At 40.3% G+C, this 244,764-nt stretch overlaps 1 protein-coding gene across 1 annotated transcript; it reads right to left on the bottom strand.

Annotated features, from left to right (window-relative positions):
* Window positions 1-99,987: 99,987 nt before the first annotated feature.
* Window positions 99,988-233,030, bottom strand: SUCLG2 (succinate-CoA ligase GDP-forming subunit beta). Its single transcript, XM_074602738.1, has 11 exons — window positions 232,887-233,030; window positions 205,767-205,908; window positions 173,041-173,140; window positions 172,822-172,912; window positions 166,969-167,121; window positions 165,895-165,984; window positions 163,566-163,662; window positions 157,743-157,904; window positions 156,039-156,181; window positions 109,377-109,497; window positions 99,988-101,964 (listed from the first exon to the last, which is right to left on the bottom strand). The coding sequence occupies exons 1-11, from the start codon at window positions 232,968-232,970 to the stop codon at window positions 101,849-101,851; spliced, it is 1,299 nt and encodes a 432-aa protein (XP_074458839.1). The 5' UTR covers window positions 232,971-233,030; the 3' UTR covers window positions 99,988-101,848.
* Between the last annotated feature and the right edge of the window lie 11,734 nt (window positions 233,031-244,764).

Consider the following 244,764-nt stretch of genomic DNA (forward strand, 5'->3'; position numbering starts at 1 on the left):
AGGAAGAAGAGCCACCGCTCCCTTTGGTGCCCTCTTCAAGGTGGAGCACAGCCTGTCCTGCCTGTGCTGCGAGCGGGAAAGGAAACCCTGCACGGGGAACATCACTCCTCCTATGGAAAAGACCCAAACAGCATACAAATAGGGCGATTCTTTCATTCCCCTATGCCTACCTGTGCAGGAGAGCCCACGGAATGGATACTTGGCCTCTGTATCCATCCAGGGGCTGCCTGTTGCAAGCGTGGCCAAACAAGGAGGATTTTTATGCACAGCTCAGCAAGAGAAGTTTTCTACATGCACCTTCCCTCAAGTGCAAAGCTGTTGACGGGCTTCTCCTTAACACCAGAAAGAGCAGGATGTGTCAGTCCTGGGCTGCCGGAGGGAGAGAGCCATGAATCAGCCGAAGGATCCGTGCAGACAGCAGCCGGCTGCTGCAGGACTTTTTTTGCCTGTTGGCTGTCACGCAGCTCCTCATCACAGGGCAACAAACACCTTCAGTGCTGGCTGCCGGGGCTGGGAGAGGCACAGCCAGCAGCAGAATGTAAAAAACGGCTCTGAAGCCAGCAGAAACCATTCAGGGTTGCTTTGAAATGCTGTGGCCTGAGCCCTGAATACCTGCTTTTCACAGTGCCCACATGGCAGGAGCCTGGAAAAGCATCTCTCCCACCAAAACCCTAACCGCTCTCCAAGGAGCTACAGAAAAATGCCCAAACTGGGCACCTTTCTCTGCACAGGTTTATGCTGGCCAGAGCATGACTATTTGCCATGCTCTGCCGGGAGAGCCTCCAGGGGCCCCTGCCCAGCCCAGCCCTGACCATGGCATGAACTACTACATTGTGCAAGGCAAATCCAAAAAAACTTGTAGTAAATCCTTTCATTATAGACATTAAGGAAATTTCAGGACAATGGCATCACATGAAGAGGCTGAGACCTGCCCTGGCTCGGGGACAGATGAGACTTGCCACCCCTCTCTTGAGGAGTAAGGTCTCGTTCTTCCCATAAGCTCTTGTCACTAGTGAGGCATCACTGCAGGGGACAGCCCTCCTTTTGCCAAAAAGGAAAGATTTCAGGAAGAGGCAGGAAAAAAGGAGAAAGATTCCCTGGGCTGAAAGCACAATCCGAGGAGTATAGCTCTTTCTCCAGCCAAAATATAGACACTGACCATGGCAGCACAGAGGTCAGTGAGGAGCACAGGGCAAGCTGCTGTCCCTGGCCGAGCTCCACCACCAAGTGAGAGATGACCTAAGACATGCTAATTACTGAGGTTTTCAAATGTGAGGAACATCAGAGGAATTGTACCTACCTAAGAAAGGGGATCTTAGTGGTGCGGTTGGTGGGAGCAGAATTAGACCAGCGTTGGACACCTAAAGACAAAAACAAACCTGCCCTTTCTATAAATTCCCATACCCCTCAGCTTGGCTTCTTCCCACTACATTACGGTTATGTGCTGATTAGGTGTTTCTGTCTTTCCCTGAAGTGGTTGTGGTTTTGGTGATAATATTATTAGCTATTGTCGTGAGATGCCCAGCTAGGGAATAGATCATGGGGTGTTAGCTGCTGTACGGGCAGAATGAAAACCGTTTGGGATGGGAGAGATGTGATGGGCAAAGCACCCTTGAATGAACTTTGCTAGATCTATTTGAAGTATTCTTAATCATATCTTCTTTAATTAATATTTTATCTGGGAAAAAAATGGCCTGTTTCAAAGGACAGCAATGGATGAAATAATTTTCTGAAGTTTGTAGGCTTTTATCTCTAGACTTATGCAATGTTCATCAGCAAATGTTATTCAGCAACGGTTGCTAATGGAACATACAGATATATACAGCAGTGCTGTGTGTTTTATCAGCTAATAAAAGAAAGCGCTTAGATTAAGGACGTGTGAGCATATATAATCACATAAGTGATGCTCTGAATGTGTGGTTTCTGTTTCAGTGACTTGTCAGCATTATGTAGAACACAAATATGTACAGTGACTGAAAAAGCAACAGCATTGTCACTATGAGACTTGCAGCTTGAGAACAAATTAAGGATTTTAGGTGGTACAGCACAACCCAGAGGGACATGACTTGCCTGACAAATCCAATATTGTATAGCCCTTCAAAGTACATAGTGCTTATCATTTTTGTCTATTTTGAAATGTGTTTTGGATTCCTTCTGTCCTCCTGGTTCCTATGAGCAGTGGCTAAAAGACATCTGATTTTCCCAATTGCCCTTTCAGAGACTTGGACTGAGAAACCAGAAAACGCGGACCAGGCACTAATCGACTCTTGCACATTTGGGCAAGAACTGCTTTGCTGTCTGGCTGATGGCACGAGTCTGCGCTTTGCTTAGTGAGAATTTTCATTTTCCTGTTGGAGAGGAACCATCCCTTTTTCTTCCAAAGAAATAATGTCTCTTTTTTTTTTCTTTTTTTCCTGTTAATAGCACTGCAAGTATCACGCGTGAGATGCCATCACTTTTTTTTTTTTTTTTTTGTTAGAACTAGGAAGAAAACTATTTCAAAGAAATGAAAAATACTTCGCATCTGGCTTTACCGTTCCTTTTTCCATCTTTTCTCCTTCCAACAATCACAGGAGGAGCAAGATTGGACACCACAAAGAAAGTAAAAAGAAACCAAGTATTCAACAGAGAATAAAAGAGAAATTATTGATTTGAACCAGAATCTTAAAAAAAAAATCTAGAAAGATCTAAAATCAATGTTTTCCTTTTTTATCCAAACAATTCCCGTTAAGAAGCCCAATACAGGAGCAAGAGCTCTGCTCCAAGAGACACACGGTAGTGCCGCTACCAAAACGGCTTCTTAGCGAGACAAAAATACATTCTGGTGAAAAAAAAAAAAAAAAAACCCAAAAAAAAACCCTGGGCAAATTTTCACCCTGCTCGGGGTGGCGGTGCCGGGAGAGACCCCCCTCCCAGCTCCAAGAAGCCGCGGAGCGGGAGCGCCCCGGCAGCGGCGGGGCGGCTGCTTTGCCCGCAGCCGCTAGAGATCAGCCTTGTCCTGCGCTTGGCCGCGGCGCTGGAAACCTGCCGTCGCCTTTGCCTCGCTCAGTCCCCGCCCGACCTCTGGCTTTTCACAAACCACTTTCTTTTTTTTTTTTTTTTTTTCTTTTGAACGTGCATTTTCAGATTCCCCTGTGCTTTTTCCCGTCACTTTCAACTTGGGTGTCATTAATTAGCTGACAGCACAATAGATGCATTTTCTTGCAGAGAAATTTTGGGCATTTCTCTGCAGCAGAAATGCAGAACTCACTCTCTTTCCCCAGGCTGTCTGCCTTGTTTTAGCTGTTTGGTTTTTTTTATACTCTGTTATAAACCTTTAGAATTTTGTTTCTCCCCCTTTTCTCTCCCCCAACTCGTATCTGCTGTTAGCGCTATGCCTGACGTTTTCCTTTCTTAGATACATACAAATCTGGGAAAGGGGGTAAAAACACACAAAGGAAAAGGATATTTTGCTTTTCTACAAGAGTGCCCCTATCCCAACCCACTGCTGGCTCTCTGAGATTGAAGGGAACAGGCCACATTGACAAGGCCAGCGCTACCCTGTATGCTCGGGGCAGGGCTGGGGGCATCAATTCTCCATCCTGGGCCCTGCCCACACCACTGGGGATATGCACTGGGGATACTGGGGGCAGTGATATCGCATTGCTCGGTAACTAAAGTGGCAAAGCAGTGTGCAGTGGCCCTCCGTAAGGAGCAACTTGGCAGATGCTTCTCTGGGAGCAGAGCTCTTCCAGCTCCCACTTAGTGCCACACTCAGGGTTAACGCTGCAATTAAGCTCACAGTTTCCCTGTTTCAGGTATTTCAGAACTTCTCTGATCATCTCCCATTTTGCACCACAGAAATATATTGAATATGATGTGCCAACGTAACCAGCCGTGACAAATTGTCCCATAGATGTGGGAAGCAGGTGGAATACAAAAGGATGCCAAACGCCAGGAATTGGGCTTCAACTTCATTTGTCTTATAGGACCTCAGGTATAAGTTTGGCTCAGGCAGAACTGTGTTCACCCTCAGGATTTGTCCCAGCGCTTTACCAAATAGCTTGGATCATCTTCCTAAGTGAAGAGCACCAGAATTAATGTGCATGCCTGTGTTTGTACATATTTATGTTTGTATGTGCATCTCACATGATATGCATGTGTTTTGGGTGCGTGCCTCACCATTAGAGTGAAATAGTTAATCTGCGATTAATATCTCTAGTTAACTACAGTCTATTCTAAAAAACATATAGCAGTCCTCATTGTGCCACACTGCAAAAACCTACCTATGGGTTGGTTAAACTGACGAGGCTGCTCTCCTGATTCTCCAGCCAAAATGAACAAACTGAAAATGGAAGCTAAAATGAGCAATGTGACTGTGTGGTACGCTGAGGACAGATGTGGGCTCAGCCTCCTCCAGCTCTCAGCTGGCCAGATGTGGCAGCCCCCGAAGAATGTGCCTGCCTGAGGTCACTGCTGCTCTGGCAACGATGCTCTGCAGCTACCTGAATGGGTAAATTTGAAAAACACTCTCTTCAGGTGCTGGGAACTTTCCTCCTCCTGCTCATTGCTGGGACGCAAATTCAGAAAACACAGGAAGACGACTAAAATTAATTTATGAATTCTGCAGATATTTCAGTGCTTACAGTTTTCTAGAGCTGGCAGTTAGTGTATAGGGCATCAAATGCCTCTTTTCATCCTAGGAGGACAGTTACTGGCCAGACAGAAATTCAGATTCTGACACCTGTATCTACCTCAATCTTGAAAGCCTAAAGTGCTAATATCCACACATTTGTCTTGTGATGAGCATCAAGGCTCTTTGAAAAGCCAAAAGGGACAGCAATGTGCCTGCTGGGTGATGGAATCCAGACGAAAAGAGGAGCCAGCCATTCTGCAGGAACCACAAGTCGCTAACCCAAAGCGATCCCTGCAAACCGGGACGGGAGCTGGGGAGTCAGAGACAGAGGGGGAAGAGAGAAAGCTGAGAGAAGAGGGAACAGTACAAGAAGCGTCAGCCCAAAATAACCTTCGTGGCTACCCAGACTGAGAGCTTTTCTGTGCTTTCACACATGGTATGTGGGCACAGGTTATTCTTATGCATTCATTTAGTGTCACCAAACCCCTTATGTCTGCAGGGGACAAGAATGGGCCCAGCGTTATAATATCCATTCCTAAATGTACACAGTACAGAGGATTTTACAAGAAACATCACAATATCTGAGAACCTTATCTCTTTCAAAGAGAGAAAATAACCAAGAAACACTGGAGTGAGTCCCAAAAGAGATGTCACTGCATTTAATGTGTATTTATGCAGCTATTTAGAGGCAAACGAGAAGCAGTGATTATGTATAGAATAAAATGGAACAACAAATTGAGATTGTTTTAGCTTCCGCTCTATCTGATCAGCCAGGAAGAACAACAGACTGATACGCTCTGAACAAACAAAAATACGCTAAGCCTAAATGCTCTGGTCCTTGGGGGATTCATTTTTATTTACTTCATGAAACAAAGAGGGAGAACAAAAGAGATTTGTTTCGAATCAGCCGGGAGGCTTGGCAGCCCAGGCTGAGCTGGTCCTTCTGTGCCCCAACGTGCTGCTGAAGTTCACGGGACTTCTCGGTGCCACCTCTCTGCTCCTTGGCTGCGAAGAAGTCCTCAGTTAATTGCAGCACCAACAACGGCAGCTTTGCAAGTCAGCCCTGGCAATCGGTGGGAATCGTGGCATGGGAAAGGGCTGCAGCGTAAGGTATTCCTCTCCTAAACACATTCAACAGCAGCATATTAGGTTGAATAGCTGAATCTGATGGCTCAGGGCCCCCCAGCTCAGATGTCTGCTCGGTGCTGTGAGGCACGAGCCAGATGCTGAGAGAATGAAAATCCATTATGGATATAGCCAGACAGAATGGAAAGCGGTGATTTACGGGGACAGCCAGCGATCTTTCCAAATGCGGTGCACAGCTATCAGGAACGGTGAATCCCTGAGCTGGCTGGAATGATCGTGACACAAGATGTAACTGCGGAGACTTCCAGGAGCCAGGTTTTAAAGGAAGCAAATTGTAATTGGGCTTGAGCTCCTTGCTAGATCTATAACACATCATCTCAGAAAGACCGAAGTCACCAACCCGTAGCTTTGCTCTTGTAGACCCCTGACGGGCGCACAAAACAGATGTGCTTGGGTTGAACAGCAGCTGCTGCATGAGCTCTTTGGAGTTGCATTATTTCGTTCATCTACCTTTAGCACATACCATGGGATCACAAATCACTAATGAACATCACTGCTCAGTGCACCAGGTGATGTTACGCATTACCAAGGCTTAGGCACCACATTGCAACGGTAACAAGTATCAGGTAAGCGACAGAGTGGCTGGAATAACTAGTTCAGTGGTAAAGGTGAATGTTTAGTAGCTTTTTCATGCAGCAAATAAAATCTTACAGCAACAAAGTCCTTACGACCTAAGCAATAAGTAGCACTGCTGGAGCAGGCAGTAAGACTGCACGGAACAAGTACTTTGTGTACATGCAGCCATCAAACAAACCTTTCATACAACTGGGGAGGTCAGGCTAAATCTTGTTTACCCCCGTTCTCTGGTAGGGCCTTGCTGGTGAGGGCACCCGTCAGGGCGAGTGCAGTACAGCACCAAGACATTCAATGAATTCGTCACCGCCGGCCATCAGAGCCCTGCTCCCTCCCTGCTCTGTGGGGAGATGGTGGTACAGTGCACAAGATGGGAAGCTTAAGTATACCCCGAAAGCTGCGAAACAACTGAAATATGCCTTAATAAATGATATTGTCTCTCATCAAAATACATGACACCAAATGCTTCACTCTAATTACCCTATCCCTGCCTCCTTAAGTGTTTTAATAATATTCTTTCAGTTTCTCAATTATATTTTACGTGGAATGAGAAAGTGAGGTTTCCCCACAAAACATGTTTTGCTATAAATACCATTACAGATGTACTTAAGAAACGGTTGAATAAACACAGTGATGCAGAGTAGGAAGAACTGTTCCTACTTAGAGTCGATGGTATGATTTTCCACTTGCAAAAAGATCCTGTTAAATATAAAGAAAGGTCAGCAGCATATTTCTTTGTTCCTTTACACAAAAAGGGACGATTCATCAGAAAAAAAAATCTAGGGTTTCTGCAAACACACTTTAGCAAATTTCTAAATGAAGAATGGCAATAGTTTTACAAAGCCTGGCATGGAAAAGGTCATTCGTGGAAAGGAGAGCCAGTAACGCACAACCTGAGTGAAACAGAAGTGACTTAATAGAATATGTCAGACAGGACTGTTCAGCTGTGATAATAACAAGGCTTCTGCATTTTATTATTTTTTTGCCTATTTTCCCAAGCAAGTAAGGTTCACGCAATCATACTCCATGTACCTCTACGTGTCTATGTCTGTTCTCCCTGAGTAATTTTTGAATCCATGGGCCTGCCTGCACCAAATTTGGAAGGGAACAGCATTTTCAAAGGCAACTGAGATCCTCTGGCTGTCATGAAAGCAGGTGCTGCTATCCCCCCGGTGGAAAGGCTGCAACCAGACCTCATCCGCACTCAGCCATGGAAGAGGCCGCATGGGGAAAGTTGTTATCAGGCCCCAAGAAAATGTCCTCTTGGAGTCTGCCCCTTCCTGGCTACCAGAAAATCAAACTACAGACTACAAAACTGTGAGAAATCGGCTTCTATTAGTCCCACTGCTGAAGGAACTACGCGTTTAAAATTCAACTTTTCTGAACAAGTTTTATAAGGAGAAATCTTTTTCCTTCTGACTTTTACACACAGATCTCAAGGCCATTGCAATGATCCATTAGGCTGCTGACTGATGAAAGCCAGATTTGCAGAGGACTCGGTGGGAGAGGTACAGGCTGTGAAACCTTTTCTGTAACTCACGGAGCCCAGGGAGGTGTTTCACCCCTTGAGCTCACAGGGGAGACCAGCCCAAGAGAGAGCTGTAGTCCTTCCTCTACCATAAATTCGGGAATCCAGGATGCTCCCCATGTGACTGTCCCCATGATGCCTTCAGAAAAGCGACAAGATTGTTGTTTTCTATCCTAAAGGTGTCTGGAAGCTTTTGAGCTAGCTTCGTAACCTCTGTAATGGGGCAAACCTTTGGTGGAGCTGAGGGAACTCCTATAATTTCCTAAGCTGGGGGTTAGCATACTGTGTCTCTTCTAGGCTCGAGGGCTCAGGCAACTCTTTCATGGCAGCGTAAGGTCTTGCCCTTCATGTCTTTAGGCAGGTATGGGACCCTGATTTTGTATGGAGGAAGGATGCTCTAACTTGTGGCTTTGGATAGCTCTATTCAGCTCTCCCTTAAACATGTCACTTAGTGACCAAGCTTCTTGGCGGACAAACATTTGTATCTCACTTTCATCTGCACTGACACTATTGAAGCTACTTTGCCGTTACAGCCAAGCCCTGTGATCACTCAGCTTTCCACCACTTGATGCAATTCAAAACACAGGGCAAGTTCAAAGCACAGCTGGGGATGCACATCCCCTTCCCAGCGGGGAGTGACTTTGTGAGGGTTTGCAGAGGAGAGGTCCTGGCCTCTCTCCCCCTCGCTCTGACTATTCCTTCTTCATTTCACACTTCACAAGCGCAAGAAGTGCCCTTTTCAGCTGATAGCTGAGTGTCTCCGTTGTGTGACCTTACATTTCCCCGTGCCAGCAGGCTTTGGGGTGTGTGAAAGTTGGATGCTGACAGCCAAGTGAAGCAAAACCTCCCCCTAAAGAGCCTCTCTCTTCATTCCCCGGGTCCCAATCTAACATGTAGGGGTAAATACATGAAAAACAGAGATATTCAAAGACTGCACCACAAAGCGGAGATAAATAGGTAGACCAAAGACCTCAAGCAATTCCAGCCATACAGCAGTATAGGTCCCAGAGCCATGTATGGGAAAGCAAGCCTAGCCTGTCCTGAGAGACCCTACTTCCAGACTGGAGCTACCCTTTCTACAGGGTATTGCCCCGTATAAAAATTCCCGTTCAAGTCAGTGCTAGGCTAGCTTTCATGGATAGGCCAGGATTTCTTTTATGCTATGAAGTACAGATATCTCTGACACGTTTCTCTTTGTCCCAGCCTCTGTGATACCTCACATTGTCCTCCCAGGCAATGAAGGATGAAGGCAACATTCCTATTAAAGCATCACAGTACTTCTGTGCTAGCCTCTGCAGGTCAGGGGAGAGGGCTGGGAACATTATTTGCATGGGTAAGGAGGAGGCTGATTGAATTGAGAAGCAGCATTTGGAATCCTGATTTGAGGAAATATGCCTGTGTTTATCAGCTCATTATACCCTCCATTTATCTCTTCCCTTCTTCAGCTGGCCAGTGAGGTTTTACACTGGCCAAATTTGGCAGGCTTCATTTTGTGTATTTACTTTTTCCTTGTCATCCTTGCAAACAAATGCACATACCACACACCGACTAGTTTATCTATGTAGCACATACAGGCTATCACCTCTTACGAATGCACCAAAAAGGTCAGAGTATTCAGGTTGCATTGCAAATCAGCACCAGTTATGTACTCTGACAGCACCAGATGTCAGCTCCAAAATGAACTGCATCTGTTCAGCTGTACACGAGGAGCAATGCATGCGAGGATGAGACTAGACTCTCGAATGGCCCCTCAGAGCCAGGGCTGTGGACTTGCATTGCAAATGCAGCAACGAGTCCATCTGCAAAGACAGGTTTGGACTTCTCTCCTAGGACTTGTTGCTCTGCTTAAGCTCAGATGAGAATGAGCCCTGCAGGTAGAATACAGCAGTCAGATGAAATAACTGACCTTGGGGCTGGCCTGAGTGTGGCAATTCCATTTCCTGGCTCTGAGCAATTCAGGTCTGCTCTTATTTTTCCGTCAACTGTTTCGTACTCCAAATCCTGCTCCCCAACAGCTAGGTGGTGTTACGAGACACTCCACATTACACCTACAGCAGCTCCTTGCTCTGCCTGTTGGCTGGAGCAATTGACTTCTTTGCTGGGCTTTTGGGATAAGGGGGACTTACCCACCCAAGCTTTCCAACCTATTGCACAGATGCCTCATGTCACATCAGTGGGTGGTCAAGTTTAACTGAAGTTCAGAGGCACAGTGTGCATCAGCCTTTCCACCTCAGCTGCTCATGGCCATAGTCCTGTTCCTCCAGAAGGAAGGTAGCCGTTTCCTAACAGGCTGCTGGAAACACGTTGGAAGGACCAGTCCTAACTCATCTACCACTGAGAAGAAATCCAGAGGATCTTGGTCCGTGGTGTATTTGGAGTCAGCTGGTTGAAGGGGCACTTGGGCTATGCTGTGCGTAGGAGCCTGGGTTGTTTTTTGCAGTGTGAGGAACTTTGTTTACACATTATTTCATGGCCGTTTCAATCAAGACCTGACCTGACCACGACTACGTCGATGGGAGCAGGGTCAGGGTTTCAGCTGGAGCAACGAAGCTCTGTGCTTTGCCAAGCAACTCCTCCAGTTAAAACTTTTCTGGTGTATTTGCAAGCCAAATAATTAGGACCCTTGAGACATCCATGGCTGTCTATAGATTCCCAACTTCTACATTTACAGTAAGTTGCTAGAAAACAGGTAACCACTACGTTCAACAAGCATTTCAGAATAAATGCAGTAGCACAAAAAAGAAAACACAGTATCTCCTTTAATGTTACTTGTTCATAAGTATTAATAAACTTTATGCATTTTAATAGCTGTGACACACTTCCTGCCACACTTTAGAAGAGGTATGCTGTTACAGACTCAAAGTGGTTTCCTCTTGTCAAGGTGCCAAGTGGCATCTTCTTCCCAGAGTGCCAGCTTCCACCGATGCTGGGGGAAGAGCTGGTTTGGTAGCGACAGGTGGGACAGGGCTCCCTGCTCTGGCCCCAGGGCATCCAGCCTGGAAGGGCTCCTCAAAATCATAACTTTTGAGCTAACTGTGCCCCTTGTGAGGCTCGGCAAAACATACGCTCGTGGAACATGATGAGGATAATTTGGCTTATTTTGTCTGTTTGATCTTTTTTAAGGTAAGGGCAAGGAAGATTTTCCTTTCCTCCCTTGCACATTGCACCTGACATGATAAATCTTAGAACAGTAATGAGAACAAGTTAATATGGGACTATATTTTCTCTTCTTATAATGAGCTTTGTCATGGAAATGTATTGATTTTATGTCACTTTCTGTTCACTTTATAATTTTTATGGGTGGAATGAGGTAGCAAAATCTTCTCTCTCATAAATTCAATATAAATTTGCCTTAGCCTACATAACTCCATGTTTATTTTGGCCACCTATTTCACTGCTCCCCTGTTTACAGCCTGGGAAAGAGGGGAAATGGCCAATCAATCAAAATCTGGAATATTGAAAAGGTCACAGCCATCCGCACGATACCACCATCCCCTGCAGCATTAGGCATTTCCCAGCTGCTGCGTTGCTCCAGATGTGCCTCACTCTCTTTTCCCTGTAGCTTCCTCCAGCCCTGGAGGAACTGGGGGAAGGCGGATCTTACCTAAAGGAAACACAGGCGCAAAGGATGGGAGCGAGGGGTTTCTGTCCCCCCTCCAACCAGAGCAGATGTCCCGTCTGGCACACGGCAAGCAGCGCGCCGTGCTGCGATGAGCCAGCGAGCTCACGTATGGCAAAGCTCCCGTCACGCTGCTGTTACCCTGTCACTGATACTGTCAGCCCCTCAGAGGGAAAATGTATTAACTATTCACCAGCTTCTTCCAACTGCTCTTCCCTGCAGCCCAAAAGCTTGAGACTATGGATCGATTTGGAATCGTTTCCCCTTGAATGCTGCTCGGCTTTGTCTATCTTCTCCAAATTTCTTGTGTACCACTTTTTATTAATCCTCTTTCCCTCCAATTCAACAGCTCCCACTGTGACAGAGAAGCAATTTTCTCCCAGGAACACACAAATAAATGAAGGGCTGAATTTTAGGTATTCCTCCTTGTAGGGCTTAACTAGACACCTGTATATTCATCGGTGTGCATCTCTCATTGCACGGATTAATTGAAACTTGAAAATCCTCATTGAAAAATGGAAGCATGAAGATAAAAAGAGATTTTCACTTTGTGCAGCTGACTATTTGCAAAATCAATTGTAATGACTACAGGTAGGACAGTTATCTTCTGCTGTCCACAACAGCAGGGCAGAATGGACAGATGGCCGGCGTGTAGCACGGCAGCCTCAGTATGTACTAAGGAGATGGACTAGTCCATACCAGCTAAGGATCTGGCCTCTAGAATTCAAAGTGGATCAGTAATTTGGACTCACGATGAACTGGCATAGAGTCAGAGGTTAGCTCGACTCTCTGAAAATTGTAACCCTTTGCAGTAAAACTGCCTGTTCCCATAATAAGAGACAAAAACATTGCGTAATGGGTTTTTTGGGTGATAACTCTTTTAAATGGGAAGACTGCGTAGGAGAAAAATTAAGCAGGGGAATTGCAATTTTGCATTTTATGTGATAAAAACAATGGGGGGATGAAGGGAACATGTGGCTGCTTTTTTACAAATTGAGTTGTGGAAGCCAAGCTCCAGCTTTGCTCCCATTAAGGATTAACATCTGGAGATAAGAGTTTAAAATCCAATATTGCCTTGGAAATGATGCACAGACACAGCTTCAAGTCGCTGTCTTGGCTGCATATTCACAGCTCACCAATTTTATACCCTTGTTTCCCCCTAAATTATTAATCCTGAGCATCCTTTATGTTTTCTTTACATCATGTCACAGCTCGAAAAGGAGGAAGACAATCTGCATATACAGTAGCTCCTTTTGTCCCTACTTTCAGCCTCCACATGCAGGACATTTCCTACCTCCTTTGCTTCCTTGCAACACCACTGCTGTCAGGTTTGAGGTCCCCCTACCGTCTCAAACAGAAGAGTTTCATACCTGTCACATTAAGGTGAAAATAAGAAGTGGGCAGGTCTGTACACAGTCGCAGAAGGCAATGAGTGAGTGATGGATCCTGATCAAACCACGAAATCAAGCACGTTCTTACTTCAGCTCCTCTCCAATCTGCATTGCTCTTCAAGTAGAAATGACACTCCACTCCAGCAGAAAACAATATCCCACTCGAACTATGTGAAAGACTCCTCCACTTGTGCACAACACCTCCATCAACTGCTCCCTGCTAAACCGCCAGGCAGTCGTTTCTGCCATCTTGCCGTTATATCCAAGAAGTGCATCCAAGCATCCATCAGAAAGAGAAATTCAGGATATTCCCCTGAGCTCTCATGTGGCCTGTCAGGATACACCGTTACGGCAGGCGCTGCACAACTGCTTTGCTAAACAGCCCCATCAAACACCGGAGAAAGGGAGGGAAAGCTGAGACAGAGACCCAGGGACATGCCAGGGGAAAACGGTTGTGGAATGTGTTGTCCTTCAAGATAGCTCTCCTCTATCAGCACCTCAAAAACATCACACTAATGAATGAGAGAAGAGACGCATTCAGTGTTCAGAAGGATTAATTTTTGTCTTTACCTTTAAGGAGAAACTTAAGGAAATGTGAAAAAAAAAAAAAAAGTAGTACTGCAGCAAATACTGATTTAAACCACTGGAAAATTTTAAACCTCATTATGTAAGGGGAACAAGTCCTAGAGAAGTAGAAAAGCTATTTCAGCTATTGAACAATGCCAGCATACAGACAAATGGGTATCATACGGCTTTCTGAAGGCACGAAGCTTGGAAATTAGAAGTCAGCTTCCACTGAGAGAGAGAGCACAAGAAAAGAGTATTTTTAGGTCCTATGATACTGGTACTAGCAGTTTTGTGTCCCTTTTACTTCCACAGTGTAACTGAATAAACAACCATTGATACGGGAATAAGAAATCTGTAATGTATAACCAATGCATAAGAAGATCTGACTGCCTGTTACATATACACAGAAGGTAAATAAAGAACTCGAGGTACTCTATTTATAAAAAAACAAAATCCTTGTTTCTTACAGCAAACTAAGTGTGTCAGTTTGCCTCAAAACTGTTGGGAATAAATGTGATTGTAAATAAGATCACTAGAGGTAATGTAAACAGAACAAAAAAGCCCAATCCAGTAAGCAGCGAAGGTTTTATGCTGAAATCATAGTCACTCCTGCTACTACAGGTTCTGAGGTTTGGCAAAGTGAAACTTAAAGAGAAGCAAAACCCTTCTAAATCCACCCAAACTCAAGGCTGAGGGGTCAGTGCAAGTGCAAAGCCCTGGCGGGGGGCCCTTCTTTACCAAAATTTGTTTCTACTGCTCACACCCACATAAAAAGAAGCAGGGCAGGAAGGTGCATGCTAAAACTCAACTCCTGCTTCCAGGGCTGTGACAATTTGTTCTGCTGCGTGGTGTTTAGCATTGAACACATCAATCAGCTAATTGACAGCTAATTGGCTTGTCAGCTCAAAATATTCCTTTCTGCCATAAGTAGTAGGGGTGGGAGCCACCTGGGAGTCGGCGTAAGTTTTTTTGTATGCAAAGCTTTTGGATAAATCATATTTTCTTGGCAGCTAATACAGAATTGTCCGCGGAGCTGTTCGGCACAGCTCCATTGCTTAATATAGGGGCTCTAACATATTGTTCACATCTGAATGGAGTTATGAAAGCATGCTGTGATTTATAGGCACCTTTCAGTTTATATCTCTGATTTAGCTAGGCTACGATTTGATTCTTTAGGGAGTTTTTCATTGGCATTTGCAAAGCACCAGACTACAGCAAGTTGTGAAGGACTTAGAAGATCAAGAACAATTGTTACTGTACATCCCTAAACAGAGTCAGAGCTCTCTGAATGAGGACAACAAGAAGTGTTTACCCTGCAAATGCTCTTTCAAACCCTCCTTCAAAAAGTCTGTCTCTCTTCCAGTATTGCTTTGTCACCTTAGCTTTACAGCGTGCCTGTAAGGACAAAACTTAGAGCAAATGTGTCTTTCATTTCCTAAATCGAGAAAAAAATATACTGCCCTAATTAAATACATCTGGAAGAGGTAAAGTGATTTGAATATTCTCCTCTTTTCATCACCACCTCCTTGACTTTGTTTGCCATCTGTTGCCCAGCCTTTGTCGCAGGACAGAGCGGTCCATTTGCGTATGAGAGACCCAAGAGAAAGGTCTTGGTTTGCAGGCACTGAGCAGCCTTGACACATCACCTCTCCTCCTCCTCCCCCTGCCTGCCCGTTTGGAACTGGAGGACAATACTGATCTCCTTGGAAAAGCCCTTTGGGATCGATGGCTGCTATTGATTTCAAAGTAGCTCACGGATCAGGAGGGATGAGGGCAAGCTGCCCCAGGGCATGGCAGTGCGCAATGGTGAATGACAGGGTTTGTCGCACCTGTAGGACCTCTTGCAGCTCTGTCTTCTGGGCTGGCTTGCCTCAAGCTCCTCAGTTGTCAGCAATCCTTAGGGACCACAACCTGCAGCGGACATGCTGTCACATCCACACAGCTGGCTAGTCATGTTTGCTGCTCTGTTCTCTTCTCCTCTCGCTGATCTGCATTGTTCACCCAGGGCTCACCTCCCTGCCCAGCCAGCAAATGCTTCATGCTGGGGCCATCCAGGGCAATGGGAGCACATGCAGAGAGCTGGTACCATAATACATGCAGTATTAACACAAAAAGAAAAAGGAAAAGACTTTGACAGGGACCACGGAGTGTGAACTTGACAGAAACAGCCAATAATGTGATCGTATAATTTTAGTTCTCTTTGCTAACTGTATGGCATGAAGATTCCTCCTAGCTTCATGTCATCAGAGCTGAAAATTTAGATAAAACTTACATCATTTAACACTGCCTTGAACACGGGTGACATTTATTTGCCTTCCCTTTTGCCTTCATTAATGCCAGTTTTGCTGTTAGATTTGTTTGTTAATCCTACAAATGAAATTAAACCAAGGCTGTTATACAAAAAGGTTTTACACAGATCAGATCTAATAATGTCATATTGTGTTATTGTATACAAAATGATTAGCTAGTAATTGGTTTAACAGAGGGAAAAAATAAACAAAAGGCTCCACAAAATGGGTATTTCACATGCCATGCATGGCTGAAGTTATGCTAACTGTGCAAAGAGTGTCAGCTACTTCATGCTGGACACAGCCTTGTTCCCACTTGAATCAGCAGAGATATTCCAGCGTTGGGCACAAGCTCAGATGCAGTATGTCATGGACCAGACAATAAGCAGTTGGGGTAATTTGCTGTGGTTTTACTGATGCTGGCACTGCTGGGCTGATGGTAGTGCGTCCAGGTAATGTGCCCATCGCCCTCTACGAGGTGTTCTGACGTTTTGTTTTTCTGTTTGTGTGTACACTAACAGTCTCTCCAGACTTGTTTTCCTTTGCCACAACAGCAGCTGCGACAAATGGCTGTAAACCTTTGAGACCTACGATTTTGGTTCACAACCTCGTAACAGACCTGATCGTCTCCCCACACCTCTGTGGTCTGCAATGACTCAGGTCCCCCTGGCCGTGGTGTGTGTCCGTCCATCTGTGTCACCCTGCAGCTTCAAGCCTATCACAAATCCACTGAGCAGGAGTTTAGATGCTGCACAATGCCAGAATGACAGCATAGGGACAGTTAAGACTTTTTTAAGAATGTAATACGTATAAATTCTTTTACATACTGCATCAAAATTTTAAGCATCATTTTGGTTCGGCGTCTGTTTACAAATTCTACTCTATTCTGTTAATATCAAGGGAACTATGTTAATTTGCTCCAGAAGAGGATTTGTCTCTTGTTCTGATCAAGAACATGACCAGCATGACCAGGATATTTGTGTATTTTCTGTTCTAATGTCAGAGTGACTTGATGGCATGCACAGGCTATTATTCAATAACGATGCCTAAATGGAGCTATCAGAAGGGTTATTATCAAGGTTATTAAAAAGCAATTCTTTCTGCCTTCAGATTAACCACGAATTGCAGAGCTAACCATCATCTAGGTGAGGACGTGCGTATTAATCAAGAGGCTTCCTATGGTCTACCTAGAATCCTGAGCCTGGATAATGATTGATTTACTCTACTCTTAGATTAGCACACAATCAACAGGGGGTGTTGAACATCTGACCAGCAGAGTTAATTCATAATGCTTGGCAACCATTTTGCAATTTTCTCACATCTGTTCTTTCTGGCCGAGACACTAGATTTCTTTTAAGAGCCCAGAAAATGGCACACAGAGAAATGTTTGTGGTGCAGTATTCCCTGCCATCAAATGGCAACAGTCCTACTAAAACCCCTTTCACTTCAACAATTTTCCAGGAGAAATAAACCTTCCATCTACTAATATGCCAGATGCTAAAGTATGGAAAATGCCAATAATTTTTTAGCAATCATTCGAAGGTAGCTGCGTGTAATTGCATTCCTATGCAAACAAGATTTGATCAGGTAAGTTACTAATGAGCCTGTGAGCACCGTTTGGGCTGAGTCACCAACTTTAGGGAAATGTATTTAATTTCACTTCTTGCCTCGCTTAGGTAAAAGGCAGCTTCATAGTGCGCTCACACGCTTCTAGCAAACCCTGAAGTGCAACACGACTTGCATCTGTTGCTGCAATTTCTTTGAACACAAGCATGGCAATTCGGCTGGCTCGGACCTTTTCTGCTGACTCTGCGCTATCAAGGCATACATTTCAGCTTTGGCAAAATTCTTGCGGTGCTGTCAAGCTAACCAACACATCTAGTATTAAATGGTTTCCCACTTGCTGTTATCATCATTTTCACAGGCTACGCTACAGCTTCACTGTGTGCTTCCAGCGCTTTCAATATTGCTTTTTGCAAGTGAAGAGACCAGAGATGCCAAGATGCAGACACGTCCTCTCCGTCCCCTTTCCCCGGCAGCCTGAGGATGACATAATGAAAATTAAAAATGGTCACTGAAGGCGGACAGACTTCTTTCTGGTCTGTCCCTCAGTTATGTTATCAAAACCATTCATCCTGTCTTGGGAGGTTGTCAAAGATGAAGTGTGCAGAACAAATGTGAGGGTGGATTTAATAAAGAGTCTTCTGAGAAATATTGCTTGCACAATCAATAAAAAGCTTTGGAGGGGCCCTCAGGGCTTTGAGTGATTTGAGCACAAGGAGCTGAGCTTCAACAAAATGGAATATACAGGCACTTCATAGAGAGCACCCAAGATTCACCTAGTCAGACTTAAGCTTTGCATGGCAGGTGTTGGTGGGCTGATGAACAATCCTATGATGTTTTTTTAAACATTATTGTGAAGAGTTACACTGATTACACTGTCTTGGAATAGCTGCCAAACGTGAGAGGAAGAGAAGAGGTACCATTTATACGCAGAAAGAAGTATCTGTCAAAAGCAAAGAGTATTCTGAATTTCATGCCATTCATGGAGTCAGTAGCCTGGAAGCTGGATTCACATTAAATCGAGTAGGACCAACCAAAACTACCTCACTGGAAGCACCTGAAAAGCCTGGTGGAGAATCAGCTCAAAAACCTATACACGTTTATTGAATAATTCAGTAGTTGGAAACTCATGTTCAGTTGCTTCTTCTGCTTACAAAAGAAAAACTACCAGGACTCTACCTCTGATGTTATGGCACAACCTGAGAAGAGCAGCACCTTCCTCTGAGGAAGTTTAGGTATTTTATAATAAATATTCCTTTGCACAGGAGCTCTCCCTGTTAGAAGAAGAGACCTTACTACAGACGGTACTATTAGAGTCCTACGTGCCATGGCACTTCCCCAGTCACCAAGCCCAACACAGAGCTAATCACTTCTGGAAAAGCATCTTTATTACAAATCAGAAAGTACCTCAAGTTTCTGCCTTGGAATAGTAAATTCATCCCCTGGGGATAAATAAAGCACTATACTTTTGCATCTCCCCTTCAGAGCTGGATACCAAAAGAGATATCCTGTCCTGCTTTAAGAATGAAGCTGTTGGATAAAAAGGGAACTCCTCCTGGAGCCCTGCTTTATGATAAAAACTAATTTTAGAGAGGATTTAACTCTGCCAACAGATGAAGAGCACCCAGCCCACAAATCTCTCCAGGGTACAGCCTCATGGGAGCTGCAAAGATGGAGTGCTGCTGTGAGAAATGATTTTAGATAGGTCCGGAAGACAAGCTCCAGGGAACGGAGTTGCTGAAGGCTTGGCTGTGTGGGGAGCTGAAGTGCCCCCAGGGTGGACAACACTGGGGTAGGGGCACGGGGCGCTGCTGCTTGGTTCTTCTCACCGTCAGGGGTTGTTAGAGCCCAGCTTAGCTCAGGGAAGTGGCCTCCTGCGGCCTGGTAATTTATGCCTTGTTATGTCTTAGTGCTGTAATTTACCAAAATAAAGAATAACATTCCTGTAACAGAGATTAATGGCTGTCAGGCTGCAAAGTAATTTTTCAATATGAAATGGAGCAAAACTTACATTTTTAGCACAATTTCCCGGTTCAGTGATGCACCTGGTAATAATTATGATTTACATTAACCATAACATCATCCTTCTTATATCAACTCGCCTTAGTGAAGAATGAACTAGGCCCTTGTTAAATGTTTCATGAAATAATTCAAATTACATATGCTAAAATTTCCCAGCTCCCACTAGCCAGGCTAAACATCAACAAGAATAAAAATTATTTGCTGCTGCAAAGGCCCCGATTCTGCATTAGAATTAGGCAAGTGGAGCCCTAAGAGCTCTCATGGTTAAGTTAATTATAACAACAGCTGACAAAAACTTTAAGTCCAAAACAATGATGCAACTGCAAACCCCATTCTTTGCACATTTTTCATGCAGTGAAATGTTCAAGCTAACTTTCTCCTGTAAGAATTTGCCTGAAACAACAACAAAAAAAAAAGAAACAAAAAACCTCCTGTCCCTGAAGTCAGCGAAGTTCAACCCTTCAAGACCACCTAATTAATTAACTTCCAGGCAGCAGGACTGGAGCAAGGCAAAGAGGTTTGTAATTTGTTGCTTTGCTAATCTAGGGCCTGAGTGTGTCTCTTGTTCTCTAAGGCAGATGAAACACTTTCCTAGCCAATTTTCCTGCCAATATATAATAAACAAAGCACCTCCAACAAAACCAAAAGACAATGTCCTTTCCTTGGCACTTGTGAGGAATGCACAGCATTTACATGCTAAAACATTACAGCAAAAAAAGCACTGAAGAAACAGTCTGAATTATTTGCCTTCAAAACACAGATAAATGAAATACAGAACTAATGTAGCCCTAAAGAGCAGGTAAATTCATTTGAATAATAGGATTATGATTTATGATTTTCCTATTACAAGAATGAATTTCAATTCTACAGCCTTTAATTATGCACTGGCTTGCACAAAAGCTGCTCTGTTCCCATGCATGAAGCATCAGGACCCCAGGAAGGATTCAGAGGGGACCTCAGGCACCACGCACTCCCTTCCTGGGGTCCTGCATCTCCGCCAAAAGAAGCACATTAGCCAGCACCTCACCGGGAATCCAGGGGGCTAGAAACCCTCATTCCCTTTAAATATGCTCCATTTTACCTAAATAGTCGCTGGAGCACCTGCTGGAGGCAGGTATGACCTTTCTCCCTTGCAGGTGCTCTAGCTTAGACTGCAGGATCATTTTAAACCTCTCGCTCCATCCTACTACGTATTAGGGAGCCCGCTGCTGTTTGAGGAGTGACTGGGTGCAGTTCACCCCAGAGAGGTGCAGTGTTATCCCGTAGTACTCAACCTTATACCTGTCCCACAGGGTTGCGGTTTGAACCCTACGCCAACCAAGTGCTGCAAACGTGGCTATTAGGTGGCAGGGGCACCGAGCATCACCGGTGACGGCCAGCAGTGGCTGTGCAGTGGGTGCAGGTGGGTACCGAGCTGCCCGGGTAGCAGCAGCCCTGCCTCACCAGCCCAAAGGGCTATTTCATTCCCTCCATCTCACACGGTCCCTATCTGCCGAGATGGGTAATAGCTCGGTTCTGCTGCCACTGCCGGAGTAAAGTTCAGCACTGAATCATTAATTAGGATGACTGGATACTCTGGGATTTAAACTAGTGATTAATGAGCCTTTCCAGCTCTGGCTCCATGTGAACAACTATCTAGTTCATGTTATATTTAATTTATTTAAAAAAAACCTCACCGAGACAGTAAATCTGGCTCAGAAGAATTAGTGGAGGAAGAAATAACACTCACACCACATTTATAATGTTGATTGCAAATTTATATTCACACTCTCTTGCACTAATTCAAATGCCTTTTTCAGAAAGACAATATAATTCATGTTTTAGGGGAATCTTTGAAAAGCTATTTAGAAATGAGAAACAGTGAAGGGGACATCATGATAGTGTAAATAAAATGGGTGTGGCAAATAATGCAAAATAATTAAAAGTAAGCAAATGTACAGTGCCTTTTTTGTCTTAATTTTGGCATAAAGCTCCCATTCCCCTTGTGGTAAAACACTGTATTCTGCCAAACTGATCAATCTCCCCACTGTTGATTACCTTACGAAGTAAGTTTGAATTGTACTGTTTGCATCATGCAGGTGCAGAGACATCCTAGGCTTCACTGGTATTTTTTTCTTGTTTTCCCTTAAGCAAAGGTTACAGTGCAGAGGTACATGGCAAGTGCATTGGAAATACAATTTTGAATTAATCTGTTCAGAGCATTAATCCACTCCTAAGCTCCCTTCGCGTCTGTATGGTACATAATCGAAAGCTGGGATCATGGCTGCTTGAGCAATGCTTTCCCTTGCATCTGCGTTCAGGCACCATGAACTCAAAGGCCATCAGTCTTAACTAATTCCTCTAACTATGTGTTCAGTGATCTCCCCACCAGGAGTCAGTCCAGGGTCTCGGCAAATTTCCATATGTTTGAAGTTTTCCTCTCCTCTTTTATCTTTGTCTGAAAGCTGTCAAAATGCAGCTACAATTTCATAGGGTAATGAGGAAGAGATTAAGGAACGTACACATCTGTCACCTAAATATGTGCAATAAGGAGAACATAAAATAAATAAAATTAGGATCCCATAAAAGCAAACGGCAGTGCTAAATTGCCGGCAGGGTTGCCTCCTGCACCAAGTGGTGCCTCAAGTTAACTCCTGCAGCCCTGAGCTGCAGCTGCACAGCCTCTGCCAGCCACAGCCCCATCCACCCACAGATCCCGGGACGTTTTTGTCATGGCCAGGCTTGTGCCCAGGGATGGAGGTAGGCTGGGGGAGGAGAGGTGGGGTAGATAAACCTGCTCGCCATCCAGGCCACCCCCCTTTGCAAACAGGACATAGCCTAAACCATGTGTGATGCTCTGGCTGCTCTTCCCCTGCTGTGGCTCATCTTTCATACAGCTGAATGGAAACCCCTGAATTTCAAACCTGCTGCAAAACCCAAAGTAGAGTCTTTATGCAGCAAATTAAAAATCCACCAGTATTAAGCTTAAAATATTAACATCTTGTTCTTTGGGAGTGCTCTAGTATCATCTCTGGAAACATCATCAGCCCTCAGTTCCCCGTACCTCTGCAAGACTGAGGAGATACGCCCGAGACAGTTCCTGGCAAATGTCTGTGCATGTCCAGGGACGTCCGTGCACCATTCTCCATGGGAGGTAATGGAGATTGTGGAAATGGGCTCTTTACGTTTAAGCAATAAAGTCCTGGAAAAACTCTAATTTTCAACCTTTATCCAGAAATGCTTAAGCTCCTAAATTGGATCTATTATCACCCAAATGAAGACACATACCAGTAAGCTAATTATGTTTCTTACCAAACTCGTGAATAATTAAATATTTTATTGTGATGTTACAATTTGTATTTATTATGCTTTGCTAAGGAGCGAAATTAAACATAATGAGGCCCGTTAGTGTCTCTCTTCAGAGATGAGCCCATGTTGCAGGCACCTATATCACTTGCACCAATGGTGATTAATGGGTTTAATTTACTTGACTTGGGTATGTCGGAATCTGTGAGGGGGAGAGAGAAGGGAACTCAGATTGTTAAAATCCTTTTAATTAGACTAATAATGCCAAGTTTGCATGTGTTAACTAGGGTGCGCTATTAATTAGTTTTAGTAGGCTGTTTTCTGAAAGGTGGCACTGTAGCATTTAGACATGTCTTATGATCCCAGGAGAGCTATTAAGATGACAAACAGAGCATGACATTACACATAACTGCAAACAAACAGCCTTTAATCTTTCTGGATGAAGAATTGGGGGTAATTGATGGACAAAACACTTTCTGTACTGTAGCTGCCTCTCCCTCTTCTTGCCTTTACTGGGTGTTATTTATGCAGCTATGGCACAGGCTCTGCAGAGCGGTCCACCCTCAGCAGTGGTAGAGTTGGAGGTTAGTTTGGGGTCTCAGGTCCCACAGAACAGACAGCTGGGGGCTTGGCCACAGCGAGATGCCCAGTTCTGGGCTTACATAGCAAAAATAGTTCTTCCACCCCCAAGGAGACAGCAGGCTGGAGACTGATCCCACTGACAAAGAGCCTTCCCCGCAGGTACCTGGATGCTTGGCCCCCAGCAGGTCCTGTGCTTATGCCAGGGGGCCTGGGGCAGCCTGGCTGCCCTCAAGGCACCACCAAAGCAAAACTCACCATCCCTTCTGCTCTCACAGGAGAGGCCAACTGGGAAAACAAGGGGCAGATTCAGTCTCTGATCAGACAGCACGTCAAGCAAAAAGCACACTGCTGTGTAGGGGTTCGGGAAGGGAGGCAGAAGTCACAGTTGAGACGGGCAGGTGTAAAGTTCTCTGGCATAATTTGGATCCCAATAGCAAGGGGGTAAGAAATGCATCTTTCCATGCGACTTAATTGCTGGTTACCATGTTGACTTTCTTCCATCATCAGAGCTCAGCACAATGGATCAGTGGGCAGGTAACATTATCTCCAGTTACCCCGTGTGAGCAACCGGCACCATGATCTGTCCCCATCCCCAGCCCAGGACCTGAGCCAGAGCTGCCAACAGCAGCTGGGTGGGGCACAGGCTCCCCAGTTTTTTCTAATCCATATCAGCCAAGCTTCGCCACCACAAGCAGCCTTCAGGGTGTTCTCAGACCACAAAAGCAATAAAATTCCTGCCTCTTTATTGCTGTGAACCTGGAGTTCAGCTGCACTGTCATCAGGCATTTATAACAGTTAGCAGTTTCACTGCTTGTATGGATGCCTAAAGGATTGAAGATTTCAATCTTCACTTGGTTTTTCTCTGTTCATATTAAATACCTGTCAGTATACTAATGTGTGGAATTTGCATCCACATCCGTGGAGACGTTTTGAATGCAGAACAAGTGGAGACTGTGCAATAAAGATCCATAATCCAGACAGGAACTGTAATAATAGAGGAAAAATGTCTTCAGTCTATTCCTTCTACAGCCCTGTCACACTGTCCCCAGGACATACAGGCAAGTCTGTGGTTCATGTCCCTGTAGGCTATAGGTTTACTCGGCTATCCTGACAAAGGAAGTTAGTCCTGCTTGAAGAAAACAGGAGGGGAGAAGAGGTGTTTTGGCATATGCACCAGGTCAGGAGTTTGGAAGCCAGTGTAACCCTGTGGGAAAGGAAAGATGCATTTTAAATCACCCTAAAAATCTACGTGCATGGGGGTAGGGGGTATCTGGAGTTTAACTAGTTTGGAGGATCGGGTCTACAGGGTCAAAGGAGAGACGGATCCAGCTGTAGAAAGACTGTATCTCTGCAGGTTCTCCAAGGCTGGGGGCAAGCAGGGTGGGTTTGGGACACTAGAGTCACCACATGGATCCAGAGCAGAGGAACTACTTAGGAACAAGGAGTGTGGGGTTAGTTTCATGCCGTGAATGCTTCAAAATAAATGGTATTGCAAAATGGCCTCACTATCACCCATTTTCTTAAGAAGTTCTACTCCCATCACCTGTGGTAGAGTCAGGGAGGAGGGAAAAAAAGACCACACTCTTCACTGATACGCGCTGAGCAGGACACAGCCACTCGGCTAGGTTTGCTGTTCCCAGTTCTGCTGGCTGTGCTTAAATAAGAGTTATTGCTCTGGACATTTCTTGCTTTGCTGCTCATTTACAGGAAATGGCTTTGAGTTGGCACCAAAATGAACCCATTTGGAAGCTGGAGAGATTGGCGAGCGCCTGTGTGGGGGTGCCCCAAGCAGAAGCAGGGCTGAACGGTGCTGCGTTCTGCTCCAGCCGAGCACCCCTGGGCCGTAGCATCAGGGCTCGCTCAGCAGCACCCACACACGGAAGAGCTGCAATCCTGCCCACAGCGGGACACGCGAGGCCGGTGGTGCATCTTCTGAGGGTAAATAGTTGTATGCAAGTAATCATTTATGAGTCTCTCATTTATTTCTCCTACCATTCAAAAACATGACACACAGATCAGAGTGAGACCCTTTCCAGCCCAGGATCCTCTCTCCAAAGAGTCCAGTAACAGATGTCCTATTTCTTACGATGACTGCTTGGTCTTGAATTATCCACTGTCCCCAGTTGCTAGAAATATGAAAACTAAAGATCCATTTAATGCCCCGCAATGAATCTTTCAATTAATCTCTCACTGTTTTTTATTCCCTTGGTCCTGCAGCATCTTGCAGCCATGAGTTCCACAATTTCATTATGCATCTCATTATTTTTCTGCTCAATAGTGTCATGTGATATCTCCCTCCCTCTGTCACAGTCATAAGAATTTGAGAATAACCGTTTCCTGACATTTGTAATAGTAAAAAAGGTTATTTGCTTCTCAAAGAGGGAAAACAGATTATATCTATAATAAGATCAGTGACTTAAGGATACTAAATACATACAAATTATCTGAGTAAATAATTGCTTAATGTATGTTGTTTGATTCTTGAAGAAATAGATATTGAATCTTTGAGTATGATATCCACCCAGGGATTCCCATGAAATGAATAGTAGGCCTTAAGCATTTAGAGGAGCTCAAAAGGCAGAGATGTCAAAAACCCCTTTTGCTCTATTGCTGAAAAATATTGACAGGCTAAATGATGTCATTTCCTACATAATAGGAAGCCTATTTATTGTTTTGATTCCTATTTGGGTAGCAGGAAGATTGAACAGATATCTGTTGTCTTGATAGAGGTGTCTAAAAATTTCCCATGCTTTTCAGAGAGACTGATTACGTTAATTCACCTGAGTGGTTCACTGTACTCTGGTCTCTACAAATTAACTATTCTTTATTTAATAACTTCTAATATAGCTATAAATCAATGATATTTCATATTTTCTACTCACAGACTTCTGGTTCTGCTTGTTAGCAATCTCTAAGTTAAATCCTGTCCACTTTGTCTGGTTTTGGGGTGCAAAATGTCAGTAAACCCAGGTTCATAAATTGCAATAGCCCTGCTAGTATACTGAAGCTAGATGATGTTTGAGGGGACTAGTCAAACTACAAACAATGCCATATACTGCTGTACTTCAGCTTACCTATATAGCAACAATAAAACCAAAAATGCAGATAACCCCCCCCTCACAGAAGGACATATAGCTTAAATTGAGCTCTTGCTGATGCACACCCCCTCACTCCCTACTTCAGCTGCTCAACTCAAGTATTCAAAACATACTCCCAGCCTTGTAGTCTGTTTGCTTAATTCCCACAGAAGACCTGCTGAGTTGTTTTCAGGCTAAGCAAAGACAGATCAGGAAAGTAAAGCCTCAGAACTCAAGCCTGAAAAAAACATCATGTTCCCACTCTCTAAAGTGGGAGCCAGGGCAGATACATCTTACAAACTTCACAAAGACTGCCGAATAAGTGAAATGTTTGAGGCAGAGGAGTGCACGGCTGGCAATGCTGTTTGATCTATTTGCTAATCTATCTGTGGCAGACAGCCTTCTGCATCTCAAGCATAGGTTTTCCTGCACCCCCCGCCCCCATAATTTCATTATCACTTAGATGAAAGCTGGTGCTATCGTGCTTCTGACTGACTGCTATGCATCGCCAAAGCAGACTGTTCTAGGGAATACGTCCACATTTTTCAAACATTTCCATTCACACTTAGCTAATTCACTTCTTTCCTCCACCGTGTCAAGTTATCCTGATTCAAAGCCCACTGAAACCAATGGAAAAGCTCTCCATGATCCGGACCAGACCAGGTCAGTGGGTTTGGCTTCAGGCCCCAGGTGGAGACAATGCTTTGAGCATGGGCAACCTGAACCCTGAGGTCATGTACTGTATCAGCATCTGCCATGCCTTGAAGATGTTAAACCATGAGCAATCTAGTTCATAAATAAACAGAGGTTAATTTAAAGCAATAGCCACAGAACAACAGAACCATTAAAAGTGCTGGAAAAGAGTGGCATGTTAAAAAAAAAAAAAGGCAGAAGAGAGGAGAGAAAGTACGAGGATGTTTGCAAGTCCCCTCTTTCTGCGTTTCAGCCAACATCAGAGCAGCTTGAGGCTGCAGCCCCTGGGTAACTCTGTGCCATCACTCAGATGAGCAGTGACTGTTTTGCACAGGTAAGGATCACAGCTGAGCCAGGGATGCAAATCTAATTGCACTATAACAAACCCTCCAGCACCACCTTATTTCATCTATTTTGAATGAGTATCAAGCGACCATCAAGACATTATCTGACAAGTGATATGTCTAGGCAATGCACTGGCTGTGTACTGGCTTCCTTGGGTGATGAGTGGAGGAGTTAGTGGCAAATAAACCTATCTTTTTACCATTTACCAACTGCTAGGCTATGAGCTGGCTTTTCAATCAGACCTTGTCTGTTTAAATAGTAACACATCACTCTGAAGTGGTGTTCTGGGATTTAAAAGGAGGCACATCGCAGATTCTTCAAGGAAAATGGGATACAGGCGTTCATTTCTGTTACAAGCATATCACTGCAGTTTATACCTGGTGCTTTGCACACCGCCACAGTTTAAAATCTGCGTTGCAATGAGGAATGAACTGGTACATTTCTCCTACAAAATAAATACGGATGAAAGCATGTTTTGTTTAGCTCAGGTTCCTTACCTGGCTGCAACGAGAGTATGGCCATAAACAAAGTGCCCATTGCAAGAATAGATTGCAGAATCATGATAAGCATTTCTGGCACATGCCGCCTTCAAGTGGGGAACGTATAAGGTTTCCTTTGTGAACATTTTGAGGACTCTGAGCCATTTTATCTTGAACCGGGATAAGGTGAACTCTCAATTATGCTAAGAAAAGTTTCAGTCTGAATCAGCTAGTCATTGACCTTTCCAATAAAGTTTTGGACTTAAACCCAAGCAAATTGTGGATTAGCTAACATTTCAAACCACGATGTTATCTCATATTACAGAAATAATTCTAATCTTAAGAAAAAATGAAGTGAAACCATGTGCTTTTAAAGCATCTTCAAATTCTAGTAACAAAGACCCATAGGACTCACAGTTCAAAAACTAAAACCCACCCCACAAACTATAGGCTAGACTCTTCTCCAGGACCTAGTTTCCCAGTAGGTTAAATGAGAGAAATATCAGGTCCTTCGACATAGATCAGGAAATATGCTCATTTTTAATTCCTCCTGACAGCCAAAAAGTACCTATCACAGCGGGACCAAAGACACCCAAAAGAAAATACCAGAAGGTGGTTACAATGATAAGCTTATTTTCATTATAGTAGGATTATATTTTAAACCTTTGATTAGACTCTTAAAATTTCAGAACATGCTTCTTCAATCCTAGATTTTTAAAAGACAAAAGAAAAACAAGAAGAGAAAGTAAAGTCTTACTCCTGTGGATGAACCTAGTTTTGTTGCATAGAGAAGATCTTACTGTAAAGTTACTTAATTACATTCAGAGGGCATCTTTAATTCTGATTATGACTAGAATCACGCATGTCTTCATTTAGGAAGTCCTATTGGAGTCTGTATGTCCTAAGAACAGGCTCTTTGAAGCATTGCTAAGTGGGGTAATTTTATTGTACGAGTTTTCTTGTAAAAATTATTGTCTTTCTGGATGTCTAATTAAAATAAAGATGTAATAAAGAATTTATGGATTTAATTAGAGCATAGATCTTAAAGTAATTATAGTGTGATTAATAATTCCTTAACAAGCTTTCTTATACAAGATGAAGAAGAAAGATTTCAGCCCCATGAAAAATCAATATGCATTACTCAATTACATTAACGAAGCTACACAAAGCAGTCTAGGTCCCAATTAAATTGCTCCTCATGTTAAACTGGCAATGAAGTCTGTAGTTATTAATGAGTCTTGATCTATTTGTTTAGTCATTGTGGGTTTGGGGCTTTTTTTTAATTAGAAAGATGCTGTAACAGAGAGATGTACCTATGGCCTCATCCAGCCTGAATAAAGTTTCAGAGGACAGGGCGAACAAGGTTTGCTCCAGAATCAACAGGACTGAACACAAATCCTTCCTTCTTTGCCCTCACCAACATTGTGACCCAAGGTGCAGCAGAGGAGCTGCTCACCAAGGCCAAGTAGATGCAGTGCAAGGCACTGTGATCCTTTCCAGTCATCTGTATCCCCCACACTCGGTGGAGGGGCTTCAGGGGATCACCAAGACCTAGCCTGAAAGCAACCCCCTGGGCCAAACATGCTGCTCCCCTTATTTCATACATAAAGATCCCTCCCAGGAGCACCACAGGGCTGAAGGCTCAGGACCCTGGATGCACTCAGTGTCTTGCTCCACTGGTTGCAGCTGCAGGCCCTAAGCACAGGCGCTGCAGGCCAGCAGCATCTCCAGGAGCCACACGCAGAAGTTCAGCACAAGGGATCCCTCCCTGGGCAGCCCTTCATTTTTTGTGGGGATAAGGGAGCACAAAGGGTCCTGTGCGGCACCTGCACGTCCAAATACTTCTTTGGCTAATGGTGAACAGAGAGCTAACAGAAAGCCTTGGCCCTGACTCAGGCAAGCACTTTACAACATGCTTAATTTTAAGTGTGCAGAGCCCAACAGCATTATTTATGTACCTAAAATTAAAAAAAAATAATAAATGAGAGAGGGCACAATATAGATCTACAATGGATGGTGAATCGACGCTGAACAGGAAATGGTTATTCCCTATTTCTCATAATAGCAGGAGCTCTGGAGAACACAATGAATGTACCAGGGAGTAGGTTTGAAACAAATCAAAGGAAATATAATCTTGAACAATGTCTCTGCAAAAATTCCTGCCAAAAAGATATTGTAAAGACCAAAAATATAAATTGATTCAAAAGTGGAACAGGGATGAGTCACTCACTGATAGGGAAGTTTTCTCCTAATGGTTCAGATGCCAGTTTGATGAAGCCCCTAATACAGGCAAGCACCTGGACCTGCCCATCCTTGTGTTCTTAACCGTTTACAGCTGGTTTTGTCAGGGATAGGACATTTATCACTCGCGATATGGCTGCTCTCATCTTCCTTGGTTCTTTTTTAGGCAATGGTTTTGTAAGTATTGAGAAGAGGGGGTTGTGCAACTTACGTGTCATCAGTGTAATTTCTACTAAAAATTTTATTTTACCTCTCATTAATAACTTGGCTGAACTGCTAGAGCAGGGAACTAGATAAGTTCAGATTTTACAGATCAAATGAACTTTAAAAAACAACAATGTAATTATACATTCACTCATGCACAGACAGCGCCTCTGCTCAAGCTGCCCAGCAAATGAAGCCATACTAATTTAAATGGACTAGAGGGGGAAAATGATCTCACAAGAAACTTCTAATTTGTCACTCTGTAATATGGATTGTGGCTTGGAAACTCGCTAATTGATCATTAAGAACACATTGTTATAAAGGTGGTCTTCTTGGTGAGAGAAGACCAAAAAGCCCGAACCTCTGAAAGAAAGAAACCACCTTTTGCTCCAAATAAATCTAGAGGACATTGATGTTTCATTATGTTCAGACCCAGCTATAGCAGAACGTAGATTTATTTGGCCCTGTCAGCTTGGGTGCACCACTGCCTGCAGACCTGAGCCTTCATTGACATCTGTGAGTGATGCTGCCCTACTGCAGCAATGCACAAGGGTAACGACACTATTAGAGCTACCTCCACATTTCAGCATCCAGTGAAACCTATGCATTGAGCCCAATTTAATTTCTTGAGCACATCCTCTGTAGTTCCCTTTAAAAATGCAGCTTCCTTCAGCCAAATGACTGCACAAATCCATGTTGATTTCAAAGAGTTGGGCAAGTTAAAAAAGAAAAGATTCAGTAATTGCAATGGGGAAGACGGAGAACTATTTAATTCCAGGTTAATGCCGTTATTTGAGTGAATGCCTTAGAGCTGCTTTCAGTTACTTGAAATTCTGATTCTAAAAATCCTTTAAAACACTTCAAAAGGAGTGCAAGGTTTTCCTAATATTTTGCTTTCATGTCATTGCCTCTCCTGTTCAACACCTTTGGGCTTTCCCAGTATTCTGTGGCTGCAGCATTCACCAAAGACACCGGGCAGGGAGGCACAGAGCACATTTCACTTGCAAGGTGTACATCCAACCCAAGACAGCTGGTTGAACTTCTCCTCTGGCCATCAAACATGGGATAAGACCACCCTAAATGTGGGGCCGCAGGTGCAGTAGAGGAGCTTAGGGTGACAGCTTGGTCACCCTAAAGGTATGTAAAGGAACTGAAGTGGAAAAAAACCCACCTAATGGACTCGCGAGCTGGTTAAAGCACTACAGACTTGCAAAGGCCATTTGTATTTAATTTTGAATTACTAATGGCAGGATGGGCTGCTGTTGTGTGTCTGGCCCGGACAGACCTTGCATAAACACATGCAAGACTCGCAGAAAGGCCCCATGGATCTGAGACAAGAATAGACCACATGGGTCCAGGGTTTGTCTAAGTAACAGGAGCTCTCAGCACTTCATGCCTTTCAAGACCATGTCCCAGTTAGTGACGGGATTTTTCAGGAGACCACGTTCTGCATCAAACACTGAGGATGACTTTTGGCAACGTCCTGCACCCACGCTCCTGTCTCCTGTCTCACACTATCTTTGCCTAACATACACCTTCCTCCTGTTATTTCTTTTCATCTCCCTTTTTCCATCAGGAAACCATTTACCTTGGCATGTTTTTTCATCTTCTTATTTACATGTCTCCTGCAAGACTGAAACTCCAGCATTGATTTAACCACAAGATAATGTTAATAGGATCAATAAACCACAAAGACTATATCAAAGTGTCCGTTCTTCACCCTCCAGGACTGCAGAAGGTGCTTTAGTCTTGAAGTACATCTAATACACCATCTCTCACTCTTCTTGTCTACCCTTATGCATGAGAGACTGTCTGTCTGCCAGGTAGAAAATAAATGATTACCTTGCTGAAATAATTTAAATTTTAATACCACTTCAGCACATATAAAATATTACTGATGCAATTAAAAAATAGACAATCAGCTCAATGCATCTAAAAACGGGTGCTGTATGCCCTGACAGGAATAAATGAAGTCTGTTAGGAAGACTATTATAAGTACAGATTTCTCCTTAATCTAAAAATTTCGCAGCCGGTAAAAATTAGGTGTCCTGTTTCAGTTAGGTCAGCCACCATTTAACAATACTTCTAGGGGAAGATTGGGAAAGCTTTGGTTCAAAACAGGCTAGATCCTCTGAGGATGCACATAAGGGTAATTTTCAGCGGAGTAAAGGAAGTTATGTGCTCTTTGGTTTTTGGTTAGTTGTTAAATGTACTGTTTTAGACAGACCATTTCTTAAAGGTCACAAAATAGAAATTCTCCTGGTCACAGGACGGGACAAAAGGTTACAATGGAAAATTTGTTCTGGTTACTTCAAGTCCTGTGCTGTGCACCCCCAGCAAGCACTCGCATGGTCCCAAACTGGTTATTGCAGTCAGCGGCAAAGTCACAGGAGCAAAGAGATGAATAATGTCATCTATCATTTTAAAACAAAAGATTTCCTTGTTCTTTCTGTGTTTTATTTTTCCTTATTCTTTTTTATTGTCACCCATATCTGACACTTGAACTCAAAGCATTTTGCAGACAGGATTAAAAGACCTGAAAGTCAATCCAGTTATTTTTCTCAAGACCATATGAAGTGTTTCAGTGAAACACTGGTGACTTTGTTTAGCTTTGTGACCAAAATAATTTCACATTAAACTAGCAAGTCCTGTGGCACTGGTAAGTTTGAGTATAACGTAGGGTCTCTGCATGATGAGCGTTGGCCTGGGCTGACACTGGAGAACATCTCTGTGTTTGTGTGAACGGGAGCCAGGTTTCTACCTCAAGTAATCAGAATCATTCCACTGACTGATAAAGGCAATCAGGTGTTACTCTGAAGAGGCATAAAGCTTTTAGAAGCTCTGAAGGCTTATTTTAGAGGCTGAGAAGCAGCAACTAAAAGTCATCACCTTTCAGGAGACCATGTGAAACGCAGGGGAAGGCTCATCCCCTTTCCCAGTAAATGCCTGTCTGAAAGAGCCATGTAAAACCTGGCCAGTTTGAGTAAATCAAAGCCAGCAGACTGCATTGATGAGACTTGATTGTGGAGATAAAGGGTGAGATTTATAAAGCACCTGTGTAATTCAGCCACACAAGTGCTGCCAAAAATTCTTCCCTAAGGGTTCTTGGAAATGCAAAACCCCTAAAAAACAGATTTTGTGACTTTTTCCCCCGTTGATTTAACTGGACTTTGTGTTATCCCCAGAGCATTTTAAACTTCTTATCAATATATTTTTCCAGTTTTCTTTGTATATGCCAAACAAAGCAAAGGCCTTAATATTATCCTTATACATAATGAAGCAGAGTTATTCTGACAGTTTCAGTTTACTTAAATTTAAAACAAAGTTTAGAGCTTTAAAAAACTTAGCTGAGATATTATCATATATGATAGAATGCCACTTTGCCCACATAATTACCTGGTTTACATATCTATATTTTTTTAAAAACATCTGTAAGCATGAAAAGTATAGCAGTATTTCTATTTAAATATTTAAAGAGTCCCAGTATAAAAATTCAGCTCTAAAAATACGTTGACAGTAAGGATAACTAGCATAGTGTGCTCAGTTATGCTGGCTCACATCAGCAATTTGGAGAGGGAGGGATTTTTAGAGGTCATGTAGAGCAAGGTCCTGCTCCATCCAAGAGCCAGCACTTGCGCAGGTCACCCGTGCATTTGACTTGCTGAATCTTGAAGTCCTGGAATAACTTTTGATTTATTCCAAATTTACCTTGGTGTAGAACTTGTCTACATAGCAAAACTAGGGAAATGTATCCAAATTAAAACTAGACAGTGTAAAATGAATTTGTTGAATCATATTTACCTTTCTGTAGGCATGCTTATTCATGACTAAAAGAGCAATAATTTGATTTTTGTTTCCAAAGTAAATTAAGGTAAGCTCAATTAAATCCAGTCTAATTCTGTATAAGATTGTCTTTTCAGAGGTTTAATGCACTTCAGCAAGTTGGTTTTAAAAGATATTTTTAAATGGTTTGACTAAGTGCCTCCAAGTTAGATCTGGGATATTACACATCCTTAAAAATTTACTTGAGCCCTTTTATGAAAATTGTGGATCATTTTCTGGTCTTATGGATATACCTTATGATCTTTTGGGTTTTGTTTTGGTGTTTGCTTTTTTTTTTTAACTTACCATACAAAAGTAGAATAGCTGGTTTTAAATTAGAATTTTATCTGACAGAAAATGCCCAGTTAAATACTCAGAAGAATATTGCAGGCTTAGTCTTAGTAATGTCCAAGGGAGACAGGGGGAACAGACTCACTCTATTCCATGGGATTAAGCCAGATAACTAGGGACTAGGACTTAATTTCATTATATAATTATAATTTCCCTTTATTTACTGTGATGAGTTAGCTGTAGGTTGGCCTTCTAATGTCACCCTAACTGGGTCTGGAAAAAAGAGCAGAATGAAATAAGAATGAATGTGACGAGCTGAGCTAAAAGGTCAAATTCTGGTCTCAGCAAAGCCATCGGCTTCTGAGGTTCCCACCTGGGTGCAAACTTCCCAGCAGGGGCTCTGGCCACAGTCTGGCTCATGGAGTCCCCAAACAGAATTCGGTCAAAGTACAGCTGGAGAAATTACTTTAACCTTTTAATAAGTGTCCAGCACTAAGGAGATATGAACAACTTCCAAGGCAAAATGTCATAGCAGAACAACTGTGAACAGTGGGGAAGTCCGTGAAGGAAATCAAGGCCAATTTGCACTCAAAGAGGCAAACACTGCCATTTCTTCCTTTCTCCCTTCCCCAGATAAGCATGCTATGCAATAATGTGGAGAGCAGACTGGTCTCAAAGAAGGCAAGGACTTGCCAATTTACTGTCAGTCTTAAATAATTGCAGTAATTGCTTTTCAAATTTCTAAGTTGTATTTTTACTACACCTACAGTTGAGAAAATCAGATTTTAAAAATCTGTTTTCAGAAGTCCTCTGGAGTTTACTTACAGACACATTAACCAAATTGGTCTGGTTTATACAAATTTTATAGATTTAATATCCGAGAATGAGAATGTCCAGAAATGACAATAAAGGTGAGCAAAGGGCAGAGCTGGTGCAGTAAGAGCCCCTGAGAGCACAGGGCTCTGCTGGGTGTCTGGCAGATCTCTGTGCTCCAGTCCAAAAGGAGCCTGCTTGCGTGCCAGGAGGATGTTTTCCAGTTCTGAGGGAGCTCCATAGGGAAAAGGCTGATCAAAGTAGTGATTAAAGGGGGATCTTGCAGGGTCAAACAGAGCTCCTTTGTTCTTCTGCTTTTTTTAAAAAAACATTTGCACTCAATAAAGCTAGCTCTTCTCTTGAGGACACATTGGCAATTAAACCCTCTCTTGGCTAGCTAGACTCTCTCAGATTTCCTGTAGAAATATGGAGGAAAGCGGCACATCTCAATTCTTGTAACCTGAATTCTCTCCACATCATTCCCTTTTGCTCAAGCTGCTGAAGCTTCATATTAAGCTGTATTTCCATAAAAATATTTGCAAAAAGGCTGGATATACAGTTAAGCTAATGAAAGGATGTGTTTCCTCAGCCAGTCATTATAAACGTTTAAAAAAAATAATTATGTCCTTCAGTCAAAACTGCAGTAATAAAAAAAACCAAACCTAATTACACCATAAATGCAGCAGCTCCCATCACATTTGAGGCTGTGACAGACACAAGAAACTTGACTCCAAGAAATCTTTACCTGAAGGGAAAATATTTTTTATGACTACAGTCTAAAGACAAAAATAGGTCTGGTAATCTGCGCACAGGCAGGGAATGAGTTTTGATTTTCATAGGAAATATGAGTTAAGTGCAGTCTTCATCATTTGACTACTACATCACCCTGAGGATGAAGGAAAAGGAACAAAAATCCAATCCAGCAACTTTGCACCTTAAGAAGTGAATGTTATTTTCCAGACTCTTTGTTTCCCAAACCAGAACCTTAAAACTGCTCAGCTGTAGCAACATCCTTTGAAACTAATCACCTAAATAGAGCCCACCTCAGAGGACAGTCTTGCTTTAGCTGCCCCACTCCACCTCACTGGCCCCTTGGTGTCAACCCAAGCACTCAGATGTGGGATACAGGAGGCAGAAACTCATACACAAACCCAGATTCTTTCCCAGGTGTTCCAAATACAAGCCTTTCCTATAGGAGTTGACCAGCCTTGCTTATTCACTCTGAAGTCCATTACCAGACTAAGTCCCTACAAATAGACATACAAGAATTCCAGTATTTTCTAAGTTTTAGCAACGCGTTTTGCAAACTTTAACCAAGCAATTCTTTCTTTTTGCACTGAGGCATCTCAGATTTTCTTTTTTTCCTCCTTGCGTTTTTGGCAGACTTATACAAACTGCATCTTTGACATAGCATGAAATGTGGAAGGGCCCCATTACCCCACCCTGTTACAAACCATTAAAGAAAACGGATTATTTTCCCCCTGTGGATTTACAAAAAAGTATTAGTGCTAGCTGGAAAGAGATTTTTTTAAGCTACATGTTAGTTTCAAAATACCCCATGAAGATTTTGTTCACAAAATACTTGACAAGATGAAAATGATGCCGCTTCAAAAGTCTGCAAAACAATTTGACCTAGTAATACCAGTTTCCCCAAATGTACTGATGCAAGAATAGAATTATTCTGAACAATATAACTATTCCCATGCATACGCAATGCCGATGGCACAAAGTCTCATTATCTCCAACTTGCAATCTTTACTCAGTCATGGTCCCCCACAAGGGTGCTCCCATAAGTCATTTCTCAAGGATTATCAATTGCCCACAGCTGAAAGCCACATGGAACCCAAGGAATTTCAATCACAGCGCCATTAAACCAAATTAAAATCTGACCTTTTACGTTGGAACTTGCACCTCCCAAGTGTGTTTCTTGCTTCATCATGCAGGAAGAACCAGGGCCAGAAGGCACAAGCAAAGAGACACAGACACCAGGCCAGCAGAGACACCTGACATCAGAGGGAAGCTGGCCATGTCCTTTGTCAGCCTTTAAATAACAAAGGGTGGTCAGGAGCAGACTGGTCATGAGCAGGGTGAGTTGGCCACACGGGATTGGCCAGGAGTAAGGTGAGTTGGCCAGTTGAGACTGGTCATGTTACACATTGCTCTCCAGATCTCCACCATCTAACACGTGAGGAAGATGTATAGCTCACCAAAGGCTTCTTTTAGAGGCAGCAGCCATAAAGTTGCCACTGTGGGTTTAATGAGTATGGGCTTGCTCCTACCTCAAAGAAATCACTAGCGAAGTTCCCATTGCCTGCAGTTGCAGGGGCTCAGGACGAGGTTGGGTAGACAGTGCCCTTAGTTAGTAGTTGTTGCTGTTCTTTGCACAGAGGGACAAAAAGACCACACCATTAACACCATCAACGCAGCCTGCATCCCAAGTGATTGAGGCATCCAAAATCAGCCTGTAATAAGTTGTATTATAATGCCCTCCTTTGTATGCCACTGGTCTGTATGAAACACCTTGTATCACACTGAGGCATCTTTTAGTGGAATAAAGCCGTATCCAACATAGATTTGGTGTTGTGTCCGTAATGAAATGCCAACTTAGTGTCTAGAGACAGCAGTCTTCTTCCAGCATGACTGCACAGAATGCTAAAGTTAATTAAATTAAATAAATAAGAGTTAATTTTTCTCGCTGGTTGAGGAACTTCAGGTGCTGAAAAAACATGGTCTATGGTACACAAGTAAGCAGTCCACCTGTCTTCCCACCAGATTAACATCATCAGAGGATCAGAAAGGAAATGCCATATCTTGTACCCAAGTAATGCATTCTGAAGAGGAAACAATTAATTAGTGCCAGGTAATATTGTCACAGGCTGATTAGGTGACACAGTGACTAATGCATTTCCTCAAACAGCTCCTAGCTGCAATGAAGACACAGCAAGATTCCCTTTCACTGAAAGCATATATTAAAACAACATTCATTATCTTTTCATGAAAGGGAAAAAACAGTGACCTTGGCAGAATTTCTGTCTCTCCTTCTCCCTCTTTCAAAACAAAACCAAACCAAGGCAGCACGTCCCCCCGCAAGCCCATCCAAAGACAAAGCCCCAGCAGAAAGAAGCATAGCTTTTTTAACCATTGAAGATACTTAAAGATGGGTCTTCCCTACAGGGATTTCAGAAGCTCCATTGCAGCCGCAGCAAACAAATGAAGTGAAGCATAGGCCGCTGAGTCAAAGAGGGAGCGAGAGCAGACATACTACAGTGAGCTGTTTTAAACCATCATTGGAGATCTGTAGTTAAGCTCTCTAGCGGCCTGCTTCTAGCTAAAAGGCTTCCACTTGAGTGCTTCAGATCATGTAAGTTTGTTTAAGATGCATAATTCATGAAGGGTACATAACATCATCCTTGAATAACTTTTCACTCACCACCTGCTTGACAGGGAGAGAGCTGACAGAGTAGTGTGACTTCAGAAATCTGACATTAGCACGCTACGTGTCCCAGGAAGGGACAGGGATCACTCCGTTGCCTTAACCCCTTCATTGGTTTGAATGCCTGAGGAAGCCAATTGCACCAGCTAATTCCATGATTAGGACTATTTCCATCTGCTGTCATTACCATTAAAATAAGAGAAAGACAAATGATGTGAAGAGTTATAACCACTTACATTATAGTGTGTAAAGAAATGTCTGCTTTTATAGGCTTTAAAAAAATGATCTAGCGCATACCAAAGGCCAAGTACAACCATCCCTACCCAAGCGGAGCAGTACCTTGCAACTCAAATAGTCCCACTGAAATCAATTTGAGATTATATAATGCAAGTAAGGAAAGCACCACCTTGCCTTTGGATAGCAAAATAAGATGTGTAAGGAACAAATCTTCAGTTAAAATTAATGTGATTTGCCTTGTTGTGGCTAATGGAGCTGTGCCTATTTACCTCAGCCCGCAGCCCACTGTAACAGCGTGCCTATTGTAGAGCACTTGGGTTTTAATTGCCAATGGTAAACAGTACATCCTTAAACTTTATAGACTTCATATATTTGCCCTACTTTATTTTGTAGATAAAAGACCAACTGTGGCCTGATAGGCAATTTAGGAATGATTTATGGACTTTGTCTGCTGTTAGTAACAGTTTGGAAGTTGCTGTGTGACAGAAGGGAGGGATTTTTTTCTAATTTATTTTGAGAGATAACGATTGGAGTGGAACTGTCATACAATGTTTTCCATTATAAAATTGTGACTTTTTTTTAGCAGGGCTTTAGAAAAAGGGAAATAAATATGGGGCAAGACAAGATATAAAGAGAACAACAATGGACACAATAGGTGGGATGAAGGTTCTAGTGCATAGTAGAAGACCACTGCTTTCATAATTTACACTGTGCGCCAGGTGTCCCAGCAGTGTCTCACCCCTACCTGAATCCCAGGCTATTCTTCCTAGAACTCCATTTATTTTGGCTCCTTTACCACTGAAATGTGCCTCCTGCTGTCAGGCTTGATGTGACATCTGCACTAAGCACAGACACTCCTACATTCCATTTAAAAAGCAGAAACAGCAAACACATGCACACACAAACTAGGACAAGTTAATTTTCAAAACCCGAATATATGGGGATTGTCATCCCCCTGTACACACAGTCCACAAAACAAACATTTCACAGAAAGCAATATTTTGCCTCCTGTGTACTGCAGAGCAGTGAAGTGAATCAGGACTTCCACCCAGGGCATTCTGAGCATGTACATTTTAAAAGAAGGAGGTTTTTCCTCCCAGGAGTTCAGAGAGGTTTTGTAATTGGCGGCTTATATGACCCCACTGTGATTTTTGCCCTATACCAAAGTGCTGAGACTACCTGAAAAGTGATTTGTAAGTCAGACAGAAATAGTGAAATACATGGTATTGACGTGCACTTTATCCATCCTTCTGTTACTCTGAAAGCTAGCATGGCTTCCTGCTTTTGCAAGGGTCATTTGAGTCTTTTATCTGAGTCAAATCCTGCTCTTGCTTCCTGCATGGCATACAAGAGAAATGACACCAAACATTATTCTCTTATCAAGGGAGAGAGATTTTCCCTGCGACATGGGTGCTTCCTGGGGATAGCCAAAAAACCTGACAGTAGGAAAAAGCTGCCTGTTCCTTATGCCGATGGTTCCCTGTTTACTGAGATGTTGTTTGGAGAGGAAGAAGTTGAGCAAGTCTATTAATGTAATTATTTTGCATCTCTTCCTGTGCAAACCTGGGCAGAAAGACTGGCGAGGCAATAGGTGCATGCAGAATGTTTTGGCTCAGGATTCATTCCCTAGTGTCCCCGAGCCTGATCTGGAAGGGCCACAGCTGTGGGGAATGGAAACATCCCTGGAAGGAACGGGAATTTATTATGGGTAGCTGAGAAAAACAATGGAAGTAAACTCCGGACCTTAAAGATTACGGTCTGCTTTTGTGCATTGTTAGAGTCACCAAGCAGGGGGATTGACAGCACGGCTAAAAGCCAGGCTGACTCTGAGCCACAGGCTAGAGGGCAAGCTGGAGAGGAGGGTGGGAACCCAGCACTGCATCTTTTTTTTCAGATTATCCCTGCTATTACTGGGCCATTGTAGGATAAACAGAATAGGAGTTGTGAGTATTTAAGTAGCTCATGGACTTCTCCCTGTCCAAAAGCATCTGTTCTGAACTGTTTCTGCATGTCTCCTCTGACTTGGACCAGGGGCAGGTACTGAAGGTTTTTTTAAACACTTATAGCTGTGTCAAATTTCTGATGACTGCAGGAGACAGATCCCCATTTCATCCAGCAACTGTCCTGCAAATGGCCCACATTGACTTCAGTTGATTTGATCCATTATTACCTGCTTCAGTCCCTGTCCTTTTCCTGCCTGCCATTGGTGCCCTGATTTAACTGCCTGCTGATGAGACCCTGCTCAAATCAAAAGGCTGTCTCTGTGCAGGATTAAACCTTCTCCCAAATGGGCCTGTTGAAATATATATTGAAATAGTCTTTAAAAGTTTACAGAGTATTACAAGATCAGTGCAGATCTGACCATTACTTATTAATTGTTCAATTCAAGGAATAACTATGTGATAGAAAATGGGGTGGAGACCTGGCAAAGAATGACTTTAATGAGATCTCAGTGACAGATATTTGGAAATATATTATTAAGTTTCTGCAGTGCAGCACTGAGATTTCCCACTGTCCTCTGGAAAAGAAACAGCATCTTACGGTCTTGTGTCTATTGCAGGGTAGAGACTTTAGAGGTTGGCTCATATGCATCCATCCTCTGCTAAAAACAAAGGGGGCTTCAGAAATGGATTAGTGGGGTTACACTCTGCATTGCCAAGGAGTGGAACAGCCTGGGCCTTTGCCTCTTGAAGCTGCATCTTCCCCCAGCAACCTTTTTCCTCCTGTCTTCTTTTCCAGCTTTTCTACTTAACTCCTCAGTGCAAGTCCACCCTGATGTATAAACAGACTTTTTCCAAATCATTGCCCTGTCTTAAAATTAAAAAAAACATAAGCATGCATTGTCTTCTCAGAAAGAAACTCCCAATACAGGAGGCAGGAGAACTGCATCTCACCCATTTCATTCCTTTAGATATCCAACATGCCCACAGTAAATGTAAACAAGGGTGTGTAGTGCCATCTCACAACTGTGTATTCAAACAGGAGGATGCGTGGAGAAGTGTGTACAGAACAAAATAATTTCAGGTACCAAATCTTATACTAGCACATATATATGCAAAAGGCTATTTGTAGCCAAGATATGCAAAGTACTGCATGTTCAGCCATCCAGAAAAAATATGTAGACAAGGCAATAGAAAAAATGGAAGTGTTGATGTGCACTTGTCTTTGGCATGTGGATGTGAAAAGAATAACATCTGTCCTCTCCAACAGGCAATTATTCATGATTCCTAATGGATAAAAACAGAAAGCACAACAAAACTCTGAAAACTCAGTGTAACCCACAATGGCTGATAGGAGGAGGGCTTTGAGCACGTCCTTTCTAGTTGCCATTCAACTCCTTAGCAAAAGGATGGGTTACAGGCCACTGTGCTGTACCTGGAAGGTAATACACAGCTCATCCCAAGTATAGGTTTCCTTTGTGACCATGAGAAAGGCTTGGACAGAGCTCAGAGAAAATTGTCTCTTGAGGACCTTGGGAAGACTAGTATCATATCGGAAACTATAGAGAGAGATTAGATCGTCTCTATTTCCTGGGGTACATTATCCAGTGAGTAGGTAAAAGCCCATGTGCAACCCCTATTTATACAGGGGTATTGTACAGAAGAGAGCACTCATCCTTATATGAGAGGTGCATAAGGCTCCTGACCCACGTGGTGACATTATTCAATTGACACTTCAGCAGCTCAATAACCATCCTGCTGACGCACATCACTGTGCGAATACAGTCAAATTTCCACTCTTGAATGCAGAAGAAGGAATAAATACAAGTAAATGAGGAAAAAGCTCCTGCACGCTTAGATGCACAGAGCCTGCTTTTTGGCTCTGCTCCTTACACAAATTGTGCTTGCAGATGTGCCCAGCCCATGACCTCCTCTGTGGCAGGGGCATGTGATGAATTGCTGTGTCGCTCAGCTATGTGGGAAGGGAACGAAGCCTGTGTCCAGCAGCGCTGCGAGAGGCAAGGCAAGGCAAGACAAGCCTACCTGTCCTCAGCAGGGCTCCATTTGCAAAAAGAGGCCAACAACGTGGCAGGGCACATATTCTGCACAGAGCACCGGAGGGGCAGTAAACCTTGACGTACAGCATATATCCACATAGCTGTAAAGAGGTTAAGACTCTCTTGGTAGGAACCAGTAGGCAAGAGCCTCAGGAATGACTATTTTTCTTTCCTGACTGCCCCATAAGGGAACACAGGGAATAATTCCTCCTGCCTCAGTTAATGGTCTCTCCCCCAAGAGTTTCGTTGCCTGATTGAGGACAATATTGTTTGTACAGGGACGCTATAAGAACGACCACAGTTTTATGAGGAAGGAGGAGATGACACCCAGCCTCACTGCATCAGCATCACAAGTGACAATGAAGCAATTAAATCACTAAGTAGATCCAAATTGTAGATAATTTTCATATTTGTTATGCTGTATTTTGGGCTTTCATTCTTTGTTTGGTTCTTTGCAGAGGTTGCTAAAGATTTACGATTTATAAAAGTATCAGGCTGTACTGTGTTTCCTCGGGTCCAGTTAAGGAAATCCAATAACACGGGAGTTTTGTGTTGTGAACATATATATATTTCTTCCCCTGTAATGTTAGGCCTGTCAAAATGAAACTGATATGTTGGAAACAAGTCTGCTGAGGAGCCAAAGAGAATAATTTTACTAGAACTGATGAAACCAAACAGATAAGTATCAGAGAGCAGGAATTAGCACAGTGTGCTGCGCTCCTTGAGAAAGAAGAGGAGCAGTGGGGTCTAACTGGCCAAAGAGTTCAAGATACCTGTGTTTTAGGTCTGGTCCTACTGACAATCTGTTGTATGACCTTGGGCAAGCACACTTTTTCTCCACACACTTGCTTCTCCCAATTTGTTTTGCCTTATCCATTTAAATTGGAAGCTCTTAGGAAGGGTTTGGCTCCTAACGTGTGTTCAAACAGAAGCTGAAATGGAGAGACCTTCATCTCTGTTGTAGGGCTCAAGGTGCTACAGTAATACAAACAATAATAAAAAAGACTGAATGATGCAGTATAATTGCATGAATAATAGGGTACCTTTTAAGACCATTCTTCCTGCCAGATCATCTTTGTGCTAATAAGTTCTGTTTACTCAGGGAATATTCAATAAATAATAAATACAACCTCAGGCTGAGACTTTCCCAAGCACAGCAGGTAATTTAGATGTATCGTCCATTAAAATTAATGCAAAGGGTGTGTCTGAATCCCTCAGAGCTCTCAGAAAATTCTTAGCTTGAATATTTAATTTCCAAGCTAGGCAACCAGCAAGGTGGTCTCCATATCGAACAGACAGTGGTGAAGAAATTAAGAGGAGTAACGGGCATACTTGGGTGCAGAGCTCTTACTCACCTGAGCAGCTTTACTGATCATCCGATTGCTTTTGCTCCTCCGAAGTCCTGTGAGAAGACTCTGGGAATCAATCAGTACGTGCCTACAGGGGATAGGGCTGGGTGACTTTTGCTTCCTCTGGATTCTGAAGAAGAACAGATGGGGCAAAGAAAGGAAGATTAAAAAGGAGAAATAGCACCTTCCTTGCGTGCAATATGCCATCTACCTCTTCTACCCCCACTGCTCCAGCCTGAAATTGCTCTCCTGAGAGCATTCAGTGCTGCGCTTGCTTTCAGCAAGGGTCAGTGGGGACCCACGGTGGATCTAGCAAACGGGAAATTTAAAGCAGCTCAGAGCCACCTAGTCTTCATTTCTCATCTCCAAATTTTGTAAACCTAGTGCAAGGAGGGGAGGAACAGCACCAAGCTTGTTGCACATGCCACATCACTATGCAGGACAGGACTGACGTGCTTGAAAAGGTGCTCACTGCAGTTTTGGTAGATCACTCTGTCTCTGTCAGCATGACAGATAACAGCCTCCAGAAAGCTATGAACACATTAAAAATATACTTCCGTTTCTGAGCAATCACACATCAGTGCAGCGCTGGCTCACTGTGGAGAAGCAAAGATGGCTGTACCTCTGGGAGAGCTGTACAAACATCTGCGTCTGCTTCAGCTCTATTTTTCACTATTGTTCCTTCCTGACAATTTTGCCACCCTTGATAAAAACCCGAGCGAGAGGTAAAAATGAAACGAGTTCTTTCTGACACGTGCATACATATTTAAGCATTTCTGTCACTATATGTTAGAGTTGCAGGCACTTTAACGATGCTGCTTGGTTCCTTGCTTCTTGCGTGGCGTCAGGTAGTAATATTAGGCTATAAGGTTTCAGAAGCTGAACAAATCTCCTCTTTCTTCCCATTTCATACTGGCCATTAAACTTATATTATCATCAGAATCACAATGAAACAGAGCAGTTTCTATAATTCTGTGAGGAAATGAGGCCGACAGCATCAGAACAAAATACACATCATTAACAGAGCCCTGCTCATAACACTCTTAAACACACAGCTCTGTGAATATTCATATTCTATTTTTGAGGGACACTAAGCTTAAATTGGAAATATTGGTTGTGTCAACAGTTCTTAGGCCTTTGGGGATCAAAGCACCAAAGAAAAATAACATCTGCCAGTGTTGTTCAGGCTATTTTCTCTCAGTAAACAAGGCAGAGGCAAGTTTCTCTACAAAAGAGAGATGGTAGACCTGCATTTGAATGACTTGTACCTCACTTTTTAAAGAAGTGGATTGTTAATATTATGATGTTGGGTTCATCGTTAGAGGACAGACCAGATGGTGAAGGCTCAGAGTACAGTCTCATCCCTATGCAGAGGGATTTCTACAGTTGCATATTAACTGTTATTGGAAGTTTCCATACACACGTAAATCCCTCTGTACCGGAATGAGAATATCTTTTAATGCAAAGCACAATATCCATTACAATAAGTAGCACGAACAGTTAATAGTCATTGCAATTAAACTGAAAATTGATTTGGCCTGCTGGTACCATGAACATAAAGCAGGAATTTTATACATTATATCTTTTATTTAAATAGTACCTTTTGCATCAGCGACACCTTCACAGATACCAGGAAAGTCCAGTTACATGTATGTCAATGAGCCCCAGACAAAATTTTAATGTTCAGGATGTACTGAGAAGGCGTTGGTCTGCTTAAATGTAGTTCATCTGTAAACTAACATCTCAAATATGTGTTTGCTTATATTTACTATAGAAGATTTAAAAAAAAGAGGTCTGTAAAATTTAAGAAACATCACTGCAGTTCCAGATGAAAAAGCCCTAAGCACTTGCCTATAGTAAAAACCCACCAAAACAGATCCCCAGCCTAATGCCAAAAATGTGTCACCAGAAGCGCTCAGTACCAGTATCCCTCCTGAGAGGTGAAGCCAGTTACCATTAGCATGGTCTTAAAGTAGCTGAACAGTCTCTGAGAACCATGCTAGTCTCTTGGATCCGTAGCATCATCCCCTGAAGCAACCCTGTACCCCTCCTGGAGATACCTGGGTGTTTCAAACATGATCCTGCATGGAGTGAAATACTTAGGCCATCCTTAGTTAACAGCAGAAGAGGTTCTGCTATTTCCATAGTGTATTGAGTTCTTGGGAGGAGAAATTCAGCAATACATATAAGATGTTACTATAGCCGTGGTGGCCATACTGATAGGAAGAATATGCTTGATATCAGTCTCTGGTTATTGCACCGATACCCAGTTCACTCAACCATTTGGTCCACAAATGGATCTGTGAATTGACCATGCTTCCTTTTGCTGTCATCTGTGGCTTCACAAACTGCTGTCTGAAAACTGTTGTGTGACCCACACTACACTCTCAAACGATGGTTCCTAGTCTCAGAGAAGTCAGTGTATTCTGCTGAGAACATTAACAAAGTGTTACTCTGGAGAGAAAATATTTAAACATCTGTTCAGAGCAGAGTGTTTCATAGTCTTCATGCATATAGAACTACACCAATAAAATTACATATTTTCCTCATTTCCTCATTCTAAACCTTTTTTGTTGCAAATGGCATTTAGTTACCATTCACTGTAATGCAGAATTTTGCAGCACTGGGATGAATTAAACTACCCTGTGGAATTCACCCAAAAATCGGTATTAAAACTATGCCCAAAGTGAACTCAGAAAATATAAAACATAGAAATTATATAGAAGGCTTTACCCATGACTTGTCTTGGAAGCAGAACTGGTAAATATATTTTGTGCATGAACTTAGTGTTCGTTCATTGGTGCCACTTATCCTCAACCTCCCCTTAGCAGTATCCCTGGATGAAGCTCAGCAAATTCCCCTGCCAAGTGTATCAAGCCCATTGAGTCTGTTTATCATAATTGTTTTGCTTGGAGCTCCCTTTCCATCCTGCCTGACTACAGAATTCCATGAATCCAAAACAAGTAGAAATTACAGGAACAATGATTCGTTCTCCATTATTCACTCCTCAGAAGACAAAGACCTGGCCTCTCCTTTCAAGAAAGAATTTTCCTCAAAGTGAATTCACAACACTGAAAACAAAAAAGTTGTTTTTATGGAAAAAGCCTGCGATTAATTCAATTTTTACCAGTAGCATTATAATTACGTCATTCGGGGGGCGGGGGAAATAGTGCAGCCCCCCTGCACCCCCACCAAAGAAAAAAATAGTACTCTGAAAAAGCTATTTCTTACAAAATAAATAAGTGTATTGAAAAGGAATTATTTTTGCACTGAAAAAATTGTCAGGCACAAGTTTAATATTAAGTCTAATAGTAACCCACAGATATCAAGTTTCCTACCAATAAGTGAACTGTTGAATCAACTGAAATCAACTGAATCCTGTTGATTTCCATATAGTTGCATGAACTTAAATATTCAAGTCTTCTGTTAAATCAAGATTCTTATTGTTCTTCCTTTGTCTTTCTTCTCTCCTGTTGGAGAGAGGACAGATAGACTCATGGCTGAATGGACACATCTTTAAAGAGGACAGACATTTCAGTATGCCACACACAAAGCAAAATGTTATTTCTCTTCATTGCTGCAGAAAGACTATTTTTGAATGAGTCTACAAATTCAATAACGCTGTTGTCTTGTGAGTGTGTGTGTAAATGTGTAAAAAACGAAGTACAAATCTCTATTTCAGTCTAAAAGAGGATAGGGGTGCAAATGGAGGGTCGTTGTAAAGCTGTGCAGAATATGGGGAAGTCAGCCAAACTGCACTTTCAGAAATGGCAGTCTTCCCAGCCTTAAAGTCTTTTGTGGAAAATAAAATATTCTATTACATTATTTTCCAATTTCAGCTATCTCCCTTGTTGGGCTCCAGAGTGGTATATTTCCAAAAGTTTGGAAATATTTTCTGCTCACCATCTGCCTCAATAGCTGGACATATTGGACATCAACATCAGGACCAAACATCTGTAGCGCAAGGACACCAAGCAGCCAGCAGTGTCATACCAGTGGGAATATCCATGCTCCGAATCTCTGCAATCTCGCTGACCAAAACATTATGGGCACACAAAAATATACTCCCCCTCCCTACATACTCTGCTTCCCTTCGTCGTTAACATCAATACAAAATTGTCTTGCCAAGTTAGGATGAGTTTGGTTTTAAGTGAAAATATTGTACTGCACCCTGAATTTGTGGAAACGTGCAGTGTTGATTTCTCCTTTCTTCTGTGCAGGGTGTGCTGGATGTTTTCCTTTGTGTTGTTATATAAACCTTTCCACAGTCTCTTTTGTGGCATGCATCACTATGCAGTTAGTGTCGGTATGCATGCCGTTTGTGCAGCCCTTTCTTATAGATCAGGCTCCTTCTCAAGGAAGGACTTTCATTATTAAAGAGGAAAAATATTTCAGCGTGATGCTGCACTAAAAGCAGCATTGTACTTGGCTTTGTACTTGGCTTAAACAGGCTGGTCCTGATTAACTCATGCAGAGGCCTGGAGTACTACAAACCTCCAGCACAAGGCAGGCAATGCATTACACTCCACAGCAAAAGCTTTCGGGAGGGCCAGGCAATGTAAACTCAGAACTTTCCCCTAGAAATACACATTCACGTTTTAAAAAAAAAAGGTCAGATGACCTATTTTGACATTTTTTTTTCCTTTCCCAGCCATTTACTTTCTCCCCCAGACCCAGACACATCTGTGAAAGACATACAGCTGGTGGTGTCTCAGTTTCTGATGCTTTCAATCCTGTTTTCCAATGTGAGTATTTATTTTCAGTTTGTGGGCTGGATATTGAAGAATACAATCAGTATTTTCAAATTTCATTGTTTGGGGGAATAGTACTCTTTCAAGTGAGGACTAGACACTTCTGATGCTGGAGTCCCCCTATAGAGCATACCAAACTGTCATGACTGAGAAGACAGTAATGACAGTAAGTCATGAAATTTAAAAAATATGTCAAAATTTCTGTTTTGTCAGTTTTCATAGTTTATTGTAAGATGTGGTGGAACAATCCTAAGAGCTAGGCTCCAGGCTGCTTTACCCAGACAACGTGATTTTAGACCAATTATCCTGAAAATGTTCTGGCTTAAACCCCAGTATGTTTCATGGCAACTTCCTGCTCTTCAAAAACCAGATGAACAACTTCTCTGAATCTGGAGTAAAATAAATGAAACATCTGGAATCTAGATGTTGCTCTCACACAATTTCCTTCCTACGAATTCCCTAAATTCCAAACTATTTGCTCAAACCTCTCTTTGTTGTCTTTCTACATGGTAAACAGTACCTCTGCACACAGACGCTGCTCCTTTCCACTGGCAGGTGATAACTGCCAGAAACGGGCCATTCACATCTACTGTGACGACTATAGAAAGAGATGCCTGTACTTCAGCTTGAACTAGAACAACATCCCTGGCTTTGGTGCAGCCAGGAAGGAGGGGCAAAGGAAAATCAAAGGTATGTCACCCAGGAACTGAGCTGAAATTGCTGGTTTGCAGTCTCTCTCCAGACTGCATAGCAACAAAACACACCCGTGGGATAGTTGTATACATGTTAATTGGACATCTCACCCTGGAAAGCATCTTCTCATCCCTCTTTAGACTGAAATCTGTCAGGAGAGGAGCTCAAATGACGCAGGTAAACATATTTCTTTTCATTTCAGTGGCGTTACATTGTTCTACATTACTGGAGGAGCTGGCCCTGTAGGCTTGCCTGCACACAGCTCAGAACGGAAGCAACATGATGGATTCAGGCCTGTGTACAATAGCAATGCAGAAAATCTGTATAAAATTACAGCTGTTGCTAGAGGATACTAACCATGAGATTTGAGTAACTGATGCAGGCAAAGGGTGGGAGGAAGAGCTGATATTTTCAGGTCAACTAGAAGCTATTGTGTTTGGAATTGAGAGGAAAAAATTGTTCACATTGCTTTTATGAAACATGTAATTTTCCATCTCCCTTGCCATGCCTTAAGAGCTTAATTGGACACAGTTGATGTAGACACAAGCCCAGCTCCCGTCTCAAGCTTATATTTCCAAAGGTCACAGATTTCACACTGAACCTCTGCATTATGCTATAATTTCCATGAGAACCTGAGGAGGGGAACATTAATTGACTGTGACTGTAATTGGCTTCATGATGGTTGTCAGGCCAGTGGCTGGGAACACACACCCCAGAACAGCTGTCAAACATGTAACCTGGCAGAAAGTCACCAAGTGTCAGGAGCGTGCTCTGAACAGGACTGACATTTTCTATGCCCACAGAGGCTCTGCGATCAAGACAGATCTCTTGACATAATGATTCTCAAAAGTGACTAATTTGAAATAGTTTCAGCTGATGCAAAGCAAAGATGCAAAGCATGCACAGCCTGTCAGCAGCAAGGTTCATCTTGAATTGCAAAGGGGAAATATGCTCTCCAAGACCTACGTGTGCTCAGGCCATGACGAGATCACCGTGGTATCACTGACACAACACTGACATTCCCGGACAAGGCCTAGTTCAAAAAAGCCAAAACCAAAGCTGAAAACCACCAGATAGTCACCAGGTACACATGGTTTAATTGGTATTAATACCCGACCTTGTTTCTCTTCTGCTAAGTCAAAACCAGTCCCTCTTTTGAAGCCAAGTAGAGCAACTCAGATCAATCAAAATACCAGACAGAAGTTGCATTTTTTGTGTTACTAACAGAAATATCAGTTCTGCTCTCTAAGACCACTGAAAAACCATTATCCTTGATGTAATATGCACCAGAGCAGAGAGGGTTGAGTGTGCTTTTTAGATCTATATTTGCAAGCAATTGCCTTTTCTTTCTGCTGAACCAGTCTCCAGCTTCCATTCAGCCTGATGGGATTCCTGCCTTGGAGTACCATGGTGTGTACTCCTTTCAAAACTATTATAGTAACCATTGGTTATAGGTGTTATTTCTATTTTAATAGAAAATTCTGGGCTCCGCTGAGCTACACGCAGAGAAAATCCAGGGTGAGAAGTAGTCCATGTCTCAGGGAGATGACAGTCTAAACAGACAAGATGAACAGAGGAGGAAAGGGAAAGAAAAGGTGTATTGGTGGCGAGCAGAGACACTGGTCATAAAAGGAATTGGCCAAGGTCAAAAGGAAAAATCTGTGCTGGAGCTAGAGAAATGAACCCAAGGCTCTGCAAACCAAATCCTGTGCCTTCACAAAGAACTTGCTTTTCCACAAATAAATACCTATTGCAAATTTCAGCCAAGAGGAGGATAATTCTACGTGTGGTACATAGCGAAGCTGTTTTTCCCATTTTCTGCCAAAGAATGAGATGGATCAGGGGCCAATGGGAAAGATATGACTATGGCTGCAGTCTTCTGGGTATTTGTTCAACTAAAAGAAACATGCTGATGTCTCAGCTTCTCTCTAATGGACTTTTTAGGCATTGTTCTCTTCTTGTGTTATTATATCACAGTAATGAAGAAGGTGAATTGAAAATGGAACCGTTAGTAAAAAGCCTTATTTCCTGAAGCCCAGCATACAGGAAACTGGTAAAAACTCTATTAACAAAATAACTATATATAATGACCAAAAGGACTTGGAAGGTGACATATTTCTCTGTGGTCATGGATTTAAACAGTTTGCTGCCTATTTCTGCTGCAAAATGTGAGACAATAATCAAATGAAAATCCTCTCAAAAACACAATTATAGATCTCAAGTGTCAAGCATGCAGATAAGCACGTGTACAATTTCAGATTAGAATTATAGTTTCTTCTAATTATAGAATATAGCAAAGCACATCCACCAGCTATACTTATTTAGGGGTAAAAATGAACTTACTCCTTCACACACCTGCATATTTACACAATTGCAGGAGAGAAAGTAAACACACCCCATGCATATGTGAACACACATGCACCCTTGAAGACAGCTGCTTCTAGCAAAGCAACATTAGAACGTGACAAGTACAGTCGTATTGGTACATGCTTTTCTCCCGAGTCCCACAAACTGGATCGTACAAGAAAAAGCCAGCCCAAGAGACCCATATGTTTATTACTGTGGCACAAGGACTCTTCCCTATGTGTGCAGAGCACTATTTGGAGCAGCGCACGCTAATCAGTGCCCCAGCTGTTCAGGAAAGTAATATATAGGACTGAGCTTGCTTTTCACCTCAGTAAAATTAATCTTAATTATAGCAACTCATTCACATCATTAATGTGAAATACACTGTAAAGCTGAATGTAAATTACAAATTCGACTCAGTTTATACCTGCAGCAGCTCTTTTCCACATGGTTAGGGAAAGTGCTGTAAAAGCACCACCAAAATGCCTCTGAAGCCTTTTCTCTCTGCCGTAAGAGTAGGAAGATCCTATGCTAACAAGCAAATATACTCAGGCAGAGCTAAGGAACTTGATAATACACTGAGTGAAGCCAACAGGAAGACTCCCCAGACTGCAGATGAGGCCATGCATATATTGCTTTGCCATTTGGACCTGGCTTCAAACTGCGAGAGCTGGAAAACGGAGAAAAAGAACAGCAGAGCCATCACAGTGACCTCTCCGTGAACCTGAATTGGGTAGCACTGTGCTCCCTCCCACACTTTAATTCATATTTCTGTGCTGACTGTAATGCTGTGTACTGGCCCCAGCAAGAATTAAATTAAATATTTATACTTTTGTGATGAGATACTTTGTTACCCCGTAAAACTTGCACATATGGAACTCTATTAATTTATGCTAATTCCTTATTTCTCTAGAAGAGCCTTTCTCCTCATTAGCATTTGATCATTTAATACAACTTTACAGCACACAATAAAATTGAAGACCGTAATCTTTTGTAATTGAAGTTTCATGTGCGTTCATTGTCATTTCAAAAAAAAAAAGAGGAGAAAGGGAGACGTGTATGGTAGTATTGCCTTTGCGTGGCATGCACGGCTCCAAGAGGGAATTAGGCCTGCAGGGAGCTGTTTGCAATGCCAGCTGCAGGGAGCAGGCTACATTAGGAAGGCTGGACCTGCTCTTGTTTGTGTTGAGGAAGCATTTCGGTGACATCAAGGAGAGAAGAACCAGTCCTCCGGCATGCTGCCAGCACCTGCCAGCTCTATTGGAGGATAGTGGTAAGAAAAGAAAGTAGAGGTGGAAATTTCAGCCCACAGAGCCAACCTGCAGCAGAGAGAAATTGTCTGGTTCACCCTACCCAAGAAAGACTCCGTCTAACCTTTGCCTCCTGCTATGGCCCATTGAATTCCTCGGTTGTCCTGCTGAACCTTGCTATTGTGTTTCTGACATTATGTTGAGATCTGGTATTACTGGGGAGGAAATTCGTATTTCTTCTCGTGCCATAGCATTGTCTTTCCTTGTCCAGCGGACCAAATTCACTTTTGCCTATCCACGAGTCTAACGAAATGAAGCAAATAGCTCTGGCTAATGCTGAATCTGTCCCCCTTGCTGGGATCAATCTCTGTTCTGGTACCAGCTTCCCAGGCTCATCTGTGGGACTCTTCTGATGAGGAGCCTAGCTCCAGTACTCTGGCCATAAGCTGTAAATCAGAAGTAAACTGCAAGATTTCCCATTTCAGGAAAGGAAGACAACAGAGTGGTTTTTGCTTTCAATACCCAGCCTAAAACAGAAATCAGCAAGGAACAGTGGGATGCAATGCTGAGTTTCACATTGCTCTATCTTCCCTTTCTCCCACCTTGCCATTAGCAGCTGGGGGTCTTTAGCACATTGAAGAGAGACAGCTCACCAGCTTCTGGATTTGTCTAGCAACACTCCAAAAGAAACTCCTTTAAACTTCAAACAATACTATAAAAATATATGATTTATTGAAGTAAGTGTAAAATCTATGTCAATGAGCACAAAGGACCAGCTTAGTGCTTCTTGAAATACTGGTGGTTTTTTTTCTTGCAGCAGTGTTCACTTTGTTTTCTATTTAAGAAAACTAGAAGAGTTTGCAACAATTGACTGATTATTTTGAAGTTTTCAGTGCTTCACAGTTAAATTAGGCTCAGCTTTATCTTGCTGGATTCTTTATATTGTCTTTCATGAAAAGAGGAACGTGTACATACTTATGCCCAACTACCATTGAACTTGAGCTGATAGGAGTGGAAGAACCAATGCTTAAATAGATTCTAGTAACATCTTTCAAAATTCAAGCTGCCTGATTTTACTAATATGAGTAGTCTTATTCAGGTCAGGACCTTCTGATACACATGTGTCCAAATTATCTTGAATTTTAATGTAAGAGTTGTCGAGAGACTGCAGTCTGGTTTTATAGATTCCTGACATTTACAGCAGTGAGGTTTACGGAAAGGCACTCAGCCTCTACCAGCACAGCAGAGTGATAGTTCAAAGCTAGGGCAGGTCTGAAAGAGAAGAAATCATCCAGCTGTGGAAGATTAATAATTGTAATGTACAGAGGCCTCACTACATCTTTGGGGAGGAGTTCATGAGCACTACCTTAAACGTATCCTTAGAATTGCATAGAGGGAAGCACTGGACTGAATGCTATCATCAGTTCTCAGGGACACATTGACAAAGACATAAACAATGAACAAGCTAAAAATATCCATTGCCCCAGTTACAGCAAACACCTGCAGCCAGCAGAACACTTAAAACTCTAAGTCTCACTGAGTTTGGTGAGAGTTAAAAACATGTCCACTGGCTGCTCTTGAATCGAGGTGTAAAAGACACCATTGTGATGTTTGGCTCACATGTTGTGGACATAAAGCAATGACTTCAGCACCAAGTACCGTAGCCTAAGCAAAAACATTTATCAGCAATTTGCAACCCCCCTCAAAAAAAGACTTTTCATTTTCAAGTTTAAAAAAACTTCCCTATTTAAATGCCATCTGTATGCACTGATGTCTATATAAATTGTCAGTTAATCAATGAAATCTATTTGAGCTAGCAGTATATCACAGCAAATCAGTGTCATCACCTTCTTCTTCATTTAAATTTAACAGGACTCATCTCTCAATTCTGCCCCTGACCTGATGCAAGTCAGAAGTGAAAAATAAGAAGTATATTTTACCAAATTAAGTTATGTATCTATATCCTGAAACTCCTCCTTTTGGGGGAGCACATCTTTGTGCTCCGAAAAGCTCACTGCTAGCACTTCTATTCCTAGGGTAAGGAGAGGGGGAGACTGGATTACTCACCTAAAAATTAACAGCATGTCCTAAAGCTTGTCTAAACCCTTTATCAAACAACTCTTCACATTTCCTTTACACCTGGATCAAGCCAAGAACCAACTGTACCAATATGTCAGCAAAATATGCTCAGGTCTCTACCGAGGTGATGGTCAGCTAATGAAGGCAACGTGTTTCAAATCAGCGGTCTCAGCCAGTGACACTATCTTTTCAAACACTGACCATAAAATTACACAGTAAGTGCCTTTTAAAGACAGTTACCACATGGTTATTGCTGCTTTCCAAATTAGATTGTCATCGTGAGTGTTAAGAAGTGAAAGATACAGGTAGGGAACCCGTTAATTCCTTAGCTCTGGCAGGTTGGAGCTCCCAATGCTTGTTCGTTTTACATTAGCAAGAAACATCAGAACATCTCAGCTCCCCACACCAAGAGGTAAATTATTCCTGGAGCACTGTACTTGGTAGCTTCAAGTTTAATTACCTTGTAATCTACAGGTTGTGTTATTACTTTGTGGTTACATGATTTTTTTTTTCATACCTATTTATATAGCCTATAAAAGAAAGTGACATTGGAATGGATTTTTCTAAATTAGTCCCATGCATACCGTTCTTTCAGTGTCTGAAAAAATGAGATTCTGCTCTCAGTGAGTGTCTGCTGGCTAAATCTGTATGCTCTCTCAAGAATGAAACACCTACTAACGTCTTAGCAAGGCACAATGATTTTTGTATAAAGCCAAAACAGATACTACATTTGATTATATTAAACTCACAGGACCAGGGCACGTATTTAAGAAAGAAATCATATTGTTGCCGATGTGGATTCCAGTTTTAAGTACTGATAGGTGCTCCCAGTTCAGTTTGGGCAGTATTCCCTGATGGAGATAATCCAGAACAGGCTCATCTCAAAAGATACATCCAGATCGAGTTTGATTATTTTTTTTATCCATATCTTTTGTGATGTTTCATTACATTAAGCATATTCAGCCATAAATAACAAAAAGCACAGACTATTTGGTGGCTGAAAGCTAAGGTCCGAGCATAGACAGACAGTAAAGTTCTGCATCCCTCTTTGTTCAAGAATAGTCCTCTCATCAAAATTTCTCCAAGAAGAAGCTTCCTATACTTGGATTTTGTGCCAACACAGTGTGTGAGTGTATTAACAAGGGAAAAGTGTATCCTTCACTACTGTAGAGAGGCACATCTCCATCACCGTGAGATGATCCAAAGATCTGTCCCTCTGATTGAGGTGGAACATTTGAAGTATAAAGACGACTATTTTTGAAAAGAATATAGGAAGTTACTGTAGCTGTTGCTGATGGCCAGTTCTGTATTGTATTTAATCGTATGAATATTTTACAGGTTTTCTTAATGTACAGCCCACAGAGATATTAACCTTTGCAACAAAGAATGCATTGAATTTGTCTTTGCTGCATGGTACTTGATTAATGTTAAATCAGCTCATTGGTTTTTAGTTGCAGAGGACCTCAATGTGTTATTAAGTGTATAATTTCTTACTACATAAGGGAAGAAGTACACATATTTTTTGGTTGCAGGAGGCATCTTTAAACTTTTCTTTATCTTGGAAGCATTACTAGGTTTTCCAATTAAATTTTACAAATTTGTGCAAGAGTATATTTTTAGTATTTTGACCATTTAGCTGGTTAAGGGAGGACGGAATATTTTCTCTGCCCTAGAATTGTAATGATGATATGTTCATCCAGAAAAAAAAATATCATTTCAAGCAGTTAGTAATGAAGTTAAGTATCTAGCTTATATAATGCCCGGTTTAGTCATTGAAAGATCTAGTTAAAGTACTGGAGGAAACACTGTAGGAGGCATGTGAGCTCTTAATGGGGGAACAGGGCAATGCATTGCACTTATTGGTATAGATACTTCTTTGTCTGACAGATTCAAGTTCCTAACAGATCTTACCCCATTAATTGTCAGTGTCCTTTGTGTCCTTTTGGATTACAAGACTCATCTCCAATATGATCTACTCAGTAATAGTTTGAGCAGCAAGTAATTCACAGGACCTGTTTAGGATGAAGCATGGATTGATATGATGTCATTCACCTTAAATCTAGGAATGTTTTTCTTCCTTCCCTCCTCCCCCTACTTCCCAGCTTCTTCATGAATCAGGAATAAACCCCAGATGCACTTTGCAATATGAAAAAGGGATATCCCTCTGTAAGCAGAATTCCTGAAGGCACCGAGCCTTGATATTTCACTGGGTGAATCAGATGCTTGCAAGCAGTTCTGCTTATTTTGGGTAGCTGTTCTTTTTTTCTGAGAAGCTACATTCAAGAGTGGTAAGTTCCACACCTGAGTGAATAAATATGCAGTAACTACAGCAAAATATGCACAGGTGGAATCCACAACCAAGACTCTCTGGGTAGAAAGAAGACAAACATTTTTCCTCTCTTCAGCTGAAGGGTTCTCCGTGCCTTGTACAAAACCAAGGGAAGCCTTCCCACTGCATGCAAAACAGTCCAAGGTTTCATCTCTCGTATGAAGAAATAGTAGAGTCATAGGAAAATCTTCATACAGCGTGATGCAGACTTCTTTCAGGTGCCTGCTAATTGACAAAGCAAGCCTCAAGAGCCATCTAGAGGTTGTTTGGCATGAATCATTTTTATTATTTTAAGAATGTGGCTTATGCACGCCTGAAACAAAACCCTGGTTCCTGAAGGTTTTGTTCTTATGTGCCGTATGGTAAATCAGAAAGACCTCTAGTTGTATGACTGGAACTTCAGCAGTGTAGAGGAGGTGTCAGAGAAATCATTCCCTTCACCACCATTACAGCCGTTTTACTAATGAGAAGCTGCATTCATATGTTGCAAGAAAAAACTATCATAGAATGTGCTGTGTGTGGCAGAAAGCATTTGGCATGAGGACGGTGCTCTTCTGAGCCCAGACACACTTCAGTTGATAATAATGACTCAGTAAGGAGATAAGCAGATTTAGCCAAAACTGGCGCACAGCTGGGATTTACTTAATTATGAAGCTATTGCAGTCCTGATGGTATTGTCTGATCTGTTCTGGCTTCCCCTTAAGTCTGTGTCGAATCAAACCAAAATCAATAGTACTTTGAACAGGGGCCGCAGTTTGCAGGAGCATGGTAGAGAAAGAGCTTAGAATGGGGGTCTGTGAGTTCATTCCCATTGTTATTAGATAGCCCAAATGTGCCAGCCCTCAAATAGAGGCACCTTCTCTTTGGATGGAACTGTAGGAAACTTAATTTTGAGGTACTTGTATGGCCACTCAGAAATAAAGGAGAGAACAGAGGGAAGAGGGTTTTGCAGACACGGTGAGGGGACCAGTTTTTCAGTTCTAGCAGATGTTTCCATTTGCAGCTCCAGTCTTCGGTGGACTGTGCTTTTATTCAGATTTCAAGACGTCTCCAGACGCAATGGGGTTTTAATGCTACCAGTGGAGCTAATTCTCTGTCTCTTGGGTTCACATCTCTCTTTGTCAGAATAGACCAAGTATGACTTTCACTACATCAGACTGAAACCTCTTCCTGACACCCTCTATACTCCAGACAGAAGTCCAACAAAGTCCTTCTAGTGTAAGCTGCTTTGATGTTAATATATCCTCTGTTTAACTCAACAAAGAACTTGGACTTGAAGGTCTAAATATACTTTGCCAAATCAAAACTTTGCACTGACTTGATAAATACCAAGTATATCTATTAAAATCCTTCTGAGTAGGAAGCACTCATATACAGAAAGTAACACAGCAGGCATATTATGTATTCACTTTTGGTTAAAGCATACACTTTGGATTTAGAGGAGTCTCTTTGATATTTCCTGTGTAATTCATCTGCTGGAGGAAGTACTTGAATACCAGACTGGAACAGCTGAAACACAGAGGGGGTGGGCTGCTGATGTAGTACCAGTAAAACCGAGCCCACAAAGCTCTCCAGAGATATTCAGGAGTCTCTGTTCAGGGAAAGGAGATTCCTGCAACTTGGGCTTATTTGGATTTTCCACTGAGGTTGAGTTTCTTGGGGAAACAAAATGCAGGGAGCAGCAACACAGGTTTAATTTCAGGATATTAAAACTTCCTAAAATGTTTCTGAAGCGATAACCCAAACAGCTGCCTAACAGATTCCCAGGGCTGCTCTCTTCAGGCCAGCACGTGCACCTGTGAGATCTCTGTACAAACACTGCCTTGAAAGCCACATCCCAAGTGCAGCTCGGCTTTTGCATTATGCATGATCCTCTTCGCTCTCACCAGATGTGGGTGGAGAGGGGAACTAACGCAGATGCTGCCGGGGTAATGGCAGGGGCTTTTTGAACCCCGAGAGGAGGAAAGAGATGTTTTATCAATACGTATTATGAATGAGCTGAATTGAAATGTTTCCATAAGGGATTTATGGCTTCAGGATGCATAAACTGGCTCAATAAAAATGCTGAGGGTAGAAGGAGACAACAAAGAGAAATACTTAAGGGGCGTGAATGTTTAGTATATTCTAGCTGTGTTTCCGAGTGTCAGTGAAAACATACAAATAATAGAAAGGTGGAAACTGAAAATCATGGCCAAAGGATTTCTCCAACAGAGGTGTATTTTTCTGTACATCTGAATTCAGAAGACTGGACACAAAAAATAAGATTTAGGGGTTCTAACCTTTGGACAAACAACCGCACAGTAAGAAAATAGGTTCCTGTAAAAGATGCCAAAACACAAGTTCACTTAATGACTTTCAGTGTAATGCAACAGCTGTATAATTAACAAAAAGGAACAACCAAATATGAGAAAACCAGAAAGTATAAATAGAACATATAAAAAAATTATATACGTATGTATACACACACATACATATGCAATATGAATATGAGGAGAGCATCTGCTGCTAATTCAGCTATGCTGCACATTAAGCATTGCAATATGTAATTTATCAAACGGGCAAGATCAAAATAACATAAATGATTCTAATAATATATCTGTGATACACTATGGCCAGGGCTGGCCCACAGAGAAAGGCAGGGCTCTCACTGGGAACGTGGTCTGGGTTGGGACTTCTGTAGACTAGTGTAATATAAACATGAGCAGGTGACTGAGTTATAAATCTGTTTGATTTTTGCACACTGATTCAGCGAGTAAAACTCTATGAACTACAAGTCAGTAGTAACAAGAGCTGAGAAGTGCAGACCATCCAGTCAGTCGATGATCCTGCTTACAATTGTTCAATGGGCTTTTGTAAAATGCAGTTTTAAACTGGTTTGGGGTAACACCATGTAATAAATAGTGTTGATCTTCCAGCAGAAACAGCACAAGTAGTGCCTCAGACAGCCCTCAGCCTCCTCTAGCACCTCTAAATGAAGTTGCAAATTCAAGCGCAACATATAAATGTAATAAACATCAGAAACTGGTTATATTTGTCTAACACTTACAAATGTTTCAAACAATCTGGTATTTCCACATTTGCCTATTTAAATGGATTCAATAGATACATTCCTCACTGAAGAGAAGAAAATATTCTGTGAAACCCCAAGTCTGTGAAACTCTAGACCTTAATGGATAGCCCATTAGGGGTTCTTTACTCCACATCCTCACAATAACCATGCCTTCAGATAAAATCCAACTGCCTCCCATGAGAATAAGGAAGACTGAAAAATGACATTAGTAGGTGATAAATTATTGAGAATAAACTAAACCAGCAAGTAAACAGCATGTCTTTTAAAAAGCAAGCTTTTGATGCCTTTTGGAGGCTTGAGAAATGAGCTTCTCTAATCTAAGCTAAGTTGCCCACAGCCTATTACATGTCTGATTGCTTCTGACAGAGGGCAACATTTCAGCACAGACATAAGGAGCCTAAAACACCCATAAACATCAGTGAAAAGCACGAAAAAAATGCAGATAAGAAGTTAAAAGGAACATGTTGGGCTCAATGTTCGCTTCCGTTTTTCTAGTAAACTAGGATCTATCTACAGCATGGTCTAGCAGTGATGAGGTCAAGATTAGCATTTAACAGTAAAAAACCAGACTCTTCCTTACCCAGGGATCAGTATTGTAATTCTCAACCAGTCCCATAGAAATTAGTGAGATTACTGCAGAGTAAGGGAGCGCTCAGTGTGTGCAGGTTGCAGGTGCATTTATGTCCAATTTCAGAGGTAACATTTCCTCAAAGTAATCAACAAATGTTATGGAGTTTTCCTTTGTGAGACACAATTTTAAGACATTATTTTTTAATGTTCTTGTAACACATTTGCAGTCCCACTCACCGCCCAGAGAATACTGTGGAGTACATCACAACGGTAAAACTTACGGTATATAATCAAAATCTGTAACATTCAATTAAAAGTATCCTTTAAAATTTGCCATACTGCCAGCTACACTTAGCTACATACCTTACGTGATGGAGACCAGCATGTACATTTTAGAATAGCTATTAGTAAATATAGAACCATATCCCACCTGTAGAGATTTGCAATATGATTTTACCTCTTTTACAGGTCCTCATGTTCATAAATTATAGGCTATGATGGGGTCCAAATCCAGGAAAGTACTTCAGAGCTTTGCTATTTTCTTTACTTTCCATCTCTTGAAGAACATTAGTCTAGCTGTGAGCTCAAAAAGATGTTTAAATTTGAATTCCGTGTAGCTGACAGACCAAGAAAGAGGAAAAAACCCCATAAGAATGAAAATTTCAGTATATGCCAATATATAAATGAAAAGGTGTCATGACCCTTTCTCTAGACCATGATCTCTGTAACCCTCTAGTTTTGCCACTGTGAACCGAGACTCAAAACACTCCATCTTTCCCAGCAGCATGCTTACACCACACCTAGTTATCCTGCTGAAGGATTTTCATCAAATTCAGATGTTTTCATCTGCTGTTTTTCATCTGTGGCAGCGGCTTGCACTGCATCAGATTGGCTTTTATCAGTTCACAGTCTTGTTTGTCATGCGAGGAAACACAGCTCAGATGTACTGAGGAAAAAAAGTCTGTCCAAAGAAATTTGTCAGGAAATGCCTGTGCTTGGAACAAAAATATCTGAACCAAGATGGAGGGCCTAGGGTTTTTTTATGAGCACGAATACTAGGGAGGTGCCACGCCAGGTAAGTTAAACTTTCATGTCTCAAATCACTCGTTGCTTTTTTGGTTCCTGGCCCTAGTGCATTCACACATATTTTACTGTTCATTTCAGGGAACTGTTTGCAGAATTTAGCCTGTATTTCCATACCTGCACTGCTGACAGGATTCTATATTACAGGTCACCTATAGATTGCAAAATTGTAATCCCTATATATGAGACGGGATCCTGCAAACTTAAGGTATTTACGGTGCCAGATGGCTTGTTTGCAGAGCTGCTGTGTGCACAAACTCTCCAGATTCACAGTCTTAGCTTACCAGCCTAGTAACAGCCTTCCCAGAGAAACCTGCCATGATCATAAGCAACTGCAATCAAGTGAGTAAAGCTATTTGTGTGATTATGATAATTAATAAAAATTAATGTTTACACACTGAACTGAGAATCCGATAAAGAAATATATACAAATATTAAATTCACTCAGAAAACAAGAGTTTGGAAGGAGGGGCACAGGGCTACTCACCAGTTTGGTTTGATGCTGAGAAATATTTTCAATTTCACAAAAAAAGATGTTTCTGACAATTTTGAAATTTTTAGTTCCAGTGTTTTTCTCCTTAAAATTGGAATGCATTTCACTTTCCTCTTCTCACGTTTCATTTTGCCATTTCTAACCAGTGCTTCTTCATTTTCTGTTTTGATAGGACATTTTTTTCCTGTAAAATGTAATGTAATTGTTTTTGATTAAATAGCCTGAAATAAAAAATACACTGCTTTGGGCATACTGAATATTTCAGATGAACCAAAAATGACGTTTCTTTTGGATTTCCTTTTTCATTGTTCATAAAAACCAACATAATAACAAAACCCAGCCTCTTCTAGCTCAGTCACCTCCAGATTACACTCCCCACCCTGTTTTTCAGCTTTGCTGGCACTTCTCAGGGATACAGGTGAGCTGAAAACAAGGGACAGCACGAGACTTAGAACCCCTGAACTCAGATCTTGCAGGAGGACAGTTATGAAATATGATGCACGAGTTCTACCCGTGAAATCTTTCCATTCAGATTATGGATATTAGAATTGGAAAAGGTTACTTGGGAGATCTCATTTCTTACTGTATTAGTTCAGGCCAATATTCCTATACATTACATTTTCAGCTACTTCTTTAATTTGGTTTTGAAGGTCTCAGGGCAAGAAAGGCTGACCTACAAGTGAGACACCCCACTTCAGAAGTCTTTATCTGAAATTCTGACTCTAATATTCCCTCATATCTTTCCCTGATATTCCCTGAATTTGCTTTTTCTTATTTTCAGCCCATTACCTCTTAGGCATAGCCAGCTGGTTTCTTCCAAGACCAGAGCATGTATGACAGGCATAACATAACATGAAACACATTTTATCTGCGGATTGTCCTGGACTATGTCTTCTGTGTCTGGGCTCCTTGCCAAATTTTTGGCACATCCTTACCTTTGGCACCATCCAGAATGAATTGATGACTGAGACAACTTACATGATGGAGTAAAAGTACACTTACTGGAAGTGACAACTGTGTTCAGGTCTCAAAACTGGTGAGTTAGTTAAAAATCAATTTTCCCTATTAGCCAATCAATAAACTAAAGGCAGCTTAGAGGTCATTGGAGCAAAAATGTCTCCCTTGAGTCGTGAGCTCAGATCACAAACAGCCCCGTAACCAAAGCTCTTCATTCTCCCAAAGCTGTAGCACTCACAGAGCAAATATCCCTTTTGTCTATAAAAATGCAACAAACATTGCAACAGTACTCTGGGATTCCAAGTGAACAATCCCTGAAATAATTGCACAGAAAATATTTTTGTCCCTTTTTTTGGTCTCCTGCATTACTTTCCACTTTTCTCACAGTACTCTTCACCCAGTACTCTCTTTTCACAGTAACCCCAGTTTTACCCATGGCAGGAATGGCTGACAACATGACAGAAGGGCAGATAAAAACAGGGGAGAGAGAGATAAACCCAGAGACCTTTTTAGCACAGCACTTTCAGTGGGAAGGATGCATATAAAACACAGGCTTCTCTGAGAGAGGTCGAATTGAAGGCTTTCTGAAACCAAGTCTAGGCCTTTAAAACCACTGCAGGGTCACATGAGAGGAACTGAACATCCTACAGAACAAGCCACAAAGGCACAGTTTCCACTGACTTGCTGTATACTGTATGTAGAGAAATACTCAGCAAGGACTACATTGTAATTCATCTGCTTATTTCACATAGTTTTACAATATGGAAACTAAACACCAAATTAGTTCATGAATAGGGATCTAACCTAAGGTTCTGAACCCCCTGGAAGTTCTAGAGATTTTCAGCGTGATTTACGCTGTTTCCTGAGCACCTCAGCACCCCCAAACCCTTCAGAATTTCCAAAGACCTGTAAAGTCATGAAAGATCCAGTTAACCTCCTTTATATTAAAGCATAGGTCAATGAATTACTTTCACAAGAAAACTTTATTGTTTCGTTTGATCTTCATGTCCTATTACTGTAGATATTTGAGGTGTAATGTACACCTGTCCCATGTACACGTGAAGGAACAACTCTTTGTAAGGCACAGAAGTAAAAAAATTAAATCGCTATTCTTACACAATAACTGAAGGAAAGGTAACCCCATCACACCTGGAGAGGTCACAGTTTCCTTCACTAATTCTACAATCCTTTTTTTTTCCTTTGTTTTGGAAACGTACAGAATAATTGGGGGAAAAATGGTCCTATGGGAGTTGGTGTTCTGCACTGTTAAAAAATTACACCAACTGCACAGCAAGCACTTGAGCTGTGTGAAGATGAATGGGGGGGAAAATGTCTAACATCCCCTGAAAGTTTTCTGAGGTTTTTATGGAGGAATTTAAGCAGTGTATCTGTTAAAATATCTAGTGTTGATGTTAGTTTACCTCTTACAGAGCTTCAAACGCTTTTTTTATTTTGTGCCAGGGCAGAAGTATTCACACACATCAGTTTTACGCACAGACACAATCAATTACTTTCCTGACAAAACTCCATCACTGTAAAAATGTTCCATTAAATGTCTGGTAATAATGTTCTATAGATGTTCTGTTGAAAAAACAAGTTTCTATATGCCAAACTGCACACAGTGTACCTGTAAAAACGTGAAATAAAATGTTCATGCAATGAAAATATGTCTGAACCAGTAAACAATATTGTAGAAAACATAGAGAAGAGCTCAGTAAATAAGTTTGATCCGGGCTATAAAAAGCTAGTGTTAATCAAGAAATGCCTGGTTCAGGTGGTTGGCTAGAATGATATCAGAGAGAATGGCACCAGGAAAAGAACCTTTGGTACACTTGCTCCTTGAAAGCTCTGCTCCCTTCGCACTATTTATTCTGTCATCAGCTCAGCATCCAGAGCATCTCTGTTGGTATTTGTATGACTTTTCCTAATAAAAATTAATACCTCATTCACCAAAATTCTGCCACTGAAAGTAACCTGGAAATATTTGGATTGTGTGTTTGAAATGTAAAAATGTTTTGGTTTTTGAGGAAAAGCACTGTCTTTTCCACAGGAAAAATCAAACACATTTTCTAGCCAGTTCCCCCTGCCAGTTGTCTCCTTACCACCTTCCTGAGAATCAGGCTGTAGGGAAGTCATCAGAGCAGACAGACCCTTCTTGCTAGTTGCAGGAACTGGTTTGGTATCTTCTCTCACTCTGTTACCAATTTTCTAACTGCTATTTGAGTTTCTTTCATCACCAGTCTTCAGTTCTTTTTAGTATATATTTTCCCTGGTCTTTTAGTTTATATTTTGTTCACTTTTTCCCATGGTGGTTGTTATCTTGTTTTTCCCTGTGTTGGTCGCTGAACCTTGTCTCTTCCATTATTTCTTATCTTCCTCCTTTCCTTTCTACTGCAGTAAATTCCCATATAACCTTTGAATCCTTGAGACAGAAAAACACAGCGTCTTTGAGAAGATTGTCTAGGCTGTCACCTTTAGGTTTTAGGCGTGTGTAACCAAGTGATTAAATTTCCTGTTCTTTTCTAAAGTATTCAGGTTTGTCACACTTAACCCCTGTGCCCCGGTTTTAAAGGAATCCTTACCATTAAGATACAAAACTCTGACTGATCACGTTGGGTGCGGTTTTTCCTTATCCCCCCTCCAAATCATGTAAATACTTTTTCTTGTTTTGAAACTGTTTCCTTTCTATTTTAGCCCAGGAAAGCAAGGCAGGTCTTGAAAGAATCAGAATGGATGTACTTTGTAGCACTGGAAAGCTAAAGATAAAGTTCAAGGGGACCAAGGGATGCACAGGGGATTGAACTGGTGGGTCTAGAAGCCCTGGATTTGCAGTAACAATTTAGATTAGTTCCAAGGCTGCAGAGATTATACTTCTAGATATTGCATGATGCAACGGATCAGGTTATGAAGTACTTCAAACTCCTTTTCTCTTTATTCAGCATATAAAACTTACTTCTTGAGGCCCCACCTGAAGGACAAACAAAGCAATTTTCCGAAAAAGTTTTACGACTGCTCCAAGGGCCCTCCACTATAAGCCTCCACACTCGTGAAAAGGAAAAGAAAAAGTAAATGTGCCTCCCTGTCTTACTTCCCATTTCTGAAGTGGGAGTGATCATATTTATTTTCTGTCCCCTTACTCGTGCCTAATGCTCTTTAGAATAGAGACTGTTCTGCCAGTGAGGATCCATACGATGTGCACAAGGGGAACGTAGTGATTGCTAAGAAAAGCTGTTTTAGAGTTATATGTACAATGAGAGTCCAAACGATCTTCAATGCAGCTGTCACTACTCACCCCTGGAAGCACCTTTGAATTTGCTCTGGCTAATGGGCCTGTTGGAGAGGAGTTGGCTCTGTCATGCTCAGCAGTACATCGCTCTGGATGGCCCAAGGACAAGGCTGTGGAGTCACATCAGAGGTTGCCTAGTCTTCCTCAGGCAGAAAGGTGGTAATAGTAAATGTGGAGCTTTTTCCCCAGGAAGACAACATCAGCATGCCCGTCCCTCTGCTGTACCCTACATTCAGCATGCACAGCATAGTTTCTAAACCCACATTCAGATCAGGGATGTTTGTAGGGGCCTTATGCAAGTGGCTGCTTTAGAAAATAAAAGCGGATCTGTAAAATCATGATATATAATATATTAGAAATGGAGTAAAATTCTCAGGGGAATCTTCACTGAGACCAATGGGATGATTCAGCTGAAAATGATGAATGGCTACTGCCCTTGCCTCCTGCCAAATAAACATTTCGTCCCTCACCATTGGAGCTGGGCAGCAGATGCAAAAATACAGCACAGAAAAAGAGCATAATTTGGCCATAAAAATGTTGAAATAAGTGTTGTTATATAACTGAAATGCCATCTCCTTTAGTGCATCCACCCACTCATTTTACAACCAGTTAATATTTTTCTGAACTTTCACGCTGTATTCTATCCTGCCGCCTCTGCAATCTTTTTGCCTATTTTTCTGCCAAAGCCACAAGAATAAAGCTGTCAACATTGCAACTAAGCTATCTTTCTTGTCTGGCAAATTGTCTAGTGGAGACTATAACCTCCTGGCTGCTCCACTGTATAATGTAAGTATCCTGTCTTAACAAAACAGAATTTAAATATTCTTTAGATACAAGATATCTGCAGGCATCTGTGCAGAAACAAGTTAAATATCTTTCCTTGACATTTTTTACTTTTCTCCAGTGGGAATGGCACAGACATTCATATTAAGCTGAACACGTATTGACATGCTTAGAGAGATGTTATATGGCTTTTCAACTGAAATATCTCCAGGTATTTGAACTGCAATAATAAATATGGCTGCTCCTGAGGGAGAGAAGAAGCAGCAAGAAAATTCCCCAGAAGACTATGATTAAGAACTGAAGTGAGCCAATGGCATACAGTAGTTATGCTTTCAATGTGATTGGGATTTATGATTTCAATTAATGCTGGGGAAAAATTTTAGAAAGTTATTAGCAAGCTACTGGCTATACAGAATGCAGTTCATTTGTGCATTCCTCTAGGTTAGCTGTATCATTGTGTTGTTTACGAAACGAAGACTGGATCCTCTGCGGTGTAAATTGGTGCAGCTCAGGCGATGCCTGTAGAGCAGCTATGCAGATACACATGGACAAAAAATGTGGCCGTATGGTCTTAGTGTATTGGAGGAGCTGTAGTTTTACATTTGAGAGATCAAATATAAGAAACTCATAACGGAAGAAAGATCAATCTCCTTTTCTCTGATTTTCCATTTTGTGTCCCAGGAAAGGCCCAGGGCTGTGTGTTCAGCTGATGTAAATTTGCTGGATTGACATCACCAAGGACCAGGGCCCTCCCGAGGTTCACTCACAATTTAGAAACTAACTGAGGCCTGACATGGCTGTACATGTGGGCACGTGCTGCACATATATACACACACATCTCAGCTTGCCTATATTTTCTATAGATGCAGCTCTCCTCAGCTGCCTCCTAATTTCAGAATTTAAATGTCATCTGTATTTGTTAAGGCCCTGCTGTCCCTTATGATGTATATGCCAGCTCTCAGCCCCAGGCAGGGTGCTGCTCGGTGGGGAACTCTGCACACTGTGTACCCAGAGAGGGAGCCTGAAAGCTGAGGTCTGGGTTCTGAGCATGTCTTTGCTCACTGAGCCAAATGAAACTGTTCATACAGGCAAAGAAAATCAGGTGTAAGCAGCTGAAGGCTAGGGGATTAATGAAGCATTCATTAGGGAAAGCAGCAGAGTGTTTTCAAGGCAGTCCTGCCTGGAGAACTGGAGCAGGGCTAGAGAGAGGCACAAATACCCTCAAGTTGCTATTGCCACTGGCAACAACGGCAGCAAGGACAGGAATGTGGCTGCAACCTTGTCCTCCTCTACCTGATTCACTCACTGACCCCTGTTTTCATTTAGACCTCTTCTACACACACTTAGATCAATAAAAATAGTAAAGACCCCTTACTTCACTTGTATCGGTTATTCAAGACTCATTACGGAGCTATGTCAGTGTAAATACTTTGGTTTCTAATGATGGTAATGATCATTCTTTCCTAAAAGAAATACTAAAATTTCCATTTAGACAAAGTCTTACATATATTGTCACTCTCTGGTTTTGGATGGTGGCAGAACAAATAAAAGGGACAACAAAATTACATCTTCTTGTTTTCCTATTGCCAAGACTGCAATATTTCATGCATAGCAGTTTTCTAGGAGAAGCACTTTCCCTTTCATTTGGAGAAGCAGCATACCAAAGCCTTGTGCCAGTATTGAACCAGTACGGTGGCTGCCAGCATGACTCATAACTACTTTGACATCATAATATTTGCCAGTGCCTAGAAGAGAAAAATCTCAGTGGCGTTTCAGGCACAACTCCGTGATAACGATACAGTAATTAACTTTCGAATCTGACCATTTCAATCCAAACAAGAGTTAGAGAAACCCTCCACCTGCAGCTCTGGTATCTCTCTGAACCAAGACATCCAGGCCAAATTGTTTTAAACTTTGTGAATTACAGTTAAACTACAGAACCACAGCTGAGCAAATGGAAAAGAGATTCTGCTTTCGAATAGTATCTGTTGCTTGTAACTCCTGTTGAAGCCTGTGGGAGGGAAAAGCTCTGAAAAATAATCACTTGCTTAGAAATCTTGGCATTGTGAGAAGCGCCAAAGAATCATGGAATAGTTTGGCTTGGAAGGGACCTGTAAAGGCGATGTAGTCCAATGTTCCTGCAATAAACAGGGACAGCTTCAAATAGATCAGGTTTCTCAGAGCCCTATCCAGCCTGACCTTGGATGTTTCCAAGGATGGGCCATCTACCACCTCTCTGGGCAACCTGTTCCAGTGTTTCACCACCCTCATTGCAAAAAATGTCTTCCTTATATCTAGTCTAAATATTCTCTTTTAGTTTAAAACCATTACCCCTTGTCCTATCACAACAGGCCCTGCTAAAAAGACGAGACCCTACCTTTTGAAGTCCTGCTTTCAATAGACTTCACATGTGTTAAGACCACCTTTCAGCAAGGCTCTTGGACACAAGCTTCACAATGTTGGGAGCTTCATTGAGGCTGCGAGCATGGAGCTAGCAGGGAAGAGGCCGAAGGCAGCACTGTTTCATTCAGATCACAGACGGCTTCTCTGCCACCTGCCTTCTATCTAGAGCAATGAGATCTCAAAGATTAAGGTTTTGAAGTAAGCTGAGAAATTTGCTGAAGCATTTCGGGAGGATTTTTTCCCTGGTTGTACCTGATAGAACTACTGGAAACAGAGAAGGAACAGAAAACAACAGCTCGTGAGTGCTTTTAAAGTAGACATTACTCCTCCATAGCCTCCAGCACATTCTTATTATTACTCTACACTAGTTTACAGTTTCAGAAAATTGTGTGTGAAATGTTTTTGGCTTGTTTGTTTTTCCATATGGCAAAGGCAAAGCTTTCCCCTTTGCTTCCATCGGATCTAAAATTGACAAGGCTGTTCTTCTTTAACAACTCATATAGCACCTTATTCTGCCAAGACATCTTTGTTTGTGTACCAGCCACATCAAATGCAGTTAGTACAGGACTGGGAATACCGTTTATTAGTTAACCACAGCTGCAGAACTAGCAGATGGAGTGGAGCACACTCCTGTTGAAGATCACAAAAGTAATGACTGTTGTTCTTTTCTTTGTCCTTTTGTTTTTAATCTGTTTTTTCTTCATGATGGAGTTGTAGATTTAGGGGGAGACTGCATATACTTGTACAGAAACCACAGTATCTATTACTTTTCATTACTCCCCCCATTTGTTTAAACAGTGAGTGATTTTATTAAATTGAATTATTTTCCTCTGCAGCTTACATGAGAGAGGGGCATTCTAATTACAATCAGGTTGGCATTTTAGAGTTATAACATTTGTAAGCTACAGTAAAAGTTTTTAAAACCCTGTAGAAATTACATGCATATTTAAAGGCCAAAAAATTTGCTCACACACCACCTTTAAAAATTTCTTTCTTGCTTCCATGAGTTGAAACTGAGATCCCAACTGAGGTATAACACATCAAAATGACCGAGTGGCTAGCAAAATCTGTTTCCTCTGAAAGCCCCCAGAGAAAAGACAATGATGCAGTGTAAAGGAGACAGCAGTAAGACTAGGGCTGCTGGTTGTTACTTAGGACAAGTCCCACTGGCTTAACTAAGTTCTCTCCAGTAAAACAAACAAACAGAAAAACAAAAAGTAAGAATTTTTAGTCTTTTCATTTCTAGCATCCTGCCCAATGAAGCGAGTATGCTGCCATTCTTCCTAATTCCTGTGGTTTCAGGTCCCAGTTCCCTTTTTCTTATAAAACTTTCCCTTTTCTTTACAGTCTTTGCACTGGAGCCTCAAAACCTCCAGCTTCAATACCCAGAGCTGTAAGCTTTAGGGGAGATCAACATGAAGAGTTGAGATGTCTGTCCCAGAGACCTCATATCAGAACTGCAGTAACAGTTGTAGTCTCTGAACTGGATTTCATTTTAACTGTGTATCCATTACCTTCCTTTCTTCGGAAGTAAAAGAAATATTATTGGATATAAGGGATATAACGTTGCAAAATGCTAAGAAACAAACCTATTGCTATATCGTACAGTGCACATAGAGCAATTAAGGTCATACTCATAGTATACATGAGCAAATTACTTCTGTCAGGGCTCTTGCTCCAAAATACGCCAGCAGAAATATTAATTCCGTTAAGGGTGGAAAATTAGCTCTTCTACAAACAAAAAGCTGATATGAACAAAAGGAGTAACAGTGGGGAGTGTTTTTTCACTGAGGCTTACAAAAAAGTGGGGTGAATAATGGGAACTTTTCTTTTGGTTGACATATCAAAAGAGCTTTCTACATACCGTTTGGGGGAAAAAACAGAGAAATGAAGGCTGGATTTGGCAGTAGAGTCATGAGATGAAGTGCCACCCAGCGGGTAATACGGTGGACTAGAACAGAGGGATTTTCTCACAGCTCTGCTATTTCCCTGCTGCTTGCATTTGATTAAGACCCATGGGCTCCTTGTACCTGTGCTCTGCTCTCCTATTTCTTTGGCCTTTTATACAGGAGACCGCAGGCAATAAGTGTTGTGTATGTGGCTTCACCACAACGGAACACTGGCCTTGGCAAAAGTTATAAAAACTATCCCAAAAACAAACAAACAAATGCCTACCCCCAAAACCCCCAATATGAACTAGTTCTGAAGATGGCATTAACACATTCCCAAGATGTACCTTTACAGAACATAACCTGCAGAGCAGACTGTACTCATAATGGCATGCAGACAGAATTTATGCTGTGTGCCATGATTTCATGACAGAGCCTGTCAATGCTTCATACATCCAAAGAGCAAGTCATTTTAGTGTTTTGAGTCCTCAACCGGACTAAGATGTTAAGAAATAAATGCCAAATGACAGCAGCCATTCTAGCTACAGCCAGGGTTGAGTGTCTGTCTAGAGCAAAGCCTTTATAAAACTTGAAGGGAATGAGCCATGGCGAGCAGAACTATTACAGTGACAATAAAATTCTTCATTGTCACTTTATAACTCAGCCACTGGACAAGAACCACTGAGATCAGCAGTGGGACCCATATCTGTGGGCAACTTTTATTACACTGAGATCTATTACTCTGGTCAGGGAAGGCAAAGATGCCGTATCTCTCTTTCCTCCAGAATTTCCCCAAAGTATCCCTTACAGCACACAACAAGCCTGCAAATGCGGTTCTGCACCAACTAAATATCCCTCCATAACAAGAGAAACCTTCGCTGTCCATTGAAAGCAACTTTAGCCAGCACCAAGATATATAACTTTCTCCTCAGTAAGAAAATAACATATAGTGCAGGATTCTTCCATGAGCAGCATTTTCAATCTGAGTACATTTCTCTGCTTGAAGTCACTGGTATCTTGAAGAAAAATGGGAGAGGTTTCCCAGATTCAGAATTGTTGGGAACTGATAGGACTGAAACTCTCTGAAATCAAGGCTCTAAATAAGAAAAATCAGAGTCTGACGGCAAACGCTGCTGCTCTGTACTGTCCTGAGGATGCTCAGACCCAGCTCAGACAGTCAGTTAGCCAGGGTTAAGGTTTCTTTGCTGTGAAAAACAACCTGACCGCACCTCTGATCCATAGTGCATGGCTTATCTCCAATATTAAAGTGTTATTGCTGCAAAGTTTCACACCAATGATAGTCATAAAAAATGTGGATCTTTTATTACCCTGATCGATTAGAAGGAAGAATGAATCCACCAATGTCTCTCTACCAGGCGTTACCCCATGCCATGCCCTCTGACATAACATGTTACATCTAAGTCAAGTGAAGCATGAAGCACACAGCTAGCAAAAGATGGTTAATTCCATGAACAGACTAAGCGTAGGGAAACGCTGCAGATGAAACCCTACCACAATGTATCAAATACAAGTTTAGCCACCCAGCTTTTACATCTGGGAAAGGTCCCTGAGCAGCAGTTGAATATTACCTTTGCTCTGCAGAACCTGATGATGACACTCAGTATAAGGTTGGACACATCCATCTCTCCAGGATTATTTCTTCTTGCAGAAACATGAGGTTCTCTCAAGCAAAAAAAGAAGAAAACAGTGTTAAGATCAGAAAATTGGTTAAAGACTCATGGAATTCAGGCACAGTGAAATTCCTTCTGTTTCTCCTCCTCATGACAACATTTGTCACAGACACACTCACAGCCTACATGTATTTACATATTAATCTCTGTAGTGGGAACTGGGTTTGCATACTAGCAACATGTCCTCAGCAGGTAAGTCCAACCTTGACTAAACCAAAGGAATTCAACAAATCAATGGATCTACATTCAACTGAGAAATAAGTTCTGCACTTTTCTTCCCACAGACTGCTTGCAATTGCCACCCAATTTCTAACCTTTTCTCTTTCAAGCCAAGAAGAGAACACAGTAGCCAGCCAATTGAACTACCATATAGTGAAAGAAGTCAGAAAACTGCAAGGCATCCTTAAGAATAGAACATTGCATGCAACACGTGAGATCTTTGATGCCTCATTTTCATGACAAAAAAATGTGCAATCCTAACATCATCCGATACTATTTCAATCCACTGATAAACTGTATAACTAGAATGATGAGTTCTGAGCCCTTAACCAGTTCTCAGATTGGATTTCATACTAGTAATATAACCAAAAGGGTTACAGCAATTTTCTCAGAAATATATTGTGCTCTCTGAAACAAGCATATATGCTGCAGAGGGGCAAATCACTTCCATGTAGAAACCTGTAAACAATAAAACCAAAATAATCAGTTTAAAATTATTTGTGTTTTACTTCTGTGTCAAATAGAATCTCATAGTCTCCACGTGTTTGTGCAAACTGGGTTTATCAGTTTAAAGTATCTTTAATTCAGGAATTCTAGAAACCAATCAAAAGCTAACTCAGTATCTAGGGCAGATAAATCTTAGAGGACATTGACAGAACTCTCTGCTCTTGAAATAAAATCAGCTTGTATATCCATATTCTAAAATGGGCTGCCATGTATCTAGAGTTAATGAGGTCTTAGTAAACAAGCTGGTATAAAAGTATTTTCCAATAAAATATTTATGTGTATCTATAACTGATATACAGATATCAGATATATAGAGAGAAACACGCACACTGAAATTTATTAAATGATCCCATTAACAGTTTTGTAACTGCACAGTGTTATGTACATGCCATGCACAGCCTGAATATAAGACATCATCAAAACATTCTTTAAAAGTGTCATTTTTAATTTAAAAATAATTACTGGTACTACACTTTATATGATTTTAAATAATTTAGGACATCAGTTTAAACTTCAGTGCTCTCTTTAAAAGTTATAGCTCCAGTAATTTCTAATTCATAAAAAAATAGTTGAAAGCTTTATTATGCTCTAGGTTCCCAAATACATAGAATTTCTTCTAGCAGAAGGACTTAAAGGGTCTGGGATGAATAAGATATATGTTTGATTTATTGACTTACAGGGGCATTTGTAAAAGGGAGTTGGCATTCGGCAACCATTCTATGAAACTTAAGATATGATTGGACAGCTTGGGAGATAGAGTAGGAAAAAGAGAGTAATACTGTTTAAATTCAAACCCAGACAGAGGAGGAAGTTCTTCATCTCCTTCCTCATTGATTTTTCATATATATCTCTGTATTTTTATTTTTTTTAAATAAATAAATAAATAAATAAATTTAAATAAATAAATAAAAGTACATTATTACCACAGAATTTGGAAATGAGTGTGTACAATGTGGAAACAGGAGCACACTTGTTAGAATCAATAATAACCAGCCAGAGACCCAGAATGGCTACCCAGCACAAGCAACAGCACTGATGGCAGATATGTCAGGCAGATACATTATTGTTCTCAGAGGCATCCTCAGGCCTTCAGGTCAAAACGGTTTGAGACAATTTCTAAATATATTTCTTACCACTTATGCATGCTTTTGGAATTGCTCTCAGAGAAGGGAATCCTTGAAAGAGCCTTAAACAGTGTGGTCTTCCATATAGCCTGAATCGTTGTCTTTGGCAAGGGAACGTATCATCCTGCCACAGACTCAGTGGCAGATGCTTGGCTAATTTGCTCTTGAAAATCTCCAACAACAGAAAGTCCCACCTTCCCTAAGCAATCAAATCTGATATCCACCCTATCTTTGTGAGAAGGCGGATTTTTGTAGTATCAACTTACCTGGCACTGATAAACCAAGGCTTCTTATTACAACAGCACAAATAACTTTTTGTTTTGTTTTGTTTTACCCTTATTACATATTTGCAGGCTACCCTGAGATGTCATCACATGCATGCACATGGACGTGCATCACTGAGCGGGAGAAGAGCTCTCACAAAAGTAATACAGTTCATCTGTTTGGAAGATGCTGCCTCTTTCCTTTTGCTAGTATCTGTCAAGGTTACACTGATTGCAGATGGCCTGGGAGATGTGAATCGACAGTAGCATCCAAAAACTTCTCAGCTTGTGCCATGACCTCAGCAAACAACCTGCAAAAGGCTTCATTTTGAAGCCATTTACCAAGTCTTTCACTATAGGCATTTTCAGAAGGTCAGAACACTTTCAAGTGACTCAACCTGGGAACCCCAAAATGCAGATCCTCAGAATGACACATACCTTTGGAGAGTGTCAGCCAGGGAGCATATAATATGTGCTCAAGGAAGTCAATGTTCATTGAGGCAATTAAATATCATACTTTATATTGCTGTCACTTGTAATCTAGTTAGACTGGAAATGAAGAATGGCTTGTCAATGCAATTGCCATGATAAACATCACAGAAACTGTGTGGAAAGACTCACAATAAAATACTAAGTTGCTATTATCTCGATGGCAGGTCTGTCCTCTTACAGAGCGGTAAGTAATAACTCTTTCACATTTGCAAAAGAAAGCAATATTTGCACTGGAAGGATGTGTCCTGTTAGTTTGAAAATACTGTCAATAAGGTGCTCTCCTTAGAAACATCTCCACCATCCAATTGTTTCCCAATCACAATACATTTACTCAAGGACTGCACTCTGCTAGAAAGTAGGAATGATCCTGCTTTCATAATTACTACTCCTATGTACAAACATTGACAGCACATAGGCAATTCTGGCTGATTTAGCCAAGTGAAAGGTTAATGCTGGGTAACTGCAGCCAGAATATTTCTTCCCGCTGGAAGACGTACAGTGTGCAGTAAAACCTTCTCCCTGGCTACTGTTAAGCTGTTGTGCCAGGTCCTTGCTAAACATGGCTTCAAAGAGAAAGCAAGTGCTGAAGCACAGGGCCATTAGCTTGCTTGCATCATGCATACTTTGATATTGCACAACAAAAAAGCCGATGAGCTTGCACAGTGAAAATCCTCAACAGTTCTGAATTCCTTTTTTGTGGTGAACTGTACCCTGTTTGGCCCTCCACAAAAAGGGATTTAAAATAAAAATAATTATGTTTTATCCACTCCGAAAGGAATTGCAGCCAGAGACAAGACGTTTTATCAATTATTGCTTTTTTTTTTTAACAGTGACCTCAAATACAGCACTGTCACAATAGCAAGGCCGTGTACTAGCTTAAACTCTTGAAGAGGTTCCATCCAAGGGAAAGCACTCAAGGAATTCAAGTTCCAAATTTCTTGATGGACAGTCATTGATCTTTCTAAACTTTTAATGACATCACCACAAGATGCAGGATATTAATCATGTCTGAAACACACTAGATAAAAAGACTAAATCGAGTTATTTAAAGCAAAATACAGCACCCAAGTTCTTGTGCTATCCCAGACTAGAAATAAGTTGAATCAACGGTCATCTAGACAGATAGACACATATATACGCACATTGGCAGCACTCCCATATTACATGCTGTAGGCACAGAGTTGTTCATATTCACACTAACGTGACATTCACCTGAGACGCACACTGAATTTCAACCGCTGACTTCTTAGGATGCCAGATACAGTCCTGGCCTCGGTGAAGTGAAGGATCCTTTGGGAATTTATTCTAGTCAACATTTGTGCAGGCAACAGGTGATCTAGGGTGCCCCGTGTGTGGTGGTTTGGAGGGGACTGATCTTTAGAGAATATTATCCTCCAAAAGAAGCATACCCTTGTGTCACGTCTCACACCGAGCAGCCAGAAATGAATACAGTTGAACCACTGCTTATTCCTGGTCTGCATTTTGAAAGGCAGAGGCTAAATCAGACATTGCTTCTGAGAGTGAATTCGTGATGTCTTAAACAAAAATAAACAACCACAGAGGTCTAATATTTTGCTATGTTTATTAGAACTCTCAGCCTCTTTTCAAGGAGGTTATACTCTCCTTTGATAAAAGACAACTTTAATTGCAATAGGTGTAGGTGGCCACCTGGTGTATCAGTTGCTCTCTCCTTCTCTAGTGAGATAAAGCAAAGGGAATTGAAACTGCTAATGATCATGCATATGAATACATTAGACAGCAACTGAGTTAGTTCTCATGTACATGTACTGCAGCACAGCTGTGAGTAAAATGAGTATTTTTTTTAACAGTAGTCCTATTTACTCTGTCATCAACCCAGATTTTTTTTATCATTCTTCCATAACCACTGATAATTACCTAATATATTTTGTAAACTGCAAGTCCATTTTCAGAGCAGAAATGGCACTTAGACACGGATTGACTCCAATTGGCTTCGCCGTCTGCTCCACAGAGGAGCGGCCATCATATGACTTTTAATCTCATATGAAACAAAAAGATTAAACTGTCAATATTAGGATGAGCCACCATGACGGCTGCCCTGATGGAATGGCGCTTCCGAACTGCTCCTAATAATATGTATGCAAGGAATAGATTTTTCTTTATAATGCATGTAATTAGAGTACAGGACAAAATGTTCTGTTCAAATTCATGACATGCACAACTAATAGAGAAGGAGAGAATGAGGCCCTTGGCTATTTATTTGCATGAAAAGGCTTCAATATAGGCTATACTTTAGAGAAATTAGTTTTTAATCTAGGTGACTAGATGAGATTTTGACCCTGAACTGTTTTTGAGTTGACCTGGGAGAATTTATGCAGAAATAAATGTGATGCCCTGGAAGCCAGACGAGTGTCGCTTTTTTCATTAATTTTTGAATGTCTCGTGTAGTCCAGAGGAGCAGAAAATCGCTCCTTTTAAAGGCTCACCTTATGTGAATTTGCTTTGATGAGACACAAGCAAAAAAAGCAGATAGAAATCATAGCAGGAACGTATTCTTTGTAAATTTGGGCATTGAAGGAGTTAGATACATTGATTCAGCAGCGATTCCCCCTGCTTGACCTGTATAAAAGAGAAACCTACAACTGTAGCTTTCTATGAATATATTAAGTAGGGCAACTTACTCTCCCAGCACAAGTCTATTACATAGAGCTATTGTTCTACAATTTTAATAATAACTGATCCAACAAGTCCTTAAAGGAGGGTTTCAGAACACAACTACTTTTTAAATAGCGTTGCGCATTTAATGGCTGGTACGGGAAATGTATGGCAACTGATTTTGTATTGGGTCAGGGTAAAAACCTCACATCCCCAGGGAAAAGGTACTCCAAGGATGCCTGAAAAGGACCGACATCTCTACCACCTCACACTTTGTTGAATCATTGTTAACAGCATGAAGCAGGGACAACAATTATTTCTGATGTGTCAGACCATTAAACTATTGCTCTTTCTAGATGTTATTAGCAACTCTTAGCTTGAAGTCAGATCTTTGAAGTTATTTTTATACAAAAGCAATCTTTTCAATAATTGCCAGGGACTTGGGAGGCACTCAACTCACTGATGTTGGTGTTTAGGGGGCTGAATGATCCTGGGCACTCATTAGGGCTGGTTCTTGCTGACCTATTCCTCTTCACCCAGCACTGTGTACGAGCTCCAGGGGAGACCCAAAAGCCCACAGTACTAGACACTGTTCAGCATCTCCTCAGCATCCCACCGTTGGGAGTTAATAGCATGTTTCTGCTCAGGGGAGACCTGGCCACCACTGGAACCAGCAGTCAAACTTCTTCAGACAAGGAACGAGTAACGTAATGAGCGTACAGGCCTCACAGCAGTAAAGGACACAGAGACACAAATAATTTCTGTAAAAATCACCACATTAATTAGGAAGAATATATCATTTCTTTATGGTTTTAGGCTTTGAAGAGGGCAGAGAAGAAAGAAACTTTGATGGCTGGGGAAAGGCAAGGGCAAAGTGTCTCCTAGTAGCCTGATGAATGAACAGGTCACAGCAGCAGAGGGAAAGTGAGGATTTCTGTTCTAGCTGATGAAAAGGGCATTTCTGTGAGCAACTGCAGAGGTTGGAGCAGGCCAGAGCAATTTCGGACTTTTCCTAAGGCTTGGGCAGTTTGAAAGACAATCTATCCACAAATTTCTGTGCTAATTGCTAAATCTGCTTTTTAGGAAACCCAGCTTCCAGTCTTTGCTCTGCTATGATCTCCTGTGAAACATGAGGCATGCCGCTTACACGCTCCATACTGCACAGTCCTGCTTGCAAATATAGGAATAGAAGCCATTGAGTAATATCAGTAATAACTCACAGCAGTGCTGTGAAGTGGCAGGTGCTACAGTAATGGAAGGATGGGTAGGAGGCAGGGATAGCTATCCCTTACTCCTGTGCTTCTTCATCTGCAAATGTTCTTCTATTTTTGGAGTGCACTTGGAATTCAACATCATATAAAATTGCTCTATTCATGATTACTGCTTGTCATAACTTTCCAGTAAGGAAAGCTGGTAGAAACACAGCTCATTAGATGAAGCTAAAGGAGTCTCCCAACTTCCCTTCATCCCACAGCCACCACGCTGTTTCTCTGCAAGGTTTGGAAGCAGGTGGATTTGCTGATGTGCACACTTTTCTGCTAGAAAAGATTCATCTGCCTCTAGACTTGAACCTGATGTTGTTGTCTCTCTCTTCTCTTTTTAAAAAAAACTTTGTCCACGAATCCCTCACTAGTCTATATCAAATAGCAAAGTAAAGACATAGACTTAAAAGAAACTGCACTCTGCTATTAAACAAGGGGAACATGGGGACAATTTTATAGCTGTGGAAATATAGATGGCCTGGGCATATGATAAAAATAATTGGCCTCAGGTAAAGGGACTTTTGTTGCTGGGGGAAGTGCAGCCAGGTTGGTTTCTCAGCACAGGTACAAGTGAGAGAGGAGGAGGCGAGATGTGGAAGGTGCAGCCTGGAACGGGAAGAGCCATGAGATGGGCTGTCTGAGTGAAAGGACACGGAGGGTGAAGAGCATGCATGGGACACATACTGCCCTACCTAGCCCATCCCCTCTGCGGGCAGTGCTGGTGACACTGCCTGGCCTATGCTGATCACGGAGACCCAGACTTTCTCCTCTTAGTCCTCAGCCTTGAGCCAAAGCCTTTCCCCCTCCACAGTGCAGTGAGACACACTAAGGCCAAGGGAGGGACAGCTGAGCACTTATACCCCACATCATGCCCTCCAGCAACACTTGGGCACTCCTTATTCATACACTGCCCCAAAGTACACTTCCTCCCAGGCCTTCCATACCCAACGTATTCCTCATGGACATCATGAGGGTGTCCAGTAGATCACCACACTCAGCAAAACCCACCTTTGCCAGAGAAGGCTCTTATAAACCAATCTGCAAAACCTTCAGGCAGGTAACACTTTATTTGCAACCTGCCCTACTTCTGAACCTGAGAAAAGGAGTGTTGGCAGTGAAACCCTACGTCACCTAGGCTTCACCCAGTCCATCCTCAAGCAAAGGGTTAGGTCACTTCAAAATATCTAGACCACCTCTACGCAAGTTGCACATAAGTAGCTAGTGAATTGGATTACTTGTCAAGTTGTTTTCGTACTCATTTCTGTGCCATTAATTTAATAAAGACTTTTGCTGATGTTTGTCACTTACCAGAAGGCTCTTCTAAGCCAAGTTCTTCTGGATGTTCAAATAAACAAATCCTTTCAGGAATGACTGTGAAAATATTTCCAGAAAAAAATGTGTCAATTTTCATTCCCTTTCCTAACATTATCGTCCACCATTGGCAATAGGTTTTGTGAATATACATATTTTTTAGCCTGGAAAACAACAGCTTATTAAAAACTCTGAATTTGTGGAGAAAATAACACAATGATTGTAGAAGACAACATCACCTAGCCAAGAAATAGGAAGGTGAGGTAAGTCCTGAAAAGCATTTTTTCCTTCTTGCACAATTGGGTCATGGCTTAAATACGAAAAAAGCAAACCTCAAAGGAAGTAAAGGAAGTAAAGGAACCTCCAAATTGTCCACAAAAGAAAGGTAAAAACTCTTCCTTTGACATTTTAGTTTGAGTACGTGCGAAGAGAAGGAATAAAACTGAAGTGTAGAATATCTGAAGTATGTGAATTCAGAAAAAAAAAAAGGAAAAAAATAAAACACCTGTAAGATACGTTGTTCATGTGTTGCTGGACCTATGGCTGTCCAGAGCAAGAAGTTTGACTTATTTCAGTTAACTCATGGTGTCTCTTACAGCATGCATCCAGCTCTTCAGACTGCCTCTTTGTGTGAGTTTAGATTTTGTAACAGTACCTCACCTGCTCAGATAACACTTGAAAAGCCAGTTCAGCTGAGCAGTTCCCATCACCTGGCGAACTAAAAGCCAGCATGAGAAAAGGGACCCGTTACACAAGGTCTTTTCTGACAGAGGCGTTTGGTGGAAGTATCTTCCCAGGTCAGTGCTCACAGTCTATTGCTCTAGAGGGGAATTAAAAAATTCTAAAGTTATTTAGGACCAAATCCAGATTGTGCTGGAACTGATGGGCATTTCCTTCTCACCGCAGCGTGCATGCAGCAGCCTGGGATGGGTGACATCCTGGGTGGAACAAAACACTTTCTGACTGCTGCGAAGTCCAGAAGCAACAGATCTGTAGGCAGCTTGAGAGCTTTGCTGAGTGCTGAGCAAATCTGTACAGCACCTGGCGCATCTGGGTGGTGTATTTCCAGCAGCGACTGTGCTCATGTTGCTTGATACAGTTGGATTTTTGTTTTGTTTTTCTAGATGATCTTGGCTGGTGAAAATGGGAAACACAGACAGAAATGCATTTGGAGAATGGTAATGAGGGGCCATAAAGAGTTTGCTAATACAGTTTGTACATTCATCGTATCCACAGCTTGCTTTATGGGCTAATTACTATGCAGGCTCATGTTCGGTTTCTGAGCAGTTGGGAAACTAGTTGGAAGGTGTATGCTGAAGCTACACTGTCTCATTATGCTACTTGCTTCCTCAGTTGGAAAAATCATCTCTGACAAGCCACTTTCCTGGGTGCAGAGCTCAAAAGACGCCAAGAGACTTGGGGCTCGATGAAAGGTATTTGATGTCAATAGCATTTGACATATGAGGGTTTGATATGTTCCTGGCTTCTAAGTGATGCCAAAAATGCAGCTTATGAGAATAATATAAAGACAGAGGACAGAGATCTAACCTCCATCAGATAATTGCTCTGAGTTGTTGCAAGGTGACCTTCATCCCCACGCAGGCAGCTTATTGGTGAGAGTGCAAAAACATTTATCTCTCCCCATTTTCCATGGGCACATAAGAGGCAGTCCATGCTGCTGAGAAAACATTGATGACCCTGCAATCTGCTGCGCACACAGGTTAGATGGCAGCCTTTATAGGAGCACAAGGGTAGCCATCCTCAGACTTCCCAAACAGTTATAACTTGCCAAGCTTTGTAGTCCCCTTGGTAAGATCAAAAATTTTGGTTTGTACGCAGAAACAGTCCTGCAGCATTAAATCTTCCAGAGGCGTAAACCCATCTCTCCTGTCAGCCTCCTCCAGCTCCTAGGCACAGAGAAACAGGTGCTGAGGGACAAAACCGCTCCTTTTTCCTCAAAAAGCAGGAGATGAGGCTTTCAGGGATGCAATCCTGCACAGCTTTGGCTTGTCCCTCACTCCCCAGAGAGCCTGGCTCATGTCTGCATCCCCTTTCAGAGGTATGATTTCTGCAATTAAATCAGTCCTAGACTGGGTCATTAACTGATCATAATTAAATTAGAGGTGAGGCAGGACATTAATAATACAAAAACCGTCAGTGCTTGCACGCTGAGCTGGAGGCTCGCATTCCCCCTTGGCAGTCATGCAGACACAAACACTGGCATCGACACGAAGGGCCCCATTTCCCACTGCCCTCCCGCGGCATGGCAGTCACTGCCTCTCCCCAGGGACCAGCACGGAAGGGGAAAGCTGGGTCTACCCAATTTCACAGTGTTACTCAGCTGTGGGTGTAATGCTCAGGGGAAGACATCCTTCCCACCTGCCCCATGTCGGCACAGCTCACCCTACCAAACGGCCCTGGGCAGCACCAAGGCAGCTCAAGGCAGAGCTGACAACCCACACGGCTACTGAAACTATTCCGATGTCTCTAGATGGGAAGGAAGGGCCCCCCCAGCTCTCTCCTACCTGCATGGCTCCAGCCTCCTGGGCAGTCAGCAGGGCCTTGGCAGCCATGGTGGTCGCAGTTTTCACTGGTGCAACAGCGAGTCTGGCCGCCATCTTGGCCTGGCTCCCTGCCGTGAGGAGAGCCCTTCAGGGAGCCTGAGGAAGACCTGAGCTCCCCATCAGCTCTTACAGCAGGGAGAGAAACCTGAGGGGCGTGCGCGTCCCCCAGAAAACATGTTGTTTGCTATTTCACCATCCCAGTCACACACTGCTGAATTTCTCCCTCTAAGTCCTCAGTTGCCTCCTCTGCGCAGTCCCTCCTGGTGTACCTGTGCCCGGGACAGTCTTAACCCCATGCTCGGTAGGAGATGCCAGTGCCCAGCACCCCCCGCAGGCCCTTCTTCTGTGGCAATTTTGGCAGAGAAACCCACAGCAGGAAAAACAAGATCACTCCTTGCAATGAGGGTGAGGGACAGCTGAGGGCCCCCCCAGGACAGTATGAGCTGCTGGCCCAGGCTCAGGTAAATTAATAGCTGTAATATACAGAGGAAGTCGCACAGAGTCTTGTTGTCTGGACATTTCCATGAAACTTTGCTCCAAGGTAAAAAACTGCTTTTCACACCGCGCTCCCAAATGTAGAAATAAACAGGAAAAACAAGCTTCCCTTTTACTGATTCATTTTCCTCAGTGTCAAAGCAGCGCAGAGCTGCAAACCTGGAATATTAATGGTGCCTGGGGTGGGCTGGGCAGCGCTGCATGGCCCCGGAGCCCCTTATCAACACGTGCATCAAACACCAGGAGGGGAGAGGGAGGAGGTTTGTGCCTGCCTTTTCTCACCGAGCATTTTCGTAGGTGCATTCCTTCTTTCAGATATCCAAGAGCGACTTAACTCTCTCCAAATGACATCAGTTGCAGCTGGCTCTCAGCAAATTGCTTTGCTGTTTAATGAGAGCAACTCCCACGCTCGCTTAGATTTTGCATCTCCTACTGTTGGGGCCAAAATTAATCTGCCCTTGTGTTGGGACGAATTCTTTCTGTCCTCCAGCTGCCCCTCTTCAGATAGGTCTGCCTGATGAAAGCCCTCACCCGTGTAAGATGCAGTTGTTCCCAGTAAAGACACAGACACTTTAAAGATGTCTTTGAAGCCTAGTTCACTTAAAAACTTTTGAAAACCACTGCCATAAATCTCATAGCTAGAGGTCAAGGATAGAGACAGGACATGGCTGGGATGGCCCCACAGCTGTTTTTTAAAGCAGAGCGTAACATACCACAACACTCTTCAGAATGAAGCCCTGTACATGCAAGAAGTGGTATTGCATTCCCAGGGATATTTTGCTAAAATCTCCAGAACAGAAAATGACTATTTTCTACCATAAAATTCTATCCACCTCTTTCTAGCCTCTTTTTGCAAGCTGCAATTCCCATCTATTCAAATTCATGCCTTTTACCCATTGCTGCAGTATTTTACTGAGAGCTTGTATACTTCTAAATACCATGTATCATCTAACTGTTTGAATTCCCTTTGGGCTAGGAATTGTATGTACACATAATAAGACATAATCGTCCTGATTTGAAAGACTCAGACAGATAAATAGTAGCGTACAAAACTCCAAAGTGGAACTGTTGCATACAGTTTATATAATACATGTAGGTCTTACAGCAACTACCCAGCTGGAAATCCAAACAGCACACCTGGAAATCACAGTTGAAAACACAGGCCAAAGAGAAAGAGCAATTTGCCAAGGACATACAGGGAATCTACAAGAGCACCAAGAACAGGAGCAAGATCTCCCAAGTGAAACTTAAAATGCTAGTCATAAAACTCTCCCTGGTAAAACACTACACATCTGTTTCTCTGCTTTCTTTCTTGGGTGTCCTATACCTGTTTCTTAAATATTTTTCAATAACTTTAAAAAGCAATAAAAAAATATGCATGTGCTTCTATTTGTGAGTAAGAAACTTTTCTTAGAAGTTCACATGAACAAACAAATAAACAAAAAAATCAATGTGTGTTCCAGGACACAATAAGATTTCTGAGCAAGCCTTCTTTATTATTCAATTTAAGCACAACTGAAATATATAGCTGTTTCAAATTTGGTTCCTGTCTGAAGCATGCCTTGTAGAACAATGTTTCTCCCTCCCTGTAATGCTGGCTCCACAACACCAGTTTTATTTGCCAGGCCTAGCGAACAATGATCTATGCATCCACGTCATGCATATTATGTCAAATTTATTACGGCAGCTTTTCAGCATATTTCCAGTCAAGGCTTCATTCTTCTTACAGATTCTGCAAATGAACAACAGTTTTAGTTACAAATGCCTCCCCGTGAGGCAGCACTCCTGACAATAGAACTGAACTTCCTGTATTTCTTGCAGAATTGTGACACCCGTATAACCAATCATTATGACGCATTGCTAAGAAACACCGTTTTACTCTGCCGTTGATATATATTCACAACTCAAAATGAACAGGGGTGATACTGGGAGTCATTCAAGCCTTGATTAGTACTTGAATAGATCAAGTATACATCTTCGTGGCCCGATAGAAGACGACAACCCAAAGAATTAGCTGCCCACAGCCAAGGCCCTGAACCTTGGGAGAGGTTTGTCGGCAGAACAAATGACACATATGTGGAAACAGGAATATCAAATAGGCACAGAGCATAGCACGGAACAGAGAGAACTGCAAGATGTTCTTGACAAATGGTGGCGGTGCTAATGAGCGTCTGGACTAAATTATTATATTCCCTTTTTGATTGAAAGCACTTACAGATTTACATTAGCTCTGACCTAGTAAAGCATTAACACCTGCTTATAGTCAGGCTTACTGACTGCGAGGGCAGCACTCACGTGCAGGTAGATAAATGAACTGGGATTTGGGCAGGAAAATGCCCTGCCTGGCTCTTCCCAGCTGGCAGGGCAAGCACCCAATAAACATGCCAGTGAAATACTATTCTCAAGTCAGAAAATAAGAGTCCAGTCCCTGCTTTGCAAATTCCGAGCTGCGAACAACTCTGTGCAGACCAACTCTGAGCTGCACTGGGAAAAAAAGAACGGTAATAGCACCCCCCACAACACTCATTGCCTTCTCCTCCCCGACCACAGCTCTCCTCTGTGCACTTCTCCCCTTCCTATGCCCAAGCATCCCAGCCCTGAGCTCAACTCTCCTTTGGTTTTGTCTGTCAGAGGAGCCTTGAGCCAGCCCTCTGTGCTGAATACAACATAGATAGCTGTGTCCAGGAGCCAGGCGAAGTGAGAAATGTTTGTGAAAAACTCTTCTTCATTTTGATGAAGGTTTAACTATGGTTTCCCAGTCCTTTCAACTCTGCAAGCATCACAGTCCATGCAAAGCACAGCAACCCTGGAATTTCTGTTGGCAGAGGTAGAGCAGGGGGTCTAAATGCTTCGGAGCATTAGTATACACGACGTTTCCTGCTGCTCTGATAATCTGCTTCTCACAAAGAGCACAGGTATGCTGTATTATCACTATCAGACCCAGAGAAGATTAATGCAATTAGTCATAAATGGACCGAGGAAAACTAATTTTGGAGTTTAGAGGTTGCTTTTGGAGAACTTTCAAATGCAAAGATATTGAACACCAAATAACTATTTAACCTAGCACGCCAGCATTTCTCTGTGTTGGAAGTTTATACCAGAAACTGAAAAAAAGCAGGATTTAAATAGGTGTCAGAGAAACTGAAAAGGCTTCACAACTCCAAAGGTTTGAAGAAAATAAATGCAACCACTCAGAGTATTTTTTAAATCATGGACAAATGACATTGAATAAGTTAACAATGGTGAATCTCACACAGCAGTAAATAGGAACGTCACTCTTTACAAAAGAAACCAATGTCCTTTGGCAGGTAGCAAACTGAGGTACAAAGAAATAAAAAGTGTCTTTGTCTGATCCCCCAGGAGACTGGCTGGGAGTCACGAACAAAAGACAGGTCACCTGCACAGCATTTCAGTGCCTTTCTTACTGAGCAACACTGCCCATCCACACAGCTTTGTGTCTACTACTGATGATGCTCACCAGGACAGCAGAGCTCGGTTCCGCAAGGCGCTGAGCTCCTTCGTTGCTGCTGCAGCAGGGCGAGCCCGTGAGTTCTGGTTTCGTGCCAGCTGGCGTTCCTCTCTCTTTGGAGCAAGCACGCAGGCTGAGCCACTCAAGTGCTGACAATTGCTAATTCTCAGCCACAGGGCAGCACTAATTCTATCTTCCAAATCCCAGTTCGTCTCAGGACCTGTACCAGATGTTTCAGCTCACTGGGAGAATCACTGAGCCCTGTGGATGTGCTTTGGAGGGATGCCACAATATGTGGAGCGCTGCACAGTGGAGGAGCCTATACTGTGAAGGGGACTCCCTACCAGGTCAGGTCACCTGGTATTAAACCATGGGTGTAGCTTACCAGAATCAGTTCTCCAGCAAAAATAGCCTCAGGGCTTAATTCTAAAGCAGCAGTATTGGGTGACAGCACTTAGAACCGGCCGCAGGGGAACACCCCCTCTTCTGAGGGGATGCAAGCAATAAACTCCTCTGCAGGCCTTGGTTGCAGTACAGCTGGAAATAGGTGAAAGTCTTATAAACCCCTCAGAGGACAAATGAACTAACAAAACCATCAGCATCCATCCATCCTTTGTCAGGGAACACAACTTCTGTCTTCCATCTTTGCTTACAGCAAAGCACATGCTTAAGTGGTTTCCTGCAGTGGGATGTCTTTGCTGAACCGAGGCCTGCAGGAGCCATTGATCATTTTTCCACTGGTAAACAACCTTGTTTTTCACCAAGCAGAGAACACGTGGATGCAAAAATGCAGGCTGTGGACTAAAAGGTTTTGCAGCAAGCCCAGAATCTCAGGGAATAACTCTGACCTAAAATGAAAAAAAAAAGAAAAAAAAAATTGAAAGAAAAGTTTAGACTCCCCCTCCCTCCAGCATCCCCTGGAGACCAATAGTTTCTTTTCCAATAAATTACACAGAGCAGCTTCCAAAATGTAGCATCATAGAGCGAGCACAATTCGTGCACCCAAAGTTTTCTTATCAAAACTGGAAAACATCTGGGAAAAAAGTCTGCCACGGGAAAGCTCAGGTTTTGTCATGTGAATCAATCAAAACCAGCACAACATTCCTTCATTTTCGGTATAGACTGTTATTTCCTAACTTTCAGTGAAAAACATCCATTCCAAATGGCCGTTTGTCTTCAAGTGCAAACACAAATCTTAAACCACAGTACTTCAAATGAAGATTATTGTTCTCATAGAAGAAAACCCCACATTTTGCAGTCACCTGTGAGTAAAACACTTTGCTTCCTAACTCTAGGCAGGACTCTCCTGAGCAGAAGGTTATCTGTGACTGCCAGATTGTGGATTTGAGGTGCTTTGGGGTTAGTTAGGTTTTTTTTTTTTTGCTTTGCGCTATATCTATTTTTGTGGCCCCTAAGTTTGGTAGTGTGTAATAGATATTAACATTTCTAATTAAAACCCTCATTAATAGAAATATAAACAATTCCAGGGTCAGGAATGTTCATTTTATTTACTGAAGATAACCAGGATCATTCAAAATATTCTTAGTATGTGAAACACTGGAAATTTCTTGGCTCTTCATGTGATTTTCCTCTCCTGGGATTTTTTTTTTCTTTTTTTTTTTTTTTTTTTTTTTTTCCCCCTCCAGGTTTCTGTATTTTCAGACTTATTGCCAAGCCTGACCAACATTACCCAACGTATGAGAGCTACAGGAAAGCAAGGCCAAGGAAAATAGCTTAAATCAATATTTTTCATATAGAGATCTTTTTTTCTTCAACTTAAGTGAAAAAAGAATGACCTCTTCCTGTATTAGCTACTGAGTATTTAAGAGACCAGAAGGAATTTAACAAGGCAGTGCTGTATTTATCCCAAAATTAAAAGCTGTCCTTCCTAGGAGTTTGAAAGACTCTTCCTTGAGTGCAGCATTTTTTTTTCAAAAGACATATCAAGACGTTATTTTCTCCTTAAATTTCCTTCAGAAGTGCTCCCATCTGTCACTGTCTGCAAGTCTCTCATGCCTTAGGGAAAGGATTGCTATAGCTGTGTTTTGGTTATCCCTACTTATACCGTAATTGCAATGTTTTTAAACAGAAAACCGCTATGATTTTCTGTTTCATACGGAAATTGGAATCTGTGCTAGAGCTCACTCATAGCATTATGGCCACGCTCTTGGCTGATTTGTACTTCCTGTTGATGCCACATCCCCTTCCCGCTCATGGAGGTAAGGCTAACATGGAGATAAGAAAAAAAAAAAAGAAAAAGGAAAAGAAAAAAGAAAAAAAAAATCACTGTCAAGTTTTTTGAAATACATCCCACCTTGCTTTGGGCTGTTTTTGATTGGCTTCTGTATAATTAGTTCCTGCTCACAGTTTCTGTGATAATTGTACTCTGTATTAATTGAGCATATATTCTACTCCATGCAGTCGGCAAGTGATGAAGCTGTCAGTATTTTGTTAGCTATTACACTACCTGATTCTTATGGGCTGTTTGATATTGGTAACAAATTAGCCAATTTATGTCATAAATAAGATTCAAAAGCCCTGCTTCATCAGCTGGAGAGAAAAATACTGTTATCTTGGTTGACAAAATGCTTGTACTAAGATTTCCAGTGCCTTTTGGCAGGAATTAATCAGAGCAGATGTATTCCTTCTATTGGGCACCATTTGGTTCAATTATTCTTAATGTTTAATGGCAGAATAATTGGACAAAATGGTAATATATACTCCAATAAAATACTTTCATCAAAAGCTTTAATTGCAGGATCTCCATAGCTGCTATGCTGAGCTCTTTATTCTGCTTATTGACATTTGATAGACCATGATCTTAATACGTTACTTTCATAAATGTCTTGATGAGCTTTATCAGAGGTGAGCACTAAACCCATGGAAGCAGGTCCTCCTCTGGAAAAGGGGCTGGGGAATTGGAACAAACAGGGGAAAAGGCAAAGTGACATGAAGCTGCTCCGTCATAACCCCAGGCACTTCTCTGCAGCCACCCCGCGCAGGAGGAGGCATCGTTGGGGTGGCCATGCGTGTTCTGTGCAGCCAAGACATGCTCCACACAGCTTCCCCTGCTAGTGAGCAACTGGGTCTAAATGGCAAAGCAGCTTCTTGTTTTCTACTTACCGGGCACCTAAAGTGCTTGTGCTCAAAGTCCTTCCTTTGGCAAAACTCTCACTAAACTGGACAAGAGTTGTAACAGCAATAACATGGGCTCCGATCCACACTCCATGGATTCAGCATAGTCTAAGGGTGAAAACAAAGGTCTAACACACTCCCGACTTCCACCGGTATTCTGGATTACCTGGTGACTGGAAAACAAACAGCAGGAGGATGCCAGGAGACAGAGTGAGCAGGAAGGAGGTGCAGACCCAGGGCAGAAGGGGGAGGAAGGTGGTGCGTAACTGTCTTCACTCCCTGTATGCGGGAAATAAACATCTATCACCCGGGACTAATGGGGAGAAGGAATGGCTTACGAGCCAGGGCAAGGCTTACAAACCAGAAGAGGATCGCTGGCTTCCCAAGGCACTGCCTCACTTCGGTGTTGCTTGTTTGAACGACGCTGGGTACGATGGGCCCTCGGTCACGGGCCAGGGCTCCCTGCTGCCAGGCAAAGGACGCAGTAATCCGTTTATCACGCATCCAGAAACAGCCAGAAGTCAGTGAGAAGGAGATGAAGCTGCTTTATTCCTGCTTCTAGGTAATTGTCAGGCTATCAATAGCGACAGATTTTATTTTTAAACTGAGATAAGGGGAAAGCACAGAAATACCTGCCAGTGTTTCCTGCTCTCACATAGCCATGTCCTGATCTCCACACCACCAAAATCACTGCAGGCACCACACTGGTTTCAGTAAATGTCCCAGCTCTGGGACCTGGACATGCTCATGCAACCAGGTGACATCCCAGTTTCTGAAAAAAACAGGGACTGCCCAGGAGGATGGAGCAGCAGAGAAGACGGCAAAAAAAGTGAGTCCCTCCTGGGTCTCCAAACAGCCCTGCTCTGCTGAGACACCTGCTTTAACTCCAAACATTGAGCAAACACTAAAGCGGGGAAAAATCCCCTGTGAAGAATTCTGCTGGGGATTGTTAGAAGATTAAACAGAGCAGAAGGAATGGGGAAGAGATGCATTTTTTAAAGCTTCTCAATTAGTTTCTAATTGCTGGCACCCAGCCAGTCTGGAGAGGCAGTGAAGGGATGGGAGCCGAGGGGCGGCAGCAGCTGCTCCCACCGCCAGGAGTCCTCCCACAGAAATGCCAGAGCTGCTCCGGCTGCAAGGGCAGCCTTCACCCCGCGCTCCCGCTCGCAGCTTAGGCCTAAGAAATGAAACATTACACTGTTATGGATGTATTTATTGTGCTTAATAGTAGAATTTTATCAGAAAGTTGTTTTGTTTTTACCAGTCTGGTTTCTTTTGTCCTTTCCCAGGAAAGACAGAATTGATTGAAAATTGAAGGGGGAAAGTGTGGTGGAAAAATCCTGCCCGTTGAAGTTTTCTTCACAATATTATGTTTATGTATACTACAAGGAAAAACAGGAAGCGCCCAGGGATCCTTTGACTCCAAATATCAGTACTGACAGTTCAGTTGTGAACAAATCTAAACGTCGGCCAGTTTTTCACGCTTCAAAATTTTCATTTTACCAAGAATCAAAATTTCAGGTAAAAGCTTTCAGACAAACATTTCCAATCAGCAAACACACCAAACCGTATTACACCTGACTGCGCGCGTCACAAAATCCATCAGGCAGTCCCATCAACAACTTCATTGGTACCCTGATGGAGTGCTGGAAACATGTCAGGACTTAGCTAATATTTACCCCCAAATGTCTTCAGTGTATTAACAGCGCGTCCAGAGTAAACTCTGCTCTCTGACCTCCACAGCTGAAAGGCCAGTCATGTCCATTCAATAACGCACATCAGTTTTAACATCGGTTTTCTACAGCAGAGATATTCCACAGTGAGTGGATTTGAGACGTGCAACCAGAGGACGCATCCAAAAGACATCTCCATCACTCGCCCTGTAAAAACATCAGGCAGAAGGACCCGGTGAGCACATTTCGAGTTTAGAGGCAGCTCAGCTTCACTGAACAGAAGGCACTTACAGACATGGCGGGTCTCAGCAACCTCTCCCTAGCGCTAGAGCAGACATGGTACTGCTACGCTAGGAGAGGAAAGGGAGTTATTGCAAACCACGAAAGTAGTACCTACTCTTGAGTTGACAAATTCACGTTTTATTGTGAACCCCATATACTGAGTTAGGGATGGAGGGGCCTGGGATGTCTGGAGAGGTGCTACACAGCTGGTCCTGGAGGCTGGGAGCGACACAGGCACTGTCTGAATTATCTGCTTTTAATACCCATCTTGGAAGAGACTTGAACACAGTGTGTGGGTGGTTCTGTTACAGCAGCAACAGACAGCAGAATAAAAGGGACCATACATAAAAGTCCTGCTGTACAGGCTGCAAGCACGGGCTTTGCTGCTGCTGCCATTGCCGCATTTTCGGATCTGTGCAAGATCTGGGAACTACTAGGGCAGAACTCGAGCTGTGATGTGAAAAAGCTCAAGCTTAATGATGAAACCTGGAAATCAATCGTTAGAAGGAGGCACAGCTCTGGCAGACCCCTCTGTGTATTCTGAAAGCAAGCCGTTTTCAAAGGGCAGCCTCATGAGGATGGAGATGGGAATTTCCCAGCTAGAAAAGCCAGTGCGGCTGTCATGCAAGAACAGGCTGGCTTCAGCAGATGGAGCATGACAGAAAGAATTCTTTAGGCTTGCAAGCAGCAATTTCTACAATAGGTATAATCCAGAGGATAGCGGAAAAATCAATAGATGGATAATGTTAAGGAAATCAATGGGATTGAAACTCTAAGGCAGAGTTGTACACGTAGAGAACTGACACTAGTCTGCTGTTGTCCTCAAAAGTTTTGTCTTGATGAGGAAGCACTTGGTGTTCTGGGCATCATCGTGAGAGCAGCAGTATCCTGCACCCATAGTGGTGATAATGGAAAAAAGATTCACTCTCTTGCAAGTGACATTCTGCATGTCTGAGAAAATTTACTTTCTGCTCTGAGTATTCTCTGAAGCGAATTTAAGGACTGATTACCAGATATTCAGCAGACAAGCTGTGGAGGTGTGTTATGTCAAACATTTCACCAGGGCTGCAAGACAATAGTTATGGAAAATTAAATGCAAAATAGTGCATTGCTTCATTTTCCCTGCGTTTTGCATGTGCTTGTTTAGAGCACAACTCAAAGAGGATTAACATCTTCGCATCTGAATTGTTATTTCTCCTGCTGCACAATATGGGAGAACTTCAGTGAATGGACAGGTTAAGAAGGTCCAAGAATAATATTGGCAATTTGTCTGGCTTTCTATTAACACCCTGTTTTTTGGGCCAGCCCTAGCAATCTCTGTTAACATCAGTCAGGAATGCTACAAGGAATGCTACAGTCAGAATTCCTACACAACCCTTATTTTCGTATTTCCCTCAGAAAATAGAAAACCAAAAGGGACAATGAGAAAAGCACCCCATCAACCTCAGTGTGAGGAATAAGAGGGGAATTTCACAACTCGGCTTGCCCAAACATCTCCAAGAGCTCCCTGCACAGAGATGCCAACACCAACCGGCTTCTCTGGCACCCTTGTCAGAGGCGAGTCAAGCACATCCTAAATGCCTATGCAGGAGCAGAGGATTTTAGGCCCAATATCTTCTAATGATAAAGAAAGGATTTACACCTTCATAGTAAAGTTTGAGCTTGTCTGTACATGGCCGAGAGGTGTGTAAGGGCAGGACTCATGTTGCTCTGCATTTGCTATGCAAACCCCATCTTACTATTTTACCAGGGCTCTGAGCAGCCTGATCTAGTGGGAGGTGTCCCTGCCCATGGCAGGGGGTTGGAACTAGATGATCTTTAAGGTCCCTTCCAACCCTAACAATTCTATGATTCTACCCATTGCTTGGTGGCAGAGGGAGGATGAGTCCTCTGATGTTCGATGGCAGTGCTGCTGCTCTCCTATTGAAACACAGCATGAATCCCTCCAAAGCTGCAGGTTGTCTGTTTTCACAAACCCGGCTCCCCTACAGACCAGGATATTACAGCTGGAGGAGATTAACACCACGCTGCTGCCAATATCCTTTGAATGAAGTCTCTGGTCCCACACAGCTGGGGCAGAAGGTCAGTTTTGCTAAGCAAGCAGCCCAGGTAAGGCAGGGCAACAAATACCATTTATTTCCTGAACTGTGCTGCCTTGCAGGGGAAAGTCTTTTAATGGAAGCAAAAGGGAGAGTTGTTATGGGGACTGAGCCGCTGAGTGTTGACCAGTGTTCGGTCACGGAGCCAAACAGAGCAGCGCTCATGAGCAAAATGGCATTTTCTAAACCCCTCTACTGACCCATCTGTGAAACAAAGGAGGAACGTCTCTCCTAAGTACTTGCTGCAATGCCCTTTCTTGCCTTTTATTTTTTATTTCTGTTTTGGAGCGGCTGGAGAGCAGCAATCGGCATCTAGCTGTAAAGAGGCTGCCACATGCAATTACAGAGGGAAAGTCTTGAAGGACGCAGTGCCGAAGCAGAGAGACATTTGAAATAAACTTAAAGGGAACAGCTTTGTTTAGCTGTGTGCCCTTTTGCTGCCCTGTAATTCTTTATGTCGATTATAATAGAAAGATCAAATTTCTCATTTTCCCATCTCTGTATCTAGAGAAATGCAAAAACTCTTACACTTGATCTCTCCGAGCCCTCCTTTCCCAGATTCACTTACCGATACTTTGTCACTGTCACCTCTTTGACGATGGCCTGCTTGTACGCATGCACGCGTTCAGAAGAGTTGCTCTGGTAAATACAAAGGACCCAGTTTCCAAATCCCATCGTGCTGCACATCCCAACAGCACTTAACTTGTGGAGTAACCTATTTCTGTCAGCTGCTTCCTTCTCTCCAGACTTGGCTATCCCTGTTAGATTTCTTTACAAATTAGCCGGGATTTAATTGGAAATTAAGGTCCTGGCTATTTCCCTATCTATGCAGGTACGAGGGGGTGCAGAACAATGCATCTCCTGTGCCAAGATGATGGGCGAAGGGAATACTGTCCTCGTGGCTTTGCTCTTGCTTTCTCCTTCTTGATGATGTGGGAGTATTCCAAGGACACAAGGAGGGCAGAGGTTGGAAACCATCACAACTCCAACGTGGAGCTTCTGCCTTGCAAGCAGTGTGAGATACAGAAGACATGTGGAGTAGAGTCTTCCCTGCGGCACAGTGAGGATCCACCTGCCATCCCCATCCAGTCCTGTGGGCTCCCCCAGTTTCTTTCCCTCTGCCTGCCCGTAAAGGTCAGTTCGTACTTACATAAATAGCACACGGAAATGGTAGCTCACTGGAAGCAGCCTGTGCCTATCCACACACCAGAACAAAGGTGAGTCCTGTCTCCAGCCTGGCACTGTGGTCCAAGATACACAGAAAACCTTTGCCCTCTTCAATGCTCTAAGTCCCATAGAAAACGAATAACCCCAAGGAATGAGGAGCATCGTATGCTATGCAATGTCCTACTGTTACTGTCCCTACACCACTCAGCACCCACAGAGATGGTCAGAACAGGGAAATGTAAAAGGCCAAAGTCAGAAATGCACGAAAAATCCTTCTGCAGTCTGCAGGAGGAGGCTGCTGGGTCTTGGATAAGTCAAATCTTATCTCATAGCAGTTATCCCCGAGGAATAACCGGCAATAATCCATGTATATTTTTATTTTTAATCTCTAGCCGGTACTTTGTGAGGCTGAACAAAGACACAGACGTGTTCAGGATTCTACCAAGGGTGCATCTGTCTCTGGATGAAAGGATCCTGACATCAAACTGGCTGCAGCTGGGCTGGAAAAAGTTTTAAATCACTGCGATCAACACAAGTTTTGCACCAAAGTACAAATACACATACCGTGATTTCCTCTGGGTGACAGGCAAATCCTGTTATTCTACTTATGAACGGGCCTCATTAAGTAGAAAAAAAAAATCGTTGGTGCAACCTGTTCCCTTTTAAATTAAACATATTAAAGTTGATAGATACCCCTAATTCGCTGCTCAGCCTTTTATGCATTGCAATAACACTGCTCCCATTGTCAGGGAAAGTCTTGAGTTTGCATAATCTGCTTTTCATTTCCCTGGCAGCTGCAGATCATTCTTGGTGACTAAATTAAAAACAGTTTCTTTCAAGAATCCACCAGATCTGTCTCCTTTTTCCTTCCTGTACCGACAAGTTAGGAAGAAAATAAGAAAACAAAACCTTACCAACAAGCATTAAATGCTATCGGATCAGGCTGAAAGGTCACCTCATCCATCCCTATGCCCTGAGGCAAAAATCAACTTTTCTTAAGCTTTCCCTGACAGATGCTCATCTAACTCTAAAAAACACCCGTTGATGATTTCACAGCCCGTTCCTTGGCTTACCTCATGGCTACAACTGTGACCTAAACATCCCTTATCACAGTCAAAGTACCTCACTGCTTGTCCTGTCCACACTGGACTTGAGGAAGACTATTTCTCCTTGAAGAAGAGCATTTCTTCTCTCTTTGAAGCAGCCCTTTACACGTGTCAAGTTTCCCATGCTTTTCACTTCTCTTATCTCTCATAAAAATATTTGTCTACAACTTTTCTGAAACAGCCCCATTTCAGAGCCCGGCACTCCTGAACAGGCAAGTCCAACTGCTCCTCAGCCCATTTCTGCTCCTGCCTTTATTCCTGCGGTACAGAAGGGAGCGGAGAATGCACTAGGTCAGCATCTCAGCTTCCCAGGACAGCAACGGACGGGTAGGGAAGAGGCATCGAGAGGACTCTAAGGACAGCTTTTAGGCTGGCGCACACCAGCTGCACCCCGTCGCTGGTCCTTGCTGGTCGCACGGTGTTAGGCCGGGGCTGGCAGTGGGGCTGACCAGAGCACACCCAGTTCCCAGGCAGGCGGCTGGATGCTCACACAACGCACCCAGCCCCAGACCAGCCAGCCCAACCTTGCAAACACGGCAACACCCAGCAGTGTGGACCCTGCCAGTTTTGAGGATGACACCATAAGTAGTGAGGAAGCACAGGGAGTGAGCTATGCGGGTAGAAAAGTGGGGAAAAAAACAGGAAGTTTAGTAGAGGAAGGGGAAAGAATCAGAGACAATAAATCAAAACGTGCAGTGACCGACTTTCCTCCACTCGCCCCGTGCTAGAGCTGACCTTGACTTCAAAGGAAACTCCGATTTTCTGAAAGGCAGCAAAAACAAGGCATGAAATCTCCCAATCAGTTCAGAGGCTTACAGCAGCATCCAGTACTAGAGTTTTACACGTCATGCAATAAAGCACTAAGCCTAGGAGGTTTTTGGATATCTGTGACTAAGTTGACAGCTTTTATTATAGCGGTGGCTTTGCTGGCACCTACCCTTGTGCACACAGGCTTCCCGGCTCTTCTGGCCCAGCGAGGCTGCTCACACCTGTGTTTTGGGCCACTCTTAGGATGCTCAGGCCGTGCTGTGCTCAGCTCTCAGCACAGGGCAACCTGACACCAGAGGTTATTGTAAGTGCCCAGGTCTGAAAATCCCCGAGGTCACCAGGAAGGCTCCGGTCGGAGGGCAAGGCAAGCGGCACAGCTCTGCTCTTGACGGGGGAAGCTGACTCCGCTGTGAAGGGATGGCCCCGCTCGGGATCTCATCTGGTGACTGATTTGCACCGACGTGCTGTTCCAATCGCAGCAATTTTGCATGATACCAGCTGCTTTTCCGGATGTAGGGAAGAACAGGCCTGACAAATAGGATAGTAAATGCACGTTAAGGACATTACTGCAGAACTCCCAGCTGTTACACTTTCACTGGGAGAATTTAAAGGTATCTTGTTAAAGATGTAACACACTGTCAGCACTAACAGCTTCCTCCTGTTTTGCCTTCTAAGTGCCCAATCCTACAGAGCTTTATTAACACAGGCTGAAATTTCAAGATTTAAAGGCTAATTAAATCCCACTTAAAACTTTCACGAAGGGAATTAACTGGAACTTACCCATTCTTACCCTGCTGTTGGCTTCCTGCGGGAGGGGCGATTCTCAGGTATCACCCCATCTCAGGTATCTTTTGGGTTGAAGCTGTGTAGGGCTGGCTGGAGCGGAGCTTGCACCAGCGCCGCTGAGGTGAGGACAGCAATCGGGCAGACAGCGGCTGGGGACAGCAAACCGCACTCTCGCCAGGTTGCGACTCCGCGTGCTTGAGCAAAGGCAAAAGCACCCCTTCTAGGTTTTGCGTTTACTTGCAATTTATAACAGCTAAAAATCAGAGGAAACAGAACTCCAACACCTCTCCAAGGGAGACCAGAACTAACTTTACACATTTCCATACACTGAAGAATGACCCACCCAAATACAACCAAACCAGTTCACAAGGCCACACCAAGGAAGTTGGACACAGAAAGAGAAGCTCTGGTTACAGAGAGCGAACAGTGCCTTGGTGCAAGCGAAACGCCAAACGTTCAAAAACACAAACCCTGAGCTGGTGAAATCTTCCACACAACATCTGAAAATGAAAAATTATACTGTTCTATTCTGTATGTGGCTTAAGAGGAATAAAACCTGTATGTACTGTCATTAGCCTACATATAATCTGATATAAAAGATATATATGTGCTTTTTTAGCTTAAAAAGTAAATATTTTTATCTATATATGTGTAAGAGTATACCAATGTTACCCAATTGAAATTAAGTTCCTACGCATTTGATTTCACCCACCTGTAAAAAAACGCTGAATGGAAAAACGTAGAATACAATAGGCAAATTAAACAATTTTGATTTTCTAGAAAGGACAAAGTCATTAAACGGGTTCATTTTTACATTTATTTGACAAAACAGTGTACACAGTGTTAATCTTTGCAGAATAATAATCATGTATACACACAATGAATGGTTTTGAGACCAGAGGTTAGATACAGTGTGAGACAATTTTGCATACACAGTTCTTCCACAGAATGCTTCTATTTCCAGTATTAAAATATATAAAATAGGGTGTGACTTCTTTATTTGTTGTGGTGAGGTAAACATTTCTTCATTCAAAGCAGTGTGCTTCTGTGCCCCTGCACAAGAACTGCTAACGATACCCTCCTCCTTCATTCAGTCAATATGTACAGACCTAGTGGCGTATTTATTGCTATTCTAACGGTCACACATTTCTTCCTTGAGTAGAGAAAGGAATGGAGAAGAAAAAAAACTACAGTAACTGATGATAGCAACCTATCTGTACTATTGGTGTCAGGAGCCAGAGATTAGTGCGGGTAATTTATTTTGAATGTAACAGTTTTAATGGAAATGTCAAGAAAAATTTATTTACATTTTTCTAAGTAGAACGTGGTATTGATTAGAGCTGCTCAAAAATCACAATTAAGAATTTATTACACAAATTTTTACCTCTCTGCCCATTTACAAGATCAGATTATAATATACGCTCATTCGTTCACTGTTCAAATTTATTGATGATTTTCAGCGTGTAGTTCCCGGGCTGAGTGAGATTTGTACCAAGTTCTTAAGTTACACAAGCCATTTGGTTATTGTCTTCTGTTCCCTGAATGAATGATTCGTGTAACTAACAGCTTGAATTTTGACTGTTACAAAAGAATACATAATCAAAATAAGTCTCAGTCAATATCTGAGTACTGAAAAGTGTGGGGTTTTTTTTTTTTCTTCAACATATTTTTACCCATGCTTGAGAAATCAAATACTTTAAAAATGGAAGAGTTCATTTGCACTTCACTCCCAATAAATCAGAAATGGTTTTTGGAAGTTAAATCAATTGAAGAATACTCCGTGCCCCTGACAGAAGACTGCTTCAGGTTCTCATCTTATTTTAAAACCTCACAGCAGTAACACGCTTATGAAAGAGGTTATTTAAAAAGTTAGCAGCCATTTTCTTACTGGCGGACACATCCTCCTACAGCTCTCTGTACGGCACTGTTACACGCGGAAATACTGCACCTCATTTCCAAAAACTAGAGAAAATAAAAAGAATCACATTTCACCGGTTTATAGGCACAGTGTAAGAATGGCAGGTCCTTTCACTACCGACTATTCAATCCCTTTTCCTGTTGTGAGGTATACTTTGGCATCTACAAAAGAAAATAATCTTAAGGCAAAATGTGTGATTTCTAAAAAAGAAAATAAACATCACTCATTTCAATAAAAATAGATATTGTAAGCACAATTTTTTACATTACTGTAAAAGTCCATAAAAAATAGAAACCCATTATTAGTTTGCTGACTCTTTACAATATAAAAAAAAAACGAATGAAAATAGCGTGAAATTGGTGAACTACACGTGTTTGATTACAGAACAATCCTGTTGATAGAAGTCAATTATTAATTATTGTATCTCATCATGAGTTTATCGGTGACAATTTTGGAAGGAAAGCAGAAAAAGAGCTTTATGAAGTACTACGTATTACAATCCTGAATAATAAAATTACCAAAATTAGATGAAGACACACAAACTTTTCAAGAATGCCGCAGCAAAATTTCCGAAGCCTAACTTGCAAGCCTATGGCCTGAGTTTGCCACCTATCACAAATTAAGTCCACCGACATTGATGACTGATTAGGAAAACTCCACTAATCCTCTCTGCAGGAGGATTCCTGCAACACCAGGAATGACGTCTTGGGAAACACACACACTTTCCTTATCTTCAAGCTGTTATTTTTTGGCCACACTAGCCACCGCCTTCTTTGCTGCATCCTCAAGGTCATTCGCAGACGTGATGGGGAGTCCACTCTCATTCAGGATACGCTGGGCTTCATGAACATTTGTTCCTAAAAAAGGACATTGACTATAATTAGTAATTAATATTAATGAATAAACGAGCACCTTCTATTAAATCTCTATAAAAGTAGTTAACGCTTCTAACGACACATCATTTCAGTTTAACAACATTCAGTGAGTGGTTTAGACTGAGCTGGGAAGAAGGAACTCTTAATTTCAATGACAATTTTGAGAGACAATGCCATCTGGTAACAGCACTTGCACCCACAAGAGGGGCTTCGTGAAGATCAGAGGGTCCACCCAACATGCAGAGTCAGTCGGGACATCCAGAAGAGCAGTGGGGTAATGGACCACGCGTCAGCCCTTTAAGACACTCCTAAGACTGAATGCATTTATTAGCAACAATAGGCTACAGCTAATCAGCAGTCGGTGAATCAACAATAACTAAAATTCACCCATGTTAACTGAAAGCTGCAAAACGGGCTGTTGAAAGACAAATATTTGAGTAATTCTGAAAATCTAGCTGGTTTTGAGCTGCTCTTGAATAGGCTTTTTTGCATTTCTGCTAAAAAGGGGGAACACAGAGACCTCTGAAGCATTCAGCACGACACCGTTCCCTCCTCTGCTGCTGCAAGTGCTCCGTTTTGTACATAAAGAATTCAAATTTAGTCACCAGACTACATGCACAGTAAAGGAAAAACACCCCATAAATGTAAATAGATATTTCAGGAAAGCATGTTTTTCACATGTATAAAAGACAAGTGCATCGCCTTCCTGTCTACTCTGGCTCATTCCTGATGGAAAACAAAAGACAAACAGAAAACAGGAATTCTTCAGAGCTTTCTCCAGCGAAGCCAAGTGAGAGTTTTGATCTCCAATATGCTCTGCACCACAGAAGAACCTGGAGTCAGGTACCCTACCGAGGAACTGGAACCCACACTTCGGGGTCACACACTACTCCCAAGCACAGGACCCTGAACTGATCTTCTCTGGGATCATTCCCGGCCCCCTCCTCCACATCAAGTTCCTTGTTCATTTGCCATGTCAAAATGCTTAATTACTTTGTAATTCCTAGACCTAGCAAAATGAATTTTAATTATATTTGGAGCTATACACTAATTATACCCTTAATTATTAACCAAGCGAGGAGCATACTCTTTACTATGCAACTTCCAGAACGTTCATTTTAAAGGGTGATTTGGGGTTTTTGGCAGCCTTTATAAAATGTCTGAAACCGTACAGCAGAAGTAGAGGAATTCAGAAGTCCGTTTCATCAGCATGCTCGAGTCAGGATTCCCTCTCCTGGCACCAAAAGAGACCGAAGACATCTCTGCCGCAGCAGGTCCCGGCACTCTGTGCTCGGAGAGGCAGGTGTCTGGAAGCGGAATGCGGGACCCCATCTGCTTGCTGTTTAAAAGCGCTGGCAGAAGAGGTCACGCTTCCCATCGGTACGCAGAGGACACGCTGTGGGACTGGTGTAGGAAGGTCAAAGACATCTGAAATCTCTGACAGAAGGGCGATTTGGTTGCATAGTAACATTCAGAACTGTACAGAGCTTTTCCTAAAGAAAAGAAGAATATTACGGGCAAAAAAGAGCATAGTCTTTCATATTTTTTTTTCCAACCATCCTATATAACATGATGTGGGAGCTCTAATTGCCCATACAGAACCGTACAGGGAAGTTAGAAGGCATTACAAAGGTTCTCTTCTCTGTTAAGTTCCTCACATTTGTATAGCGATTCCCATCAAGTCTTGAAGGTTTTATCTACTATGTAGATACGAGTGTGATAAACATTTAAAACAGCCAAGGTTGTAACGATCCCACAAATAGGATCCTACAAGACAAAGCGTCATATGGAAAAAAAAAAAATGGAAAGAGGGAAAAAAAATGTCCTGGAAATTTCCCACAGAGAAAAATATTATGCTGTCTGCGATGGCCACAGAGTATTTAAAACTAACTTTTGCTCTTGACTAAGTGACCAATATTAATTTACTAACAGGTCAGAGTGGGAACGATACATTGGATCTATTCTGCTCTGCATTGATTGCTCTACACACCACTTGTCTAACGCGCATTGCAAAATCAATACGAAACACAGTCCACTAAGAAGGGAGGGGGGAGTTTATGCAGACAAATGAAAATATGAAACCTGAAAAAAATCTCTCTGCAGTCAAAAGAGAAAGGGTATACTTTGCACTTACTAAATAAAATACTGTTTTATAGGGAGGCCCTACAACTAAACATGTTTTTCAGCAAGCACCTCCTTTGCTGTAATTTTCTTTTTTTTTCCATGATCGCTTTTTATCCCATTGTGGTAAGTATTTTAGATATATGGAGACTACAGAAATTATAATGAGATCCTGCTGAAAGCAGAGGTAAGAGTTTTAAAATGAAACATTCAGAAAACACTGGAAACATTTAAGAATCTACAAAGGGTAGCATCTTATTGCAGTAGATGTTAAAATAAACAAATAAATAATCCCGCAATTCTAACATTAACCTCCTGCCACTGGATGGTGTCAGAGAACTGTAAACAGAATCCCACACACAGGCTATCAAAATAACCTGCCCTTCGCCTTCCACTGCAGCCGGCTGAGAAACGGCAAAAATTCACAGAACCGAAGGTTACAGGTCTTGTGCTGTTGTTGCTGGGGTTTTTTTTGTTCATTTGTTGTTGTTGGGGTTTTTTTGTTTTGTTTGGTTTTTTTTTAAACTTGACTCCTATTAAGGGAATGGCTTTCTGATGAGAAAAATGAGTTTTTTCTTCTGAGGCATATTATTGTCAATGACACTCCATGGAAAAACAGGAAAAGATTATTTTATCAAGAGATGCTTTCAGGCTTTTTAATCTAAATATCCTCCTCCTGAAACTTGGCTTCTGAAACAACCTCTCCGTCTGCGTACATGCAATCGCTCACATTTACACTTCTATCGCCTTGAAATCTCTGCTTTCACTAGCAAAGCAAATCTATTCAACTCATTACCTAAAAATCCTAGTAATAAATACCCTATCTAAGCATATTTCTATAAATTATAAGATTATACCAGCACGCATTGTTACAAATGAGCCCAGAGGACTGCACAGGTCCAATGAAAACAAGGAAATAAAACATCCCCAACAGGGATCCAACAGAATTTTCATAATGTTCATTTATTCACTTGCACTGTCATAAGCCCATTAGGAACAGGCTAAATCGCCGCTGTTTAATGCTGACGGCTGGAGAGGATGCACGGCTCTGCCATGCCACTTCTGGCTTGTCAGGTAAATAAGATAAAAGGGGAGAAGGCAGAGTTATGTACATTTGGTACATCCTAAGAAACAGAAGACTAATGTAAAAAAATACTCTGATCTACGCAAAGCATTCTGCTATGACAAAACGTTTCACAATATGCAGTCGGTCTGACAGTACTACTGACGCGAACACATGGGGACCATGTTACATTACCAATAGCAATGGTTCAGCTTCGAGAGGCTACACTGATGAGAGCATTAAGAGCCAAATTTCCCGCCCGCCCCCGGCATGGACCCAGGTGATGTCACTTCTGCTAGCCCACAAGCTGGGCACTCACAGCCTCTCGGGTCCCAAAGACAGAGGTATTGGAGAATAAGGGACAAGGTTTAAACGTCGTCACTAGCTAACCTTCAGTCAACAACTGATTTGAGGTTTGGGTAGTGAGAAGCTTTAAGTAATAATCTTTAGCTTGGGAACCTATGAACGTTTGGTGGCTCACGCAGCACGTTGTCTCTGCAGTCAAGAATAAATCAACTTTCACTGCCTACTTATAACAGACAATTAAACCCTTTCTATTCTGTCCACACCATTTACCCTTTCGCATCTTAAACTTTTCCCAAAGAATATTTTAACATTTTCCTTTGCCCCATGTTTACATCCAAACTGGGAAAGACTCGAGCACATTTAAATTTGTGCTGAATGCTTCAACCCAAGATGTCTGAAGAGATACGAATTGAGTTCTAAATGTGACCTTGCAATAACCCATTCTTCTCTCTTGGTAGGCAATTTGGGGTACTAAAAATCACAGGCATACCGTATCTGTGAGCAAGATACACAAACTGGAGCAAAACTGCAATTGTGTGTAAAAGATTTCTGAATATATTTAAAAAATCATTAGATCCTGAAGAACACAGAAGGTCGGGAATCACATGGCTGAAAATATAATAGGAAATTTTGGATTCAGACATTTGAATAAAAGCCAACTTGCTTCTAGCTGTATTTCAAGATATTAAATAGTTCTAATTCCTCCCAATTCCTCCCAATTCTACGACCAGAGAAGCAGAGAATTCATTTGTTGAACGAGAGAGAATGGAAAATTTCTGCTTTTTATTCTTTCCTCTTTTCATCTAACTCTGAGCTACATAAATGAGAAACAAGGTTTGGCTTTCTTTCAGTGCTCCGACTCAGTTTTCACAGAACTTAACTGAAGCACATTACACTTTCAAGGGGAAAACTGCTGCATAAAACCAGCAGAAGTTAGTTTGCCACATCTGCAAAAGATAAAATTTGGAATATGTGGTTTCTCCATTTGTCCGTGAGCTTTTTAAACAACAATAATCCCGCGTCTCAGCTGGTGAGTTCTTTACTGATAAGGCAAGTAAATACACGTAATTATAAAGTTACCATTTTCAAACAGGAGAGTAATCCTTTCTTTATCCACTGGTAAAACAGCTTGTAATTATTATACAACTGAGAACAAAGATTTGTCCACAGAATCCTGCTAAATCAAGACAGATTTGACTGATTAAAACTCTAGTCATCAAGACATTTGTAATACAGTGCATGCGGGCAAAGAGTCTTTAAAGTGCAGGTCACAAATCTGTTAGATTTATGGGAATAAATCATGAACTTTCTGTTGGAAAAATGTTCAAAATGGAAATCCAAAAAAATGCTTGTCCCTTTTTCTCCTGAAGTGTAAAGTGTTATTGGTGATGTTTTAAAAAGTCTTGGGTAGTCTTATTACTTCCACAGTACTCATTATTAATTCAATATCCTTATGTGTTTGGATAACCCGGTGTGAGTTCAAAGAAGAACAACAAAGATGATTAAGGATCCAGAGGGATTGATTTCTGAGGAAAGATTAAAGAACCAAATATATATATATGTATATTTTGCTTGGTTGGGTGATTAAGGAGGCAGAGAAAGCAGGAGTTACAAGCTAACAGTTTCTAAGTACAACATCTGAAGGCTGTAAACATCATAGCTCTTCGTTTAGTATGAATTGATGGGTAACACTAGGAATGAGAGAAGGAATTTAAAAACTTTTGAGATAAGTATTATGCAAAAGGAGATTTTGATGTATTATACTGAGACAGAGTTCCCTAAAGAAAAAGTGCTATCTCCACCTCTGGAGTCAGCAACTACTCTAGGAGAACCTCGTAAAGAGTAAGAAATCATGGGAAGAGGACCAAGAAAAGATGTTTGCATTAAAATCTGCGTTAGACATTCTGAAGATTCAGCTCTGGCCTCTGTGGATGCAGCAGCAGACGACTCTCGTAAAGGCTGCAGGCACCGGAGGAACAGGCCCCATGCAGCCACCTCTGCAGGGCTTTGTGCAGCCCCCACGCAGAAGCTCTCCTGCTCCACACCTTCTCTTCCAGACAAACTCCCTGGTGCAGGAGCGCCGGGACTCTCCTCATTCAGCTCAGGGACAGCTTTGCCTCTTGCAAGCTCCCAGAAGTCACGTTAAAAAAAAATAATTCACCCTTACTTGTGTACAATCATGGAAGTCTCAAAAGTACTGGAGAAAGGTCAGGAAAACCCAGTGGCAGACTGAGCAGACTGCAGCTTAAAATGAGCAAGTTGATTTTCTTGTTCCTCTTGTATCGGTCTCAGAGACTGCATAAGGAACAACTGGCAACTCTCTTGTTTACAAGGAAACCCAAAAGCTTTTCCAGTATCTTCGCTTAAAAAGGAACAGCTGCAATAGACAATAAAGTCTTTCAGTTCTGATAAACTTTTTGCCAGCTATGACAGACAGGAAAAGTTTTTTGCTATGACAGAAACCTAAACCAACCCCGCCTAGAGCTGACAAACAATGAGATTTTATATTATGAAACTTTCCTGCTTACAACCAACATCCATCCGTTTCTCTTTCATCCATATTAAACTACCTACTTCAGTCTCTTAAGGTGTTTAGTGGTGCTGCATCATCCAAAGAAAATTTTCATGATTTGTTTCTAAAATCCATTTTAGAGTATTTAAATTTTCCTGCGCTTACTACAGCAAAAGGCTGCCCGTGATAAACCAAGGATGCACTCTGGAAAGCATTTGACCCCGGCACTGAAATGCATGGCAGAACCATTACAGGACAGAATCGCATGTCACAGGCCGTGGTCTCCCCTGACGTGAACTACGGATCGCGTGTAACGCAGCATGAGAACGCGGGATGGGGAACCCTGTTTTCTCACGGCAGGCAAAAGAAGTACCCACCTAACCAAAGGGCTTCCTGGGTAACCTGCATGTTCGTCAGTCCTGGTGACTTTATTTTTTGAAAAGGAAAATGTTTGGTGCAGTCAGAACCATATTTTTCCTCCCTCCTCTGTTGTAGTGTTAAACCCCACCTTTTTGTTTCGTACCTCAGGTAGATACAGGGATGCATTTCCTCCTTTCACCACCAATGCTGAGTGATGGGACATTTTACCCCCTTTACGCACACCCAAACATGAATATTCATGTTAAGGCCTTAAAAAAATCAAACAGGAAACCCTCTATTTTCCAAACCTAACTAACAAAAAAAAAAAAAGTTTTAAGTTTACCAGAGTTGTGCTGATTTCATTCAAAGCGCTTCACTTCAGGCTGCCGCTCAGCAATGAGACAGAACTCCACATCCACTGCCATTATATTAAAGGCAGTAACTGCCAAAGAGTGCCCTCCCCCACCTCTCTGTTACTTTTTTTGTTTCCAATTTAACAATGCTGGATATACTAAAAAAAAAATAATAATTCCTTACCATTATCAAATCTTCTGGTTTTTAATGGATTTTAGCTGGATTGTATATTTGGGCAGAACCACCGGAATCTCTCTCTCACAAATACTGGTTCTAACATCTTTCTTTTAATTATGATATTGGAGTAAATTTAAGAAAACTGTACATTGCTGCAGGTTCAGTAATAATGGATTCAGTAAAAAAATCATTTGAAAAAGAAATACCTTCCAGTAAACAGAAACTCGCATCAAAATAATTTCTATTTGCATTGCAAATCTTACAAGCAAACCCAAAATGCTTACATTACCAAATTTCATTGCTTCAAGTACCACCAGGGACCAGGGATACAGGAGTATGTAACGAAAGAGTTTATTGACTTCAGGTCATGCTATGGATGAAGAATTGGACATATTCTAATTGTGTGGGACTAATCTGTTTAGAGTGTAGAGACGGAAGAAAGCCAAAATGGGTTACTGCGCTCCTGAGGGACGATTTTTGCCTGAAACCATTAGCACTCACCTTCCAGCCTGACCACCAGGGGTACTTTCAGCTCGAGCTCTCGGCAGGCTTTGGTAATACCATTGGCGATGATGGCACAGTTCACGATCCCACCAAAAATGTTTACAAGTATTGCTTCAACCTGTAGGGAAAAAAAAAAACAGAATAGGAAACAGGTGGGGGTTTTGGTTTGTTTTCTTTTTTAAATAAACACAGGTAAAAGATCCAAACCAGGGTACAAATTCCCCTCTGTCAGGCAGGTTCTCATTTACAGAAGGTAGAGCTTCACCTCTGTACTCAGAGGACTTGATTCTGAGTCTACTGTTTCTCTAGTCTGTGGCAGTCATTAATCGCCTTGGTCTAAACTGGCATGGAAATTAGTGTCATAAACACATTATTACACAGAAAAGAGGAATTTCTAGTGATAAGTATAAATAGAGAGAGATTAAGTAAACAATATTTTGGATTTTTTTATTGTATTGAATAATCATCAGAGGTTGGAGCTCAGAAAACTGTGTATGAATGTGTACATGCACCTGCAGTGAAATACTCAGGTGGACACTTCACAGAACAATCTGGATATGCACTTTATCAAAAGCAGTACAGAGGAAAATATACTTGCCCTGACTTGATAAAGAGGAGTAAAAATCCCTTCTAATTAACAAGAAGAGGCATGTAATGAAGAGCATTCATTACAACAGATGAATTGATAACCTCAAAAAGCTGCTATTCATCAGTTTCTGGAAACTGAAATTCCTGCACCCAATTCACAATTAAATTACCTTTCACAACATACAAGATATTAATATGGTTTTTTCCCACTTGGTAAGGTAGTATAACATTGAACCCCAGCCCACAGACCAGGCTTCCCACCATGGCTTATTAAGCCAAGGGGGACACCATACAGATGCAGCTACGCTGTTTCTCGTTCCACACTGGGGCTAAATCCACAACATTCGGGGTCCTCCACAATAAGCTTCGACGGGTGTCACTAACAAGTTTTGCCAGACCCATGTTGACTCAAAAGCAGACAAGATAAAGAGGGGATTAGGTTTGAAGGAATGAAATATCACTGGATTTCACTTGAGCATAATGTCAACCGCAATTATGCTTAACTCGTTGCACAAGATGAACAGATTCACTTCGCCCACCTCCAGGTAGCCAGGCTCATACCGGCACCAAGAAAATTCCCTGCAGTCACGCACGTTTATAGCTCTGCACAATCAGGTTTAATATTTCTCTGCAGACACAATGTGACAATTAACTCCTGGGATGTGCAGTCACACACGCAGATTGAAAGCTCACCACTGTTAGCAATACTGCCATCCACAATGCAGCAATAAAAAAGTGGAAAAAAAAGGTCTCAAAAAATACTTTGCTTCCCACAAGAAATCAGCTCACTCCTTAAGCAATACTCTAGATTGCAAAAATCTCACTTATTATAAGCACACGCAGTGTTTAGATCGCACTATTGAACTTCAATTCTAACACAACAGTTGTAAAAGGAAGACGGCGGTGACACCACGTTGTTGACGTCTCTCTCATCACCCACTGCTCCTTCCAGCTCCACGACTTCTCACGATGCCACCCAGAAGTGGCCACAACAGTTCCCATCTGACCGCATGGGACATGGCCCCATTTTCTCCTCTCAAGCCTATCAGACACCAACTCTTTCATCTAGTTTTCCAGTGCTGATGTGCTGGGCTGCTGCCTACCCCCGCTACTTGTCTCCCCTTACGATTAGCAGTGGAGCCATACAATTAAGATTTGCTCACTCTTCTGGGTGTCCTGATACTATAAACCGACTTCTCATGTGCCTTTTCAAAGCACAAAACATCTCTAATGCTATTTAAATAGAGCAATAATTAATAATAAACTCCCCTAAAAATCCCGATATCCAAATTTCTCCTTCTGAAATTAGGTACGATGATTTGGTACATGCCACACCAACTGCTTCCATTCACAAGGCCTGCACTGGAACAGCCTGCATATGGGTCATCATACGGCTTCCTCATCGCAGTCAGAGCACACTAGGTATCAGAAGGAAATTAATAACCCAGTCAAATCAGAGCATACAATTTAATTGATTTTATAACTCTTTCTTATAGTTTAGACATGGGCCAGTACTTTAATGTCATGTTAAATGCATGCATTTACCGGTTTAGGGTTTTCTGGATATTAAGTTGGTGGTGCCGTTGCAATTATTTATTTCACTTTTGCGTTGTCACAGAATCCGTAACTCTGTAGAGGCTACCGAGAGTAAAACCTTAGCCGGCCCCTTCTCTGTCTTGCTCCTGCTGCCTGGGCGCATGCAAACATTCTTGGTAAAAACACATAAAGAAAAATAGAGCCCTTCAAATTCTCATCACATTAACCCTTACGTAAGGAGATATCTATGCAAAGGACTTTGATGTTAAACTATTCTAGTGATGTATTCTATCAGCAGGACAAGCCACAGACACTGTTCCGCCCTTTCTAATACATGCTCCTAATTCAGGGACATTACGCCAGGCATGTGACAGATCAACTTAACCAAGCGTGTTTACATTATTAGAGATAAGGAGGAGGATTTTATGCCCAGTACAGATATTTTAATTCCTAATGCAGACATTCTCATTTAAGGATCTGCTTTTCAGCTTTCAAGCTGAATTCTAATCAGGTCTTCTAATCCATTGGCGGCAAAAGGAAAAAAAAGATCTTGAAGGAAATTAGATGCAGCTTGGATAATTGATGTTTGTATGCTTGGGTTTAATAAAAATACACTGTTAAATTAGAGAGGAGTCTAAAAGGATTCAATCAATAAGAAACTGAATCAGGTAGAGAATTCAATCTTGGGTTTTATTGTAATCTTCCAAATAAGCCAAAAGATCAGTCCAAATGATGCTGAGATTCACTTTAACTCCACTGAAATTTGTGAACGTTGTTTATATATGCTTCTGTAGCCTGACTACGCCTTGCATTTCCAGCTGAAAGAACTTTAAAATTCAGACCCAGTAGACAGATGAAAAGGTTTTCAGTATTTCATGTGCACAGAGAATGCACAATCTCTGTATTATTTAAGTCCATAAGAAAGAGAAACCTCCCATTGTATAACAGAACCACTACACATTAACATGCTCAGTATCTAATGCATATGGAACATCAGACACAAGAAGAGGGCAAATTGTCTACCTACAGGACAGGTTACTTGATAGCATTATTATTCAAAAAACCATTTTTACCCAACGGCCTGCCTTATAAAATTGTTTTGTAATATCAGCAACATTATTAAGGATACTAAAGATAGCAGTACATCCATGGGTTAGTTTCTTTCCATCCACCAAAACAACTGATAGATGTGGAATCACCACCAAATGTACTCGCAACTGATGGTGGACTCCCCGGGAGAACGAAGGGAACCCACAACAGCACAAAGACATCACCATCAGCGGTGGTGACAACCCACAGCCTGCCAGGTCTGAACACCGGTGCTGGGAAGCAACAGAGACAGAAACTGAGTGCGTGCTGCGGTCTCATGGTCTTCATGCTAGATATGGCATTGAATCTTTGGAAATACTGGAATATCAGCACCAACATCCACAAAGCTGCCAGGGTCCACCCTTCCAAGGGCACGTTACGTACAGCAGAAGCAGCTCTAGCGTACCTGCCTCCACTCTAAAAATTTTCTTATTTTTCTCTAAAACATTCTTAGCCTTAACAAAATGCGCGCTGACATCTGATCATCATACACTGAAGGATTAATACAGACACCACCTATAAAGCATTCCACCTTTCCTACAGCCCATTTATAAATCTATATGCAGGACGTCTCGCTGTCTGCAGCCGCTGCATTCCAGTCTGCCAAGTATCCTTCAGAGCCCGCACTAACACCGCAAATTCTGTACACAAATAGAGACAGGACAAAAACTTGACACTTGCAAGTTATTCTTTCTCTTTCATTCTCCACCTTTGTGATTACCACAGAACAATTATAACAGGCTGAGGACAGCAGTGCGCTGTAGCACTGAGCAATGGCAGATACTTCATGGTATTCAGGTAAAGCTCTGAATCTCACATACAGCAGAAATCCGAACACGAATGCAGATTAATTTAGGCTGAGGTTTCATAACCATTTGAAGATGACCTAGGCACAGGCAGCCACCAAAGAAGCTGTCTTGCTTTCCCCTTCCTTCCCCCTGCACATTAAATCCCTTTGCCGTGCTCCTGCAGCACCTGAGCCATGTGGATGCCAAAGCAGCTCCCGGATCCCACGGACCCTGCAGACACACCAGCGCTGGCCCTCAAGCAAGGAAGAACCTCCAACGTGCCGTCAGGACCTGGCACAAGGTGGGAGCGGGGAAGCCAGCTGTGAAACTACCTCTTTAGCTATTGCCTTTCAGGAGCGGAATGAAAATCAGTTACGTACAAAAATGTGAGGCCAGAAATACAACTAGAGAATGGTCCAATAAAAATCAAAGCCCAAATGACCAAGATCACAACTGTACGGCACCGATCTCTTCTGAATACTACTGAATATGTATACTGGACAACAGAAGAGTAGGTTTTTTTAAAATGCGTGTCTTAAAATACATGTTTTAACAAAATATTTCAGGATGCCTGACATAAAAATAGCTCAAAAACATAATTATTCCAACACTCAGATTCCCTTCAATCAGTTTCTGCTAGTGTATTTTTATAAGAAGGTCTTTAAAAAAAAAAACAAACCCCACATTATTTCATCTGATGACAGCAGGAAAGACTGGCAACAGTTTTCCAACTATTAGCGGTGTCAGATGCACGCCTTGTGCCTCTGTACGCATCTTTTCCCTTAGATGCACACACAGATACATGAACACAGCCAACTATAAGTATTACTATAAAATCACCCATATAATCTCTGACCTTGCTGTAAACTGTTGCTCTGAAGCTCAATCCACCTATTTTAGTTGAAAACAAGCTATTCAGCAACTGTCAGTAGAACTAAATCTGCAGCAAATTAAAAGCTACACTAGCAAAGAACTTGCTTAGTTTGCTTGGATTGAAATCTGAAAAAAACAGCTTTACATTTCAAGCTAACTAAATTCATTTATTGACCACTCCTAACTCTTTCATCAGCTAAAAGTGTACCCAGACAGTATGAAGCAGACTGTATTTGTCAAGTTTTCTTCTCCAGGATGCCACAGGTCACATCTACACGGGAGACAGTGGGTTTGCACAGTACAGCTGGCAAACACATTCCTGCATGGAGGCTTCTAGCATTTGGTGAGCTTAAAACACGTATCGTGTCTCCCAATCCTTCTGCTCAGCAGGGTCTAATTTTGTGCCTGCAAAACCACATCCTTTTACCAAACTAAACCATTGAGTTGCCAGAAAATAAATAAGAGAAGTAAGCCAGCAGCATACAGCCTCTCTCCTTCCTTCAATATAATGAACATGAGTGGAAGGACGGTATCTCAAATCGCTCAAACATGTCAAAGAATGCGGCGAAGCTCTCATTGCAGGATGCTGGGACACAAGCACTGAAGATGCAGATGCATTCCCAGATCACGGAGGGAAAGTAAAGGGGCTGTAACCTACAGCTGGATCCAGACATCCAGTAGCGCAAACACACACCCAAGCCTGACAAGTACCGTCACTTCAGACTTTTATATTCCCATTCTGATCTTCAGAGATACTTAGCACCTCAACGCTCGGGGAATCCCAGTTAAAAAGAAGGGTATTCATCACTTCTACAATCAGTTATCCAGGTTGCAGTTTGGCCTCGCAAAGATCCACTGGCCTTCGTGACACGCAAGAGCTGCTTTCTCACAGAGCTGGAAGATTGTGGGAACCTTTACCAACAGCAAAGCATCGAGAACTGCTGCATTTTGGAGATGTGCAAGGCAAGACACACTTACAGGAACACAACTTTGCTAGGATTAGAGAAGCCCAGGAACATACATTTAATCAGCGACAGGTAAGCAAGGAACTTCCTCTCATTCAACTTCTTAGTGGTACACACTGCTTTTATGAAGAAAAAAATCTTCAGCATGACAAAGGAGAAAGTGAGTCGCCTCATTATCTGTTTCAGCGACACAGACACTGAGGCAGAGAGGTGAGGACATTTTCCAAACCCTTTGGAGACGGAGTTTGCCTGGATTACAAGTCAAATGTTCTCGTGTCCCAGACAAAGATCTATCTCCCTATGCCTTCTGAGAGGTAGGTAGCAATACCAAGAAAAAACCAAACCACTGGGTAAAATAGGATGCATAGTTCTTCACTCTGAATCTAATAAGGTGCATTTAATTCTTCCTATTATGTCATTGGTCTCTACTATTCATTCATTCATTCATTCACAGTTTACAAAATTTATTTCAGTATGAAAGAAGCAGATTATCTCCAACTCTCAATACAATGTAATAAAAATGTAATAAAACACAGATGCCATACACTTGCATCTTCACTCTATATCTTTCTGCTCTCACTGATAAGACAGATACAAACATTTTTAAATGTCTCTATATTATTATAACTGGGACCACAGGTCAAATGTAACTTTTTCTTATCCAGTTTTGAAATATTACTCTAATTCTCTAGCTTTTTATATCCAACAACATTTATGATTTGTTTGAAAAATAAAGATTAAACCTACTGTATCAGAGTAGTATGAAAATTTATAAACACAAAACCAATTGCTTCAAATATCCACTAGAGGACAGTGCAATTCAATGTGGAAAAGGAATATAAAAATCCCCTTGGAGAGAAGAGCAGGGTTATTTTTTCCATTTAAAGCCAAACTATCTCATTTTACTTTATAAAAATGATGCAAAATATAATTTTGCCTCTTTGGGATGGTATTTTGAGTCTGAAGGTGATAAATTTAAGGAGCTTGAATCAACAAAAAGCAAAGCAAGAAAGCTTCCAGCCAGGTGAAGAAATACTGATACAACCCAATTTTGAATGTTTTTACTATTTTGAAATAGGTCAAGGTTTAAAAGTCACTAGTAACACACCCTTAAGCCACAGCAGGAAAGGAACTCTGACGAATCCTCAAAACAAAAATTAAGATTTTCTGTTTGGGGGGACTGGCTGACAGGCAGGAAAAGCAGATTAAGGATTTTCTCCAATGCTATTATTTGGCCTGTATTTAGAGTCTCACCAAGAGGGAGCAACGTGTTTCTGCTACACCCAGCTGTTGTATGGTGAGCCCTTTTCTTGAATGGCTGGTGAGAAGGCAGTATCTGGCCTGTGTACCAGCCCACCAGAGGAAGGCCTTTCACCAATACGACTCCTTTGGTGCCACACTAAGTCCCAAACACCACGTTTTTGCAAACTCAAAACTTTGCATCTCCAGTTTTTGATGTGTTAAAACAGCCAGCCTACGGTCTTCAGTCTTTCCTGCTTATAGCAAATTCAAGATCTTGAAAAGGACACAATTTTATTGGCTTTTTCTGGTTTGAAAATGATTTAGCAACACTCCTTCACTGATTGACCAGATCCCGGTTGTTGCCCTTTGGTGGGGTGAGAAAAGCTGGCAGGTTCGCAGGGCGCTGTAGCAGGGAGAGCTCTGGTGCCCTCTGATACCAAAGCTGGCTCCCAGCATAGACCACCAGGAACATCTCCATCCTGGGATTGTCTCTTACTCCTCTGTGGCACTGACATAAGGAAAAACGGGAGGGATCAGAGCTCATTCAATCAGTCCCCTCATGAAATGAGGACTGGCAGATTATGCACCACAGTATGGTATTTGAAACAGTCCCCGTAGACCTTCCTTTGCCCAGCTGCGAGGAACCCATGTTTTAGGAACAGAAATATTCCAGTTCCAGGCATGAAGCCTCCTTCAAATTCCAAAATATCATGGTAGGCAGCAACGTGACCTTGGGAACTTTCATTTCAATACTACTTTTCGGCGAGGCAAGTCTCGCATTGAGCCGGTTTTTGGAATGTTTCCTCCTCCGCGGGACACGGGCTCTGCACACCCTGAGCCCAGGCACAAACACATTCATCACAATAACGCCGTCATCCCCGTGGAGCCCGTGGTATGTGATCGCACTTCAGATGTGTTTATGAAGATGCAAACAGTCACGTGCTTTCTATGCCCGTGCTACTGCCTGGCAAGACAACAGTCAGCTCCTGTCCAGAAACCACACACACCACGTTAATACAGTCCAGAGTGTGAGTTAATTAATCCTACTGCAGAACCCAGGCAGAGCAGGCAAGTGAATGCCTGCAACCATGAAGGCACGTTCTGTCACTGATAGGACGCACAACCACCTCCTAAGGTAATCCTTATTTATGACAATAAGGGACAAAAAAGGAAAGAGAGGGAAAGAAAAACAGTGAGACCACAAAGTACTATTCTGAAGTATATTTCAGAATCAGGACAACAGCTTTGAGTATTGTTTTAGGGACAAAATGCAGCTGGTAGTTGCTAGAACAATTGCATTTTTGGTGCCAATATGGCAGGATAACTCTTCCATCAGATCACAGGTACAAAGAATAAAAGTACATAAATTTGTTCTACCATTTAAATACCTGAGCTTCAAGGAGATCAAGCCCCTGGATGGGCAGATCAGAACGCAGACCAAAATAAATTTAAGGAGTGATGACTACCTACGTGACCACATATTGCAAGACAGAAAAAACACACATGATCAGTTCTTGCGTGTCAGACGAGAGTGCGGTATTTCAGATTCAATTTCATTCCCTCTTTGTGCACCCAGGACTAAGGGTAGTTGCATGTTTAGGTCTGATTTGGGGGATTTAATTCCAGCAAAAACAAGATGCACCCACACCATCCCCCCTTGTAGCCATATGCAGCAAGCACTGCTCAAGAAGTACTTAGGAAATTCATGTTATTTGACTGTACCATATTAGCATGCTAAGTTATAGATACCCTCCATACGCACTCAATCAAGATAGTTTATACAGTAGCATGACTGCAAGTAGTTCTTCCACTACAGCAAAGTCTATAAAAAATGATCCAATATTTGCTGAAATTTGCCTCTGCACTTCAGATTAATTTCTCAAAGGCACATAGTACAGTTTCTCTAACATTCTTCGTGTCTGAAGTTCAAATCACATTTTTGCTAAATAATAATCAGCTTTCTGAAAAATAACGTAATAATGCGATCATCGTTTAAGCAATGTGATACAACAGGTAGCGCGTGTTCCTGTGATTTCAGCAACATGCTATGCCCTGGGTGCATCTGTGTACAGTTTCAGCATACTTTATGATGCGTTAAAAGGCAAAAGCCAAATGATTTTAAAACATTTGAACTTAAAAAATGCAATATTCCTCAAAAGATGGAGTACCTGGAGAACACAGGTAGATGATCAAAATGGACGTGGTGCAGAATGCAATCCACAGCGTGGGCTGCTGTCAGATGAACTGTTCCAATGGTAAGTCACACTGGTGAGTGCCTCGGGGTGTGGTACAGACACTTGGCAAATTACGAAAGCCGATACCGTTACATGATCGACAATCACAAATACCCACAGAAGGGCTTGACTAAACAGAAATGTTCATTTTATGACTAGTTCAAGTCTTCGTGTTTATTTCAACAGCCAGTTAAAAACGTATGTTTTATAAATTTGGAAACATCTTAGGGCGTGCCTTCTCTCTACCTGTTGGCCATTGATCTTGACATAAGTCCAGCCAGAACGTGCCTTACTGTAAACAGACAAACCAAAACAAAAACCCACCCCAAAACACACTAAGATCTGAAATCTTGGCATGAATATTGTTTGAGGACCATCGGTGAAATTTCCAAACAAAGCACAACACTTCCACATGTCACTTTAAACCATTCATTTTTGTATTTGTTTCTGGAGTCCCTCCATGTCTGATACCTTTGTAGCCGCCAGAAGGCACATGGGATCCTATCAAAGTAGCCAATCCAACAGGAGAGGTCTGGGGAGACAGCAAGATTAGTGTGAATACAGCCACGCTCTGAAAGACAGCACATCTATGGCTGATGAGAATACCCACAGATCTACTAGGTATCAAAATCTCATGCCTGTGCTCTCAAACATCTGTCATCCACTATGTGGAAACAATAAAAACTAATTTGTCCTAAAAGCTACTGAAATGATATTTGTTCATGGCAACATTACTACACTTTTCTCTCAAGTATTTGGCAATGGCTACTTCAAAAGCAATGACTTAACGCAAAACAAGTTTTGTCAGGTCTGTTCTAGTCTAGCAATTTTTAGACCTCCCAGTCTGGACAGTAAGAATTGTGCCCATAAAGATCTCAAGTACAAAATTAAAATGTCTTTTTGTGAACATGCATGATGTTTAGACTTTCTTATATTATGAATAAAAAAAGTCCCAAACAAAAACAGGGTTCAAAAATGGTAACATAACCTTGAAAATGATTTGCAAATGAAGCATGAGAACCTGTTTCCACAAACAGAAAAATAAGGTCCTAAAGGAAAGGCCACGTATACAAAGTTAGCGAACAAAGAGTCTGATGAATATCGTTAATTCCCAGGAAGACAGAAAAAAAGAAAGGCAAGTCAATCATCGTGACTTTGCATTTCCACTCAGGAGAACAAGAAGAAAATAATTCTTAATCTTTAAAACAGACCCGTTTTCTCCCCATATTGAAAGCTGGGAACTCACTTTACAGCAAGATTTCATCTTCTGTTTATAGAAGGCACAGGAATCAAGGAGCTGGAATTTTAAGAGAGACCACGTGTTGAAAGACTGACACCGTAAGACTTCACAGCACCACAGTCATCTGTGATTTCTTTTTCACATTGTTACGTGTTCAGCTCTACACCTTGTTTTGAGTAAAGGACAGGCCCAACTACCACTTTTCAAGCCATCATGGCAAGGGATTTATTTCCTGAAACCAACAGTCAACAAAACCTATCTTCATTGCCTCTTCAGAAATAGTCTTAGAAATATAAATACTGTATTTATCTAGAGTATCAAAATACTAAGTGATCGTACCCATCACAAGGGAGAAAAGAGATGAAGAACAGTTATTCTTGTGCTCTAGAGAGACTTGAGATCTTCCTTTTTTGTCACCTGAGAAATCTCTCTGACATGTATTCCCCCTGCAGAAGAGAATGAAATGCTACAGAAGCTCCTATCTAGGTCACGCTGTTTTTCTTACTGAGACAATGGAAACTTTTAAAAAGGAATTCTGTACTTCGAGAAGCTTAATTAAAGTATAAAAATGCATTGTCATGGGTACTGAACTGCATATACACGTCTGAAATCTCCAAATAATTAAAACTCGTTCTTTTATGGTAACATTGTAGTCATCAAAAACCTGAATTACTGTGCTCATTAAGTTCCGAATAACTACCACATAAAAATCAGCTAACTATTAACACATAAGTAAATCCAAATAGAAATAGTAAAACTGAGAAAGGTACGAAGAAAAGTGACAAAGATACTGAATGAGCTTTGTATACAGAAAGACTAAATAAACGGGGACTTTCCATCTTAGAAAAGGAAAGCTGAAGAAGGATACGTATCAGAGACTGCAGGTCGAAAAAGGAACAAGGTACAGCCATTTTGTACCTGTTCCAGGTATTTTTATTCTTTAATCCTTAGTTCTTGTGATGTCAGAGATGGTGAAAATACAAAAGGGGTCATTTTACTGTTATTTTTAAATGCAGCATATAGTTATTGTGTGAAACTCATTGCCACAGGATACCGAGTACGTCAAAAGCTTACACAAGTTGAGTAACAAATTCATGGAAGGAAAGCCACCAAAGACTGGCAAATACAAGGATATCACAGATCACCAGAAAGTAGTGAATATATCAGGAATGTACCCTCACACACCTGCCCACTTCTTGTGTTCTTCTCTAGGAATCTGCTTTTGGCTACTACTGGAGACAGAGGACCAGACCAAGAGAGATCCAAATCTACTTCCCTGGGAGGTACCAAACCCCAGATAGAAGACAGCACAAGTACAACGGGGACGCTTTCCTCCTACCTTGCTAAACCCAGCCTGCAGAGATGTGGGGCAGATTCCCACCCACGAGCTCAGACCCTTTCCCAGTCTGCACCAGCAGCAGGTGACCATCAAGACTCGCTAACACCTAAACGTTAGCGACCACTTTTGTCCCAGAAACATCTCTCCTGAAGACTGGCCACGCCGGCATTATATATTAAAGACATTCAGCTCAGAACAGAACTGCTGAAAGACAGATAATGATCTTTATCTTCTGCAAGGTTTATATAAAGTAATTTAAACTAAAAAAAAAAAGTGACAGTTTAAAAATTAATGACCAGTAATAACATCCCCTCAAATAGGATGCTAAGCTAAGAACTGTATTATGGCAGAATAGGATGACTCAGGAGTTAACAAAGTGGTTCTACATACTTTTTGGATTGTCTTGCTACTTGCAACTTAACTTTTTTTTTCTCTCCTTATAACAAGGGGGAAAAAAAATTGTCCTGACTCTTTGACAAGTACAAATCAGTCATATCACTTTACTCCTCCTATTAATTTAACCTATCATCTTCATTTTCACTAAGCTTTTTTTCACTTATTTTCTGTATTAAAAAAGGGAATTGGCTTCACAGAAATTATTCGATAATGATCTACCAGCCACTTTCCACAAATTTATCGAAGCATCTTGTAATAAAAACAGAGCTGAATGTTTTAACCACAAGCCCAAAGTGATATAATCAGCAAATCTGAACTGTGAAAGAAGTTATAGAGCTACATTTAGAAACAGATGGAGTGAGCACAAAACAATCACAGATAAGCCAGCATAAAGGAACTTAACTTCAGATTAATCAAGGTTGAGATGCTCCAGGCAGCCATGGGGAGTCATACACGTTAAAATTAACAGGAGACGCATGTAAATCACACCCTGCTGCTTATATCTCAACCCAGTTCTGTACAGAACACCACATGGAATTGTAGGTCTCTCTGTTAACCATATTCCCTTGCTTCACAAGTGTTTTTGCAGTATGATCAAGCAAAATGTATCCAGGAGAACAATTTTTTAAGGTTTTTTTTTTTCAATGAGAATTAGAAAGTCTTATAAGGATTTAAAACTCCCACATTAAATTGTAAAAAATGTCAGAATGAGCCTCAAATGTATGCACTCATAACACTTGTAACTAAGCATGGTGAAAACAAGCAAAGAGCCAGCAAATATTCAGTTATAAAACTATCTATCACACAGCCAAAAGCTGTCACTTGGCTTCAGTAACAGACTTGTTCTAAATTCAGATTTTCTGCAGTGATCAATACTGTTGATGCAGTGAAATGCTGAAGTTAAGACTCAATAGCCTCGGTGACTATTAAGCAGGTATTGTTTATTGCAGCGCCGGGCGCACAGGGGATTGGTCCACCTAACGTGCGCACCGACTGATTCAGATGTCCAGTTTAAATACATACTCTGTATGCATATTCACTAGTTTTCCAAGAAATGATTACCTATTCATTACCTCATTATTACAGGTTACTGCCCACTCCCGCATGCGCACTAGAGTCTCTCGGTGGTCTTCAGAGACATCTGGTGGTCGTTTACTTCCTCCACTCCTCTTCATCGTTGTGACTTCTGGGTCAACTGCAAGCCTCTACTCTACTCCTTTATTCTTGCTGGCGCGTCAAAAGTGTTAGCTTTGACTAGTCTCTGCATTCCTCAGTAATCCTGGGCCCCTTGTTTTGAGAGATAAGCTTCTACTATAAGGTTATATTGTCCTAAAGCATTCTTTCTTAAAAAATAGGAGATAAGTTTTGACATTTAGTACAACTGTTGCATCTGCTCTTTGTACAGCCTTAAGGCACCCAGTCTCCTAAATTAAGCTCCTACTCTAATTTACAATTCTAATATATTAAGCACCTACTTCAATTAGTTTACAGCTTTAATATATCAAACCCTACTTCACTGTATTCTAGTGGCAACTTAAGGGTAGCTCCTTGGTGTAGGAATCTAAAGATACACATAAAGAAAGAGTCAACTCCCAAACAAAAACTGCTTCAGAACCTTAGCATAGTGCAAAACTCAATCGTAATATATAATGCCAGGCAAACAGCTAAGTCTAGCACTACCTCTCAGCCAAAGCAGATTATTTATTGTACAAACTGGTAGCATAAAAGTGAAAGTACAGGTTTATATCTTCTTGTGGTGACTTTTTTTTATTTATTTCACTGCCGGATGATACACAGAAAGGAAAAATTTCCCATTGTCAGAAGCTATTCCATCACCTGAGAAACACACCTTGTTCTCAGATACACACAGTACCTGGAACCAATCGTGATCTGGGCTAAGCTGTAAAAATAAAAGCGAACTCAAAGTCTGTATTTCAAAAGAAAACAATACAAACGGTTATAAGCAAGGAAATTAATGCAGGCAGAAACAATTTAATGTATGTATTGCATGTAGTTTTTGTTAATTACTTTTTAAGTACTTAAGCACAGTAGTAGCTAAAGAGAATTTGACAGAGAGATTACATAAAAGCGTTTCCAAGTGGGTATTTCACGCTGAGCCACAGTCTGCCATAGTAGTGCTGATTAATCAGGAAAGCCTTGTCTTCTCTTTCAAGGCCCTTAATGGCCACCATAATCTCATTCCCACCCTCTCTTTTCAAGCATCAAAGGGGGAGGTTCCTGCCTACATTCTGTCCTGCGAGTTGATGGCAGCCACCACTTAAAAAGTCATCTTTAAGAAGTCATCTTAATGCACTTTCTCATGTCTGAAAGAAGCTTTACATTAAGATTCCACAGTGCCACCCCACTGACACCTTTTTGTCATGACATCTACAATCTCCCAAAAACCTCATGAGCTGGCAAAGGTACGACTCTTGGCAACCTGAAACCACTCTGACTGCAGCTCTCGGTCTCCATTTTCCATCTTGGATCCTACTGGAACCTCAGGGCACAAGTTTCTGTAATGGTTTTCATCCAATTAAAGCATGAATGGAAGGAGAGAGGAGCAAGACCTTACCTCTTCCCCTAATACGACTTAGCTGTAATGCGAAGTCATACTCTAGGACTGTCAGCTCTCTGAGTTACAGACTTGGTTCATGCTGCGTTGATACACTGTCTGGCACAATGAAGTCCTGGTCCATCAAGAGCCAATATAAAAGGAGAAATACTACCAGTAACAACAACAGTAACGATGCTGTACTGTAACAGCAATTAACCTAATCCAGCAGCTGCAAAATGACAGCGGTTCCACTGCGAACTAATACACCAGCCCTGAAAGCAAATCCACCTGGGCTTCGAGCGATTGGCTTTTAATTCACTGTAGTTGCCACTTCAGTGCTACAATTCCCCTCCACAGGAAAGCACTTTAAAGGGACACAGGCACTTGCAGCCCCCCAGCACAGCAACACGTGGCATATTCTCATGGTGCTAGCCCGAAAGAGAGACAGGTCATAGCTCTGGGAAGCGAGCAGATGACACATGGAGGTATGCCCGGAAGACCTTATTCAGGTCCTCTGAAAGGGATGGGAACTCAGTGGTGCTTGGGGAAAAAAAACAAAAAAACAATGGGCAAACCAAACACATTTGCAACAAGGTCCTCTTCCAGAAGGCCCTTCTTTTTTGGGTGGAAAGCATCAGAAATACTCCCAAGAGTCGTCAGTCCAAAGTACCCTCCCACATTTGGTCTTCAGGGCACCAACACATTTAAGTGAAGAACTGTTTCTTGAAGTTATTGCTTGATTTGATAAGGCCATCTACCAATTAAGTGGACACACACACACAAACTCAAGCTGTGTGCTTTTCAAAGGCCAGATACCCCGCAGGACTCTCGACAGCTCTCACCTCCGCGACACCTTACAGCGTTTACAAAAAGCAAACGAAAGGACTCTGGTTCACTTCTGCCTAATTAAAACGTTTTAAAAGAATTTAATTACAATATGCCAAACTACACAAATGTAAAGATCTTTCCTACAGAGAATTAGTGATGAATTGAATGATTTTTTTTTTTTTAATCAAACTGTTGGCAAGCGATGTGGGTTTCCTGTTTGTAAACAGCCATACGAATGCTAAACATATTTATTCACAACTTGACACGAAATACAGCTCTGTAATTAATCATTTCCCTATCTAATTCAGACAAATAAAAACCCAAACTTGAACCCCTCTCTTATTATGAAATAGTCAGTTACACATAAATGAATAATTATCTGAATTATCAACTATCTACAGATGTGCGGCTCTTTTCAGTCCAGACAATGGCGTACCCCTGATGCATGCTGGTAATCTCGCACACATTCACTGCTTCTTTGCTTTAAGTGAGAAAATCTCCTTACATATTAAATAAGCTCAATCATGGGCTGTTAAAACTATTGTTTCCGGTTATCTATTAATTGCAGGCTTCCCTATCTATATTCATTGCTAAGATTCCAGCCCTCTTATTAATTGAAAAATGCCTGCATGAGTGGGCAAAATGTTAAAGGCCATGGGTTAAGACTAATTCTGTAAAACTAAGGTAACTCTTAAACTGTGAAAAGTTGTCATTGGTATTAACTGCTTGAAATCCTGTCTTATTTTGAAAACATAAAGGCTGAGTTTCAGATATAAAAAAAATATTCACTAGAGCTTATTTAATTTCACAGGCTCAAATAATTTGCAAGAATAGTTTCCTTTCCATATAAGCAGATGTTTAGATCTGAAAGACTGTATGATTACACTTCCTGTAAAACCTTATTTTCATCTTCTCAAATGCAACAATTAGGAGTCAATACGAAGAGAGAGTAAACTATGTTGCTTATGTTAAAAGATTAAATTCTTCGTAGGAATGTTATATTAATGCAAAATAGACCAGAAATGTAATCCGCTGCTTGAATACGGTTTTGAATATAATGGCAGCGTTTGTACGCTTTTTTTCTCCACTTAAATGGGAAAAGTAAATTTACAAGATCTTTACAAGCTCATTACATTCAAATAGAATAAAAGTAATATGCAGGCATATTGCACAAGTGACATCTTTGACAGACGAAAAAACTTCTGCTGGTAAAAGAAACCAAAAAAAAACCCCAAAAACCCCAAAACCAAAAAACCACAACCAAACTGTTAAGGAGACAAAAGATGTGCCAAGTCCTGGACTAGAATAGCACGATGCCACTCCTTTCTAAACCCTCCTTTTCATTACAGTTAACCCTTGAAATAACAAAACACCAATTTCTTACAGACTTAATACGATATTGCTCCAGAAGTCTAATACAGGAACTTAAAAATCAACGACATAGTTTAGATACCTGTAAGTCATCTACAGTATTGCAAACTGGTTTTCCTTGGTGTGATGGAAAGAGGAGTGGGAAAGAAGGGGAAACAATTTAACTTTATAATCCATGCAGCCAACTGAATGATTCTTGAATAACAACAGATAATAATACATTCATTATCAAAGTTTCACTCTGTCGTTTGTCTTCAGTGTCTGCAGCTGACAGATATGGTCATTTATTATCCTTTGCCAGTTGCAGACTGGCAAACTCTTTTGAATTAGTCCCTTGACTTGAGCCTATGAATTTAATTCTTTCCACAAACAACTGGGCAACGTTTCAAAACTTTGCTTCAAGACACCCAAAAAGTCCTATATCGTACCTAACAGAAAAACCAACAGGCTATTACCTGGTGTTTGCTGGAACGTTGATTCTCTTCAGAATGACACACAACCTGGATTAAAAATTTAAGAAGTATCAACAGTAAAGTATCAAGAAAATCTCTTTGTTCCACAAACTTCGGAACAGTTCCAATTTTGATCCAAATTAGAAGCATATCTAAATCTCCAAGGACTTTCATTGAGTCCAAAAAAATTTCTTTGTTTTTAAATCTGTTCCACTGCCTATAATTCCTTCTCACCATAAACGCCTGAAACAGAGTGAAAATTGTTGTTCGTATCAATGAAGAAAAATACTCTCCTTTTTAGAATTGCAAACTCTCTTCTTTGTTCCAAACCCAAGAGTGAAACACTATTGAAACTGCATAAAGAAGAATATATACTTTAAAAAAATTTCTACAAATTAAAGCCACACTAAATGGAACAGTGATTACTGGAGCACTCCTTTCATTTGGGATTATTCTGATCATATGGAATTAGATAGATTGTTCACAAAATCCTCTATGAGCACATGATCAAAGCTATCTCAGAAATGCGATGATTACCAATCGCAACTCCAGGCAACGCATTGCTGCAGACAAAATTGATGCAAATCAGAAATGAGAAGCACTGGAAAAGCGTGATAGATCCTTGTTGAAACAACCATTACATTTTTCTCATAAATACTCAAATACTTTGCAGTCTCCATTTCTTGATTTTTCAACTAGCCGGATGACAAACCCCAAATGTTTGATTAACAATATATCTAGAGGCTTTGGAGTTCAGAATTAAAGAATGAACTGTGTCAGCAAGTTATGGCTACTCATGCATAATAATTACAATACACAAGCATTTGTACAGGTTCCTTTGCAAGAGATTATCAGACTAGTAACTTGATGTGGAAGAAAAAGCATTGTCACGGACTGAGAACAAGACAGGTCGGATTCAGAAAGCAAAATGCAGAACGAAAGGGTCAGTGTTCATTTTGGCAGATATCCAGCAGTGAATGTCTCAAGGTTTCATTTAAAATACGTACAAGTCCTCTAGAAAGGTGAGGAGTCATACAGCCGGTGGGCCAAAGAAAGCAAATTAACTGGACAGAGTAGACAAAAATCAGATGGAACAATACTACAACAATATTGAAATGATCCAATTTACCAGTTCCTGCACTTTTTCACCCGTGCATGTATTCCTCTGCTCAAGTAGAGCAGTAAAATTAATGTACATGGTAGTGTTTTATTCATCCTGTCAAAAATCCAACACCCGCTCAAAGTCCAGATAAGGAAGTTTGGATAACAAAGCACCTAAGTACATGTGCAAAATTCTTCATTTTTCTGTATGTTTTCAAATATTCAATGACACAGAGATTACAAAAAATCTCATGCAAAACTGTTTTGCAGTGGATCCAAATGCAAACCGGTGTGGTACTTCACAGAGCAATCAACATAGCTACACTTGTACTTCATTAATCCTTATGCAATGAACATATTTACTTGTTCACATAAAGAGAACATTCTTTTATGGTCACCACTATCAGAAGCAGAGAATATATAAAAAAATTTAAAAGAAGTCATTGCTATTGAAATTATATTCTCAGATCGACTTTTACAATGATATTTAACAACTCCAAGCATATGGATTTTATTGTTAAAAAGTCAATACAAAGTTTTAGTAAATTAAAAATATATTTCTGGAAATATGAATAAGATTTTTTTATTTTTGGTTTGTAACTGCCTTTTATGGGGTTTCTTTAACCTTTCTCTTTTTAAGTGGTCATCTGTTAAAGGTTACTGTCAGAGATATAACGGTAGCAGAGATGACAATTCTGCTCCAAATTGGTAATGCTTTTGCTCCTTCCTGTGTTTGCTGATTCTGTATTCTTTTCCTTGAAGGACAGGCTACTTGGGGTAGAGAAAGCTCACTGTATTGGTGTTTCAAAGGCAGCTTATTCAACATCATCCTTTAGCACAAATTGCAAAGACCAGACCAAGGACGTGACATATCACAGTCACAAGGATGTTTGGATTCTTAGTCTAAACAGTTATGCCTCAAACTGGCCATTGTTTTTTGCGCTTATTTACAATGAGCACTCATTCAATGTCATCACCTCAGTTATTTTCCGGCCTGGGCTTCAAGTTCCCATAAAATTTCCCTTCCTGCAAAATAACTGTGGTCCAGTTAATCACCATCATAGCCTGCCTCTATTATTACCTACTAGGTTTTGATTACCAGGACCTCAGCAAATCCAATATCACTGATTTCCTCTTATGGCTGCAGCTGTGATGATGACTTCTAGAAAACACTGGAACTGGCAGAAAATGCTGAAGCAGTTCTACACTGAGAGCTTGCTGCTTTCCCTTTGGTATAAGATTCATGCCTGAGTTACAAAGCTACTTTTGAAATAATTTTTTACTCTTCAGGCTTTGAAATCAAAACCCAGCAAGCCCTCGGAAGTCCTACTTGTATCTGTCCAAACTCTTCTACCATATCCAACACTGTGGAATTGCAACCATCCTTTACATCCCACATTTATTATTTGATGAACGGATTCCACAAACCCATCTAATGGCAGAGATGTGAATGCTCCTAGTTAATAACGGTTCACATGAAGAAGGCACCAAAATTCTTTCAAACATTTTACAGCCGAACAACTAAGAAGCTATGTATTGTCAACTCACAAAATCAGACAACTGCCTTGGTCGGGATCTACGTTTAGCTACAGCCATTAGTTGTAGCATGGGCAGGACAAACTCTTTTAAAACACAGAATTCTGCAACAGTTCTTCAGCTTGTATATTGCTGAATACGGATGCCACCAGGGTGTTTGGATTCTCGGCTCACTTGCTGGTTATTTTCAGGCCTTCACTTCTATGGCACGCATTTGTAAGGGTTCTTCTGAAAGCACATTGGTCCATCCGTATGTCAAAAAATAAGCATGGATACAGTTGAACACTACACACAACTGCAAATGTTAAACCCTCAAAGAAACAGGAACCATTTTATTGATTTCTGGATAGGTCTTTTGGTTTTCCAATTATGAAAAAGCTACAGGTAGCAGTTTCCTTCAGTATAATGTGATGCTGAAGTTGTCGCCTGTTTCTCATTAATTTTTCATTTCTACAAGAAAAAGTCTTTTCTGGGAGCACTCAGTGGCAGTACAGGTCTGTTTCATTCACTTTTCAACACCAGACACGTATTTATTCCTAAGTTTTCAATTTCATTGCATAGCTTGCTATGCAACTTGCACACATCAACCACAGCAGCAGACAGCTTTTCACCAAAAACTCGTAACTTGACATATACCTTGTCTTGCCTTAGGCTTAAATTGATTAATTCATCTTTCACTTGTGGTAAAGTCTTCCATTTAAAATGTTTTAGTAGGAGGCAGCAGATTTTACAAACTGAACCAGAAAGAGGACTTCCAGCATCTTTGTAACACTTTCAAACTTGGTATCATCCACAGCTGTTAAGGAAGCCTTTAACTTAATTTTGCTGTTGCTATCCACGTAAGTTTATTGTTTGGAGATATTTCTTCCTGTGCAAAATACAAGGACTACAAAGCTATGGCTGTTTTGGTCATTTCTCCTCTTAGAGTTGAGTTTAACTCTCACATTCTTAGATTTTTGGCAAGAAAATGGTGTCAGAGAAGCAGCCAGAAGAGTTACTCAGATTCTCAAAAATTCACTTAAGAAACTCAATCTATTACACTACTGAATGGAAGATTACACAGTGACTTTTGACAGAAAATATCTAATACTTTAGAAGGTTAACAACATACTACAATTGGAAGCACAAACTCTGAAAGTTCAAATGCGTAAATGGAATCTCAAGCATGAAACCAGATTAACTATGGAAAAGCTTACAGATGTATGCGTGGTATCTGCCTAAACCAATGAAGTACATATACCCAGAGAAACGAGGATTTCTTCTAAAAAAAGATGTGCTCATTCAACCACAGGAATTTGAACTCAAGGCAGGAATTTTAGTCAAGAGTTTGCAGGAATTCAGACTAAATAATATTAAAGGTCTTTCCTAATCTTCAAATCTGTCTCAAGGAGCACATAGAGATTTGGCTTTGTACAACCTCCATGTACCTTAACATATTGAGCGTGTTATAGATATAAATTTGTTTTTAACCCAGACTAAAAGGCTAGCTCTCACTTGGCTTTCCCCAGCATAACTGGTTATGGGTGTAGAACCACCAGATGCAAGCACTCATTTTGGAAAGGCTGTACCAGATGAACAGTTGACCCACAGTCTTTGAAACAAGTTTGTCTCATTAAAGTACTGCAGGTATACAAGGAAACCAAGTTAAATAAACACTGAACTGGAATGGCAGATACTCAACATGATACAAAAAGGGTATGTACCCTAATACCAAAACAATAACTGAAAGAGATTCTTAAGCAAGTAAAGCAAATCAAAGCTAGCGTTTCCCTGGATATACATTCATAGTCATAGATACAGGAACAACCAGGGCATCTTCTGCAATACTGATGCTGACAGCGCATCGAGAAGGAAACGGAAGAAGCTACAGTAATTTCAGGGTTCATTAGAAACACAGAGGGTGGGGAAGAAATTAGTGTTTGCCAAATAGAAAAAGGGCAAAATCACTCTAGGAAACAAGCTTTAATTTCAAGCTTCTAAAGTGAGTATTATGAATAATGTGAAGTTAAAAAAAATAAAAATTCCCAAGTGTTTGTGTCGGTATGCTCTAGAAATGCAGACACTAAGTTACATAAGTACAAGCTTCTGCAAAACATAAAGGCAACACCCTGAAAGTGATACCACAGTGATCCTTTCCCCTACAGGCCTGGAGCATGCTGCCTTGCTTTTCCTAGACATTCCTAGTGGGTGAACACCTACTGACTGGAGCACACACCACGTGATTCCTGGGGTGAGACAAAGAGAAAATGAGCCAGGTAGCTTCTACGTGCCATCCCAAAACCTCGTTTGGAGCTTCACGGAATCCAAAGAGAACCTTCCATTGACTTAAATAAGGGCTGGACATGAGCAAAGACTAACCCAATTTTCAGCAGCGTAACTATGCCTAAAAGCTATAGACATCCCTTCAAATTCTTCTGCTGGCCTTCAATAGTCCCAGAAGGCTGCAGACATCGTCCCATAGGTGGCACCTACTATAAAGGAACACACATTTTCATCTTTGTGCTCACCTTTGCAAAATGTAGTAATTTAGAAGCCAAGAGTAATTTAAGGTATTGAGAGTACGAGAGTGACAAAGCATCATCCTAATGAACACTAAAAGCAGCAGCAGCCTATAGACACAAACCCCAGATGATTGATAATCAGTATATCCATCAGCCGCTCCCTTGACAGCTCACTGTGATAGCAGGACATGGGGTGAGAGTAGGAGAGTTCAACCGAGAAAATAAGCTAAGTATACACAGAAAGCTATGCTGAAAGGAGCAAAAAGTTGAAGAAAAACCCCCAAATATTTTGTTCATGTTTTGTAACCCTAGGCATTGCAACCCTAACAAAGATAAAGACAAGCTGATTTTCATCTAACATTACCCCTTTAATAGCACAAAGTGCGATAAAGATGCAAAATACTCTTCATGGGGCAAACGCTGCACAAACAGCATATAAGCGCGGTGCATTTTGGAGGTTGCTGGAAACATGTGTTTCCAGTTAACGCTGCTCATCGCTATTCCAGGTGACACTGGTCTCTGGCTTGCAGCTGAAGGGCAGAAATTGCGAACAGCAGCAGTATTTCCACCTTGATTTTCACTTGTATTTGAGACACAGAAGGCCACTTTGAGACCTTTTCATACACAAAGCAAGTCTGACTAGCAGGAAATAAAATGCCACACCACGCTATTCTGCAAAGAATTGTAGAGAACACCACTGCTGAACACTGAAGACAAGGAAAGGTATGTCCCTTGACAGGGAAATGAGACACAAGCACGTACCTCATGTGCCTAACAGGGAATGGGGCTGCAGAACGAAGACTGTTTAATGGCAGCCACGGTGTCTCATTTAAACAGGAAAACAAAGCTAGAAGCACCGTTACGTGGCCTGTTCTCTAACCACGCAGCTGTAGACACCTTACATTCACATTTATAAAATTGTATTTACCCTGATGTTAATGGGCTTTACAGCCTGAATTAGTGAATAAAAGCAACCTGAGCAGTGGAAATTTAAAACTATTATTAATCCTGTAGATTAATAATATTAGTGACTGTTCACCTAGCACGACATATGATAGACAGGGCAGCTACTAAACTATTCAAACCATGTATTTTAGAAGCCTGTATGATCCTCCCGCTCTCCCCCTCCTCAAATATTTATTTTCTAATAGCAATAATGACCTCAGTATTCGAGGCAGACTTTGAAGATTAATGACCAGTGGAGGTTAATGGTCCTCAGCTATTCCTCGAGCCATCAACTCCTCCCAGCTAGTCATTAATCCCCAAGAAATGCCTTAATGCTTCACTTATTACTGCTTAAGCATCAAGCTTGTAAATTTTCAGGGCATTAAATCTCAAAAAGTAACCTTTTTCTCTTCATGGGCCACTATTTCAACAAAGCAGACAGATGAGATGAAATGAAAGTGACTTCATTTTATAGGGATTCTCCTCAGCTTTACAAAACAAAAGCATTTATTTGTGCTTATTTGCATTTATTTGTTTTGGACACTAATAAATAACATCTCCTTTCTCATCAGTTCAGTACATTTCCTGGCAAAATGCTGATATCAAACCTTCTTCAGCCAGCATATCAGCAGGAGAAAAAAAATCATAACGAGAACAATTTTTATTAGTTTCTTTCTGCTGCAGGAAAAACACCACCACGGAGGAACTACTAGTACTCCGCGCTTCTGCTGAATATGTCATTGATCTCTGATGCCTATATAAATATATACACATGCACTCACCGCCCCAGCTCAGCACCGGTGAGATGCGGAGCAGGAGCCCGCACTAGAGGATGTGGTATTGCACAGCTCAAGGCCATGCAATCTGGTTTCTAATAAAGGGTCTACCACTGACAGTTGGGTAACCTTGGGAAAGTCTTGTCACCTCCAGAGGCCTTTTTCTTTTCACACTTTACCTGTTCAGACCAAAGGAAAGGAAGAGCTCTACTGTATGATGCTGACTACAAGACCTTGATTTCAGCCCAGGTTTCTACTCAATACTGCCATGTATGCAATTACAGCAAATCTCTCCCAAGGGCCCATTAAACTCAACGTTTACATGGAAGTACTTTTGTACACCAAAGTGCCACAACATGTAAAAATTACCTTTCCTCCAAACTATTTATTAGTCTTTTGGAAAGTTGAGGTACGTGGTAAAGTACGTACTTAATTGTCTCTGGATGCCAACAAAATAAACCAACAAAAATGGCAAAAAATAAAGTCTTTATTCAAATAGTGACATCATCAATCAAATTTAATCTCTATCCATTCAGAAGGTCAATTATCCAAATGTGTCTAATTTAGACTGTACCTGATCTAGGCAGCCCATCAATCATTTAAAGGGCAGCCTTTCTTTGCCTTTTTGTTTCCCTTTCTCTTTTTAAATGGACATCAAGTTTTACATTCCTTTCCTATTGTCAAAGTCTGCCTAATAAGATGTGTTTTACAAAGCATTCACAACTTGAATTCTCTGATGTTCAAAAGGAAAAGAAAAATTCTTTGTAAGGTTCAGTGTCCGCAGATATGACAAACAAAGGAAGTTTTCATTATTTCTCCATCATTTTCTTTGAGGAAAACACCACAACAGATTCAGAAAAATGTTGACATTACATTTAGAAAAAGACTAGACATAATATCAGACTATTATCATACTCATTTATATTGGCAGTCGACTAGCATTAGTTGTGAAGGCAACAGGGCTAGCTGTCAAACACGCGCAAATTGACAAGCTATTACAATACCAACTGGATGTATTCAATTAGAAAATTTACTCCAGTACTGAAAAAGCTTGCTTTTAAGATAAGTTAGAAATGTGGTGTGTGTTGACCGGGAAAAATGACAGAAAATTAATAAGCATAGACAGAAATTTCTCTCTTCTGCAATAAAAGCTACAAACAAAGAGATTAACTCCAAAATATTAACTCTAAAAAAGGTAGTATCCAAAATGAGTCAAAGGAAAACAGTATGGGCAAGTCTATGCCATGGTTCTGCCCCAGAGACTGCCAAGGTCTGTGGCCTTCTAGAAGCCACTTTGGGATCCTGATCTTGGGACCCTTCAGTCTCCAACACTTACTTTTCCCTCAGTTATTGAATAAATTTTGTTCTCAATTTCAAGCAGAGCTGGGGAGGGTTTAACAGATCCGAAGACAAAACAACATAAGACACACAACCCAAATCTGGAACACCAGTTAACCCCCTCCCAGACACATCTTGGCATTAAGTGACACCATGCCCATTTCCTTACTAATATTGCAGAGTAATGCTCGTTTCCCCCACCAGTGAGGTGTGGAACTGTGGAGATGTACATGGTCACCACTTCCTACCAGGAAGGGGAATAAATCTCCGTTATTTGGAAGCGCCAGTTCAAAGCGGAGTGCAGGGGCTGAAAGGGGAATCAGAAAAGGAGGAATAAAATGATGCTAGGAATACAGGTTCCCATATGGGAAAGGATGAAGACGCAGAGGAGGAGGGAGGAACTGTAGAGGTAATTCCTGTAAAAGTTTGGACTTACTGAGAGAACACATTTGAAGCCAGATTCCGTCACCAGATGCAAATCTGGGATTATGCAACAGTCTCTAAAAGCAGCACTTACCACCCAACATCTTCTACGCATGCAACAGGATCACTAATTAAAAACAAAAAAATACCTAGGAGAAGTTCCAGTTACTCTCTTGACAGGCCATGAAATACCTTTCCTTTTTCAGCCTATTTCTTTTTAAAGTTTTCCAGAGAGATGGCTTCCATTTTATTTCAGATATTAAGCGCCTTTTGGCAGGATTTTGCAAACAGAAATGCAGACTGGGTAAGTGAAGAACCTACTCAGCAGACTCCTCGTCTGCATTAGGAAGGGCACACACAAAGCTAATTTCAGGATCAAAGTCTTACACGATAGCTCTTGCTGTTAGGAATTTTTTTTTATGATATTCACTGCTCTTTGTTTTTTAAAAATGTTTAGTTCCAGTTTTACTAAGATTAAATAACTCTACTCTCTCCCTCATGTTTACACCTTTTATACACTTCAAAATGCTCAGCATGTCCCTCTTCCCAGGGAGTATAATTTTTTAACACTTCCCTATAACCCTTTCACCCCCTGCCTCCACTATTTTTCATGCTCCCTTTGATTTATTCAGACACAGAAGTTTTTTGGAGGGAGAAAATGAAGGCATTTATGCCAGGTCCAATTTATCAAAACCTACATGGGAATGATTTTAAAGGGTAGGAAACAAAAGTTTTCCCTATTCACATATTTACAAAATGCAATCAAAATTCACCACCTCCTCTAAAAAATATTAACAAGAAAAAAAAAAAAGAGTGAACACTTTTACTGTACCTCAGGGTAGGAAAGGTACGATAGAGCTTAAAAACCTCTGGACTGGAGAACAGCAGCAAGATAAGGGAACTTTATTTGAAACTGTTATCACAAAAATGTGTATGGAGCATGCATGGAAAACTGGCATGTGTGATACAAAAAAAAAGAGAATAAAATTAATAGGAGATGATGTGAGAACCTCTAAAGGTTTCACTACTGTGTGCTTGGAGTGACAACATCTCTTATGGGTGCCAGAGATATGAATGTCCTACGTGGATTTCCCCCCATGAGTGACAACAATCATAAAGATACAGCATCTGCACCATCACATTTTATTTCATGCCACTTTTCGGTTTCTGCTTTTTGATGTTGGCCTTTTGAGAAAATCAGTTTCTATAGAAACAATTCTGCCACTGATGCAGCATGTGAGAAGTTGTGTTGGTGAAAAGTTAGTTTACATACTATTTTGAAATCTGAAGGGTGATTTGGGTAAAAAAAAAAAAATGACAAGCAAAACAAACTGTACTGAAATGTCTGTTCTATCTGTTTCTGCACCAACTACCTTCACCCAGCCGAGAGTTGGTGCTTCACTGTACTGTATCCAAAGGAGAAAACTCTTCCCTTCAGCCTGCAGGCAGGTAGTTGCTGAGGAAGAACAGCGTCTCAAAAATTTCCAACTCCAGTAGAATTTGGACCTCTCAGGCACACTCCTAAAGGAAGGATTCTGTCTTAGCATCCCACCTTATGCAAGAGGAGTCCTGCATTCACCAAGTTATCTACCCTTAATCCTAAATCTCGAGAATGAGATCATCCCTCTCACGTCTATTCCTGCTGGCTTTTCTGATCTGAATGAAATTACTACCATTGCTCTTGAAAGGTACGAGGCACCTCCTTTTATTCTACTGTTAAGATTTTCCAAGAAGTGCTGCTACAGAGTTGTTGTGACCATAGGAACCCTGTTGTGCTACCAAGGCGGCTGGAGCCCCAGTCTTCACCAAGGCAGCAAGGCAGTTTTAGTAACTTCTTGGTGGCCCTACCTTATTGTCCCTGCTACAGTCTGTTTCCTTCTGAAAACTGAAGCTTTAAAAGCACTCTAAAATTACAGTCACAAATACTATTTGGAAAATAAAACCAAAGAGAAATCTACAGTTTATGAAAACAAATCCCACGTTCCCAAACTATCACAAAGCCAACACGTAATATTTGGCTTCAAAGTGCATAGAGTTATGTGAACACTGGTTAAGACTCGTACACACGCATGTAAATAATTGCATACGTGCATCACCTTGAAGAAAATCACTTTAGTTCACTCTGCACAAGTAAGAACTGAGCAGATATTAAGGACCCAATCTGATTTTAGTTAGATTAATACAAAACAGCACTAACACTCCAGTACCAGAAGATTTATAACTAATAGAAAGATTTCACTGAGAGAAGAATCAGAGCTTGACTGCTCATGGAAATAAATCTTTTCCTATGACAGTTTTGAAATTTCATAACTCCTAAAACAGAAATTTGAAAATTATTCTCAGTTAAATCCATAGAAACACTGACCTTCAGTATCTATAACATTCGAAGAAAAGACACTTCCACTTCTGATTGACAGATCCATTGCAAATACAGTCTCAGCAGCTCCAGAGCTAAGAAATGCAACCTGACTGTCCATAATTCATTCATTCTAACTTATTCAAGCAGTTTTTCCTCCGTCAAGAGAATCGCACGATTCAAGATTCAGGCCTACAGGTAACAAGGAATCAGGAAACCACTCTCACGTATGAAGTGATCTTAAACATCAGAGTGACAAAATAAAGTACATGTTCCTATAATATTCCAAATCATAGGGGAATGCATGCCTCCAAATTTCAAATTATCCTTTATATTGACTACTTAGAGAATCCATAAGCAGTTTAGGTAAAATACAAATTCTGAAAAAAGCCCATTATAGCTTAAAATAAACTCCAAGCTGCAAATCAGACAAACCTCAACACAATGACTATGCAAGTCTGGTTGCCGTAAGATAAACCTATCATCTTCATTCTGGAGTACTGTCCCATATAGAAACTGTACTTGATATCTTCATGGTGAAATATTTAGTTGAAAACAAACATCGTGTTTGATCACTTCTGAGGCTCCTGGCCCGCTACGTGAAGGAACGGGCAGGTAGATTCATCTGCAAACACTGCTTTGACATCAGGTTCTTCTAACTCTGTAGGAGCCAAGCTGGGACCAGTGGCTCCACTGCCAGGAACGAACAGAGCTTTCTACCATAAAAACTCCTCCATGGAGAGGCTTTCCTTGGATTTTCGCATTTTGAGATTCCAGAACTGACTCCAACAAACCTTTCCCACCACAAATCTCCTTTCTTTGATATGCCAGCCCCAACGCAGACAGCGTAGCACTAACACAAATGAAAACCAAAGCACACTAATGTCACAGCCCCTGCCCTGCACTTCTCAGAGCAGCCTCCAAACCAACCCAAACCAGAAAAATAGATCTTTATGGGCTAAGGATTAAGAAAGAAGCACGTGATACCATTTACTTTAGTGAAAGTACTCAAAAAACACTTGGAGAATTGCTGTAAAACCTTTCCAGAATTGGAAAACATTGTTACAGCTTTAAGTCCTTTTGCCTCAGTAGATAAGGCCTCCATGCATTACTAAGTTAAAACCCCGACTTGAGGGCTGAAAAGCTCTTGAATACATGAGCAAGATCAGAGCAGGTAAGCTCAATAAACTGTGTAGTCACTGTTTAGGGGCTTGAGGAGCATCACTTCCACAGCATGTTGGAAGTAATTTTCTCTAGTGACATGCTATGTTTTGTCTTACTGAACATTTAACCTCTAGATTTGGACAGCACACATTTGGCACGGGCACATTTCTTTAGGGAACACCAGAGCAGTTACTTCAAGTGACAGTTTTCTAATTATTCTGTCAAGCATCAATCTGTGAAGTTCCCAGTTCCTCAGCACCCTGACTGACAGGGCAATCAGTGCTTTACTTAAAGCCTCTAGAGCTGTTCTGTCCTGACAAATGCTTTTAAAAAAAACCAACCCAACCAACCCCTCCTCCCCAGTGTTCAAATGGAGCAGAATATTTGACTTCCAAAACAACTCCCCACTTTCTGCAAATACGGTTCCCCAAAGTAACAAATGAATTGCACTAGTACATATAATGCAGCTGGGGAAAGAAGAACAGAAGAAAACAGTATTTTCTTTTAGAGTATTTCATTTCAGGCATTTTATTTTGTAGCAAATCAGCTGATAAAAGTACATCAAAAACAGAGAAGGAACTGAGATAATGCAATCATTTTCACTAAGAATTTTTACTTCTCTTCTGTTAAGAGAGTTAAAAAAAAGACCTTCACAGCACTTTTAGCTGAGTTCCCCTTATTTCTGATGAATATAATCTTCCTCTGTTGAGGGTGGCATTGTGACTTCTCTCGGGGTCTTACAGCACACTGACACTAAGAAGTAGGAAAATGAGGGACTTTGTGAGTGATAAACAATTAGCCTTGTACCAAGTTCAGGGAATAACACAAGCTATTTAGTAGTCATGACCACGATTTCCTAAATAACATGAAAGTACTTCATGCTCTTTATCTACTGTGTAATTAAATTCAACACCAGGGCTAAGATTTTGACCAACAAGTTGGCACTACAATTAGACAAGGTTTGATTTATATGCCAAGATGCTGCACCTGAGAATTCAATAGTGGCGTTGCTTTTCTTGGCTTGCTGGGACAATCTCATATTGATATTGTTCAATTTAATACAAAGAGAAGACCTCCCACCGTACAGAACAGCAGCACCAATACCCGTATGCCACTAATACTAGTTTCTATTGTGGTCAAATTTGTATTAAAGTTGCTCCTTTGGTTTTAAAAGGTAAACTATGAATAATGCAGGTCTGCTGACTAGCTCTTGCTCGTGAGCACTTCTGAGTGCTCTATGGCAAAACACACTGATTGAACTCAGCAAGACAGACAAATAAATGAAATATCAAGTCATGTGTCAAACAAAGGTTGGAAGAGTACAGCACGTTTGATCACTAATCAGAGGGAACTGCAGAAAATCTCTCTCTAAATTTAATGCTTAATTCTATTTTTTCTGAGGACATTAAATATGTAAATATATTCACACACACAAAATTCATTTTTTTCCTGGATCAGAGTCAAAACTCCCAGTACACAGACTACCTGTGATTTATGAAATGAAGAAAGGAAGCCTGTTCTAATCAGAGCTCAAACCTAGTCATAGGCCAGCAATGGCTGCGTAATTTTGTTCTCCTTGCTGAGCAGCTTAATACTAGATGATTTTTATATATAAAACATTTCCCCCATCAACAATATCAAATGATTAATTGTTCTTAATGGACCAGATTCCTTTTGGAGAAGATTATGCTGAACAACATATGACCAGAAAAGTAGTTTAACTGAATTCAAGAGGAGCACTTGAAGATGGAAGTATTGCGCTGTGCAAGAAAGAGTGCAAGAGTCTGATGTGAACGAGGGACCAACGGTAGGTGTGAAGGACTGAAGCTTACCTAGACCAGCACTGTCTTCCAGGAACTACTCATCTCACCTACTAATGATCCAGTTCAGGCAGCCCATCTATTTCTGTTTTTACAGGTTTAGTCTTTTGCCAATCTTGAACTTGTTCACTGCGGTGTCGGATGAGCGCGGGTGCAAATGGAGAGAAGGCGGCTGCAACCATGGAAGTGCCAACTGTGATACGCCCAGACAGCCACAGACCCGATTCCTTGACAGAAGGGAACGGCAGAGCTGACCACTGAGACTACAAGTGGAGGAAGGAAGTTCTTTGATAAAAAGCCTGAAGCTGCAGTGGTCAGTAAGGGGAAATCTGTCCCACTGGCAGGGGAGACGGCTGAACTCATCTGCTTTTCTTATTGAAGTGCAACAGACTTTCCGCATTATTAAGGGAGTTAAGTGAACGTTGTTGAAACATAGGCACCGTCTTTGCTTAAATTGCCTTTATTTTGTCTTTTCAATTCAATTACTTCCATAGTTTGCAAGACAAAGTGCAAACAAACATGTATTTGAGGTTCTCTAAGTAGTACACACAAAACACCCAAACCAACTGTATAGGGCCCCACAAAAGTTTTGATTAAAGGCAAATCCTTCACAATTCAGAAAGCACATAGTCAATCAGGGGTTGAAGAGGAAAACCTCCATGGAGCAGCAGGAACTACACAATTCTGACAAGATTTCTGTGACTTTCCAGCAAATAGTAATTTGCTCTTTTATATTTCTTCAATGAGAAGTCAAGCATTGCAGTCCCAAACCTTTAAATCAAATGATTTGCTGGGCATCAGGCATTCAACTTTCACCACGTACTACAAAATATTGACTCTGCACATTCATTCATTTCTACCCAATAATTGATTCTTCTTCTTTTGCCAGTTACAGGCCTATAGCAGTATTCTGGGAGGGTGACAATCAAGATTTAGTAAGAAAAAAGAGATCCTCAGCATTTTCAAGTTTTAATCTTGTCTACATCACATAAGCATGTATGTAATCTATTTTCTTAATGAGATGCTTTTACTCTTTTGCCCTATTACCGCTATTAATTCCAAATCTACCATGCACAAGAGCCATCCATAGTTTACAGGAAGGCTTCTGCTTTAATCACAAAGCTGGTATTGCTCTGTCAAAGAGCTTCATGTTAACTTTTGCTCAACGACCTCAGCTGGAGCCTGTCTGTAAATACGTCTCAATCTGGCCGAGCTGGCGCAACGGAGATTTCATTCCCTTTCCTGGTAAAGTGGATACTGGCTTACGTGGTCAGCCCAAATGTCATCCACTCCGAAATGCAATTTCATAGCACTGGTGGCAGGATTGCTGTGTCGCTTACCCCGACGGACCTCAGAGGTTCTTGGTGGGAGCAAGACAACGCTCTGCCATGACAACTACAGCCGGCGGCTCCTCTGCGTTCAGCACTTGCCAGCAGCACCAGAGCGCTCCTCCTCCCCCAGGCTCGTGGGGAACGCACATCTGGTGCTCTGCAGCTCTTTTCGTTGCTCAGGCTTAGCCTTAGATAATTAGAAATGGCTTCCAAGGTACAGCAACACCCAACACCGCACACACAAGAGGTTGTGCAAACATCCACACAACTTGCATAAGAGCAGCAATCACATATACATATGCACACTGCCATTTACACCTCACTGTAGCAAATTAAATGAAAAAAAAAATCTAGTTCTCTTCTCCCCTGACTTGTTTGATGAGTAAAATATATATATACAAGTCATAATGAATAGAAAAAGAGATTTTTAAGCCATAGCAGAACATTGAAGGTGAAAATGGTGTTGTATAGCCAGAAAATTTATTTTATTTTTTTTAATTCATTAGGAGTATCTGAAATAGTACCTGCTCCACACTGCTGAGCAGAAGAAATTATATAGCAATTTGCAACAAGTAAGGCTACCTTATTCTTGCTGAACTCCTTTAATTGCTCGAAAAATTTTTTTAAGTTTTTTTGCCTTTTTTCCTGCTGGAAACCTCTGAATAATTTTGGAAATTTCAGCAAAATCTATTTGGTCACACATTATTGACCTGTCTTTCCACATGCAGGCCCTTATTTTCTTTTAGCTGGAATTTTCAGAGCAATTTGGCTCAAATTGATTGAGTATTTTTCCATTTAAAAAAAAAGAAATCTCAATTAAAACCGAAGTTTTCAGCTTTTTTCATGAAGTCAGTCCACTTCCCTTGAAGAAATGTGTGGTCTTTCACCAACCCAAAGAAAAATCAACAGTTTCCATTAAAAGAGTTAAAACCCTTCAGTAAAAGTGACATTTTATGTTATCATTGAGGTACTACCATTGCAAATGTATTGCTTAGTATTTCTACTTCATTGCTTACTATTCATTCATTGCTTACTACTTCTATTCCGCTTTACAACAGAGAAATAGGAAAATGTTTGGGAACTGGGACCCACTTTTCTCTTGTCAAGCAGAGCCTATACAGCGCCCGAGCTTTGTAAGCTATGCCAAAAGACAGCAGTAGCCCAGTTTGTAGCTTCCAGCCCCCACCGGCTCTCTGCTGCCTTCTCCCATACGCAATCCCTGCCTGGAGCATTCCGCACCAGGGGGAACTCCCCTGTAACTCAGCGAGAAGCACCAGAACCAGGTACATAACCTTATCCAGCTGATTTGTAAGTACACTTTACCCAATTAAAAAAAAGAATATACAATTCTGCTCATCGATTTGTAGGAATGAATCAATCCTTGTTGGTAGAAGGCTGAATTATTCATTTCAGTTTTCACTAGACTTTCAGTCCACATTTTATAAAAGAATCCATACTGTCATTTTAATAATGCAAAGGCAATGTGTTTATTAAATACAGGTATTTAAGATTATTTCCCCCTCCAGTGCTTTAGAAGGTACCCACAGAGCAAATGAAAGCTGGATTCTGTTGAATAAAGAGGACAGAGAAGTAACATCCTCCAAATTGTTACAAAAAGAGGGGAAGTATGGGGAAGCAAAAATTTCCTGCTTTCTATTCACCAGAGTTAAGCCAGAATCTGCTAGCATGTTTGGGAGTACAAAACAAACAAAAGCAGATTTTTAGGATGGAGAGAAAAGTTTAAAAAACAAACAAACAAAACCTACAGGGAAACTACTTCCCTCCCCAAGCTATTTCCCTCTAGGGTTAGCTAGAACCCTAAAGAAAGTTCAAAAACTTAATTAAGCTCAGGGCTATACATTTAATTCAAACCAAACTCACTGAAAGATCAAATGAACAAGATGTGTCCACTTTGCCTGACAGACAACACATAATGACGTGTTTTTTCTCAAGGATAGCTCAAAAGCGTGGTGTATGAGCTAACAGCGTGATAATCACAAAATCCAATACATTTGCAGAGACAGTCCCCAAGTTTTGCCCGGTTTTTGACTGATGTGGTTATTTCTGCGGACCATGTCCTTTACAGCCTCATGCTGCTTTACACAGACTCTACGCACTGCGATTCCCCACTCACAGTCAGTAACACAAATACTGGAGCCACCTAAATCAGTTGAACTCCTGTGCAACTGAAGGAACCGTGGTTAGACGCCCACAGAGCCTGTCTGGAACATTACTCCTATTCCTCCACCCCCCAGACTACACACATAAAAGAATCAGGCACTGGGCGATGGAATAACTCCTGTTTTCTGCAGATTGCTATCAAAAGTATGAGCACTAAAAGAGATAAGCTCCCCACTTTTCTCACTACTCTAAAGAAAACACCTGATTTCAGAGACTGCCTAGTACAACAAAATATTGAAAAGTACAATACAGATAACATCTTTTGAGAAACAGGACTAATTTTCATCTTCCTATAAGAGGATAGTTTTTCTATTAGAAGATGAAACTAAACCTCTAGCAATGAGAGTAAGAACTACTCACTTGTGGTAGTTGTGGACTTGATTTGCCAAGTACTTAAACACATGACAAGCTTTAAAAGTGAATAGGCTCATTTATTTCAGCTTTACCCATCCACTCAGAATAATTGATAATAAAATATTAAAACTTGAAACAGGTTTGAATATCTTGTTGAATTGGAACATGAATAATGAAGTTGTGAAATAATTCAGTCCCACCTGTAACAAAACAGAGATTCAAGAGAAAGAAATAGCTTTTCCCTCTTTCATTAAGTCATATTTCAAATAATTCTTCTTTTCCAAAGCTTTTTCATCACTCTGTGCTCAGCTATGCAGACGAATGGATGAACACAGGCCAACAAGTATTTTTCTTATTCAAATATAAATTAAACGCATTCCTCTGACTGGGAAGGCAGAGTGTATCCTGCCCCAAAACCACAGTCTACATACTTTAGAAAAATACACTCCCTTCCTCAACTCTAACAAAAGAGGAAAGAAAAAAGAAAAAAAAAGAAAAAAGAGGCATCTACAATGGAATACAGAAAATATCTGAGGATACACTGCACCTCAAAATCCCATTTCCATGGAAATGGGTGGGTGTCCTAACAGATCTTTTTCTTAAAAAGATGCCAATGAATTTAAAAGCTACTTATTTGCCTGACCTGCATATTATTCTTGCTCACATCACTGCACCAATCATTTCAGGTGGCATATGGTGTAATAATAGGTTAGAACAAGATCGCTTATCATAATCTATTCCCTATATTAGGATGCAAACCAGAGCACAAGTGTCACTGCAGAGACAAGTGCAGGAGCTGTATATTTTCTATGCAATTCACTCCTCTTCCCCAATAACCACATCGCTGCACATTTTCAGCTTAGAGACAAAAAGCCCATTTTAATAAACCTTCCCCCCCACTTTTTTTAAGTATAGACATATCTTTACAATAAAAATCTTAGCAAGATCAGGCCCTTTATTCTTCTGTCTTTAAAAAGTAATTTTATGATGGGAAAATGCTCATTAATTTTGCCATGTTTCAACCATTTTTTTCCCCCCAAATTAAGTCTCATTCTTCAACTAACCTATGCTCTCTCTACCTGTGCTCCATCTATCAAGGATGCTTCCAAAATTATAAGTAAAACCAGCTGATATTCATTTCACTGTCAGAAGAAGAGCATGTCTTACCCAGTACAAATGGCTAGAAGCACCTACTTGAAATATACAGTTCATCATCTAGGCCTGTTTCTATCAGGAACAGATGGAGGTAAGGTGATTAAATTTCTTCATTTTGATGGAAAGAACAAACACTTTCCTAGACAGCCATAACACCTCAAACCACTTAAAAATAATGAGTATTAAAATGCCATTTTCTCTACAGAAGAGTTTAAGTAAGGACACCTACAACTTTTTTTTTTTTAAATATACTATTTCCTACTTATATTATCCAATGAATTGTCTTTCATTCTCCTGTAAATTTGCTAGATAGATGACCTATAAATAGACTCATAATAAATTACTCATCTCACCAAGCGGAATTACCAAATTGAGATTCCTAAAACATCTCTTTACATCCTCGCTAATTGTGAAATGAGTCACATAAATTTTCAAAATTTCATCAATTTGTAGATTATACAGTAAAGGATTAAACACTTTTCTGATGTATTATGCATGGCATTTCCTTTTACTAGGCAATACTGAGACACAAACGTAACTGCACACGGTATGGCACACGCTGGATGTGACATCGGGCATTTGGCCATTAGAGGTGATGCTGGCAAGGTTTCCACAATGGAGATTCACTGCCTGTATCCCTCACCCTTCACTTTAGGCCCTGGTTTGGAACAAGAGGGGTAATGCTACACTATGACATTACGTGTACAATCCCATACCCATTACCATGGACTTCTCTTAAACACTTCCCACCGCAGGCTCAGCCATGCTGCCTCATCAGTGGATATCTCAGAAAAGTCCAGATTCTCCAGTCTCAAGCACTAATGAACAAAGAACCCAATCAAAAATTCCTCTACCACTCTGATCATTAATTAAAAGTACCTCCAAACAAGCAGGAAAATACAGCAAGCCTTGACCACACAGCAGCCAGCTCAAGAGGATGAGGCAGACTGAATTCCAAGGAAATGGAAACGTCTGCTCCTCTGTCCCTTCTTCAGAAGTGATCCCATACAGACAGGGTAACTGGCACACCAACATTGCAAATTCCATCCAAACCTGACAGCTCAATTTTTATCGTGGTTCTTCCACAAATTTTTCAGCGTTTACCTTTTAAGGAAACATTTGTGATTTTCCCTTATTCCACCACAAAGGAGATGATTACGAAATCTCTGCAAGTTTTCCTCTTGCTTAGGAAGTTTATTTTCATATCCAGTTTTTACGATTCATTAGAGCCAGCTCTAAAATGCCAAAAGGCATTCAAGCTGTCGGTGCCTATAAATAATGGCAGATTCATGTTAAAGTATATTTACATATCAATTACTTAGGACTCAATACTACATGCGCTCTTGAAAAATACATGACTCTTGATTATAAATCAAGACAATTCAATTATGCATTTTAAATGCATAATTGTCCTCACATTTTCATAAATATTGGCAATATGCTATCAGTCTCTACAAATGCTTCAAAGAAATGAAAGAATGCCTTTTCAATACTGTAAGTGCTCTAAAAGAGGACTAGTCATTTCACATTAAGTCTCGCAAAACCGCAAAGACACATTAGAAGAAATCCTTGTTAAAGTTCTATTAGTTTATATTTTCTCACCAATGCAGTGCTAATAAAAACGTGGGGAAACTCCTAAATTATTCCTATAGAATTATAGTTCTATAAAAGAATTATGAGCTGCTCCAATATCCTTGCTTAAAGGCAAAGTATTTGTACAAACTTCTGAGGCAGAAAATAAAATATGCCTTTGTCAACTTTTTCCAGCTTTACAAGACATTTCTGTGCTCTAATAGGTCTTTTCTGCCTCTACAAACTGTCATCCTGTGGTAGTAATCTTAAACTTCTACAAGCATCAAAAGCGAAGGCACTATTGCCCCTATAAAACTACTAATCATAGCTTTAAGTTAGGGCAGTTCTCCGAAAGAGGAAAAGAAACCTCCAGTCCATCCATTGGCTCCAAGGTAGGACCAACTCTTCCTGAAACACCCCAGATAAATTTTTGTTTAGCTAGTCCTTAAAACCTTGTGGTGCTGGATAGCCTGTAAGTTCCCAAAACAAACTGCGGCAGGACTCAGCCAGCTTTTCTGCTGGACAATTTTCAGAACAGCTAACCTAAATTCCTTTGCTGCATTTAAACTTTACTACTTCTTGCCTTACCGAGGCAGACATTGACCTGCAACTCTGGGCAGATTACCCAGGTTAACTGAAGGTCTCCTTCAGTTTTTTTCTGTCTGGTTCTCCTTTCAACCCTTGAGTCTTTTGTGTATTTTAAGTAAGAAAAAAGGATGGTCTCTCCCTACATGTTTATACACCCCTCAAGGGAAAAGGGGCTCTCTACATGCTATTAGGCGACAGTATCAAGATGATGCAGTAAGATCCAGCTTCCAAAAATACGTGGTATACTTCAATGATTGATTAGACATCATCTTACACAAATGTCAAAATTGCAACACAAACCAACAGGTTTACAGATTATGACTTAAAAAAATCCCAATAAATTAATACTTCACTTCTACAAAAACAATGCTGAGTACAAAACTGCCAGTAGGGTAGGGCTAGGTAATAAGCAGTAGAGGAACAGTGATAACTATCATAATTTCCATAGCACTTTTTTTTTTTAATGGACTATATAATTTTTGATCAGTGTTGAGAGTGGTCATCTATGGCAGATGAGTATGGTAACCAACAGTTCACGCAGAGAGGGGAAAAAGAGCAGTCAAAGCCTGAACTTTCAGAAGGACCCACTAAATTCAGTGCCACCAGTTTCAGATACCCAGATGGAGCTACAAAGGGCTCTGCAGAGGTGCGAGCACTAGACTTACAGTAACCACTACTAGACTTAGAGTAACCACTCGTGGAACACTATACTATAACACACAGATATTTTTCACCACAATAACTTTTCAGCTACAGCTTTTAGAGTACTCACAACGGCGTATGATGCTTTACCCTCTTGTGTGAATCAGAAAAACACATAAGGCATAGACTTTTCATGCCGTGTAAAGAAGAGCTGGGTAATGATGTGTGTAAAGGATGCATGATATTTGAATGAGAAAGCAAAAAGATTTCTAATGACTATGCAAGAATAGGGTTTCTCTGCATTATCTGAAATGACACGTGATCTGACAATTCAAACAAATCCAATGCTAACACTCTAATACATGTCCATAACAGCGCTATTTACATTTCATTTTTTTCTTCACACACGCACTGACAGAGGCTGCATGTGTGATAGAGAAGGTTATCTGATCCTATTGATGCACGGTTTCGTGTTATTGTAACACTGAGAAATCCACTACTGACAATTAGTCAGTTAAACGCAGAAAACATATGACAAACTATTCACAACCAGCCTATGCTCCAACTAGGATAAGGCTTGCTATCGCAGCAAGTGGGGCCACTTTAATTTTTGTATTTTTGAAACCTTCACACACTTTTTATTTATGACTTTTAAAGCTTAATAGTCCCCTTCCCACTCTCCAAAGCAGCCTCCCTCTCACTTGATACAAAACTTCCAGGACTAACAGCATTAATAACCATTCTCATCAATGGGTAAAGGCAGCTCCAAAAGTAAATCAGATGAGTTGGTTCTTTGTTTCTGGATGTTGCCTTGGATGTTCAAGCCGCAACTCTTCCTCTTAGTCGAGACAGACTTGATAGCCTTGACTGATTGGCATGACTAATGCTGCAACAGACATACTGCAGATCACATTAAACAGCTGTGCAAACTGCCTGCACTCACGACTTGGCTGCCGCCATTATTTTTATTTTTGTTTGATGCGATTATAATGTCTCAGTGCCCAATCCTGGATCAGGAATGCCACGTGACAACATTCCCCTCCTCTTCTTCCACTCGCTTTTCTCCCAGACTGTTTGAAACATTGCCTCAGTGGGCAGGATGCAGGGAATAATTGGTTGGGAACAGAACAGGCACCTGGCAACTCTGAAAAAAAGCTTAGCTGCCAAAACCCCTTTCTGGCTCAGGCTTGTAACCCAACAGTCAAACACTAGGCACTGACTCACCGAATAAGACAGATTTTTGCACAACTTCCAGGACAAAACCCTCAGCTATGCAGTCAAGCCTAGTTAGAAACCAGACTGAAAAGAGCCCTTCCCCCTAAAACTGGGGGCAAGTCCTTGCTTAAAATTGCAGAGTGAGAGCAAACAGTCCAATAACACAGCGATACAGTTACCATACTCCAAACTGCCTGAATGTTTGCAGACCTTCTGAATTGTTTTAACTGAACTAGCTCATCCAATTCTGAATTAATTCACCCAAAATAAAGACCAAATAAATTATACAAGACAACCTTATTTTTATTTCTGAAATCTGAGAAAGAAATATCCCAAATCTTTCCTCTTAGCATAATGTTGTCCCTTCTGTTGCCACATAATGGACTGCAATTTAAAGAAAACGAATACTAAAAATCCCTCAAGCCAAAAGGATAAACTGGCGATAAAAATGTCTTAAATAATAAGGATGGATAAACTGTATTACTTTCACACCAAGCACAGCTGGAAAATAAGTGAATTGCAGATTTGTGATTTAATGATACCCTCTTTCAGAATTCTGTTCACTCTCTCAGATGCCAGGGAAATAAAAGCCCCAAGGCTGCTGCTTCACACGCAACTTAATGGCAAGACACATCAGTGCCATTATTTTTCCCATCACTGAGGTGGACAGAGAGATGCCTCTGACATAAGCAAACAGGCAAAGTAAAGTGATGGGAATAAGAATGTCTACTCCATATTAATAAAAGAATATTTTGATTTTGGACTAAAAAAATAGATGGGAAAAAAATCAAACCAGAAAAGCAAATTAAGTTTTGTGTGTTTGATATTAATTATTTCCTGGATATTAGTTAACAGATGTCAATATGGAACATTTTTTCTTCAGAGATGTTTGTCAATCTGTCAATAGTATTTTGCTTATATGACAAGCAAAAACTTGTTAACATCAATTGGTTTGATAAGTCTTTAGTCGTATCATCAATGACAGGCTTCAAAAAAGGTTGTCAAAGTAGCTTTAGAGGAAAAAGGAAAACAAGAACAACAAACTGTTTTAGCCTTTAACTGCCTGTATTTCAGTGTTACTTTCTGTTAGGAGTCAACTATTAATTTCAGGACTAGAGACAGTCAATAATAAAGCAAACCTGCTTACAGCTTAGTTTGCTTTACTCGTCTTTCTGTATTTTATCTCCTCTGAGGAAGACAGAGCAACAAGGGAAAGGGATGGTGTGTAGCCAAAAGCCTGAGGAAAGACTATGTAGTGCTACGTCTGGGTCACATCTCAAGTACACGTACCATTTATGTCAGCATTAATGGGCAATTCTCCTACACCAGTAATGTATACAATATTATTTTTATTCTATCAAGACCACATGCGAGAAAGAGACAGCGGATGTGACTTGCTTCAGATTGTAGGTAAGATGCTTCTGGCCTTGGCCTAATTGTAGTCACTAAATACATCTCACCAAGAGCCTTGTCATTATGGGCTCTCATGCTCACTAGGGTCTTCAAAAACACGATTCAGCCAGTCTGACATATGAAACCTGACGCCGACTCTCTCTGCAATGTGTATAAAAAAGCTGAGAGAAAAACCTGCAGGAGTTTAGGAGTGTCAGATATGTGGGACGACTCCAGGCCAAAGCAGAGGACAGAGATGGCAACCAAGCTTCAGCGCTCCAGACAGCAGATTTACTGACAAGACTGGGTTTATTTTAACCTTAGCTGAATCTTGTTGAATCCTTGTTGAATCCTACAAACAATCATCACATAGTAAATATAACCGATCAGGTCTTCAGCGGGAATAAAAATGAGCACCTGTTGAGCTTGGTAAGGATGTGAAAGTACTCAAGGATGAGGACTTCAGTGAGGACGGTTGAAACAGCACTTCATACATGCAGGGGAGAACCAGGCATCACTCAGAACCTCTGAAATACTGAAGGAAACAACCTCTTCTACTTGACTGCAGGACAAAGAGGAGCAATGAAGCAGCTTGAACACCCAGAATCAAGCTATCTTCCCCTTTCCTGTTACTACCTGAGAAAAGGGAAAATGGTTGACGTTCTGACAAAGCAGACGCACAGCACAAACTCATAGAAACAAGACAGGCAGGAAGGAGGGGGAAAAAAAAAAAAAAAGAAAAAAAGAGTCTGGAATTTAGATAGTGAAAAAGAAAGGAATTCAGAACCATTGCAATGACCTGTCTGACCTAGGAAGTATTGGATATGGCAGACTGCAAACAAGACCAGCAGAGTATAAAAGGGTCACTGACTCCAGAGACAGCATTTCCATCCAAAAGCCAGTGGGTAACCTTTTGCAACAAAAAAAACTTTTTTTTTTTTTAAGAATTACAGACACTGACAACAGCCAAATTAAACCAGCAGCAAACCAGCCAAGATCTTAATTTTTCTCAAAACCAATATTGCCAGCTTCACTAAATCAAATAATGGCACACCTGTATTTTTTTGCTTTAATACAAAATAGACATTTTAAACACAACTAAAAGAGAGAAACAGATCTATTTCAAAGTGCAGTTGAACATTTCATTCTGGAAGATTTCTTCTCTTACAAATGTCCTTAACATTGACAGTGCCATATTTCAGTGCAACTAAAAGACAGTGCTTCTGCATATTACAGCCCTGCAGATTTTTTTGTTTGTTTAGTCATTCCTCAAAGGCTCCATGTTGTTTGGAGACATTTACAACAATTAATTGCCCCCTCAAGGTCCCAAGAGCAAATTTTTATCTTCTCAAACAAGGTAGGAATCAGGTTAAAGGTTACAGGGAAATGACTGAGCAGACACAAACTGTGAATGCTGCATTAGCCACAATGACTCTTGGGATTGAAAACCTACTATTAGTTAAGAGAGGATTCATTCAATTATCTTACCGTATATTCATAAGCTAATGGACATGGTGTATGAGGAGAGGAATCACAGAATGGCAGGGGTTGGAAGGGGCCTCTGGAGCGCTTCTAGTCCAACCCCCTGCCAGAGCAGGGTCACCCAGAGCAGGTAGCACAGGAACGCATCCAGGCGGGTTTTTAGTATCTCCAGAGACGGAGACTCCACACCCTCTCAGGGCAGCTTGTGCCAGTGCTCTGTTACCCTCAGAGTAAAGACGTTTTTCCTCATGTTCAGATAGAAATTCCCATGTTCCAGTTTGTGCCCATTGCCCCTTGCCCAGTTGCTGGGCACCACTGAAAAGTGTCTGGCCCCACCCTCTAGACATCCACCCTTTAGACATTTGTAAGCGTGATGAGAACCATTCTCATCTTCTCTTCTCTAGGCTAAACAGACCCAGGTCTCTCAGCCTTCCCCCATAAGAGAGCTGCTCCAGTCTCCTGACCATTTTCATAGCCCTCTGCTGGACTCTCTCCAGTAGTTCCCTGTCTTTTTTGAACTGGGGAGCCCAGAACGGGACACAGTACTCCAGGTGTGGCCTCACCAGGGCAGAGGAGAAGGGGAGGATTCATTAGGTTCCTCTCCACCCAACTCTCCAGCCTGTCCAGGTCTCACTGAATGGCAGCACAACCTTCTGGTGTGTCAGCCACTCCTCACAGTTTGGTGTCATCGGCAAACTTGCTGAGGGTAGACTCTGTCTCCTCATCCAGGTCATTGAATATGCTGAACAAGACCAGACCCAGTACTGACCCCTAGGGAACACCGCTAGCTACAGGTCTCCAACTAGACTCTGCGCCACTGATCACAACCCTCTGAGCACTGCCATTCAGCCAGTTCTCAATTCACCCCACTGTCCACTCATCTAACCCACGCTTCCTAAACTTACCTACCAGGATGTTAGGTGGAACAGTGTCAAAAGCTTTGCTAAAGTCGAGGTAGACAACATCCAATGCTCTCCCTCATCCACCTAGCCAGTCATGCCATCACAGAAGGCTAGCAGATCGGTTAAGCATGTTTTCCCCTTGGTGAATCCACTCGTGATAACCTTCTTTTCCTCCACATGCTTAGAGATGACATCCAGAATGAGCCTCACCTCCATTACCTCTTACAAGTTAATGAGGAATGAGTTGTGTTGCATTTAGGCTAAAGCAGTCTACATTTTTGGCCAGTCAAAGCCAGGGATGGCACAGCTACAGCTGTGCACAGACACAAGCATAAAGGACTGTTTCAGGTCCATTCCACGCTACATTTACTCTGCCCCACTGTCTCAATTAGCAGAGCTTCATTAGCCCCGGTGTAGGCAGCTAGTGTTAAGCAGTAATATATACGAAGACTATATAATAGAAGGAGCATACATTTACAAGTCAAATGTTGGGTATGCAGATGTTATACATCTGAGAGCTACTGAAATGCCTTTTTGTTTTAAAATTGTTTAAACTCAGTAAGTTTCATCACCAAAATTAAGACCCGCTGATTGTGCTGTAGCAGACAGAAGAATCTATTTAGCATAGTGATAATCATCAGCTAAGTTGTGTACCTAAGACTTTAGTGCACCTGCTTCTCCGGTACTAATACAAGTTTCAGAACTAAATTACATCTCAACCAAACCTTGATCATCATACAAAGCATGCACTGCACAACAACTCAAACATGCACAAATAAATCTTTGTGTAATGTCCTAAGAACAGCTAAAACTCATACAAACGAAGACATGCATAACAGTGTCTACTAGCATCAGACAAAGAAGGAAACAATCTGGTTTTCTAGCATGAATCTCAAGTTCCATCCCGCCTCCCTTCTGCCCCAGACAAGGTATGTTGCTTCTCTACTTCTCCAGGTCTGTGCTCCTTTAGGCACGTTAATGACTTGAAGCTTATAAGATCATTAAGTAGACGGAGGCAACCAATTCTTTTCCTGTAGGTTTTGGGAAGAACATAAACCCAGACCGCTACAAACAAAAGGTCAGCACAACCTAGGTCTAAGGGAGTGCAAAACGATCCAGGAAGAACGTTTTATACATTGCAGATGACTCTCACTAGTACAGCTGAGCCATCAAGGTATTATGTGCCTTAAAAACACGCAAGGAGTTACAACTACAAAGAGCTTAGAATATGAAGTTGACCTGTGCTTATTTTGTACTGTAAGTTTTCTTCCTGATTTTGCCTTGAAATTTTGCTGCAAACAATATCCTCCTCCATTCGAAAAGTCACAACATTTTGTCACTTACTCTTGCACAGGGGTACACCATTACAGTGATGCAATTTTCACAGGAAGGTGGTATTTAGAGGAGCTAATATCACAGACACAATGAACATGCAGAAAATGGCTGGAAGCACTGGAAAAAAAGAGACAAAGGAGATAAAGCCAGATTCACAAAAAGCAGCAAAATGTTGAAATAGGGACTTCAGCAGAGATGCTCAGGTACAGGAGATGGAAAAGATGATCAAAGCCCTTCGACAGATTTTCATTAGTAAAAAAAAAAAAAAAATCTACAGCAACTTAAGTTCTGGCTAAGCACAAAAGCACAACTCCGCATTGGCAGGGATGGTCAGCTGGCGTTGCTCCAATGCCTACGCCTGACCAATATTCTCTCAGTAGATATTCTACTTCTGTCTGCAAAGGGGACCAATGACCTCAGCATGCCAACATGCATCTCTAGAAATAACTTCTACTCAATACACACAGACTGATTTCTTCTCCTGTTGTTCAAAAAGAAAAGAGCAACTGCACCTCCATCTGCAGAAGGAAGTGTTAGAATGTACCAGGCTATGATTCCAGCCTGTGAACGTTAATTAAACACAGACTACTATCCTGCAGTGCAGAATCAGATATTTTAGAAATCTGAGCTTAAAAGAATACAAATCAGCCTTCAGTATTAGCTATTTGTTTAATTTACATTCTCCTTCTCACTCTACCATGGCAGTGTACTGTTAGGAATAATATTTTAAGTATCTAAATCTCACCACAAATTCCACTTTAGGAGTCAGATGTTCAAAGTTCAGGACCGCAATGTTCAGCATTACCACATCTGCATTTCTGTGCTGAACTGCCTCGAGAAAGCACCCACCCAACACTGATCAAACCTGAGCGTAGGTCAGGAACTGAAAAGTCAATCCAGTGGTTCACAGAAAAATAATTTTCCTCTTGGATCGCCTCTGATCCTCCATGTCCACACCATTATCTGTATTTTTCAGCATACTATTCGTAGTCCTGTAATGCAGCTGTATTGCTGCATGGGGAAGCTTCCGGTCCCCAAACCAACTTTTTTACCTTTGGATCAGCAGTCAGCAGCTTGAATGCTTGATACACTTGTGCTTCTTTCACACCTCCACCGAGATCCAAGAAGTTGGCTGGTTTTCCGCCATTCAAGGATATTATATCACATGTTGCCATTGCAAGTCCAGCTCCATTGACTGTAATTGTAAATACCAAGTGCGTATATTTTACATAAAAGTACGTAAGATTTGTGAAAAGGCTTAAAACGTATCAGCACAACCACATAACATGGTTCAATACGTTACATAAATATTTATTTCTAAATAGGTCAGTACCTATTCAAGGATATTCAGTGCAACAAATAATTCAAAATCTGGTGCATATGCACCTACATTTAGATTTCTTTATGACTTTATTTTAGGACTAAGATGTTCACCTTGCATTAAGCATGTATGAGCACTGGAATGGTAACTGTGGAAATGCAAAGACTTCTGCTTAAAAAAAATAAGTAAAAAAAAAAAAAAGAGACACGAAAACTGTGAATAGTGATCACATCATGAGATGTGAAGGACAAATGGACTCCTTAAGCTCCCCTTCCATCATTCTGATAGCAGTAGATGATGCTTCGTATTGCTGTAAAACAGATGACTAAATTGTGGGGACAGATATCAGATGCTCCTGAAACTGCCTTTTATTTTGTCTTTGCACCAGCCTAGAAACATTCCCATGGGCATGAATGTCCTCTAAGCAAGGAAAAGTAGGCGTGAATTATTTCTCCCCAGTAAGTTGCTCCTGCTGGACTAAGACAGACTTCTGTGTCACCTGTAATTCAGCAGCAATATCTAATATTAAAAAACAAAACAAAACAAAAACAAAAAAACAAAAAAACAACCAGCCCTCCCCAAAAATACTGTAGTGATGCCAATTACTTAGGGTTTTTCTGGTGGTTTGTTTGGGTTTTTTTAATTAAGATTAAAATCTGACTGTCACTTACTGAATCAACTGCAACACATTATCAGCATCTTCTAGATTTGTGGTTAGAGTACACATCAAAGCAATGTAAATACTGGACATTTTCTAAAACCAGTCATTTCACCAAGCTGAGATAAAATGACTAATTCAATTAGATTCAAAACAAAATGTTGCACTCAGTAAAAGAATTTGTACAAAATGAAAATTATTTAGAGCATAGGTGACTTTTTTATTTTTCTCTTCTAAACACAAGAGTAATTTCTGTTCTACAGAAACTTCAGGAAAATAAGAAACTGGTATTTTCCTTTTAACAACCAAACAGCCTCTTTAGCAGCTTTCCTTAAAAAGAAACGGAGTTCAATATTCATTGGTAAATGGGAATATCATGTTTTCACACACGTGCTTTTGCAGTGCCTTATGAGTAAACACAGTCTCATTTTTGAAAATTAACAATCAAATTTTGAGGACTTTTCTTGTCCTGATTACTGGAAAGATCAATTGCAACGGCTTAAAATTCAGAATGTAGAAACCCCACAGGCTTCTCCCTTAGCCTGCCTTCTCTCTGACACCACACATGCCCTCCCTGTCTGCTGCCGTAGTCTTCATCATAGTTGCAACGCAATTTTAGTTTCATTCCCACAAGAACTTGTGGAAGGACAGACAACCTCAGCAAAACAGACTGAAATACTGTCAAAGGTGGACTGAATGTCAGAATGTAATCAAAGTCTACACATTGAACAAGTACGAATTTGTCTTCAAATGTCTTTTGGATTTATTTGTTCTTACCAAAGCAAGCAATATTTCCATCCAGTCCTATATATTTTAAGTCGTATTTGGCAGCTTCGTTCTCTATAGGCTCATTTTCAGACTTGTCATCCATGGCAAATATTTCTTTTTGCCTAAATTCTGCATTGTCATCAAAGTTTATCTTGGCATCAAAACAAACAACTGGAGAAAAAAAATATAAAACAACATATACGCATTTAGAGATTGCAGTTAATCAGAGCTTCGGAACTATTACACCAACTACCACAGCAGGGAGGGGAGGGGGTTGCTTAGGGACTGATTCCGCTTCCAACATACGATCAGCTGAAGTTCTAGCCTTTATTCTGGTAGAGAAGGGTAAAGTTTTCCTCAAATCCTATATAGAGAAAAGGCACAGCAAGTGTCTCCATGCCACACAGTCATGTGCCTTTGTCAAAGGATGATCATCTATGTTTGCTTTAAATAAAGTTTCCATAATTTATGAAGGCAGTTTTTATGACATGGACAGGTGGTCCGCAGTGATTTCGGTATTTTGAAAGTATGACAGATGCGACAGGTAACAGGTTAGCAATCCAAAGCAATGTTTGGTAACATGCACTCATTTAGAGTTGAGCAATATAAAATGCTTTCCTTAGCCATATTTTTAATTTATAATGTTGTTAGCTATACACACATAATTTCCCTAAAGATCTAAATGAAAACAACTTTAAGCCAATGTATGTTAAAAACGATCAAAAAGATGAGTTTTAAATAAAGAAAATTTTAAAATTCAATACAAAACTTCTATAAATGTCAACATCCTCTATGGTTGTAAAAACAAACTAAAAAGTAGCTAAACCTGACTATATTGAATAATAGATACCAAAGACTAGCTAGTAGACATAATATTCACAAAAAAACCCCAATCAGTAAAAGAAATGCATGTAGAGTGAACTGGTTATTTGCCTATTTACAGACTACTTATTCCTATGGGTTTGCACAAACACCTCATTAGATTAAAACATTCACTATTTAAGTATTCTGATTTGTACTATATCTAGGTTATAATTACTGACTGAATTAGAGATTTAAGTGTCTTTAAATGCTACATCCAGAAAAATTGAGGAGTTTTTCTTTCTGCTGTGTTTTGATTCATATTGCCATCGAAACACGTACATGGTACGTATGCATCTGCTCATGAGCACTGTACGCGTCTCTGCAACCAGAGGCCAATGAAATTTAAATGACAATTTTTAGTTTATGATATAGATACCCATCAACTAAAGTAACTAATCACACAATCCTTTTTAGTGGACAAATACCTCTCTCGTTTTTTTTTTTTTAATGTACAATTGCTTAACTTAGGAGAAATGTCTAAGCAAACAGCAAACAAAACATTTACACAAATGGAGAGTCTCAGTGGTAAGTCTTGATTTGCATTGGGTTTTCTTCTTTTGGATTTCCAATGTTGCTGGGGTTTTTGTGGTTTTTTTTCTAAATACATTTGATTTGTAACCAATACCAGATAAAATTAAAACAAGATCAAATTTAGTTTCAGTGACTGCATTTCAGAAAACTATTCATGAGGTTTGCGTATAATAATCTCTCTTGGAAGAGGCTAGATCTTGCCTGGTCAACCATCATGGGGGAATCCACCAAAAGGAGAAATGTCTCAAGTTCATAATATGCTTCTACTGTACTGGAGCTGCTTTAAGTTTTTTAACAATGAACTAAGACCTTTACCATTTTTCTTCTTCAAGCTTTCAGTTCCTTAAGTAGCTAAAACAACTCAAAGCTCAAGTAAAGCTCCAGTTTCAGAGCTCTGTTTACCTTAGACATGATCAGCCTCAATGTCACATTAACAGAATCTCATTTCTACAGAACATTCAACTTTAACAGAGGCCATTCTGTACAAAGTAGCAGGAAAAACACCTATTAATATTTATCAAACAATTTTCACCATCAAAAGCACATTGTTACATGCATGATAGATTATACAAATGAAATTTTCTTCTAAACAAATATCAAAGAAAGCTCCAACACTTATATTCATGGAGTATTTGTGTTGTTTTTGCTCACAGTGTAGGATTTTTGTCATCTGCCAATTGAACAGCTTACACTGAGAGCAAACAAAACAAAAAACCCCAAAGAAATTGGCAGTCACAGGCTTCTGACCCAATAGTGTTAAAAAGAATTTTCTACAAAATTAAACAAAAGGAAGTACATACGACAATGTATTTTCTTATGCAAATTCACAAAAGTGAAAAACACAAATCACAGCAAGAAATAAATCCATCTTAACTGTTACTTTGACAGGAATAATGGTCTTCATACAGAGACTTATATTTTATCATTAGAAATAACTGCATTAAGCTACTCAAATGTTCTTCCATTTGTTTTATCTTTATTCTTCTTTAAGACATTTCAGACAGAGAAGCTACTAACAAAAAAGAAATAAGCACAGGAAGACTTGTGTGTATGTGTGCTAGTAAGGAGGCTTTCACAGCTTGAAACCCACTCTGTTTCTGCTCCTCAGCTTCCTGGATGCTAAACACATGCGGAAAAACCTCGGAGAAAACAGCATAAAAAAATCCTACCATCCCTCAAATTAAGCCCTGCTCACTAAATATGCACAGCCATTCCAGAAAAGCTAAGTTGGCAACTTATCCAAATCAGTTCATCTTTTCCACAGTGCCACCTCATCGCACTCCAGCAAGGATGCAAACTTAGTACCCACCATGGTTCTTCAGGCCCTTCTAGGACCACCAGGTTTTGTTTCCTCTCAGTCCAAACTGCCCTCTCCTTCACTTGCCCCTGCTTGTCTACCAATTTCCCCTGTGTGGGGACCCAGCCGAGTACGTCCTCGGCACCCCAACGATGCCACTGCTCTGTTATCCGACAGCGCTGCCTCTGCCCTCCTCACATCCCTCTCAGTGTCTCTACACATGTCCACCGTGTCCACTCACTAATACCCAAGACATACTGAAAGGTCTTCCTTGCAGGATCGCATGGCTGAGATGACGTAGGTACTGAACCGGGGATTTTGTCCTTTGCTCTGCCAAAATAACACAACAGTAAAGTGTTTCTATACCAGTCACCTGAGCTAGTTTTGAACCAGCAAGAATGAACACCAGGAACAGCCTAATCTGGGCACAAAGAGCTCACCTCAAGCTCATTTCTCTGCCTGACAGAAGGCAATTGTCACAGATGTCCCAATTTCTGACTGAGTATAAGGACTACTGAGTACCTTCCATATTGCCTTGTACTGTTAAAGTATCTTGGTCAATGATTCTACTAAAAAAACCCTGATTTCAACAAGTTTTGAGGAAGGAAATTTTATTTTTACAATATCAGTGGTCTTGAACCCACAAAATAAACCTAGTGAGTGCATCAGTCATAGCAGAGAAACGTACCAATGAATTTGTTTTGATTGAATTTGAAATGAACATCATAATCCACAGGAAAGTTCTGGCAGTTTTTGTTACAGGTATTTTAAAGGGCCCGTTCATCCCCAAAAGGTCAAAAGTGTCATGTGCTGCACACTGATCGCACTTGAAAAATCCAGACTATTCATTTTGCAAGGCCCTATTTCGTTGTTCTGCTTCTACTTCACTGTGCAACACAAAATGAAAATATCCTTCTCACCTCATTCCCAACCGGATTTAATGAGGCCAGTGGATCTATTTAAATGGCAGGGAAAACCAACAGTCTATTGCATTCTGAAGGCAAATTTTCCATTTCTAGTTAAAATACAGCCTACAATAGAACTACGCTGATCAACAACGAGGCTTTTTGTTTCTCTCCCCCAGCACGCATTTCACAAATTGCCGAAGAACCAAAGGAGCCAGAGTTAGTTACTAAGAATTTGACTTACATTTATTAGGCCGAGTGAGGTTTACAATGCAGAAACTATTGATTCAATGTGTATGTTATTATGGTACTTCAAATGAGGTGGAAATCTGAGCACACAGTGCTGAGAAAGATTCTCAAATACAAGATTTGAAGCATTGGTGGACATCATTCTCACGAGGTACACTCGGTCCAGAGAGCTAAAGGCTTCTGGTGGCAAGAACACCGAAAAAACCCAACCAAGAAGGAATTCAATAAAGGTCTCCTAGTAAAGCAAAATTCTTACATTTAGGCTATAAATATGCTCTTCCAGCTTAGTTAAACCTGAAATCAGTTCATTATATAAAAAAAAAAAAAAATCGGACATACGTTTAATCATTATTATCACTGTCTCCGAATTATCCTCATAGACTTTACTAGAAAAGACATTCCTTTTTGTATTTCTTTAAAAATTGTCACTTTCCAATAGGGCATTTTAGTGTCCCAGAGCCTATTAAGCTGCGTTAGATAAACAGGGTGGGGCACGTTTTATTTTACATCTTTTCGAGCTTTTCAGAGTTCAACATTAGCAGAATTTTCCTTTTAAGCTGTGGACAATTCTCTGCCAAATGTTTTGCATTTGGTTTGTTAATAAAAAAAGAGAAAAACAAGGTTGGACAACTGGAAGAGACTACATAGTTTCTAGCCACAATTCAGCTTTTGAATTCATGACCAACTGAGCCAAAAATATGGATTTTTAGTGAAAAGCTTTTACTTTGCAAACTAGCTGTGGGCACATAAGAAGTATTTTAAAAAATGCTAATTCTTTCCATTGGTACTGACTCCAATGAGGAACTCATGTTCTTAACTGACATAGTAGTGATCTTTTTCCAAAAGTTTGCAGAACAGCAATTAAGCAGCCACATTGCTAATGTCTGATAAAATGGGTAAAAGCTTTCTCTTCCCATTTCCTAATTTCCATTTTAATCATAGGCATAGCTTATAAAGTTGGTGAAAAGCTGGAATTGTCCTTCTTGACAAACATTGAGAAAGAATGCTCAAGAAACACCCATCAGCACTTCCCAATGTCAAAGAATTCTCTCAAATCACAAAACAATAGGCAGGGCCTCCACTAGGAAGTCACTAGTTCTTGTGAACCGCAGTCTTCGACAGTGAAGTCTCAACTACCTCCCCCTCAGCTCCACAACTTCTCATCCTTATCCATTTAAATCAAAGACAAGAAATAAAAAAGGAGAGGGCATAAATACCGTAAAATACTGGCATCAGGAATGAAAGCATGGGTAAAATTGCACTGTCATCAAATTAAACAGCAAGGTGGTAACCGTGATCCACCTGGATGAGCCCTACTCTGTTTCAATACACCAAAGCCATCTTTAGTTCTTCCTCTCTTTGCCTTTGTCCAAGTTAATCAGACAAAAATGACAAATGGAAAGGAAGGTTTCAGCTGGAAAACCAACTACTAGAATGATGTGAAAGCTAACCCAGCTCCTTATTGTTACCCTGTATCTTCTTAGCACTGTATTCATGGTGGAAACAGATCAATTACCCTTTTTCCTCCCAAAGGATGTAGCTAAGTTCCAGACAGTTCCAGCTGGAATTTCTCCCATGCTCTAGCAGGTTGCAGAGTCAGGCACTTAAAATTTTAACTTACCCATATGTTTAAAAACATAAAATCACAAGTTTCTTTCCACATAACCTCAGTAATTCTAGCAGCATTAACAAAAAACCCAAAACAAACCCAAGAAAAATCCAACTTTGTACACAGAGCAGAAGAGCAGAGAGGGTCACTGTTTCTCATCAAGCATAACATGTAGAAGCCGGTATTTCCAGTATTTGCATGAAATAACAAAAAGTATTGAAATGTAAAATCTGCCATGGGAATATTTATGAATGTTGCTTAAATTACATTACAAAATGAAATTAATGCAAAGCTGCTGCTACAGCCTTCTATGCAATTTAATTTATAGTTTGCATAAATAAAGAATTATAATGCATTCGTTTCCTTCACTTTCTTACCTTGTCCTTCTGGAGTTTCACCAAAGGGATTCACTTCAACCTGAGTGGCATCAATTTTCAAGAAAAGATGATACAGCTTCTTAATTTGATCTGCTGCCTAAATTTGATCAAGCGATTTACAATTACCACGCAGGAAAATACAAGTTAATGTTTTCAAGCAAAGGTAAACCATTATTGATTATTTTTAATTCATTAAATTGCGCATTAGCTCTAGATAATTACTGCTTTTATTACAGTTTTCTTAATCTTATTTATATAGTATCTAAAATAGCTATAATGTAGCATTATGATACTGCATAACATTTAGTAAATGTGCATTTAAAGACTTCATGAACTGGAGATTTCCTACAAAGTAAACAGCACGATAACTATGACAAGTTTAATTTGAAAAGTGCCTAACATTTCATAATGACATGTTCGCCGGTACACTGAGATCTAAGTTGCATTCATGTTAATCAGTCCAAATTCAGAAACCATAAAGCACTATATCACATTAGTGATGTTAGAAAAAATACACGTTTCTCCTTCCTACATCAGTCTGAAATGTTTTCTTGAAGAAATTATGTCAGAAGCATGCTTGTTTACTCTTTACAAGATACTTTTGCTTGTTCCTTATTGTTCCTCACCGTCTATCTCTGTGACCGGTTCTGTGGCCAGAAGTATTGTGACTGACCACTAACTTCCAAGTCTTTTGCTCTTACAACATTCTTCCACTAATAGAACCACTTAAAAAACAGCAACATGAACACGCGTTAAAAAAATCCCTTTGGTTCATTATACACTGACAAGCTATTAGCTAAAATAGGTCTGCAGATAAAGTGGTGCACTAATAAAGAACCATTCAAATTTGTTCCTTCATTACTGATGGGTCAACTGAAGTACACAAACCCTCTACTCAGCGCTGGCAAGGCTGCACCTGGAGTGCTGTGTCCAGTTTTGGGACCGACACGACTAAGACTTTGTAGAGAGTTACAGTTTGGAAACAGCATACAAATTGCTTACGAAGTCTTCCCTGCTCAGAAGTCATCAACTAAAGCATTCTCAGTGGTTTTGACTTTAAAAAAATTATCAGTTATAAATCTGCAGCCACCAAGGCAGCAGTTCCCTTGGCACGGACACTCGGGTTGACAAACTATCCTAACACCACACTGGTAAGGCTACCAACAGTGACACGAGGGAGGAAGTCCCACCGTGCAACCCCACATTGATTCTGGGCAACCTGAAAAGCTGTTGTTGCCCTAGTACGCTGCTGTAATCTTAACAGATCACCAGAATCACGTAACTGTTCTCAAGGGCTGCGCCACCTTTCAGCACCTCTCTGAATCAGGCAGCTTAACGTCAACATTTCTCTTTCTCAAGGTCTACAGGTACTGAGCCTCTTCGAGGCAAACCATAAAATCCCAACCTAGAAATACTGAATGTATACGTAAATACTAGGATTTTTCTGAATAAAAATTATGTCTTTTTGCTTCAGTAAATTCCTTTGAGTTGATAGCACAAGGAAAGAAATGCATTCACTGCAGCATTATTTAAATGTATTGCTGGAAAGTCCATATACTGGTGTTAATTATTGAGTACCAGAACTCTTCAAGGGTTAAAAGGTTCAACATAATAATTCCTCCTCATTAGATATACAGCTAAATCTTCAAATGTGTTTTAATCAACTTAATGATTATGCATTTGTTAATTGCATGGTTGGGATAGAAAAATAATTAAAACTGCTGAATTAAAAATAAAGGAGTTCTACAAAAATGACAGTTTGATGTTACGGAAAAAAAAAAATCAGACAGAAGTAGCTTACACAAGGTTTCTCTTCTCTGCAAAATTATTCATAAAGGCAAAATATCTTGCATATTTGTGTACAACATGGAATTCCAATACACATAGAAAAGAGTTACTGAAAAGATGACAAGCTGTCAGCCTTTTGGTTTTGAGTTGAAGATCAGAAAAAAAAAAAAGGGGGGCTTCAATTACACAGGGAGATACACTTTTACTTCTCTCCATATTAAGGGCTAAATTTTCAAAAAAAGCTCTACCCATGTAATTTACTGAGCTCCAGTGGAATTCCAATGAAATCAGAAGAACCCCACGTGATGTAACAGCATGTTGTCATCAACTGCTTCAAAGACCAGGGACTTTTCACTTTGGAACAAATTATTCAAATTGCTAAAGCCTGATGACAATTATATAGGTGCAATTTAGTATTTAAAACGTCAAAATGGTCCGGATCTAATGTACACTTACCCCTTCATGTCCATTCAGAAAGCATTTATCATATAGCTGAGCTAAAATGTCTTCGGTAAATACAAAGGGAGTAGAGTCAAGTTACCTGCTGTTGCAAAGGTCCTTTGAATCCCAAATTTTTTGCCATCTGCAGTGCCTGATGATCCTTTATGCCTTCAAAAATATCTATTTCCTCCTGTAACAATAGCGTGCATAAATATAACTAAATATTCAATCTGAATGGAGATTTATAACTTCAAAAGGAAAACACTTAGTATACATTTGCAAATTAGCAATTAAAGTATGGCTGTTTGCCAAAGCTCTCCGAGACTGAGGCTATGGCAGCTGCCTATAGGGTATGTTATAATTACCACACCAACTATGAAACAGTCCTTCCAAAAAATATATAATTCTTCAGGGTGGCACGCTGACAAGACAATGTGACACCAGTTTTCACTTTTAATTACTGTACAGATGGCGTTGACGAATATTTAGTCTGTTAATTTTTATGACATCTTCTGGAATATTTTCAAGGCAACAGTGTCACTGCCCAGTAACACTGTGAAGTTTATATAATTTTAAAACGCACATTAAATATTTTTACAATTTTTCGAATAATTATACTTGATTGCATCAATTATTTTCCCAGATGAATAACTTGTCTACTCATTATCATGCCATGGTAACATAAAAAAAAAAAAAAACCTTCAATGTAGTCATCGTTAAGAAAGCAATTACAACAGTTGGGTTTCAGATGCAGAAGTTAACCAGGTACAAAGAAATAATTAACAACTCTGTCCATTAGCAAAAAACCAACTACAGAAACAATAACCATACTGGCACTGGCCCACTCGTGAAAAAACTACACCGTCCTGAAAGTGAAACCCACTCATAAAACATTTCAGATACTAAGTTTAACATATCATATAACAGCCAGATTTCATCTTTTTCTAACTTGAGCTGCAGACACAAACACCAACAAAACAGACGACAAACATTCTTCATTCATCTACTAGATGACAATTGACCCCCTGTTTGATGAAACCCGATTTTTATGGTTCTTATTGTCTTCTTTCCATACATGGAAGAAGGAAAGATGGAGGGAGAAAGGGGGAAAAAGATATATTATTTTGGATAACTGACAAGGAAGATTTTTAGTCTAAAAATATTATTTTAATACCTTAAAGATAAGTTCTGGGCTAGTAGCTGCAACTTCTTCTATGTCAACACCACCCTGTGGACTGCCAACCATAACGGGTCCATTGCAGGCTCTGTCCATCAAAATTGCGAAGTAAGTTTCCCTGGAAATATTCAGTGCTTCTGCAACCATCACCTAAAAATGAATACAGGGGAGAAAAAAAATAACAAGAGTTCTGACTGGTCCATCTCACTGCTGACACTTCATTTCAACACAGCTTTGCTTCCTTGAGGTGTCAAGAGTAGTGAATGTTGTAAAATCTTTTGCAATGTAAAAAGCAATTAAAAATTAACAGAACCGATGAGGGACAGTATTTCCCTCTGCTGTGATCAAACAGAGAATATTGTGGCTCACGTTTTCTGCATTGTCTTAAAATGCAGCAGTTTGATACTCGCTGTACTGAAAAGAATCATTTGTTTTATTGCTTTTACAAGATATTACGACCCGGCGATTTTTTTTCTCCAAGAAATCCTCTCTCCCTGAGTAAGAGACTCGCCTCATGCTGCGGTTCTCACTGGGGCATGTAACAAGCAGCCTAAACCAGGAACACCTAATTGCTGGGTTTTTTCCAAGAGAATAGGAGCTGCTGCTGTGCCCATAAAGGGGACCTCCGTATTACCTTTTTATTCCCAAAATGCACTTTAAGATGCTGCACCCAGAAAAACTGGAGTCACAAGGGACTACAGTCTTGCAAATCACACAGATGTAAGAGAGAGTACATTGCCTTTCTGATGCATCACATCAGTAGCACTGTTCCTCACCAGCAAAGCCTCGGGCTTAATTCCTCTCCCTCATTCTGACAGAAGGCCATCCTACACTTATAATCTCTGCACTGGATTCCTGCCCTGCCTAAATATTTGCTAAGGAAACGGGTATACAGATAATTCTGCCATCCAGCTTTTCACTTTCAGTTTAGAGAGACAAGCGGATGTGGAACCTTCACATACTGGCACAGTCTAGAAAAATAAAAATGTATTTTTCCAAAGAGCTACTCATTTCTATTTATTACTATAAACTCCAGAGCTCTTTCCTACCAGTATCTGACAGATACTTTAGCATGCAACAAAAAAAACATGATTCAAATCCTCTATGTTGGGTATCAACAAGTACTCACATTAAAACTGGGAAGAAAATGGTCTGTATAAATTCTTTGTTACAAGTTTTTCTCTCCTCTCAAAAATACGTCGAAGCCAAAGTCCTTTCCATTTCAATATTACAATAACTGTATCTGAACTGTCAATTTTTGCAATAGTTTAACAATAGCTGTCATAGTAGTTTCAGAGATTAAGTAATTTTACACTTAGTAAAGGATTCACAAAACCGTGTTTTGATGCAAGAACGCGAATTTCCCCCAAATGTTCATCTTAGAAAAAAAAAAAAAGAAATTGCATATGATCATTACTAATTGTTCCTTATGATCTCAACAGGTGCCATAACCTCAGGTGCAAAGACTGTAGTTCTGCTCTGCACTATGGTTTTGCTTTTCAAGCGGGAAGTTGAGCAGCCACCTCTGCAATTTCATCAGCACGATAGCTTCTCCTGACAATCTACTACATTCTTCCTTAGCAGAGCTAGTGTTTCCTAACTTCCAATGGAAATAGGAGAAATCAGGCAAATCACTTCCCTAAGATTAATATAATTAAAAAGGATTAAGTGGCTATGCCTTTCTAACATGGTCTGCTTACAAAGCGACGGTTTTGAATAACGATTGTAGACGAGTATTATCACTCTGAATGAAACACAAGGTGAAATTCATTCCATCAGTCAGCAGTTCAAACTCCTTAGATCCGAGAGGCATGTATACAACTGCAGTCTTAAAACTCTGCCTACCTGACAAGATGCATTCCATCAAATAAGTATTCCTGGGGTTTTCACAGTTCAAGGACTATAAACAAGAAAGATGCACTATACTTTCACCCAAGTCGCTTTTTTGACATTCTACTCCGGAGTACATAAGAAAGAATGTACTTATCTTCTGCCAGGCTGTACATCTTAACAGAACAGGGGAAAAAAAAGAAAGTAAGAGACAAGGAACTAAATAAAGCCCTCTGTGCTCAGAATGGAAGGAAAGATGGTATTTCTTTATGGGTTTTTTGACTTGGAAGAAATTTTCTTTATAGTAATTTTGTTTCCTTCTACTTTTACCTTGCTTTATTCATAGAACATAGGGTGATGTAAAGGAATAGTTCAAAAAAAGCGACTGTTCAAAAGCAAACTAAAGAAAACTAGGGTGAAGGAGACAACTAAGAATGTAGAAAACTACCGTACTACTTAAAAGCATTTGCCTATTTTAGGCTACTATAAAGGGATGCTAAAAGTCAACTTCAGAAATACAGCTCGGCTACCTGCCAGGATTTGTCAAATTAACAAATGTTAGTCTTTTTACCTGCATGCATGTTTTCAGCTTCTTACACATCCTGCATCAATGTATCTGAAAAATGTGAGTCAACTGCTTTAGACATAGGTAAAATAAAACCAGCTCATCCTACTGGATCTTATCCGAGTTGTTCAAACGGTTTCCAGAGTGCTCAGGATCAGGGTCAGACTTTGGATGGGAGTCCACTCAGCGAGTCTTGAGGAATACATTTGCAAGCACAGCAGGTGGAACTTAATATTATTAAATCAGGTATCTTTTCAACTGCTACTTCTGACCCCAGTGATTGTCATCACTATTGCTAATTAACCACGTCAACATCGTGAAATACTTAATTCACATAAGTACTGAGAGTCTACCTACTTTGTAATAGGCAAGCTTACTGTAGAGTAAAAATTGTCAGACTGTGCAACATCTCTCATTTCTCACAACTAAAAACACTTACTTTCCTTCACCATCCTCCCTGTTTGACGCAGAGCAAAGCCAGGGAAATTGGTGTTCAAGATCTTTAAAAATTATTTGTTAAAGTCTACCTATCATTCACATGACAAAACTGATGCAAACACATTAGTGAACAGATGGGAGTAGTAAAATTGAATCTACAGACTGTTGACTCTTCTCATATTTTGTCTGTTTTGCTTACGGTGAAGAATGTGGTGCATCATTATCTGTTTACCACATCAAGTTTATATTTAAAATGTCCTGGGGAAAAAAACTAATCAGTTTTCTTTAAAACTTACTGATAACTTCAATCTTTCTTTCTTAAAAACAAATCATTACCTAAAAGTTTAAGTCACACATGTAATTTCATGAGGGTAACTATAAACAGCACCTCTTTTATACTGAATCAATTATTCAAAATGTTAATTCTGTTATTGCTTGGAGAGAAAACACAGGTAGCAAATTCTCAGGTTGTCATGATAAGAGAAGACTGACTTCTCAGGTAACAGCCTCTCCAAATTCCAGGCTGCCATAAGAGGATTTTATGTAAACTCAGAAAATAGCTTCCAAGTTACGAGGGAATTTATTTAAGAAACATCAATCTAAAGAAGCACAAACATGCTTTAAATGCTGTAGTAGGTGCACAAGCTGAGAAAGAAAGCTGAAAACTCCATTTTCTGCTCCGTAATTATTCTAATTGTAGAAAATGTCTATCTTTTATTCCTTCCTTACAAATACATATAAAAGGTACATGATTTCTACTCCCTGACACTAGCTCATTGTTTGCCTCACAGAAAGTGACTTAAAAACTATTTTTCTTCTGAAAAACATTTATTACCTAATTTTTTAAAAACATATGAGTTCACTCAAACTTTCCAGAACAAAAACTTTAAAAACCACAAAACCTAAACCCATGCCTTTTCTTTTGTGAACTGTAATTTTGAGTACATGTACACACACAAATCCTTACATACACATACAGCAAGAGCATATGTGTGCCTTGAAATCTATTTCAGCCTTGAAATAGAACAAAAATACCAGCTCTTAATTCTCAACTTCCCCACTGCTCTAACAAGCTCGAAGGGCCTGTCCAGCATTTTCTCAGCACTAGCTACTGCATTACATGATGTCTTAGACACAGCTAAACTCAAAATTTCAACCATAGTACTGTACTTTCCCCCTTGATTAAAATTTCAGTCTTGACCTAGTAGTTCTGATACTACAAACTCCTCTCCTCTCATAACGGAAAGCCTCCACTCCTTTAACTACTTTGAAGATCCTAGAGTGAGATGACTTTGGAAAAGATAAATGCTTTTAAAAGGCATTCATTTTTCTGGGAGATGGTCTTTTGATGACCTAGATGCATAATTTTAAATGTGCTTTCTTTACTTTCTAATAAGCAATAGGGAAATGGTTAGTGTACCACTGGCCAAACTGTTATATAATTAATTTAAAATAGGATGTATGCTCTTACCCTAAATTACCAGGGATCAAGATCTCAACAACAAAAATATAAAACATACTATTACATTGCTACACATGCATGGGATGAAGATCTGAACTGGCTTAGGGCTTTTAAAAGACAATTTTATAATCAGGATGGACGTCTATGACAATAGACGATCAGCTTCTCGCAGTCAAAAGCATCACACTGGTTTATCATGCATCAGTATTAAAACACCTGCATGCTATGTCCTGAACAGTTTCCACGTAACTCTATAGCAAAGGAAAATTACACAGTCTATCAAGGTTATATGCTTTCTTGTATCACCAAAATAAGTATTTGAAGTTCAGCAGTGCAAACTGCACCTTAAACTTCACATATGCCCAACCTGCTTTCTCTTGACCATTGTTTATCCATACAAGCAACATGTGGATAGGGAGGAAAGCAATTTTAAGTTAAATCTTCTACAGCTATTCCATACATGGTACAAAAGTCATCTTAATATAAATCCTTTGAATAATCCACTTCAGAAACCCCCAACACTCATACCTTTCTTTCATTTCCATCAATTTCAAAGAAAATTAGAAGTTTCTTTTTCATGTAAATCAGTGAACAGCCTTGCACTCTGACAAAAGACTGTACTGATGTATTCAAACTAAGTCAACTAGGGCAAAAGAATAAAAACAAAGAACTTATAAAATGAAAGCTGCTTTTACAATACAAATTTTTCAAAGCAGAGTGCCTTAATATGGGGAACGTATATCCTATTTTATATCCTTAGTATTATCACGATCTCTGGCGGACATGCCTTAATGGTAATACTGTTCCTTCTTTTTAATATCTAGTATTTCTCTTTCACAACAACTATAAGAAGTGATGATAATCTGCTCTCCTTGCTCCCCACGAGAAGAACCACCTGAGCACCTTCCTCCAGCCCTCATTAGACTGTATCTTTCCAGACAGGTGCTCTCCTTCTACGCTAATATACCAAGCTGTTCACAACATATTAAAAGTGAACTGCAGTTCTTTTCAGCTCATGCCAAATTATCTCCTGGCGTCAAATGCAGTGTGGCTCTTGACTGCATACCTGTATGAAGATCCTTGTTCAGGAAAACAAAGCAAGAGATAAGAATATATGTAGTAGATGGGCAATTGTTCGTATTTCCTGACTTACAGAATTTTACTAAGGTAAAGGAGAACCCTGCTGAAGGGCTGTCTATGCTTCTCTTATTTAGGCCAATACAGAGCAATACATTTATGCAGAAGTGAATCTCGACACCTTGCAGCATGCACCATCACAGATAAATCAATTGCTACGTATTAGTTGAAACACCACCACGACCACATTGACTCTGTATCATTTTTCCACCACTAGGCATACTGAAATTGATAGACAACACATATACACACCAAGAAAGAAAAAGTAACTTTTTTTTCTTTCTTTCATCAACTAGATGCAATCTATCAGGCCCTGGAAAAGGAATGAAAAATATAAATCTGTGTTATACACCCCAGCATATTACTGCAAAATTGCAGCTGAACAGTCCTCAACTTTCAAGAGGCAAAAATCTTTTACCTTTTTAACTGTCACACCATCCTTTGGAGTTTGCTTTGTTGACAGATTGTACCCGATCATCTGTTTAGCAAGCTGTTCAACAATCTTAGGGCTACAAACAAAGGAAAAAGGTTAGTTTATTGAAAGATATTAAAAGAAACACTCACACAGCTATTGTAAACAGCTTAAATATTACAACAGAAGCAATTTATTTATGCTTTTTCAATTTTAAAAACTTACTCTTTAGTTAGATGGACTCCTCCTTTCAATCCACTATTGAAAATACCTTTTCCTCTTCCTCCAGCCAGAATCTGTGCCTTCAGAACAATTTCTTTTGCCTCTGTAAAAGAAAAACACATTGCTATTCTATCCTGTGTCATTTCTTGAGCTTGTTAGTGTAAGTTTAAAAAGCGTTTCCAGGTTAGACTCTTTAAAAAAAAACAAGAAGTTGTTCCTAACTAGTGAGCAATAAAACAAGAGTCAATTCAGCATTTTCATAAAGCAACCTTGCAAAAAAGAATTATTCAAGGAAGTTTAAGGAAAATATACACTATTTATTAGCTGGATAAATGTGTCATTATTTAGATCAAACCCACACTATTAATGCTACATGGCCTGCACAACAAACCATATAACCAGCATACAGTTTGACAGCTTACACTCTGACACAGTTTTTAAAACATGAATCAGATCATATTTTGTCTTGAGTACACAACAAAGAAATGCTCATCAAGGAAAACAAATTCCATTTCTTGCTCTGAACACAGGGAAGCAAAGCTATGGATGTGGTCCTACCAGAAGAAATCCCCACCTCCAAAGGGCAGGTGAGTGCAGAGCAAGGGCAGTAGCTGTGAAAACATCTTCATCTGTTTGTGAGGCACCACTTGAGTCTTTGGCAATGTGGTGTAATAGTACCTTAGTAACAAGAAAATGCAGCAAGACACGGTGACACAAGTAATTGCACCAAGACCCACGTTCCGAACAGAAATGATCCTGACACACTTACAGAGCAAAGCAGGGGGAAAGAGGGGGAAAAGAAAAAAACCCTATCACTCATGATCTCTGCAGCTCCATGGACCACAGAAGCTTCTTGAACAATAAAGACCTGCCAGGTGCCTGTAAGATGTTTATCATTACTGAGTACTGTCGCTTTGCACATTTATAATACTGCCAGGTATTTTGCAAAGTCTGAGATCCCAATATTAACACATGATTAAGTGGTGCCTAGAAAAGGCTAACACTGTAATCCTTTTCTGATTGAGTCAGCTCCCTCTGAAATCTGTGGAAACCTCTGATTTCAGTGATGTTTGGATTAGGTCACACCTTGAATCACAATATTCTATGCAAATATGCAAGAAAATACGTGAGAATTTATCGTTAAGTTGACAGATTTACTGTTTAAGCAGCACAGAGGATACTTTCATTCGAATAAACACAGGCTTTCTAGGCTCATATTACATAAAAATATTTAAAGATGATTAAACATTAAAGTTTGGAGGTGTGGCAATTTTTGGTGCAGACCAGCTCTGCCACAGCGTCATTCCAAAGCTCCAGTGTAATAAATTTCAGCGACTAGAAAAAAAGTTAGATCTTCACATAGAAAAAATACTATGAAATAAATATTCTGTTTCCTGTATTGAGACGGAAATGCATTTTCAATACAGCTATTGGCAGCACTGTACTAAGAGATGCCCAATTTCCAAGCTTCTCAAGGCAAAATCCCTCCACATGTTTATCCATTTAGTAACATTTGACATACATCATTCTGAACCTTAAAAGCTCTCTCCTTGAAAATACTTCACGCATTCCAATATATTCATGTTCTGGGCTCCCTATTATTCATGCCACTGCAAGGCAGATAACAAGGAAATTTAAATGCAACAGAGATTTTTATATCAAGTGTTTCCTAAGCACACAAATTATTAAGATGAATTAAAACTATAAATCACTTTCCAACCTGCAGCAGCAAACTCTAAAATCACAATAGCTGCTGTGATAAAGAATCTCATATAGTTTTGTTAATAGATGCTGCAAGCATTTAATTAGATGGGGTTTAGGCGCCAGCCATCCCGCCAGTGTGAGTTTTGACTGTCAGTGATACGTGAGAGCAGTTACGGGAGTGATCAGTACCCTCGCTCCTAACCAGCACGCTGCTGCACGACTGCTGCTCGTCTTCATTTGGCTACAACAAATGAAGTTCGAGAAAGGAATTAACGTGTACATTTTTATAATCCACTAGAGGACTATCAAGGCAATACAATAACTTCAGAAAAACAGCTATCAAAAACCTAAACAAACACACTAGAAAGTGAGCATAACCATGTAAAGATTAGACCTGAAGAACTAATCAATACAGCAGCTCAGCAGAGCACAGTCCAGCAGGTTCTTCTTGCCCTCGGGGAAACCAACAGGAAGCAATTTAATTCAATTGTTATTTGCCCAAGCTCTGTAAAATGAAGTAAAAGAGCGAGATCTTATTTTACAGTAACTAGGCTTGATCATTCAGTACTTACCAAGTGATTCACTACTTAAAATCACCATTTTATTTAAAGAGCCAATTTCCAGAAATGCTCCCATGAAGTTTTTATGCTATCTCCTGCCTGAATTCCCAAATTATGTGATGAAAGACCCCTCAAAAGAAAAATGTGGGTTTAGCTGGAATACATGAAGTAATTCACCTTCACTTGTAGGCTCTAATAAAAATAAAAAATAATCTACAGAACACTGCTCAACGTCAGTATTAAACTCATTAAAAACAAAAAGCTGTAATTAATTTCAATTAGCCCCCTTTCAATTGCTGTAGTATACACTGGGAAAATGTTTAAGCAGGGCTGTGTAGTTATAAATACTGGATTTGAAGAGACCCTAGCACAAGCAACACGTCTTTCCACCACCATGAAGTATAGAAAAACATTTTCAACAGCACTGCATTTGGTAATTAAGGCTTCAATGAACTTCTGTGTATGTCCATTCTCTGACAAGCCTTTGTGTAAATTAAAAAAAAAAAAAAACAAAAACAAAACCCCAAAAACCCAAAACCCAAACCTAAGCAACAAAACAGACTGCTTCTGAAGTGTGCATAGATATTTGTTTTTTTTGTCACAGATTTAAAACAATACAAAAAAGACTGCTTTTAACTGTCACTAATTTAGCAGAAAATAGTCGCAAACTGCTCCATGCAGATTAATGACGCATTTCTGGTAACAGCATGTGTTCTTAACTAATTATAACTTGAATACATTAATTTCTCAGACTTAACAGTTTATTCACTGGATCTTATGTTTCATTTTTTACAGTATCCTACAGAAAAAAGAGAGACATGAAAATTTCCAAGGAGTCCTTTAAAGAAATGGAGCAAAATACAGTTTGTCCCCGCTCAGATGCCAATAAATATGCAAGACCTTTACTCCTCAGAAAAGTCCTCCGAGTTTAAAATTTCACAACTGTAGTTGGGTGTAACGCACTTCTCTAAAAAAAAAAAAAAAAAGGAAATCTAACCACATAGGAAAAAAGCCTTCAGTACTTTTCTTTTCAATAAATTCAGATGTTTCGGCAGAACGGAATATAACACTCTGAGGGACAAGCATCCTTTGCGTTGCATTCAACAATACGTCTCCCTGCCCTCAGTCAGCGCCGTGCATACAAACGGCAGGGATACTCCTTGCAATTCTAACAGGCCCAGCTCCATAATGAAAGCCTATTTAAAATCAATAAAATCAGTGCTGCGTTTGGGAGCTATGATTACTCTGGTCCACTGGTACTGCTTGCAGCAAAAATGAACAGCTTGTTCTCAGCCCACTGCTGTGTATATTTAACTACTGAATTCTTGATCGTGAAACTCTATACTGAGAACCATAGTGATATGGTATGCTAATTTATTACCTGTGAACAACTTTCCATTATTATTGATACGACTGTGTGATTGCAAATTAGCCGTGTTAACAATTACACTAAAATGTGCTGTAGCTTATCAAAAATAAACTACTGTAAAGAATAGACAATGTAGGACTGCAGGGTAATAGGCTCACTCTTGCCTGTTTATGAACAAAAGATTTTCTATCTCCTGAGAGTACTCAGGAGTACTTTGGCACTGCAGCCTACACTACAGAATTAGAGCACGGGACTGAAAGGGAGGAGGTCCCACATGAAATCCTGATCACATTTCTGTCTCACCATGCGACTTTCAGCAGTTTGGCTTCCTTATCTGCAGGGGCCCTGTGAAAATTAATTAGCGTCTGCACCTCTTTTAAAAACGCAGAACCCAATTCAGTATTACATTAGTGTATTTTTACCCCAGTATAAGGCAAGCGATCACAGAAGGGCTGACTCCAAACGCTGGCAGCAGTGCAAGTACTGCAGCAGCAGCAAAGTGTCACTGGAAACTGGACCGATCTCTCTTGTAATGAACTTAGTACACATTGCAAAGTAGACAAAAAGCAACGCAGTGTCATGGGAGCAGTGCAATGAAGACAAATTGAGGACATGCCAAATGAACGTCCTACAGAAGCACTGTCTCCTTACGGACCCAAACGTGAGCATAAACACTGAGTTAATAAACACAGAAGAGCTGCAGCTGTTGATGAGACCCCTCTGTCCTCCAGTAGGCACAGGAGGACCCCAGCCCAGTGTGGCCACGTATATATTAACTAATTTCAAGAACTTTGCTCGTCACCCTTCTTTACCTAAAGTCATTAAGCTGGGCTTGATGAGCAGAACTTTTCGAGAACATCCTCCTTCCCAAAGTTCTGGAAGAGCTGGATGGGGTACGTGAATCTGCAACCTCCCCCAAATTCTCCACTGCTACAAAGAAGCAGAGGCCAATCTCACGATGTATTTACCTGCTAAGGCCCCTCTGAGGGACACAAGACACTTATGCTTGGACATGTGCAACTTTAAGTTTCCCTTTGGCCCATCAAGCTTTAGCCACCATCTTTTTCATGGTTGTCTAGATTACGCCACTAAGGACTGGCTGGGACCCCCACTGGATGACTGATTCCACCTCCCAGCCACCTATGCTGCACACAGATTTCCTAAAACACAGCCATAAATTCAGTGTTTCCCTTTCCAAAGCAACTTCCCCCACTCTACTTTATAATTTACCTTTCATAACATGTGACTTGAGGAAAACAAGGCAGACATTAGAGACATTTTCTGACAGCAATTATACTTCACTTTGGATAGCACGAGAACTATGAAGACCCAGATTGCCTACAAGCCATTCCTGCTTCATTTTCCTCACCAGTGTTGATGCAAAAATGCAAATGCTCAAGTGTCTTGTAAGGGTTCCAGATAACCTCTCCCAAACTGCAGCTCTGCAGCTCACAGCTTGTCTTCCAAAACATGGGGTTCCCCTTACAAGACCCAAAAAAGGTCAAGGTTGGTTTGGGTTTCTTTTACCTACCCCCAGCTGATCCAACAGTAAGTAAACCTACTTTTTGGGGTCTCATCTGTTCTGGTCTATCGTTGTTTCTTGCTTCTTTCTTGTTTTAATGCTACCACTACTACCACCTGAGTTTCTAGCTTCCCTTTGGGAAAGACTGGCTATAATTAATTTTCCAAATTTCAGCCATCCTGTTCTACTGCTCAGGCAAGATCCTGTCAGGTGCTTATTACTTTTTAACAATATTCCTGTCCAGAGACACTCTGGTATACTTCCTTCAGCACAAGAAAGAAGGGAGAAGAAGAAAAGCTATAAGGAAGATCATAATAAACATAATACAATAACAAAAAATGGCAATAAAGCCTAATTCCCAAATTGAACACTGAATCTTAAAGTTGCTGTAATAACTTTTCATATTTGGGTCTCTCTGTACAAACTTGCTCTGAAATCCAAGACAGCTTTTCCCAAGCAGCAAGTAATTGCTTCCACTTCCACTGCTCCCCACCCTCTGAGTACTCCAGGGCAGCGCCTGAGACAGTTCCCATGCTCTGCCAAGTAAGCGGATTGAGATGGGAAACAGAAGCTGTCCACAAGAAGATACCTCCCACATCTACAAAACTACTGGTGTGCTTAAAGGTCTTTAGAATGAAGTTAAACAATTGATTCCCCCCGCCTTCCACCCCCACCCCCCCGCCTTTAATTTAAACTTCCTTTGTCTGTTATTTTCATTCTTCTGCTCTGTAACACCACAAAGAATTATGTTCTTACATGCCTAGTTTCTACAACCTTTGGTTTTCAGACTAGTTTAGAATTAAAGTTAAATAAATCATCCTTTTTATAACTCTATACTTTTGAATATATTGTATATTTATTGCTAGATTATAAGCCTCATTAAAATCTATAATGATAAATTAGTCAGTCTCTTGATTCTGTCACTACTGTTATTAATTGCTTTCATAACCATTACTACACACTTCACCGGTGATAAAAATTTTAAAGCTAGATAAAATCAGCTAAGCTAAAGCTCACTCTTAATATTGTGCTCTTAAACCTTCTCGGAGCAAAAGTAATCAAGTATTCACACGTCCTACATTTAAGTTAAATCTGATAAATTGCTTATACAGCAAACGGAGCCTCAATAGATCCAGCAGCATCACTAGAATGCACAGAAAAGTAAGCATATTGAGGTAGGTATCCAAAAAATCAGTTCTCACATTAAAATTGTTCATTGTATGTGCTTGTTTAAAACTCCATGGGATATCTTATTTCTGATATTTTCCAGCCTTTAACAGTTTCTCTTTTCAACCTAAGTTCTCATTATTTTTTACATCGATTTCCTCACTAATAGACACAGCGTTTAGAAAAACTACTATTTGTCACATTTGCTTACAAACTCAAGAGGAGACATGGTTTGAAAACTCCACCAGGAGGGGAAGAAGTTCATTATTTGGTGGAAAAGCAGTGAAGTCTACTGACAAGTGAGCAAAACCTTCTTCTGCCAGCTCTCAGGCAATATCCATTCTATGGTAAAACAGAGAAGATCACTTTCTGTAATCAGCAATGTCAACCTGGCATCCTGCAGCATGCTGCATAGTAAATACTGAACAAAATGGAAAAACTCACGCAAACTGATACAGTGCTCTTCCGTCATTATACCCACCAGTTTATTCTTGCAACTTTTAGGCTTCATAATATTCTTTATAATACGCCCAAGTCAGTATTAATTTTCTCCTCTTCTGACGATTTCACTTTAAGACTGTAAAAGCAAGCAAAGAATACCTTCCCTTGTGTATTAGTTGTGATTCCTATTACCTAACACCACCATGGAAACTTCTCAGGATAACCTGTTATGCACTGAGAAATTTGGGCATGCAAAATCATGTGGTTTAGTAGACTTGGAATGTACCTGTTTTCCTTATAATTATAAAATACATAGATACATCACAAGACCTGCTTTCCAAACCCACTGTCATTTAAAAATTTTACATTTTACCAGATTTTTAACAAGTCATTTCTCTCCACCCTTCCCTTTTCCCTAAACTACAAAAAAAGGTTATATTGAAATAAATACACTGTCAGTTTTCTTTGCATCTTCACCTTTTAAAGCTTACAGGGATTGCAAGTTTTCCTTGCCAAAATACTGTGCAAACTTTTTTTTTTTAAAATAAAACATATTTTAAAATTAGCATACTCAGGCAGTTCAACCATGTCCTAAATTCTTGATTGAATACCATAACATCATTTGTTTTAATGCAATTCAGAGAACAGGTTTTATGCAATCTGTAGTGTTGAAGTCAAGCAGTCATTAAGAACAAACACTGTTCTCGCCCCTAGCTGCAACAATACACACACCTGTTTTCCTGGAACGCTTTCAAAATTTCATTCTTTGTGATCATGTGTAAGGCACAAAAAGACAAAAAGTCTTCTCCGACTGATTCTAATTCTTTTATCCATTATTGAACTGCAGAGATGATTTTGAAAAAAACTGTACTTTGTGTAGAAAATACAAAAACTGGGGAACACACATTATTTTTTTCATAATTCACTTTAAATTGTAAGAGTTGTTGTAGTAAAAGATATTTGAAACATGGAGTACAAAAATAAGAAACCTAAGCAAAAAAATAGGGAATTCACGTGGTAAAAGAAGCAAGTAAAAATGCAGAGAATAAAGACAACATTACCACCATTACTTAAGAAGCGTTAACAAATTCATAATGTAATATATGTGGCAGGTGAACCCCGTTCAAACACAGGCTTGATAATTAGTCCTTTGCCAAGCACAGTCTTTATATACAGGCCTGCTATGCCCGGTGAGATCTTTAAGAAATAAGCATTAAAATGGAGAGCAAAGCTAAAAGAAATCTGGAGCACATCCCACAGCGGTGGCTGGGCACACAACCACCAGCCTCCAAAAGCACGAGGAACAGGCCACACGCTAAAAGGCATCTGAAGGTAGAGCAGCTTTAGATCCAATTTCTGCCAGTCCTAGGGCAGGACGAAGTCCCTTCAGAGGATTTCATCATCTCTTACAGCTTTGTAAATACCTGGACAAACTGACCCGAGAGCATAACACGTGCATGCACCGCTCAGGCTCAGGGGACCTCCCTGCTTCGACGTCACATCAGCACTGGTCATTTCTCCTCTTTACAAGAGCTTACAGTGACACAAGACTGATGCTTTCATCAAACAGGTAGTTATCTGCTTAATTTTAAGCATACACTAACGCCAGCTTGGCATTTGAGTGCATGCATAAATATTTCCCAGAGTGGGGCTTTGACATGTTTCATGAAGGATTTGTTAATGAAGGTCCAAACCTAAAGCTCTTCTATGGTTTGCATTTTTACCCAAAGCGATGAAAACACTGAACAGCTCTTAGCAGAAAATTTACATTTTTAGCAAATTAACATTTCCCTCCCAGAGACAGTTACCATTAAACAATTCTGCTCTACCTTCTTAGCCTTATCCCTTAGTTTGTGTTTCACTGTGTAGGGCTGCATTAGATACCACACACTCTGCTGTTCAGACCATTAATAAATCATTCCACACCCAAAACTAGAAACATGCAAAAGAATAGCAAATGTGGCAGTATTTTGATCTGAATCAAGCCCAGTAGTACTGACATGTCCTCCAGTAGTCCAATTCATTATCTAATTTACGTGGTGGAATTAAGTACAAAGTTCTCATTGCATTGCTGAAATAATTTATTGAGCCTCTGAAGAAAATCATGCTAGACTGGTCATTATCTGGGAAACATCTGGATGGGAAAATGACCACATACAAGAATTTATGTCTGCCTCAGTAGTGCTAAAGACCAAAAGTCAGAAAGTATTACTTTGGAGCAGCTATTTTATATACCCCCTTGATTCCTGGCCCCAATTTTGAAGCAAGAGTAAAAAATGACACTGATTTGCTACCCCCACCAAAAAAAAACCCAACCAAAAGCCCCACAATGCCCCCCTTCCAAAAAAACCCAATGACCATTAACAACACGTACCCCCCTTAACCTTCTGCACATTAAAAAGAACTACTTAAGCATAGGAATTACATACTTGAAACAGGAAATTTTTAAGACCACAGTATTTACCACTCAAATGTAGTGTCATTTACTGAGGTGTTTTCTATTTGAGGAAGAATAGCAGACCCTACAATGAAAATAAGCACTATCTCATTTTAAAGAAATAATCTTTTTCCAGCATGGCTTCTAACAGACAACTGACAGCAGGTGTAAAATTCAGATGCAGAAGTAAAATCTAGTAACAGAGAGCTTGCACAAGGCTATGTGACATTTAAGTTCTTTTGCAGATATAATTGGGACTTAAGTGATGAACAGGTATGGCTCCGGCCATCTGGAGTAGCAATGAACTTCACTCGGAGAGAAAAAGAAAAAGCAAGAAGAAAACTATGTGAATTGGTTCTGATGTTTCATTCCTGTCAAGTGGAGGTTAGCTAATTGGAAATTCTGGGCAAAACTCATTGATTTCTAGAGCTCCAGATCAAGAAAAAGAGAGTTATCCAAGTTTGAAACAGACAGAGAACACTCACCACATAAAGGTTTAAAGATGACAAGAGACAATGGAATACAAAAATAAATGGAGAAATACCTATTTAAGACGTAGAAACACTGCAACCAGAATAATAAACATATTTATTCCTGGATATATTTTCCTGCACAGTTTGCTTAAAATCCTTCTAAGATTATTGATGTTAGTTTTCACAGTATCTAGCTTTTCATTTAATAAAAAACCCTACTGCATTAAGCAGTACAAAAAGAAATATTTTAGCCCTCTGGCAACTGGTAAATGTTAACTACTGTAGGCAGATGAAGTTTCATCTGTAGTAAGCACAGCTGTTTATACCTTAATGTCAGATAATACCAGTAATACACTAAGCACAACTAACAAGGGAAACTATGTACTATCATCCTTCTCTTCTTTTTGTTTACTCATTGCATATGTGAAATAGAAGCAATTGCCAAAATCTAATATTGGAAAAAGGTTAAGTGGTGACCCATTATAATAGTCTTTTAATATTTAATTCAATATTTCAGACTTAATTATTCCATAAAAAGGACATCTCACTGGTCAATGATACAGATACACTGGTGAATTTAGATTCAAAGCTGAAAAAATTTTGTTTAGAAGATCAAGTGTCAAATCTTTATTCCTTGAACAATGTTCATTTTACAGCCCCATAAAGTTATTCAACATATACAATTCCTTCACATGCATGCGGTACACCAAGATATTTAACATAAAACCATTCAAAATGCATCCCTAACGATGCATCCCTGCCAATATTAATGAATCTTCTAAGAAAAATAAATTCCTTTAGATATTTTTTCTAGATTTCTTTTTTGTTCTGTGATATTTTTCTTAATATCACACCATCTGCAGACACTTTTCAAAAACACTGGAGAAAGGCAATTTAGGGAATGTTCCAGATAAGCAAAAAATATAATAATAAAAAAAAGTCTCACTATGCTTTTCATAGCTTGGTAATTTTTACAGTCTTTCATCTTGGTGATTTCTTTTTTTTAACACCATAGTATTGAAAGTCTTTAATATTGAATTTTGACTGTTCGGTGGAAGCAAGATAATGCAAACTTTACAGTTTCAGCTCTGAAGACTCACTGCGTATTAGGAGAGGGTAAGGGGGGGGGGGGGGAATCAAAAAAACCCTTTAAACTGTTACCACTACTCATTGAACAGAAGCCACAAAAGAGACCCAAGCTTGCAATAACTTAGTTGGGTGAGCCAAACAAGTTCCTACTTGCCTCGCTTTATGAAACAAGATGAAACTAAAAAACGGGACAAAAGCCTTTTATCCCCTGAGATGAGCCTTTAATTCATGAACCTAGAAGAAAATATTAACAATTATCCTGGATTTTAACCACTACCTTGTTAGCTGAACCATTCATGACCATGCATTGTATCAATGTATGCAGCTTCTCTTCTTGTCTAGGCCTCTCTTTGCCCCTTAGTTTTCTTTGTGGATTCATAAAGAGTTGCTTATTATTATACACAGCTACAACATGCTCTGTATGAGGACACTGGACAAGCTGTTAGCTCTATTAACTTAATAATAGATTTCTGAGTGTGATTTCCAATTAATTTCATTTTCCTCATTCCATGAGAAGCCAAATTTACAGAGCACCATATGGTGCTTCATAAATAACAATTAAGAGTTATTTCTAATCTTTAGGCACTAAAAAAAACCCATAAAAATATGTATGGTTGCAATGACATGAAAGAAGTGATGCTTTGGAATGTCTGCAGATGTCCAGGAAGCTCCAAATACTTCCTCAGCCTTTTCCCCATTCACACATTTCTGGTCCATGCTAGCCCCTGGATGTTACGGTTAATCACAGTGTATGCCCCAAAGATCATCACTAAGATCTTTCTTCTGAAACTGGAACTTCGTAACAACAGCTTGTATGAAGATCTGTGTAGCACAATTTGTGTTGTGATTCTGACACTCTTCATCTTTACCAACCGCATGGATTTGTTAACTGTTTTAGCTCCTACCCAGCCGTAAGCATCTGCAGAGCTGTGTCAGCCAGAGAAATCACATCCATGTGTCAGAGACCAGGCTGGGATCTGGGAGCCTGTCAACTTACTAGAGGACCTTGTCATTTTTCAGCGAGTAAGAATTCACACTGTCCAACACAGGCATGCAACTGCAATTGAGAAATTCTACTGCAAATAAATGAAACTTAAGCTGTTGCTCTAAATGATCCCCTAACAGACACCTTCTGCCTTCCTGCCCTTAATTATGACTTGTCTATGTGCTGATTGCAGAGCAATTAGATCTGGGAGTACCTGAAGTTAGATAAAATTTACATGTCTTACTGTAAAACTGAAATAACAAGGCCACCTGCCTCACCAGACTATTTTGGAATAAAACATACATAAGAGGACAAATTTCCTTAGAAGCACCTTGAATAACTGCTTTTACTACTGCCCATTGCTGGAAGTCAAAGTGATGAGCAGAGGTATTTCATTGTCTGGCATGAGAATCCAGACAGGCAGAGCACCCACTGGCCCTGGGTACCTGGAACGCGACATTCACCTCTAGTACAGTCACTGTCGACATGGTCACTCACAATATAAATGATTCATATCTTCTGCACATCTCCTGAGGATAATATTAACATGAGACTCTGCTAAACAAAAAGTGTTAGGAAAGGAAGAAAATACGTTATAAACTTTGACACCAATGAACTATTCTGAAGTCATTGGGACTGTAACCCTTTTGAAAATATACCTATCTTCAAATCTGCAGAATTCTTGCATTCAAAAATACCATATACTATGGTCTCTGTCAGTTCTCAAGAGTGCGATTTTGTCAAATTCATCTTTAGTGGAAAGACATTTTGGGGCTATACTGAAGATATGCCAAAGAGAAGAAAATCTAACATCCTTTCAAATTCATATTTACTGAAATATTTTCCCCCTAACATCAGGTACTTCTTCTATATACACACACATATATGCAGATATACTAGCGTAAGGCTTTAATTAACCTAAAAAATGCAAAATGGAATATGCAGAATATAAAAACCACGGTGAATGAAGGGATAAAAGTGGGGGAAAAAATTCTCTCTTTTGTCTTTTTTTTTTATTAAAAAAGAGCTCAAATTGACTGCTGTTTGCATAAATAAATACAGAAATATTCAATTAAAGTCAGACCTGTAACCTCAGTTAGTGCTAATATAACCTAAAAGCACTTCGCAAGAAGGATACATACCCAAGAACTTCATAGGTCTGACTATTTAGATACATATTACAAAATTATATATATATGTACACATATACAGATACATATAGACACTTTATAAATTTAGCTATTCAAAGAGAACAGAATGCTCAACAAATTGCTTCCCAGTGTAATGATCTTTTCCCAAAATCTACACTTCCATAACATATTACAAGTAAGTCTAACATGTCTCACCAACCTGCATCACGCCAGACGTAATTACTGCCATATCTTACTGCTCAGTCATGAAGGGGCAATGTCAAATCTATATCAATGTCTAGACAGTATGTCACAGTGTAAGAAATAGGGTGTTCCTTTTGTAAAAAGCTTCCCTGTTATTGAGCGATTTGTGGATCTTCCTGTTGCTATGAATAACTGAAATTCTGTATTAAAGTCAATCTGGTTTAAATCACTGATCTTGTAAGGTACATCGTTGGAGACACAGGAAAGTGAGGCCTGGCACTCATATTATTTCTTCCTGGAAAGATTTTTTACATTTTTATATATATATACACGTATGTATAAATAAAAGTAGCAGTTGGTGCAATCAAAGCATACATCTACATTAGGCAGTGAGTCAACTCACAAAGTCTGCTGCTTGCACTTTCTTTCCTTGGTATCCCATTGGGCATTTCATACTGGCATTTGCTTTAGATTTTCAAGAACCTGCAGCGTGGTCTACGTGATTCAATCCAAGTTCGGACATGACACACAACAGTAGAAAATATCTGGCAGCAACCTGGGTGCAAAACAGCTCTCCACAGATGCTTCCTCGTAAGAACAGAGCTACAATCACTTAGCAGGATACACTACCTCAAAGACAGTCGTAACTATTTGTCCATTTTGCCTTTCAGAATTGCTTTTAAAAGTTCTCTGGGTATTTAAACTAAAATACCCTATTTTGCTCGAGAAAATAGATGAAGTCTGAAAGAAGACAACAATTTTCTATGTAACCTCACATAAGTGCACATTTTCATCAATTAAGAGGGGACAGATTTAAGTATTTCCTGAAGATCTTTACTTAAGAGGCCTGTAACTAATTGGCTGATTAAGGCTATACAATAAAATAACCGTGTTTCAAGTTTTACCTATCCAATAAAACTATGGGAAAGTGTGTGTCCTGCAAGGTAATTTCAAGACTTGAATTTATGATCTGATTCACCCTGGATACACACCTTCGTGCTTTTTGCCTAAGAGCCGTACTGTAATTAGTCACCTGGCTGGGGATAGAGGGAAAAGAGTTCAAATCCTGCGTTGCCTGCTAACAGTGCAAAGCCGAAATCAGTAACACTATTTTTGGTTGTTAATAAAATCCCAGTGGTTGACTTTTAACAATTCCAGAGTAAAATTTTAAAAAAGGGTTATATCTTAAAAAACCCAAACATTAACTAAAAGGAGGATAAAGGTTACTCTTTGTATATTAGCGACGTTATAAACCTCATCAATATTTTAACTCCCAACAACTACTGAAAAACAGCATTTTGCCTGCTAAATTACTGACAAAACACTGCTAATTGTTTGTGTTGGTGTCATCATTTCTCACACAGTGATATTTCTAAGAGCAATCATTGATTTCATTTAAATTAAGGATATAAAAGTAATTATCAACCATACTCATTGTTTTCCAATTTTTCCGCCCCAAGAAACATTATCTCTAGCATGTGTCCTAAACAAACCCATATGAATCTATGCTGTTCCGTATTTTCTTTTTCAGCACTTTTTTTTTTTTTTTTTAACATAATCTATTTTTTTCTCTTCTTTGTATATACAAATTCCTGTTGTTTCACAAGGGAAGACTGTTTTTCAAATTCATCACAAATGTAGCTGTTCTGATATCAATAGATTTTTCTTCAAAGTAAATAGGATGCACAGCATCTGAACCAGAGCTTTAAAGCCAAACATACTGGATACATGAGAAATGAAATCAGATAATGTACACAATAATATTCTTTTGCTTTATTACCACCGATCTGAAACTGAACATCTACAATCGTGTCTTTTCTTTCAATTGACTAACACCAAACTGCTTTTCTGACATTACCTCAACTGACTTTTGCAGAACCAACTCTGCATTTGCTAAAGGAATTTTTAAGCAGCGGCAACTAAATTGAGGTTAGGTTCTACTCACTTGCAGCCTGCAGCAAAGTCAAAATATCAACAATTTCCCGGGTTTTCAGCATAAGGAACATTATTAGAAGGCAAACAGGTTTAAACGAAACCGTAGTATGTCACAGAACAATGACCTGCATAAAAATGAAATGCTCCACCCTTCAAGGCAGCCTGTATGGTGTCCCAGAAGGCCAAACCAGAAGACAGAATAAAGCATAAAAGGTCCACTGTCCCCAGGGCAAAGCACTGCCAATGTGCTTGTAACCTAGGAAAACTGCAGAGGGACAAGGGACCTGGCAGCAAGAGAAGAATATCAGTGATGAACCTGAACCATCCTGCGAAATAAAATAATTTCCCCTAGGAGTGGGTTGTTTCATAGCTCTGTACAGTGCAGCTCTAGAGAAAAGCTTCAGCCAGCAGTGCAGAAAAGGTGTTGATAGAGAGAACAAGACATCTGAGGCTCTGACCTTGGCCACCCATATTAGTCATGTGTGCTCCATACAACAAACTTTTCATAAAGCTCTCAACTGTCCTAGCCTAATGAAAGAAGAAACGGGACAACAAATAAAATTGAAAATTAAGAGCAGATTACTTTCAGCAGAGAGCTACAGTGAACTTCTGCTCTCCTGCCCAAGAAGTGAAGTGATAAAGAACCACAATGACATCTGTGACATCGCAGACCGAGCAGGTAGAGTTGGCAGTTTGCTGTTGACGTCTCCCAGGAACTATCCTGTCACACAATCAATTAAGCAAACAGACAAAGAAAGAAAAAAACTTGCAAATGAGTACAGTTAGAAAACCAAGCACATTTCATTACTGCTATAATCATTTTTCTACACGGCTTCTTTGTTACTCACCTAATTCAGACCATTATTTGTCACCAGAAGTTAAGATTTAACTCCACATTAAACCAGCTGCAAGTAATTGGAAGTGGCTTAAAATCTATGCAGATCAACCAGACAGCCAGATTTTTATTGCTTATGTAACATTGACAACAGCCTCGCAAAGCCATTACATAGGAACACAAATTTAAGGTGTAAAAGCAGTCAATTTGCTTTCAAAGCTTTCATTGCACACACCTGAGGAGGTGGTCCTGGAGCTTCTCAGTGCTTGAGGAGGTCTTGATCAAAAATCACAGGCCTAAACTTTATAAATCACTAGTCATTCGTGACAGTCATTTGTAAGCATCTTCTAAAGGTTCTGTTTTTGAAATGCTACAGTGCAGAGTACCCTTCCCTGAAAACACCAGACTCTGCAAAATACCCCAGAGCTGCCAGCTACAATTGCTTTTTTTGAAACTTCAGACCATCTGTATTTGAAATGAGCATTCTGTAGATAGTTATTTGCATCTCTACCATGCCAAGACATGCCAAAGTACAGAGTCCCAAATGTAAATGCATTCTGCCTGAATGGGTAAAGACCCAGACTGATACAAAACATACATACGAAAATATTTTCCTGCAAAGATGCACCTCGAGTCAGACACAGCCTGTTTATTTTTTTTATATTTTAGTATCCACTGAATTAACATTTTCTATAGTTACAAAAGTGATGCCTACACAATAATTCCAAAAAGTGGAAATACACTGAAGTCAAATACTTTTGTAATTATTTTCAATTTTTTATATTTATGCAAAAGATAATGAATACACTTCATGAAAGAACTTTCAAATTGGTTTTTTTTTTAGTTTGGGGTGGTTTTTTGTTTGTGTCTTAAAGAAAGTTTTCACACTCCTCCCTTCTGTTTTTTCTGCTGACATTTTAATCTCTTCCTCTTGTAAATATGAGCCTATAAGAATAAATCACATTTATTTTATTAAAGATAAAAACATGATTCGATACAAAGCAGAAAAACCAATCTCCATAAAGTTTCCCTCCACAGTGACTGACATTAGTTTTTATACAAAGATTCAAATATGTATCCAGCAAGGCATTTAAGCTTGAGGATTTCAGGATTTCTTCTCTTGCATTACATATTATGCTCCAAAAAAAAAAAAGTGATAGCTTTGGCCAGTTCTAGCAAAATAAATTCTGTAATGAGGAACCTGACACATCTGAGAACCGTTGTCCATATTAGCACCAAAGAACTTCACAAAATTAAGATAAAGTAGTATTTTTTTACTTTTATATTCAGGTCACTTTTGCTCCCAACATTGTTGATTCAGAGGAAAAAAAAAATACCCTTGATTCTTCCGTAAATGTATTCTGCCTGGAAAAGTGCCTGTATGAAGCACACCAGGGAACAGGAGTGCAAGCAGCCCATATCACCTTGCCCTTTGTTTAGATTGTCAGTTTTTCCTTTTGATCTTTCTTTGCAGTTGAAGAACCAAAAATTGATTTTCCCAGTTGAACTAAAGTAGAAAAAGCACAATGTTTTATTTAAGATCCTTCACTCCCGCACATAAGCCTATTTCTTTCTTTATATACAAAAGAAACTGTCTTTTTGTTCTTGTAAAAAAATATTTTCAAGTGGGGAACGCTCTCATTGTACTGAATGTGGCTTCATAACAAAAAAAAAGTTGGGGGGGCATGTGATTAAAAAGCCCAAATATTGGCCTCCTCCAGAGGAGCACACACACCTCACAAACCTTCTGGAGTTAGAGAAACTGAGCTTCGGGGAAGCAGCAGTCATACTTGTTAGGTGTTTGCATAAACCTGTGCTACCAGCAATGTTACACCCAAACCCCTGTTCATAGCCAAAGAGAAAGCACAGCTTACACATAAATACATAGATACATATCAAATCAAGACTATATTGTAAGTACAACCATAATCTTAACAATTTGATAAAAAAATTATTTCAGATGTACTTATTATAGAACAAGAAATAATACCTATATATGAAAAAGTTTCAATAATAAAGCAGTTAAAACTGTCATACAACTATTTGCTAATTTCTACCCCTTTTTCTAGTGTTACTCTCACCCTTCCAGCGCTCTCTTTGGTCTGAAGATTGACAGTTTCATTCTCATCTAGGGCTATTAGAGCAAGTCAACACCATCTGGACTCCTTTGTTTGGAAGAATATGACGTTGATTTTGATGGTTTCTTCTTTCTCACTCTACGATCCACATATTTAAAATTTGCCCTTTTTCTCACTGGTCCATGGTCATCTGAATTTACGATATACGGTGCCTTTTACAGATACTAGATACCAGCTCTTTGTTCTCCTTGTTAATGCTAAAACTTTTTTTATCCTGCTAGCGCTCTGCATTTGTTTAACTGACCATGGGTGAGTTACTCACAGCTGTGGGATCTCCAGCACCAGGTTGTGCTCTGTCTCTCGTCACCCTGTACCTGTGCTCTGCTACACCCCACCCTGTATTATACTAGGCCTGCGTTCCTCTATATTGCATCATTACATTGGTTGCAAAACCACAGTGGCATCATACAAAGATAAACAAAAGTAAACCAAATTACCCACAGACACCTAGTCAATTAGAAAAAATGCTGTTACAGCTAAACCAAGTAAATCGAAGTTGCAAGAAGTCAAGAAAAGTTCAGAGAAAGGAAGTCTGGCCAGCCTCACTCCTGAGGCTCTGGGAACTGTACAGAGCTCATGGCCTGTCGCTAGCAATAGCAACACCATATTACAGGGCTACAGGGTCACAGTGAGAAGCACTAGTTAGTAGAAAAGCTCCTGACTTTACTCACTGTTACACAGCACTAATAAAATGTAAGTAAAACCAACAGAACTGCTGCGCCAGTCTCAGATGCGATGAGATTTTCCCACATCTCACTGAAGACTATGTAAAGATAATAGCACCTTTTAAGAGCAATCCTGAATCACCAGAGAAAGCCATGACTTCTAAAAAAAAAAAAAACAACAAAAAAAACCACCACCAAGCTATATTCCATTTCATGTTTCCAGTAATTCTCAAAGATAAATTTTTCTACTTAAAAGTTCTGACACGCTCACCATGCCGTCAGCGAGCCCCTTAGACATCTTTCATCAGGTGATAATGCCATCTATCATCTTATTTAAATATAATAGATGATTATTGAATAACAAATATTGTGTGATCTATATTATTATTAAATACACATTGTAACCCACTGTTTGACCAAAATTATTGAATTTAATAATGAAATTCTTCTATTGTCATCACAACTTGCATTTCAGAATGAAGTGTTGATACTGGTAGAAAACAAAAAAGTTCCACAACACCTACAGGTAATATTGGTGCTTGTGGACTCCAAATTTCCTGTGTTACTGCATAAATTCTTATTAAATCCTTGAAGAAAGCTGAGCTTACAAACTGCTGAGCTGCTGTTGAACCCCACAGGAAAGCTGAGGACACACACGTTCACAAATGCCCCCTTAGATGCAGAAGAACCTCCTGCCCATTGCCGGCTTTCCAGTGCTTCCCTTGACTGTTCCGGTCTTTCTAATCTCTCTTTTTCTGTGAACTTGGAAAGGTTTACACAGCTTTGCCCGAGCATTTCATTTGAATCAATTCAGCATTTGATTTGTCACATAGGATTTTATTCAGAACAGTTTGCTAGATAGCATACCAAATTCTGTATCATTATGGCTGAACAGTCTGTAGTGAGGACAATCACTGAGAAGTTTAAATCCAAGGAATATAAACTGAGATTCCCCTTTAAGATATGTATGATTACCTTTTTAGAACTTGCAAAGAGGACACGACAACCAAATTCTGGTATTGAATAAGGCATTTTTTAGTTAGTTAGAAGATACAAAAAGCACTACATACCCAAGTCTCAAATATTAGCAGTGCTGAACTGGTTATTTAGAAGCCAACATGCCTTCCTCATACCATAGCCTGTCCCATGTAGACCTTTCCTCGTCCTTTGAGGGAAATACAAACATCCTACTCACCAGTTTTAACAGCTTAGTATTTATATCTCAAGCTCCCATCACTAACTTAGCAGCAAAGATATAAATATGTCTATTACAGTTAGACTTCACGTTTTTCAGGTTTCATAACATTAAGTTAGCTTACAAAAATGAGTGTAAGAGCAATAGAGAGGCATTAGCTTTCAGTTTGGCAGTCAGCATTTACAGGGAAAGATGCATCTCAATATGATGCTGAAATCAGTCGAGCTGTTTCAATTAGGCTTACTGCAAGATGAGCTCTGTGGGGACTTTGCAGGTAGGTATCATGCTTAGAACTTGAATTGTATATATTTTACTGAAATTGCACAGCGTAAACATCACAATGAATGAGCAGTCGTCTCAAACTGTGGAATTTGCAGCTTTGTCAATTACTCACATATAAAGGGAATTTTTCTGGCCAAAAATGTAAAATTGGAATAAGCAGCAACTGTGTTTGCAAAGAAAGAGAACATGCAGCTGATTTAAGTGTTTTGGACCCCTACTGAACCTACAGAGGGACCGACACAACAGGTGAACAAGAACATTTTGAATGTTCACATTCCTTATGCACAGCACTGTTCAGCAGCTTCTCAGCTTCAGAAGAGCAGGGCTGTGAATCAAGTCTGTGCTGAACTTGTCAGCAGCAGATGCTCGTATCTGTGCGCCAGCTTCATAACCATGGTCCAGCTGAGAGTTTGTAGGCTCAGCTAATCTGCTTATAAGTGACCTAAGCACCATCCCAACTGCCCCTCCTATGAATCCTCAGAACCAGATGCTCCCTCTGACATCCCGACAACTGTTAAGAACTGGTTAATATTTCATTAACATAAGGTCAGGAAGTTGCTTTACCACATCAGAAAACCCAGTTCTCAAGTCCTGCATATAGTCACTTAATTGTGTCTGCCTGGTTTACAAATTAGAGGAATTAACTGCTAAAAAAAAATGCTACAATAGATTATTACTTTTCTCTATGCTGCAGAAAATAGTTCCAGATTTTATTGAAGTGTCAGGTATAGAATAGGGCAATTTTTCTTTAAAAGGCAAAATTTTTGTGTGGTGTTTTGTTGCTGCTTCTGCCATCTTTTCCAACCTTCTCACTTTGAGGCCAAGTTCAGAACTTATATTTGAGGCAGTATAAATTACATCTGTGTAAATAATGGTCACAGTTAACTCCCAGAAAGTCTCTTGTGGTATAATTTACCGAAGAAGATACAAAAGAACAGGAATGTAAATACCTACAACAATTCATAGAGAGACAAGAGAACATATAATTAGCATTGCCCTACCCGCTGTTAACTGCACTAATTGCATTCCTTTCTGCACAACTGACAAGTATCACATCATATAGACATCTTCAGTGCTACACAGCTCCTGTTAAATTACCTCTGAACCTTAGCCCTTAAAAATCTCCCTCTAGTATTAATGTTGTCTCGTTTACTTCCTTTCTTCATCAGCCTACAGTTTTCTGAAGGAATGCTTACTAGAGTCTATGGAAGTGCATAGGAAGTGCATCCTATTTACAGGATACTAAGTGTCAAACACTCAATGTAAAACATAGCCATAAATTGGAAGGCAAAACAATAAAATTGTGAAAACAGACACAAAGCTGAATAAAGTCAAAAGACACAGGATTCTCATTTTGGAAAACAACAACATGAAATACTTTAAATTTTTTCATCTCAAAATTGTAGAAAAACCCTTTTCCGTTCAAAAACATCTTGAAGTGTCTAACTTAGCTTCTTATGGATCAAAGAAATAACGAAGTAAACACTATATGCATACACACTTCAAATAGGAATGCCACTCAAAAGAAAAATAAGCAAGTTATTTATAGCACATATTAATCACCATATTTAAATGGCAGATTACTTTATGGCATGAGACAAAAGCCTCTATTTATAGGGGGCAAAAGTGTTATAAGAAAGAACAGTTTTTTCTAAGATAGTTAAATTTGCAATCATCAGTCTCAAATCTCTCTTGTTCCACTCATATCCCAACACACACAAAACAAATGCTGTATTATACTGAAGGTAAAATGTGGAAAGGCCAAAAAGCAAAAGAAAAATCAACCACACTGAACATTTAATGAGCTAAAACAAAAACCTGTGTAAAAGATTCATCTGCGGTAACAAGAACAAGAGGGGGTGTTGGACATGCAGACACGGTATAGGATTATTATGACAATAATCTTCAGTGGAGCACAATACTCACACACAGTAAGATTAGGAAAACTGCTACTAAAATACACATATGAGTAACTGGAGGAATAGAGGGATAAGACTTGGCAGGGAGTAGAGGGAAGCGCACTGCAGTACTGGTGAATCTCCCCAGTGACTTTATATTGTTAACTATTTACACGATAAACTTTTCATGGCTGCCTTTCTTTCCCTTCTTTGTAAAAAGACTGGTGCTGTTCTTAAGCATTTAGAACAATAAATATATTTAAGATTTATAGCCCGAAGTTCGGCCCTATTTATCTTACTCAGGTGAGCAGTCCAACTAAGCCCAGGGGAGGTACAAGAAAAATGTTCTCCTTCACAATGACACAAGAAACAATAGCTGACTTTAACTGTAGGACAGGGTAGACTATACCACATATAGGTAAAACTGTCAACTTCAGATTTTTCTTAACAAAATGAAAATCACTTAAAATAAGAGCATAGGTAACCTCTGGAACTAAACTGAACATGATACTCACTAAGTGTTTTTCGTGATGACGTTCTCAAGGGTTAAAGCCTTATTTAAAATATACTGTGAGGCAGGAAGTCAGATAATAACTCCCAATTGAATCCAGCAGGGTTACAAAGACACATTTCATATTCATAAGTGTCTTGAAATATTTTAGTTTTCTTAAACTGCAAATATTTGAAGAAATGTAGATAAACATATTTTAAATTCACAGCACTTTCTCAAATATGAAGTAGCAGATTAACGAAATGTCAGAACATCCTCAGCTTCAAAAACTGCTCTACCATTTTAGGTAGAGATTACCTACCCAAAAAAAAAATAAAAAAAATCACAGCCTCTTACAATCTTACTTCTCAACTGCTGATGTATTCAGAGTATCAGCTTGTAAATTGCTCCCATCTTTAAAGATAAAACAAGCTCTTGCAAGTCATACTACCCTCCGCAAAATACCAGCTAAGATTACTTCATAGACTGGAGGAGGCTGTAGGAGGAAAAGCGGGGAAGGGAATCACAGGATGGAGGCTGTGCACTGTGCGTTCTTGGAGCTTTGGACAAGCTGAAAGGCCAGCAGTCAGAGAGGATTTCTGACTTGGTTCAAAACCATGTGCTTTTATAGCAAATGAACAAGCTAAAATCCTTACACATCAATCACAACCCATCCTAAACTGCTACCTATTCCATAAAGACAAAAGGTATAGGAAACTTAACAGAAACAAAGAAAAAAAAAGTAACTTCTTCAACTGAATTATATACAGAAAGCGGTTATCCAACAGTAGCACTTTCCTGCAGTACCCTGTGTCACCTGGGGGACACTAGTGGAGATCAGGGAAATCACGAGAGTATCAAAGTAGGGCAATAACCAGAACTGTTGTCTTAAACACTCAAGAGAAGAAATGGTAAAAGACAGAGCAATAATTTGGAATTCAGTTAAAGAAAAGCATCTGAGTAAGAGCTGTTTTTTCAACATAAGTTTAACTATTAATTTGAAGGAACTTATCACTACTCAAAACTTCAGTTTGTAAAGTTTCCCAGTTTTATCCGGTCTAAATCTAGCTCAGTTCCCCCCGTTGTTTAATGTGTTGATCATCTGAGGCCTGATTAGAAAACAAAAGGTCTCTCCATACACCTAGAAGCAATGAGGGGGCAACCAGAGCTAATGTCATATTTGCCCCCTTTGCAGAAGAAACTGCAGCCTCAAATAAAATCAGTTTCAAGGATAAAAACGTTCACGGTATGGAGGAGGGAACAGATTATACAGTTCTTTGAAGGAATTACTACCAAACTACTGACCACATGAAAGAGTTTTGCTAGTAAGTACCTAACAGACACTACAAAAGGGGCTAATTATAAATTATCCTCACCTCTAGAGTGCCATCAGCCCACTCTTAGATTTTATACTAATTCAGTTCAACATGATTTTGCTACTAGTACTCCCATTAAAACATTTAATTTAAAAACCATGCACACCCCATTTTTACAGCCATAAGTGTCAATTACGCTTCTGACACCCTTATAGAAGAGATTACATACTGCCAGGCTGATCACATAGAAGATGCAGAACTACTTAGCGCAGACCCATCAATCTCAGAAGCTCTGTCACCTCTTTTCAAGTTTCTAACTAATAAACACTATTTCAAAAATTAATACTTAAAACACGTCTCCCGCTGAGGGTTTATATCATGTAAAGAAAAGAAGCACGATTCTTCTGATCGCAGCCACCCCAAAGATCACACCACAAATGCAGCTGTAGTAATGAGACCCAGGGAGGAAAAACTACAGACTGCCAGCTGAGAATCTGATCTTTTCCATCACAAGTTAAACCCATAATATTTGCAGTATTTGTTACCAAAAATGTGCTAAGATGTAGTTACTAACAACACACACATTTCTTTTAAATAAATACATCAAGCTTCACAGGAAATAAGAGAAGAATTCTCAAGTGAAAGTGACACATGGCTTCTGGACAATAACCGTTATTTTATATCTTGTCCCGTGCAGTTAAAATACAAGTGCGAACTAAATGATTGTTCAAGCAAGCTGGTATTTCTTTCAACAGTGCTGTAGTTTATATCAAATGACAAAACTGGATTCAGTTCTGCCTTGAAACACATGCAGTCGGTGATGGCAGAATCCTAAAAACCAGCACAAGTCATTTATCTTCCATCAGAAGCGGATGTCCCCAACAGGGGATATACTGTGGTATTCAGATAAAAACAGCAGCAATAAATATAGGTGATTTGAAAAAAAATTACTATTTACAGATTAATCTACAGATGTTACAATAGGGTTTTACAAATGTAAGCCAAAGCAAATCCTTTATCATTCCAATGCCAGCAAGAGGAACAAACAAGGAAAAACAAAGATCAGAAAAGAAAGAAATTCAGTTTCAGGAATCAGACCCCAAATATTTAGAAGCAGATGGGCACCTAGAGAGTGTAGAAGGTGTGATTTCTCTCCTTTACACAGCTGCTAGTATTGCAGAGACAACAATGTTGTTTAGCGTTTCATACCTTATACATAAAGCATGCCTAATGGTTCTAATTTTATGCATAAAAAAATGAAAGTTTCATGCAGCTGCTTCTCAATTACGCATCTGGTTATTGTTTTGCAGCTGCAAAGCTACCTCAAAGAAATCTAAAATATAGTGTGACAAGGCTGGAATAAATACCAGCAGTCATCTTGTACCTTCCTTGTGAAATGTTGCATTTTTTTCTTTACCACTTGTTAAAATTCCTGACTCAAGAGCTAGGGCTTCTGTCACCACCTTCTTTTATAAACAAAAATCTACTAATATATTTAACACAACTGAAATTTGTAAATGACCGCTTTCGATGGCACACATTAAATATAAAATTCAGCACACCATTTCTAGAGTATTTTTTACTTTGTGTTGTTACTTCCAAGTAGCTATTTTGGTAATTTGATCAGAAATCCAACACAGAGAACAATAAGTCAGCACAACATTAGTGTCAGACATCTGAAATGAGATTTTGATTTGTTAGCTCCCTAGCCATTACTCATATTACTATAAATCTATTGAATATGAAGACATTTGGTGACGAAGAATGGTTATAAAATAACCAACTATTGTAAGCAGTCTCAAGCTTGCATTTAGTGACTCATGCTCAGCATGTAATTTTCTAACAAAGGGAACAGATAAGAAAAATAGAACAGATTTGTTTTTCATAACAATGCATTTGAAATTAACTATTTCTGTAATTCCTCATGAGATGGAGGGTCCTTCGAAGAATTTCCATATCTAAAAATATTAATAAAGCAACAATTTGTATTTAACTTGAAACGGAAAGGCTTAACTTGAAACAACACAATACCCAGTGGTAAGCTCTGACAAAATCTTTTATTAATTTTTTCTCAAAACTCAAAATCACTGTTAGATAAGCTGGAAGTTTTTCCGCCTGCTTTTCTGGCATGCAGGATGCAACACATGCAGCCATTACCAACAAATGCGTGTGCTTTTAGACAGCTGCCCATTTTTCACACAGGTGCCAAGGGCTTATGTGGAAAAAAGTTGCTAAGCTGAAGAGGGGGAACAAGGCATGCAGTAAAGCTAAGTGAGAGCCCCCGTGCAGGGTTTACCAAGGATAATCCACTGCTTAAATACTGCTGTGCTTAAAGTTTTGCCACTTCTTAGCAGCCTCTGAGAAATAAAGTTTCTTAGCACAAAACTCAGAGGAAGGAGGGAATCAAGGGGGAGGGAGAAGCAGCAGGAATTACAAGATTCAAAACCAACCACACAAAACACGTACACAAAGATGAGAAAGCAGGAGCATTTTAAGGCTCATGTCCAGGGATAAAGGTCCTGCTACACAGCAGGGGAAACAGCCATTCTGTATGAAATCCTCAAATGGAAACCGTAATTCCACCTTAATTGTGCCTTTGTGTGCTTTAGCTTCCAAGACAGATTAAGCTAAAGCACCTAAAAGCAATCTGAGAGCAAATGAAGAACGTGCATAAAAAGACCTACTATCAAATAGGTACCACACTCCAGACTTGCACTATATCTGTATCACAGCAAATTCACCACGACTTTCTAAGAAAATCCTTAGTAAAGCAGGTTTCAGTGAATACAACCCTTAAACACCTTTCCTAACTGCTCTCATTTTCCATGACTGATTTTTTCACCCAGTAGATGGGGTAAGTAAATTGGATCAGTGACATATTGATTATTAAGCCTCATACAAAAAATTCCTTTAAACAACGGTGACATACAAGGCATTGCCTTCATAACTTCTACTCTAGTTATTTATTCTCATTGTTTCCAGATGAGTGAGATTTTTTTTAAATTGTTGGCACCACAATTAAATTTGAAAATTTTTCCAAAGATCAAACCATTTCAAAGTTGAAAAATACAGAAAAAAAATATTACTCGAACTGTCAGCAATCATTATTTATTTTCTGATCATACACAGAAACAGATACACACATCATACACAGAAACATTAATTTCTATGATCGCTGTGTCAAGCAACAGGCGGTCTAAGCAAAGCACTTCACCAAGCAAAAATAAAGTATGCACAGAAACATACAGTGGCTGTTAGCTGTACACAACTGCTAAATATTTGTTGTAAGTAGGATAAGATAAAACTGACCGTTTAGCACAAAAAAGGAAGAGGCTTTTCTCTATCAGAACTCATAAGGTGGAAGATGGCATTAGGAAGAAAGAAAATAGATACAATAAGGAAAGGGCTCTAAGAAAGCGTAGGAAATTGGACAAGGGACAGAAAGAGATTAAAACTATAAAAGACAGCAAATTTTGTGTAGTTTTGAAATGGATACATTCACGAGGTGCCTATGAAGAGTGGGAGTAAAGAGAGTCTTAACAGGTATTTCCTATTAATGACAAGTTGCAGGAAAATGCAGATTCCCTCTAGTCTCAAATTTCACCACTCAGACACAGCAAAATCCATTAACTGAAAACCTGCTAAATGGAATAAGAGGAATACTCGCGCTCAATAATGCTGAACATGGTTCAAAGGCAGCTCATCCACTACTAGTTTTCTATTAAATTTAAAAGGTTGTTTTCTAAATACTTACCCATTTGAGAATAGAATCATATTAGTCAATAACTTATAGCATTATTTTGCCTGAAAGGATAGTTTCAGAAAGCCATAATTTAAGTATACAGAACTTTAATAAAAGCTGTCAGAGAAAATAAGAGGACTTATGGGAGAACTGTTCCTTAAGAGTGAGCAAGTTCATTGCGTACAGCTCCATGGAACACTATTTCAGCAACACGTGATTTTTCAACATATGCAGAGACGCATAAGCCACAGGTCTCTAAAAAATAACTAGTTATAACCACTAAGTACATAGGGTTTTTTGAGAAATAACTCATTACGCACAGGTGAAAAATTATTCCTACACAGCGAACCATACAACGGAAAGAAATAAGGAAACCACAGAAACACTGAAGGAGGCAATTCCTCTCCTACCTATCCTGACAGATAGAAGAAAGAATTAAACCGTGTAAGCAAAGCACATGATGGCAGTAAAAAAAGGTCATCTAAGTAGCTAACAAACTCAAAAATTGAGGAGGAAATTCAGTCACTTAAAGATAACTTTAACAACAGAGGACTGGTCTGTAGGGGATACTCATAGAAAAGCTATTCCTGGTATAACAAAACACCCCCTAAACTCACATTTCTAGTATCCTCAGAAACATCAGGTTCAAGGATCTTTTTCATTTTTCCTAACATAAAAGCTTCGATTAAATGGAAAGAGAATTGTCACCAACAATTTCTTCATAATATATACAAAAAAGGACATTACAAAGCTAAAGATCAATTTTTGATCCCTTCTAAACATACACTGCTTTTAAGTGGCTTTTTTCAACTCGTACTGGAGAGATGAACTTTCACATAAGGGATCTAAAACAGCATGTAGAGAAGCAGCCTTCTGTCTAAATTAAACATAGCCAAAGGGGAAAAAGGCAGCAGGCTGAGACAGGAAGGAGACTGGGGATCACATGACTGAGCACTCTTTCAGTATTCGAAAAACTGGTGAATAATAGGTGACAGGTAAATGACCTCATGGAAAGAGGCTTCAATAAACCTCTTCTGTTCTTTATAAAATACATGTTTACCTCTCGAGCCTGATATAAAAAGCATGCCTTTAGTCCAAAGACGAATTTTATGACTTCCCTCATGCATAAGGCAATAGAAATAGGATTTGCAGAGACTATATTTTGTTATACAATTTTTTAAAGAAGAGTGAATAAAAGCCTTGCACTCAATTCAATTGCATTTCTCTGTGATAGAGTGTGAACACTGCACCTGACTGATTCCTAAATGTAATGAAACACTCTAAGTGGCAATGGGCAGCACTCTATTGCTTTTGTTAAAAATCAGAAAAAGAAACGCATGCCAAGCTTCCAGCATCCATTTAGGATTGTCAGCATTTTCCTCCACCTCTCTAAGTTCTCTCCTGATTCAAAGAGCCAACTGACAGTAGATAGTAACACCCTCCAGCATAATTATAACCCCTCTCAGCTTTGTCCACCTACTAGTTTAAAACGACGGTTCCCTTAATAACTTCTCCATCAGGCAGAACACAAAGAACAGTGCACGAGCTGAAGCAGACTTAAGGGCGTAAGGTGGGGAAGGCTTGAGAAAATGACGGACCCGGAAACGATGCCCAGCGCACCTGCCCGATACAAGCAATGAAAATGCACACACACTAATAGTCTGGGTATTTGTATGCATATATAAGGATTTTTTTCCTTTTACCAATACTACAGTATGAGGAAAAGAAAGAGCAAGAAAGGAAATGCCGCCTTTGGCTAAGCAAGCCCATAACATACCACGGCATTAAGTGAGAATCAGATCAGAAGGCTTGTGAGTTAATGCAGGAACAGCCAGATGATCTTACATTTCAGATAAAAACTCAGCTCCCAAATATTTCACTTTGTTCTGTTAAATAGCTGCACTAGAACAGTAAGAACTTGTTTACAGGTTGTGTTTCTTCAGATGGCAGATCAAGCAATGCCATACTGTTGTAGCAAAACAACACATCTTTTTCTTTTCTCTCTTAAAAACCTAGGAATTTTAACATGAAACACAAAACTGTTTGTGACTGCATTTCTTGGTATTCTGTAAATATCGCTTTCTCTACAAGAGTTGCACCTGAAAATTGCTTAGCACGTAAAAGGCAATGAATTCCTTGGGGACTAATTCTGTATTCCTTATTGTGTACAACTTCTTTTGAAGTCAATATTAGTGATGTCATTTTAATTTTCTTCACATCTGCCATTCTTATCTTAGAAGAAAAAACACCAATCCTTTAATTCCATTAAAATATCCTTGTAGACTGCCTTTCGTGCTGTTGGTAAGATTTGAAAATCTTTGAGAAAATTACTATTCACTGTATCCAGTGTACATATTAATAAAAATAGAGAGCAAGAGAGGAAATGAACAAACCATAACAAAACTGCTGATACTGGATAAAGGCAGACCCTTTCAAGAGCACTTGCATTAACACCTTCCTGACAAGTGAAGACAGAAGCAAAAACTATCTAACCCTATCTCTTTCCATTGCACCAACAGGAAATCTAACAATAGGAAAACTGGTGACCACAGGCATTGCAGCAGTACAGACAGCTCTGCCAAGCCTGTACTATTTAGTGAAATTGTGTGAATACCACATTTCATAAAGACTTCCATGGCAGGAACTTCTATCCCTTCATCTGTACCCCTTTATCAGACACACAGACCCAAGTGAGTAATGTAATGCTGTAAGATTGCAAAGGAGAATAGTTGTTTCTCCCGTATTTATGATGACAGGTCTATAAAGAACCTCCTTTCACAAGAAAAATACTGAACCTTTAACTCTGAAGTTTTGATAACTTTATTCTATTTTTATCTTAAAAGTACACTGGCAAGCCTCCATTCTTGTTTGCAGAAGCTGAAGTTAAGGACAGCTGCAATGTGGCATACAGTATCTAAAACACCAGATTTTTGAGCAGGACTTGGCAGGGGTGATTGGCCTCTCTTTTCAACATCTTCTACTGCAGAACACCTGTCCATCAAGAAGCAGCTGCCTCCATTGGTTATTTTCTTTTGGAATATTTGGTACCTCCTGTAGGATGAACTCTTTTGTTTCGCCCATAACTTTTTACTTTGTGTGGTTGCATATTCAGAAGATGGCAGCCCATATCAAATTGTGCAGATAAACCTGAGTGACAGAGATACTACTAGTCTGAAGGATCATAAAGAAGATAAGTCTGATGAAATCTTGGAACAGCAATGACCACGGCAGCAGAACTTGTCTTCTTGGTGCTTAGTTTTCAAAGTGCATGTTAGAACTACAAGGACAGCACACTATCAGAATGATTACGAGGACACCGTTAATTATTTAGTGGATCAATAGAGTGCGTCAATCATTTCAACATGAAATAGCTTCCACACGATAAAGCACAGTTCTTTAATGCCCAGTAATGCAGCGTGCTTGAATGTAATTATATAAAATGAAGAAAAGTACCACTGATTAATAATATTTTGAGTGTTAACAAGTCACAGTTAAAATACATACAATTTAACTGATAAAGTTTGATTAGCAAGTAATTAATTTTTTTTTATACTTTGCTTTTCATTATTTAAATTTCAACAGGTTTGGGGTTTTTTTTATAGACCAATATTTCTGTGATTTGCAAAGCAGGCAAACTACAAAGGGTATTTAAAATAAATCTGGCATCATAAAACAGAACAGGTTCACTTATTTCTCCAAATAGTTATAGGGATCAAGAACAGTAACAGTTATTGGATAGACAAATCCATTTATGAGTATAATCATGACTAGGAGAATTTAAGTGCTCTAAGATTTGGAAAAAACTGCCACAACTTCAGTTAGCACTTCTTGATTTTCTCAGACATCCAGACATGAGAAAACCCTCCAATTCTATGAGCTTTGCTTTGTGTCAATATTTTTTAGTTTGCGCTGCCAAATGACTGTAACAGTAGCCTTTAATGTTTTTGTTTCAAATATATTTCCAAATACACTGGTTGACATCAGAAGGTTTTAATTACTGAAAAATGTATCACCTTAATAAAGTTATAAAGAGCTCACAAGACATTATGCCAATCGTATTCAGCTACTTGAGGCCTGATGAGATCTTTGATCTAAGTAGTGTTAATTTACTTTCCAGTGTGCAAAACTGAAATGCATTTACCTAAGTGGCTTGTGCATTATGTAAAGCATAAAACAAAGAGTCTTCCTGTTACTAGACAATTAGACTACAGTAATGTCTGTCCTCTAACATTTTGATGTATGATATATTAACAAAAACTAAATGAAAAGAGGAAAACTACGCAAACTACTATTAACTTAAAGTAAAAAAACTTCTTTCAGAGTTAGAATTAGGTGACAAACATGCTTGAGTGTATTTCCTTTTCAGAGAAAAGGTACTACATAAATTCATTTCTGACCCACATTACCATCTTACATTCACCACACTAAAATGAGGATGTTGTCAGAGAACCAAAATGAAGTTCCAGAAGCACGGTCTTCTCTCTTAGACACGGTCAAGTCCCTTTGTGATGGTAACTCAACTCACCTTTATTTTCTCCATATGGACAAACATACACATAAGCAAACATACATTTTTATAATTCGTTCCTATGTATTTTATGTCTTCATAGAATCATTGAACAGTTAAGGCTGCAAGGACCTCTGGAGACCATCTAGTCTAACCAGCCTGCTCAAAGCTGGGTCAGCTAAAGCAGACTGAGTCCAACTGGGTTCTGAATACCTTCAAAATGGAGAGTCCACAACCTTTTTCTTCCTTTGCTTTTAAATAGAGCATTTTTTTTTTTTTAAAACAACTTCTTATGTATGTTCATTTACTTCAGTTCCTTAAGTTATATCAAGTATACAACAACAAATAATTTACTTCAGAAACCATACATGAAGTTATTCTGAACTCTGAGTTATTCAAAATGACATAAATAATGTTAATTAAAGAGTGCATACAAAACATTTTAGAAATAAAGTCCTAAAGAAATATTACTGTTAGAAACTATTGTTCACATATGAAATTAGGCATACATTTATGGTCTGGATAATATATCAAACCTTTTCAATAAGCATCAATTTGAAGATTGTGTACAACTTATTAGAAAGCAATTTATTTTCCAGATTGCTATCTAGTGAAGCAGATTCCTCCCATTATCAGCCGACTTACTTAGTCTCTGAGCAGCCTCCAGGGCATCATTTGCAGAATCAGCTACAAAGAATCTCTGAACTGTAACCCCATGGTCTGCCATTAGTTTTTTGCTTTGGTACTCCTGCAGGTTCAGCCATCGTCTAGGGGTTAATTGAACAGCCTAGAAAAACGAGAGGGGAAAATAACATAATGCTCATTAAGAACAGTTCATGAGACAGCCAACTGAGCTCTTCCACCTCATGGTTATCTCAAACCAGCAGTTAAAAAACAGTGTTTCAGAGAAAAGGTAAAATACGTATTGATTTACCTAAGTGCTGTTTCTTAACATTTGTGCATTCAAAGCGCTCTGAAAGCTACAGATATGTTTTAAAAGCTACACAAGGCTCACTGGGTGATCTTGGCTAGACAAAATGTCTTGCATTTAATATCAATGCAGACTGGTAAACTTGGCTTGAACTCTTAAAGTCTATTTATGTTTTTATATTACCCTCTGCTATAAAAATATTAACAGACTGTTATTTTAAATCAATTGTTTCATTGCAGCATATCTCAGAAGAAAAATAACTGACAATTAGCATCCTCTTGTAGGAAACTATATACTAGTGGTCTGTTACCTATGCTTAGTTGGTTGCGCTTCTAAGCATATTCTGTTGACCACAACCATGTCAGCCGTGCAAGGCCAACAACAGTTGGAGAAGAATTTACCTTCCATTCTCAACATGCCAGTTTAGATGCTTGCATGTACATATATATATAAAAAATATATATATCATAGACACAAAGATATGGCAACCTTACACACCCACAGACATCACATTTGCTGGTCTTGGCGGTAAATGTTGAGTATAGGCACTTTAAAAGTCACAGGATCATTAAGATTTTAAGAAAGGAAACATTCTCCATACAGTATAAATCGTCACAGACAAAAGCAGTAATTAAGGAGCTCTCACTGACTCCTGGCAATGGTATAATGGCAAAGGTGTCACTGACTCCTGGCAATGGTATAATCCCATTTTGTGCCAGCAAAAGATGTTCTTCCCACATGGAGAGACGAATTGTTGTTCTACTGGCAGACAGCCCACAATCAATTCTTGGTTTCTCCTTAAGTAAGGAGCACGGTATGCAAGCTAGCACTATATATTTAGATATATTAGACAACGAGGATTATTTACTATACTAATGCTTTGATCTCTACCAGCACGATAAAAAACATTATCCTAATGCAACTTTATACTGAAAACAAAAAACCTCCATGCCTCCATGTCTTTCAATAATACATAACCTTTTCACAATACTAGAATTTTAAATGCTGTGTTATATCAAAAGCAAACCTCCGTCTGTTCCTGCTTGCTTTGAAACATAGCACAAAAGATTGATGCATAAAGAAAATACAAACCCCATCTTTTACAGTATATAACCACATGTTTTCTGTAAAAGTGACTCCCACAGAACTTAAGCAGTTACAAATAGCTAAGAACGACACATTTTAAATTCTTTTAACCATAACCTGGTTAACATATTTTAGAAGAATAAAACAACATATTGTCAGTATGCTCCACGGCAATCTCTAATTCTAGGCATCATACAGGAACCTCAGTATGTTTTATATTCCTCCATGTTATTCCCAGACAATATGTTATTACATTTACGCAATGCCTTCAAATATAGGGTCAAAATTTAAAGTCACCTTCATAATTGTTGACATTTAATTTGTTTTCCTATTTTTTCTTTTTTTTCCCTTTTCCTACTAATTCATGATCATTTCCACAAAGGGATTGACACAATGAGCCAAGAGAGACCCTGAAGGTCAATTCTAGCCTCACAGGAAAAATGGTCAGAGAATTTCAACCAAAAGCTGATGCCACAAGCCCACAGTTTCTATCAAGCTACAGAAGAATTTTTAGCATGACTGGAGAAAATACAAGTTTTATCCCTGAACCGTCATTAACCTTCTCTTTTTCATTGTTTCTCTAAAGACTACCTCATAATAACGATATTATTATTATGAGGACTTCAGAATACATCATTATTGATACATGCATATAACCCATACATATATACACACATGCACACTGAAGAGAAGTATCACCTGAATCTGCACAGGCAACCACGAGTCCAGTAACATGTTATTTGACGACTACCGTAAGGCTAAAATACATTTCCAAAAGTACACACACACACCATTTCAGCTGTAGCAGCAGCAAAAGAATGAACATCCCAATGTCAAGGAGAAGCTGACCACCTTTGTGGCGGGAGGGAAAGAAGGAGGAAAAACCAGTACACGTCTCCATCTGACTAACTGGCTTTCAGCCGCACTGCTCCAGTTGAAAGTTGCACCTGATGTGTGTGCTCCCTCCTCAAGGCCCAGAGCTATAGCAGGAGAACATCTACAAAGACATTTCTCAATCCATTTCTCTTGAGCAAGAAGGAATTTACCAATCCGACTTCCGGGGTTCAGAAAAATAAGCTCACACCTTTAGTTGAAGCGGATTGACTTATACCAAAATAAACAAACCCATCAATTCTAATTTAAATCTGAAAGGAAGAAACCTTGATTTAAACAATCAATTATACTCAAATTCTGTATTTGTATTTTCCAGAAGAAAGATTAATTCGCCTCAGCTGGAGGTTGATTTGAAACAAAGGATAAGTCTATGCCAAGTCTGACAGCACTTTTTGCTCATCTGTTACATATTTATAAATCTTATAGATACAGTTCTTTATTTTTATGTTATGTAATCCTGTCTTTACTAGGAGCCAAAAGATCGTTGATGCACGTGTCAAGCTGATCTTGGATGGAATTAAAGAAATACAGAAAAACAATGTTAAAGTTGCTGTATTAAATAAAAAGCTGAGATAAAGTTTTACTAAGGATTTCTCTTATATACAAAGGTATGTTTACTTACAATTTATTTTTCACTTATGCTTAAGTGTGCTTATTTACAACTAAGTGGTTTATATAAAGTTTTCTACAGCTAAGTAATCCAGCTGATAAAATTTTAGTCACTGGGTTTATAATTGAAGAACAAGTCTTCAAAACAGCTTTTATTCATCATTTAAAACAACAGATCAGTTTCACATGTATGTGTTACTAAGCTGATCTAAATTAAATACACAAAAAGGAAAACATTCAAATAATCTTTTTCTGGGGCAGACTTCTGTTGCTGTTGCTTGACAAAAGCCTCTTTCAACACAACTTGCTTTCAAATTTTCTGTTTGGGTAGGAATTAAGTATTTAAGGAATCTGCAATGCAGCACAGTGTGTCAACTGACATCTCCAGTGTTAGCTCAAACCAGCAAGGTTTAAGTAAAAAAAAAAAAAAAAAAAAATCTTTTAAAGACTCTCTTATATGGACTGCAAAGGGCCACCACCTAATAAAGGGCACCAGTAATACCTCACAACATGTGACAGATACGGAACAGAGACGACAGCAAGAAAAGCAGCTGAAGCTCTGTTTGTTTTATGAAGAAAGGTCATCTCCAGAGCCACCCATCTGGTGTGCCCCACTCCAGCGTCACCTCAGGTCCAGCCTACTTAATGAATAAAGCAAGCAGAGGCAACTTGTAATAAACTCTGTTCCCAACCACCCTTTGGCATGTTACAAAAGCTTTTGGTACATATTTTCAATTTGTAGAATGGCTATAACTCAAAGTGTTCAACAAGGATACTCCAAATCATTTCTGAGATGTTAAAAATCATATTATACACACATACAGTATGTATGTATATATACATAAAATTATTATAAAAATTAAACAACCAATATTAAGATATTATGAGAATATTTCCTTTAGAAATTATGAACCAGACAGGTCTGAGGAACACAGACAGGAAATAAGAGAATAATTCATTTGAAAGAACTGCCAAAGCAGTCCTAAGGGTGACAAAATTAAGATCTGGCCAAGAACTGTTGGCACAAACTTAAGGATAGTAAGCACATACATTTTTTTCACTCCTATTTTATATGATTCTAAGAGAGACCATCTTACTGAGTGCCAACTGAAGACTTTCAATCAAGACTCTCCACAAAAGACAAACTCCTGGTTGTGAATGAACTACTCAATAAAATTAATTAGTACAGCCTACCACTGTATACAGGAGTACAATATATTTAAGAAAGCAACAGCGACAAAATCTGTATTAGAAGTTCTAAAGAGCAAAGAACGTGAAAAACTTGCTTTAAAGCACTTGCAGTATACACATCATCTGCCTTGAGAAGAGCAGGCAAAATAAAGTAGTTACAAGAGATGACATAAAGCAAAAGCTTTGAATCTGTGCAGATGACTACTCTTTCAAGACCATCTTGAAAAATCAAAACAGTTGCAAGCATACGCATTTTAGGCTTAAGGCACAAAAAAGTGACCATGAGATATCAGAAGTGTGAGTAAACAGATGATTCCCTGAACTAATTCCCAAATCAAAGGTGTTTTGGTTGCAATAAATATATGTCTGAACGATTTAAAAGGGAGAGCAATAACAGAATCAATTAGTACAAAAACCTTGAAAAATCCTTGCCAGATGATGTTCCCAACCCTCATTTATATGCTTTCCCAATGCACATTTATACCAAGCATTCACAAGAATTTGAGACGGGCTTCAAACAGCTCAAGTTTCTTGGACAACATGGATTTCTACACATCCTACAGATAAATATACACCTGAGACTGACCATAACAGCGCTACTGCACAAACGTACAGCCTTAAGACAGGCTAGACAAGATTCTACGAAGTTTCGAAAGAAAGCTATTTCCCATACCTAGTCTCCCATAGGCAGCAATAATCCATCCCTTCCCCTGAGATTTCTTAGGAGGACACTTCAACACGGCACAGAATACAACACCAGCATCACGTGTTTTTGTATTATTTGTTTTCCCATTCTGCAGCTCTACTGTTGTCAACAATTTAATTGCTCTCAGCAGCATTAAACTAATCTGATTCATCAATTGGTGCTAGATTCACCAATGCAGTCCTGCCTCTTAAGAAAGACAGGCTGAGGAATTAGGTTGTAAACTATCATCAGGAAAAATAATTCCAATCTGAAAGGGGGCAGCAAGTAAAAGCAAACTAAAGCACAACAAAGCAGAGGCTACCTTCTAAGAATTGCTGTTCATTATTGAGTCTCATCACCTTCTATTCATATCTTGAATACTTTTATCTCTTCTACCCGCATACTAGTCAGAAAAACATACTGTAAGATACCGTACGTGTCTCAGATCTTTCTATGCAGCTTTGTCTAACATTGAAACACAGTATATTCCAACAGTTCAAGATATATCTGTGTTTCATCTGCTTCTTTATTGGAAGGTCACACTGGCGTACAAGGAGTACATTCTGTCACTCCAACCTGTGAAGAGGAGGCTGGAAAAAGTATGAGGACTTGCGTAAAATCTGACTCCTTACGTGACATCTTATGTTTCATCTTCATAAGATGACAGGCAAGAAGTAGAAAATTTTCAATTATCCCAAAGACATTTTTTCTAACAAAAAATGTTTTAAAGCATCTTACTAAACTTACATACATTCTCATTACTGTAACTATACCTTGAGTATTAACTTCTGTCAAGCTCTGAACAGCCCAAAGAAGGCCTATAGGTTTAAATACATCTTTCTAAACCTTTTTTTAGTGGCATTTTACTTCTTAGCATGTTAGCTGCAGTTTCTATAACAAATTTAAAATCACTCCAGTAAACTTGGTCCAATTTTGTTCAATATATTCATTAATGACCTAGATGAGGGGACAGAGTGTATCCTCAGCAAGTTTGCTGATGATACCAAGCTGGGAGGGGTGGCCGACACTCCAGAGGGCTGTGCTGCCATCCAGCGTGACCTGGACAGGCTGGAGAGCTGGGCAGAGAAGAACCTAATGAGGTTCAACAAAAGCAAGTGTAGGGTCCTGCACCTGGGAAGGAAGAATGCCAAGCACCAGTATATGTTAGGGGCAGACATGCTGGGAAGCAGCTCTGAGGAGAAGGACCTGGGGGTCCTAGTAGACAGCAAATTATCCATGAGCCAGCAGTGTGCCCTTGTCGCCAAGAAGGCCAATGGCCTCCTGGGCTGCATAGGGAAGACTGTGGCCAGTAGGTCGAGGGAGGTCATTCTCCCCCTCTACTCTGCACTGGTGAGGCCACAACTGGAGTACTGTGTCCAGTTTTGGGCTCCCCAGTTCAAGAGGGACAGGGAACTACTGGAGCGAGTCCAGCGAAGGGCAACCAAGATGATTATGGGACTGGAGCACCTCCCTTATGAGGAAAGGCTGAGAGAGCTGGGACTCTCTAGCCTGGAGAAGAGAAGGTTGAGGGGGGACCTGATTAATGTTTACAAGTATCTAAAGGGTGGGTTTAAGGAGGACGGAACCAGGCTCTTTTCAATGGTTCCCAGCGACAGGACAAGGGGCAATGGGCACAAGCTAGAACATAGGAAGTTCCGTTCAAATACACGGAAAAACTTCTTTACGGTGAGGGTGACAGAGCACTGGAACAGGCTGCCCAGGGAGGTTGTGGAGTCCCCTACTCTGGAGATTTTCAAGACCCGCCTGGATGCAGCCCTGAGGGATGTGCTTTAGGTAATCCTGCTCTAGCAGGGGAGTTGGACTAGATGATCTCTAGAGGTCCCTTCCAACTCTGAAGATTCCGTGAAACGTAAATGAAAATCCAGACAATATGTTTTCATGGAATGGAATAAAGAGAAACTCAAACTAAAGGATTAGTCTTTTGAAAGCACGTTCTCCTTAGAAGGCTAAAATAAATATCATTCATGGCTCTGCTGAAGACTTCCAACAGACCGTATATTACTACAAGAAAAAAAAAAAAGCTTTCATATGAGCTCTTTATGTGTGTTGTGCATCGATATACACATTCTACATGGAGAGTAGCTCTTATTTGAGATTCAGATATGCCAGATAAGTTGAAAGGGTGTTTTTTTTCTTTATTTTAAATCACAAATAAGCTTTAAGAAGAAATCCGTTCGTAAAACTAAGAAAAACACCACTAATAGCACACATACATGTTTTATATAATTTATTATTTAAAATAGTAAAGTTTTAAGAGGAATTAAATGCTTCCTAATGAGATATTTCTTAAGATTAAATTTATAACATAAGTGCTTATCAAAGAGATTAATATACATAAATAGGACTCTATTACAACTGATAACGTTTCCTTAGAGCCTGACAACAGCATCACAAATCCCAAAACTCAAGTAAGTGGAAGCAAAGGCCTCAACTGAAGAGTAACAGAAAGTGAGATGAGGGCAGAATTATTTAATCAAATAGAAGTTTCACACTGGATTTTGTCCTGCTGGCTAGAATAATTTGGCATTTTCCAAAAGCACAAAGAACTGGTATGGCTGGGGTTCACCTCTAGTCCCCCTTATCCAACCTCCAAGATCCTTGTTACTAGTCAGAATCACAGTAATCTGGACCAGCAGTCTATACAGTGACTAGGATTTCAGAAAACTACTGTTACTAGTAATTGCGTATTTTGTTCTGAGCATGCCTCCTGTTCAAAGTTACTTCTTTATATAACTAGATACCATGTTTGCTCCAATTATGTACATACAGCATCAATAAAATGAGTGGCATACACATCAAAAAAAATCAAACCTCTCCTTCGGACCATCTTAACAAGGCCAGGTGTTACATAACTATATGAGTGGTTTATTGACTTCTGTTAGAGAAAAAACTGATTGGTCACATAACCTGCATAATCTCTTCTTTACCACCTTTTTGTCTGGTTGGTTGGTTTGGTTTTTTTTAATATAAAATGTTAAGTGCTCTGCACAAATAAATGTATTTGGGGAGTAGTTGCATTATTCTTTCGCTACTCAGTTTGCCAATTCTTCATCTGTCACATGGCAACAAAAAGTAAATTGCATTATCTGAATAATAGGGGCTGAACAGTAACGACATAGTTAAACAGAAGTGGAACTACACGCACGCTTTATAGCGGAGATCTGCTTCATTATAAATAAAAAAAAATAAATACATTTAGAAAACTTTGCAGCAAAAAGACATCTTTGTCCTTATATATGCAGCATTAACTACTCTGATGTGAAACATCTTTCAGATGACCCAGGAGGTATCTTTTGAGTGCTTGCTTTTGAAAAAAGTAAACACACATATAAAAACAGGAGAAACTGCCTTAATGTAAGAAGTTTGCAAAATGCACGTTAACTACTAACTTAGAAATAAATGTTCCGTATGACCACAAAACAAGAGCAGCATGAGGAATGCAAGCTTCATCAAACTAGACTACGGTTTATTTCTTATCTGCACCTATATGCTGAGGTATTAGCTCAGCATAATGTTTTTTCACTCTTTGGCCTCCCTGGTAAAACCTCTAAGGTTGACTCCAAGACTGATGATTTCGCATAAATACTGTCACATAGCATGTATGCGGCAGGTACCAAATAGTGTTGCACTGGAGCAGCTAAGATACACAGACAAGCTTTAATAAACAAACAAGTAGAAAACACCATGGTGACATGCGCTCATGGTAAAAAAATTCAGTGGCTTTTTGAAGCCGACTCGGGTCACAGCAGAGCCGTATCAGTAGCTGTGTCAGTAGAACAACTGAAGCTTGTGACAGGGACATTGTTAGCCAGCAGAATTACCAACTGCTGTAACTTTGCACTTACGCTTTGACTCAATGATAAGCTACTGCTAAAAGACAGCATTCTTCCAGAAAGTAAAATAAATGTAAAGCATGTTTTGAAAACAGTAACAAGGGCTGGAGCACACAGCATTTTCAAGCAGATCCCACTGCACACCTGCAGAATTCTAACTGTTAAGCACCACATACTGTCTTTAAACACAAAAGAATCACTTAACTCTCTTCTGTAACAAGTATATGAAGAAACTGTTGAAAATAAGAACTGAATAGTCGAGTTTGACCAACAACCAAAGATTCAAAAATTCTGATCTCTACTACAATGAAGACCTTTTGGTCTCAAGACAATGAATTTCAAAAAAATTTGTGCAATGCTGTGCCTAGTTCCACATGGAACTACCTTTGCTAAGCATCCACATTGCCTAAGTATTTCGCCATATCAAGTTCAGTGATCAATTTTAGACAAAGTCACTAAAAAACCCTAACCTTAAATACTCATTTTCTCTTACAAAGTCTCTTCAGGTCAAAACTGTACTTTTGGAAAATGCCAAATAATTCTAGCTTGGGGAAGAGAATCCAGTGATAATCAGCACTATTAAAGAAAACAAAACCACCACCACCACCATCACTAAGCAAATTTCTGGGATAACAGCATCCCTTGACACAGCTATATAATTTGAGCAGCTCTACTGTTTACATTAACCTAACTTAATGCATTTCATTGCACGACTGTTAAAGGAAGACACACTTTAGTGACATCCAACATTCCCTTTTCATTCATAGTATGAATGAAAGCCATTAATAACATCATGAAACAAAGGTGTATCTCTTTAAAAGCACCTGACAGTAAAGCTGGCCAAATCAACGCATACTACTTTCTTCCCCCTCTGTTGCTCCACTGAAGTAACGTAGCTGTAACTACGCTAATAGATCTGGTGCCAGTATAAAACAGCTCTACCAATGCAAATGATCTCTGCATGAATGCAAATTATACGTCAAATGTATATAGTATCAATTTTTATAAATACAGACTACATTGTAATGGTTATACTAGAAAGTCATTTGGGAAGAAAAATTGTGGTGCTTATGGGGAAGTCTTTTAGATGCAACCTGTACCCAAAATAAAAAGGAAGTGTGTTTAGTGTATCTTATCCAAAATAAAAGCATTTAACCAAAAAAAAAAAAATAAAATCTATTTGCTTACCCAACACATTCGACAGCACTCTAGTTTATTTGATTTGTGCGCTCTGACCTGTAATACAATTCCAAGTGCATATGAAAGAAAACAGATACACAAAGATGACAGTAATGAAACAGCATACCATTCATCAATATAAGAAATAAACCTTTATTATATTTATTGATATACGGCTACTGTAATTGAGAAAGTTGTAGGAGAAGTTCCTATCAAAAAAGAACCATCAGAAATACAACTAAATGGTGTACCTTCATAGAAACCAGCTCTGGTACAGGTACTTTTTATTAGGTCATATACTTGAAATATACCACATAAGCCACTGAAAACAAACTAAAATACTTATTTCAGTGTGCTGGCAGTGCTGATGCAAAGAGTAAGTAAGTACCCGTAAGTAAGCGTCCGTAGAAACAAGAAACAAAAGTTTAGAAAAAAGGCACTACACTAAACAGAAAGTTTATCACAAGTGTAAGTCATAAAAAGCAAACAGAGATTACTACACTTTGTTCTGTAGGAAACCAACTATTTCAAGCACAAAAGAAAATGGAAAGACTCTTACTATGAGTCTATAAGGTCTGCCATGTTAAGTCAAACCACACACACCCTTTTCTCCAGCGATGGTTAACGCCACGTACCCATGGTTATATTATGAAAAAGAGGACAACAGATGTCCTTCACAAGTAATGTCCTGTTGGTACCACAAATCAGTAATTTTAATCTTCCAAAGCTGGAGTTAGCATCCAGACCATCCTAATTAAAAGCCACATAGGAAACCATCTTCCATCAACGTCCCAAATTGCTCACTTGAGATTGCACACAGTATGGCAGTGAGGTCCCTTTGGTATCAGCAGAGACCATCAGCTTCATCTAACACTGAGCATTTTGATCACACTCTCAATCTAGTCTTCTGTGATATATTTATAAAGGATTAAAACTGTTTCTGTGAGCTAGTTTAGTAAGAATTCTTGAGTATTTTCTCAACAAAACCAGAATTTCCATACTTTTGTCCATAGTAGTTAGGAATTGATTATTTCTTACAGTTTGTATCAAAACACTGTAAGCAATCTTGACCTTAAACATCTGCATTTGATTTTAAAATCTTCCGTAGGTACAGCTGAAGACCTTTTAAGAGTTAAGTTCCATTATTTATTCCCACCAATGGGAATTCATTTCAACTGAATTAAAACAAAGGCAACACACAAGCTCTAGTTAACAGTTATAGGCCTTTTAGTTCCAAATTTATTACTTAAAATACACCACACAAAATATCTTCAGCAGTAAAATGCAGTATATCTCAGAGAAAAAAAATAAAATATCACACTACCCAGTGCTTCAAAAGCTATGACATTTTGATCAATAAACTGTAGGGGCAATTTACCGTTTTATACTACTGAATCGTATACTCACTTTTCAGAATGAGTGAGATCTGCTGCTGCAATTCTTAGGGTTTATGTAACTCTCAACCTCAAATAAAATAAAATAAAAACCAACCATGAAATATGCCACTACATCATTGTTTACTAAAGCTAGACAGTTTGTTTTGGTGGATAATTATTAGTATTCCTAACAGCTATATGACTCTCTGAAACAATCGTCTATGTTGAAATAACCAAATGATTCTCTTCATGTGTGCAAAAAAAACCAGAAAAGTTGGGGGCTTGGTTATAAAAGCAGCACAAATACCCTTGACAAACAGTTGAGAGGATGGCCAAGAGCTTGGAAAGCATTTTATTTAAGTATGTAAACTTCAAAAAGTTTCAAAAGACTGAAACAGGCAACTGTTTCTGCTCAGAAGTCCCCATTACTGAAAATCTAGCTATTATGTTGAGCAAGCAAATCTTGATAGCAAAGCCCAAAGTTAAATCCTATTTTGGAAAATCTTTGCCCTGCATTGCCTTAACATTGTTTTTCAATTACCCAAATGAGCTTATTCAAAATTGAGCATTCTGAAGCTTCTGAAAACACTAATCCACCCTTTAAGTCATGCTTAGACTAAAGAAGTGTATCAGCTGAATCCACGGGCAGTTTAGTGACATTTAAGTAGCAGCACACTCAAGCAGTCGACCAATTCCTCCCTGTGTGCTTCTGCAATCCAGGAAAACTGCTGCTGTGTTAGACCTGCAGTCTTCCAACAAAGCCAACACCAGTTTAGACTTCACTACCACTCTCCCATATATTGCTGATATGCCCTCACACAGCTATACAGCCCCTCAGACAGCCAACTGCTTTGTATTACTTGAAACCAAGAACAGAAGGTAGTGGAAGAAGTCGTTACTGCAGGGCTGTGGTTTCCCGTTTCTGCTCAGATGACCCAGAGGCAAGCTGCCACTACGGCTCCCCGGCTGCTCATTCCTACACCCGCCCTTGTGTCCCCCGAGTCTGAAGTGGAGCTAGCCTGCTGCTTTTGTCACCAACTTGACTCGGTGACCCAACCCACCAGGGGACCAGGTAAGGATGAGAGCCAGTGCAAGAGACACCCCAGCAATGCAGTGGTGGGGGCAGGACCACCCCTTCTGACAGTAGCCTGCCCTTACCCCAGGGCAGCAGAGACACTAGACCACACTGCCTGTCCCAAACCGAGCCTGGGGATTACAACATGAAACTACATGCTGACGACTCAACTGCACACTTCCTTCTGAAGCAGTTAGGCAAATTCACTGCATCTCACTATAGAGGACGGTAACACTCCAGAAGAGCTATAGTTCAGAAGTCTACAGTTTGAAACAGTCAAAGGATTTTTATTTTTTTTTATTACTATATTAAGTGTTTGTGTCACCATTTTAATTCTAGTTCATGGAATCAAAACAAGTGCTTAGTTAAATCTTCCCCTGAAGACTTTCATACAGTTCAAGGAAAAGCCAATTTCTCTTGTCATGTTACAAGGTTCTTTTAATAGGAGCCACTGCAAAACAGAGATAGGAAGGCAGGAATCACAGCGTATCACAGCAGGAAACATCAAGATGGTGACAAATATCAAAGAAATAAAAGAAAGAGCTTTCTTGAACTAGTAACATGTCAATTTTAGACAAGGAAGCTATTTTAACTGAAAAGCTAAAAGAGGTATATTTAGTCATCTCATCCTTTTTGGTTAAGAGAAACTACCTTCTCTTCCATCACCAGGCAGCACTGATTATTCTAGTGCAACACAATAAAGCAAGAATATAAACTACAGATTACCTACCTGTAGATAACAAAACATGCTAAAAACTAATAAATGCCAGCTGACATCACTTGTCTGTGGAGAAACAGGCAGTCACCAATTACTAACAGAATGTGAATTTGTTTAATGATTATGCTCATTTACTGAACTGTTATTAGACAGATTACAAGCAGTATTGATGAGTTTCATAAGGCATTATAAAGTATGGCTGAATTGTTTCAAACCAAATTAAACCAGAACATATTGTACACAATTTAAAGCAATAATAAAAGCCTGGTAGTGAGCAAATCCGCAGGATGAGCTCTCTGAAAAAGACACAAGTTTTCAGAACTGTGAGGACCTAAAAACCTATTGCTGAAGCAGCAAACTTTACATCTATGTGCGTGGGAATTTACAGCCCGGGATTGAGATCCTGCTGAACACAGGTGAGAGAAGGTGCCCATCTGGCATACAGGTGGCAGCGCTTTATAAACCCTGGCAGAGGCACATGTTGAATGGGGCATCTGTTAACATACATCTGCTCTAACAGGTAGAGATTGTTTGAGAAACGGTGTCGGAGATGACAGACCAGCTCTACGGAGCTCACCAGGGCAGAGGTTGAAGGACTCAGATTAGGGACACTGAAGAACGTGGTCCATTGTTTTTACACACAACCACCTATTGTACGTTTTTTTGTTGTTGTTACTAATAAATTCTAACCTATCCACAGGAAGGACCGTAAAAGACTGTCCATCTGCAGCTTTAGCGCAGTGCAACATGGCCCTGAAAACAAAAGCAGCTATTAAACTTTCAACTCATAATTTCTCTTTGCTTGTGTTGGGGCTGCATGTACTTTCTCTTTTTATTTCTTAAGAATTTTAAGTTCCTATATTAAGAAGGAAATAGAAATTGTTTTTTCACTCAAGAAAAGAATCACTACAAGCAATATCTGTCAATTTGTAATCATTTATTCATACACAATTTAAATGAGAAACAATATTACTTTCTCCTTCAAATTTCAGGTCTTGCCAAAGGAGTTTTATTTTAATAATATTGTAGAAATGAACAGCAATTGATATCAAATAAACACCTATAAAATACTCTCTACATGATACAGCCATATAAGCCAGGCTTCTGCTTTTTAAGGAGAAAATACAAAGCTGGACACAAGAGACTGCAGCAGGGTGCACTTTTAGTCAGAGTAAGAAGGTCTGACATTTATGTGTAATACAGGACAGTTCAAAGTAGCAGGATCCTGCAGAAACCATTTAGAAAAAGGACAGTTTCGTCCTCAACCTGAACAGCCTACCCTGAATGTTAAAATTAACCTGGGAGAGTGAATGATTTAAAAGAAATAAACCTACTTGATTTGACACAAAGTAAAGTCATGAATCAAACTCCCTCAGTGTCCCTCGATTTCCTCACCGAAGTGGATGAGCCTTCCCAAAACTCGCTTACTAGCTGAACCGTCAACTTTGCAAGGCAACTGAACCTGAAAATATGTGGCTCTATGTGAGCTTTTTAAGATTTTCAGATTAAAACTCAAATGCCATCATGACTGAGGCGATTGAACATTAAATTCCCTACCCACTACCTCAAAATTAATTCATTAATAACTATGTAAAATACTCTTGAGGATTGACCTCTTCCACCTCTGAACCAACATTCCCTGCCACTAAACAAATATTTAACTGTAATGACATATTTATCAATTGGAAACATATAATAATACTTCAAAATCCCTCTTTATTTTTGGTTCAACTTTTTCTTTCCTCTCTCAATGGCGGACTCTCTGGGTTAGGAAAGAGGAACATGAGGAGTGTGTCCATCAATTCTGAAGTGGCTGGATGTTGTCAGGGCTTTCTTTCCTTTATTTACCTCTTTCATTAAAACCCACCTTCTCAATCTTTCCATGGTGCCTCCAACACAAAACAGTATGATTTTGCTGTGCTTTAAAAAATGCCACAGAAGTAGAAGAGGACTCCAGAAGACAGCACCAAACTCATTCACATATTATTCACAACTCAAACTTAGATTTACAAAGCCATATAGACTGGACTTAAAAAATGGAACAGTATCTGTTCAGAAACCTTTCCCTTTTAAATAAGTAATAGCAATACGCACATGAAAAACACAAAGTTTTAGAAGCATCTCAGTTACGTCTTGGATATTTCACAGTATTGCAGAGAAAACAGTAAGGATTATTTGGGCTTTGCCATTCTCTTAGTAAATGTACTAAGGGTGGAAGCGGAGCTGAAAACTCTGAACTGCTATTTTAATAAAACCCTAATGCCTCTCTTAACAGTCCTCCAGAATGTTCCTGCTAGCTGTCAACTGCAAGAAACCTTTTTACTTCAAGGGTCCCCAAATGTCTGTCTCTACACCCCTCTGTCCTACTGTGTTCTTTTGATTTTATCTTGTACTCCTCCTTGTCCTTTTATAATCAGTCTGATTGCAAACTGATTGATCCCAAGCTTAACCTCTGCACTCCCCTGGAAATGATGCAGCGTGGTGTGATGTTCCTACACTGCAGAACTCATTTGGGTCATTAGCTCAAGGAAAAAAAAAAAAAAAGAAAAGAAAAAGAAACTACACAATTCTGTTCCAATGTGCCTTTAAATCACATTTATAAACTCAGCTTTCTGATTTATCCTTCTGTTTACTTCTCGTGCAAGGAAGCAGAGACAAGAATGAACTTGAAGCAAGTCCTTCACTCATTGCAGATTTAAAGTCTCCAGTAATGATTATACTTTATAGACTTATTTACAGCTTGCTTACACACAGGGATTTTGACAGCTATTCTGTAAATACACTCTCCCACCCACTAAGCTCCATTGTAAACTACCAGGAACATGCACAGGGTCAGACTTGAGCTCCTTTTATCATCCTTATTCTCCTTATCTCAGAAAACCAGAATCTGAGCCCACATCCTTGTGCACTACAAGGCAGATCCCAGCAGCTACCACCTGGACGATCTTTCTGGATGTCTGTGGATATGGTTTTGTGAGGACTGCAGTCCTCAAAAGTAAAAGAGGAGACGGTGGAAAGAACGTCCTCTTGGACAGTAAAACCCTGACCTCACTATTCCATTTCCCGTACCTTGCTAGCCAATTGTTCAGCAGTTGCTTCAGGAAGGCTGCTACAGATTGACCTCCAAATTAAGGAGGACAAAGCCAGATCTCTAACACCCTGCATCCTGCACCTCCACCCAGGGGAGTACCGAGGCTTCCATTTACATGCAAACACCAAAATAGAAATTGCTGCAAGTTAAGTGACAGCACACTTTTGACCCTGACAAGTTCTCTGATGCATTCTGTTTAGCGTCTAAAGGCTGACTGAGCAGAGCTGAGTATACTCAAATCCCACTAAAGTTCACCTGAGCAGTGAACATTAACAACTTGTGAAAAAACCCAGCTGAAACATGGCAGGCTCCTTATTCTATGAGATTACGTGAAAGCTTTCTGGTGTGAACAACAAGCCTAAGGTCACAGAACAAACAGGATGTCAACAAAACAAAGCAGCCTGCCCAAACACAAGGCTGCTAGTGCACTCAAAGGGGCAAACAGCTTTGCACTAGGTAGGGAACATGCCCTCCCCACTTACTTCAGAAAACATTTGCAAAACATTTATTTTTCTTGCATTCTTTAACCAAACTTCAGCAGAATAAAACAGCATTTAAAATACTTATTGTACATCCACATGTGCCCAAGAAGCAAGCATATCTACAGTTTTATACTTCTGGAACCAATTTTCAGAGCCTTTGCTTGGGTAAAGGAAACAAGAATATAAATTCACAGATTCAATTTCTGCTTTTGTCAATGTGCTTGCCACCAGTAGCACTGCTTTGCATTAGTAATTAATTTTACTCAGATTATGTTCATTTACTTATTTAAAACTTCAAAGCTTTAGGAAAAGCATACTTTCCTGACCTAAAAAGTAAGAGCTTTGAAGTATCTGATGCAAATAAACTCACTACCATACACAACTGCATAATCAGTTGCAGAAAATACCATAATATTTTCCCTTGCTTTGCAAATGAAAGAAGATTGTTGGTGATACGCACCACCTATTCAAAAAGTGAAATGAGCTATCTTCTCCACATAAATCAGAAATATTCTTTTATTTTAAATATCTTGAGGGGAAATTAAGTACTTTTTGCTCTCATCTTATGAAGTGTTTTGCATTCCTCATTTTTTTTTTTTTTACAAGATTTAAATTACACTTTTATGCAACTATGAACAAATGCTTTAACTATTAAATATAGCCAGGAAAAAATAATTCTATAAATATTTTACCACCAACCATAAGATATAAAGAGCATGCTTTTCAGAGTATCCCCACTATCAATATTTTGTACACTTCATCCTAATTAAGCTTCTTGAATTGTTACGAAACTCATAGCATGGTCAATGGGTTGATCAGAAATGTTTCCAAATTCCTGACTCAAGTAATCGTATCTATCAAAGAAGCTTTTCTTGCCTACCGTACCTTGGAAAAACACTTTTTCAAGTGTTCGGAGTGTCTGATATTTTAAGAAAAGCAACAATAAAATGCCAATTTAGACAAATTGAGCTCCATTTCTCATCACAGAGAAGTAAATATGAAACATAATCAATTTTTTATCCCAGGCTCTTTAATACTTGAAGTCAAATCACGATAATTTCCATGCTACCTAATTATGTCATCACAGAAGATTATGACTTTGAGCACTAAGGAGCATAGCACACCCAAGCAATAAAGATGCAAATGTCCACAGCAGTATACAAAGAACGATAGTAAAGTATCTACAGAAATAGTTCTACAGCATGCCTAAGTCATAGCTGGTTTACCTAACTAGCGCAGAATGGACCATAACCATTTCTATCCTGGAAATACCAAAAAAACGACTTGTACACAATTTTTGTTTAAATCTGAACACTTCTCATCTTTTACTGTTAATAAATCTTGGTTTTAATTAAGACCATTTGACTTAGACTGACATGAAGCAAACTCAAAGAAACAAACATAAAAGAGGAAGACTGTCTTCTGGCTGCTTAGGCAGAGCTGGGGAGAAACCAGAAACTGCCACAGAATCATCGATGCAAGTATACTTTTAATAGGAAGCTAAAAGTTATGAACATTTTTCCTTCTTTCGCAGGTCATTTCTTTATTAATATTTCTCCATTATTCACACTGGAAATTCACTCTGCTGTCATTTTCAAATCTCAAAGCAAGCCTAGAATGCTACGAGCTGCATCATCTCTTCATTATCAAAGACTCTGACCTTAAAGTGGATTTCTACATTACAAACACCACTGATCAAACTTTCCAGGCAAATGAAAAACTATTTCAAGTCATCCCTAAAACAAAGTAATCTCTGCTTTTTTGTTTCCTGGAAATATAGGCACGTTCACTGCATGTGCTCAGCCATTTGGAACGATTGAGACTTATAGACGTGTGGTAGCTGGGTGTACAGTAAACGCTAATCAGCGAGCAAAGGGAGTAGGGGAGAGCAATCCTTCATGAGAAGCATGTTCATCAAGTAGCTCTCTAAAAACACTGCCTACCTGCCAGCTGATAACATTAATCAGGCACTAAGCCACAGAGGCCACCAGCAAAGCCAATGCCGACCCAAAATGGCTGCTCGTAAGAGACAGCAAGGTAATGAACAAACTGTTCAGCTGCTGGCAGAAATCCGATCTGTCACCAGACAGAAACACCCCAGCCAACCTCCCGCCATGAGCTGAGAAGTGCCAACTCTGCAGGGTCAGAAACTCCCAAGAGCTCCTCACAGCCCTGGGCTCCTCTGTGACAAACACCACGCGAGACATCCCATCCCCACCTCAAATCTCTCACCACTTATAGGAAAGGTCTAAAAAAAATATCCTAGGCAACTGGATATGATGGATGGGTTTTCAGATTATTTCTGCTACTGGACATTCAAAGGAATAAGATGTATTACCAAGGCCAGGACTTAAAAACGTGTATTTTGCTTTTTAATCATAAAATCTCATTTTATTTCACTCTTAACAGCTGCTAGCAATGTGGCGTGGGACAAGATATCTCTGCATTAGTGGAAAAAAGTACTAAAAAATGACTGGACATTACAATCCATAATCTGTAACAGGTTGCAAGACTGCAGAAAACTTGAAACTCCGCACTTCCAGACAGAATGACACCTCTGTCTGCCATGTTTTCCTCACTTCAGATAACTATTGGGCAACTGGATTTTGAAAATGGACTGACCAAAAGAACCTCTCCATTAGCACCACACAAAGAAGTACTGAGAGGAGATGGAAAAAATCCCAGATAGACAGGTTATGCACCAGAGGTTTTCTACCCTTGCTTGATGCCCAACATGAAAAGATCTGTGCAGCTCCCGAACCCCAAACATGTAATAGCCATAACGTAGATCACAGGTAAATTAAATGTAGCCTTAAAAATACTCCTGTCAGCATATGCATGGTTCTGAATCGCAACGATAAACTTATTAAAACATATAGCCTGACTATGTGGAGGGAGATGAAGGAAAATGAGTTTAATCCAATGGAACAGAACTTCCAAGCCCAAAGGATGATGGCATTACTTCACTGATTTAGGAAACTGGGAATATTCCCAGCCTTGTTCCTAGTACCTTATTACAGCCCATACTGTATCCAGCAAAGTAAATAACATGCAACGCTTTTCCCTCAACTACAAAGCCAGTCACCTCACCAAAGAAGCATTTGGCCAAACATTTCCCCTTCATAAATCCAGGCTGTCCTGATCTTCACATCCCCAACCAGTTCTTCCTTCTTTGTATGCATGAGGTCCAGTAGTGTCTCCCGTTGACAGCTCCTCAGTCATCTACACTAGAAAGTTGTTATCAAGGCTCTCCAGAAACCTCCTGGATTACTTGATTATTTGTGCCCTGATGCAGTGTCACTCCAGAAGATACTGGAGTGAGTGAAGTCCCCCATAAGAACCAGGGCCTGCCAATATGAGGCTTCCTCCAGTTGTCTGAAGCTTCATCTGATTCTTGCTGATCAAGCTGCCTGTAGCAGACATGTACACTGTTATTAACACTGCATTAACACTTTATTACACTATTAACACCATTATACTGTTAACACTGTTAATAACGGTGGTCTGCCCACTAACCCTGACCCATAGGCTGGGTCATCACCCCTCCCTAGATGCAGCTCCATGCATTCCAGCTGCTCTGTCACGCGTTTCATACCACGTTTAAAGAAAGCTCTAAACATCAGCTCCCCTATTGCCAAAATTTATGGCATTACTTTAGACTATTTTAATCTGAGCCATTTAACCAAAAAACAAATCCAGACCGAATCTCTGCATGAAAGAATTCAATTAAATAGATTCACTGTCTCCAATGTGTTTAGCGTAGCAGAGTTGAAGCTAGAAAATTTAAGGGAAAGTAAATTTCTCCTGCCATCTTCAGACCTTAAAAAGCCAAGCAAATAATCTGTTGACAATAAGAAGTCTTCTGTTGTTTTTAATAGCCCTTTCATCTCTAATTTTCATAAATACCTATTTGTATCTTTTACCTTTACCTGTCATTGTTATCTGTAATTTGCTCACATAATCTTTCCCATAACTGGAATTTCCCAGACGCTTTTATACCAATATTGTGTACAAGCAACTTTCTTCCCCCCCATTTCCCCCTCCCCCCACAAGGGAGTAACTGCTTTCTTGGCTGCCAGTAAATTAGCAGATGTCAAATTTAACTATTCTTTTGTCCATGGATCCCTCAGAGAAAGATCTCAAAAGAATGATGAAATATTCCGCTGTCTGGTTTTTAATTTGCAGCTCATGTTTTCTAGTCAAAAGTCTTGGATAAGCAGACAAACCTACCAAACATGATCAAAAATCTCCCTTAATTCTCCAGTCCTGGCAATTCCTACAAAACTTCTGCATCTCACAAAGAATTTTAGTGGACAAGAGTTAGATGCCAAAGGTAAAGTAACTACAGTAAGAGTGATTCTCTCACCTCCTGACACAAACTGAGACTATTGCTCATTGTTTATATTCCTCAGAGTCTATCTACTCCTGTAATACCTTGCCATTTTTCATCTTTCCCAGTTATTGTTCCCATGAGCTTGCTTATTGCTCCAGAAGTATTCTAAATGCACACTGTATGAAAGGGTGTTCAAAGTTGCTGCTACTGATGCTCTCAAAATATCTATCCGTTTTCAGACAAATAAAACTCTTCCACTTACAGTTTACTCGTTTAAAAAAAAAAAAAATAACCCTTTTGTTCCAGACTGAGTTACTGCCTGCTGAATCTGCAAGGTATTTCATCTGTTCCACCTTCCTTAAGACAAACTGCCAGATTTAGTAACTTAAAATACCTAGGCACTCTTTATAAAAAGAGTCACATGTTCACTCTACAAATGCATAAAGCACACCACAAAGTTGCAACATTTATAACACCTCTTGTACAAACTAATTTAGCTGATAAGGACATGCACCTAACCTTTGGTCCTTCACTTGTAAACAACACGAATCTATTCCTTTTTATTATGAAAAGCACAAAAGTAAAATTCAAATCATTAATTATATAAAGATACAAATGATAAGAGGCAAACTTAAACTACTTTGCTCTCTAGGTCCAATCGATAAAGCGCTACTCCACAAATTAAAGACAAACACAGTGGACTGAAATTGATCAACCACCAAGTACTACCAATGTGCAAGGTAAATAAACCCCAAAGAATAATAAGGTATCACTCACAAAATATTTAAAAATTGCTTTTCTTAAATGAAACACTCTGAGTGAAACAGCCCAACCCACATTCGTGCCCAATGGGGATAGTGCCTAGAACTTTATGATTTTGGATTCCAAGTTTATATGCTATAAGATCACCACAGAAATAAAACAAATGTAATTCAATTTTGAGATACAGACTCTGGTAGTTTAGGAAACCTACGAGCAAGCAGAAAGAGACCAGGAAGAAAAAAGCTCACGGGTAAATCTGCTCAACAAAGCAGCACCATTTAAACAAACTAACAAACCAGAAAAAGTGAAACTCGAACCCCACCAATCTTGGGTTCTTATTTTATCTCCATTGCGATACTAAAGGAGGGCTTCAGCGCACAGTTTAGAATCTGATTTAACTATCATTCATGCAACAGAGACTTCAACAGCACCTATTCAACAGCACAGGATACGTCCACTATTAAGGAATTTTTCACAATAGTCAATCTTAACTTCTCTTAGTTTCATGTCTACAACTGCTGTGTTATCTAGTTAAAATAAGATCAATACCCAGCTATTAATTATGGATCAATGTTTAATTACAAGTTCCAAAGTTACTGTCATGATCAGTTGCACAGATAGCACGATTTCCATGTCCCATGTGTTATCAAAATGCTGTGGAGCAGGGAAGAGATGAGCATCAGCTAACTGATTCACAGATGGCTAGAAAGTGGCTTTCTCAGCAGAGTATTAAGGAAGGGAATTTTCTGGAGAAAATCCTTAGGGTATATGCTCAAAACTGCAGATTCTAGTCTCAAACATACACAGAAGGATTGGACTGCCTGAAGCAATAATGAGCCGAGCCACTCGTCACAGGCGTGGTCAACAGCAAAAAAAAATAATGTATCAGTTGGGGAATAAGTAATCCTGGAACTGTACCTGTGAGTGAGCCCTGGAAACAGGGAGTGGGAGAATCATCTCTCTAAGCACTGAAATAATGCATTTCCAATTTTTGCTGAAAATGAACCTTCCAAACAAGAGAGGGGGAAATATAGTGGAGAAATGATCTACTTCTAAAAAACAACCAAACCCCAAGTGTTTCTGAGCACTCATCTCACATTTCTGTATTCCCAAAAGAATCTCAACATCTTCACACGTTCTTCATAGTATCATTGTTGGCAGACATCAGCCAGAAAGACCAAATGAAAGTTTAAAAAAAAAAATTAAATAAATTGCCCTGCACTGACAGTTTGCCAGAGAAAAACAGAAGGAAACAAACAATCACTCAGATATCTGTAAAGAAAACAGAGTTTGTCTACTGACACTTTATCTAGTGCCTCAGGAGGCAGATCAATGAAAAAACACTTGCTTTTATAGCAAAAACTTTAATGAATCCTAAATATACCCAAGCAAGGTAAGGAGTCTCTTTGTGTAAACTGGCTGGGAGTTAAGATGGAGGGCAGGAAGGAAGGGTTTACTTATCCACAGCCAGGTTTAAGACCACAGATGTCCCAGCTAATTCTCCACGTAATGTCATATTCATGAAGGCTGTCTCTTCATATCTAGTTAGCCTTATCCCCTGATTACATCTACATGAGGTACAAAAGGTAAGTAAATGCAGCAAAGTGCAGCTTCTCTACTTCTAGACAAAGCTGTGAATATTTGTGCCAGAGACAGATTGCTCCCAAGGTAGAAGTTCCACCATAAAAAACTACCCGAAAAAGTAACTTAAAAAAAAAGATTCTATTTATGTACTCATTTCCTTCTTTCATATAAAAAGAGTCAATTACCATGTGTTTAATGGAACTGACAAGGAGGAGTGGGCCAAACAACTGTTCCACTTTGGCATTTCAGTTTTGTCTGGAGTTTGAAGAGGGCTTTCCAGTCATTTGGTTTAGGTACTTATGGAAAAAAATGTTTCTGAAAGTCTGTAGGCTCATGTATTTCCTGCCTCTTAAATGTAAACCCGTAAAAATTATAGCAAAACAGTCAACCAGGAGAAGCCAAATAGGGAAACAGTCCAAACCTTCAAGAAACTTTCAAGAACTTAACATAAAGCCAAGAAAAAAAAGCAAGAATTTAGCACTGAAGTAGCTTCTAAAGTCATGAATTGAAAGTTATTTCCAGTAATGTTTTCTGTTGCATGGAAGACCATTAAACTCACAGCTGATAGCTTCTTAACAAAGACCGAATTTTCTCTGTCCAGCATTAATGAGGCTTTATAGGTATTTAAGTCTAGGAATTGAAGGCATTTGCAGTGAGCAACCTTGCACAGTTCCCTATTTTTAACATATATAGCATGCAGCAGATTTTATAATAGGAATATTGTTTGATCTCCTCTTTCCCCCCCTCACCCTTTTTTTTTTTTTTTTTAATATTTTCAACATGCCTGAAATTTGGAGATGTTATGGCAGGACTGAGGACCATTCTGAAGGCTAGGATAGGGCTGCATAATGCACCAGTCAATCTGTTCACTGTATTAGAAAACTGGAGAGTTACCTTAAGCATTTTTTTTTCATATAATTCTGATTTAATTGTTCCTTATTTATATTCATCACTGAAATCCACTGCATCTGAAGCTATTTTGAAAACACAGCATTGTCCCAAAGGGCCCAATCCAACTCCCATTCAAATAAACAGCCTTCAATGGAGCCTATTTGTTGCTAGCCAACAAGATTGAATTCTGCTGTGGAGTGGTCCCTGGAGCGTTTGTCACAGCTCTTTACAAATATTGCTCCAGTAAGAGCAGGTCTAAATACACTTGTCCACATGCACTGCAGACAACTGAAATCTATCTTTTAACTTCTTGACACACTTGGTCAGATTTAAACTCCAAAAGCTCAAAGAACTGAATCTATCAAGAATATAAAAAGTAAAAAGTGTAAAAAATGTTTAACAGTTGTAAAAAGGTAAAGAGCCAAAGACAAAGCAGAAGGATAAAATATTTTCATGTGATATGATAAAGTACCATTTAGTCTACCCCTAAAATGGTTACACAGAAAAATGTTTGTGCGTAGATTATAACGACAACCAAACTTCTCAAAAAGCTTGTTTCAACACAGCTATGAACAATATCAACGGTTTTGAAATAGTAAGAAATTTTGTAACAGATACAAAGCTTACAAACACCACTCCAACAGTAAGTCATGAAGGTTATGAGGAAATACTTTAAACCTCAGCAAGTATCTACTCACACAAGGTCACCAAAACAACAAAGTTTAAGACTGATATTTCTTGATTATATCCTTACCATATGGAAGACTCTTACCTGTGAAAAGGCTTGGAGAAGAGGACAGGTTTTGCTGGTTTATGGTAAATAAACAAATAAAATAACAGTGTAACTTCTGGTCTAAGCAAAGCAGTGAAAGATACAAATGAAAGAAACTCTTTCAAAGGAAGGACTTCTCTTACTATCAGATGCTTTATCCTACTTTGTACCACAGAAATCCAGGCTCTGACTGATGGACTTATTTAAAGTCTGAGAGAGCAGGAGATTAGGAGATTATTTACATGGGAATTCTATAACGTAACATAGCGAAAATGAAGACCTTTCCACAGGAAAGTGTTTTCCTTTGAAATTAAGAACTTGATTTGTTGTTATACAGTATTGATGTGGTTCTTGAAAATAGTGTACTTGGAAAGCACCGTTCTTGGGATATGCTCTCAGTATCTGTCAGAGTTCAGAAACAGAATAATATAATGTGATTTATAATACAAGTTCAATATCTCTATTTCATAAGTAACACACAAAGAAAGTTTTTAAAAAAGTTGGCCACCTTAATATCCTAAGAATACTCTTGAGAATCTGAGCTGATACCCAGTGATGTCAGTGGAGTAACTTACAGGATCACTCCACGCCTTGAGAGACGACAGAACAGAGCGTGAACTCATAATTTCCACCTCTCCCTCAGATCCCCGCTGCAGCGCCAGATAGAGAGGGTTTGAAACCAAGCTCAACCAAAACACCTTCTACGCCTCGCTCCAAGATGACTTTGTCCAGACAACGTTCCATACTCAAGTCCTACAACATCCCTCCATATCAGAGCAGGGATGCACAGAAAAACAGGGAGGTCACCTCCCAGCACATTTTTGTAGGATAAGGGTCACATAAGCCATCATGGCAGGAACACATCTTCAACCATATACGCACCAAACACTGTTGGGGCTGACAGGATTGCCCATCAACACAAACAGATTGAAATACGTATGTATATACACAGATAAATATACACAGATTTGTATATACATAATTATGTGTATGTACATATATACACACATATACGGTCTCCTTGTCTGTGTGTGTATATACATACGTGAAATAGACAAACACTAAATCAATTAATTGCACAGAATTGCCAAATAGTATACCCATCATTAAAAAAGGAAAGTTGGGCAACAAAGATTTCAGATTTAAAACCGAGCTAGCTAACTTCCTTCAGGTTAAAAGATAAACCACACAAATGTAGATATACGGTGCAAGTTAGGTTCGGCACCAACACCGCGCTTTATCCAGCAGCCGTCCCACACAGCCATACGCTGGCAGCCAGGAGCATCCCCCAGCAGTGGCACCCATGGAGCAGAACTGGCCAGAAATACGTTGTGTTCACTCCAGAGGATTTTGCTTCTGGGAAAATACTTATGCTCAGAAGCACGGACCAAAGTAGATTCCCGTTACAGCTGCTGATCTAATAAAGAGAAAAAATAAAGAGGCTGGTTGCCAAAGGCACCAGAGCTGCCTAAAATGTACATATCTCACTTTACCTCAGCATGCCTGCTGTCGAGGTGAATAAAGAACTCCCACTGCACCTCAAGAGAGCTCCTGAACGTGAGCCCTTCAAGGGGGCCCATTTGCTCCTCCCCACCGTACTTCTGTGAGCCAAGACCACTGGGAAGGAAGGGAGATGACTGGCCTTCCCGGGCGAGCACAAGTGGGCATCCGCACCCTGGCCTCACCTCAGCCACCAGCACAAACCCAAAGCCAACCTGGCACTACCACCCAAAACGTGTTTCCATAAGTGATACTACTTCACGTGCAGTGTCACCTAGTTCTGCTACTGAAATAATGAACTTTTAGTTTTAGGGCCAGGGAAGCGTTCAGAGCTTCTGACACGGTGGTGGGTGCAGCCCCGGCCGACCGAGGGCCGCTACCGGACCTTTGCCCCGGCCCCTGGGAGCGCCGGGCTCGATGGAGCGAGGGCCGCCCGCCAAAAGCGCAGCCGGGCTCAACACATCCTCCAGGCGACGAAACCTGAGCGGCAGCCCGAGCTCCGCCGAGGCGGAAAGGAGAGGTCCCCCTCCACCTGCCTCCGCCCTACAGCGGGAGGCTACGAGGCCGCCCCGGGGGAAAAGCAGCTTCGAGGGGCGGAAAGCGGCGGCGGAGGGGCCGGGGAGCGGGGCGGCTCCTGAGGAGAGGCTCCCCAGCGCGCCAGGTGCGCGGCCCGCCGCCCGCCGCCCTCCCTCAGCGCCCGGGCCGCCAGCAATGCCAGCGGGACGCGGCGGCCGGGGCCGGGGCTCACTCACCGGGAAGCTGCCCCGCAGGCAGGCGGATCTCAGGGCCAGGTCCCGCAGCGCAACCCACGCCTGCCCAGCTAGGGAAGCCGCCATCTTAGCCGCGCCGCCTGCCCGCCCGGCGGCCGCTGTCTCCGCCCTGCCCCGCTCCCCGGGCGGAAGCTCGGCGCGGCGCCCACCCCGCCGGAGGGGAGGAGAGGGGACGGGCGGGCTGTGAGGGGCGGGCGGGGTAGGGTTCCGTGTGGGGAGGACATCTTGGGGCAGGGTGCGCGGTTGGAGGCGGTGTGAGGGAAGGGTGGGTTGGGAGTACCTGTGCCGAGCATGGCTGTGGGGGGCTGGGGCTTAGGGCAGGAGGGGGCTTTGTGGGGAAGGCGGTGGCTGGGAGCGATGGAGACAACATTGTGTGCAGGAGCTAGGTTGCGTGAGGCGACAGCCTGGAACTGCTGGAGGTACTGCCCTCACTGATCTGCCTTCTGACTTTTTTTCATGACTAAAAGCACTTCTTTTTTATTTTTTTTCTTTTGATAGGAAATAGTAAATTAACCTAAGCTAATAAGCGCTAATAAGCCCTGCTGGGATCCAGCTGACTCTTCACAGGCACATTAATCTGAACTCCACAAAATGCCTCTGTTCATTTCTTCATCCACAGGTAAAACCTGTTAGTTAATGCCAGACTGAATTCAGGCCCACGTGGGGGATGGCGCTTAAGACCAGAGCCCTGATAGCTCATGGCTCATCACATGGAGTTTCCAGTCCCACCTGTAGCTTCATGAAAGTGAGTCCCAGAAGCCAGATTTGTGAAAACACCTCGTTCCGCCCATCAGGAATGACTTAAGGACTGCTGTGGACACAGGTGTTTTGTGTCTTCAATCTGAAGCAAGTTCAAGAGTCAGATGGCCTGGTCTTTACAGGTACAATCTCTATGTGAGCCCACAGAGCGTTTCTGTATCTGGTTTTGGTTAATGCACAGTCTGGATAATCCACCTGTGAGAAATGAAGAGCTGACTTTAAATAGTTCACACAAATTAGCAATTAACAATGATGGTTTGAAAAAAAAATTGCAAAAATTGAGTAGCAGATGAAATACCCTTGCAATTTTACAACAGTTCATATTAAATTCACCTCTGTTGAAGCATGCAGAGTTTAGCATTATGTGCATCCATTAGTCAGGCTGAACATTATTTATTCAGTGGTTTATGATGAAGTAGTCAGATAAACAAAACAGTCAAATCCCCATCTTCTAGTCCAGGATGTCAATGGGAACAAAGGATGATGCTCCTGTCAGTGCTTAAGACTTACACTCCTCACTCCTAGACGTGTTTATAAAAAAAATCAGGACTGAACAACTCCTTTATTGGAATTTAATCAGCAAATAAATTATACTTCTATTAGAAAAAAACCTGCAATTTCATAAAAACTGAGGTGCTGGAAAAATCTGAAATTGAACAGTTTTGTCTTTGTCATGGCAATTTAAGTAATGTAATATGTTTCAATAAAGAATCTGAAGATGCAGCTTTTTGATAGCAGTGAGCAATAATGTATGGTACCCAGTATTAACCTAGGTATTACTGTTTCCTTATTCTTTCAGAATATTATATACCGACTTTGGTATTATGCTGGAAGAAATATAATTTCATTTTCAGTTTCATGACTGTGGTTCAGTAAGCACAGTGTTTCCTATTCATACAAACTATTATAGCTGTCTGCATTAGGTTTATATATATAACAGGTATATAAGCTTCCAGATAATGTGTGTGGATTGCATGCAACACTATCATTTAATGCTATGAGGAGCACTTTCACTGCATAATATAAATAGTGGAGAAGCTTCTTTACTATATTTTTTATTGTTTAGATTTAGTAAATGGAAAAACACTGTGCAGATGCGCAATCTAGGTTAGTCACTAAGACATTTTTTTATATCTCTAGGGTAGAAGATACCTGATCTTTAAAGTATGATGAGAATCATAGAATCATAGGGTTGGAAGGGACCTCTGGAGATCATCTAGTCCAACCTCCTGCCAGAGCAGGATCACCCAGAGCAGGTTACACAGGAACGCGTCCAGGCGGGTTTTGAATGTCTCCAGAGTTGGAGACTCCACCACCTCTCTGGGCAGCCTGTGCCAGGGCTCTGCCACCCTCAAAGTAAAGAAGTTCCTCCTCATGTTTAGGTGGCACTTCCTATGCTCAAGTTTGTGCCCGTTACCTCTTGTCCTGTCGCTGGGCACCACTGAAAAGAGCCTGGCCCCATCCTCCTGACACCCATCCTTTAAGTATTTATAAGTGTTGATAAGGTCCCCCCTCAGTCGTCTTTTTTCCAGACTGAAGAGACCCAAATCCCTCAGTCTTTCTTCATAAGAGAGGTGTTCGAGTCATCATCTTGGTAGCTCTCTGCTGTACCCTCTCCAGCAGTTCCGTGTCCTTCTTGAACTGGGGAGCCCAGAACTGGACACTGTACTCCAGGTGCGGCCTCACCAAGACAGAGTAGAGGGGGAGGATGACCTCCCTCCACCTGCTGGCCACACTCTTCTTGATGCAGCCCAGGATGCCATTGGCCTTTTTGGCCACAAGGGCACATTGCTGGCTCATGGTCATCCTGTTGTCCACCAGGACTCCCAGGTCTCTTTCAGCTGAGCTGCTCTCCAGCAGGTCAGCACCCAACCTGTACTGGTGCATGGGGTTATTCCTCCCTAGGTGCAGCACCCTACACTTGCCCTTATTGAATTTCATAAGGTTCCTCTCGCCCAACTCTCTAGCCTGTCCAGGTCTCTCTGTATGGCAGCACAGCCTTCTGGTGCGTCAGCCACTCCCCCCAGCTTTGTGTCATCAGCAAACGTGCTGAGGGTGCACTCTATCCTCTCATCCAGATCATTGAGGAATATATTGAAGAGGACTGGACCCAGTACTGACCCCTGGGGAACACCACTTGTCACTGACCTCCAACTAGACCCTGTGCCCCTAATCACGACCCTCTGAGCTCTGTCTTTCAACCAGTTATCTATCCACCTTACTGACCATTCATCTAACCCACTCTTCCCTATGAGGATGCTGTGGGAGACCGTGTCGAACACCTTGCTTAAATCAAGGTAGACCACATCTATCGCCCTCCCCTCCTCTATCCATCCAGTCATGCCATCATAGAAGGCTATCAGATTAGTCAGGCATGATTTCCCCTTGGTGAATCCATGTTGAGTACTTCTGATAGCTTTCTTTTCCTCCACATGCCTTGAGATGACACCCAGAACAAGCTGTTCCATCATCTTTCCAGGGATGGAGGTGAGGCTGACCGGCCTGTAGTTCCCCGGCACCTCCTTCTTGCCTTTTTTTGAAGACTGGAGTGACGTTGGCTTTCCTCCAGTCCTCAGGCACCTCGCCTGTTCTCCAGGACCTTTCAAAGATGGTGGAGAGCGGCGCAGCAATGACTTCCGCCAGCTCCCTCAGCACTCTCGGGTGCATCCCATCAGGGCCTATGGACTTGTGAATATCTAATTGATCTAATTGATCCGTCTCTCGATCCTCCTCAACCCAAGGGAAGTCGTCTTCTTTCTCCGTTACTTCCCCCAGTGCCTGGGACTCCTGAGGGCTGGGCCGAGCAGTAAAGACCGAAGCAAAGAAGGCATTCAGTAACTCTGCCTTCTCCGCATCCTCCGTCACCATGGCTCCTGTCTCATTCAACAGTGGGCCCACAACTTCTCTGGTCTTCCTTTTGCTTCCAGTATACTTGTAGAAACCCTTCCTGTTGAGCTTGACATTCCTAGCCAGGCTTAATTCCAAGGCGGTCTTGGCTTTCCTCGTTTCATCCCTGCACGCTCTGGCAGCATTCTTGTAATCCTCCCGAGGGGTCAGTCCCTTCTTCCACTTATTGTGGACTTCCTTCTTCCACTTGAGCTTTTTCAGAAGTTCCCTGCTCAACCATGCAGGTCTCCTGCGTCCCTTGGCCGATTTCTTTCTCTTAGGGATGCACCAATCCTGAGCTTGGAGGAAGTGGTCTTTGAATATCAACCAGCTTTCTTGAGCCCCTTTGCCTTCCAGAGCCCTAGCCCACGGGATCTCTCCAAGCAGTTTCTTGAAGAGGTCAAAGTTAGCCCTCCTGAAATCCAAGGTTGTAATTTTACTTCTTGATGTTTTATGCGTGGTACCCATGATCCTGAACTCTATCATTTCATGATCGCTACAACCTAGGGTGCCCCCAACCTTAATGTCCTCCACCAGTCCCTCTGTGTTTGTCAGTTTCAGGTCTAGGAATGCTCCTTGCCTTGTTGGCTCCTGTACCGCCTGTGTCAAAAAGTTATCATCAATGCACTGGAGGAGCCTCCTGGACTGTGCATGCCTGGCTGTGTGGTCTTCCCAGCAGATATCGGGGTGATTGAAATCCCCCATGAGAACCAAGGCCTGCGAGTGCGAGGCTACCTTCAGCTGTCTGTAGAAAGCCTCATCAGCTTCCCCATCCTGATCAGGTGGCCTGTAATAAACACCCACAACAATGTCCCTCATATTTGCCTGCCCCGTATTCCTTACCCATAAGCTCTCGACCCTCTCTTCATCCGCCCCTAGTGAGAGCTCGATGCATTCCAAATGCTCTCTCACATAGAGTGCAATTCCACCACCACGCCTCCCTGGTCTGTCTTTCTTGAAAAGGACGTAGCCATCCATAACAGCATTCCAGTCATGTGAGCTGTCCCACCACGTCTCAGTAATTGCAACGAGATCGTGGCCCTGCAACTGCACACAGATCTCCAGCTCTTCCTGCTTATTCCCCATGCTGCGTGCATTGGTGTATAAGCATTTCAGAGAGGGAGTTGTGTGTGTAGTTTTGACCATTGAGATGTGGTGTGCCTTCTGGCTTTCAGAAATACTGGCACACTGGCCCACGAGTGCTGAGCAACTATGCCCTGGCACCTCACCAGCAAGCCCAGTACCGTCCCCTGCCCCCTTCAAATCTAGTTTAAAGCCCTCTCAATGAGCCCTGATAACTCTTGTCCTAGAACCCTTTTTCCCCTGGAAGTCAAGGTATTCCCGCCTGTTACCAGCAGGCCAGGCATTTTGTAGATCAGGGCATGATCAAAGTACCCAAAGTCCTGCTGGTAGCACCAGGCTCGAAGCCAGGCATTGATCTGCTGGCTCCTCGTATTTACCCCCTTGTCATTCCCCGCAACTGGGGGGATAGGCGAGAACACAACTTGTGCTCCCGATCCCTTGACCAGGCGTCCTAGGGTCTTGAAATCTTTCTTCATTGCCCTTGGACGACTTCTTGTTACCTCGTCGCTGCCTAGCTGAAAGAGCAAAAGTGGGTAGTAGTCTGAGGGCCGTACCAGGGAAGGAAGCATCCTCTTCACGTCTTTGACCCGGGCCCCAGGGAGGCAGCAGACCTCCCTATGGACCAGGTCCAGCCTGCATATTGGGCCTTCCGCTCCCTTCAGTAGGGCGTCACCTATGACAAGGACATGTCTTTTCTTCTTTACCGCAGAGGTAAAGAAGGTATAGAGAAAAGGTATAGAGGTTTGTTGTCTTCACATTCAGTTTCCTTCTATGTATATGTAACCTAAAGAAAATTTAGATCAAAGAGGTCTCTGAAGAGGCTACGCTCTCTTGTTGCATAGCAAGTAACAGCCAGCTTTCTTGGAGTATGGGGTACAAGGGTATGTGTGTAGGTGTGTGAGAGAAGAAGCACACAATACGGATTACTGTTAGGAAACTCATTTGGGATGCAGGAGTTTGGGAACAGCTAAGGAATAGTCCCAACACACTATCCTCACAAGTAAGGAGGGAAGGTGAGTGAACTGCAAAATAAAAAAGGATAGAGGAAGAGAGGCTCATTTCAAAGGACATTCCTTCTTAGGCTTCCAAACATTCATAGAATAGTTTGTGTTGGAAGGGACCTTTAAAGGCCATCTAGTCCAACCCCCCTGCAATGAGCAGGCACATCTTCAACTAGGTCAGGTTGCTCAGAGCCCCGTCCAACCTGACCTTGAATGTTTCCAGGGATGGGGCATCTACCACCTCTCCGGACAATCTGTTCCAGTGTTTCACCACCCTCATGGTACAAAATTTCTTCCTTATATCTAGTCTAAATCTTCCCTTTTTTAGTTTAAAACCCCTTGTCCTCTTGCTTACAGGCCCTCTTAAAGTCTGTCCCCATTTTTCGTATAAGCCCTCTTTAAGTACTGGAAGAGGCTATAAAGTCTCCCCGGAGCCTTCTCTTCTACAGGTTGAATAACCCCAACTCTCTCAGCCTGTCGTTGTAAGAGAGATGTTCCATCCTTCAGATCATTTTTGTGGCGCTCCTTTGGACCTGCTCCAACGGGTCCATGTCTTTCCTATGCTGAGGAAACCGTGTATCTGTTACGGGTATGCAGGATTTTGGGGTGCTGCCTTTCTCATGTCTTCCCCAAGATGCATAAAAAGCTAGATTGTAGTTAGGCTTTTTAGCAATGGTCTACTTAATGAAAAACAACCATTAATGTTTTTGCAATTAAGTTTAAAAAAGCATTTCATAAGGCATAACTCTTAAGAACTTATCCTTAAGCCTAAATAGTTGATAGTGTTCAAGTGAAAACATTTAAAAACCAAAAGTTACCTTATCACAGGTAAAGCATAATTTTAAGTGTTTTTTCATTTCCTCTTTATTGCAACAGTACTTTTTAACAATGAAATAGTATATTCATTTTCTCATCCACGCAGATTACCTCCCCAACCATTATTTGCTAAAGATAATGTCGCACCCAGCACATGGATGGTGTATCCAGCTGCTCAGAAAGTTTGTTTTATCATTAACTTTTCATTTAACCATAAAACCATTTGATAAATACGAACTCATTATAGCTAGCAGAGCTGAATGGAGGGGTTTTTTTTCTTAGTAATTTTTCCCGAGTAACATATCTGAGCTCATGCTGACATATGTCAGGAATAAAATCACTATTACAGCAGTGAAGCAGGGAGCATTTATGTTTTCATGGATACGATACTCTTCTAACTTAGACTGAAATAGATTTGGGACAAATACATCTTTTGTTATTCACGTGATTAGTCTTACAACTTCAGTAGAGTACCTTCAAGTCGGATGAGCCCTCACACTTTCAGTTTTGCTCCCTGATAATATGGTTGCTGTAGTCTGTTTTTGTTGGGTTGTAGCCTCTTATTCAGAAAACTGTAAACATCTCATCATGTGCATATTACTTGGTAATTATTCTTGTGTCCACTATAGAACTTGAGATAGGAAATATGAATTTCCTAGAGAATAACTTAATCTCTATGTGAAAAATACACCACACACAGCATCCCCCAAAATAATGCACAAGTGTAGTGAAACTGCAACAAACTCACTAAAATAGTTCCACTGTAGGTGACTGAAGAACAGGAAACAAGATCATAGGCCAAGTCTTATGGGTGACACTATAGAGTCCGGAGTGCAAGTCCCTCTCAGCCTATGGTGCTGTCCCAGTCCTTCACTGTTCCTCATTCCTTTTCTCTGGTCATGTCTGCTTGTCTCCAAATGTAAAACCAAATAGAAAAATTTATAGTAAGTGGTAAATATAGCAATGAGTGGAGGAAGGATAATAAAAGATTAAAATAAAATTAACAATGTTCAAGTCTAGAAAACAAAAGACGGAAAAAAATAAAGGATGAAAAATAGCATATTAGAATTGTAAATGATCTCGTAGGTCACTGAGTTCAGTCACTGCATACAGCCTCAAAATTTCCATTAATTAAAAAATTACTTTAATATAATGGGATCCTGGAAGCAAGCAGGATAGGGTGGTTTTGGCTAGATAGGATCAAATTTTCTGGTTGCACTGCCTTCAGCAAATATATGAGGTGTATCTGTTGCTGCATCATCAATCTATGTATGGAAATATCAGTTTGCCTTTTTAATTTTCAAATTGTGTGCACCTCTGCAGTACATAGTGGAACTTGTATGTGGCTAGGAGCAAAAGAATAAAGGGAAGTCTTTGCATCTTCTGTTTGATGCTGTGGGAAGCCAGGGTGCCACATTTTAACACTGTGTGATAACTTTGACATGTAGTTAAAGCTAAAAACTGAAAAGAAGTGCCTAAAACAGGGAAGACTTTAAATAACAACATGTAGGAATGAAGAGAAAAAGTAGTGAAACAACCCACTTTAAAAAGATTCATAGCAAGAGAGGCAGTACCAAAGGGAGCAATAGTAAGAGTAATGCTCCACCTTTTTGATATCTAACCATTTGATTCTGTGTAAAAAGGAAACATGCAGGAATTATGACATAAATTAATTGGCTGAAAACAGTAGAAGCAATGCATCAATTTATAGGAGATGTACTGGTACCTTTTGCCAGCGGCCTACTGTATAATAAGGCAGACAGGGGAGTTCAAGTTTCTCAGAAGATGGAGTGTAGGTCTATAACACCCAGTTCCAACAACGTTGATAACCCTGATATTGTAGGTAGAAAGACAATTTTATTGAACTTCTGTCAGAAACAATATGGGACTGTGAATACAAAAAGTGTAAAGATCTGAGCTGTGGGATACAGTGGAAGAAAACAACCTCTCAGAGGCTGGACCTCTTTGATAAAATGTGACTGTATCTCCACAAAGACTTTGAAGCCTTTAAAAAGTGTAGAAAATCTAAATTCAGGAAAGAAATGTCTAACAGTCTTAAAAAAAAAAAGGTAAAGAGTTACCTGGGGGAAAGGAATGGAGATTAGAATAGCAACAAACCAGTGATGTAATGAAAAGGCAGGCTCTGTCATGTGTATGCCAAGGAATTCAGTCTATTATTCAGGCAAACATTCTAAAAAGAACCATGAATTTATTAAATATGAAGCAGAATCTTGGCTAGATCAATACCATTCTATACATTGTATTTTAAAACATATTTAACAGCAAGACATTACATTTAAAACATATTTAACAGCATGCTATCTTAAGTGTAAAGGAAAGTTCAGAGATGAAGAGATTGCCCAGACAGTCAAATATGGAACATCCATACCCAAGGGCACATGCTTACTGATAGGATTCTGCGAACTCTGTGTGCCGTGCAGTAAAGCTCCTTAACTATTTCACAGCAGGGCTGGGATACCCATGTGGAAGAATAAAGGCCAGATGTCGCTGCCTTAAGAGAAATTATTTGGATGCTGGCAGAACAAGCTTTGTTATGTAGGATTGTTTGTGTCCTGCACTGTATCTGCAAAAGGTGAGCGTTTTCAAGGAATGAAACATGGATACTGCTTGAAACTGTAGACAGCTGTAACTAAAAAAGTGGTGTTTGCCTTTACCAAAGGGAGACTAGGGAAATTAGGAAATCTTTATGTGTTCACATCACATGTAATCCATGTTTTAATTCACAGGTTGCAAAATTCCTTATAGCATGTTGTCCCAACCTGTTATAGGGCTTGAAATTGTCTATTGTAACTAATTTCTAAACCTGTAGGGCAAAAGGGCTGCTAATATGTGAGGGGTAATTTTTTCCTGATGAATTTTATGGATTGCAGAAGGAGGGAAATTGATTTTTCTGCCAAATTAAGTATTGATTTAAAAGTAGCTTTCTATGCTACCTAGTTTGGGGTCATAGGGTACTATTCCAGTGGATTTTGTAGATTGCTTGCTGTGTTTTCCTATTTCAATGAAATCTTTTGGCATGGATGCAGGTTTCACTTTCATTACAATTGGTTGGACACCAGCAAATGGTTCAGTGATCACGGAAGTTCATGAAAACCATAACCTTTCTGAACAGACTAACAAAGGAGTGCAGTACTGTGTAAAAAATCTTACAGCAAAAGCTGAATCCACCACTGGAGAAAACTGAACTGACTAAACATAAAGCAGGGTAACAACAGTTACTATGGTATTTGGTGTATATGCTCGCTGTTTTGTTGTCGAGACTGCGTATTTGGACATCTACAAGTATGTAACATAAAGAAGGATTTTTTTGCCTTAGCTGGTGACAAGAGTAGTTATGCCTAATGATGCTGTGCTGTCTGCAGTCACAATTGTAGGCAGACTGCAAGACTGGTAGTTTGAAAAGATCTCAATGCCTTAATGAGATCTTGGAATAGCACTTGTTTATAAAATGTAACTCTTGGGCTTGTACATCCTACCATTCAGGAATCTGGTGCTGGTATCAGACCCATTACAGACTATTCTGGGTTACTGGGTACTCTGCATTAGTTCGCCATTCAGCAACTTATCATCTCGCTGCCTCTCTGTACTGTTTATTCCCTTCCAGTTTATACCTCCTTCCATTTCTTCAGACAGTGTTTCAGTATTTCTTACTTTTTGTATTTTAGACATTAAGTCATTTAATTTTGGGGTTTTTTTCCTGCACTGACCTCATGTCGTTCATTAGTGGGCGCTGTCATCATCAAGCCTTGAAGGGCTTGCAGTGAGAGGATGTCAAACGTGAATTCTCCCGAAGTGTTTTTAAATAAAAAGACCAACGTTAATAAATTTTTTCCCATTTTTGGTATGTTGTCTGGGCTCAGCTCTGTGACCAGCTGTGAGGAGAAGGAGAATATCTACAAATTCAACCACACAGATAAGGTTGTGGTGATTTATTTTTTTAATCTGTTCCCTTTGAAGTAGAAACTACTAGTGAATAGCAATCTTCCTACACATAGTACTGGTAAGGGGTTCAGGTGTCTCTTTTGCTAGCTAATCTATCAATTACCAGCTTGTGTCAATTGTTCAAAAACGAAAGTGTAGTGAAAATGTAAGTTTCGGGAGTAGGAAAAACAGGCTGTGAATGTTTCTGGAGGTCCCTTCAAATTACAGGCAGGAAGCCCTTAGGAGCCTAATGAGAACATAAAATAGAATTCAATACGAACTGACCACACCCATGGTGGACTGTAAATATTTTCCTGACCGTGTAGCCTAAACAGTTGACCAGAACTCCTACTACATTTACAAGCATCACCTCCCCTACGCAGAGAAGAGTAGGATTGTAAAGAAACTGCATTAGTATTTGCTGTTTGAATGGTGTTCGCAAATTCTGTGGAAATTCAAGGAGAAAATGGGAAGCCTGGCAAAAAGCAAAGGCTGTGTCCTCTTGCGACAGTACCTATATGAACAGATTAGTAGGGAGAGTACAGACTCATTGTTGCTTTCTACATAGATGCTTTTCTTTCTACATGGATTACTTTTATTCAGTAAAAGAAGCCATATCATTTACAGACCAAGGAACAACTTCATTTTGGTAGAACTTTTTTTACCCTGTAAGCAGAATAACTCAAAAATCTATTGCTTTTGAAGATTTTTACAATCTGTAGTAAAAAAAATATACATTTGACTAATTTTATAAACTCATGGATATGGACATACACAAATAATCACGCTTTCAAATCTTACATCTGTGTACACATATATGTTACAGGTTTTTCATACTTCAGGAAATAATAATAGAAAGCTTTTCTTCTACTAGTAGAGCTAAGAGGAATCAAAAAGAACTTCCCCATGGCCTACCTTTTTAATAGCTTCTACAAAAGTACGTAGGAATTACCATATTTTTAATTAATGTGCATTTGTTAAACAGATCAAAAAGGGAATTCTTTAGCCATCAGCTTGGATGTCACAGAGCCTAAAAAATTCCTCTTTTGCATTCTGTGTCAAAAAGCAAATTGGAATAAAATTTCTCCAAGTAGCTGATAGTTCTAGTATTCATCTGATTTAGTAAAGCAGCGTTTGCAAGATTAACTGTTCAATTTAACACTATCAGGTATAACTTCTTCTGTGTATATCGTTTGTCCTTAATAAATGTGTTTTATTTGTACTTAATAAATGTGGGGGTTTTTTTGTTGTTTTTTTTTCTCTAAGGTGGAAATCTACAATCAAAATTCTACCCCAATGAGTACTTTTGTACAAACAGTCTGTGCTTCAGAAAATGTTGAATTTTGTCTTAAGTAGAAAACCAGTGAAGACCA

This window comes from Larus michahellis, chromosome 10, assembly GCF_964199755.1.
Source record: "Larus michahellis chromosome 10, bLarMic1.1, whole genome shotgun sequence".
In the NCBI taxonomy this organism is placed as follows: Eukaryota; Metazoa; Chordata; class Aves; order Charadriiformes; family Laridae; genus Larus; species Larus michahellis.

What these genes read in the sequence shown, in the direction of transcription:
- SUCLG2 (XM_074602738.1), bottom strand. Translation starts at nt 232,970, where the DNA reads ATGGCGGCTTCCCTAGCTGGGCAGGCGTGGGTTGCGCTGCGGGACCTG. An exon ending in AAGGACCTTTGCAACAGCAG is followed by an intron (nt 163,663 to 165,894) that starts GTAACTTGACTC and finishes GATCAAATTTAG; the next exon opens with GCAGCAGATCAAATTAAGAA. An exon ending in CCTGGTGGTCAGGCTGGAAG is followed by an intron (nt 101,965 to 109,376) that starts GTGAGTGCTAAT and finishes GTCCTTTTTTAG; the next exon opens with GAACAAATGTTCATGAAGCC.